The 262,935-nt window shown below is 47.1% G+C and overlaps 4 protein-coding genes, 2 non-coding genes and 1 pseudogene across 18 annotated transcripts in view; 2 read left to right on the top strand and 5 right to left on the bottom strand.

Moving 5' to 3' along the window:
• Plekha6 (pleckstrin homology domain containing A6) overlaps positions 1 to 23,716 on the bottom strand; it is a 141,014-nt gene extending 117,298 nt beyond the window's left edge. For 2 of the 4 annotated variants that reach the window (XM_052200049.1, XM_052200050.1), the window contains exons 1-3: positions 23,167 to 23,247; positions 17,762 to 17,838; positions 13,853 to 13,910 (exon numbers count right to left, since the gene is read on the bottom strand). In XM_052200049.1, coding sequence (XP_052056009.1) covers positions 13,853 to 13,890 — 38 coding nt within the window. In that variant the 5' untranslated portion in view covers positions 13,891 to 13,910; positions 17,762 to 17,838; positions 23,167 to 23,247. Of the gene's footprint in view, positions 1 to 13,852; positions 13,911 to 17,761; positions 17,839 to 23,166 lie in introns of all 4 variants that reach the window. The other 2 variants (XM_052200051.1, XM_052200048.1) reach the window with 2 other exon arrangements.
• Positions 23,717 to 51,259: 27,543 nt separating this feature from the next.
• On the bottom strand, positions 51,260 to 59,415 carry Ppp1r15b (protein phosphatase 1 regulatory subunit 15B). Its single transcript, XM_052200219.1, has 2 exons — positions 57,065 to 59,415; positions 51,260 to 54,347 (listed from the first exon to the last, which is right to left on the bottom strand). The coding sequence occupies exons 1-2, from the start codon at positions 58,928 to 58,930 to the stop codon at positions 54,123 to 54,125; spliced, it is 2,091 nt and encodes a 696-aa protein (XP_052056179.1). The 5' UTR covers positions 58,931 to 59,415; the 3' UTR covers positions 51,260 to 54,122.
• Positions 59,416 to 84,417: 25,002 nt separating this feature from the next.
• On the bottom strand, positions 84,418 to 150,204 carry Pik3c2b (phosphatidylinositol-4-phosphate 3-kinase catalytic subunit type 2 beta). Of its 3 annotated transcripts, none has more exons than XM_052201228.1 (33): positions 149,788 to 150,204; positions 126,688 to 127,704; positions 123,263 to 123,363; positions 122,354 to 122,508; positions 121,908 to 122,028; positions 118,682 to 118,793; positions 118,449 to 118,528; positions 117,746 to 117,809; positions 115,950 to 116,096; positions 115,165 to 115,198; positions 113,453 to 113,648; positions 112,220 to 112,342; positions 107,712 to 107,879; positions 107,063 to 107,174; positions 105,508 to 105,650; positions 104,178 to 104,366; positions 102,706 to 102,799; positions 102,504 to 102,598; positions 101,904 to 102,084; positions 100,922 to 101,029; positions 99,986 to 100,078; positions 98,503 to 98,632; positions 97,543 to 97,679; positions 93,731 to 93,900; positions 93,289 to 93,445; positions 92,851 to 92,960; positions 91,656 to 91,857; positions 91,149 to 91,273; positions 90,307 to 90,424; positions 89,394 to 89,475; positions 88,949 to 89,055; positions 87,545 to 87,673; positions 84,418 to 86,773 (listed from the first exon to the last, which is right to left on the bottom strand). In XM_052201228.1, the coding sequence occupies exons 2-33, from the start codon at positions 127,615 to 127,617 to the stop codon at positions 86,585 to 86,587; spliced, it is 4,902 nt and encodes a 1,633-aa protein (XP_052057188.1). In that variant the 5' UTR covers positions 127,618 to 127,704; positions 149,788 to 150,204; the 3' UTR covers positions 84,418 to 86,584. The 3 variants fall into 3 exon arrangements, with proteins under 3 accessions (XP_052057188.1, XP_052057191.1, XP_052057189.1); XM_052201231.1 differs by lacking the exon at positions 149,788 to 150,204 and adding an exon at positions 148,859 to 149,049; XM_052201229.1 differs by lacking the exon at positions 149,788 to 150,204 and adding an exon at positions 141,727 to 141,841.
• An 11,142-nt stretch (positions 150,205 to 161,346) lies between these two features.
• Positions 161,347 to 161,419, top strand: Trnak-uuu (transfer RNA lysine (anticodon UUU)). The gene has a single exon. It is a non-coding gene; the product is annotated as a tRNA-Lys (tRNA).
• A 327-nt stretch (positions 161,420 to 161,746) lies between these two features.
• On the bottom strand, positions 161,747 to 161,819 carry Trnak-uuu (transfer RNA lysine (anticodon UUU)). The gene has a single exon. It is a non-coding gene; the product is annotated as a tRNA-Lys (tRNA).
• Positions 161,820 to 170,651: 8,832 nt separating this feature from the next.
• Mdm4 (MDM4 regulator of p53) lies at positions 170,652 to 213,000 on the top strand. 8 transcript variants are annotated; one of them, XM_052201150.1, is made up of 12 exons: positions 170,653 to 170,788; positions 177,493 to 177,581; positions 177,866 to 177,973; positions 184,243 to 184,320; positions 185,595 to 185,728; positions 187,092 to 187,147; positions 191,798 to 191,865; positions 192,639 to 192,738; positions 194,270 to 194,430; positions 199,824 to 199,970; positions 203,002 to 203,082; positions 206,136 to 213,000. In XM_052201150.1, the coding sequence occupies exons 3-12, from the start codon at positions 177,896 to 177,898 to the stop codon at positions 206,703 to 206,705; spliced, it is 1,473 nt and encodes a 490-aa protein (XP_052057110.1). In that variant the 5' UTR covers positions 170,653 to 170,788; positions 177,493 to 177,581; positions 177,866 to 177,895; the 3' UTR covers positions 206,706 to 213,000. The 8 variants fall into 8 exon arrangements, with proteins under 8 accessions (XP_052057115.1, XP_052057114.1, XP_052057110.1 ...); XM_052201151.1 differs by lacking the exon at positions 177,493 to 177,581 and adding an exon at positions 171,951 to 172,015; XM_052201152.1 differs by lacking the exon at positions 177,493 to 177,581 and having other exon boundaries at positions 184,246 to 184,320.
• A 33,352-nt stretch (positions 213,001 to 246,352) lies between these two features.
• On the bottom strand, positions 246,353 to 246,436 carry LOC127697996 (uncharacterized; annotated as a pseudogene).
• Between the last annotated feature and the right edge of the window lie 16,499 nt (positions 246,437 to 262,935).

The raw sequence follows: 262,935 nt of genomic DNA, 5'->3' as shown, positions 1-262,935 counted from the left end.
AGCAGCCTCCTCCAGTGAGGAGCATGAACCACACGCTAACCTCCCTGGTTCTGTCACCTAAGCCTGATCCGCCAGCCAAACTTTTTTTTTTTTGGTCTCTTCTCTCTCTAGTCCTGGTTGGCCTGGAATTCACTATGTAGATCACTGCTAGCCAACCTTTTAAGTTACATTTGGGTGAGGCGTGTGCACACATGTCATAGTGTGCATGTATAAGTTCGAAGGCAGGAGTCAGTTTTCATCCTTCAACCACGTGGGTCCCGGGTATGGAACTAAGATTCTTTTCCTTTCCTTTCTTTTCCTTTCTTTTCTTAGATTTATTTATTTTATGTATAAGAGTACACTGTGACTGTCTTCAGACACAGCAGAAGAGGGCATTGGATCCCATCACAGATGGTTGTGAGTCACCGTGTGGTTGCTGGGAATTGAACTCAGAACCTCTGGCAGAGCAGTCAGCGCTCTTAACCGCTGAGCCGTCTCTCCAGCCGGAACAAAGATTCTTAAGCTTAGGAGCAAATCCCTTCACTTGCTGAACACCCACAACCTTTTTCAGCGTCACTATCACCTCTCTCTCGAGAAACAGTTCCTCAGGTTGAGTAGCCATTGACTGCCATTCAGCCCAGCTGGGGATCCCTCCGCCATCTCCTCTTCCGAGCATGCAGGAGTCAGAAACATCTGAAGATGTTTCTGCGTGTACTCTCTAGTTCTTGCTATGATGGTCCCACTATGAGTGCCTTGGGTAAAGTTTCTTGATTGAGGCCTGCAAGTGTGTTATCTCGCTTTGCAGATAGAGCCACCAAAAACTTGGAGAAACCACGAGACTTGTTCAAGGTCACAAAGCTAAGGTGTGGACAGCCTGGCATCCTGAAATCCGCTGAATGGTTTACTCTGCCCTCTCCCACCCTGCGCCTATAAGGAGACGTTTTAAACATTGAATCATCATTCAGAAGCAGACAGGTCATTCACACCGTGCTGCTTCTTTTCCTCTGTGAAGAAGTCTTTCATGTTCTTGCAGGATAGCCTAGAACAGAGACCCAGAGGTGTTCTCTATTTTGTGTTTTGGAGACAGCATCTTGGTATGCAGTTCAGGCTGGCCTAGAACTTGAAACTCTCCTACCTTTGCCTCCTGGGATTCGAGGTGTGCACCATCACACCAGACTCTGAAACCCAGAGAAGTAAAGAAACTTCCCAAGGTAATGAAACCCAAGCTATTTGGGAAAATCTTCACCTGTGAGGACCACCTAACAGGAGAGTCTATTCTGAGCCATGCTATAGAACAGTGGTTCTCAAAGTGTGGGTTGTGCTGCCTTTGGGGTCAAATAAGCCTTTCACGGGGGTCACTTAAGTCCACGGGAAAACAGAGATTTATATTAAGATTTGTAACCGTAGCAAAATTACAGTTATGAATTAGCAACAAAAATAATTTTATGGCTGGGAATCACCCCAACATGAGGAACTGTATTAAAGGGTGTCCCAGCATTGGGACAGCTGAGAGTCACCACTACTATAGAATATGTTTCACTCAGAACAGACATTTGCCTATCTCCTGCTCCCTTATAAGACTTTGAAATTCTTTTAAAAAAAAATATTGTGGGACCCTGTCTCAGGGAAGAAAAAAAAAACCCTAAGATCCTCTAGTCTACAGTGGATTACTCCCATCCCAGAGTCCCAGAGATGAAGACTGTTAGAGAGATGGAAGGAGTCTGGATTTTCTGCCTCTCTGTGACTCTAGCAGGTCTCTGAGCACTGCAGCCACTGCCCACCAAGCAGCTGTTGTGTCCCCACTACCGTCCTTTCATATCCGCAGTGACACAGCCCCAGGTTCAGGTGAGGCAAAGAGGCCGACCACAGTCTCCAGACAGCCCCTGATGTTCATGAGGACCCAGGAAACAGGCAAAACCAAGACAATGACCTCACCACCAGAGCCGGGTTGAACGGGTTGAATAGAACAAGCTAATTGCTAGCATTTGACTAATTAGAAGCAAATTGACATTCACAATTAGAGGTGCGTGAACTTCTCAAGTAATTGTAGTCAGACTCAGCAGACAGTGACTTCAGCCATCACGAGAGGCCTCAGCTTCACCCATGCACTCTGGGCGAGCTCCCTGACGTGCACAGTTTCCATACAGAGATGAAACCACAAAGAGCCCTAAAGCCTGGGATGATGACCGGTGTCCTGCCGGCACCCGTGTCTCCATACTACCGGAATACATGCAATAAGGACCAACGGCCGCGGGTCTACAGAGATAAGCAGGTCACCCAGAACCAAATTTCCCAGCTGCATTCCCAAAGCCGACCTGTCTGGCTACTGAGTGGTTGCACAAGAAACACAGATAAGACCTTAGTTATTTCCTGCTACTTCTGAAAGGATTTGAAACAATGAAGAAAAACAGATTAACACCATAAAAGAAGATATAATGTATCCAGTGGTGGTCATGCCATAAAATTGTGGGGGAAGAGGGCCATGCGCCTGTGAGTGTGTATATTCACGTTTGTGCATGCATGAGTGTGAAGGCCAAAGGCCAATGGTGGATGGCTTTCTCTATGGCTCTCCACCTTATTTTTTGAGACAGGGTCTCTCGCTGTATCTGGAGTTCAAGGATTTGCTTAGACTTGCCAGCCAGCAAGCCCCAAGGCTCCTCTTGTCCGCCCAGTGCTGACTACAGACTGATGAACCCTCCTGCTCTACACAGTAAACACTTTCCTCACAGCCGTCTCCATTCCCCAGCAAGTATATTCTTTTTAAGAAAGATTTCTTTTTATTAATTTTTAAACTGGGGGGTTTAGGAGGAGAGAGTCTGGGTATGTGCACATGAGAGTGGGTGCATTTGGAGACCACAGGGGTCAGATCCTCCTGGAGCAGGAGTCACACAGGTGGCTGTGGACACCTGAAGTCAGGGCTGGGGACTGAACTCCAGTCCTCTGAAAGAGCAGTGCAAGCCCCCTTAACCACTGAGCCATCCCACCAGCCCTACAAAATGCATTCTTATACAAAACTGCTAGGAATGTAAATAAGTGCTCTTGAATGTAGAATCTGGCAAACTTTATCCAAATATTTTAAAATATGCACTTATTTTATTTCCCCGAGGGGAAAACATCATTGACAAGTGTAATGATTTAGAATATGTATACATTAATTATATCTTTTTAAGTAAAAGGTAAAGAAAAAATGACTACATTGAACATAAAGGTGAAAAATTAGAACAAACATGGAATAAAATATTAAGAAACTACTTTAAAATGTTTTTTAAAAAAAGAATGTGAGAAATGCTTATATGACAATAATATACAACCGACTCAAAAAAAGTTAATGATTTAGGCATATTAGAACATGCTTTGAATCTCATCTTAGGATGTCTATGAATCTGAGTCCAGCCTGGCTTATATAGTAAGTTCCAGGCCAGGCAGGACCACAGTAAGACCCTTGTCTCAAAACAAAAAACCGACAAACAAAAAAAAATGTTATGATATGTATATTGTGTTGGCACAACACATCTACTCATATGTTTGTGAATGAATTCTAAAAAGATACATCAGCCAAAATGTTTGACTTAGATACTCAATCTCTTTCCAAAATGTTTGACTTAGATACTAAATCTCTTTCCATAGTTCCATGTCGAATAACTATTTTAATATAGAATAGAATTTTTAAAGTATAGGCCATCATATAAATTCTGCGTCTTAAGGTTTATGCTAAGGAAAAAGAAAGCGATCGTAAATGCCAGGGGGACAAGGGAGGACCCCATAAACAAAAATGCACATATTGTGTTTATTTGTAAAAGGGAAATAAAGCTGGCAGCCTGAAGTGTTCAGAGGCGGCTATGTAAAGTGCCCGGCACCCACACACAGACTATAAACAGCGCTTTCAAAGGCAACACTTTTTTTTTTAATCCCCGTGTGAAAGAGAAGGCTGCATGTTTTGTGACGCTTCAAAGCACCAGAACCAAAGGGTGGAATTGAGGGTCTCCATCAGGCAGGAGAATGTTCCCATCATGCTGGAGGCTGTTATGAGGTAAGGAGTCTGGGTCTGCAGGAGTTCTCCCAGGAAGGCAGTCCTAGGCCTCAGAGGGGGAAAGAGTTGGCTAGACACTGGTTCTGAAAGACTTTAAGGAGTATCAGGGGTAGTGGTGCTCGGTGCAAGAGTCTACCCGACATGGTAGGGCCTGGTGGGCACCCACTCATGCCTGCTCCCCACTTACTCCCAAAAGAAGTTTGGGTCTGACAGCATTTAATGAGAAAGCCTCATGCCAGCTCAGCCAGCTAGGTTAACCTCCTGCTTGGGCCTTGTCCAAAAAGCGAAGCTCCCTCTAGCCCAGCCGCCTTCCTCCTGCCTGTCCCTGCCCCTGGGGTCAAGTAAACGTCCAGCGACCATCAAATGGACTGCTGAGCAGGCGGTGAGGAAACTAGCGGCAGCCACAGCCTGCTCAGTGACACCTCACCCTTGTCTGGGGTGCAGTCCAGGTCAGTCCTAGGAGCTGAGACTGCCTCAGCTGAGGCCACCCCTGGGCGCCACTGGGCCTAGATGAGGGGGGTTACCACGGCAGCTCAGCCAGGGCAGGCGCCTGGCTTCTAGATTTCCTCAGTAATTACTTCATTTGCACCGAGCAGGAAGAATCCAACTCAATCATGCAGGCAGACACACTAAATGTAATTATCTATGTAATGTGTCCTGCACCATAGCCTCCCTGTGAAAAAGAAAAAGCAGCCGAATTGAGGGGAGGGCGGCCCCTTTGTCTCTAGCCGGCGCAGCACGCCACCAGGATTAATTACATACAGCGCTAACACGTTTATCACCTCGCCACCAATGGGGGAAACCAAAGGCTTTTAATAATTCATTATCTGCAGCCCAGCACTGAGTAGTTGTGCACAGAACCCCGCTCCTTTCTGCAAGGAAAGCCAGGCAACTGTGCAGGTGCCCAAGCTGCTCTTGCCACCGCTCTGGAAGCACTGCTGTTCCACCCCCACCCCCATCCCCACCCCGGGCCACCGACCCCAGGCACCGGGACACGGGCGCATCCCTCTCCGCTAGCAGGATGGACTCGACTTTTGCCCAGGCTAAACCGCAGCTGCCCAGAGGTGGGCGCTGGACTGTTGCACCCGTAGAATCCTCCCCACTTTCACAGGGCTCAGAGGCTCGGGGAGGGAGGATCAGGCCAGCACCTGCAGTGCCCCGCAGCCATCTGGACAGGGGCTCTGGCAGAGGCGTGCCAGCTAGGGCTCCGCCCACGCATGCTGGAGGCCTGGCGGCTGAGTGCGCCACTGGAGATACCAGATGGAGAGCGAGAGGTCTTGAGGGACTTGAGAGGAGCTGCCCAGTCCTGAAGGCTACACACCTCTTGGGACACTTACTGGGGTACATGTCCTTCTTTCTCCCCTGCTTTCCCCACACACACCCCCGCTCCCCTCCTCCCACCACGCTCTAGCCCGCCTCTCTCTTAATCCAGGGTCTCCCAACTCTCACTCTCCAGCCAGACTGGCTTGCAGTCCCAAAAGGGCATCTCCCTGTAGCAGTTTTTCCCTCCTCCTCCTTCCTCGCCCCTCCCCCTCCCTTGCCTATCTCCGGCCACTTCAACCCTAGACTCCTCACACAATAGCCTAATCCTAGGGCTCTAAACAGCAGCAGTTCGCTTCTCCATCACCAACACGGGCATGTTCCATCACCCCCCTGCCCACAAATCCTTTAGCAGCTACCCCCTGAACCGCAGACACCCCCTAAGAAATCAAGAGCCTCTGACCCCTTGCACTGAGGAAGGAGAGCCTCCACCGACCTGAACCTGACCCCTGGACCCTTCCATCTCTTTTCCCCACAAAATTAGACATAGGGTGGGGCCGCACCTCGGAGGTTGGCAGTCCCAAAGCTGCGCTCAGCCGGGGACGCAATTCAAATGTAATCAATTCAGACGGTGCCGGCTCTTGCTAGGGATTCTGGAGGGGTGAGGTCACAGAAAGGCTATAATTAGCATTTTCAGCATCCAAGATCCCTAAGTAAGGCTGCCAAGACTGAGGATGAAGAAGGCAGTTCACTGCAATGCACGCAACCCTGGCCTGTGCGGCCAACACCGGCTGCCAGTTCGGCCCCAACCCAGCCTTCGTTCTCCCACCTCTTAGGTCTGATGCACCTAAATGGACTCACCGGCTGGGCCTCGGAGGTGTGATCCCGCGCGGAAAGCGCTAAGCGCGATTTCGGAGGCACCCCTCCCCCAGCTCCGGCCAGCTGGGGTCCTCCTCCCCCACCCCTGGGGACCCCTTCGGAAGAGCGCGGCTCTGAATCTAATCTGATCTAATCAGTCATCTTCTCGCTGGCAGGTCCCTGGCTCCGGGGAGAGGATGCTGTTGTGGTTACTGCAGGATCCAGCACCTTTCCCAAGCAGAAGCAGCTGGGCATGCTCCATCGGCTCCCGTGGGGATTTCAGGACCACGTGACTCTCCCTCCCCAAGCTGTCACTTAGGATCAGGAGTAAATAGTCCCCTGAAAGGTTTAACTCCATCCACACCAGTGACAAGCTGCTAACCACCCCTTGCAACCCTCCCCGCAGAGAAGGGGTTGGTGGGCACAGCCTCCCCAGCCTCCCACCGACAGGACAAGGCTGCCCCCCAGAGGGCATCTGGGCCTGTGTATGGGTAAGCAGCTCTTTTAGAGTCCTACCACAGGAGAGACTACAAACCACTGTTGTCCCTGGGCTTGGGAGCCTCGTGCACCTAGTGGTGACCTTTCAGTTCTCTGACTATTCCCAGAGAGACCATTTCTGGGTATCAGGAGGGCTTTTCTGGGATCCTAATAATTCCATATCCCTCAACACAATGAATTTAAAGAAAAAACACTAGAAGAGATCTGGGACCCATTGAAAACAAAAACACCAAAGCAAAATAGGATCTCATAGTCTTCATCCCAAACTGGTCTCCAGTGACCAGTCTAAGGGTGTTAGCCAAGCCCAGAGCCTGTGCTCTTCGATATTAATGGGCAGGGGCAGGGGACTCTAAACAATAAGGTTATAGCCCCATTTCTGCTGTAAATATAATCAGTGGCCTCCCTGTCTCTCTCCTCTACTGCGCCTCAGTTTCTTTCTTTTCACATCTTTGTGGGAAAGCAGATTCTCTGTGACAGTGGATGACACAGAGAATGGATGACACAAGGGGAAACCTTGGTTTTATGACCAGGATCAGAAAGGAGTGGAAGGGATTTGCCCTTTACTTCCAGGGGTTTTGTCTCTGCCACACCATGGACCCAAAGCCGGAGAACATACTATTGAGGTCACTTCTGAACCTAGAAACATTCCAAAAAACACGAATCAAATACCTGTAAGGTCCCACCCATGTGATAATTCTATTGTTATTTATAAATGGACCGTCTTGATTTAAAAAAGAAGAAGAAGAAGAAGAAGAAGAAGAAGAAGAATCCTGGGCTGAAGATGTTGGCTCAGTTGAGTGCTTGTCCAGGACACATGAAATGAAGCCCTGGGGGTTGCAAACCAGCACCCCATAAAATGTGGTATAGCCAAGAAGATCGGAAGCGTCAAGCTATCCTGGGCTACTCAGTGAGTTCAAGGCCAGTCTGGGCTACAAGAGGCCTTGCGGCAAAAGAAAAATGAACAAAGCAGAAAAGCAACCTGTTCCTCTTGAGTCTTGCCCTGGTGTATGAGCATCCCAGTGTGAGCATCCCTGTGTGAGCATCCCTGTATGAGCATCTCTGTGTGAGCATCCCAGTGTGAGCATCCCAGTGTGAGCATCCCTGAATGAGCATCTCTGTGTGAGCATCCCAGTGTGAGCATCCCAGTGTGAGCATCCCTGAATGAGCATCCCTGTATGAGCATCTCTGTGTGAGCATCCCAGTGTGAGCATTCCAGTGTGAGCATCCCTGTGTGAGCATCCCTGTGTGAGCATCCCTGTGTGAGCATCTCTGTGTGAGCATCCCAGTGTAAGCATTCCAGTGTAAGCATTCCAGTGTGAGCATCCCTGTATGAGCATCTCTGTGTGAGCATCCCTGTGTGAGCATCTCTGTGTGAGCATCCCTCCTGTGTGAACACCTCTGTGTGAGCATCCCAGTGTTAGAATCTCTGTGTGAGTATCTCTGTGTGAACATCTCTGTGTGAGCATCCCTGTGTGAGCATTCTGTGTGAACATCCCTGTGGGAGCATCCCTGTGTGAACATCCCTATAGGAGCATGTTTTTGTTGTTTTGTTTCTTGTTTTGTTGTTTGTTTATTTGTTTTTGTCACCTGGAGTACTTTCTTTTAAAAAAGAACCTGCTTTAGAAGGCACAAGAGAACATTTCCCTCCCCGTACCCAGGAAGAGTTAGATTAGGAGGGTGGAGATATGGGGAGACTTGACTGGAGCCAAGTCGGGAGCCTGGGGAGGAACCTGAGGGACAATCCTTCTCATACCTGCTCAGGGCAGGGGAGCACATGTCAGCCTAGCTGCTCTCTTGGGAGGGTTTCCCGTCTCTTCCCCTCAGCTAGATGAACTGCCAGGCTGGTCCTCAATGACTCTCTGGGAAAGCCTCTCAGCTAAAGGGGCAGGGAAGTTGTGAGGAAGGGCCTGGTGCCAGGCCCAGTTCACCTACCCAGCTCTCCAGGACTTGGCAAGAATGTCTGGTACAGGTGGGGCCGAGTCAGCTCCGAGGCAGCCAGGAATGAGGGACCCTTGGGGAGTCTCTGGCCTTGAGACGTTAATGGAGCAAGGTGGGGTTGAGCGAGATCCCAGTGTGCAAGAGGGGATGGGAAGGGGACGAGGACCCCAGCTCAAATGCCACACAATCTTTAGGCAGCTGGAGAGGGCAGCCAACAGACAGGCCTGCTGGGCGGGTTTCCTCTTTGGCAGACAGAGTGAGAACTCCAGACAGGGCTCTGGCTCACCCAGAAGCCTGAGCCAGAAGGGTGGCTGCTTCTAGGGGACACAGGGGCTCCAGGGGGTATGAGGAGCCAAAGGGATGATTGGACTGGGCACAGCGCCCTCCTGCTGGGGAGCAAAATGGAAGCCGTATGAGGGTTTATGGGGCTGGCAGGATGGAGGTGGCAGAGCTGAGAAAGCAAGTCGTCCTTGCCAAGTCTAAATCTTTCCTCTGTTAGCCCAGCCGAGAAGCAAACTGCTCCTGAGAAAGGCTGAGGAGGCGGCCTGAGGAAGAAGCATCCGCAGAGAAAGCGCCTCTGTGGTCCTGCCTTCCCATTCCTGGTCCAGCCTCATCTCATCATGAACCTTCAAAGATCATCACTACGCTACACTCCCCACTGGCCCTGGGGAGGGGTCATTAAACTGGGGGACTAACTACCCCTGGGGCCCACCTTTCCTCTGGAGAGCTTACCCATGCTCCTTCACCCAGAACGCACTACCTGGGAATCAGGGAGAAGGCCTGATAGTGAAGTTTTGTCAAAAGACTCAGGTTCAAGACTCAGCTCTACCCCTCACTAATGCAGCACCTTTGAACTGGGCACTTAACCACCCAGCCTCAGTTTTCCTCATCTGTAAATGAGGTTTGTCTACAGCACAGATCACCCCTCGCCTTTTCTCCTGCCCAGAGTGACATCTGCCTTGCTTGAGACAGAGCTGGTAGGATCCCTATACTGAACTTCTGCCCTGTGGCTTTCTGTCCAAAGGACAGCAGAAGTTTTGGTAGCGCCACCATAGGGTCTGTCTGGACTCTTGGTGACCTGCACTGCCTCTAGAAAGTTCCAGAGCTTCATCATCCAACTCTTAGCATTTGTGGGTGGAGCCCTGATTTCGGATCTCTGCCTTGTAGCACCCTGGAATGGCCTGAGCAGCTCCTGGATGCACCAGAGCTCTAAGCAGGTATCTGGCTGCCCACTTGGCACCTTCCTGCAGGAACTGTTCCGACCAGAACAGGAAGGAGTGCCAGAGCAGGGTGTGGTCCCCGGGTGGAGCAGCAGCAAGTGTTATCAAGGTGTGGTTCTATAGTCCACCTCGCTGCCATGTCTCCTGCCCGAACACCTCTACAGGGAGAGGCACTCTTAAAGACAGAAGAGACCAGTTCCACAACAGACTGCCTGTGCAGGAAGCAAAAGCCCAGGGCCAGATCTCTTATTGGCTAGGAATTGCTTTTACATAGCTGCCTCATAAGTCTCAGAAAGCCTCCAGACCCACAGTGACAGAACCGTGTTAAGGGAGGGTCAAGATGGCTCCCAGTTCCCAGCAAGTGATACAGTGGGTCACCACTCAAATCCTTTGGAAGGCATGGTCTGCGGACCATGTGTGCTCTGCTGCCCTCCTGTGGAATAGCGTGGTAAATGCACGCAGGCCACAGTGAGCTGCAGCTGCCTTTCATTCCCTATTTGCTTATTCTTGGCTCAAATCCCCTCCTTGGCAGTGACACTTTTAAAACCTCAGCACACTGGAGCAATATACATCAGTAGCAGGTCCCATGAGACCCGACCCTCACATGCAATTAAGGATCCGGCTTAATGAGATACAGTTATTATACTTGTTAAATACCCAGCCCAGCAAACGTGAAATGTGCTAGAAAAGAAACATCACTCCAAATTATCCCGACATCTGATTTTTTTCAAAATCAATTCTTGAGATCCATGTGTGGGAGTCAGCACAGTCCCTTTATGTCCCAACCGAATGCCAGAAGCCTCGGTGAGAAGGGACAGCTCCTGGAAAACAAGGCATTCAGGACCACGTTCTTCAGCGTGCTCACTGTGTGAGGGGTGTGAAGCCCGGGGCACCAAGGATGCTCAGTGCTATCTTGGTAAGAACACAGCCGTGAAATCGCCCATAGCAACTGCCTCGCAGGTTGGCTCTCTGTATGTCTCTAGACATCTCAGTTTTTCTGTTACTTGCTAAAACAGAGATGACGGAGCCTCGCTTACCAAGGGGTTCATGAGATAATGCAGTCAAGCCCTGAGCTCTGGGAGTGGCTCCTGCCTTCACAGGCTGTGGGTGGACATTTTTATTATTATACACAATAAGACAACATTCTCTCTCTCTCTCTCTCTCTCTCTCTCTCTCTCTCTCTCTCTCTCTCTCTTGACTTCATGGGCATCCCTAGGTCACCCCTACCCCTTGAGGGGTCCTCAACCATTGTCTTGAGGTGGTCCTACAACAGTGAGAGGATCCCCATCAGCCGGAAGTCTGTTCAACTTGAGAAGTCTAGACCCTCCGAGTCGGGGGCGCTGGGGAGGGCCCAGCAGTGTGGATGTGCGATCCCCTCCAGTGATTTGAGTGAATGTCAGAGATGGAGAGCTGGCGGAGGGAAGCTGGCAGTGTGTAGAAAGAAGCCGTGACACCCATGGCCTTCCCCACAGAGGGGAGAACGTGCGGGCCGTGGAGGCTGGTTCCCACAGGTAGAGCAAGCCATGCGCACAGGAGTGGAAAGGGGGAGGGGGAGGAGGGAGCCGCAGAGCCTCGCTATGGCTGGAGGAGACTGAGGGGCAGAGACTGGCACTGCAGACTCAGCAGGGCTGAGAAAGACGGAGCTGAGCCTGGGCAGGGGAAAAGATGCTGCCTGCACATGCTGGGGAGAAGAATTCGGGCCTTAGGCTGTAAACAATGGAAATGTGGAAGGTTTTAGTTTTAGCAAAGAATGACACGAACACCTGGTATTCTGGGGGATTGGGGGGGGACACTCTTGCAGCATTCCAACCTGGGGACAAGAAGGCCACCAGAAAGGTCTAGGTAGGGATGAACTTGGATGTGGCTCAAGGGATACTGGAGCAGCCCATGAGACAGGAGGAGTGAAGAACCCATGGGGTGGGGGTGGGGCGGGAAAAGGAAGGCGAGGCTCCCTGCTGTGGCGCTCTGCTCCTCCGAGGGATGCAGAGAGAACAGTTCTTGTGGACACACACTGAATCGAGAGACTCTGGCGAACGTGACAAACTGGGAGCTGCAGCAGTCATTAATTGTGTCCCTATTTATAGTCCATTTTCCCCACCCACCTATCTCAGTAAATGCCAGGTTCCTATAACGTATCGGAAAGATGCTAGGATAACGGAAAACAAAATGAGCAGAAGAAGCTCTGCTCAGAGATTACCCAGCAACAGAATACTACCAAAAAGTAAACATGCTGACTCAAGGCTAGCTGGTGCTCTGCCTGGCATGGGTTTTGGCCCCAATACCACAAAAGAACCAGCTGACAAGTAGGAGTCAGAGACTTGGATATAGGATGAAGAGGAGTTCCAGGCACAGGGGACAGGACATGCAAAAGACCTGCTGGGTCTGAGGTGAAAGTGGCAAAGAGAGGTGACCATCAGCATAGGGCAGTCGTGAGAAGGTCACAGAGGTGGGCGCGTCACCCCATCTTAGGTGAGAAGATTTTAAATTATGTGTCTGTGTGTGGCTACACGTGCCTGTGAGTGCAGGTGCACACAGGAGGCCCCTGGAGCTGGAGTTACAGGCAGTTGTGACCAGCATGCAGTGGGTGCTGGGAATTAGTCCTGCCCTCAGGAAGGGCAGCACAGGCTCTCCTGACCACTAAGCCACCTCTCCAGCCCCTGGGCGGTAACTATGAAGGATGGGGGAGATAAAACAGCTCGAGAGTGTTCAGTCAACAAACTCAGCAACTGAATGTTTACCAAAAACTATCAAGAGGATGTTCAGAAGACCAAGAAACGCACCAAGTGTTTATGTCGAGCAAGGGTTGGGCGTGCCCTCGCAGAGAGTCAGCTGTGAAACCATGTGACAACAGAGCGGTTTCCAAATAGGTCATGTGCAAAAAGGCTTTTCTTTTTTTTTTTTTTTTTTTAAACTGTAGAAATATGGCTAACACTGCAGGACAGGGTGGGGCATGTTTTTAATCCCCATATTTGGAAGGCAGAGGCAGGTGAAACTCTATGAGGTCTAAGTAGCAAGTTTCACACCCGTCAGGGCTAAATAATGAGATCCTGTCTCAAGAGAGAGGTGTGGGGAGGGTGGTAGGATGGCTTAGCAGTTAGGAGCAGGAAGAACTCAGGTTCGATTCCTAGCACCCATGTGGTTGCTCAAAACCACCTGTAACTCCAGTACTGAGCGACCTATCCCCTCCTGGGGGAAATGTGACCTCTGGTGGCACTGCATATGTGTGCTGCACAGACATACATGCAAGCAAAACACCACACACATAAAGTAAATAAACAATATGTAGTTAATAACCAAGCTGATGTCCGTGCTGGCTGGTTCTGATGCACAGACTGAGAAAGAAAGGTCACACCTAGTTGTCTTTAGAGATGGACAGTTTTAAATCATAGTGTATTATTATTATGTATTATTGTTATAATGCACTATTGTTGTTTTTGTTGTTGTTATTATTATTATTATTATTATTGAGTTTCAGCAGAAGGAAATGAGCCCAAGTATATGATTTTGGGCCTCCAAAGCTAGAAGGCCTCCCCAACCCCCACTCATTCATTGCTCATGCGACCAACCTGGCCAACCACTTAGAGAAAAGAAAGCAAGCACCTCACATCCCTAGGGCCACAGAGCCCCCCTCCATCCAGAAGATCAGAGCTGGGCCTGGCCTTGCCACTACCAGCCTGTTGACTCCCAAGAACTCGCCCCCCCCCCCATATTCTATACCCCACCTCACATCTCAATACCCCAACTCTTTTCTCTCAACCTCACCTGAAACTTCAGTGACAGTCTCCCCTACAGTCATGAGCCAGTTGTTCTGCCGGTCCAGCTCATCCCAACACTCCATGGACCCTACCCCAGATACCTTTCAGTGATTCACCATGGTGACCCTTAGGCCAACAGACACATGCCTTGGTCTACCTGTCTACCTCAGTGCCTCTAGGCCACCCAGAGACCCAGTGACTACACTTTGCATGAAATGCCAGATCCTTTAACCACCTCTCCCCCCTAGGAGGCATCTAGGACTGGGACAAAAGCCAGGCCAAAGGTGAGGTTAAAAAGAAAACCATCTACTCACTTGATGAAGTATGCAGCTCCTTCCGGGGTAGAATCCATCTCCCAACCCTTAGGCAAATCTGCAAGGAAGCGAAATCACAGGCTGAAGAGTCTGGATAGAGATTCTTGTCCTCTACCCAGCAGCCGGGGGCCTGAAATGGCGGGAAAAGGCCAGGGGAAGCCACACTCCAAGCAGCCATTCCACCTCTCCCCCAATATTTCCAACATCCAAGTCTTCATTAAATAAGGAGAAAGATGAAAGCAACAAAATGAATCACTGCTTGGTGCCCTTCCTCACTTACCCTACAAACCTCTGTGAGCATCTGGGCCAGGTCCAGAGGCAGACCCTGAGAAGCATTAGCGAGCCCGCAGTGCTCATCCTCTATGGTTTCTTGGGGTCCTCCGAACCCCTCATCACAGAGGTCAAAAGAGTGGGTGATTCACCCAAGATTTACAGGCCCTTAGCACCCAAGATCTAATTGGGATTCAAGTCTCTGAATCCCAGGCAGGTGTTAGGACTTCCAGGCTGCTGCTTTGACACAAGGCACTGAGGGCCTGGGGAACAGGTCCAGAAAACGAGAGACTGGCTTGCGAATTTCAGTAGCATCTTTGAAAAATATGGTATCCTCAGAGATTCTCCAAGAAGTCACTGGCAGAATCTCAGAGTGACAAAGGTTGAGTCACTGAGGAAAGTGACCATGGCCACGAGGCACTATTGACACAGTACTGCCACACCAGAGAGGTCCTGACTTGCCTGATATCTTAGGGCTTCTATTGCTGTGACAAAACACCATGACCAAAGCAACTCAGAAAGGAAAGGGTTTATTTAACTTACACTTCCAAATCACTGTTCATCACCAAAGGAAGTCGGGACAGGAACTCAAACAGGGCAGGGACCTGGAGGCAGGAGCTGATGCAGAAGCCGTGGAGGAGTGCTGCTTACTAGGTTGCTCGTCGTGGCTTGCTCAGCCTGCTTTCTTATAGAATCCTGGACCACAGGTCCATGGATGACACCGCCCACAATGGGCTGGACCCTCTGACATCAACCACTAATCAAGAAAACGCCCTCTAGGCTTCCTACAGCCCAGTCTTTGTCTTAATTGAGGCGTCCTCCTCTCAAATGTCTCTAGCTTGTGTCAAGTTGATTTAAAACTAGCCAGCATGCCTGATCACTCCACCAAAATAAACACTCTAGCCAAGTCCCACCCTCCTGGCACAGAGATTCCCCCAGCCCATGGATGAGAACGTTGGGAAAATCTACATCCGCCAGGGCTGGTGATCATTGTTCCTACAGAAAGCAGAAGCACCCTGGCTGACATATTGAAAACTGAGAGGCGATTCTCATGGCTCCCATTGCTTCTCTTCTGGTCAGTCAAAACACCTGTTAGTCTGAGTGTGCCATCAACACCTGCTTTGGGCTACACACTGCAGAGATCAGAGCCTGAGTTTGGAAAAGCAGCTGGCCCAGTTTTCAGCTATCATTTTATTCACTTATATTTGTGAAGAGCCTGTTCGTCCATCGCTGCTTCTGTTTCAGTAGAACAGGTCAGCCAGGCTCAGCTCCTAACCCTGAGCCAGGCTCAGTCCCTAACCCTAACCCTAACCCCCTAACCCCCTAACCCTAACCCCCTAACCCCCTAACCCCCTAACCCTAACCCCTAACCCCCTAACCCTAACCCCTAACCACCTAACCCTAACCCCTAACCACCTAACCCTAACCCCTAACCACCTAACCCTAACCCTAACCCCCAACCATTTAACCCCCTAACCTAACCCTAAGCCTAACACTAACCCTAACCCCCTAACCCCTAATCCTAACCCCCTAACCCCCTAACCCTAGCCCCTAACCCCCTAACCTAACCCTAACCCCCTAACCTAACCTTTTGTTGTTGTTTTTGAGACAGGGTTTCTCTGTATAGCCTTGCCTGTCCTGGAACTCACTCTGTAGACCAGGCTGGCCTCGAACTCAGAAATCCGCCTGCCTCTGCCTCCCAAGTGCTGGGATTACAGGTGTGCGCCACCATTGCCCAGCTTTTTCCCCCCTAACCTTAACCCTAACCCCCAACCTCGTAACCCTAGCTCTAACCCTAAGGAATAAACTTCTCAGCAGCTGCCACTAAGTGGAGTGTCCCTTCTCACTATGTGTGGCACCTCTACTAGTGTATCTAAGGTACAGCATGAAATGAATGTCAGGCCAAAAAGGAAACTGAGGCCCAGACAGGTTAGTCCACTTGCTTAAGGTCACACAGGAAGTGTCCGGGTAGGATGCGAGTGTTGGTCTGCCACCTCCAGAGCCTACACTCTTGCCTCTGTGTGGACCCATAAATGCTTCTTGTTCCCCTGTGTCCCCGAGCGAGGACGCTCCCATTCAGAAGGGTGTGGGTTGGCAGCCTCCCCAAGTAGAGGGATCCCCATTGGGTCAGAATCATAAATAATCCTGCCACTGTGATGTGCTGGGAAGGAGGCCAGTGTGGATTCTGTCCTCTGCCTTTTCTGGAGACTTCCCTCCACACTGCCCTCTCTGCCTGGGTAACACCAAGAGCGCTTATGTTCCTGCCCAGGCGGAGTGCCCACTCAGGCAGCTGCCCTCCCGGCGAGCTTCAGGGGCATCTTAACTCCTTCCCAGCCTCGGGTAACCGGTCAGCAGCAACCAAAATTGTCTCCCTAGGCTCTTTAGAACCTTCCAAATCCAAAGGCTAGGGCAATGCTTCTCTCAACAGGAGCAGCCGGGGCCTTGCACCAGGGCATCCAGTCAACAGAAGAAACATGGCGGCAGGGGTCTCATTTCACTTGAGTTGGAGATGGGACAGGGACAACTACAAACCCTTCTTGCAGTACCAGCTTTCCCACATGGAGGCTGCTACCACCTTGTAAGGTTTACTACAATCCTCTCCCATCTACAGAGATGCAGAGACCGAGTTCAGGAGAAGCAAGCCCCTTCCGGCGACCACACTGGTAGCCGGAGAGCCACCACTGGAGTTAGGTCTCTGCACCTCTGAACGCGCACTTCGCCATGACCGCACTTCACTTATTAGCCAGGTGGCCTTGAGCCAAGTACCTCCTCTCCGTTCTCCATTTTCCTCCCCTAAAATGCAAGAGTCGAGCTCCACAGTCCCTGAAGCCTCTTTCATCTCTGTACCATGATTCCAGCCCAGATCTAAATGAAGCAGGCGCTAGGCACGTGAAACCCTTAACCCAGAGAGTCCGGCAGAGCTAGCTGTGTCCTGTGAGTGACCGAGGCTGGGGTCTGGCCTGGTACAGGCTGTAAAGGGCCTGAGACTGTCCCACACTGCTGTCCACGCACCTCTCCCTCCTGGCCTCTCATCCTAGAGGAAGGCCTTCCATTCATGTGGGGCCTTTTTACCCCTGTAACCCTGACAAGTCTTTCTCTGCTTGTTTCTTGTGTGTTGTTGGCCTGTACACATCCCACCCTCCCCGCTAGCCTAGGGCGTCTAAGAGGGCAAGAAGGAAACCAATGTTAGTTAGCCTTGGCCTCTTCCTCCACAGCTGAAGGAGTCGCGCCCGCCACCAAGGGCTATTTGCATTTAAATTGGTTAAAATTACTTCCAGCCCACTATAGACTAACCGCATTCCCATTGCTTGATAGCACACATGGCTAAGGGCAGCTGTATTAGCAGCATAGGTGGGAAATGGTCTAACCTTGCATGCAGCACAGGAGTTGGGTTCTGCCCAGTCCAAGAGCATCTGGATAGAGGCAACCTTCAGGTTGATCTGTCCTCTGAGATCTGTCCTGATACTAATGGCAGAGGATATCCCTTAGAGGTGTTCTGCACGATTCCCCAGGGACCTTACAGAGGCTAGGGTGAGTCTTCTTATAGCAAAGAAGTCAAAGTAAGTCTGGGACCAAGGGTTTCCATGACTACCTCAAGCACTTCAGCAACTGCAAAGGCAGAGGCAGGTGACTCCTTACCTGGGCCGGTGGAGTGTCCACTCTGGATGGGTGAGTCTGTGCCAGGGTGCAGCCAGCTGGTTGACTTCTCCTCATCACTATGGAAGAAATTATGGTGGGTCAGGTTCTCAAACAGCTTCCTGGAGCAGAGCCCTCACCCCCTGAGATGGCCACGCCCACCTTGCCATGCCTTCTTGCATTCCTATGTACAAAGGCAACTCTGAAACATCAGAGTACTCGCCATCTAATCCCTGGCCTTGAAGAATACACTAGGCCAGCAGGGAAGCAGACACCGTGCTGAGATGCAGCAGAGTACAGAATCTAGGCCGCAGATGCAGTGCCCCCTCAGTGGACGAAGGTCCCTGCCCACCGTGGGGCAAGAAGAGGGCGCAGGGCCTCAGGTGGCTGAAAGGTGATCACTGTGCGGCTGCTATACATTTACATTCACAGCATCCCTCTGTCAGAGTAGGAATCTGACAGAAAGTTGGGGTTGGGTGCACGCCTTTAACCCCAGCACTTGGGAGGCAGAGGTCTCTGCAAGTTGGAGGCCAGCCTGGTCTTCATATTGAATTCCAGATCAGCCAGGGCTACATAACATTTTGAAATACTACCTTAAAAAAAAGAATGCTGGGCAGTGATGGCGCATGCCTGTAATCCCAGCACTCTGGGAGGCAGAGGCAGGTGGATTTCTGAGTTCGAGGCCAGCCTGGTCTACAGAGTGAGCTCCAGGACATCCAGGGCTATACAGAGAAACCCTGTCTCGAAAAACCAAATCCAAAAAACCAAAAAAGAAAAAGAAAAGAAAGAAAGGAAGGAAGGAAGAAAAAGAAAAATTAAAAAGGATTGGGGACAGATCTGTGGTAGAGAGATGCTATATGCATGCACATGGCCCTCAGATCCACGCCAAGTATCGAAAAGGGGAAGGAAAAACCAGACAGATTTCCAACCCAAGGTTCAGAGGATTTATGTAACTTGCCCAGGTCACACCAGAAAGTGATGACTCACCCACCCCTCAACTCCAATCTGAGGACAAAAGAGCTCATTGACTCTCTTCAACCCCACCATCCAACAGACACTGATGCTTCCAGATGTGTCCCAATAGGAAGCTGCTGCCTGCTATGCCAGTCTCGGCCATTTCAGGATGGACAGGGATGGGGCTGGCCATTCCAGGTGGCCCCAGCTCTACGGTGGAGCTTCAGCCGAGACTCCACTTAGTGTCTCAGGGAATAAGTGTCTTGCTTGCATAAGATCCAGAGGGTGCTCGATTTTTAGTGTAGCAAAACTTACAAGAAACTGCATGCATGTAAGGACCAATGCTCTGATATATATGCAGAACACCTTGAAAACTGCCACCAGGTCAGGGTATTGAAACCCACCACCACCACCACCACCACCACCGCTCTTTATGCCCCTTTTGCACTTCTGGTCTCCTACCCTCCCAGCCCCTGTCTACCCTCCTAGCTCTTCCAATCTTGCCAGGCCCTGGCCACACCCATCTGCTTTGCATATTCATTATCAACTTTCTCCTTTATGCAGAAGGGATCCTCCAAGCGACTTCTCTATCTTAACTTCCTTCCCCCTTCCATTCTCTCTCCCTCACTGCAGGGTTAGTAATCCCGGAATAGCCCTTCCCGAACGGCAACGTGAAGGATTTGCCAGTGTGCCCACGGGATGGACAAACAGGTCGTTCTCGGCTGGGGCCAGTACAAACAGAGCTGCTGTGAACATCTGTGGGCAGTGAGGGGGCGTGTGCCCTTTTGCGTTTTCTTTGGACTTTATTAACTTTTCTCTGAGGCTGGACACCTGCTGTACACAGAGACTTTCCAGCTGACCCACCCCTCAATCGAGCAGAGAAGAAACAAAGCCACGGTTCTCGTGACCTGCGTGTGCACCCTGGAGCCACTGGGTGCCCTAAGAGATAGCCTCTAACAGTGGGCCTTTGGGTCCCGGTTTGGTGCTGGCTAGGAGCCAGAAAGGAAAGCCAGGAATGCAAAAGGCTTGAGGCAGCCGGTGTCCTTAGCCTGCCTCTCATGCTGCCCTGACCCTCCCTCCTCTCCCCGAGTTCCCCTCCACCTCCACCTCACCCGGATGCCCGTGGATAGCCCCGTGGGTAGCCCCGTGGATAGCTGCGTCACAGGATGACTTTCCACCACAGGCTTCAGCTCCCTCTGTTTACCCCTTACCAACCTCTCCTTGTCAGCTGGGCCCAGAACAAGGTGGCTGCGGGTCGCCTGACCTTAGCCCTCACGGAGAAGCTAGACCTGGGAGGGCCGGTGTCACTACAAAGCCAGTCTCCAGGGAGAACTATTTCCTCCATCAGAGTTATCTATGGGTGGCCAGCCTCTTCTAGTGCCTTCTCAGCAGCCTTGAGTCCCAGCCTGCCTCTCCTACCCACCTACGCCACAGAGCTCTCTAGAGACCTTTACTGAAGAAAAAGTCAAAGCCATCAGGTTTCCTGCACATCTGGCCTACCCTTGGGTGGGCAAGCGTACTCAGCTCCTTGCCTGTCCGTTCATTCTTGTCTCTTCATCAGAGAAGGGCAGCCATCTCTCCTCAAGGTGAGCACTCTGCCTGGGCTGTCTATCCGCCTGCGCATTGCATCTATCTCCCATCTTTTATAGCCCCTCCTTCTACTGAGTGTCCCGGCTTGAATTGTGAACTGCATTTTCCTGGCCTCCTGGCTCACCAATCCCTCTTTTTTCTGGCCTCTGTTCCCAGCTCCCTGAAGCCACTTTCCGCTAAGGACACACTCCCACGTTCCTAAGTGCGGTAGCCATTTCCTAACCTTTGGCTTTTCTGCTGTGCTGACCACTGCTGACATCCGTTCCCAACTCCTCCCCAGGCTCCCTCTGTCTCCTCTCCTCTCCAATCCTGGTGGTGCTCACCTCTGACCCCCTTGGTCTCATTCCCAACCTGGCCTGTCTTTCCCTACTCTCTCCTTAAATACTGATGCTGCCCAGTGACCCTCCTGTCCCCTCACTCGTACTTTGGAGGTCCCAGCTCTATAGGACAACTCCTAGAGGACCCTCTTCCGCCCAGGCGTGACTCAAATGCCAGAGGCTACACAGCCTTGTAGACGACACACAGGGACCTCAAGTTCAACATTTTGCCACTGAACTTATCCCGACCCCCAACTCCAGCTTCTAGTCTTGATCTTCGTCAAACTCAGGTGAAGTTGTTGTGAGATGCCTCTTCCCTTCCCCCCATTCAGCCACACTCCTAATCGTCTCCCGAGAGATGTCCCCTGCTCCCCCGCCCTTTCCTTTCCATTCTCCCTAGTCTGTCTCAGACTTCCTGGTTTCACAACAACTTTCTAACTGTGTCCTATTCTGGAGCCCCCAGCCCAGCCCAGCCCACCCATCACAGCAGCCAGAGGATGCTCCTGGATGCAGATCCTACAACAAGCCCTGGGGTAAAGTCTCCTATGGCTTTCTGTCTCTTGCGGAAGAGTCCCAAGGCCTCGTCTAACATATCGGACACTCCTCTTGCTCCTCACCCCCTGCCTTTCTGTCGTACTTTCTCTGCAACCCCCAAAGCTTCCACTCCACTGTAACCCAAGGAGCTTCTAGGTACCTTCGCCCCAAGCCCACCCTGCCTTCCTTACCAGGCTTCCTGCTGCCCAAAGCCACTGTATTGGTCCCTTCCCCTTCAGCATCAGCCGAGCACTAAGCCTTGGATAGCCTCTCCAGTCTCCCTTCCAGGTCTTAATTTTCCTCCTGAGTCCCATACTCAGCATCACACAAGTAAAGGCCTCCCAGGATGCATTGTGTCTTCCTGTGCCTTCTCCCACCACCTTAGAGGTAGCTTCTCGGTTTCATTTTGATGTTGCAGGATAGAGTGGATGCCCGCTGTGTCTATTCCTTGGAGTGAGAGGCAAGAACAGGAAGAGATTGGGAAGCAATCAGCTCAAAGTCATCAGGAGCTCTTGGGGATCCAGACCACCAAACTGTCTCTGCTCAGAATAAGAATGGGGTGGGGGCCTCAGGACTCAGTCATTTTTTGTTTTGTTTTGCTTTTGAGACAGCTCACTGTGAACCTCGGCTGCCCTGGAAGTCAGAGATCCAATGGGCCCTGCAGCCAGAGTGCTGGGATTGAAGGTGTGTCTCCATGCCCAGCCCTGAATCCGTCTTTTCCGTAAACTCCTCGGACGGTTTCTTATTTTAGTTCTGTATTTATTTTTGAGGGAGAGGGAGAGGCTCATGACGTGGCCCAGGTTGCTCTCCGGGAACTTTCAGATCAAGTGATCCCCCTGCCTCAGCCTCCTGAGGAGCTGGGAGCCTGGGCACACTAGACCACACTTAACCTCGATGATTCTTAAGGGTTTTGAAGGATCAAGCCACTGTGGGGAGGGACTCTGATTTTAATCATGGAGAGGTCTTGCTATTTGGGATCCTAACCCGGGGCCAGGAACTTTGGTGAGGTTACCGCTAAGACAATATGATTCATCGTCAATTATGATAAATAGTGATGATAGTAACAGCAGAAAGTACCACACAAGTGTGGAAACAGAATCTCCAAACCGCCCCGAGCCTCTGCAACAGGGAAGGTGGGCTCAGACTCAGGCTGCCCCAGTGCCACGACTGACAAGAGGTCCCATCTCGGACAAATACTTGACATCTCTCCGGACCGTAGGTCCCGTGAAAACAGCTCAGGGGCTGCTTCTAGCTTCTCTTCAGCTCTAACGTTTTTTCTGAGTGGCTATGTTGAGGAAGAGGAACAAGTGTGGGAACAGTCCAAACTGCTGTGCTATATCCACTTGCTATATCATTGGGAGATTTCTTTCCTGGCAAAAGATGACTGTAAGAGAAGCCGGCCAAAAAAAGAGGGCCAAACAGGGCCACTTTGCTATAATGAGATTATGCCACAGCCATTTGGTTTATGAAATTAATAGAACGGTGCTAATTTATCACCGAGAGCAGCAAGCCTCCCCCTAAAGGATTCTTCAAGCCTAAGGCTTTCTTCTGCCTCCTGACCACAGACCCGGGTAAGCAGCAAGCAGGGGGAGGAGCTGCAGGAGTCTGCAGCGAGCAGGTGGGAGAGGCAGGGGCCTCCTAATAAGCTGTCAGTTTGCCCAAGTCTGGAGGAAAAAAGTCGCCTGGTCTCAGTTAATGGAGGAGCTGGAAGAACTCCTTGCTGCAGGGTGCGGTGGTCAGGAACGAGGCTCAAGGCCACCTCGCCTGCCCTGCCTGCCCTGCCTCTCCAGCTCAGGGAAGGAAGCCTGTGAGCCTTCCCGGACTTTGCCCCATTGAGGAAAAGGCGGGAGTCACATTCAAACAGGTATCTTGATAAACTTATTAGTCAGCCACCCTCTCGCTCCACCACCACCCGCAGCCTGACCCCCCAGCCTGTCACCTTTCAAGTCAGACAACTTTAAAGAAAACGTAGAAACGGGTTGGGGGTGGGGGGCGAGAAAGAGCGCTACATACTTGATGAAGAAGATTCTCCCGCCGCGGTCCACTCCGTAGGTCCATCGGCCTGGCAGGTCCAGCCAGTCGATCTCATCGGCCATCTCGGTGTCCCCGCAGCCCCTCTGGCTCTCCGCGCCCGCCCCCCGCGCCAGGCTGGCGCCCCCACTTTCTGCGCCTCCTAGAGGCGGCGATGGGGGGAGGGGGTCCGGTGTGGTCCGGGCGCACCTCCCGGTTCCCCCGGCGGTGACTCCGGCCTCCCGCGGAAGGCGAGCTGGCCGCCAGCCGGGGCCGGGCGAGCACTTAACCCAGGCGGGGCTCGGTCCCAGACACCTCCCGCCCCCTCTGCGACCCGGAGCTCCTCTTCGGACCGGCTCCTGAAGTTCAGTGCCGGGCAATTAGCGTGGTGAGTAATTAGGAGGCTCCTGCCGCCGCGGCTGCTAACGGGCAGCGCCGGCCTCCGTCCGCTCCCGCCAGCCGGCGCGGCGGGGAGAGGCTCCCCCGGAGCCCGCAGGTTGCGCCGAGGTGCGCCCCGGCTCGCCGCTCCGAGCCTGCTCTTGAACTGCGGGCCCTGGAGGCGGGGCCTGGCTGCGCTGCGCGGACACTTCCCAGCCCCGGGATGCGCCCGCAGCCGCGCGCGGCGCCGAGGGCGAGCCTCGAGTCACGCACGGCGCAGAAAGGGGGAAGTGATAACACCAGTTCGGTTGGTGGGAGGTTAGTGCAGGAACAAAGGTCGAACGCGGGAAGGGTGGCGCGGCCGACTGCAGCCCGGGATCTAGGAGGCCCTTAAGCCAAGTTGCCAACCTAACTAGTTCAGCTAGTCCTCGCCTTTCCTCCCCGGCTCCTTCTCCAAGAAGCCCGCCGTCACTGCAGAGGTTTCCCAGACTCCCATCTCCTTCAGGGCCTTCCAACTCATTCTTCCCAACAAGTACCAGAAAAGGAAAAGGAAAGGAAAAGGAAACAATGAGAGTAAAGGGATAGATATGCCTGTGTGAACTGGATGCTGGTTTCCACACTGAAAAAAAAAATAAAATGCTATGGGAACCAATAGTTCTTCTGCCTCCAGGATAAAAGCCAGATTCCATGCTGCTTTCAGACCTACTCAAGACCTGCTCTGAGGGCTCCAATTTAGTGCCCACTATTCCAATCATATTCCAGACCCCAGGGATAACTAATTAGACAACTGGGAGAATTGTCTGTAGCTAAAGGAAGAGGTGCGTGGGATGACAGGTAGCAGGTGTCTGTCGAATGGACACCATGGTCTGAGAGACCTGATCCCCATTAACTCCCACTCATCCCTACAATGACACTTCCTCCAGGAGACCGTAGAGGACTCCACCCGGGTTTATACGGCCATTCTCGGCATGTGCCTTATAAATACGCTACAGTAGTACTCATCACGGTGCAATGAAATGACCGGTTACTCATCTGTCTCCCTGACCCGCTGTGTACAGCTCAACGGGGCGGGGTTATTCCATCTTAACTTTATAGCCACAGCACTTAACTGGGGCTAGTAAGCTGGATAGTGCTTGAACGCAGCCTGGTGCAGTCCTAGTTGGGAATTAGTCATAATTCTAATCCTAATACTGTACTTCCTGTACTTTTGAATGGAATTTTCACAGTAAGCAAAACAATAAGCAGAGGTAGGGTTGCCTGATGGAGATCTTTTTGGAAAATAAAACAGCCTGCGACCCTTCCGGTCTGTGAGCCACCTAACCCGGAAGAAGCACCATCGGATGGATGGGTGAGCTGCGGAAAAAGCCTCGGGGGCCACCTGGGGCCAATCCTTTTTGCTTAAATTGAGGAAACTGAGGCACAGAGAAGGAAAGGGCTGGTCAAGGTCCCTTGGTGAGGTGGTGGCTAAGAAGGGCCCTCCCATTAGTGTCCCAGACTTGAGCTCTTTCCATTACATCATCTGCCTCCACAGAGGAAAGGAACTCTGCCAGCCCTCCCAGGCCGCCTCTAACTGCCAGGTCTATGTCGAGTCCATTTTCCAGGTGAATAAAGCAGCAGAAACCAGCAATGGCCAACTCTTTTATCTCCTTAGATCCTGCACGCTTCTAGTGGAAAAGGCTACATTTGGTGGTAAATTGGGCCACATTATAAGAAACGGAGAGAATGTAGGTGTCCCTTAGCCCCTGAATTAGGGAATGTGGGGGTCCGGGCACAATTCCGGGGCCTTGTGAAACACCTGTAAGACTCATCCTGTTGATAAAGCGCAGCCACCTGCCCAGCCTGTGATATCCAAAGATCTAAACGGCCAGGATTGCTGCCAAGATGCTTTAAGGGAAAATACCAGCAACCAGCACACTCCCTGTCCAACCTGAGCAACCAGTAAGGGCGGGTGCCTGGGCTGCACGTGGGTGGAAAGGAAGCCGGGGACAAAATGAAACCTATTTGGAACATGGGGAGCTCCACTGTCTCCTCTGAGGAGAGCGGCCTCCGGCTGGACTCCTCAGAAGACTGCTGCCACGTGTGTGTGTGTGTGTGTGTGTGTGAGAGAGAGAGAGAGAGAGAGAGAGAGAGAGAGAGAGAGAGCGAGCACAGTGACCCCGCGCAGAGGCCAAGGAGGAACTTAGGTGTCCTGCCGGATTGCCGGATCATCACTCCTGCCTTATTCCCCTTGGGACAGCATCTTTCACCGGACAGGTTCTCTCATCGAACCTAGGGGCTGGGCTGATGGCCCGGAAGCCACAGTAATCCACCTCCTCCCACCCCGGCACTGCAGAACCGGTGTGCACCGGCCGCACCAGGCTTTTGCATGGGTGCTAGGAGTTTGGACTCGGGTCCTTACACTGCATAGCAAATGTGCTTACCGGCTGAGCCTTTTCCCCATTCCCAGATAGTCTTGTTTAGTTAGATAAGTTAGTCTTAGTTAGATAAGAAAAAGCCAATGGTTGATATTTTGATTTTTTTTTTATTTGTCTGAAATGAAAACTCGGGTCCAAAAGTCTTTTTCTAACTGTAGTGTATTGTCAGTAACATTTATTTTTCAGTGCAGCAGAATGGAACCCGGGTCCTATCACATTCTTTACGTGTTCTACCTCTGAGCCACAACCCCAGCAAGCACTGTAGTTATTTATCAATTATGGTAAATATTGAAATATGAGGAACCAAAATATCTCTTGGTTCAACAATTTCCCAGAAGAGGGAGGGAAGGTTGATGTGTTAAGAAGAAAACCTTACATGCTCTGTTCATGGAGTCAGGAATTTAACTGTATGTTTCCCCAGCACATTTTATCTCTTTAAAAGGTAATAAAGTACACTAGGCAGTGGTGGGACAGGCCTTTAGTTCCAGCACTCGGGAGGCAGAGGCAGGCAGATTTCTGAGTCTGAGGCCAGTTTGGTCTACAGAGTGAGTTCCAGGACAGCAATAGCTGTTACACAGAGAAACCTTGTTTGGGGAAGGGGGAGCTGATAATAATAATAATAATAATAATAATAATAATAATAATAAATTGGCTCAAAGCAGCGGTCCATGCCTTTAGGCCTGGTGTTAAGGAGGCAGAGGCTGACTGATTGCTGCGTTTGAGGCTAGTCTGGTCTGCCTGTATAGCCAGCCAGAGGTGCGTAGTCAGACTATGCCTCCAAACTAAGCAAGGGTCAGTAGTAAAGGCACTTGCTGTTAAGATGGCAAACTGAGTTGACTCTCCAAGACACGGTACAAAGAGAAAACCAGCTCCTACAAGTTGTCCTCTGACCGTCACACGGGACTATGGTAGACACACATTGTAGACACTTCTACAAACCCACACACAGATGTGCACGCACACAAACACACACATACACACACATGCACACATACACACACACATGCACACAAACACACATGTGCACACATACACACACACACAAACGTGCACACATGCACACACCCTTAAAGTAAAGAACTCTGCGAGTTTCCTTTTGACCCCTGCTTATTCCTGGATGCTGGTCAGTCTGTCCATCTACCTCAGCTCCTTGCAGAGGAAAGGGTTGTGCACAGACCCGGCCGATCTGCCTCCCTCTCTCCATCATAAATACTAGATTAAAAAGGAATTTCTGAATCAGACCTCAGCAATGAGACTGTATGTAAGGATCCCAGAATCCCCATGAAGACATAGGCAGGGGCCATATTGGTGTCCTGAGACAGCCAGGGGACAGACAGCTAGAAAGAAAACCAACCCAGGAGACATGGAGCTGGAGGTGGAGAAAGCCTTTCTTCATGGACCCTGTTTGCCCAGATCCCAGCTGATCAGAAGACACTACCTCTGGAATCTCCACATGACTGCCGTTCCCCATGCTTACTGGTTTCAGTCAGTTTTAGCTGAGATTTTGTCCCTAACAACTGAAAAAGTTATAGACAATACAAAGTTTAAAAAGAATCAGCTGTTTCTTACGTGTGCTGAGAAAGCACATGTTTCCTATGACTTGTGGATGGGTCAGTCCTCTTTCAAGAAAGCTACAATGTTAGATCAGGAGTCTGAGTGATCAACTTGTCTCAAGTCCATGTTGTTCCCATGGAAGCCCCTGAAAAACTCAGAGGAAGCCCCGTAGAGCTGTGACGGTTCCGTGAGAGTTGGCAGCTCAGCTCTGCCTTCTAAACACATGACCAGATTCACCTACTCACGGGAAGATCGGAAGACATTGCCCAGCTCTGGAAAAGCATGGCCACCTCAGAGGCTTTTGCTGGGTGCTGTGTTAATGTTTGTAACAGTCACACTCACCTCAAGCAAGGTAGCCTGCTCAGTCTTACAGGAAGTGGAACACCAAGGAAAGGAAGGGTACTTCTGCCAGCCTTAGAGATGCAGTTTCATAAATATGCAGAGCCCAGGCAGACTAGATGGTTAAATTAAAGTGTGCTTCCTTAAGGGCTTGAAAGAGAAGGTTGTGGGGCTGGCTTGGTGGCTTGGTGGTTAAGAGTACTTGCTGCTCAATCATGAGGATGTAAGTTCAAATCTCAGGACTCATGTAATAATATTTGCACACACAAATAATAATCTATTTTGAAAAAGGTTTTTATGTGTTTTAAAAAATATGTATGTGTATACATGTACATATTCTGGTATTGTTCTGGTATCACATCCAGGAGAGGTAGATTCTGAGGTTTCCCTGCAGCCTGGTTTGTTTCACAGATATTTACTGAGTCCTTCTGCAGGTCAGGTACTGTCATCTATCAGGAGACTCAGGAATAAAACAAAATGTTTCTGCTCTCATGGCATTCACATTTGGTATGAGAGTGCGTAGTCTCAGGGGACGATAGGCCTATGACAAAGACAGGAGGGAGCAGCCACTGCTGCTGGGTCTGCTGTCTGTGTTTTATTTCGGGTTCTCGGGAAAGGACACACTAAGAAAGGAAGGCGAGCAAGCCCTGGGGACTCGGCTCCAGGCAGAGGAAACAGCAAGTGTAGAGGGCGTCCCGGCCATGTTGATGAACAGTGAGGAGGCCAGTGTGGCTGGCAGAGGGTGGCGGATGAAGACAGAGGGACAGTGGGAGGCCTGCGTATACGAGGCCATGTTTTTGTACTTCGATGCTATGCAGAATGGATAGAAGTGTAGGAATGGTATCAGAGTCTCTAGTCACAATGATGTGTGTGTTTGTTTGTTAGCTAGTTTGTTTGTTTCTTTTTTTGTTTTATTTTTTGTTTGTCTTGTTTTTTTGAGACAGGGTTTCTTTGTGTAGTCCTGGCTATCCTGGAACTCACTCTGTAGACCAGGCTGGCGTCGAACTCAGAAATCCATCTGCCTCTGCCTCCCAAGTGCTGGAATTAAAGGCGTGCGCCACCACCGCCCAGCAAAAGGCCTCAGATCCTCTGGAACTGGCATTATAGGCAGTTGTGAGCTGCTGTGCAGATGCCAGGGGCTCTGGAGGAACAGCCAGGACTGCTCTAGAGACAAGAGATGGAACCAGCAACTTCAAGTGTGCTCGAAAACGCTCTGCTAGGGAGCTATCTCCAGCCCTGTTTGTTTGTTTAAGACAGGGTTTCTCTGTGTAGCCCTGGCTGTCCTGGAACTCACTCTGTAAACCAGACTGCCCTTGAATTTATAGAGATATGCCTGCCTCTGCCTCCAAGTGCAGGGATAAAAGGCATGCACTGGGCTGGAGAGATGGCTCAGCAGTTAAGAGCACTGACTGTTCTTCCAAAGGTCCTGAGTTCAAATCCCAGCAACTACAAGGTGGCTCACAACCATCCGTAATGAAATCTGACACCCTCTTCTGGGGTGTCTAAAAACAGCTACAGTATACTTAACATATAATAATAAATAAACCTTAAAAAAAAAAAAGCATGCACTACTTCGGCCTGGCTGTTCTTAGAAACTCACTCTAGCTGCTGTTTGGAATAGGCTATTGCGATAATGCTCGCATGATATGAGGATGGCTTAGTTCGGGTTTTAGGGGTGGAGGCAGTAAGAAATGGTCAGATCCTGGGTGTCTTGAATGTAGACATGACAGGATTGACTGATAGACTATAATTAGGGGCTGAGAGCAGAAGAGTCAGGGTAGCTCCCAGGTTCTTGGCCTGAGTCACTAGGAGGAGTTACCACTGATGGAGACTGAGGTGGGCCAGGAGGACTGCAGGATGTCTGGGAGAGGGAGAAGAGCACCCCAACATTGAGTGCATAAAGGGAGCCTTCGAGGCATCCGACAGAGAGGCAGTGGATACAGGGGACTGGAGCACCTTGGGAAGAAAGAAGCAATGACTGAACTCACAGTGATTGGAAGGTCTGACAACCACAGGGGTGTGTGTGACCACAAATGGGACGACCAGGGAGGGACACAGAGGAAGCAGAGAGCAGGGGCTGAACCAAGCGTCTCAACATCTAGCGATCAGGCTAATGAGAAGGAACCGTAAGGGAGCCAAAGTACCAAACAGAGACGTAGGACAGGAAGGTGGCATGCAGCCTGACCCTGACCCTGACCCTGACCCTGACCCTGACCCTGACCCTGACCCTAGCCCTAGCCCTAACCCTAACAACACTAACCCTAGCCCTAACTCTAATATCCACATCACTCAGGAGCAATGGTGAGCCTGGCAGACACGGGCAGAGAGAAGAAGAAAAGAAAAAGCATCAGTGTGTAAATCTAGGTATGGTGGATATCTATAATGCTAGTGCCAGGGAGGCTGAGACAGGAGGATTACTGAAAATTCAAAAGGAGACTCCATCTCAAAAAAAAAAAAAATGGCTTATGGCTTTAATCCAAGATCCAAGTACTCAGAGGCAGAGGCAGGAAGATCTCTGTGAGTTTGTAGCTAGCCTAGTCTACATAGCAAGTTCTAGGATCACATAGTTCTCGCCTCAAAAAAAAAAAAAGTGGGTGAGGGGTGGGGCTGGTTTCAGCGTGCAGGTCAGATGGCTCAGCAGGCAGTGCACTGGCTGCCTGGCCCTGGCGACCTGATTCCCTGAGGATCACATGCAGGATCCACACAGAGCAAGGGGAGAATTGGATTCCATCCATTGCCCTTTGGTCGCCGACTTCCTGCACGCAAGTAAACACATTCATCCACACACAATAAATAGGTAAGTAAATAAATAAAGAGTGGGTGGGGCTATTTGAAGCCAGGAAAAAAAAAAAAAAAAAAGACTTGTGTGCACGGCACCTACAACTCTAGAAAGACTGAGGTTAGGGTGCGTGCTGCCCGAGCAGGAAGCAACTTGTACTCCTGCGCTGGCGTGAGGGTGGAGAGGCGGCCCAGGTTATTGTTAAGGGAGTCTGAGGAGGAGCCTGGGAGATGATGGTTTTGGCTAATGAGCCCTTGCTCTCCGGAGAGGAGCGCGCCCAGAATCTGCTGCCTTCAGCTCCCTTCTCAAAGCCTCAGTGCTGGCTCCTCCCGGGAATGCTGCCAGCCCAAGACAGATTTTTTTTTTTCCTGTCAGAACATTGTTCTGGAGCAGAACAGTGTCACTGGTGGCCTCAGAAGGGAGAAGGAGGAGGGCTGACAGGGTGGAGGCAGGAGACGAAGGCTGGGTGGAACTCACAGTGGCCCCGCTCTCCCTCCAGGTCTCTCTTTCCCAGCCCATTTCAATGTCTGTCCTGCCATCCTAAACTTTGGACTCCTCCTCCTCTTCCTCCTTCTCCTCTTCTAGGAAATATCACCTGGCATTGGTCACGGCCTTTTCCCGGAAGTAACACAAGCGCTTCAGTTCAGCTTAGTTCAGGTCAATCAACTCAGGGGACACCTGGCAATGTAAAAAAAAAAAAAAAATTAAAATTAAAAATTAAAAAAATTAAAAAACAAAATCTGTTTTAACCAGCCATCTTCCTCCCCTCCTGTCTCTGTCCCCACCACCCCTTGGTCACTCCACTGAGTTCAGCCATGCTCTGGCTCTCTTCTCCCGTCTCCTCTGTCAGTGATTTCAGAACTGATCTGAAAAAAATTATCCACCACTCAACTAATCTCTGCTCTTTGACACACATCTCTGCTCCAGCCAGCTACCTGCACCGAAGGCCTAGTACCTAGTACCTAGTACCTAGTACCTAGTACCTAGTACCTAGTACCTTCTTAGCCCTCAGCTCCAAACTGGCCAGGAAACTGAAGACGGCCATCCTCTTTCTGACCCGAGTGTGGGTCCTCTAACACCAGCACTTCCTTTCGGCGTCCTGTCTCTCTGTGGAGCCTCAGTCTCCTGAGTTTTCTCCTAATCCATCGCCCAGGCCTGTTTAATGTCCTGCCTCTTTCAGCAATGATGGCCAGCTGGTCACTGCATCCGTTCAAAGGCCAATGGCTAGCCATGCCCTCAGCTGTATCCACACTTGAACACTCTACTCTGGATTAATCTACCCACTTTTCTGCTCCTGCGCCCAGGAAAAAATATCATGCCAAGCCGCGGGAAAAATTAGACAAATTGACGCTCAGCCAGATTTGCACTCTGGAGTCTTCCACATGCTTCCGACTGTGTCTCCAGTCACTCTCGGCAGACGACTGAATCCCACTACCCCCCACCTCCAGCCCCAGAAAATGAAGACAACCAGGAAGGAGCCATCTAGCCAGCTCTGCCTAGCTCCAGTCCCACCCCCACCCCGCAAAAAGTCTTACCTATCTCTGCCCACCGGTCTCCGCCCTCCCCGTCACGGCTAAGTGTTGTATGTGTTCCCATCTGACAAGAGTCATTCTCGGGCCAGCGCCTCAGAAGGAAACCCTACTCCATCCCTAATCGCCTCTCCTCTCCATTCCCATCCCTATCACCCGTTACTTATCGCTTTTCCTCAAGCCTATAGCCAACATCAGGATCTCTGCCATTAAAAACAATACAGCAAACCCCAAGCGCACCCACTCTACAGCTGCCACTGCATCCAGCCTCTGGGTTGTCACTTCCTTTTCTCCCAGGAGTGGTTCAGGCACCTAAGGTGCCTTATTCTTTGTTCCCAGTTACTCAAAGTCTAGGTGACTCCACGGTACTTTTCTGTTCTCATCTGAGGGACTTCTCTGCTGCGGGTGATCAGTTCCGCCCTCTGGCCTCCAAAAGCACTCGGTCTCCACTTCCGCCCCAGCCATCCTGCCCCTGCTGTTCCTTGATTTCCTGTGTGTCGCAGCTTCCAAAGGCTGGAGAGGCCATTCCCATTTATCTCCCATCCCTCGTTCTCCTTCAAAATGTCACCCAGGAGGGCGTCCCCTCAGTTCTGCTAGCCCCATCATCCTCCCATTTGCCATTGTCACAGCCTTTGCCAATGCCTGTCTCTTCACTATACTGAACTGTACCCCAAGCTGGTCTCAAACTCGGGATACTCCTGCCTCAGCCTCCAAAGGGCTGGGATCACAGGCATGTGCTGCCATGACCAGCCCAGCTATTCCTTTTGAATCCATCCGGTAGCTGATCCTACCTAATGTCCTAAGGTTGGGGTGTCTGTCTCAGGTCCTTCTCTCTACTCAGCTGACATGGTCTTCCTGGGCACTGTTGTAAACACCATAAAGACACTTTTGGCTTCCACATTTCTATCTGAATCCAATGTCTGCCTTGGACTTGCACGTGAATAGTCTGTGTCCATGGGACATTCAATAAATAGCATCTCAAACTTTAAGTAGCCAACATAGATTTTCAAAAACACTTGATTTTTCACCTCCAAATCCGTTACTCCACAGCCTTCCCTGTGTTGTGAAAGGCTCTCCCCACTGCTGTGGCCCAAAACCAGTTTGTTTTGTGTAGTTCTGGCTTTATCCTTGAAAACCTGTGCCACAAAATTTCTCAGTCTCAGACCACGGGAGTGGTTGGTCCTCCTGTGCCGGATTCTGGATTCCTTTCTGCTTGATTGGGTTTGTTTCAGGAAGGGTCTGTAGCCTTTGGTTGTTGTGGAATTCCTTTTTTCACTAAAGACGGCTTTAGACTTTAAATAAAAAAAAACAAATTATCGGGCTGGAGAGGTGGCTCAGGGGTTAAGAGCACTGACTGCTCTTCCAGACGTCAAGAGTTCGAATCCCAGCAACCACATGGTGGCTCACAACCATCCATAAAGAGAAACAAATAAAAAAACCTATGGGCTGGAGTGAGGAGAGGGGGCTAGAGCAGAAGGGAAGGGGTTGGGAAATAAGCTTATTGAAAACTTAATGTGCTAATATAAAAAACTCAAAAAAAATATTTATCCACCTGGAGGTCAAAGGATGGGCTGTAGGGTGAACTCTCTCCTTCTCCCATGTGGGTCCTGGGGATCACATTCAGGGTGTCAGATTTGGCGGCAAGCCACCTTCTAAACCCAATCTTGAACTTCCGATCTTCCCACCTCTAGCTCCTGAGTGCAGGGATTGTACACAAGCACCACCACGCCCAGGTTATGTGGTTCTGGGGCTCTGCGGAAGGCAAGCACTCTACCAAGTGAGCTGGGCCCCCAGCCTCCAGATTCCTTTCTGTCCCGCACATTCACTTCCCATTAGTTGGCTCTCCCTCCAAAATCGTATATGAGTGCTCTGTCGCTGTCTTCAGACACGGCAGAAGAGGGCGTGCATCTGATCCCATCACAGATGGTTGTGAGCCACCGTGTGGTTGCTGGGAATTGAACTCAGGACCTCTGGCAGAGCAGTCAGTGCTCTTAACCACTGAGCCATCTCTCCAGCCCCCTCCCTCCTGCATTTTTCCATAAATGGTGAAGGAGTTATTCGAAGAGAAAATATAGTGCCCACACACCCACCAGGGATAGCTCATCACTTGTACATATAAACATGGCTTGTACATATAATAAACATGGTTTGTACACATAATAATAAGCATGGCTTATACATATAATAAACATGGCTCGTGCGTACAATAAGCATGGCTCATTTGCTTGGCCACGGTCGTTTCATCTTCTCTGCCTTCATGTTCATCTGTGGACGCCTCACCCAGCTATAGCAAGCACCCAATGTCACGCTCCGAGTGTCCCCCTACCACGAGGCCTTGTCCCGCCGCTCTCATGGCTTGTGCCATTGCATGAATGTTCTTGTTCATTTTTTTCATCTCTTACACTTTGATATAAGTTCCTTGAGAGCAGAAACCTTGTTCAAATCTGTGTTCCTTGCACTTGTCCCAGAGCCTCACACACTGTAAGTGCTCAGTAAATGTTTGTTGAGTAAATGAATACCAAGCATATGGAAGCTGTCCTTGTACTCAAAAAAACAAAACAAAACAAAACAAAACAAAACAAAGCAAAACAAAACAAAACAAAAAACGAGGAAAGGGAACTGGCCAGTGGGGGGGTCAACCAAGCTCGGTGCTAGGCATTGGGCTCGCCTTGGTAACTAAGATGGTAGAGTTCTTTGTCTATTGTTTTGGAGTGTGTGATCTAGTGAGAAATAGATGCATACATCAACTTTTGTTTTTAAGGGCTCCCTACACAGACCAAGCTAGCCTTGTACTCACAGAGATTCAATTGCCTTTGCCACCAAGTGCTCAAACTAAAGACACGCGGCACCGTGTCCAGCCTGTAAATCAACCTTTTAAACTAAATATGGGTTGTGGTCTTCCAGGTCTACTGGGTAAGAAACGGTTCATTCTCTTAACTAAAACTGGCCTGCTCAAGTTCCTCTCCAGCAGGCATCAGATTCTATGTGAACTATCTTTGAGCCTCTCACTCCCATCCCTAGGATAAGGTGGTCCAGGCAGACTCCCTGGTCTTCTGGCCTGTCTGCTCCTGGCTCTTGCCCTGGTGAGTGTCGGGTGCTTCCTAGTCAAGCTCGGACCTCAGGAAAAGGACAGATGGAGGAGAAAGGGGGCGTGGGGAACAGAGTGACAGAGGGTGGTGGGGAGGCTGTGTGTGTCAGGGGTCCTTCTCGATCCCCAACACTATCTGAGGCTCAAGAGAAAACTCCAGCTCTGGTGTAAGACCTCTGCCCTTCCTCCCTTCCTTCCACTCTTTCTTCCCCAGAGACCAGCTCACAAACTCTCCCCCAGGGAGCCCAGCTCACTCCTTCCAAAACTGCTCAGTTGCCCATGTAAATGAGAATCCTTACACACACCCCCATCAAGCACTCCTTGTCAGACTTCCTCCTCCACAGCGCCATCTGTGGCCATCGTCATTGCCGAGCATGAGAAGTCATTTGTGGCTTCTCCTTTCTCTAGTCGGCCACTGAACCCTGCCAACAACTGTGTCTGGGACCACGCCTTTGCCTAGCCGGCTTGTCTTGTCGTCTAAACTCATTAGTCCATTCCTAATATCATACAAGAACACTTCCTTTTAAATCGTTTCGTTCTAGCCGTTTCTCAGTTCAGTCAACGGAAGCATTTCAGAAGAGTCATTCTGACCGTGTCGTTGGCCTGGTGGCTTGTCACTTTACAGATGTTGACACAGACCCAATTTGTTAACTCAACATTCAAAGTACCATTTTGTACTGAGGCTCAAGCCCTACCCTCTCCTATACTTCCATATTTTTCTATTTGAAATGTCTTTTGCTGGAGCTGGGAGGGCTCAGTAGTTAAGAGCACCAACTGCTCTTCCAAAGGTCTTGAGGTCAAATCCCAGCACCCACATGGTGGCTTACAGCCATCCGTAATGAGATCTGACGCCCTCTTCTGGAGTGTCTGAAGACAGCTACAGTGTACTTCCATATAATAAATAAATAAATCTTTAAAAAAAAGAAAGAAAGAAATGTCTTTTGCTGCTCCACTTTTAATTGCCCCATTGCCCCCAATAGTCAGTCTGATCAACAGCATTTATTTTCCAGAGTCCAAATCTCATTCCATCTTAATCCAAAAAGAAGGAAGGAATAAACATTCACTAGAGTGGGGGAGGGGCACAGAGCCAACCACATGGACCCTGGACCCAAACTGGATTTAACCTTAGTGCTCTGTTATTCTCTAGTTATGTAAGGTTGAATAGGTCACCAGGCATCAAATTCCTCATCTCTAAGCTGGGAGATATATCTGTATATCACACAATAAGCATGGTATATGATATCAGTGTTTGAAATCATAGATCAAATACAAGACTAAAAGCTTCTCATATAGTTTGAGGCCAACTGGCCTACAGAGTGAATTCTAGGATATCCAGGACTACACAGAGAAACCATCTCAAAAAAAAAAAAAAAAAAAAAAAAAAAAAAAAAAAACCAGAGCCGGGCAGTGGTGGCGCACTCCTGTAATCCCAGCACTCTGGGAGGCAGAGGCAGGCAGATTTCTGAGTTTGAGGCCAGCCTGGTCTACAGAGTGGGTTCCAGGACAGCCAGGGCTATACAGAGAAACCCTGTCTCAAAAAAACCAAATCAAAAAAAAGAAGAAAAAAAGAAAAAAAAAGCTTTTCATAACTATCTAACTTAATTATTCCAATTACTCTGAGAGATATTTTCAAATTTTATAGATCACCTCTTTTTTTCTTCTTCAACTTTTTTTTATTATTTAATATATGCATGTACACCTACATGCCAGAAGAGGGCCCAAGATCTCATTATAGATGGTTATGAGCCCCCTTGGTTACTGGGAATCGAACTCAGGACTTCTGGAAGAACAGCCAGTGCTCTTAACCACTGAGCCATCTCTCCAGCCCTATAGATGGCTTCTTCCTAAGACTAAAGTACTTTACTCACAGCTCACAGCTGGTGGCCATGGGAAGCTGGGACTCAAGCCTATTTTTTCCCCTGAACCAATGTCAAGTTCTCCTAATACTAAAAGAGCCATAGGAAGGGAGCCAGAGGAAACCATCTCTCCAGCCGGCTCTCCGGTGAGTTCTAATGAAGCCTGAAGAGAAATAGAGAACCAGGAAACAGGAATAATAGGGTATTTGGTTTGACGATGCACACCTGGAATGCCAACACTTTGCAAGGGGAGGCAGAAGGACTAGAAGTTCAAAGCCAGCCTCAGCTACATAGAGAGCTCAGGAGTACACTGTGCTTCTGACATGTTGTCTCAAAAATATAAAACAGGGCAGCTAGATCGCTCAGTAAGGGCACTTGCCACACATGCAAGTGTCGGAGTTTGATTTCCAGGACCAACTTCTGAGAGTATCCACTGGCCACATGCACACCATGACAGGAATGCACAAACATACACACACACACAAAATGGAAAACAACAACCCAAGCCTCAAGCACAAAGTGATATGATGTGATTAAATGCTATTATGTGATATAAAGGGATTATATCAAAGAAGGTGATTGGCCAGAGCGCAACTTTATTAAAAAATAATTATAGAAAACAGTATATGTGCTTTTCTTGTTGTTTTTGTTTGTTTGGGGGTTTGTTTACTTGTTTGTTTTCGAGACAGGGCTTCTCTGTGTAGCCCTGGCTATCCTGGAACTCCATCTCTAGACCAAGCTGGCGTTGAACTCATGGAGATCTGCCTGCTTCTGCCTGCTTCTGCCTCCTGAGTGCTGGGATTAAAGGCTTGTGCCACCATCCAGCTACAAATGCTTTTAATTCCAACAGCAATTTTGGGATTTGTTACTAGGAAACGGCGAATGTGTTCCTCGATTTACTTTGGGGGACAGCTGTGACATCTGACAGTGGCGACATCTGCCACAAGGAGCTCAGGGGGCTGGAAAGTCCATGAAGATGGGGGAGGGGCATCTTGAAAGCTATAGAAGGAAGCAAAACTGCCCCCGACCCACCATCCAGACTCCCGTCGCCAGAGACATCATCCAAGGAGGAAAGCTCAGAGACAAGACTCCGAGAGGAGTCAGTGGTGGCAGACTCGGATAAAGCACTAGAGAAATCCTGCAGGGTGGGCGGGAAGTGCAGAGGAAGAGCAGTGCCTGATGTGACAGGGCCTGGGTTCCACCCCCAGCAACACACACCTCACACACTCACACACATGTGCACCACACATACACCGTACACACACACCACACACAGACATTCACATATACACTCACACACATATATATCACACCCACACCATACACACACACCACACACAGACATTCACATACACATACACATATACATCACACACACACCATACACACACACACCACACAAACAGACATTCCCACACTCACATATACACCACACCACACACACACACACAGACATTCCCACACTCACACACATATATACCACCCCCACACACCATGCACACACACCACACAGACATTCACGTACATGCAATCACATACATGAACACAGACATTTCACTCATAGAGCAGTCACATACACGAACACACACATTCACATATATACACACAGACTTTCACACATACACACAAAAACACAAACACTCACACACCACACAGACATTTATTCACACACACCCCCCCACACACAGACGCACCATACACACAGACCCACCACACACGCTCCCTCACACATACAAAGGTTTTCAGTAAAAAGAAAGTCTGAGCCTAATCAATTCAGTGTAAGAACAGCTACTTACCTCTCTCCCTGCTTCCCATGGACACAGTGTGAGCAGCTGCTTCACGCTCCTACGCACACGAGCCCTACCTGTCCCCACCCACCACAACTGCCCCCACCATAACTAACTGTGCCCTCAAACTGTGAACCAAAATAAACTTTTCTGTCCTTAAAGGAAAAAAAAAAAAATTCCGGGAGCTGGAGAGATAGCTTGGAAGTTGAGAGCACTGAATGCTCTGGTCCTGAGTTCAATTCCCAGCAACCACAAGGTGGCTCACAACCATCTACAATGAGATCTGGTGCCCTCTTCTGGCGAGTAGGCATATATGCAGGCAGAACACTGTACTTAGTAAATAATACATCTTTTTTTTTTAATCCATCTACAAAAAAATACTGGGTGTAATCCCTACGTGATAAATAAATATTCTTTTCTATTTTTCCCCTTCCCTTCTCCCCCTTGCTCTGGCCCATTACAGATGATGGTGAGCCACCATGTGTTTGCTGGGATTTGAACTCACGACCTCCAGAAGAGCAGTCAATGCTTTTAACCGCTGGCTCAGTTTGTGCAGGACCTACAACAATCAGCTTCCAGCACCCACGTGGCCGCTTAACCACCTGTAAGTCCTGCTCTGTGAGATCAGACAGCCGCCTCCTTCCCCCATAAGTACCTGCTTGGGCAAGAACATGCACACCCACAGATAAAAAATAAAATAGATATTAATCTTTTTTGCTTGTTTGTTTTGTTTTTGTTTTTGTTTGTTTGTTTGTTTTTCAAGACAAGGTTTCTCTGTATAGCCTTGGCTGTCCTGGAACTCACTTTGTAGACCAGGCTAGCCTTGAACTCCAAAATCTGCCTGCCTCTACCTCCCAAGTGCTGGGACTAAAGGCGTGTGCCACCACCGCCTGGCAAGGGTCTCACTATTTGAAACAGTCTCATATAAACTATATACGTAGCCCTGGAACTAGCCTAGAATGGCTGATAGCCCCGCTTCTGCCTGCTAGTGCTGGAGTTAGCAGTGCCTACACAATGCCTAGCTTAAAATAGACAATTATTTTTTGTCTCTTCAATTGCTTGTTTTTGGCTTGAAAAGACTGTGAATAACTTTATTTAACATCCTCATATATGAAAGACATAGAGCTAGACTTTAAGGAACACAGCCTGTGGTTTATAATTGTAGCTAAGATTGTCTGATTATATAAGATAAAGAAAAGTCGCTTTGGGAAGTAAAACTAACACCACTGTATTGTAAGTTCATGATTTTTGTTTACACACACTGTGTCACATGGTATAAAATTACTTAATGGTTTACTGTGACTGCTGTGACAACGAAAAATGTCTTCGGCTCTCTCAAACATCCCTTGGGGACAAAATCAGGAAGATAAACAAATATATTTGTATGCACCCATAAAAAGCCCCCAGATCAAATACAGAAAAATAAAGTTATAAGTGTACATAGAAACCATTTGGTTCAACAATTACCAGTGCTATTTGGATATCTCTCCTTCAATTACCTTTTTATGGTCGAGACACTCTGTCACACAGTCCAAGATAGCCTCAAGCTCGCTGCATAGTCCAGGACAGCCTTGAGGTTTTGATTCTCCTGCCTCTGCCTCCTGATTCTGTGGCTACAGGCTTGAGCCGACACACCTGGATTTTGCAGCACTGGGAATTAAATCTGGGGCTTTGTGCAGTCTAGGCAAAAGCTCTCTACCTGCCGTGATACACCGTCACTTCAACTTTGACACAGAAAGTCAAAAGGTACATGGAGTGGCGCCATCCACCCTTTTCACCTAACCGAGGAGAATGTATCACCTAGTAACAATGGACTGTATATTATTGTCAAATATATCGGGGTTGTTCCATAAGAAAAATATATGCACATGATAAAATGTGTCTCAATAAACTTTCAGGATGAAAACAAGACATGGAATGTTCCCTGCCCACAGCAATATTACATTAGAAGTCAGTGAGGAACGGTGTTGCCCAGCTACAGATTGGCTGCCTGGTAAGAGCCATTCAGCAGGTCCAATCACCACAACCCCTTAAAAAAGGAAAGAGAGAAAAGACAAGAGAATAAAGCTGGCTCTAAAAATAAAACTTACGAATAGTATAATCATGATTTTGAAGCCAATTGGTTTTAAGGTCAGCCAAAGTTACATAGTGAGACCTGCTCTCAAAAATAAGATTAAATAAATAATTTAGAAGTTAATTTGAAACTGAGCTGGGCATGGTGGTGCCTATAATGCCAGCATTCAAGTAGGCTGAGGCAAGTTAGAATCCAGCCTGAGCTGCATAGCGAGAACTTGGCTTAAAAACAAACAACCAGGGCTGGAGAGATGGCTCAGTGATTAAGAGTGCCAGACTGCTCTTCCGAAGGTCATGAGTTCAAATCCTAGCAACCACATGGTGGCTCGCAACCATCCATAATGAGATCTGATGCCCTCTTCTGGGTGTCTGAAGACAGCGAGCAAGCAGGGACAGAGAGAGAAGAAAAAGTGTCTGAAGACAGCTACAGTGTACTTAGGTACAGTAAATGATACAGTAAATAAATAAATATTTATTTACTATATGTAAACAACAAACAACCAGGGCTGGAGAGGTGACTCAGGGGTTACAGAGCAGTTGCTGCTAGTGCAGAAGACCTGGGTTCCACTGCCAGCATCCACCGCAGGGGGCCCCCACAGCTGCCTCTAATGCCACACACACACACACACACACACATACACACACACACAAATGCACGCACACACACGCACACGCACACACGCACATGCACACCACCACCACACACACACATTCAATAAATTAATTTTATATTGTATTGCATGTATGTGTGAGGATGTCAGATCTTGGAGTTACAGACAGTTGTGAGCTGCCATGCCGGCTCTGGGGTTTGAACCTGGATCCTCTGGAAGAGCAGCTGGTATTCTTAACCTCTGAGCCATCTCTCCAGCTCCTCATTTTTGTTTTGTTTTGTTTTGTTTTTTGGGTTTTTGAATTTGTTTTTTTGTTTTGAGACAGGGTTTCTCTGTATAGACCTGGCTGTCCTGGAACTCACTCTGTAGACCAGGCTGGCCTCGAACTCAGAAATCCACCTGCTTCTGCTTCCCAGAGTGCTGGGATTACAGGTGTGTGCCACCACCGCCTGGCTTTCGTTTAATTTTTAATTAAAGATTTATTGGGGCAACCACAATGGTGGCTCACAACCATCTATAATGGAATCCAATGTCCTCTGGTGTGTCTGAAGACAGAGACAGTGTACTCAAACATTAAATAAATAAAACTTTAAAAACAAAATAAAACAAAAAACCTCCCAAAACAACAAGACACACACTTGAGAAAGTGCTTGCAAAAATACATATATATATATCAAGAGAGCTACATCTAGAAATTACTTTTTTAAATAAATAAATCTAATAAGGTCTTTCCTTTTTTTGGTTTTTTGTTTGTTTGTTTTGTTTTTGTTTTGAGACAGGGTTTCTCTGTGTAGCTCTGGCTGTCCTGGAACTCACTCTGTAGACCAGGCTGGCCTTGAACTCAGAAATGCGCCACCACTGCCCGGCTGGGTTTGTGCATTTGTGCACATAAGTGAAGATGTTCTCAGAGGTCAGAGGCACTGTATCCCCCTGGGGCTGGAGTTGCAGTTGTGAATCATCAGTGTGGTGTGCTGAGAACCTGACACCAGACACAGGTCCTCTAGCAAGAGTTTTCCTTGCTCTTACCTTTGAAGCCATCTCTCAAACCCACAGAATGCATTTTTTAAAACTGCATATAAACCTGGTGTCTTAGTTAGGATTTTATTGTCGTGAAGAGACTCCATGACCACGGCAACTCATACAGAGGAAGACATTTAATTGGGGCAGGCTTACAGGTTCAGTCCATTATCATCAAGGCGGGTAGCATAGCAGTGTCCAGGCAGCCATGGTGCTGGAGGAGTCCAGGGCTCTGCATCCTGTTGCGAAGGCAGCCAGGAGGAGATTATGTGTACACCACACTAGGTGTAGCTTGAGCCTATCTGACTTCGAAGTCTGCCTCTAGGGTGACATACTTCTTCCAGCAAGGCCACAGCTCTTAATAGTGCCACTCCCTGTGGCCAAGGATTCAAACATGAGTCTATGGGGACCGTTCCTATCCAAACCACCATGCCTGGTGTGGTGGCACAGGCCTGTTGAACAGGTAATCTTCGTTCTCGTCAGGTGGGGGGGGCAACTTCAAGGTCATGTTTGACTATATAGTGAGTGGAGACTAACTTGGGCTACGTAGCCGGGCGTTGGTGGTGCACGCCTGTAATCCCAGCACTCTGGAAGGCAGAGGCAGGTAGATTTCTGAGTTCGAGGCCAGCCGGGTCTGCAAAGTGAGTTCCAGGACAGTCAGGGCTACACAGAGAAACCCTCTCTCAAAAACAATAACAACAACAACAACAACAACAACAACAAAATCCTTGGACTACTTGAACTCTGTCTCTAAATCTAAAAATGTTAGGAGCTGAGGAGATGGCTTGGCAGTTAAGTACACTGGCTCCTTTTCCCGATGACCCAGGTTCAATTCTCAGCATGGCAGCTCACAACCACTTCCAGGGGACCTGATGCCCTCTTCTGGTCTCTTTGGGCACTGCATACACATGGTGCAGACAAACATGCAAAACAAAAGACCTATACACATACAAAGAAATAAATGCAGGGTACCCGTGGCCACCTTCAAGATGGTGAATATGTCTGGCTCAAAGGAGTTCAGCCGGGCTGCGGACCAGACTGTGAAGGAGGGCCACACGTGTCTGAGGATCCAAGGATGCCAAAGGGAGAGCAGGCGTCCAGACTGCATGGAAGCCGGCTGGTCCTTGGAGAGGCTAAAGACTGTTACTGAAGAACGTGTGTTCACCTACTGCCAAGAGCAAGACTAACTTTATTGGAAAGACCTAAGCAATGACTTCAGACAAAATCTGAAGTTTAACTACAGTGCCTGTTCTACTTAAATATGGTGGAATTGAGGAATTCCTTAATTAATGGAATCTGAGACCTTTCAGGCCAACCTCAGGGAGGTTATAGTCTCTGAGAATCAAGATTTGATTATAGCAATTGCTTAAGTCTTGACTTCCCGCTTTGCTCTGGTATAAAAGAAACCACATACTGGTAGACAGTGGTGGCACATGCCTTTAATCCCAGCGCTCAGGAGACAGAGGCAGGCAGATCTCTGCGAGTTCAAGGCTAGCCTGATCTACAGATAAAGTTCCAGGATGGCCAGGGCTATATAAAAACTCCGTCTTGAAAAACAAAAATAAAAGCTGGCAATGGTGGTGCACGCCTTTAAACCGCAGCACTCTGGGAGGCAGAGACAGGAGGATTTCTGAGTTCGAGGCCAGCCTGGTCTACAGAGTGAGTTCCAGGACAGCCAGGGCTATACAGAAAAACCCTGTCTTGAAGAAAAAAAAAAAAAGTAACCAAAAAAAAAAAAAAAAAAAAAAAGAAAGAAAAAAGAAAAGAAAGAAAGAAAGAAAGAAAAAGAAAGGGAAAAGCCACATGCTTGCTTTGAATTCATATTGATACTGAGCAAATGATTGTTAAAAATCAGTGTGGCCGGGCGGTGGTGGTGCACACCTGCAATCCCAGCACTCTGGGAGGCAGAGGCAGGAGGATTTCTGAGTTCGAGGCCAGCCTGGTCTACAGAATGAGTTCCAGGACAGCCAGAGCTATAGAGAAACCCTGTCTCGAACAAACCAACCCCCCCCCAAAAAAATCAGTGTACATATAAATAATAAAGAATTAAAATACAACAAATGAATGAATTATAAAACGTTTAAAATAAAAACCCAAAGCAGACAAACGGCTGTCCAAAAAAGCTGGAGGTTGGAGCTGGGTTAGACATGAAAGAACAAGAGGGGAATTTTGAGTGTGGCAGTGTTTACACAGCTACTGTTACAACGCAAGTTGGCATGAGGGCTGTTTGGTTGTATAGGAGGTAAAGACCAGGAACTCTTTGGGCATAGAGGTGACATCATCACCAGGAAACCTTTAGAGAAAAATGAAACCTGACCAAGAGAGGCAAACCTGCCAGGGGCCCTGAGGCCGTCTGCGTGGAGTGGGAGGGTAGGAAGGGACTCTGGCTTGATTAATGCCTCATCCACTCTGGGCCAACCTGAAAAATGAACTGCCCAGGAGCACACAGCTGCCTCAGCCCTGGATTCCCCAGCAGGACCTGCCTCTAAAAAAGCACCCTCCTTCAGGCAATGGCAGGTACACTCCACCCCCCACCCCCCAACAACCGAGAGGTCACTCTTGGAAAATTATCTTGGAGAAGAAACTCTCCTTCAAAGGCATATGTCTCCCTCACCCATCCCCCCATCTCTCTCTCTCTCTCTCTCACACACACACACACACACACACACATCTACACCCAACCCCACACCCCTCATCCTGTACCCTCAAAAAAAAAATGGCAATCAGAAGTACCAAAAAGAAGGAGGAGGAAGAAGAGGAGGAGGAGGAGGAAGAGGAGGAAAAAGAAACCTTTTATGCAAATCCCCAGACAAAGGAAAGTGCCCATCCTTTCTGAAGTCAAATCAAGCAGAACACGGGGTAATACTGCAGGAAGTCCCTGGGTCATTGCGGGTACAGGGAAATCATATGCAAACACACCGAGGAGTGACTGGGGACCCAGAATGCAAGGACACAAAACAGCACCTCATCTACATTTGACTTTGGCTCTTTTGGGGCCCATACTAACCCACCAAAAGCAGCCCTAAGTAGGCTTGGCCTTGGCTGTACAGTTGTCACAGGGGTGGGGTGGGGGTGGGGGCACAATCAAATGGCTCCTGGTTTTCCTCCTTGCAGACCAGTCATGTGTAGAACTCCCTTATCAGACTTACAGATTCTCCATTCGCACCCTCCCCTCCCCTTGGAACCGTGGATAGAATGCTCACAGAAGGAGAGTACTCACTGGAAAACTCTAGAACAGTGTCCGAGCCCCCTTACTCTTTTACTGTATTCAGCAGAAAGAATGGCCTCGTTTGTTTGTGTTCAAACATACATTTGGGGTTTCTAAAAAGGACCAGCTCCACTTCCGGGTAGTCACCACAAGAAGGTGGAGTCAGGCTTGAATGGGCGGGCGGGCCAGACCAAGGCAGGGGCTGTTCACACAGGGAAAGAGAGCAATTGCCTTTAGAGCATCAGTAACCTCGGGCCGTCAGACACTCTGACCTGGTGAGTCAGCGCCACCTGGTGGATTCAGCAGGGCATTGCTGGGAATGCAAAGTCAATGGGACAAGCCTCCAGTGTGATACAGGGTCGGACATTGTATTAATTCTGGAAAAGAAAGGCCCCCCACTGATTTGTTCACGTTTGAATTCATAAATTAACAGGGACCCTATTAGTGACATTTGAATTAATTGATGTGGTGTCCCTAGCCACACTGAATTTTATAATTACATTCTACAAATTAAACTTTACTGTAGCTTTTCTCCAAGGACCTTTAAGTTCTATATCTATTTCCATCCCCAGTCGTAGCCTGTATGATTCTAAACAGACATTGCTGTATCGAACAAACTGCAGTAAGGGCTAGATGAGAGGTGACATTAGGACAAGAAACACATTCAACACGTAATTATTGACGACTAGAAGCCCCCAGTTCACACAATCACTACTCTCAAGAAGTTTGCCAATAGGTGGGGGAATAGCCAAGAAACAACTAAAAATGTTGACAAGATGAGGTCAGAGAAAGCTGTAATTTTAATTGGTAATATGAGAAGGAAGGCAAGGGGTGGAGAATAAAGTTATCAAGTGTCTCTTAAAGATGATATTTGAGAGCCAGAAGGTAATTTTATCCTGATGTGTGTATGTGTGTGTGTGTGTGTGTGAGAGAGAGAGAGAGAGAGAGAGAGAGAGAGAGAGAGAGATGTTGCTTTGATTGTTTTGACTGCAGTGACTTCAGTAGTCTTCCCCATCCCAGCTTCCCTGTGCTGTGACAATAGGCATGAGCCACCAGGCCTGGTTTTTTGAAATTTGCTTAAAACAAAAACAAAACTGGCAAGGCATAGTAGCTCATGCCTTTACTCTCAGCGTATGCCGGGCAGAGGCAGGTAGATCTCTCTGTAAGTCTGAGACCAGCCTGGTCTTGTCGTGATCCAAGTCTAAAGCCCCACTACACATCAAGAAACTGTCTCAAAAGCAAAACCAAAGCTGCAGAGTTGGCTCCTGGGTTAAGAGAACTGGGTTCTTCCGGAGGACCTGGGTTCGATTCTCAGCTCCCACCTGGCAGCTAACAACCATCTGTAACTCCAGTTCCAGGAAGGATCTGACTCCCTCTTTTGGCCTTCTCAGGTACTACACACAATATGCACAGATATACATGCAGAAAAGATATCCACGCAGCACACAGGAGGCAAAGGGTCTCTGAATTTGAGGCTAGCCTGGTCAACATAGTTAAGTTCCTGGGCAATTAGTGTTACTGAGTGAGATTTTGTCTTTCTTTAAAAAAAAAAGGGCCTTGGGTCTATATATTAAGTTCCAGACCCTGTATTCAAAGAGTATTTGTCTTCTGAAAAGTTGATTTTATTTTTATGTGTGTACATGTTCTGCCTGCACCTGTGTACTGCATGCATGCAGCACCCTCAGAGGCCACAAGAGGGCGCACCAAATCCCCCGTGACTGGAGGTACTTAGGGGCCGATAAAAGCACTCATAATCAAATGGGAAGCTTCCTTCCTCCCTGTCTCCCCACCATACACACACACCCAACACACACACCCCGCAAACAGGGTTTCTCTGTGTACACCTGGCTGTCCTGGAACTCACTCTGCTGTCCTGCTAGCCTGGTGCCTCAAAAAAGATCTATAGAATATATATCCCTATAAGTCTTTTTAAAAATTCTTCTGAGCTGGGCGGTGGTGGCGCACACCTGTGATCCCAGCACTTGGGAGGCAGAGGCAGGCGGATTTCTGAGTTCGAGGCCAGCCCGGTCTACAGAGTGCGTTCCAGGACAGCCAGGGCGACACAGAGAAACCCCGTCTCAAAAAAACCAAAATCAAACAAACAAACAAACAAAACCCACAAAAAAAATTCTTCTGGAACGTCTTCGGTTTTGGCCTGAGCTCCGTTAAGAAGTCAACAGCAGCCCGTTACAGGATCTGTTAATCCTGAACACCTTCTGGATACTTCTGCAGGTCATTCAGGCCCAGAGTGCCAAAATCTAGAAAATAGTAGTGAAAATGTCACCAGGCATGGTGGCTTAGTGTCCTGGCTCATTGTTTTGGCAACTTGACACAAGCTAGTCATCTGGAAAGAAGTTTCTCACCCGGGAAAATGCCCCCACTGGATGGCCTGGAGGCAGGTCTGTGGTACATTTTCATGATTGATTATTAACATATTTATTTATTATACTTTAATTCTTAAATCCTGGGAAGGTGGTCCTGGGTCTCATAAGAAAGCCAACTGGGGGCTGGAGAGATGGCTCAGTGGTTAAGAGCACTGACTACTCTTCTGAAGGTCCTGAGTTCAAATCCCAGCAACCACATGGTGGCTCACAACCATCCTTAACAAGATCTGACTCCCTCTTCTGGGGTGTCTGAAGACAGCTACAGTGTACTTATATATAATAAGTAAATAAATCTAAAAAAAAAAAAAAAAAAAAAAAAAAGCAGACTGGGTTGGGCAGCAGTGGCGCACACCTTTAATCCCAGCACTTGGGAGGCAGAGACAGGCGGATTTCTGAGTTTGAGGCCAGCCTGGTCTACAGAGTGAGTTCCAGGACAGCCAGGGCTATACAGAGAAACCCTGTCTTGAAACACCAGAAAGAGAGAAAGAAAGGAAGAGAGAAAGAAGGGAGGGAGGGAGGGAGGGAGGGAGGGAGGGAAGGAAGGAAGGAAGGAAGGAAGGAAGGAAGGAAGGAAGGAAGGAAGGAAGGAAGGAAGGAAGGAAGGAAGGAAGGAAGGAAGGAAGGAAAGCTAAACCGAGCAAGCCATGCGGAACAAGCCAGTAGTCCATGTTCTTTAGTGGTGTCTGCTTCAGTGCCTGCCTCCAGGTTCGTGCCCAGACTTCCCTCAGTGAGACAATGATGTGGAAGTGCATGCCTAGGAAACCCTTTCTCCCAAGCTGCTTTGGTCATGGTGTTAGAAAGCAAATCAAGGAGCTGGACTGCTCTGTGGTTAAGAACACTGGCTGTGGGCAGTGGTGGCGCACACCTTTATTCCCAGCACTCTGGGAGGCAGAGGCAGGTGGATCTCTGAGTTTCAGGTCAGCCTGGTCTACAGAGTGAGTTCCAGGACAGGCAGGGCTACACAGAGAAACCCTGTCTCAAAAAACAAAACAAACAAAAAGCAAAAAACACTGGCTGATCTTCCAGAGGGCCTGGATTCAACTCCCAGCATCCACATGGCCTCTCACAACTGTCTGTAACTCCAGTTCCCGGGGATCAAACACCCTCACGCTGACAGAGATATATGCAGGCAAAACACCAATGCATAGAAAATAATTATGCCAGGCAGTGGTGGCACGCACCTTTAATCCCAGCACTTGGGAGGCAGAGACTAGCGGATTTCTGAGTTCGAGGCCAGCCTGGTCTACAGAGTGAGTTCCAGGATAGCCAGGGCTACACAGAGAAACCCTGTCTTGAAAAACCAAATAGAAGGCAAACAGTACTGTGAGCCCAATACCTGGGAGGCTGAGGTAGGATGGGGAACTTGTGACATTCTCATCTTTTAAGGTCAACAATAAAGGGAAGAAGATACCTGTGTTTTGTCTGCGCACATTCATGCCTGATGGTTACAGAGGCCAGAAGAGGTTGCACTGGGTCCCCTAGAACTGGAGCTCCACTTGGGTGCTAGGAATTGAACTCAGGTCCTCTGGAAGAGCAGCCTGTGCTCTTAACTGCTGAGCCATCTCTGCTGCCCCTCATTTCTGGAGATGGCTCAGTTTTTTAGACACCTACAGCACAAGCATGAAGACCTGAGTTCAGGTCCACAGAACCTACATGAAAACCATGACCTTGACTTTAGCCCTGGGGCCAGGATGCTGGGGAGCAGACATGGGCGTTCACTAGGCCTGAAAGGCTAAGCAGCCTTGCCAGCATGGTACCGTTACCAAGGAGACACAAGACCCTTTCTCTCTACACGGAACATCAGTGGCATGTGTGCTGGGGGTGGCTTGCCTGCGATCCCACAACCTGGAGAGCACAGGCAGGGGTCCAGACCCATTATCTTGAAAAATAAAGATGGGGGCTGGAGAGATGGCTCAGCAGTTAAGAGCACTGGCTGCTCTTCCAGAGGTCAATTCCCAGAAACCACATGGTGGCTATGAGATCTAGTGCCCTCTTCTGCTGTGCATGAAGAGTATTCATATACATAAAATACTAAAAGAAAATTAAAAATAAAAATAAGCATGGTGAGCCAGGAAGACGGCTCGGGTGTAAAGCCCTGCCAGGTAAGCATGACCCCCTGGGTCTTCTCTCCAGAGCTACTATAGGTAGAAGAGAGAAGTTACTCAGACCACACATGGCCTAACTTACTGAACAGTCACAATGGGCGAGACCAGCATTAAATAGTTGCTTGAAATGGCTCAACAGTTTAAGCACCTCTACTCTGGCAGAGCACTGGAGTTGAGTTCCTAGCACTCACTGCAGCTTGCAACCTCCCGTTAACTCCAGCTCCGAAGATCCGCTGGCCATACACACACACACAAAGCTTCCTTTTCATTTTGTTTAAAAAAAAAAAACAACAAAAAAAAAACAACTGAGTGAGGATGTGGCTTAGAGGTAGAGTCCTTGTCCAACCTCTCGAAAATTCTGGGGGTGCTAGAGAGATGGCTCAGCAGTTAAGAGCACTGGGTGCTCTTTTAGAGGTCCTGAGTTCAATTCCCAACACCAACACGGAGGCTCACATAGGTGTAGTCTCATGTGACCTGACGACCTCTTCTGACATGCAGATAAAACACCCACATACATACTCTAGCTCCTGGGGATTTGATGACTTTCTTACCTTCAGGGTCACCAGGAACTTGGAAGGACCCCATAGCTCTGAACAAGACAGAAGGGGAAGGGAAGCCCGGCGGTGGTGGCGCACGCCTTTAATCCTAGCACTTGGGAGGCAGAGGCAGGAGGATTTCTGAGTTCGAGGCCAGCCTGGTCTACAGAGTGAGTTCCAGGATGGCCAGGGCTACACAGAGAAACCCTGTCTCGAGGAAAAAAAAAAAAACCCAACTCACACTCTAAAATCCAACCTGTCTTGTCCTATTACTGAGGCAGTAGCTTTCGACTGCATCTCTCCCCATTCTTCCCCTCAATTAGGCGGGAAGCCACTGAGAAAACCAGATTCTACAAAACTGATCTAAGTCTGAAAATCCTATACCATAATACTAAAACCAACATAAAATACATAGTCACATAGCATTTAACAAGCACATAATTGCAAATATATTTTATTACAATTTACAGATTAGTTATATACAAATATAATCTGAGCTATAAAATCTCCACTAGTTACATGTAAAATGACTGATTTGAAGAAGCCAACTCAAAAATCTCATTCCCCAACTCTACCTTTCTTAAATTATAAAAAATAAAATCTGACGGTATTAATTTCAAGTTAAAGGGTTGCCACATTTCCGTACTCAGAAGTGTGGGTCCCCACCTGTACAGAGCCTCACATGCTACACAGGTCTACAGCACCACTGCAAGGCTTTGAATGTGTAAATTATTCAGCTAGGGCCACTATGCCTGCCTGGCCTTGGAGGTGTTCAAGGGACTGGGATGACAATGACATTTTGTTTTTCTCCTTCTGCCCTTGCCACCATCTGGCCATGTCTGCAGGCATGATTATTTTAACCAGTCATTTATTCATTTGATAGTGAAGGTGTAATCGGAAACTTTCAAACATCTCAAACACCCCATGAATGCACAGATGACCTATTCCTGTTCTTGCAAATATACAGGTGCTGGGTCTCAAAAGCATAACAACCACCTCATGGCCTGAAATCAAGTGTTGTTAAGCTGCAGTCTGGTTTTAAAGGAAATGTCTACACACTGTCAGTTTTTCTTCCTAAAGTCAACATGCCTGCTTTCCAAACAACACAGCTTCTCTAGCCCATGGCCACAGCACTATTCCAGACTCTGCAATGCACTCTGGAGTCCACTAAAGGCGGGTACACAAAATACACAGAAATGAGGGTTCTCAAAAACAAGACCAGCGTTTCTGGTGCTGCACTCTTATACTGTGTGTGGATGACCAATGTCACCACTCAGGCAGACCTTGGAGCACATCAAACGGAAATAACCAGAGAGATTATAAACTGAGGTAGTTACCCTGCCCGTTCTTCTGGAAAGCTCATCTCCATAACCAATTCTCTCTATTGTGCATGTAACCACTAAAGAGTTGGTCACTCATTACCTCAACCTAGCCCATGCACAACAATTGAAGCTAACTAAACAAACCAAGTGTACCTAATCAACACACCAATCAAAAGCAAGCTTTGGGGCGGACACTGAGACTTTCTGGCTGCTCTATCTATGTTTCCTGCTTTGCTTCTCTATATAAGGCAGAACACAACAAGCCTGGATATTGACCTTTGTATTTGACATTTCACACTTGAAAACTCAGAACTGTACGATCCAAGTTCACAGTGTTACCAAGACAGGTTTGAAAAGTGCCAGTGCTGAGGCAGGGTATAGCTAACACTGGTTTTAAGATACATACAACAAAACTTTATTATTTCTGAGATGTCTCCCATAGACCTCCTAGAAAAATTCTAGAATTCTAAGTTAAAGAAAAAAAATGTCAACAATGCAATGATTACTTCCTAGAGTGCTTTACAATTTCTACCCATTCTTGAAAGCTACAAAGAGTCACATTCAACTGGAACTAGAACACCTTCCGAATGGCCAGTTTGCACAGAAACCAAATATACTAGATGTTAAAGTTTGGCAGACTAGCTGGGCATTGGGGGCTGTGTCTCTAAAAAGTAAACCAACCCGGCTTTCCCAGTCAGGAAGGTACTGCCCTTGTGGGTCTGCAGCAGTCCTTGGAAATAAATATACCTAGATACAGAAAAAAATCTGCATGTACGACACATGCCATGTGCAATCCAAACAAGAGGACAAGAGGATCTTTCAAAGTCATCCTTGGCTAAGTAATGAGTTCAAGGCCAGCCTAGACTACGCAGGACTGTCTCTAAAAAAAGAGGGAGAGAATCCACTGCCGAAGAGAATGTCAGGTTGGTAACAACAGGTTTTAGCCTTAAATAGGTCAAATCTATGCAAGTAAAACAAAAAACACTAAACACAAGCAAACCAAAAACACAAGCATAGTTCAACACATAGTTCCTTCCTGAAGCAGGAAGACGGCCACAGTGGGACCCTGCCTCAATCCCCACCTCGAAATATAACAGACATAAAAACACACAAAAACAAAATCATAACGCCCATTAAGTTTAGAAGAGAAAAAGCACAAAAAAACCCAAAGTTTTCAGATAAGTGTACATAGCTGGAGTTAGAACTGAATGAGGCCTAAACCTTAGTTATCTGAGACAATATTTTTTTCTTTCTCTTTGCAGTACTGGGAACTGAACCCAGGGCCTTGCAGTCTTAGGCAGGAGCCCTCTGTTACTGAGCTATATCCCCAGCCTCTTTTTTTTTTTTTAAATAAAGAGGTCTTGCTAAATAAACTCCCCACACTGGCCTTGAGTTCATTCTGAGTTCAGAGTTCCAGGCAGACTTAGAACTTTCTACCCTCCTGCCTCATTCTCCACAGTAGCCTGACAGTTTCGTTTTGCTGTTTGTCCTCTCAGACTGGGTCTCCCCACATAGCCCTAGCTGGCCTGGAGCTTGTATGGAAACTAGACAGGCTTCTGCCTCCAAAAGAAACGTTTTTAAAGTGCAAAATCAAATTATCACCCCAGGTAAGCAGAAGATATTTAAAAACACTTCAGCTGGGTACCGTGGCACAGAAAACAAGCAAGAAGATAGTAATTTCAAGGCTAACCTGGTCTACATACATAGACCTAGGCCAACCAGAATTATGCAGTGAGACCCTCTCAAAAAGACAAAATCCACATCCAAATAGGAAAAGAGGATTAATGATTAGAGATCCTTCATTATCGGAGTTGGTGTTTCTAAAGTGACACAATAACCCAAAATAATTAAACTACATCACTAGATACAAGCTGTTTCTTTGAAAACATGTCCGAGGACAGCTGCCAGTGTTTGTTTTTAAAAAGAAACCTCTCAAGTAAGAGACAGAGCAGGCGAGGGCTACAGGCTGTTCACTCGTCTTAACATTGCTGTACAACAAACAGTAAGTCCTTTGACACATGCTCCTGCAGTCTGCTAAACATTCTTTCTCTGTGCTCAAACGTCAAGCAGTAGCCAATGGCAACTTCTGTTTCTTGAATTCGTTTCTGGAACCTGCATCCATCTCTTGCAAATTCTTCCCATGGTCCTTTGCGATCCTCATCACCACTTATATAATACTCAGTAACTTCTTCAAGGAAGGTTACCTAGAAGGACAAAACCAATGTTAATAACTCTGGGATCTTAGAATTAACACCACACTGACACCAAAAGGTGTCTCTGTGCACACCACAGAAGTTAGATGGGAACACTGTTTCCCAGTTTGCTTGTTATGTCTGCTAGCCTTTAATACAGAATTCTTTCCCAGCAGCCGGGCAGTGGTGGCGCACGCCTGTAATCCCAGCACTCTGGGAGGCAGAGGCAGGCAGATTTCTGAATTCAAGGCCAGCCTGGTCTACAGAGTGAGTTCCAGGACAGCCAGGGCTAGACAGAGAAACCCTATCTCAAAAAATAAGCAAAATCCAAAAGAAAAAAAAAAAAAAAGATTTCTTTCCCAGCAATGACAAAGTACTCAGAGACAACCTTAATAAGGCAAGGCCCCGCCCATAACCCCAGGCTGAAGTGGGACAATCAGAAGTCTGAAGCCAAATGCTTTATATGAGATCCTGTCTTAAACAAAAAAAAACCTCCAAAAGTAAATAGTTACTCTAAAGCATGTTTAATAGTTACATCAGCTAATCCCACCGAGGCCTACAGCTTTCCTTCCCTTTACATCAGGCTGAGGAATGCCCCCGAGGACAATTAGCAGACATGTAACACCTTACTAGATATTGCAGTCTAGTGGTTACCCAGTCACTAAGATAAATAAAAATAAGCACTTTTATACTGTGTACCAAATGGCAAGCTTTTTTCAAAGAATTTTATAGATGTCCTCATTTGAGCCCCATGCAGACCCGATGAGCTATGAGCCGGTATTCTCCCCGCTGTACAGACAAGGATACCAGAGAGCAGCTGGAATCCCACGGCATCCATCTAAGTGCTATAACCAGGATTCCAAAGTCTACAATCTGCTCTGTCAGAACACAAAGTATTTCACGCTCCACGATCTCTAAGCCTCCCTCTAAAACTGGACACTACTCATTATTCCCACAGAATTAAAGAATGGCAGGAGTCAGGCGGTGATGGCGCACGCCTTTAATCCCAGCACTCTGGGAGGCAGAGGCAGGCGGATTTCTGAGTTCGAGGCCAGCCTGGTCTGCAGAGTGAGTTCCAGGACAGCCAGGGCTACACAGAGAAACCCTGTCTCGAAAAATCAAAAAACAAACAAGAATGGCATAGCCAAGGGCTGTGAAATAACTGTCATAGCTAGCTAGACACAATCTCTAGTTTTGGTTCTAGTTCACAGTCAGTCTTCTTAAACTAAACTGAGATATGAGATTGACCTCAGCCATTCAAAGGCATGGAAATGGATGATTTACTCACTTGTGTTCTGCTAACTTGGGCTGGTGGGTAGCTAGCTTAGTGGCAGGGTGAATGCTTAATATACAACAGGTCCACAATTTCAACCCCAGCAACACAAGTCTTGCGACTCTTCTACAGCAGATCTTAGTGCTCCCATTGGGTAAGGTAGCAGATCAGGGGTGTGAGAGCGCCCCTTAAGTCTACTCTGACTGCCCTATCCCGCCCACCTCCATCTGACCCTAACCTAGGGTAGGGCAGGGTAGGGCAGGGCAGGGCAGGGCAGGGCAGGGCAGGGCAGAGTGGTCTCCAGAGGCAAGTATATGTGCCACTACTCCACTGTCTCCTGTCTCTTCCCTAATGGCAGTTTGGGTATTCTGAAGAGGATAAGGAAAGCTGACCAAACCTCATTATAAATAATACATTTGTAAAGTTAAGCAAGGAGATATAGAGGCTCTCTCATTACACCATTCTAAAATTTATTTTTTAGCATGACTTATGCCTCTACAGGCAAGACATAAGATTACTACCATTTAGATGTCCCAAGAATAGTTTCTAGAAAGCTGGGCCCTTCGGACGCAGGAGCTCACTCACAGTCCATTCCACAGGCATGGAGCTACAGGAGTTCAAGGATAACTCACTCCTGCTTTCTCTTTCCAATGAAAGTCTAAAACTAAAGAGACTCTCAACAACAGAAGACATCGCAACTCCAATGACTGCGAACATGAGGTAAATCCACCGACACAATGAAAGGACTGCAATGAGGTTTTAACCAAGCCTGCAGGCTCACAACTGTCCCTGCACTTGTGAAGCTGAGACAGAAGGCTCAAAGGCCAGCCTGGACTTCATAGTGAGGTCTTGTGTTACACAATGAGATCTAAAAAAACAAACTGGGCTGGAAGTTCTGGCCAGCTTGAGACACAACTGGCTACAGGAAAGCCAGACGCCCCCTTCTGAGATAAGGTCCCACTCATGTATCTTTGGTTAGTTTGGAACTCCCTAGGTAGACCAGGCTAGACTGCAAAACTCCAAAAAACCCATCTGCTTCTGCTGGGATTACAGGCACACACCACAATAACTCCTTTGGGGCAAAGGAGACAAACCTAATTTGCTACTTGATAGTATTATTCCTCTGGATTCCAATGGACAGGAATAAAAACACCGTCGCCAGGAAAATAAAACATTACATACTCCCAAATAAAATACGTGCAAAACTATTTCTAACCTTCATGTTCCACCAGCCAAAATGACACCGTTAACATCTGATATTGGCATCTTCCATCTGGGTAAGAACATTTCTCTACATTGGGAAGAAGGGCCACACTTGAGTATTTCTCAAGTCAAGCATATGAGCTCAGAGGCCTTCCTCAAAAATATGCACAACTGTGCCTCCACAGGAAGTCATGCTGCTATAGTAACCATATCAAAATACAGCAAATTATTAGTCATGTAAAAAGAAACAAACCTTTTTTCTCTTGATATGGGTGTCTCTTTCTCCAGAAAGAGCCTCACCCAGCCCACAGCTTGGACAATTATCTTCTTGGCTCTCTAACAGTTGTGCCTTGCAAGAAAGTAAGGTATGATGCCCAGAAAAGGTCACCGTGGCCTCAGAAGATGCCTTTGAGTCCTGACAGCTTTTCCAGTTCTCCCCTGATGTTTGAAAAGGAGCCTTAAAATTTAAGAGGTTGTAGGGGTCCTCAGAATTACAGAAAGAGTTCCACAGTCTAAGGTTCTCGGCTTCGTCTGCACTGGACTCCCAGTCCTCCTCCTCCCCAGAACTATGGTCAGGGGTCTCTGGGAGGGGTCCCTCTCCAGAACTCTCTACATCAGAGTTGGCAGGCCAGGACTTCCCCGAATCAGATGGGTCTCTGGGGGCAATTCGGGCAGCAGTCTGAATTGTGGCTGTAAAGTTTTGGGGGTTGTAAGGATCTACACTGTAGAAAGAGTTCCAAAGGTGAAGCCCTTCGGAGTCCTGCTCCACGTCTGATTCAGACAGGGAGCCATCGCTATCAAATCCATCATCCTCAGGTTCCTCATCCCAGTCCTCACTTTCAGACTCAGAGCTGCTTTCCAAGTCACTGGAGGCGCCCCCCAAAATATAATCTATCAGTTTGTTGCTACAAACTGGTCTGGTAGAAACAGGAAGGTTATCTACTATATCTGAGTAGTCAACTACATTAGTGTGGTCCTCTTCACATTCTTTTTCCACAGGTAACTCGCAAGACAGACTGCTTCCCTGGGGGCTCTGTGAAACTTCTTGAATCACCAATTCTATTTTTTTCTCAGTGGGCTCCGGGATGGCTCCAGCAGGGGACACCGCCTGTGCTGGGTTATCGGTGCAATGCTGTGGGCCCATCCGGAGAAGGCTGTGTTCCTCCTCCAGACTATGATAGCCATTATCTTGGTCTGGGGTGGGTAACTCTGGCCCTTTGTTAGCCTGAAGGAATTCTAGCCGTTTCATCCGAAGGTGGTGGATTTCCGGCAGGCCTTCGGTGGTAGAGAGAGGCGGACACCTTCGCCAAGCGGTGGCCGACATCTCTGCACGCAACGGCTGAGGGTGACAACCGTCTTCAGAGAGGTAGCAGCCCTCTGGAGGTAGTGTCCGGAAATCCACAAGTTGGCCAGCTCCAACGCTGTTCTGACAGCGCAGCTCTAACTGGGGAAAGCAGTCCAGGTAGGAAGGGTTCAGGAGATAGGAAACTACCTTGAAATTGCCTAAGTTCTGAGTGCTTAGAGGCCCAGAAGAGCCAAGTTCTCGGGGGGAGACTAGACCGACTTGAAAACTACTGGGCAGCAGCTCCACTCCCCACAGCTGCTGCTCCAGGAGGAAAGTGTGCGCAGTAGAGTCTAAAGCTTTTTCCTGGGCCTTGAGTTTCAACTCCAGGTCTGAGGACTGCCACTGGAGTCCCTCCTCTACCCAATCAAGAGAACTGACAACCAAGTCTTCCGAAGAGTCTAGCCGCAGTGAACTCAAAGACTTCTGCACTGTGGGAGCGGCAGATTCCTCCCGTCCTCTCAAAGCTCTCAGGGCGCCGTAACTTGCTGCAAAATCTAGCCATCTGGTCGGAATCATGCCACCGAAAAGCTGACTCCAAAGAAGCAGCTTTTGGAGCAAGCTAGGGAGCAGAGCAAGGAGCTGGGAAAGCAATTTGGTCCAATACCTGGTCCGAGGCTCGGGCAGGGAGGAGTCCCCGGGATTTTGTCGAGAGGAAGGCGTCGGGAACTCGGAAGAGCCGGCTTGCGATCGCCGAAGGAAGGGCAACCGGAACCAGGAGCCCATCCGAGGGACAGGCCGCTTCCGGGCCCTGTGTGTTCCCGTCTCCATCTCCATTCCTTGGCAGCTTCTCGGGCGGGCAGGAGTACGGAGCTCAGCGGCGTCAGGGCGGGCAGGATCCGAGACCTACACAGTCTCAGCCTTGCCCAGCCACGGAGTGGGTCCTGCAGTCCGATTCCCGCGCCGGCAGAGGAGGCCGAGAGAGCGGCGGCTTGCGCAGCGAGCGGCGTACCGTACGGCCCGGGGGCTCGCGCAAGCGGTGGCAACCGCGGCTACGTCCATCCCGGCTGGGGAAGGAGACGTCCTAGTGTCTGTGTGACTGCTCCACCATAGAGAAGACCCCACAAGCGGCGGCGTTTCCGGAGACCGCGGCCCGCAAGGAGGCGCGAAAGGCAAAGACGGAAGGTCTGGGCGGAGGGCGAGAGCGCAAAGAAGCGAAGCTCAAAATGGCCGCAGCCGCACACCCGGAAGCTGCAGGACTAGACGGAGAACTGAGGTCGTCTACTCCGACAGCCCAGCGGCGCCTAACGTCATTTGCTGGACCCCACCCTCACCTCCCGAGAGGCGGACTTGCCTCACCCTAGTGCGTGGCCGCTGATTGGTCGCTTCTGTGGTCCCTGTCGGCTTCCTTACTCAGGGTAGAGCAGGCTCGCACGCGGCAGGTTGCATCAGCCGGACCTAAAATGAACGCATGCGCAGTCAGATCGTTCTGGTCTCCTAGGAGACTCCGCGTTCCACCCTCTGGGCTAAAGGGAAGGGCTCAGGGAGGCGAGTGGGTTTCAAGAGAACCTGAGAATTCTCCCTTGCCCTTTTTTTATGGGTCGGATATATTAGGCAGCTTATCTTCTTATCTGATGCGTATATCGGTCTTTTAATACGTATACGTATTAAGGGCTTAAGAAGACAGGAGTTAAATGATGGTGAGCAGTGGTTTATAACCAACTTGCCTGGTGCTAAGACACAGATCACCCCTAGTGAATAATAATGGTGAAAACTGAATCACTCACGCATTCCTGTCCCCTCTCCTTTAGGATTTCTGAGTCTCTAGCATTGCCTGTGGTCTCATTGGGACATCTTTCAGCGTCCATTCGATAAACTACATCCCCCCCCCCCTCAGAAAGGAAAGACGTGGTACTGGCAAGCTGAAGTCACAGGTGGCACAAGTATCCATAACTGTTAACTCAGCTTCTAAGAAAAAGCAAATTCATTTATTTCCTCAGTAACGAGAACCACGGAGTATAGCACTCAGTGAAGGACAACACACAAGTGACTTTTGTCCTCTGAAAAATATTGGCTGATTAATTTTAATTGCTGTAATAACTGAAGGAGTTTGTTCGAAACAGTTTACTATGTAGCCCAGGCTGGCCTCAAACTAACCACAATCTTCCTGGCTCAGGAACTTAATCATTTCCATACTCAGATCTCCTGCTACTATGAAAACTGACTCATTACTAATACAATTTTTCTAAAGCTTTTAGGATTAAGAAACCGATTACTGCTGGGCAGTGGTGGGGCAGGCCTTTAATCCCAGCACTTGGGAGGCAGAGGCAGGCAGATTTCTGAGTTCGAAGCCAGCCTGGTCTACAGAGTGAGTTCCAGGACAGCCAGGGCTATACAGAGAAACCCTGTCTCAGAAAGAAAGAAAAGAAAGAGAGAGAGAGAGAGAGAGAGAAAGAAAGAAGGAAAGAAAGAAAGAAAAGGAAAAAGGAAAAAAAGGGGGGGGGGGAGGAAACCAATTGCTTCCAGACATGAGTAATAAGATATTGTGGAGAGTAAACCTTGGAAAGTCTTGGTTCCAGGAAAGAGCTCATTCCTAGCACAAGCCAAGAGGATCAGCTGACCCTCCCCCAAGGCCAGTACTGGCTGATTTGTCTCTTGGGAGCTTGGTGTCTTTCTTTCCTTTTCTTTCTCCCTTTTTATTTTCTATTTGAGGTAGGGTCTCTCTACAGAGCCTTTGTTTGTTTGTTTGTTTGTGGCAGCCCTGGCTGTCTGGAACTAGCTATGTAGACCAGGCTGGCCTTGAACTCACTTAGATCTGCCAGCCTCCAGCACAGAGATTAAAGGCGTGCTCCTCCACCTCATCTCTAGTTCACTTTCTTATTCTCATATTAATTCACTGGCTCGTTCCTGCCCTGGGGGAGGGTCAGCTGATCCTCTAGACTTGTTGAGCAAGGAACAAGCTCTTTCCTGAAACCAAGTGTTTCTGTTTAAGCCCTGCAATATCTTATTACTTATGTCTGGAAGTAACTGGTTCCTTAATTCTAAAAACTTTAAAAAGCCGTATCAGCGATGAGTCAGTTTTCAAGGTAGCAGGAGATCTGAGTATGCAAATGATTAAGGCCAGGTTCAGGTCCTTTTGGGGGGGGGAAGCTGAGCTGACCATTTCTCTCTTAAGAGAGAGGAGAGGAGCTGTGTTCCTAGGCGAGAGGGTAGGAACACACACGCACTAGCTAATCTTCTGCTCTTGTTCTCCTTTACAATCTTTGATTGTTTACCAGCGCCCACAGAATAAAGAAGGGCTCTGTTCAGCCTGCGCGGCCAGGGCAATGCTCTCCAGCCCTCGGAGGTTCTACAGCTCCTCTCCTCAAGCACTAGACTTGTCCTTCCTCCAGGCCTTAGAAGGCCAGGAAAGGCCTCACCTTTTCTTGCGGTGCATATCTACCTACACTCCCCGCTTCAATTTGGAGGTCAATGTTTGCCTGAGGCCCTTAATGACCTTACAGGTCTGAAGCTGTTGCTCCTTTTCAAGGCTGATTCTTGACTTATAGAGCTTAACCAATCGGCTCAGGCCCTTCCTGGAAATGTTCTCTTCAGGGCAGACACCAAAGAAAGAACTGTACCAACTTCTTCAATTATCCAATGACAAGGAACTGTTTTCTGTAGAAAGTTCCCTTAAATTGGTTTTAAAATGAGTCATGGGAGCCAGGCATTGGTGGCGCACGCCTGTAATCCCAGCACTCTGGGAGGCGGAGGCAGACAGATTTCTGAGTTTGAGGCCAGCCTGGTCTATATAGTGAGTTCCAGGATAGCCAGGGCTATACGGAGAAACTCTGTCTCAGGAAAAAAAGAAAACAAATCCAACAAACAAACAAACAAAAAAGCCAAGCGCTGGTGGCGCATGCCTTTAATCCCAGCACTCTGGAAGGCACAGACAGGCGAATTTCTGAGTTCGAGGCCAGCCAGGGCTATACAGAGAAACCCTGTCTCGAACGGAAACCAAACCCAAAAATTCAAAAGAAAATGAGTCATGGTAACCTCTGAGAAATTCCTTTCTAATTGTTTGTTCATTTCAGAATTTCTTGCATTCGTATGATGTTTTTATCATGTCCTCTCGGTTGATCCTGAGCAGGTAGCTACTGCTCAAGCCAGGGTTCCTGTTCCGGTTTTGTCTTTTGTTTTCGCTTTGTTCTCAGACGCTGGCCTCAGGTGCTCATCCTTGCGCTGCAGGCTCTTTCCCTTCTCCTCAGCCTAGGTCAGAATGTCTTCAAAATTCTCCATTCCCTTTTCACAGGACAGTTTTATGCGGCCACAGGTAATAGTACACAAGACGAAAATGTACTGATAATAACTCATAAATTTAGTTTAAAACAGTTTTTATACCTATAGTTTTGCCATTTATTAAAAGCAAAAGTAAACTTGTGTACTGGTAAAATGAAGGGCTTGAGAGACAGCTCAGCAGTTAAAAGCACTGGATGCTCTTTTAGAGGTCCCGGGTTTAATTCCCAACATCCACAGATTTGCTCACAACTCTCTGTAACTCCAGTTCCAGGGGATCCCAGGCCTTCTGGTCTCCTCTAGTATCAGGCATACATATGGTGCACAGTCATGCATGCAGGCAAAACAAAACAAAAACCATACATATTATAAAAATAACATAAGCCGGGCAGTGGTGGTGCATGCCTTTAATCCCAGCACTTGGGAGGCAGAGGCAGGTGGATTTCTGAGTTCGAGGCCAGCTTGGTCTACAGAATAAGTTCCAGAACAGCCAGGGCTATACAGAGAAACCCTGTCTCAAACAAACAAACAAACAAACAAACAAAAAAACAAAAAACAAAACAGGGTCTCAAAATGTAGCCCAGGCTAGCTTTGAACTCATCCATCTCCTGGTTTCAGCCTCCCAAGTGTTGAGATGACAGAAGTGTGCCCTCATGGCAGATGCCGTTCACCCACTTAACCTCTTGGGAACCACAGCCACTACTGACATCATTTGTTTTAATTTATTCTGTTGTGATCCATTGCCTTTGCTTTTCTCCTTTCTCTGGTGTTAAAACCACTCTTCTTCTAACAAGACCTCTGCTCATACCTACAGCTTCAGCACTTGAAAAGACTACAGTGAGAAGCCGTGCTGTGGCCTAACAGCAGCCCCCATCTGGCCCTTCTGTGCTCTGCTGAGGACCCTATTGGGGCTTCTCTGCAAACATCACAGCCAGCAGAGTAATGATCCAAGTGGGGCTAGAAAGATAACCAGTTCAACACGACTCAGTAGCTGGTTTTGGTTCAAACTTCTGGAGTCTGACACCAAGCAGTTTATTTTAGACATATTTAAGTACAGTACCACTGGGGAGGAGTTCTGGGTATAACACAGTCCTGTGTGCACAAGGAGGCGTGACTACATCAAAATTCTTCTCAAACTACATGTCATTTCTTCCTTTAAGATGGGTTCTATTTTCAGGCTGCTTGTATTATGTTAAGGGTCTGGAGGGTGGGGAGAATCTGGCACGGTCTCAGTTGTACAGACAGAGCAGAGATCATGGGCTATTGGTCACCTCTGGTCCTGCTTGTGGGAGCTTGGGAGCCCCTGGCCACAGAGACAGGACAAGGATCCTAGAGGCTATTAGCCACCTTCACTGACGGCCTTCTGGGTGGAAAAGCAGGGTATACATCTACTCCATTGAATTTATCATTCCATCACGAGTTTGTGAGGACAAGGATCTTTGTGCTCCCAAAAACCTATGCTGAACTAAATCACATGACAAAGCTTCCTAAAAGGTCACCCCTAAAAGGTTCTTTTTTTTTTTTAAAGGTTTATTTATTTCTGTACTCACCATTGCTTTCCTCAGACACACCAGATGTGGTTGCTAGAAATTGAACTCAGGACCTCTGGAAGAGCAGTCAATGGTCTTAACCACAGAGCCATCTCTCCAGCTCCACTCCCCCACCCCCCAAAAAAAGGTTCTATAAGGCCAGATTTTGCCTTTGTTCTAGGGATTGGCCCCAAGAGAATCCTCAGGGGACTTTAAGGGTGGTGTGCTTCAAAGGCTTCTCTGAAGAGTCTCCTCAACACTCCCCACCACCACCCTTTTTATTCTTTCTTTCTTCCTCTTCTTCTTCCTCCTCCTCCTCCTCTTCTTCTTCTTCTTTTGTTTTTTGTTTTGTTTTGTTTTTTGGTTTTTTGAGACAGGGTTTCTCTGTGTAGCCCAGGTTGTCCTGGAACTCACTCTTGTAGACCAGGCTGGCCTTGAACTCAGAAATCCACCTGCCTCCGCTGGGATTAAAGGCATGCACTCTTCCTTTCTTTTTTAAGACTTACTTATTTTTACTTTATGTGAGCCAGTGTGTTGCCTGCCTGTCTGTGCACCTCGTGCATACCTGGTGCTTGGAGAAGAGGACATAGGACCTGCCAGAACAGGTTGTGGTGTGGGGGCTGGGGCTTGAACCTGGGTCCAGTGCTCTTAACCAATGAGCCACCAACTCTCCAGCCCCGCCCCTGCCCCGCCCTCACCCACCCCCTTTTAATGAAGCAACTCTTTAGGCTTCCCTTTAAGGCCCGACCGTGCTCTGATCCTCCTGTACTGTGTGTGTCCTTTCTGTCTAATGCTCTCACTTCTGCCTCACGGCCCACTGGTGGCTGTGAGGCTTTTTCATTTCAGAAGTGTGCCAGCTTCCTTTCCAGACTGCTGCTGCTGCTGCTCAGCTTTTATTACAATAGCCTTCCGGATGAACAAACCTCTCACCCCACCTGAAGCTTTTCCAGTGAGTCAAACCACATGCTCCTAAAATAGATTTTCTCCAAAAAAAATTTTTTTTTGTTTGAAATGAGGCTTGAAGGTGTAGCTCACCAGCACAGCCTGGGAAGCCCAAGGCCTGGGTTTGATCCCCAGCCTTGCAAAAATGAGCAAATATAAACAAATATAACTTTCTTGAGTGGGTGGACTTTCTATTCCCTGTGTGGTTTTAATTGTGATTTTTTTTTTTATTCTTCTTATCTTGGAAGTTATCTGGAGGGAACATGCAACCAGAAAGCATTTAAAGGCTCTGAGAATTTAAGGCTTGCCTTGTAGTTTTGGTGGAAATAAAAAGGTGAGTCAGCCTTCTGGCCAGAGGGCAGAGAACTGGCACGGAGATAAGTGTGCAGCACCTGAAGATAAGAAGTCCTTGGACTGACAGCTGTCTGGCACTTTGGCAGAAGACAACTAAAACCTAGCTCGTTGTTGTATTTACTTTTAAAGACGGTGCCAGGCCTCGGCTAAAAGGTGCACAGCGTTTTCTTTTCTTTTTTTTTAATTTATTATTATATGTAAATACACTGTAGCTGTCTTCAGACACTCCAGAAGGGGGCATTGGATCCCATTACAAATGGTTGTGAGCCACCATGTGGTTGCTGGGATTTGAACTCAGGACCTCTGGAAGAGCAGTCAGTGCTCTTAACCGCTGAGCCATCTCTCCAACCCCTTGATTGCGTTTTCCAAGTCTTCCGTATTCCCTCACTGTTTAGGCCTCACGTCCCGGTTTTCCAATTCCCTTGCCCCTGATTTAGCTTTTCTGTCTGTTTTGTTGTTGTTTAGTTTTTATAAAGCTCCATGTTTAAAACATGATTTATTGGTATTTGGTATTTTGCCTGCCTGTGTATTGGATCCCCTGCAGTTGTGGGCTGCCATATGGGTGCTGAGGGTTGAACCCAGGGCCTTCGGAAGGGCAGCCAGTCCTCTTAAGCTGTGGGCCATCTCTCTACCCCTTGTTGTTTAGTTTTTAATTTTTAAAGACAGGGTCTTGCCGCTGGGCAGTGGTGGTACACGCCTTTAATCCCAGTACTTGGGAGGCAGAGGCAGGTGGATTCCTGAGTTCGAGGCCAGCTTGGTCTACAGAGTGAGTTCCAGAACAACCAGGGCTATACAGAGAAACCCTGTCTCAAACAAACAAAAAAAACAAAAAAACAAAAAACAAAACAGGGTCTCAAAATGTAGCCCAGGCTAGCTTTGAACTCATCCATCTCCTGGTTTCAGCCTCCCAAGTGTTGAGATTACAGAAGTGTACCCTCATGGCAGATGCCGTTCACCCTCTTAACCTCTTGGGAACCACAGCCACTACTGACATCATTTGTTTTAATTTATTCTATTGTGATCCATTGCCTTTCTCTAGTGTTAAAACCACTCTTCTTCTAACAAGAACTCTGCTCATACCTACAGCTTCAGCACTTGAAAGGTCCAACCTGGGCTAAATAGTGAGTTTCAAGTCTCTCCAGAGTAAAACTATTTCAACAAAACAGAAACACAAACTCCCTTCTTTCTTTTGCCTCTCTCTCTCTCTTTTTTATATTTGTTTGCTTGGTTTTAGAGACAGGGTTTCTTTGTGTAGCCCTGGCTGTCCTGGAACTCACTCTGTAGACCAGGCTGGCCCAGAATTCAAAAATCCACCTGCCTCTGCCTCCCAAGTACTAGGACCAAAGGCATGTGCCACCACTGCCCAGTTTCTTGCCTCTCTCTTACTTCAACATTCTTCACTGGCAAAATCCCCAACCGCATTAAAGCCAAGTACCCATCCATCCCCTGCCTGCCATCCTGCAGTGCATGCAGCCTTGCTGGGGAAGTCACTGAAGCTTGCTGACTGCTTCCATTCACACTGGACCACTAACACCATCAAGGATGGGTAGCCTACCATGGACCCCTAGTTATTCATTCAGTTTTTCCCAGGCCTTGAAGAGATGATTTCACAATGTTCCCCTTTCCAATTCCCAGCCTCCCCATATATACACATTCTTTTTTTTTTTTTTTTTTTTTTTTTTTTTTTACACATTCTTGTCTTAGAATCCCACCTCATACTTCATTGAGAAAGCATAAACCCACTTCATTTTCCCCTGCCTAATCCTTATTATACAGCCAAGAAGGTTTCAGGATCGTAGCTCTTCATTTCAGTTAAGGAATCTGACCTTGTTATCACTTCTCTGTAACACACAAGATTTTTCCCTCAGTAATAAATTGTTTAGGCTAACATACTTTAATGTAAAATATCGTTTAAAACTCTCCTGGATACCTTATCCTCCAAGTTTTTTCATTTTATATGCATGAGTGTTTTGCCTGCATATCTGTGGGCCGTGTGCATGCAGTGCCTGAGGAGGCCAGAAGGGAGAGCCAAACTCTCCGGAAAATGGAGTTACAGCCAATTGTGAGCCACCATGTGATTGCTGGGGATTGAACTCAGGACCTCTGGGAAACAGTCAGTGCTCTTCACCATTGAGCCATCTTTCCAGTCCAGTCTCTTCATTCTTAAGGGTTTAATTGTGCCCCCTATAAGATGCTGAGGCCCTAACATCTAGTACTTATGGATTATTATTATTATTATTTGGAAATTGCTTCTTCCTTTTTTTTTTAAAGATTTATTTATTTTACATATATATGAGTATACCATTGCTCTCTTCAGACACACCAGAGAGGGCATCAGACCCCCATTACAGATGGTTGTGAGCCACCATGTGGTTGATGGGAGTTGAACTCAGGACCTCTGGAAGAGCAGTCAGAGCTCTTAACTGCTGAGCCACCTCTCCAGTCCTGGAAATTGCTTCTTTACAGATGATCCTTTTTAAAATGAGGTCATTACGAGGAGCCCTAATCCAATCAATAGAATCCTTATGAAAAGGGGAATTAGACCCAGACATGTATCACCACAGGGAGGGAGCAGTGTGAGAACATTCAATCAGAGATTAGAGTGATATATCTGAACAGCAGAGAACTGGAAACTGGAAAAGAAGTATAAAACACATCCTTCCTCACAGTCCTCAGAAGACATAGACCACAGAGCCCTTGATCCTGGACTCGCTGTCTCACCCTCTGAAGTAGATGGGAAGACAGGCCGGCACCACTGCGCTTATGAACAGTTTCATTTCCCATGATCCTTCACTTGGTTTTCCTAGGATTTCACTGATGCCTCCTCCTCCTCCTCCTCTTCCTGCTCCTCCTCTTCGTCCTCCTCCTCCTGCTCCTCCTCCTCTTTCATTTTCTCCTGTTACTCCTTGTCCTCATACTGGTTTTTCTAGATTCTGTAACCCAGGTGGTTTCATCCAGTTCCAAGAATTTAAATGTCACCTGAATGCTGCAGCCCTGGGCCTAATGTCCAGACTGTCTGCCCCTTTGGGCTGCAGATTTCGCTCCTTTGTTCCAGTTGAACATCCATCAGACATTCCAAACTTAACGTGTCTTCCTCTCATGCACACTAACAACCACAAGCATTCCCTCTACACCGACCTGGGCCAAGCCCCAGGGGCATGCACCTCTTCCCTGCTGTAGGGACTGAACCTGCTAGGTAAGCACTCTTCCTTCACTAAAACTAACTTGTTTAGTGTCCCTGTCACTTCGTGTTTCTGGATATTGGAACAGAACTCCACACGTGCAAGGAAGTGGCCCCAGAATGACATTTTAAAGTGAATGTTGGGGCACAGCTGGTGGCACAAACCTGTGACCCCAGCACTCAGAGGCTGAGACCAGGTGATAAGGAGTTCAGGGGTACGAGGGATACACAGCAAGTTAAAGGTTAACCTGAGCCACACAGTGACACCTGGACTTGAGCTGGGGGGATGGGAACAGAAGGAAAGGAAAAAGAGAGGGAAGAGGGGCTGGGAGAGCTGGCTCAGTTAAGATGTCTCCTCTGTGCGGCTCACTCGGACCTGCCCAGCCACACTAACAATGTACTAAACATGTGGTTCGGTGGGCTTTGGTTCCTGTACCTCCTGAAGACAGTAAAATCCAGGGGTGTTCAAGGGCAGGCCTTGTCCTTCCCTCTTCCTTCTCTCTTGCTAAACCTTTAGATTACATCCTAAAGCTAACCACCTAGGTCTGTGACCTTATTTGGTCACTTCCTTAAGCCTGACTATACAACTCCAAGGTCCAGCTATCAAAACACTAAGGACCAGCAATCAAAGTTCATTATCTGGCTACACTGGCTAACCTGTCCAATCAGATCTTACCAACTCACCCTGATGCAGACTTCCCCCCTTTTCTCCTCAAAAAGCGGTCTATCCAGAGGCAGCTCCCCCACCCTCCAGCGTCCCTCTGGGTTGATAAATCAGCTCTGTGCTGAGAATTTGGTGACTTCTGTGCGGACTCTGAGGCCCCTTCAGTAGTGCTATTTGGGAAGATCATCGAACCTTTAGGATGCTTGGCCTTACTGGAGGAAGTGCATCACTAGGGGTAGGCTTTGAGAGTTTATAGTGTTTCCTACTTCCTGTTCTCTCCCTGCTTGGAGTTCGAAGGAAGGTGAGGTCTCTCAGCTTCCTGCTCAGGCCACCTGCAGCTATCACCTGCTGCCACACCTCCTCTGCCATTAGGGACTCACTCTGCAACCATTAGTCCAAATAAACTTTCTTCCTTAATGTGTCTATAGGGGTGATAGTTTGTCACAGGAATGGAAAAGTAGCCAGTATACCACCTCAAGTGTGTTATGCTCCTCTGGGACTGCCGAGGCTCTAGAGCAAGGCTCACTGCGTTTACTATTTTTTCTTTCTTTCTTTCTTCCTTCCTTCCTTCCTTCCTTCCCTCTTTCCTTCCTTCCTTTCTTCCTTTTTTCCCTTTTCTTTCTTCCTTCCTCCATTCCTTTCTTCTTTCCTTCTTCCTTTTCTCTTCCTCTTCCTCCTCCTCTTTCTCTTTTTCTTCCTCTTTTTCTCCTCCTCCTCTTCTTCTCAAGACAGGTTTTTCTCAGCTTAGCCCTGGCTGTTCTGGAACTCATTATGTAGACCAAGCTAGCCTTAATTTCACAGAGACCCCTGCCTGCCTCCGCTTCCCAAGTGCCAGGATTAAAGGCATGTGCCACACTACACTGGTCCTACACCAGTAAGTTTAAGTACGTACCCAAATCTTCAAGAAAAAGTAGGTTGATGTTAATAAGTGTTTTGTCTCAGAACTTTATACATACTAGAGTTTCCCATAAATCTATTTGTATCAAATTTGTAGAGGTAGAGAGTGATTTTCTTTCCTTGGGCTCAATAGCTGAGTGCCTGGGAAAAGCCACTGGATGGATACTCCTTACTGGACAGGGAACAACCTGAGTTCAGTCTCCAGGAGCCACGTGGTGAAGAGAGAAAACCAACTCCTAAAAGAAGTTGTTCTTTCAGCTCTGTATACAGGCAAACACACACACACACACACACAGAGAGAGAGAGAGAGAGAGAGAGAGAGAGAGAGAGAGGGAGAGAGAGAGGGAGAGAGAGAGAATAATATTTTTTCCCAAGACAGGGTTTCTCTGTATAGCCCCTGGCTGTCCTGGAACTCACTCTGTAGACCAGGCTGGCCTCGAACTCAGAAATCCGTTTGCCTCTGTCTCCCAGAGTGCTGAGACTAAAGGCATGTGCCACTACCACCTGGCAAGAATAATTTTTAAAACATTTAGCTGGACAATGGTGGTATGGCATATGTCTTTAATCCCAGCACTTGGGAGGCAGGGACAGACAGATCTTCATGAGTTCAAGGAGAGCCTGGGCTACATAGTGAGTTCCAGGCCCACTGAGTTACATATTAAAACCCAGTCTCAGAGAAAAGAGAAAACTGCCATCTTCTTAAGGAGTTGGGCTCATAGATCCTTGTTCTTCTGGTCCCCTTCCCATTATCCAGGCCATCCACACCCAAATGCTGATGGCAGACTCTTCATGGGAACTCCTTCCCCAGTGAAACAAGTGTAACCTCTAAGAAATCAAAGCAGACTAAAGCAGGAAAAACAGATCTCATTTGAAAATACTCATTTTCAGAAAGCAACTGTGTGGATCAAGTCTCACTTTTTTTTCTTTGTAGATTTTATGCATAAAACTGCTTTGCCTGTGTGTGTGTGTGTGTGTGTGTGTGTGTGTGTGTGTAGATGTATGTGTATCACATGTGTGCCTGGTGCTCTCAGGGTTAAAGGGGGCAGGATCAGATCCTCTGGAACTGAAGTTACAGATGGTTGTGAACAATCACATGGGCGCTGGAGTGACAGAGCAAGGCAGTGCAGAGGTTCCTCCATCTTTTATTCTTGCCAGGACCATTTCAGTTTTAACCAGAATTTGATCTCCTTGACAGAAAGAGTCCTGTGGAAAATTGTCAACTTATGTCTCAATAACTACTGTGCTCTGCCAGGAATGAAGGTTCAAGGTTACTTTGACCCCCCTCTTGGTTTGATCTATCTTTGTGGGTTTCACCTTTAAAAACTCTGGATCCCTGAACTTGGGCCCAAGAGACTTTTCAGAGGCACAGAACCACTCTTAGTTTGGCCATCAGTAAGAAGAACTTAGAAGGTTTAAATTGCTTAATTGGCATGGTAGATGTCAATAACTGAGGGTCATTACATATCCAGACGGCCCAGCTTTGGGTCTCAGTTCTCACTAGCAGCTCACAGGGGATCCAGTGCCATCTTCCGGCCTCCTCAGGTCCCAGGCATGCAAAGGACTTACACACATGCAGGTAAAGCACTCATGTGAATAACATAAACATCAGTGATTTTTTTTTTTGATATGATTTCTCTGTGTAGCCCTGGAACTCACTCTGTAGACCAGGCTGGCCTCAAACTCACAGAGATATATCTGCCTTTGCCTCTGGAGTGCTGGGATTAAAGGTGGTCACCACTACTCTAAATATTTTTAATAACACAATTTTAAAATGGATTTTAGAGCCCTAGTGGGAATATACTCCATACTGGACAAAGCTTACACTTTCAGCTTCATGTACGTGGTTAAGGAGGTGAGGCAAGAAAATCACAAGTTCAGTGTCATCTCTACTATATAGGAAGTCCTGAGGCCAGCCGGGGTGCCTAGACATCCTTGTCTCAAAAAATAAAGTAAAACCTGGGCAGTGGTGATGCACACCTTTAATCCTAGCACTTGGGAGGCAGAGGCAGGCAGATTTCTGAGTTCAAGGCCAGCCAGGGGCTACACAGAGAAACCCTGCCTCAAAAACCCAAAAACATAAAATAAGATAAAATAAAATATAAAAGCCAGTGGTGGTGGTGGCCGCAGGCCTGTAATCCCAGCACTCTGGGAGGAAGAAGCAGGCGGATTTCTGAGTTCAAGGCCAGCCTGGTCTACAGAGTGAGTTCCAGGACAGCCAGGGCTATACAGAGAAACCCTGTCTCGGAAAAAACAAATCCAACCCCCCTCAAAAATAAATAAAAATAAAATATAAAATAAAAAGAACAGTATTTGCATACATATATACACATCCTCCACCAGGGTTTTTTTCTATAGTTTGAGACTAGCTTTTGTTATGTAGCCTACAAATGATCAATTCTGCCTCCTCCTTCTGAGTGCGAGGATTACAAGTTGGGATCATTGTGCCCGCCTCTCCTACACTTTTAAAACCACTTCTGGATTATGTCTCGAGACTGATACAATGTGAGTCTGTGTAGACAGCTGTCCTGGGGAATAGTTTAGGAAATGAATGATTACAAGGAAGAGTTTGTATATTTCCAGTACAAATACATAGATATTTTTACAAGTATTTTCCATCTGCTTGGCTAAATTCCAGAAGACAAAAGTCTGAGAAATGCAGGGACTGTTGTGTTTGGTCCCATGGCCGCCTCCCTTGCATATGAACTCCTTGTCCACATGCTTATGCTGTGAGTAGCCACTGTGTGTAACACCTCACCTGACCCTGAGGTCACTGGTGTTGTTTGTGGAAGCGATCAACCAGGCCAGAGGCGTCTCAGCCAGCAGGATTTCCTCACAATGTAGACTACTACCCAGAATTCTCACTTTTGAAAGCTACACTAATCATTGCACCCCCAAACCTCAGTGTTGGGTAACTACACTTGTGTAGCCCAGCCCCAAGGGCTTCTTCTGTTTCTCTCCTCTCTGGTGACCTCTCTTTCCCAATCCCAGTTCTCACTCCCTCAGGGGGGTCAGATTTCTACCCGACTTGGCTTAGAAAAACCCTTAAATGAGACTTGTCAGATTCAAGTTCAAACTTTTAAAAGCTCCACAGGGGCTGAGGTGCTGTAAAACCACTTAGAAACACAGTGAGTAACACTTTTTACCATTTACTAAGGACAATTCCCTTGGAAACCCCACAAAATCCCCTTGTCTGAAACCCGAATCTTCACTGGAGTGATTTTAATACTTCTGGGCCACAATTCTGCTCTAAGATTTGGCAGCTGTCACATGCCTCAAGAGGTTCCATCTTTGGTATTATAAATTGGGACAGCAAGCTTTTCAAATGCAAAGAACTGTCGATCTATTTTTAGAACCCAGGTACCTGATATAGGAGCCAGCGCACATTTCCAGAGACATCCTTCAAGCTGTATTCTTCAAAAATGACGGCAAGTCACTAGGGAGCACCCATTTTTCAGTATGTAATTGCTGGCAGAATCAATGAGACATATCTACTTTCCAAGGTTGACGACAACTCTATTAAGATGCCCTAAAACTACCAACCACCATACTAAGAGGCTGCTGCACATTGCTTAGGAGATCGAACACAAGATCAAGGGATGCATAGACCTGCTGTAGTTGCAGGTCAGAGCCTGGACCCTGGCAGCCCTGACAAACCAGGCTTGACCACCTCGCCTCAGTAGGCCAATTGAAGAAGCAAAGCAATAAGAAAAAGCAGGCAAAGACATTTATCCAATTTGACCATATTAGGAATATGACATACATCAGGAAAGGAGGCAAAGAGGTCCAGTGATTCCTCATCTTTGGTGTCTTGACATGAAATTTAGATTTCTTTTTAGTGTGTATGGATGGGTATTTTGCTTGCCCGTATGTCTGTGCACCACAGGTATCCTGCTGTCCACAGAAGCCAGAAGAGACTGATCCCCTGAAACTGGAGTTATAGATAATAAACCTGAGTCCTTTGGAAGAGCATCTTAGTCTGTGTTACAGGATACTTGAACTTGTTTCTGGTTAGGGTGTGGCTCAACCCTTAGCATACTATACTTTTGCTCTTTCTGGCTGGAATATAGACACGCCCTTATCACACACCTTTAATCCCAAACAATGAATTTAAAGTTAGTTTGCAGAAGGAAGCATCCACGTTTGAAAGCAATGTCTGAGTAGCAGACAAAGTAATGAATCAGAGAAAGATTTGACAGAATAAGATACGCTTAACTCTCATGAGAAGAGAGAGCAAAGGGAAGCTACTTAAGGGAGAGACCGCTGGGACTGGAAGGAGAGAGTACAGTAGAGGAATACAGTAGAGTCTGAGGAGTAGAGATGAGAGGGAGAGTTTGAGCAGCCCAGAGAGGCAGAAGGAGGCAGTCTTACTGGGAGGGTTTAACAGAGACAGGTTGAAGAGAGAACAAGCTTAGACACAGGTAAAAAAACAAAACAAAATTAAAAACCAGATGAAGCTGGGCGGTGGTGGCACACACCTGTAATCCCAGCACTCTGGGAGACAGAGGCAGGAGGATTTCTGCATTCGAGGCCAGCCTGGTCTACAGAGTGAGCTCCAGGACAGCCAGGGCTATACAGAAAAACCCTGTCTCAGAAAAAAAAACAAAAAACAAAAAATAAAAACAAACAAACAAAAAACCAGAATGAGCAAGAGAATTAGAATGAGCCAGAATACTAGAATAGATTGCCAACATTATTTGAGGTCAAGCAGAGAAATTCAAGAGAGGCAGAGAAAGAGGCCAGATTGAACAAATCGTCTTGGAGAGGAGTTTGAGCCAGAACAGCTGAGTTGAACCAGCCAGCCAGAGATCAGAAAGAACAACAAGGGTGAGTTTACTCATCAGCAAATCTCAGAGGCTGAAAACGTTCTAGGGCTAGCTTAGATTATGCAGAGACTCAAAGCTTCCAAGAAGAGGCCTGGGTTAACAGACTGAAGCAGTAAGCTTCGGAGTCATCGATTAATCCAGGAATGTAAAAGTTACAATTACTAGTCTGGGTTGGCATCCGTGAACTCTCATAACTTGAAGTCCATCACTTTAAATCTTTCTGGATTTTAAAGATTTCATTCAAAACTCATTATTTTGAAGGAGTTCTCTCAGCTTTCAATGCACTTTCTGTGGTTTGGATATTAACATTTTTAAATCTTATCTTTATTTTATGTGTTTTGCTTATGTGTACGTATGTGCATCGCAGACATGCTTGGTGGCAGCCGAAGTTATCAGATCCCTTGGAGTTGAAGTTACAGAAGGTAACTGCCTTGTGGGAGCTGGAAACTGAACCCAAGGCTTCTGAAGGAGCAGCAAGTTCTCTTATCTACTGAGCCTTCTCCCGGCCCCATTTAGTATTTTCTCTTAAAGATTTATTTATTTTAGGAATATGAGTACACTGTAGCTGTACAGATGGTTGTGAGCCACCATGTGGTTGCTGGGAATTGAACTCAGGACTTTGGAAGAACAGTCGGTGCTCTTAACCACTGAGCCATCTCTCCAGCATGGAAATTTTTCTTCTATGGTATTACTGAAGATACTTTCCAGGCTTTCATCATCAACCCTCCTTTTATGCCCATATTTTAAAGGTTTCGTTCTTTCCAGAGTGTCCTAAAGGTCTCTCTCTCTCTCTCTCTCTCTCTCTCTAATTTTAATTTTAATTTTTTTTTTTTTTTGGTTTTTTGGTTTTTTGGATTTGTTTTTTTTTCCCCTGAGACAGGGTTTCTCTGTATAGCCCTGGCTGTCCTCTGTTCTGGAACTCACTCTGTAGACCAGGCTGGCCTCGAACTCAGAAATCTGCCTGCCTCTGCCTCCCAGAGTGCTAGGATTACAGGCATGTGCCACCACGCCCAGCCACACAGAGTGGATCTTATGAAGACAGTATCAGGGCTTGAAGACAAGGTAGAAGAATTGGTCTTGAAAAAAAAAAAAAAAGATCCACTCTGTGGACAAGGCCTTCCTCTGAGCTTTATATTGCCCTGTTGAGCTTGGATGTGTGTGAGATGTGATAACCGTGAATGTGTGTTTGTGTTTCTGTGGTGTAGGCACATGCATGGCATCATGTATGTGAGGAGCCAGTGGATAATTTTCAGTTGTCTGTCCTTACCTTTCTGCCTTGTTTGAGTCAGGGTCTCTTTCCTGCTGCGTAGGCCAGGTTAGCTGGGCTTTGAGCTTCCATAGATTCTCCTGTCTTCACCTCCCATGTCCCAATAGTGCATGCTGGATCTCGCCCCACTGCATGCTGGGTTTACATGGGTCCTGGGATTCCAAACAGGTTTCCACACAAGTGCTTTGAGCCTCTTGGCCACTTCCCTACCCTTCCCTCCACCACTGCATTTTTAATTCCAAGTTTGGGTTTTCTTCAGCATTTCTATCTCTTCCTGGAATTCTATTTTTATAACCTCTGTTGTCTTCCAATTTATTTCAGGTCTTTGTGTTTTCTTAGAATTTGTTGAGGACTTTATTCCCATCATGTTTAAATCCTTTTAGGCATTTATTTATGTCCTCTTTGAATTCTTTGAAAATATTTACAACTCTTCTTCCAGATTCTTTGGAATTTTATCTGTGCTGTTCTCATTGTTGGCCATTACTACGGAATGCCTAAAGTTCAGTCTTGGAGACACATGCATTGCTTCTTGGTTGGATAGCTGGGGTGGGGCCAGCTTAGCTAGGGGCAGGCATGTGTCTGATATCACTAATGGGTGATTTATTAGAGTTGGTAGAGAGAGGGGATGGGTTGCTAAGGTTGGCAGGAATGTGGCTTCTGACCTGAGGCACAGGGAGGCGCTCTAAGGGGGTACCTAAAACCAGAAAGTTGGGATGTGATATAGTGGTGGCCTCTCACCTGTGAGAAGGGACAGATGAACCTTGTGAGTCAGGAGACCACAAAGGCTAAGGGACTGGAGGGAGGGGATAAGACTCTGGAAGTAAGGAACAAGGGGCGGGGCGGGGAGCAGGGTATGTGTGGCCTCTATCTGGGTACAGAGCTCCATTAGCTTCTGAGATGAGGGAGACAAGGTCTGTGTGGGCCCTGTAATGTTGGTGGTTAGGGTGGTGGAAGGCAGGAGATGTGGCCTTTGACTTGGGGGCAAGTTCTGCTCAGAGCCTGAGATGGTGGTGAGTGAGGGGCACTGGCTTGGTGTACCCTTGGGGTTCCGGTTAGGGAGGGAGGCGTGGTCTCCAAGCTCCTCTCTGGTCTCAGACACTAGGGAGTGCTCACATAGTCTCTTTTGTTTGTTTATTTTGGCTTCTCTAGACAGGGTTTAGCCCTGTAAACCAGGCTGGCCTCAAACTCAGAGATCTGCCTGCCTCAGCCTCCCAAGTGCTGGGATTAAAGGTGTGCTTCAAACCATCCAGAAGCTCACATCAAGGAGCTTCTGAAAAGCCTCCACGTCGTCCAGGATGGAGACCACAGACCCCATAGAGCAAGGAACCAGATATGAGATTACCAAGAGCTGCAGCTACGTTTGAAAAGAGTCAGCTATCTGTAGACAGTTAAGATAATGTTCATGGTAAACTCAAAGTCCAGTGGTTGGCAGTGCCAGCCAAGGTCAGTGGTGGCCAACAGAGGAAGCCAAGGGCATCAGCTAACAAATCAAAGACGGCCTGGGGGAGGGAGCGGGCTGGCATGATGATTCACTGGGTAAAGGTGCTCGCTGCCAATCCTGTCGCTGGGCATCCATCCGCATGGTAGAAGGAGAGAACCAACATCCAAAGGTTATCCTCTGACCTCTACTAGAAACACTTTGCTGTGCACATGTGCACGTACACACACATACACACACATGCTTGCACACTCATGTGTGCACGTGTACACATACACACACCAAACCTTTTTGAAATGGACATGGGGCATGACCACCCTCATAACTGTGTGAGTAGAATGTGAATGGCATGTACTCATCTCAAGCACATGTCAAGGACATGTGAGTCCCCTGTTAGCTCAGCTGTGATATACCCAAGGAAGGAATCTTTTTTTTTTTTTTTTTTTTTTTTTTTTTGGTTTTATGGATTTTGTTTTTTCGAGTCAGTGTTTCTCTGTGTTGCCCTGGCTGTCCTGGAACTCACTCTGTAGACCAGGCTGGCCTCAGAACTCAGGAATCCTCCTGCCTCTGCCTCCCAGAGTACTGGGATTACAGGCGTGCACCACCACCGCCCTGCCCAAGGGATTAATCTTAATCAACTTCAATAGAAATGACCTCTTTCTCCAGCCTCTGTAGTATGTCCTACAGAAAACCCCCAGACAAACATCTCAGTGACAGTTCCCTTTGGCTCCCCTTCTTCTTCAGCCTAGAAGTCTTTCTGTAGACCAGTCTGGCCTCGAACTCAGAAACCCACCTGCCTCTGCCTCCCAAGTATTGGGATTAAAGGCATGTACTACCACTGCCCAGCAGAAGATCTGGTCCTTAAGAGTTCTATAATAAAACTCCTTTTAAAACTCATCCTTGGTTGTTCATGAACACCCTTTCTCCAGTTTGCAAGACAAAGGATGCAGACCCTCTGACCTGCTGACTCATGAAGGCTTTGGCAACCATGGACTTGCAGTAGCTCAACTTTGGGGTTATGTTCACCTGAGACCAGAAAGTCTGTCCCTTTCAGAGATCCTCATTTCCCCCCATTTCAGGGATAGGGTCATGGGGTCAGGGGATTTGTGTTTTCAGGGAGCCTCCACGAGGCAGCAAAGACAAGAACGAAGACAGGAGAGTGGCTCAGCTGTGACCCCGCCCTGTGCATCCGCTGCTCAGTGATGGGAGCCCCCTGGGAGCTGAGACTCACAGTGGCAGTTAGTGGCATATGCTGAAGACTAGGCAGTAGCGATGGGGTAGGTGGAGCCTGGTGCGTGTGAGGGACCTAGATACAGTGGTTTCCTTCCTGCAAGAACAGAGGAGACACTAAGCAGATAGCTGGACTAGGTGTGGTGGCACCTGCCTATGATCCCAGCTTCAGGAGAGAGAGGCAGGAGAATTTCTGCATGTTGGAGGCCTGCCTAGTCTACAGAGTGTAGGGTGAAAGTCAGTAATGACCAAAGTGGCTGTAGCAAGAAAAGGAGAGGGGACAACGGCAAAATGGCCATTCTCAGTCCTTTTAAAAATAAATGTTCCTAGCCGGGCGATGGTGGTGCACGCCTGTAATCCTAGCACTCTGGGAGGCAGAGGAAGGTGGATTTCTGAGTTCGAGGCCAGCCTGGTCTACAGAGTGAGTTCCAGGACAGCCAGGGCTATACAGAGAAACCCTGTCTCAAAAAAAAAAAATCCAAAAAACCAATAAATAAATAAATAGATAAATAGATAGATAAATAAATAAATAAATGAATAAATAAATAAATAAATAAATGTTCCTGAGAGCAGAACAAACCCCAGTCTTACAGTCTTACAGCCGGGCCACTCTAAGCCAGGCCAGACAGGCAGCTTGCAGGCTCCTCAGGCTGCTGGCAGAGAGCGCAGGACCAAGGGGCCAGAAAGAAAGAAGGAAAGGACCCATCCCTGGTAGCTCCTGAAGAGAGTCTAGAAAGGACAGGGACCCCTAGGTGGCTTCTGGGTAGGAGGGGCTGGAAAAAGGGAACCGAGGCACAAAGGAGCCCCTAGCCAGCAAGGGAGACATGTTAGCAAGCTCTCCAGGCATACGGGAAACTAGGAACGTGGTGAGGAGAGTCAGCCTTGGGCCAGCAAACCAGGGAAGGAGTGACAGAGAGATGGAGAAGGAAATAAGGGAGGGACAGAGAGAGGAAGGAGGGTCTGCAATCTCCTGGAATTTAGGAAGAGCTTGCTTTTCCTAAACCTTCCCAGAATTTGACCTTGAGTTACTCAAGAAACTCAACAACCTTTATGACCTTCCTGTCAATTGTCAAGTGGCTGAATCTATAATCATTTAGGACAAGGGCCTCTGGGAATGCCTGTGGGAGGGAGATACTCCTGACTGATATGGGAAGACTCATGTTAATTGTGGGTGGGACCTTTCCTACGCAGGGCGTCCTGCACTATGTAAAGAAAGCCATCAGTCAGTCATGGGTCTTTTCTTCAGACTGTGGGCATGGGACCAGCTGCTTCAAGCTCCTGTTGCCTTGGCTTCCCCACCATGATGGACTGTACCTTGAACTGTGAGCTAAAATGAACTCTAACGTTGCTTTGATCAGTATATTATATCAGGGCAATGGGAAAAGAAACTAAGACAACCCTTCAGAGAGCCCATCTCTTGTTTGCATGGCTGCCTGAAACAGAGACCTGGATGTCTTTCTTAGTTACTTCACTATTGCTGTAAAGTGACACCACGATCAAGAAAACTTTTGGGAGAAAGAGTTTGAGACTTACAGTTTCACAGGGTTAGAGTCCATGACCATCATGGTGGGGAACAGGACAGCAGCCACCGTGCTGGAGCTGGTGCTGAGAGCTTTTACCTTGATCCGTAAAGCACAAGACAAGAGACACAGAACTAACTGGGAATGTCCTCCAACAAGGCCATACCTTCTAACCCTTCTGAAATGGCACCACCAACTGGGGACTGAGTATTTAAGCATATTAGCCTACTGGAGTCTACTCTCATTCAAACCACCATACCATCTATGCACACAAAACATCCTCCCCAGACAAGATCGCACTATGTCTTTAGTATCTGTGGGCCCTAGGTATGGGGCTTCACATAGACAGCTGAGGCATTCACTTAGCTACGGACGAAGGCTAGTCGCCATGCAATAGCTATACCAGAGGGGCTGGAGAGATAGGCTCAGTGGTTAAGAGCCCTGACTGCTCTTCCAAAAGTCTTGAGTTCAAATCCCAGCAACCACACGGTGGCTCACAACCATCCATAATGAGATCTGACGTCCTTTTCTGACATCTGAAGACAGCTACACTGAGCGTACTTACATATAATAATAAATAAATCTTTAAAAAAAATAGGTATACCAGGGAACAGCAGGGTCCTAACTCAACCTGAGGACTGTCACTATCAACAGTCACATCCCAGTGCTCACAGCAGGCAGGAGATATCAACAAAATGATCTAAAGGGAAGAAGTGTGGGGACTAGCGCCTGCAAACTGGAATGCTCACAAGGCAGAACACTCACGAGGTCATGGGGTCACAGCGGCAGGGAGACAAGGCCAAGTGAATGGTAAACCTGCCTCAAGGTGTGCTCAAGAGTCGCTTTCTCAGCTGATTGAACCCAGGTTCTTTGGAAGGGCAGCCAGTCCTCTTAAGCTCTGAGCCATCTCTCTACCCCTTGTTGTTTAGTTTTTAAAGTCAGGGTCTCACCACTGGGCAGTGGTGGTGCACGCCTTTGATCCCAGCACTTGGGAGGCAGAGGCAGGCAGATTTCTGAGTTCGAGGCCAGCCTGGTCTACAGAGTGAGTTCCAGGACAGCCAGGGATACACAGAGAAACCCTGTCTAGAGGAAAAAAAAAAAGAGTCACTTCCTCCAGAAACACCCACCACACCTATTCGCAGTCACCACTGCTGTCTTTATCCCCAGTCATGTCTCCTTGTTCATGAGTTGCCTCTCGAGCCGAGTGAATACTTGGAAGATGTGGAGTGAAGCTAGCCAGGGCACCCTGTGCAGCAGCCTGTCTCTGATGGACCAGGCCTTTTATATGTATGTATGTATGTATGTATGCCACATGTGTGCAGCCCATGGATGTATGTATGTATACCACATGTGTGCAGCCCATGGAGGCCAGAAGAGGGCGCTGGAGCCCTTGGAACCGGAGTTACACAGCTGGTTATAAGCCACCATGTATGTGAGCGTTGGGAGCCAAACCCAAGCTGTCTGCAAGATCAGCAAGTGCTCTTAACTGCTGAGCCACCTCTCCAGCCTCACCATTATGTTCATTAAGCAAAGATGAACAGATGGGCAGTAACGATGTAAACTCCAAATAGTGCCTCAATTTAGTTAAAAAGAATTAACTGGCTATCAATTAGCTAGGCAATATATCTGTAAATAAATATATTTTAAAGAACTCCTTTGTTTTGAGACAGGGACTTACTATGTAGCTCTGGTTATCATGCAGCTCACTCTGTAGACCAGGCTAGACTCAGACTCATGGAGATCTAGATCTGTGGGCTTCTGCCTTCTGAATGCTGAGATCAAAGGTATATACTATTATATCCTATTGTTTATTCTTTTTCCTTTTGTCAAGACAGGGTTTTTCTGTGTAGCTCTGACTTGGACCTCACTCTGTAGACCAGGCTGGCCTTGAACACAGAGATCTGCCTCTGCCTCCCAAGTGTTGGGATTAAAGGCATGTGCCAGCACCCCCACCCCCCCCACCCCCGCTAGCTTACTTATTCTTAAAAGATAAATAAATGGGAATTTATATATGAGTGTAAACTACTGTTTGTGATGGCTTGTATATGTTTGGCCCAGGGAGTGGCACTATTAGGAGTATGGCCTTGTTGGAGCTAGTGTGTCATCATGGGCGTGGGCTTTAAGACCTTTATCCTAGCTGCCTGGAAGTCAGTCTTCCACTAGCAGCCTTCAGATGAACATGCAGAACTCTCAGCTCTGCCTGCACCATGCCTGCCTGGACACTGCCATGCTCCCACCTTGATGATAATGGACTGACCCTCTGAACCTGTAAGCCAGCCACAATTAGTTAAATGTTGTCTGTGTGTTGCCTTGGTCATGGTGTCTGTTCACAGCAGTAAAGCCCCAACTAAGACACTATTGATAAATTATAGTATTCTCTGTATACTTTAGATTATTATTAGCACATGTATGCATGTACAGGAAGGTGGGATGCAGAGCAACTTTGTGGAGTTCGCTTCTACATTTATGTGGGGTCTGGGAAACTCAGGTTCCCAGATCGTATGGCAATTGTTTTTTTGTTTTTTGGTTTTTTTTTGGGGGGGGGTTGGTTTTTTTGAAGACAGGGTTTCTCTGTGTAGCCCTGGCTGCCCTGGAACTCACTCTGTAGACCAGGCTGGCCTTGAACTCAGAAATTCGCCTGCCTCTGCCTCCCAGAGTTCTGGGATTACAGGCGCACGTGTCTACTGTCTTTACTGGTTAAAACAAATGAAACATTTAAATGTATTTTTGAGAAGGAAGTTAGGACAGTTTGATAATCCCGATATGCTGTCAATCATAATTATTATTTTTTTAAAGATTTATTTATTTATTATATGTAAGTACACTGTAGCTGTCTTCAGACACACCAGAAGAGGGCATCAGATCTCATTACATCAGATCTCATTACAGATGGTTGTGAGCCACCATGTGGTTGCTGGGATTTGAACTCAGGACCTTCAGAAGAGCAGTCAGTGCTCTTAACTACTGAGCTATCTCTCCAGCCCTCAATCATAATTACTAACCTAAAATGCATATGTAGTGGAAATACTTACACTGCTTGGCCAACTGCTACATTTTTTGCAAACTTATAGCTGTGGCTATTCTTTTGTTTTCTGTCTGTTTTGATCCCTCTCTAACCAAGTTACAAACTCATAGGGAATGAACAAGCATTTTCAAACCAGCTTTTAAAAAACTATTAACAGGCTGGAGAGATGGCTCAGTGGTTAAGAGCATTGACTGCTCTTCCAAAGGTACTGAGTTCAGTTCCCAGCAACCACATGGTGGCTCACAACCATCTGATGCCCTCTTCTGGTGTGTCTGAAGACAGGTACAATGTACTCATATAAATAAAATAAATACATCTTTAAAAAACCAAGCTACTTACTATTATTTTCTTTTCAGAACTCGTAGCCAAGGCTAGGCTGGAATTCTCCCAAGATGAGAACAGCTGTCAGTTATTATAAGGCTGCACCTAGGGTCAGACCATCAGATAGGAATCATATCTGGACACCAGGAGCAATGGGGAAGGATTGACAGTTTACTGGAGTATCGTTCAAAGACTCCAGCTGAGATCCTAAGAGATGACACTCTGAAGAAGACAACTTTATGATGAATACCTCTGCCCCACCCCAATATTTCTGTTTTGACCTAGAGGTCATGCCAGTATCCTGAAGATGAACTGGGGGTAAGGAAGTCACAGGAACACACACACACACACTCTTTCCAATATGGTCACAGTGGATAAATCTCCCCTTCCTGCCTTTCAGCACCATTATCCCTTCAATCGGTGCCCCAGAACGGTGGCAGAGCCCAGCCTGTTAGGCCTGCTGAATCAGGGCTTTTGCCCAGGAGCTTTGATTACAAGCTGATGATTGTAAAAATGTCCACTGTGGTACACTAGGGCACCGGGACACAACCAATGCTCTAATCTGTACACTCACACATCCACCGATCTTTAATAATGATAGCTTTGTTTTCTCAAATGTCGTTTATTAAAAAATACAATTCCAGAGAAAGTAGAAGATAAAGGAGCGTGGGAAGTGGGTACAGTACACAGACCTCTTTAAGTCAGTGACGTAAAAGGTCAAAATAAAATGAGCTGCAGGCAAAAAGCCAGAAGCTCTTCTATGGTCCAAACATCTGGAAGGTTCCACTGCTTTCCGGCTCTGCTCTCCTGCCTTCAGCAGGCTGCTTTGTCCTTGGCATTTTAAAATTATGTCATCTGTGTGTGTGTGTGTGTGTGTGTATTTGCCTGCGCACATGCACACGCATGTTGTGTACATATGTTGTGTAGTGCATATGGAGGACAAAAACCAACTTGTAGGAATTGGTTGTCTCCTGCCATCTTGAAGGTCTCAGTGATCAAACTTAAGTTGACAGGGCAAGTCCTGAGCCACCTCACTGGTCTGACATTTTAAGTTAAGAAAAAAAAAATGGTTGAGCAGCTCACGCCTGTAATCTTAGCACCTGCGAGTTGGAAAGGCAAGTAGATCAGGGGCTTAAGATTATTATCTTCATCTACATAGGAGTTTGGGGCCAACCTGGGCTATGTGATATCCTCTCTCATTAAAAACAAAACAAAAACAGAAGCAAAATAAACAATAACAAAACAAAAACCTTTCTTTGTTGTTTCTGTGGGGCTTCAGTGAGGCTTTTCTCTCTCCAGTAATGGGGTCACAGAGAAACTGTTTGCCATGTCCTTGCTAACTCTTCCTTTAAAAGTTAGTTCCTTTGCAGAGGCAGAGGCAGAGGCAGGCAGATCTCTATGAGTTCAAGGCCAGCCTACTCTACACAATGAGACCCTGTCTTAAAAAACATAAAAAGTTAAATTGAGTCTCTTGCTGTCACCTTTAAAATGAGGAAACTCTTTGGAAACCCAAGAGTGGATTCTGAATTCTCTGGTGAAAAAGGAAGAATGCAAGGTGGGCCAGAGCCACAGCTTGGTGGTGCGGCGCTTGCCTAGCACTCAAAGGGCCCTGGGTTTGATCCCTAGCACCACATACAGAAGCCGAGTGAGCCAGGAGGAGGTGGCGGCAATGCCTTTAATGCCAGCACTTGGGAGGCTGCGGCAGGTGGAACTCTGTGTGTCCCAAGGCAGCGAGGGCTACACAAAGAAACCCTGTCTTGAAAAAAGGAAGGAGGGAAGGAAGAAAGGAAGGAAGGATGGATGGAAGGAAGGGGTTGAAATAACCTTGTGTTTGTTTTCCAAAGAGGATGCTGTTCCAATCCAGCCAGGAAAATAACCAGAAGAAACAATTACATTGACCAATGTTCATTCTTCCCAGCCTCCTCTGCTATGGGCTGGGCATCTCTTGGTCTATGCCCTAAAGAGCTTTGTGGCCCTACAGAATGAAGTTCTTTTTAAAGTATGACAGAAACAGGGTTTGAAAAGAAAGCGGTAGACGTCTCAGGGGACATTTCCCAGAAGCCGCAAGTGGCACGATGTGCCTGTTCCTACAGGCGTGGCCAGAGCTGAGCTAAGGGTTGGCAGCATTTTGTCCCATCAAACAAGATGGAGCACAGAAGTACCCCAGTGCATTCACAGGACTGGGTGGCCCATAGAGGGCTGAGAGACAGAGGGGAAGGGGAAAGAAAGGTGCTCCAGCTGAGTCCAAGCAGCAGGGAAGAGGAGAGGAAAAACTTTGCATGGGTCCCTGAATCTAGGTCCTCGGCGGAACCCTACTATGGAAGGCCCTTCCTTACACACGTAGTTATCACGATGCCCTCCTTTGGAGGCAAAATCGGATGGCCAGAGTGAGCGTCGGTCCGGCTGTCGGTCAATCCTCCCCACCCCTCTCCAGTCTGTCGGAGAGAGGGAGAGCTTTACCGAGGACCCACTGGGGCCCTCCCCGATACTTCCTATAGCTAGAAAACAAACCCCCAAAAATCCTGGAGAAAAAGTCCAATAAGAACTTTCATCATACAAAAAAAAAAAAAAAAATCAAATAGTCTTTCTCTTTTGCCTTCCGAGGCACGGCATGCCCCTCTCACACAAAGCTTCCTGTCCAAGTTAGGACAACATTACTATTTCATTTTTTAAAAATAAAAATAAAATATCCACCCACCCTCCCCTTCTAAGTGCTACTTCACATAGCCTGCACTCGCACTCCACACACCCCAAAGCAGGCATTGCTCCCTTGACACAAGGTAAACATAAAACTCTGCTGCAACCCCTCAAGGGGCTGCTCAGCACAACCGACCCTGGCGCAGTCTGTGGAGGAAGGGCCAGCGGATAGCGCTGGACTCTTCCAGCCCCCTCACGGAGGTCAGGTCCACCTGGACCGTGGGGAAGGCCACCGAGGGCTCTGCCCCTTCCTAGCAAAGGAGTTAGGTGTGGGGGAGGCGTCTCCCCCAGGTCTGGGCAGCAGCGCAGGCCTGGACCATGAGTGGGTTCATACAGCTCCGTGACCTCGAGATCCCAGTCCAAACCAGCCGGTCTTCTCCTGGGCCAGGTCCAGCTCCCGAAGGCGGATGTGCACCTCCCCAAGCAGCAGGTTCTCCCAGAATCCTTGCTCACTCAGCACGCTCAGCTGGAGCTCCCGCTGCTGCAGGTCTCCCTTGGGGATCCCATCATATACCAGCTGCGAGCACGGGCATTGGGAAGAGAGGCAAGCGGTGAGACACGGGGAATTCGGAAAGAGATGGTCCAGTCCCCAGGGTGACGTGTAGCCCAGGCTGGCCTGGAACACACCGCAATGCTGCCTAAGCCTCCCAAATGCTGGGATTGTATTTATTGCAGCTTCTGATCATCCTCCATACAGGGCAGCAGGCTCCCCCTCCTCATATAATAAGGGCGCAAGTTCTGTCTGGAGAACTGCAACCCTGAGGGTTTTGGAAAGCGGTCATCATAAAGGGAAAGGGACAGGTATAAATACGTGGAGGCTGGATAAACAAATCAGTGGTTAAGAGTGGCTTGCCGTCTCAAAGCTCAAAACTCCCTGTAACTCCAGAGGATCGGATTCGATCTTCTGGCAGCCACGGGCACCCTTACACACAAATAAAATATTAAATAAATATTAAAAAAAAAAAGAAGAAAAGAAAAAAGAAAAAGCACAGTCCACACCACAATTGTCAAGGCTGTCACTGAGCAGGAGGCAGCAAGTGAACCAGTGTGACTTGCTCTGACATGACAGATTTATAAGAAGGGACGGTTGGTCGGTTGCCAGGTGCCCTGTGGCACACCTCTAGAGTCCCAGCACTCAGGAGGCAGTGGCAGGAGGAGCAGGAGTTTGAGGCCAGTCTCGGTTACATATGGAGTTTGAGTTTCAAAAATCCAAATAAATAAATCATCGAAGAAGCAGCCTGTGAACCCCTCCCCTTCCCTGCGCCCTCCCCTCCCATTTTCCACACACCATCTCATTGTAGGTAGGGTTGCAGGTTTTCCGGGCCACTTTGGTTTTCCTCTTTGTGGTTTTCTGAGGGTCGGGAAGGAGGTAAATCTTTACATAGGGGTCAGGGTCATTGCCATCCTGGAGTGGTGGCTACAATGGAATGCAAACAGAAGTTGAAGGGTCCTGACAGCACTTCCATTTTCCAATCATCCCTGAAGCTACACTCTGATCTAGATTCTCTCGTGCTCTCCCTCTGGCCTTTTGTGATACACACCTATTTTATTTTTAAGATTTAATTATTTATTATTATAAATAAGTACACTGTAGCTATCTTCAGACACCCCAGAAGAGGGCGTCAGATCTCATTACGGATGGTTGTGAGCCACCAAGTGGTTGCTGGTATTTGAACTCAGGACCTTCGGAAGAGCAGTCAGTGCTCTTAACCTATGAGCCCCACACCTAATCTTTTTGTCTGATTCCCAGCTCACTACACTCTGATAAAAAAAAATACCTACTATGATTACATAATATATATATTATTTTTCAGTTTCAGTTTTTCAGGACAGGGTCTCTCTCTCTACACAGCTCTGGCTGTCCATTATACAGACCAGGCTCAGCTCCAACTCGCAGAGAGCCATTCTCCAGCCTCTGCCTCCCGTGTGCAGGGATTAAAGGAACATATCGCTGTCTGGCTTGTGCTACAGTTGTAAATGAGCTGTCACGTCTCTCCAAGCATCTTTTCTCCATGATTAATGTGTCGTTTGGTCCCTTCGAGCCCTCAGTGGGGCAGTAGAGGCTCGAGTCAGAGAGCAAAGGCTGCTTGCTCAAGGCCAGCTAACTTCCGATTCGCTTAAACTGGTTCTGTTCAGTGTTTGGTTTCCGAGCCCCAAAGTAAGCCACACCGGATACTGCACATCACAAATGCCCAAGAAAACTTCCTCGCCCATTCATGATGCTGGGAGAACCTGGGCCAAAATGAACTACATATTGCCTTGCCTATGCCTGAAGGAAGCCCAAGGGCTGTCCTGTCTCCACTCACCTGTCTACATGGATCTATTGCTACAACCAGGTAAGAAGCCCTGTAGGTCTCTCCTTTATAAAACTATAATCACCATAACAGTACTACTCAGAAAGGAAGAGCTTCCCAAGTACTGTTTCATCCCCACAGCAACCCTTGGAGTGAGGCACCAATATCATCTTAAAAAGTGGCTCTCAGGACTCAGGATACTGCCACAGACCACAGAAAGCGAGCAGCTGTGCCTTGAATCGCCCGGTCAACCGCAGGCCTAATGTGGGCAGCTTGTGGTAGAGGCTCAATAAACTCCTGTGGTTACTCTCATTACCCAGGGGCGGAGTAGGACTGACTCGTCCAAAAACTACCAAGAGAAAGACCAAGGACCAGATGAGAGCCCGGCCTGAGCTTACCAAGCCGCGGATATGCATCACCATGATGAAGAGTTTGTTGTTTTTGTAGGAGATGGACAGCTTCACCTCTCCACCGACCTTCCCGACCGGCCGGGCCCATGTCCCATCTGTAGAAATAAAGGAAACAGAGGTCTATAGGCCAGCAGTGCCCCTGCTTGGTGCCAGACAGACATTTCTGTTTCCCTTCTGAACCCCTGCCCCAGCCTGCAGGTTTCTGATACTCACGTGCTCTGGAATGCGATATGGAACTGGGTCGGGATGAGTGTACCTTATCTGACAGAGTAATCACTAACTAAATAGCTAGGGAACCCGGCCAAAGAGCTGTGGACACCACAGCCTGGATGGAAAACCTGAGGCCTTAGAAAGTAGCAACTGGACAGGAAAGAAAGTTGACAAAGAGGTGGGGCTGTGGTTTGGCCGGACAGCCACCAGGAAGGTGCCTTACCTGAGGACTTCGGAGCTGGGCTGGGGCCGGAAGCCTTCTCATCCCGGGGCAGGGGGTGGAAGAAAGTATACACCAGATCACACTGGAACAGACCAGAAAACAGGGCCACTCCTCAGTAAGACAAGGCCCAGGAAGGGTTAATTTTATTTACACACACACACACACACAGAGAGAGAGAGAGAGAGAGAGAGAGAGAGAGAGAGAGAGAGAGAGAGAGAGAGAGAGAGGGAGAGAGAGAGAGAGACTAACACAAGCACATACAGTTTAAAAAAAAAAAAAGCAGCCAAAGGTTGGATGGGTGGGGGAACCAATTCCTATACTCTCAGCACTCAAAAAGCAAAGGCTAGACTGTTACAAGTTCAAGGTTAGCCTAGTCTGCAAAGTGAGTTCTAGGCTAACCTGAGCTACAGCATAAGATCCTAAACTGGGTGGCAGTGGTACATGACTGAATACCCAGGAGTCAGAGGCAGGTAGATTGAGGCCAGACTGGTCTCCAGGATGGTCAGGGCTACGGAGAAACCCTGTCTCCAAAAACAAAAACTATGAGACCCCACCTCAAAAGACAAAACAGAAAACAAAAACAATAAAAACACTCAGGCCACTTTGGGCCAAAAGCAGTCTACAATACTGTATTCTTCTCTACTTCCCTATGGACAGGCATGGCTGGGGTAGGACGCATCCCTGGGGCTGAAACACAAGCCTTTCTCTGGAGAATGTTGCTAACTAAGCATGGGAAATGAAAGCAAAACCAAACCAAACCTAGGTCTGAGGCTAGACCCACCACAAACCCAAACTAGGTCTGAGGCTATTTGCTCTCTCATCTGAGGTAGAGCCAGGCACTGGTCATTCCTGAGCTCACAGACCCCTCATGACTTCCGCAGGACTCACACCCCACACCCACCCACTCACTCACCTCAGCCACCTCAGGGGCTGCGTGAATCAAGTGCCAGATGTAGCCATTTAGCTCCTCCTTCCGCCTCTCAGCCACTGCCTCTCCCCGGGAGCGGCCAATCACAAACCGACTAGGGAAGCTAGCGTGAGAGGCAGAAGAAGGGCAAAGGGACAGGGGGTGAGTGTGACGGCTTAGACATTTCATATGCATTTCTAGTGACCTGATCATTAGCCAGCAGCTTCCCTCTGGGGGACCCTTGCCTCCCTGACTCCTAACAGACTCCCTCCCCAGTCTGTGCTCACATCTGCGCCTACACACACACACACACACACACACACACACACACACACATACACACACCACCCACGGCCAGATCCAGAACTCTTTTCACCTTGCAAAGCAGAGGCAGCACACTTGTCACACTTCAGCCATCAATTCTGCACTCTGTCCTATGACTCTGACTACTCTAGGGGACTCTAATAAATAGAATCATCTGCTCCCTGGCATCTTTCATTTAGGCTCATTCATGATGTAGCTATTGAAAGTCCTTCCCTTTTAATTAATATATATAATATATACTACTATATTTATATACTATATATTATTATTATTCACCTAGTGCCCTGCTTTCAGCCAGCTGGCTGGCACCCCCATGTTTTATTTTCCAAGGCTAGGGCAAGGCGGTTGGGATGTCTGTTAATACGAGCCAGCAGGGGGCGCACCTGTTACCAAGCCCAACACCAGGCAGACAGATCCTCAGTTTGAAACGGTTCTTTCTCAAACAGCAGTCCTGCTAGCTCCCGCCCTCCTGCTCCCCCTGTATCTTTCTTTCAGCTCTGGCAGGACTGGGGGAGAGGGGCTACCTGGGCAGGAAGGAAGAGGGGAAGAGCAGGCGCAGCTTATTGTGCAGTTCCTGGAACTCCTCGAACGTTCTCTGGATGTAGGTTGCCTCGTGCGCATTCTCCCGCATCACCTTCACCACATAGATCTGCAAAGGCCAGACTCAGAGTACACCTGCCTGAGCGGCTGCCTATAGGGGGGAGTAGGAGTGCCTGCGTGCGTGTGTGCGTTGGTGCGTGTTAAGTCTCCAGTGGAGATAAGAGGATAGGCCACACACAGGCAGGAACCTAAAAGCAGAGACTTCCTGCCCGTGTCTCACAGGACACATGACTCACAGAATTACCAACCAGTTCAGCGCTCCGAGCATACTATGCAGGTCTCATCAGCGAGGGAACAGGTCGGTCTGGGTTTACTCCCAGTGTAATGACCTCAGTAAATTCCAGAGCCCACTGTGCAGGCGTGGAGACAGAGTTGGCCCTAAGAAGGCCAGTGGACAGGGAGCTAGAGGGTCAGAGAGGAGGAACACTTACATAGCCCTTGCTGGGGTGGAAGATCTTCTCATGGCGGCAGAGAAAGACATCACGGATGCGGCCGGAGCTCTTGAGAGTATGTGTCCGGGGAGCGAAGGAGAGGGTGAGCCGGTCATCTGAGCCTGTGAACTTCATCTGAGCCAGGTTATGGATGAAAAAGTTGAGTTTCGTGGCTACGCTGCCCAGGCTGGACTCAATCAACCTGTTTGAGCATGGCAAACAGAGGATGTAGCCAAGGACCCAACCTCCCTTTGCCTCGAAAGCTGCCCAAGCAGATATTCCAAGTCCTGAGATTTTTTTTTTCCTTTTTTTCTATGGAAGAGGGGGACAGGATCTCAGTGTGTAGCCTAGCCTCAAATTCATGGTGATCCTCCTGCCTCAGCTTCCTAAGTACCAGGATTACAGGTATGTGCTACCATGCCCAGCCGAGTCCTGAAAATGACCACCAGATCAAATTACGTTCCCAATGTAACAGTCTCACAGAGCACACGATTGACACAATCACCTCATGCAGTTTCTGTCTGTGAATCCAGAGTTCCTGTTCCTCCTGCCAAAGGAGGAGGGAAACTTGGGACAGCACATGTCCACATAGACGGAATTCCATCAGACGGAATTCAAGGACTGCTCTAGGCACTGCTCAAAATCATTAAATTCTCCATGAGGTCTGCTGAAAGGGCAAGGGTCAGACCAAAAGAATGATTATAAACCGGGTGTGGGGACTCACACCTTTAATCCCAGCAGAGGTAGGTGGATCTCTGAGTTCTTTTAAGACTCAGTTTACAGAACATGTTCCAGGACAGCCAGGGCTACACAGAAAGACCCTGTCTTGAAAAACCAAAAATAAAACCTTTTTATAAATCCAGCTTCCGTTCTGACTTCTACACAAAGTTTCTGGTTGGGTCCTGCTAAAAAGACAAATAAGAGACAGGCAGTGGTGGCGCACGCCTTCAATCCCAGCACTCGGGAGGTAAGATCTCTGAGTCTGAGGCCAGCCTGGTCTTCAGAGTGAGTTCCAGGACAGCCAGGGCTATTTATACATATTAGCCTCAGAATGCAGACAGGAACAAAGATGGGGATGGCAGATCAAAGCCCTGGCCCTAACATCTGGGTTCTTCCCCACTGCCCAGCCTGCTCCTGCCAACCTGGCAGCCTGTGCACTACTTGGGTAGCAGCACTGGTTTGTGCTGCGTGTTACCTTGTGAAGTAGGTGGTGGCATTGGCCTCTGTGTCCTGAGGTCTCAGGGCATCGTACACATACTTGAGGTCCTCCAGGTCTGAGAGCTCGGGGATTCCACAGGACAACATCTGGAAGAGGAAAGGAGATCTGACTCTAACAGCGGCCCAGCATCACTTCCTCCCTGCCGTAAGGCAGGGTTTTCTATACCAGGCTGACTGATCCTTTGGGGTTATAGACAGATGCTGTGGCAGGGGTTAGAGGGCCACTGGAACTGAGGGGGCTAAAGTAAGAGGCCAGCCACCACTGTCGCTGGGTAGTTTGGATGCCCTTTGGGAAGGCAGGTAACACCACTGAGAGAAGTGGAGCTCCAGGAAGTTTCTGGAACAATCCAGGGCAGCCTTGAAGATGGGGCCAGGTAATGAGGAGGAGGGCTCACAAAGAGATGGGGCTTCTCACCAGGCCCAGAAGGTTGAGAAAGAGATGGGTGTGCTTGCGAATGAGGTTGTAGGCTTGGCAGCAAAGGTCCACAAAATCATGGAAGCGGCTGGAAGGTTTGTCACCCCCATTGATGACATACGCCATGTCTGAGGTGAAGACAAACGGGGCACGGTCCCTAGGCCAAGGGGACACAGGGGAAGAAGGTCAATATGGAGAGGGGGTCACCTCGTAAGCTCCATCAAGGTCTGCTTTCCTTTGCTCCCTCAGGTAATACTTTCTCACAGCTTCCTGTCACTCTGCTTGGTCCTCAGTGAGGAAGGAGATCTGATCGTTGTACAAGGCTGCGCACAAACCTGAACTCATCAGTCTCTGGTCTCCAGAGCTGCTCAGCCCAGGGTCAGCGCTCTGAGGCCCAGCTGCTCCAGTCACTGTCTTGTGTCCCAGCTCTGAAGCCTCTTACCTCTTGATATTACCGAACATCTGTGCATGGCCCAGGAAGCGGCCGAAATCTATATGGAACATGTGGCCCGTGGTCTTCAGCATGATGTTGTCATTGTGTCTGTCACAGATGCCCAAGATGTACGTAGCTACACAGCAGCCAGCGCAAGAGTAGATGAAGTTCTCCACAGCCTGTGAGAAGCGGAGGCAGGTGGTGGAGCCACAGCCAGCTCTGACCACCTTCTCTCATGTGAACCTGACAGCACCCAGCACATGTCATACACCAAAGCACACACTTAGGTACAGAAAACATGACCTCCATGTTTCCTGAAGTAGGAGATGGAAGGTTTATATGTCTGTAGATACTCTTCACCTGATTTTGATTTTTTTTTTTGGCTAGAAAGACAGTGGACACGAACAATTCCAGACTGGAGAACCTCAGTGGACGGAAAGGCTGATGCTTAAAACCCTTTCCGCAGGTCATGATAACCCTGACTTGAGTCTGGCTATGGAGGATCGGGAACGAGAAGTGCCTGACCCTTCTTCATTCACCCGTCTTCCTGCCTCAGATAACACTCCGCTCCCAGAGTACTTGACGCCAGCTAAATGCTTGTCTAATTAAAATCACCGCACTCCAGAGAAGAGCTCAGGCGGCTTCACACTTCCTGTAGTGTTTTGCACTTGAAAATCAGATCTCTATTTGGTAAAATGTGTTGGGGATATTTTTGGGGCAAAAGGGAGGTGAGAAGGGCTGGGGTAAGAACATCTGCACCATAAGCACGAGGATCTGAGTTTGAGTCCACAGTAACAATGTCAAAACAAAACAAAGCAAAACAAAACAAAAGAGCTGGGCATGGTTGCGCATGCCCGTAACCCCAGTGTGGTGGAACAGAGTCAGACAGTCTGGGAGCTCACTGGCCTGCCAGCCTAGCCAGCTCCTCAACAGCCCCTCTCCACAGACAGCAAAGTACACTGATAGAGGAAGACATTTGATGCCCTGCTCTGGCCTGCACACCCATGGGTTTGTGCACTAAATCCACATGTGTGTGCGCACGCACACACACACACCACACACACACAAAGGAGGAGGGAGCCAGGTGTGGTGGCACTTGGGAACTTGGGAGCCCAGGGCAGGCCTCTGAGTTTGAGGCCAGCTTGGTCTACATAGTGAGTTCCAGGCCAGCCAGGGCTACATAGCAAGACTCTATCTCCAAAAGCCAGACATCATAGAATTTAGCTTCTATAAGGGAAAGATCATCTCTTAGAGAAATATATATATATATATATATATATATATATATATATGAATGAAAGGAAACCACTTGACTAGGAGCATAGCCTAGCCAATCCCAGCTCTGACTTTACCATCTCTGTTAACCTGCCCGCAGAGGCATTCTTAATAGATAAGGCCTCTGGAAGATCACAAAATGCTGTTCTAATGGCCACCAGTCATGCTCTTCTTCCCTCCTCCCTGAGCAGGGCAAGTATGAACCTCAAGTTATATAGGGTCCTCCTCCCTTAAGGGTTTGTCTCCCTGATAAAATGTGGGTGTTGTATACTGAATATAGTCAAGTTCTCTTCTTCTGGACATTACCATAAGAAACTACTAGCACCAGGTCTCACTCCTGTAATCCCAGCATTCAGGAAGCTAAGACAGGAGAAGCATGAGTTTGAGGCCCGCTAGAGCTAGTCTACAGAGCAAGATCCTATCTCAAAAAACCAAAAAAATGGGGAAAAATTAACAAACTCAGCTTCCAGGTATGCGGCTGCTTGTTGGAGCCACTTCCACATTTGTTACAACTTGTAAGTACACTGGCATGGAATAATTACGATTCTAACACCTAACACGGTGCACCGTGTTCGATGTGGGAGCATCTGGCACCTGGAAAGCACGTTAGCATAAATAGCATATGGGTCTGAGGGAGGGAGCGAGGACTCAGTAGTAGTGTTCTCCAAAGGTATGCTGAGTGGTACAATACAGATGGAGCAGTCTTTAAGGCTGAGAAAAAGGAAATAGCTTTCTAGGCAACGGGTACTATTGTCTAAACATGTGCCCGTATCCTCTGCCCTTGAGCCTGGGCGAGCAGGGCATGAGACTGGGGTGGGCCAGGCTGTATGACGAAGGCCACAGTGCAGATGCTGGAGTTCCCTGGTGGGAGCCTCTGAAGAACCTAGAGCAAGTGTGACCTGAGTGGCCCTGGACTTGACAAGTCCCCAAAAGGGGCGGAGGAACTATGAGGAAACTAGTGGCTTTGGTTTTGGTGTCCTACATTTACAGAGGAAACACAGAGAGCAGGTCCCTGGAGGCAGGAGACTAGGAGAGACAGGAAGCTCAGCTTTGCCACCGCTGGGTTGGATCACAGCAGAGATGCAGAGAAGGAAGCCAGGAAACCAGGGCTATAGAGGTTTAAGCTTTGTGGGGGAAGGGCTACAAGAAGGGCTTTGGGGTCATCAGGGCAGAACTCGGACAGAAGTCCCAAAAGAGGGCGGTTTGGTCAAGAGTGTGTTAGTCGGAGAGCACACACTGGCTATGGATTAAAACGTTTTTTGTTTTGTTTTGAAACTTGTTTATGTTTCTTTCCTATGCAATGATGTTTTGCCTGAACATCTATCTGTATGAAGGTATCGGATCCCCTGGAGTAGAGTCACAGACAATTGTATGCAGCCATGTGGATCCTGGGAATTGAACTCAGGTCCTCTGCAGAAGCAGCCAGTGCTCTTAACCACTAAGCCATCTCTCCAGCCCTGGGGTTAAAGTTTATCAGGACCATTTAAGACCACGTGATTCCAGGCTTATCAGTCAGATTCTGTTTATAATTTGGCTGCCTGCACATCTTCCTTCAGGAATAAAAGGTATCAATAAAAAGAGATGAATTAACATTTGTATTCCTTTGAAGTGAGCCTTATAGAAATTAACATTTGGCATGTACTTGTTTTTGAGATGGAGTCTGTCTATGTAGCCTAGGCTGGCTTGAAACTCACAGAGATTCATGTGCCTCTGCCTCCCAAGTGCTAGGATTAAAAGTGTGTGCCACATTCTGGTAATTTTATTTTATTATTTTATTTTATTTTGGTTTTTCGAGGCAGGGTTTCTCTGTGTAGCCCTGGCTGTCCTGGAACTCACTCTGTAGACCAGGCTGGCCGCCTCAGAAATCCGCCTGCCTCTGCCTCCCAAGTGCTGAGATTAAAGACGTGTGCCACCACTGCCCAGCATCTGGTATTTTTATTTCCCTTTCCCCGTCCCTTTCCACTCTTACTCCAAACTTCATTAACCCAAAGACTAGAATCACGCAGCCGTGGACTGACCATGGATCACAGCAGCCACGCAGGCCCTACCATCCCTGGAGGCTCACATTCTTCCTGTAGCCAGGCCAGGCCAGGCCAGGCCAGGTCAGGCAGGCCTCTTTGCTCTCCTGTTAGTCTCACCAGCAGCCGCCATATTCTTCTAGTTACGGCCTTGCACAGGGGCTCCACCGCTTGGAGCAAGGGGCTAGATTAAAATGACAGCCAAAGCCTCTTGCTGCCATCTTGAATTCTCCACAGCATCACTAAAGCCCCCTGAGAGTTTGAGGGCAATTGGCCTGGATCCATCGTTAGGACGGATGTAGTCAAGCTCTCAAAAGCTGCCCCCATCCACTGGTAAAACCCAAGCAAAGTTCATCTGACCAATATCAAAGAATAGTGTTAATTGACACTAGCCATCTGACCCGCCTACACAGCAGCATCGGAGCTGAGCCTGCCTCATCCTCAGCCTCATCCGTGTACATGCAGCTTGGGTGGGAGCAGGGCCATGCGCCACAGCCAAGCACACAGCCTCTGAGGCGGCCATCCTACCTTTTCATATTCATCCTCCCCGGGGTTGTGCTTCTGCAGCCAGTCGGCCAGGGGGCGGTCCTTGAAGGAGCCGGTCACCCCATGCTCCACCTGGATCTTGCGCAGTGTCTCGGCATTGGGTATCATCTCTACCATCCCTGAGAGACAGAGGGGTCAGAAGGAAGAAGAAGCCAACTACAGCTGGGCTAGATGCTTCCCATGAGCTAAGTTCTAGGGCTTTCGGACAAAGTCTGCTATGATACACACATAAGGGATGATGGGCAGAATGCAACGCCCACATCACATAGTCTAGACCGGCTCCATGCATCCACAGTTCACAATGTGTCTTTTTTTTCCCCCCTCTTTTCAAATTTTACTGTAGAACTCTTAAATATATATAGAAACAAAATGAAGGTGGTTTTGTTTTCATTTTTTAAAAAAAATCAATGCTCATGTAACCACCACCAGCTTCAATAACCACCAACACTTAGCTAATCTCATATCACCTCCATTACCTAGCTAGCTTCCTGTCTCTTGCTGCTCTAGCTGGAGGACCACAAAGCAAGACAGGGCCTCACTCTGTAGCCCAGGCTGCACCTCAGCTGAGAGCTGGTGTTTTAGACGTGCCATCTCGTGCATAAATACGTTTAAGTGTAATCAACAAGTACACAATAACCAGTATGTGTCATATCTGAGGAAAAAAATGGATAGCAGCCCTTGAAGCCAGCCGATTTTCAAAATTCTTATAGCCATCTCAAAACTAGAGTTGGTTTGTCTGATCAAGATCCAAAGTCCACAGAGGTTGCTATGCCTCCGACTCTGTTTTGTTTTGCAACAAACAGTCTCTCCCTTACTTTCCTTTTTCAAGTCACCCCACATCTTCTCATGGAATAACCCTGCCCTTCTATTCTCCATTGTTCTGTTGGGAAACAGGCAGAAGGCAGCCAGGGGAGGGATGCCCTGCCCGGACTCCCCGCTGACCTTTTCCTCGTCCAGTGGAGAAGCATCGGAAAATGACCATGCGCATATCCAGCCCCTCCTGCACCCAGATCTTGCTCATGATGCGAATCATCTGCAGGGTGAGCATGTCCTGGCGAAGGTCATCCCCACACTGGAGAAGGGAGAAGAGCGATTAGAAGCCACTTCCCCGCCTTCCTGCAGCCTTCCAAACCCCACAGCACAGCAGGGAGAAGCTGCGGTTCTCCAGCCTTGCACCTGTTGACCAGCCCGCTGAAGGTTAAGGAGCAGGAGAGGAGACACTGGTCCCTGCTGTTTGTCCCTTGCTGTGCCCCCCCCCTCAACATTCCTGCATCCCCATTATGGTTCCTTTTCTGCAAGAAACTCCTCTGATCACTAACCCTGCTTGTCTGAGACAAGTTCTCTCTGTGCAGATCAGGCTGGTCATGACCAGCCATCTTCCTGCCTCGGCCTGTGAGTGCTAGATCACAGGTATAGAATCCTCATGTCTGGTTCCCCAGGCCTTTTAAAAACGCCCCCCCCCCCCCCAGCATATACTCTGTGCTGCCTGCCCCCCTGCAGCATATACTCTGTGCTGCCTGCCCCCCTGCAGCATATACTCTGGCCCTATCATTTGCTTCTTTTGCACCACATGGAGGAGCCAGTCAGAAGGGAGAAGGTGAGGTTCGGCTAGTCTAACCAGTACCTCATATAAATCCTCCAGCACCCAGCCTCCTCCACTAGAATATGATCATCACCTTACCCATGGCATTGTGGGAGTAGTCCCACCTCCCAGAAAGTGCTTCCATATTCTGAGCTATCGACTGCCTCTATTTCTCCCAATAGTGCTGGGGCCATGCAGAATTCATCAAAATCCCCTGTTACCTGCTAGTCTTTCCAGTATTAAAATGGTAGCATGAGTGGACTGCAGATGTGGCCCAGAGCAGAGCTGCAGCCTAGCAAGCTTAAAACCCTGAGCTTAGACCCCAGCAAGGGGGATGGGATGGAGGGGGGATGGAGGAGGAGGAAGAAGAGGAAGAAGAGGAGGAAGGAGACAAAGAGGAGGAAGAGAAGGAAGAGAAAGAGGAAGAGGAGGAGGAAGAGGAGGAGGAAGAGAAGGAAGAGGGAGACAAGGAAGAGGAAGAGGAAGAAGAGGAGGAGGAGGAAGAGGAGGAGGGGGAGGGAGGAAGAGGGAGGAGGAGGAGGGAAGAGGAGGAGGAAGAGGAGGGGGAGGGAGGAGGAGGGAGGAGAGGGATAGGAAGGGTCCAGGCCTTTCCTGCTAGTCTAGAGTATGATCTTCTCTCCCTGTTTTTATTCCCACCAGGCATGAGTAAAGTATTGGTTTTGCTTCTTTTTTTTTGCAACAGTGTCTCATTATCTAGCCCAGCTTGGCCCGAAAGTCAGTACATAGCCCAGGCTTGCCTCATGGCAATCCCTCTGCCTCAGCCTCTTAAGTGCTGAGATTTGAGGCATGTGCCGCCAAACCTGCTGAGTAAAGCACTCTCACCTTGAAGATGACTCTGATGTTCTCGCCCAGTGGATCCACATTTTGGAAGGCGAGCTTGAGGGGGACTGCGTTGGAGTTGAAGTAGGAGCAGTCCTGTACGGTAGAGAGGGCAAGTGGCGAGTGTCAGCACGGCCCACAGCCAGGAAGGGAAATGGCCTCTTCAGGCTGAGCCAGGATGCTGTCAACCTTCCTGTTGCTGGTCCACCTAGGACGTGTTCACTGCATCTTCCAGATTTCCCAGCAACTCCAAGTCTACATCCCTTTCCTCAATTCCCGCATCTTGGCTTAGGTTGTTGGAACTGGTGGCTCTACCATCTGATTGCCCACCCCTCCCCATTACTCAGTACACAACTTACTAGTTTGTGTCTTCTGGTAAATCTCATGTCCCACACATTCATAATACAACCAACTAACTGACTCAGAGTTGTGAGGATGGAATGTAAAACCCGGATAGCGAGTAGAGGCCTGTGGCCAAGAGCTGCCATCCCCCCTACCTTCCATTCCCCCCCCTGCCTTCTATCCCCCCCCACCTTCCATGCCCTCCACCTTCTATCCCCTTTCCACCCCTCCCCCTTCCATCCCCCCTTCCACCACCACCACCCCCCCGCCTTCTATCCCCCCCACCTTCCATCTGCCCCCTTCCATCCCCTACCTTCCATCCCCACTTCCATCCATTCCCCCCCCCTTCTATTCCCCCCACCTTCCATCCGCCCCCTTCCATCCCCCCACCTTCCCCAGTTTCATCCTTAGTGCTGTCAGGGAGACCCAGCCTCTGCCCTGCACACAGTTACAGTTGTCAAGCCAAGCCCACACACAGTCAAGCTGGGGAAAGGTCAGTTGTTTGCCCCTCCTCCCCTAAGACAGGGTGAGGAAGCCCTCATCCTCCCCCCTAAGTGTGCCCCAGTCTTTCAAGTTGTACATCTAGCAGTGACTCACCCTGGGCACGATGCCCTTCACCAGCAGACTGGGACTAAGCGGCAGACGGCAGGAACCATTGAGGGCAAAGAACTGCTTCACCTCCTCCAAGCCCACGCGAAGGATGCCCTTCAGAATGGGAAAGCGGGGATGAGGGAGAGGCCCAGAGGCTCTGCGCAGAGCCAAGTGTCTCCCAGAGGAAGGTTCCCAGTCCTGTGCCCGAATAACAGGGGCAACTTCCGGGAAACTCTTGGGAAGGATGGTCACCTACTTGGGCCCCAGGCTTGCTCAGTGCACAAGAAGTACACCTGAGCTGCGACAGAGGCAAGACTTCGAGGAGAACATAAGAAGCAGGCATAGGATGGAGAGCAGGAAAATCCCAAGGGGTAAAAATCCTACCTGGGATTTGCTTAGAAAAGCTAACAATCCAGGCTTACATACAGAAAGCTCTCAAGTTTTTTTTTTTTTTTTTTTTTGGATTTAGTTTTTGCAAGACAGGGTTTCTCTGCATACCCCTGGCTGTCCTAGAACTCACTCTGTAGACCAGGCTGGCCTCGAACTCAGAAATCTGCCTGCCCCAGAGTGCTGGGGTTAGAGGCGTGTGCTGCCACAACCGCCACCACCTGGCAGCTCTCAAGTTTTAAGCATCAGAAATCAGAAGAACTGCTGGTGTGGCACAATGTCCCTTTCTGTCACCCGTCTCAGCCCTGAGCTACAGGTCCCCACAGAGAAGTGACTGAATCCTAGCCCTCACCTGCTGAACGTACCTATGCAATAGACAGCATACAAGGCAAACAGCTAAGTCAAAACTCTAATATTTTTTACAAGCCAAACAAAACACATTCATGAGCTATGGCCAGTTTGGGGACAATCTGCTTAGGCCTGTAGGTCACAGCCACCTCTTTCCAGTTTCCAAAGAGGAGACAGTCATCTTCTGTGAGAAGTCAACTCCTGGTTACACAAGTCTCAGAAACAGACGGGAGAGCCAGCCTTGCCCACTCACCTGGCGTGCAGATGGCGCGGCCTCTCGGACCTGCTGGGCCAGTTTGGCCAGGGTGTTGACAAGCCAGCACTGGCGGTTAAATTCCTCCCTCAGTGCCTTGCCACAGCAGCACAGCAGGGCTGCTAGCAGGTATTGGTAGCGGATGCTGAACTGAGAGTCCTTGAGGCTATCCTTCAGTAACCTGCAAGGGGCAAGAGAGGGGGGGGGGAAGGTGTCAGGCTACTCACTAGCTTTGGCACTGAGCTAGGGAAGAAAGGGTCAGGTCCTGCCTTGATTGGGAAAGCCCCCCCCCCCCATGCTTGGGGGGGTTATAGTTTGACTATCTACCCTGTCTTTGAGCTGAAACCCCTCTACAGCTCACCTTACCTTTATACTTAGCCATGGGCGGGTAAGGAAGTTGGATATTGAGGAAACTCCCAGAGTTATATGGAGGTGAACTAAGACCTGCCCTGAGGAAAGATACTAGACCAAGGCCTCAGGGTAGATCAGCAACATCCTGGAGCCTAGTCTCTTAGCTACTCGCTCTGGCCTGTCATAGGAAAGAGAGCCTTGGCCTAAGGATCTGTCTGCCTCCTTTCTTTCTTGCCGTGGTGAATTTACCAGAAGAAGTAGTGGGTCACTCGCAGGTCAGAGATGGCTCGCTTCAGGAGAAAGCGCACCAAGGGGCTATCCAGGTAGCACTCATACTTCAGGGCCTGTTCAGAAGAAAGCCAACAGGAGGCTTTATTAACCGCCCTGACCGGTGTCCCCGGGATCTTGGCTTCTGAGATCTGATGTAGCCCGGAGTTGCACGGCCTCGCACCTGTACTAACTGGGGCAGGTAGTCCAACAGCTCCGCGTCTGAGAGGGAGCCGATCCACTGCACAGCCATCCGTCGCACCTCCTGGTCTGGGAAACTAGAGGCACAGAGCAGGAAATGTCATTACCCCCCCAAGATTTGCATCTCTTGGGGGGGGCAGTTCTGAGGGATGGCCCTTCCCCATGGACAGAGTTTCCCTTAGGCAGAGAGGAACAGGGTAATGTTCTCTCAGGACCTTTCTCATTCCTTGAACACTTTAAAGAAAAGAAAACAAAGTGTTCCACTCCACCCCCAAAGCTCTTCCTTAACTCGCAGCACTGGGTTAGAAATTCAAGGAGCCCTTGAGTGGGTGAAGCATGTTTTCTGGGTAACATTCTATAATTCAAAGCCTGCCAGGCAAGCAGCTGAGAACTGTGGGGTTTTATATAAGCCAATCGACAGCCTGGGAAATGAGGTTTTTTGGGGATTAGTGAGGATGTAGCCTCAAAAAGTCTCATTGGCAGGTACAATTTAATTACTGAGATGGCAAGAAATAGACCAGAAAGCCTGGGTACAATCTAGAAAAGATAGCTGAGGACTCTCAGAGTCGGAGCCCTGTGACCCTAAGAACTCTTCAGGAGAAGAAGGAAGGGGGATAAAGATTTGGGCTCTATAAGAGAGAGCATTTGTTAAGTCTTTGGATGAATGTGGGTATTTTTTATATGTAAATTTTGCCTCAGAAGAAAGAAAGAAGGAAGGAAAGAAGGAAGGAAGGAAGGAAGGAAGGAAGGAAGGAAGGAAGGAAGGAAGGAAGGAAGGAAGGAAAAAGAACCCTGAGTTCTATTAATAATGTGCATGCTTGCTACTGGAGCACAAATCTTTAGTCCCAGCACTCAGGTTACAGAGTCAGGCAGCTCTATGAATTCAAGGCCAACCTCATCTATAAGTGGAGTTCCAGGCCAGGTAGGGCTACACATTGAGACTCTGCCTCAAAACCAGAAATGTCTATCTGAGTTTTTTGTTTGTTTGCTTGTTTTTGTTTTGTTTTGTTTCAAGATAGGGCTTTTCTGTGTAGTCCTGGCTGTCCTGAAACTTGCTCTGTAGGCCAGGCTGGCCTCAGACTCACAGGGATCCACCTGCCTCTACCTTCTGAGTGCTGGGATTAAAGGCTTGATCCACCACCACCACCCAGTCAAAATTGTTTAACAAAAAGTTTCTGCCGAAGTATTTACAACAGTTGAAGCTATGTAACGAGTGGATAGTCAAGCACTCGAGAACCTCTGGACTGTGCACATAAAAAGCCAGTGGTGGACTCTGGGAGATTTGCACATGCGCATAATCACAGGATGGTTTTATGAGATTAGGGAGGAAACGAGACAAAGGAAAAAGGAAGAGTAGAAAACCTCTGAGGGCTCCCCTCTGTGGCTCTGCTTTCCCTGAGCTGGCCTGTCAGTGATGGCGGTGCTGGAGTCGGGACAAGTAGGAGCTCAACTCACGTGGCATGCAGAAGTCCCAGGGCATCCTGGTGGTTCATGTGAGTCCACTGTTGCAGGAGAGCATAGATGTCCGGCAGGCAGGCCCACTCCCAGCTGGGTGCACTGGCGAGCACCAAGGGGAGCGAGCTCACCTCAGTGTGGCAGTAATAGCGCTTCTCCCACAGCTGCTTCTTGTCGGCATCAGAGAGCCTATGGAGAGCGGCAGGGTGAGCGGGAGCGCACAGAACTGCCAACCCAAGGGAACTGCGGCACACAGCTACCATTCAGTGGCTTCCCAACATCACCACACATTATCACGGAAGGAGTTTGGTGACTCCTGGTCACTAGGTCCCACACCAGTGCCAGTTGAGGCAGAATGTCTACAGAAACTAAGCATTTGGGTATTTTTAGATGATCACAGGTGATTCCAAGTTTGGAGAACAGGGTCCAAATCTCACCTATGACCCAATCTTAGGGACAGGTCTCAGACTGAGGATGAAACCATAGGCCAATAATACCAGATTGGGGGTTGGGGGGAATATGTCCTGAGGGTACTACTTCTGAGTAGAGCCACTAGAGGGCAGTGGGCAACACCTGTCAGGGTTTGGTCAGCTGTGAGGCCTCTTGGGATTTCTCTTCCCATTATAGAGGGTCTATAGCTAATTGGGCCCCGCCTGAGATCAGGTGTCTAATGGAAGACTGGCACTGAGGGCTAATGAGATGAGGGGTGAGGAGTGGGCTGGGGGCAGGGAGGTCTGCCTCCCTTGTTCCCCGACCCAGCATGTGCACAGGGCTCTGCAGGACCCAGAGAGGTGTCTAGGATGATTGAAAGCCCTAACTCTCCTCAGTCACCCCTCCCTCTCCAGTCCTGGTGGGCACAGCAGCTCCAAGGATGAGATCAGCTTGGACTCCTTTACGCCTGAGAGCTGCCAGCTTGCCAAGACACCTGATCCTTTTTGGAATGTGACAAGGCCAGAAAAATGCAAAAGGCCTTTGGTGTGGAGGAAGGGTTGGGCAGGAGGAGAGGAGGGGGCAGGGAGGAGAGGACAACACCAGCTGCCCCACCAGAACCAGCCGGTGTATCTGGGGTAGTGACAGGTCACTCACTAGTGGGGCACCGGACATTCTCGGATCCTATTTCCTGCCCTGCCCTATCTATCCGCTTTCCCTAGTGTCAACTACAGAAAGGTCTGGGGGCTGCCGCCATTGCCAAGTGGTAGCAATGACTCAGTGACTACTTCCAGCCCTCAAGCACAATGGCACGGCCTAGATGCTGGGAGGTAAGAGGTCAGGCAAACAGGGACAGACAGAGGGTAGCCTGCGCTCCATATGGAGGTGTCCTGGGCCTCACCAGTAGAGGGACTCCTTCTGTGTAATGTCTTTAAGTTTGCGCTGGTCCTCCTCCCGGAGACTGCCAAACTCATAGCGGGGGCTGAACTTGTCTCCAGGGGGGCTGGTGAACTTGATGTCAAAGGCCGAGGTGGGGAAGTCAATCTTGGGATGGGATCAGAGAAGCAGAAGCAGCAAGGAGAGGAAGGAGGCAGAGTCAGTGGAGGCAGCCGCTTCTGGTCCCCTGGCTGCTCTCTCACAGGCTGGCTCCTGCCTCCAGCCTCCCCTTCCCTGAGGAGCTTGGAAAAATAACCCCGATGCCCGTGGTGATCCCCGGAAGTCCCAGCTGTAACTTTCAGCCAGAACTGAAAGGAAACCACAAGAAGCCTAGGGTGGTGGGTCACGCCAGTAATCCTAGCACTCAGAAAGGCTGAGGCAGGAGCATTGCTGCAAGTGTGAGGTCAGCCTAATCTACACAGTAAGTTCCAGGCCAGCCAGCAATCATAGAGAGGCCCCGTTTCATCCAAACCTTCCCCTCAAGAAGAGGAAACAGGGGTTGGGGCTTAGGGGCTGGGTTAAAGTCTTTAATCCTAGCACTTGGGAGGGAAAGGCAGGCAGATCTCCAAGAATTTGAGGCTTATATGGACTACAAAGCAAGTTCCAAGACAGCCAGGGCTGTTACACAGAGAAACCCTGTCTCAAAAAACAAAACAAATCGAAAATAAATAATGGAAGAATTGGGAAGAATGGAGAAGGGAGGGAAAGGCTGCGATGAGATGCTAATGGAAGACAGGATAAGCCCCACATCAAAACGCTGACTAGCTATTGATTGGGCAAGCCACTGACAGTACCCAGGCTGAGCTGGGGACCTCCTAGTGTGGTCCTGGAGGCACTGTAGCCTGCTGGGCTCTGGGAGCACACCTTGAGTGAAGGCTCTATTAACTCTAGGGCCTGTAATCATCTGCTCTGGGCCACCAAAATATACGTCCTCCGTCCTCCTAAAATGGGCATCAGCGCTGAAAAGTTTGGTTCTCCAAGGGGTTCTGCTCACTCGCTCACTCAGCAAGTGCAAAACACACCGGCCACATACCGGGCGGGCACAGTGAAAGGCAAAAGTGCCTGCTAATGGAGTTGCATTCTGGATCTTTCTTCTTCATTATCTGTTGGTTTTGCCAACCCCTGCTCCACACCACAGCATCTCATGGACTTGAGAAGGGGGAATCGGAACCAGGATGGAGCCAGCTCTCTCCCACCCTCCCTCCAAGGAGGACAGGTCCCTTGAGTGACCAGTGGGAACGCTTCCCCTCGGGCCCCAAGAGAAGCACCCAACTGGATCTGGCCTAGAAGTATGAGGTCTCAACACGAGGGGAGCCATGAGTGGAGAAGGTCTCAGACCCCATCTTCAGGGAATGCTGTCTGTGAAACTGGATGCCCTTCCCTCATGCGCCCCCATGCACTGAGATGCTCGGTCGGGCCTCATCCCATGCCCAGCGTTCCTAGCCAGAGCTCAACGGGAGCCTTGGAGCTGACCTTGGTGCCGTGTAATAGGTGAGTGAGAGACATAGGCTGGGTCTCACCTGCAGGATGACACTGTCTGGCTGGTGGAAATTAGGTGCACTCCAACGGGCACTGGAGTTTTCCTGTGTTGCTGGCCACAAGCCCAGAAGCTTCCGGCCACAGGTCAAGACTCTAAGGCAGAAGGAGGGTAAGATGAGACAACAACGGGTGCCTACGCTGTGGGTTTCTCTCTGACTCTCTTACCCCCCAAACCTTTCCTAGATGAAGCTTCTTCCCCACTCCTGTCCCTTGGATTATCCCCGAAGGCCACAGGTCTCACTTCAAGCTCTAGGAAGGCTCCCATTGCAGAAAGCCTCTCTGAGCTCACCACTCCCTGACTAGGATGACCCACTGGCAGGGATGTCTCCATGAGGCAGAGAGGCCTGGGTAGATGACCCCGGAAGTCCTTCTGATGACAGGACCAGATGACTTGTTACAGGGACAGTGCTTTCCCGTGCCCCCTCCCCCATCTACCAGGTTACATCAATAGCCCAGGTCACCAGTTCTAGGGCATTGACTTCTCTACTGGGATGGGGCCCCTGGGCGTCACAGTGAGCTCCGTATGGCCAACTCTTCTTGGAGGAGGTACCCAGTAAAACACCCAGGCTTTATCTCCACCCCCCTTGTTCCCTTCTGAGGCCAGAAGCTGCTCCTGCGGAGTTCACGTACTGCCTGAAGTTGAAGAGAGGGGTAGTGACCCAACCCAGAGCTTCAGGCACCCGCTTCTGCTTATTAGCGTCAGAGGAACCCCCAGGAGGGGGAACGGGCAGGGCGTAGAGCGTGGCACACAGCAGAGTCTCCCGAGGCAGCCTGTTCACCTGCACCGGAAAGCAGATCCTACGAAACAAGGGAACCAAAGTCAGCAGCCCTCTGGGATTCTGGGGGCGGGGAGGGAGGGAGAAGGGAGGGAGAGGGTCTGGTGTCAATACAAGCAGAGGATCAGCCTTCCACTTGGGGGTCACACATGTCCCCTGGTATGCCTCCTGAGGTACCAGGACAGGTCTCAAGAGCCTCTAGGAAGAAGCACCGGGTTCTCTGCCCTCAGTGCACACAGCTTGCTCGCCCCCCAACAACCTACTCATCTGTCTGTGTTCCCTCTCCCAGCCCCAGGGACAGACTCTGCCCCCAAACAGGCTCAGAGTCATAGGAAGAAAGAGAAGGAACTTTTCAGAGTTCCCTAAGAGTGAGAAAGGCAAAAGGCACGCATAAGCAAAGAGCGCTCAAGGCCAGATGCTCTCCAAGGGCTGACTGGACTACACCCAGCCACACCCTCTGAGTTCAGGGATTTATTTGGGTGTGGAGAAGTGGAGAGAGCTGAGGGGCTAGGGAAAAGAGAGCCAGGACCCACCCTGTTACCTTTCTGGGAAGCTGTCCCAGAGCCAAAGTCCACGCTGCCACACCCTCCTGGCAGGCCCAAGGCCCAGCTGCTTCTACACCCAAAGGGCACAGAGGCAGGGCTGCCCCCCACCAAGGTCAGAGGTCACAGATCAGGCAGCTTCCCTCTTCACTGCCCCTCACTCCTGGGGTTAGTCTCCACTCACAGAAGGCACTCAGCAGCCGCAGACTGGCACAGTCCTGCTCTGCCCAGCTGCTTCTACCCTGAGGGCCCCACGGCTATAATTAGGGCCCCTCCAGCAACCAGGGGATATGCCAGGCTGGGTTTGGCTGGAGGTGACAGAGCATGCCTGGCTGGGCCTATTTTGAGAGCAAGCTGATCCCAAATCCTACTACAGTGGGAGGGAGAAGCAGCTGACCCCACAGCCAGGGAGAGGAGTCGGTCTGGTCATCCAACAAGGAAGAGGAGCTGACTCGTGGTATGGCCACCATCCCAGCTCTTAGGAGGCTGAGGCAGGAGGACTGCTGGAATTTCAGGGTCAACATAAGTCTGCATGAGTATGAGACCCTATCTTGGGAAAGAAGGAAGGAAGGAAGGAAGGAAGGAAGGAAGGAAGGAAGGAAGGAAGGAAGGAAGGAAGGAAGAAAGGAAGGAAGGAAGGAAGGAAGGAAGGGGGAGGGGCAAACTGTCTGACTGAATCCATAACACAGAGAAGCAAGTGAAGTCTCCCCTTCCTCAGGTCTCAGTATATCTGGGATTCCAAAATGACCTTCCTAACCCTTTGCCTTGGCCTGGTCACTACTCCTCCGGCAGAGCTGAGTCTTCTGACCTAAGAAATTCTGCTCTCTGTGAGCCCTTCTCCAGCATCACCGCCCTGGAGCCACCTCCTTCAGGGGATGTGTGGGGCTCCTGCTTAGCCACTCACAACCTGAGGCAACTGAACCGGCAGCCTGGCCCTTGGCACGCTCACCAGGAGAAGAACGGCCTACAGTTTGGGTTCTTTCTGCTGTGTGATATTAGTTATTCTACTGGACCTGGCTGGTGTGACAAAGATAGATAGCATTTTCACACAAATACCCTCTGGGCATTAGTCACTGCCAGTCACCGGAACAGAGAAACAGGAACTGAGAAGGTCAGAACTCAGATGCTAAGCTGAGGACTGTGAAGGAGAGTACATTTGCTTATGAAGCAGGAGACTGTGGGGTGGGCCGAGTTTGCTCTCTTTCCCTTTCTCAGTCTGTCTCCGTCCCTCTGTCTTTCTCTCTCTCTCTCTTCTTATCTCATTATTTAGCTTAGGCTGGTCTTGAACTCATAGCAATCCTCTTGCTTTAGCCTTTTAAGTGCTGGATTACAGGTGTGGCCCACCAAGCTCATCCAAGGACTTTCCTATTTGTTGGTTTGTTTCATCTTTGTGCTACTGATGAATCTAAGCAAACACTCTACCACCGAGCAAGCTGTTTTCTTAGTGTCCTAATGACTCTTTCAGATCTTGTAGAGCACACCTAGAACTGCCTCCATTCCAGGCTGGCTGTCTCCAGTACCATCGACTGAGGATGGCTGGCTCGAAGCTGAGTCCAGAACTTCAGCATGTCCTGCCTTTCACCACATGCTTTGGCCTTCATTAAGAAGGGCAAAGAGGCCGTGTGGTGGATCTCTTGTGAGTTCAAGGCCAGCCTGGTGTACATAGTGAGTTCTAGGACATCCAAGACTACACAGAGAACCACCTCCCACAGGGCCCAGCCCTGTGTAACAAGGTAGAGAATTCAAACCTAGCATGGAAGGACACCCACGTGGGAGGCTGGGCTGCTCCATACCTCAAACTCTGCCAGGAAGCAGATCCAGTGGTTAGTGAGGACGGAGAGTCTCAATGGAGACTCTTGACTTTGGCAGTATTACACTGAACCCAGGCCTCACTACAGAGTCCAACCTGCCCTCAGATTCACAGCTGCTCCGCCCCATCTTCCTGAATGCTGGTATTATAGACCACGCTCGGCTTCTCAGGGGCCATTTAATGTCACTACCTTGTCTACAGGGGGCCGGGGAGTTCTCCTAGTGTTTGTTAGCGACAGTTGTCCTTGTTACTGCTTTAAGAATGACCTAAGGGGCTGGTGAGATGGCTCAATGGATAAGAGTGCCGACTGTTCTTCTGGAGGTCCTGAGTTCAAATCCCAGCAACCACATGGTGGCTCACAACCATCCATAATGAGATCTGACGCCGTCTTCTGGTGTGTCTGAAGACAGCTACAGTATACTTACATATAATAAAAAAAAAATGACCTAAGTATGAAGAGCAGGTTATGTCTTCCCTCTAGTCCCTCTATAAAACCAAAACCGACACTTCAACTACTTATCCGAGGACCCTCAACCTCCCTGGGGACTGTCTTCTGCCTCAGTCATCTGCATTCCACAGACTTAAGTTGGCGTGGCTGCTTTACAAAGGAGGACTCGGACACGTGGCCTGCGGAAGTGAAGCTGGTGGGGGTGGGGCACGGCAAGCAAGGAGCTTTCTGACTGTCAGAAGGGTAAATAAAGTCCAGCACAGGTGGGGACAAACCTGCAATACCGCCCTTACGGTCGCCTCACCCCTCATTTCTCTCCTGTCTTGTTTGGCTGAAGCTTTCCTTCCTGAAATCACAATATTTTTTTTATTTTTTTATTTTTTTGGTTTTTTGGATTTGGTTTTTTTGAGACAGGGTTTCTCTGTATAGCCCTGGCTGTCCTGGAACTCACTCTGTAGACCAGGCTGGACTCGAACTCAGAAATCCGCCTGCCTCTGCCTCCCAGAGTGCTGGGATTACAGGCGTGCGCCACCACTGCCCAGCTCACATTATTGTTAATAAACAGTACTTGATGCCATCTTGTGCTGGTGGCGTTTGCATTCATAACCTGCCTGTCTCCTGTCAGTGCCTCAAGGGTAAACAGGTGTTCTCAAGTCTCAGTTTGAGAAGCGGAGGCATCGACAAGCTAGAGAGAGCATGGGATTACCAAGAGAGGTGGAAACAGCCTTATTCCTTGGCTCCACGCCCATCTTCCTCTCCTAGACAACCATCCCTGCTTTATGCATAACAGACAAGCCAAGCTCCTGCCCCCCCCCCCTGTCCTTTTTTGTAGGTAATGAGATGGGATGTCCTGATTGGCCTAGAACTTGCTATGTATGTAGCCCAGGGTGGCCTCAAAATTACGGCCATCTTGCTCTGCCACCTGAGCACTGAGATTCTAGATTTGGTTCTATGCTGTTCCAGAGCCGAAACCCAGGGCCTTGTTATATGCCAGTCAAACACTCCAAGTTGAATCTTAGCCCCTCTGCCTAAGAGAATCTAAGAGAATGTTGAGAGAAAGGAAATAATGCAAAAAAAAAAAAAAAAATCTGAAGACCACTTAAATGGTTTAAGAGAGGCAAGAGAAAACAAGAAAGGTATTTTTGGTTTTTTGGGTTTGGTTTTTTTCGAGACAGGGTTTCTCTGTATAGCTCTGGCTGTCCTGGAACTTACTCTGTAGACCAGGCTAGCCTCGAACTCAGAAATCCACCTGCCTCTGCCTCCCAGAGTGCTGGGATTACAGGCATGCGCCACCACCGCCCAGCAAGAAAGATATTTTTAAAATCAGTAAGTAATATTTACATGACCTATTATAGATTATAAAGAACTTTTATGGGTACTTCCAGTTGGATGTTCCTAATAACTTGAAAGGTAGAGATGGTATGTTTGTTCCCAGGTAAGAGTCGGGAAACGACCAAGAAGCTGGATGACCTATCTGGATAAGGTTATGGAGTCCCAGGTCTGACTGCTCCAGGATATCCTTGAAGGAAGCAGGTTAGCAGAGGAGCTTAGAGAAGGCTTACTGCTGGTCCCAGACGATGAGGTGGAACAGGTACTTGGAGAAGTGAGCCCGGCGGGTCTGCAGCGGGCTGCAAAGTTCCTTGCCTCCATGGCTGAGGGAGCAGGAGAGGTAGAAATCTTCATAGCTGCAAAACAGCCAGAGCAAGTCAGGACACCTTGCCCTTCAAACCGGCCTCAGCCACCCTGAGGCCAACTCCCATTTCCTCTGGCAGACTTCTCTTGATCTCTGGAGGATGCAGCACGGGGTCAGGGTGAGGACAACCAAGCCAAGCTGAAGGAAGTGTGTTTAGGAACAGCAACTTGATTGGGATTCCCTAGAAGACCCCCCTGAGTTTTAGGCACATGCTGAGTACAGGATGTTTGTTGGTTTGTTGGTTGGTTGGTTGGTTTGTTTTGTCATTTCATGGGAATGGCTGTCCCTTCCTATCAGCCTCTTCCTTATAGTCAGTTCTGGCCTATCCAGTGTAGCACATAGGCACACACTGGTGTGTGTGTGTGTGTGTGTGTGTGTGCAGGCAAGGAGGATGGGGGAGGAAACGACATATGCCGCCATGAATACCTACACATGGGGGTCCCTGTGGCTCGTGACAGGTGCCTGACAGAAGAGGTCAGAGAAGGCCCCTGTTTCCCAGGCTGTCTCCTTTGTTCAGTCCCAATCGCCCAGAGGAATACATTAAGGGGGAGACAAAGAAAGAAGGGGAAGGGAGGAGGAGGGAGGGGCCGGTAAGGGTGGGACCGGGCCAAATGCCTATCCCCCAGGCCTCAGGACTCTGGGGACCCAGAAGAAGAGCTGAGGACTACCAAATACCCTCCACCCACTCAGCCAGGGAACCCCAGACAAAGGGTCACCCCCTCCCCGCCACCCTCCTTGTACATCTGCAGGGGAGTGCAGCCATTGGCGGGGGCCACACTCTATCTGGGAACTGGCCATCTGTCGCTTGTCTCCCTCAGCTGGCTTTGGATCTAGAGGGGGCAGAGAGGCTGAGGCGGCCAGGACTGGGGACTGACAGGTGCTTATCTATCTCCTGGGGGACTTTCTCTCTCTGAGGTGGATACAGCCTAAGGTTCCCTCCAGGTCCTAGGTTCATCCATCCCCTTAGCCCTGTGGCACCAGAATGCCATACGGTAACAACCATCCTAAGACTGAGGACCACAGTTAGAAGGGAAGAAGCCACCAGGCAGCGGAGCTAACCCCCACCCCACCTCTGGGCTCCCCAACCCCAGCCCTGACTCACCTGGTAGCCCAGATGATGGGAATACGGTGAGTGCCATAGACAGTGAAGGCCAGGGCCCCAGAGAAGTGGCAGGCCTCTTGAACCAAGTCGTGCTTTCGGCTCCCAGGCACCGCGGTCTGGAAGTCTGCATTGAACGTGTTGCAATACAGCTCCACCAGGTCCAAGATGGCCGCTGTCAAGGCTTCTACCACCTTCTCTGTGAAGCGGGGAAGGAAACTCCTTAGGACTCAATAGGGGCCATTCTGTTGCCATGACACTAGCAGTATGGGACAGCTTGGGACAGGGATCCCCGAATGTCAGCCAATTCCTAATAGCTGTGACAGAGCTTACCCATGTGTGGAGAGATGGGAGGAATACAGGCGCATGCACTGAGTTCATCAAGAGATGCCCAGCTTTAAATGTGGGCCTTATGCAGACACTTAGCATTATTTAGTACTACAATGTTATTTTAGAAAAGTTATTTTCTAGGAAGACAGCTCAGTGGTTAAGAGTGCTTGCTGCTCTTCCAGAGGACCCAGGTTTGATTCCCAGCAAGCCACCCCATGGCAGTTCACAACTAACTCTAACTCCAGTTCCAGGGGCAGGGGTCCAACCCCCTCTTCTGATTTTTGTGGGTATCAGGCACACATGTGCCACACCGACTTATATATAAGCAAAATACCTATACACATAAAATAACACCAAATCTTTTTTTAAACAAAGACTTTTCTTGGAAAAATCAAAAAACCGTGCTTGGTGAGCTTGTATATCTCCAGTACCATGGACATGTGGACACATAGACACAGACAGACAGATAGACACAGACACACACATACACACACATACGCTTACAGACACACACATAGACACACACACACAGAGACAGACAGACATACACAGAGACAAACACACATATATGCACACACACACACACACACACACACAGATACACACACACACACACACACACACAGAGAGAGAGAGAGAGAGAGAGAGAGAGAGAGAGAGAAAGAGCTAGAGGAGATGCTGTTAGCTCCTAGAAGGCTTTAGAGGACAATTTATTCATCTGTGAAGTCCAAAGATGGATTCATTTTTAAGAAAGCCAGTGATGGGGCTGGAGGGTTAGCTCAGTGGCTGTTCTTTCAAAGGACTCAGGTTCAATTCCCAGCACCTTTATGGAATCTCTCAACTGCCACCAAGATCCAACATCCCCACATAGGACTGCAAGCAGACAAAACAACAATGTACATACAAAAATAAAATTTGAAAGGAAAAAAGAAAAGAAAAACTCAAGACAAAGGTTTTAGGATGAGGATCTGCTTGAAGATTTTACAGAAAGAATCCTAGAGAAAGATCCTTCCTCCCATCTCCCAAGTCCTATTCTTAATTGGAAATGCAAGGGGTTGTGGCTGCCAAGAGAAAAATCACAGCCTAGCAGGGTGAGCTTTTCCATGAGGATTCAAAGATAAACTCATCCTTGCTGATGCTCTTATTCCAGCTCACCACTCTCTCCCAGTAACACCGTAAGCCCGATTAGCAAGAATGAGAAAAAGATCTATGGAAAGAAATATGGGCTCCAGCTGTGTCCACACCTCAAACGGAAACACACACACACACACACACACACACACCACAGGGCCAAGAAGGAAGAAGAATGTGGGTTGAGCAGACAGACAGCTGCCAGTTTCCAGTCTCTCTGTGGGACAAAGGGGGAGTGAGTGCAGCACCCTTACCTCGGTTTTCCCTCACAGTCAAGACGCTGGGGTCCTGTTGGGGAAAGGAAGACTGAGAGTCAGACGGAGCCCCGGGTCCATTTTTATTTATTGTCGGTTGGTAGGGCTTTTCACAGCTGTGCTCATCTGGGCCAGGCAGGGCTGAAATGTGAGGAGCAGAGATTCCCCAGGGAGAGGGAGGAGTGGTGGTCTGTTCCAGAGCCACAGGGTGGATGGAGTAAGCAGATTAAAAAGTCATGCTCGCCCAGAGGAAAGAGCCCCGCAAGGCAAGGCTGGTGATACAGGATCTGTAGTGCTAGCTCGCCTGCCCTTACTGCACAGGGATCCACAGAACCCCTGGTTCTAGGGATCCCCTTCCCTCCTTGGTTTTGCACCCTCAAAGATAAGCAAACTGTCAGGCAAAGCCTTTCTGGCCTTGGTTCATGTGGTTATTTCCACAAGGCTGAAGCTAGCCCAACCTCTATGCTCAAGGAGAGAGACAGGTTTGGCATCCATTGCCTAGGAGCTCTTGCGTCTGAACTGCTTACACACAAATGACAGAATCGAAGAAGAACCTTTCATCTATTTTTTTTTTTTATTTGTCTTGGGACAGGGTCTCACTGTGTAGCCCAGGCTGTCCTGGAACTCACTATGTAAATCAGCCTGGCTTAACAGAGGTCAGCTGCCTCTGCCCCCCAAATTCTAGCCACTAAGTGAAGTGGCCACCAAGTAACATGGCAATCCACAGACCAGTTACCCAAGAAGGCCACTGTCCCTTCCTCACGCTAACACCTGGGTCCCCGTACCTTCTGGATTTTCGGCTGCATGCGTGAGGGGCAGGGAGGCAGCTGGTTGAGAGCGCTCGTGATCTCAGGAGTCTCCACAGCAGCTAGAGCATTGCAGATGGCCTTGACGGACTGGACCACCCTGTCAGCCTTCAGTGGGAAATCCCCCTGTAGGAGGTCGTACAGTGATTCAGCCCTCTGCCTCCCCCCAGCCCAGTCCTCAAGGCTGCGCGGTTGCTAATGACTCTAAGGAGGAATGGCAGGAAGCACGCTTTATTTGCTTTGAGTGGACCACATCCACACTCCCCAATCTGTTGGCCACAGCCCGAGAAACCTTTCATTCCCAGTCTGCAGTGAGGTCTATCTCTGCTTACACAAGTAGACACAGGTCTCCGCCAGTGAGAAGAAGAAAGTATTTACAGGCCTAAAGTATTAGGAAATCAATTGGCAGGAAACAGCAAGATGAGAGAAACAGAGTGAGGCCCTCACTTGCTCGCCCAGACTTCTTGTAACTCGTCATAGAATGTCCAGGCCAAGACTTCATGTCCACAGACACGCTGCACCCTCACCCTTCACACTTTGGTTCCCTGTGCTTTCTCATCAGAAATCTCCTCCTCTGTCTGACCGTGACTACTTGTGTCATTTCAGATTAGGGACTAGGACATCTTCTCCTTCACAAGGCCTCCCCTCCCAACCCCTGTGGTCATCCTCTTGTATCTAATAGCTTTAGATGAACACTCTGTTTCTCTAAGCACACAAGCTCCCTGAAGCTAAAGCAATTCTTAGGCTGTGCACCTCATCTCTACCCAACCCCCAAACTAGCACAGAATACTACAAAGCAGTCTACGAACGCTCATCAGTGCCCATGTTGTTGTAGAGGTTACTACAGAATAGATTCTAGGAGTGCATGAAGGGTGAACTAAACATATCCTCCAACCAGAGGAAAGAATCTATAATTAAAAACTGGTCTGAGGGGATGGGATTGCTATTTTGCTTTGTTTTTTTCCTCAAGATTTATTTACTTATTATATTAAGTACACTATAGCTGTCTCCAGACACCCCAGAAGAGGGCATCAGATCTCATTACGGATGGATGGTTGTGAGCCACCATGTGGTTTCTGGGATTTGAACTCAGGACCTTCAGAAGAGCAGTCAGTGCTCTTAACCTCTGAGCCATCTCTCCAGCCCCTCTATTTTTCCGAGACAGGGTCTCACTACATAGCTCTGGCTGGCCTGGAACTCACTGGGTAGACCTTGAACCTAGAGAGATCTGCCTGCTTCTGCCTGCCAAGTGCTGAGATTAAAGTTGTGTGCCACCATGCCTGCTAAGGGTTTTGAATTTTGAAGACCACTTCCAAAGAACTCTGCTTTAGCCTCAAGGTATTTGGGTAAATTGTTCCAAGGCTTGCACTTCCATTGAGTCCAAGAAGAAAAGGATCTAGTCTTGGGACTTTCCACTTTGCTGGGGGTGTGATATCTATGTCACAGGCTCAACAGAACATCTTAAGACAGTGTTCCCATGCACGTTTGACCAAAAAAATAAAATAAAATAAAATAAAATAAAATAAATAAAGCCTGGGCCACCCCTTAGCTTGGAAATGTCCTACTCCAGAGACAGCAATCAGAGCCTTTTCACAGAAGGGCAGAGCGCCTTCTTACACACTTGCCAGCTGCCCCACAGCCAGATGTTGTTTTGCTTGCCCAGAGCCAGAGGAGTGAAAAGAGGTGTCACGGACAACCCGCCATCTGATCTGATCGCAGGAAAGAAAGGAACTTCCAGTAGCTCCTCTCTGGCCAGTCCCAGGGTGTATACTCACGTCAGCCAGCAGGAAGGCGTCCACCTCATTGTGGTAAGTGTCAAACAGAAGACTCAAGGCCTGCCTGGGGATGGGGTGAGAAAAATCACAAGAGAGATCACTAAAGATTTACTGCCCCGAGACCCATGCTCTCCTTTCCCTCTCTGTTTGAGGATCAAACTCTGATGTGAAAGAGTTCCCACTCTTTCCATGCCCCACGAGGATGGGAAAGGGGGTCCTTTCCTCATGGCTACCTCTCACCTAGAAAAGGACAGGAAACGGAACTGGGGCGGTGGTTCTCAAGCTGTGGATCTCGACCTCCCATGGGGCCACACATCAGAAACGTACAATAAGACTTTTTAACAGGGGCCGGAGAGATGGCTCAGTGGTTAAGAGCACTGACTGCTCTTCCGGAGATCCTGAGTTCAATTCCCAGCAACCACATGGTGGCTCACAGCCATCTGTAGTAAGATCCAATGCTCTCTTCTGGTGTGTCTGAAGACAGCTACAATATACTCATGTACATTAAATAAATAGACTTGTAACAGTAGCAAAATTACAGTTACAAAGTAGCAATGAAAGAATTTTGTGGAGGAAAGAAAGGAGAAGTGTCCTACCACAGGGTATTTATGAGTAGTCATTCTAGCTAGAAGCTGGGTAGTATATCTATGCCATCCTCTCACGGTTGCTGTGTGGACTACACCCAGGTGGTGCCCGCACTCACCTGCTGATGGTCTGTTTGACTGGCCTCTCTTGGAGATGGATGAGGTAGTTCAAGGTGGAAGGACTCTGGTCATCATTCACCTGAGGGAGCGAGCAGTGCCCTGGTCAGGCAGGGATGATGCTCTCTCCTCAGCCCAGGACACCTACCCCACTCCCTTAACATGTTCCATGTCACCCTCTGCCCATTCTACCCGCCAAGGTATGTACAACCACCAGCCATTTTCCAACACGTACCGTCCGGGCCAGGTCACTCCGGATAGCCTTCTGCTCCATCAGCTGTAGCCGGATGCTGATGTCAAACTTGCGGCAATACTGGATATACTCATGGCTTCCCAGGGCGTGCTTACTGGTGGGGTAGGGGACAAGACCATTAGTGCCTTAGGGACTCAGTGGGAGGAGGGATGGGTACTTTAGCTTGGGGAGAGACAACCAGGGGGAAGGGAGGGAGGGCAGGGGGGAAAGGGGGAAAGGCCTATGTTGTAAGCCTTATCCTTTACTCGTGGGAATGTCGTGGTAAAGTACGGGGTCTTTCTGAATAAAAGCCTCCCACAACACTTAGCCCATGGGCTACACAAACAGTGACTCACTGGCTCATTCCCAGGGTGTTGTCAAGAGTTGGGGTACAGAGCGACTCCTTAGGGAGCGTTCGCTTAAATCCCATTTTCTTGGCTTTGACAACCAAGAAAAGATGGGCTGAGTGACACAGACTCCTCTTTCAGCACTACTCACTAAGTTGCTGAGGGCGGACAAGACAGACTAGAGTTCCAGAACTATTATCCGGAAGCAAGTTCCACCCCAGTGCTCCCTCTGGTCCTGCCTGATGACCAATCCCCTGGGAGTCTTCAGGCTTTCTAAAAGGTAGGAGTCGCTCCGACTGATAAGCACCCACACAGGAGACCCGCAGTTCCTAGGAGGCAGCCTGCCAATCCCTCTGCCACCCAACCTCTCCCCACCCCAGCCCCGCCCAAATCACACCTTAATCTGAAAGGAAACCCACAAGAAAGGGTTGAACAAGCACCACTCTGGGCCAGGCCCTAGCTTCTGAGTAGCAGAAGCCGGAAAAGGACTTCCTTCCTTGGCAGAGGTGGGAATCTGAACTAGAATGGAAGGGGATGGAGAGGAGTCAAGGGAAGAGGGATGCAGAAACTTCTGGAAGTACAGAGCCTCAGGGCCTGAACAAGACCAGCCTAGACCACCCTGAGGGGAGCCAGCACCCGCAATATGAGCTCTGACCAGCTAAGATTAAAGTAAAAGTGAACTACAGTGTGGGAAGGCTAGACTGTCAGGCGGGGCGGGCCTGCGGGAGGGTCTGTGAGGAAGGAAGAGCGAGGGCAGTGCTAGAGAGGGGGAGGGAGCAGGAAACCCAGCCTCCCCTAGGACTGTCTCGAGGTTCTTATCACTGAGTGGCCTGCATCCTGGAGCAACACTCCCCTTCAGTATCAGCCCCTCCAGCTCAGTGAAACAATCCTGAGGGCTTCCTTGGCAACTAGTAATTTTCTGGAAACTCCAGCGGGCCCTTTCCACCCAGGACCCAGCACTACGCTTTTATGCAGGGTGGACCAGGGAGTCAAGGCCCCAGTGACTTCTACTTGTTTGACAAAGGGCTTTGGCTGTGCAGTGCAAGTTGGGGTGGGGGTGGAGGCTTGGCCCAAGGACCACTGCCTGGTGTCATGTCATTGGGAATATTCTACTTGATATTCCTACTATCCCAAGGATCCTGGATTGGGAGTCTGCAGGGAAGATGTGGCATCTGTGTACTTGGGAATCCCAGGAGTCTTTCTCTGGGGTTGCTCCTTTGTTGCTGGTACCCACTGACTGTTCATGAGGTCCTCTTTACTCTAACCCCCATTCCCTCTGTCTGTCTGTCTGTCTGTCTGTCTCTTCCTGTCTCTGTGTGAGTGTGGAACCCTGGACTTCACCCATACTAGGCCTCATCCCTGCTACCACTGTATCCCCAACACTAAAGAGCAGGCTTCACAATTGGTCAATAGAAAGCCAGAACTGAGTGTAAGCCATGTTCTCCGGAGTCTGATTTACCCAGGATAGCCCTGTCCCCAGCACTAGCCCTTTCAGGAGACCCTGTGCCAGAACCCCTCCCTGCCCTTCTTGTGGAGGCAAGAATACAGTGAACACGTCATGGAATGCATTTGTGGATGCCCTGAAATTATATCACTACAGGCCTGTTCACTTTTCCTTCAGTTTCTAGATGAGGATGCAGAGGCCAGAGAGTGGCCACCATCCCTAATGCTGAAGAAATCCATCAAGAAATGAACCTTTGGGGGCTGGAGAGGTGGCCCAGCGGGTGAGAGCACTGACTGCTCTTCTGAAGGTCCTGAGTTCAAATCCCAGCAACCACATGGTGGCTGACAACCGTCTATCTGATGCCCTCTTCTGGTGTGTCTGAAGACAGCTACAGTGTACTTACATATAATAATAAAAAAAATAAATCTTAAAAAAAAGAAGAAGAAGAAACGAACCTTTAGTTCTGACTATCAATCCTGTGCTCTAACCACAGACAACTAATCTTCCATCTAGATTTGCTCGAGGCAGTTCACAGGAGGGAGTACTAAGGAGGGAGATAGAGGCCTTGCCTGTCCCTACTCACAAGATCTTTTTCCTCCAAGGGGTACACGGATGGTGGGCAGCTTGGGTGGAGGTTAGCAGAACTCCCGATGTTTGCTGCCACATCATCCTACCCCAGGGGTGGGGGCCCTGCCTACCCCACCCCAGTTTTCCACAGTTCAGAGTAGTGGAGAGGGTTTCTCTTAGCTGGTCCCACATCACACTTTCCACGAAGGCTGCCTTCTGTAGAAGGCACTGGCTGAGGGAGCTGGAAGACGGCCTAGGAGGAGGCTAAACAGCTGCACAGGCCAGGGGAACCAACGGCAGAGAAAGCCACCAGAGCCACTGTGATGTCTCCCTTTGGTTCCCGGTGGCTGCATGTCCTCTAGGGTAGGAGAAGCGACCTGCCACTGCCCCTAACCTGCCCCTAACCTGCCCCCACATACGATGCCACGTCTCTCTCTCTGCAAGCAGCAGAAGCCCACACACAGAGACGATTTCATCTTTGCTTAATCCCAGATCCAAGCTGTTTCCACGGCCGATCTGGCTCAGGATCCAGCCAACCCAGCTGGAAGATGGCGCTCCAAGGGAAAGTGCGACGTGGCTGAGAATGTGCCCAGAAAGCGGGAGTCCTGACTGCAGGGCTAGGGAAGAGCAGCAAACACTCTAAGAGCCTCCCCTTGTTCTCCCAGCCAGAAGGCAGTGTCACCTCAGCCTCACAAGACCTGGGCTCCATTCACTCACTTTTGTTGTTGTTGTTGTTGTTTTCAAGACAGGGTTTCTCTGTATAGCCCTGGCTGTCCTGGAACTCACTCTGTAGACCAGGCTGGCCTTGAACTCAGAAATCTGCCTGCCTCTGCCTCCTCTGAGTGCTGGGATTAAGGGCTTGTTCACTCACTTTTGCAAGAACTCCTCCAGCCCACAGGGCTTCAGCACGAAGTCACCCACGTCCACCTCCCTCAGCTCATCGTGGGTGTAGCAGAGGGTCTGGTAGATGAGCAAATCCACAGTGGAGGAACCTGGAAGGGGTAAGGCGACAGAGCGAGGGCAGTGACATCGGGCAATGGGACAGACCCACCCTACCTCTATCCTTTACCGCCAGCTAAGTGGTCTCTAGTACCCACCGGCAGTCAGATAAAGCAGATGAACACACCGCTTGGGGCCCAGCAAAGTTACCATGTACCCAGAAAGCTGACCCTTCAGAAACGTCCTCGTTCAGGCTACAGAGTGAGGTGAGGAACAAAGCCCTCCAGTCCTGAACAGTCCTCCCTGCCTCAGCTTAGTCCTCCCTGCCTCAGCTCTCGGGATGCTCATGTGACCTCCCCACCCCCCCTACTAACTCACAGTTGCAGGTAAAGGTGAGCGGCTCCCGGAGACTGTCACACAACACTGTCACTTTCAGGTTGACCTCATCCCCAAGGTGCTCTGGGCTCGGGGTGACAGTGCTCCAAACACACCCAGTTAGGGAATAGTCCTGGACATCAGAGCCCGTTCGAAGGCTGTGTAGGGAGAAAGGAGGGAGGGCTCTTGCTATGTCTTCAGAGGGCCGGCAGGGCCCCTCCCGCCCCAAATCCCAGAAAAGTAGGCTTTTCTGTCCCTACTCAGCACCCCCCCCCTTCTGTGGGTGAGGCTGGGGCAGTAGGATGGCAGCCTGGGGAAGCTGTAGTCTTTCTGGTCATCTCTGTTACAGTCACAAACCAATCCCCACAGAGTAATAGTAGCAAGAGCTCTAAAAGGAGGTTTCTACACTAAATTTAAAAGGATTTAACCAATAAGTAGTTAGAAATCTATTTCCTTCCTCTTCTGTACAAGAGAACTTTTTTTCTTCACTGAGAAGTATATTTGCTCCTAAGGGCAGCAATGTGAATTTTACTAAAAATGTGAAAGATTTTGTTGTTGCTGTTGTTGTTTGTTTGTTTTGTTTTGTTTTATTTGAGACAGAGTATCACTATATAGCCGTGGCAAGCCTGGAACTTACTATGTAGAACAGGCTGGCCTGAAACTCACAGAGATCCACAGGTCTCTGCCTCCCCAGTGTTGTGCCACCACTCCTGGCAAACTTCTAAGATTTCACAAAAACCTTCAGACACTTGCTAGAGAAGGGTCCCACTCTGGAATTTTATTTACTACAACTCGTCCTCTGTCCTCCTTCCTAAAGGATCAAGTAGCTTCTTCTAGAGACCCAGAGTCCTCTCAGCCACTCACACACGTACCCACACATGCCTCCTGCCCATCCCATCCTTCAGTTCTTACATATCCAGCATGTGGCAGAACGCGGCAACTTCCTCATCTCTCTCCTCTGAGACCTCAAACAATTCGTGGCCATTGGCGACAGTGTGGGGCCGAGAACCCACCTTAAAAAGAAGAACAGCTAACTCAGCACTTTTCCCCCTTCAGAGAAGGGCCTCCTCCCAGATGTGAAACCACAGCCCATGTGTAAGGACTTTCAAGATAACATTAAAAAGCACGCGCACGCACACACACATCACATCACATCATATCACATCACATGAAATCTAGAAATTCACTATCTGCCAACCTAGGACACCAAAGACCAAATTGAAAAATTGAAGCCTGGGCTAAGAACAGAAGCTGGGGCAGTTGACAAGAGTAACCAAACCTGCTTTGTGAGAGGGACATGCCTGACCAGCCCAGTGTGGCCATAGTCAGGCAGTATGTAACCCAGTGCTGAGAGTCACCATGGGCAAAGCATTATTGGGAAGGTTCCCAGAGACATTGGGGGTGAGCTGAGCTGGGTTAGGCAGGTGGTCAGCCCAATGGTCCCAGGGAGGCCTGGCCTCCCATATCCAAAGCCCTGGAAACCAGACTAAAATTGAGCTTGTCAGTAGTGGTATGACACCTGTGCCTTCTCAGGAGGAAGACCAACGAGTCAAAGCGGGACTCAGGGCTGGAAAGAGCCTGCCTGGGCTCCTTCTTTAGGCTCCTCAGAGGCTTGCTGGTTCTCAGCGGCTATGGCTACCGGAAGACTGCCCAAATCAGCCTCATTTCCTTTCCCAGAATACAAATTTAGTACTGGGATCCTTAGACAAGGCCCCAAACCATCTCCCATCCCAGGGCTGTTCTAAAACACCCAGGAAACTGTCAAAGGAGCCCCAAGGAAGAACAAATGAGAGGCTAGTGTGGATAGGCCTCACAGGCCTGCGCAGGACAGCTGCCCAGGAATGACGCTTTGGCTCCATAGAGTCCCAGGCTGCATCTGGTAAAGGCGGCAGGTTCTAACAGCTGCTCTGAAGAGGAAGGGGGGGGGGGTGTCTGAGTCTGTGATGAGTGTGTGCCACCTCACCTCCCATCACCCCTTCAGCTGTTCTTATAGCCTCCCTGCCCCTCAGGGCAGAAGGCAGCAACCAAGGTCTTCCCTGAATCTTCTGACTGCAAATGTCCCTCCCTCTGGGCATGTGTAGATGGGGGTGGCAGTACATGAAGGAGAAGGCAGCAGTGGGGGCAGGTTGGCAGTGGGGGCAGTTGGCATGTGAGGCACTGGCTTTGCCAAGCGTATGCCTGTGTTCCAGTCCAAACAATAGAACCACTGTCGGCAATTAACCTATGGGAAAGAGTCAGAGAGAGAAGGAAGGGGCAAAAGAGGCAGGGAGGGAGAGGGACAAACAGAATGGCCACTGAAGGCCATTTCATACCCTTTCTGTACCATTCCCTGGCACCGTAAGAAAACAAAAGCCACTTACGTTTGCCCGGCTGGCAGGCCCTGGTGGCATCATCCGATGCTGGTCGGGGGAGTCTGCCAGGCAGAGGCTGGCAGCGGGGGTACCAGGCTGGCATTTGGAGCTAGCCCTTTCCAGAGATGGCTCAGTGGGCCTGGGATAAGTCGGATCCTTCCGGCTGGAAGACCGGCGAAGGCGGGGTGGGGGGATAGGCGCGGGGTTCAAGGGGTCTCCCCTCCCAGCAGGCTGTGCCCCTGCCCCAAGCTGAGGTAGGGGGGACCACTGCCGCATTGCTTCCCCCACCCGAGCCTGGCGAGAGCTTTTGGCTTTGCCCTTGCTGCTTCAAGGAGACTCTGGGCCAGTTCAGGCTCCTTCTCCGTAGTCTGATGACACATGAGATGGGGGAGGGAAGACAAAGGTGACTACCACCTACCCCAGGCTGCCTGACTGTGAGCAGGCCCAGCTCTGTGTGGTGAACTCTCCCCATCCCTATAAATAGCAGGAGTGGCCCCACCTCTGAGCTGAGCCTTTAAAAAGCCCGGAGTTGCAGCTCACCCTGATTAGGCTTTGAGGGACTGTCTCTGCAAAAGCAGAGGAAGGAAGGACCATGCAGCTGTGTAGAGCTGGAGTCGATCCCTAAGGCTGGACATGAGGTGGGAAAGCCCCAGGGCATTAAGACAAAGGGTAAGGAGGAAAGAGCGTTGGAAAGAGGGGCGGGCCATAAGTTGCTACACAAGTCTGAAGCTAAGGAATGGCCACCTGACTTCTGGGAGCAGGGTGTCCAGAAGGCAAGGGTAAAATAAGGTGGCCTTCAGGTCTCCCCGCTGGAGATACTCCTGACACCCCATGGGCCAAAGACATATCAATACATGTGTAGTAGCCATGTGGGATGACATGAAGAGACTCTGTACTTTATATATAATATATAATAAATATATAATGTATAATATATAATATATAATATAATATTATATATATGTGTGTGTATGTATGTAATAAATAATTTAAGCCAAAACATTATCATTCTGTCAGGCTTTTTCTAAATATTGTCACGGAGGAAAGAGTGGGGAAAGACAGGTAAAGTAAACACCCCCACAGTGTGACCGCATTTACTGCCACTGGACTATATACTTTTAAATGGCCAGCGGCAAATACGTCACATATATTTTTATCTCAACAAAAGGCAGTAAGGAAGGGAGGTTGAGAGGAAGAGGGAGGGAGGAAGAGACTTTGGAGTGAGACCAGGGTCTAACACCAGCTCTGCCGCTTCATGCCGTGTGGCTTTGCAGCATCAGGCAGAGTGTCGTGGAGATCTGGATGGGGTCACATACCACTAAACAAGTAGCTAATGCTAAGAGTCATCGTCAGGGCGGGGCTGGGCAGCAGCTGGCAGCTGGCAGAGCGAAGCCTTGGGAGACAGAAGCAGCTCAAGTCTCATCTCACCGTTCAGCCAGAGTGGGTTTGGTGACTCCTAACTCAGTCCTTACTTCAAGAAAGTAAGGACCTGGGGGCTGGAGAGATGGCTCAGCAGGTAAGAGCACTGACTGCTCTTCTGAAGGTCATAAGTTTGAATCCCAGCACCCACATGGTGGCTCACAACCATCCATAAAGAGATCTGATGCCCTCTTCTGGTGTCTGAAGACAGCTACCATGTGCTTACATATAATAAATAAATAAATCTTTAAAAAAAAAAAAAGATTTTCATTTAAGGAAGAAGTACCTATTAGCAGCCAGTAGTTCACAACACCTGTCCCAAGAAGGGCTCTTTTGGCCATCACACTGAAACTTAGCCTAGAAAAGGAGCCACACTTTCCTGATGTTCCTGGCCCTGCCTCCCACAGAAAAACCTAGCTTGGATCCCAACCCCCACCTCAAACGCCCAAGGGCCCTGAGGGCAGAAGGGAGGACTAAAGGACAAATGAGTTCTCTGTAGATCTGGATTTAGAATGGCAAAGAGAGACTAGTTTACGTTCTGAACAAAATGCACAGGAAGGTTCTCACCGGAGCAGCAGAAATCCGGCGATTCTTGCCGGGAGTTGCATTTTTTCGGTTGGCATATCGAGAAGTATAGGTCCGAGGGGGCACCTGAGGGGGCATCGTCTTGCTCCGGGCCACGGGTTTCCCGGAGGTGTCCTTGTTGAAGTCCAGGGGCCCTCGGCCCTCCTTCCAGCCCCTGGTAGCGTCAGACGATATCTCCGAATCATAAGTAGACTTCAAGTTGAGCCTGGTGATTGCATCATTGATGCCATCGTAGTCCACAGACCCGAGCATGTGTCGCTGTCCCCTGCCATCAGGCAGCTCTCCCTCGTCTGGGTCCTGGGCCACCAGCAGTTTGTCAGACGGCTGTTCCGTGGAAGAGAAACTGTTGATGTCATTAGGCTGAGAGATCTTTGAGGGTGAGGGAGATCCCTTTCTAGGAGGCAAGGGAGGGGCATCCCAGATAGAGACTCGAGGAGGCAGAGGAGGAGGGGACAGTTTCTTGCAAGAGCCATCTGTGTCACCTGATCCTGGAGACAAAGAGCATCTCCCATCTGAACTATCAAAAATATACAGATAGTCTCCAGATAGGGAGCCCTTGGGCCAGGGGTCTGCGCCAGGCTGTGGATCCTGGGAGGTAGAGTTGGGGAGCTCTTCGGATGGGGAGATGGAGTTGTAATTTAGGGTGGGATCAGAGCCAGAAAGACCACGCAAGAGCTTGAGGTCGGTCCGCCTGCCTGCTGGCTTGCTGTAGAAGTCCAAAGCTGGCTCATCCCAGCTGATAAGAGAGGGTTCTGTGTTCTGCTTGGCCCTGCTCTCCTCCTTGTGATGTCGGAGCCGGGAGAGCGCGTCATACTCCATCTGCAGAGCTTCGGCCATAGCCAGCTCTTTGCGGCTGATGCCCACCGACTCCAGGGATTTCCAGTGCTCCCCATTGCCCTGAGTCGAAGACATGATGAGGGCGGGAGCACAGGAGACGACAGAGCCTCCTACTTCCTGCCAGTGTCGGGTCTGGGGGGCAGGTACATGCTGTCTTGGGACCTGTAGGCAATGGGTAGAAACGCAATTTAGTTACAAAGCAAGACTTATCAATAATCTGATATTGTGACAATAAAGTGACATAATCCAGGCCAGCATCCATTTCCTCAATGTTCCTTACCACAGAGGTAAAGAAACAGAAAGAGGAAAAAAGAGAGACCAGGGCAACTTTACTGCAGCTGTCCAGCCATCCTTAGATACATGTCTCCACCTCTGGTCCTAATTCCTATCTTTCCTTCTATCATGTGTGCTTCAAGGAAAGAAAGAGATACTTGGTTTATTCCTTTTAACAATCATTTATTTGTTTGTTCTTAAAGAATGAATGTGGAGATCAGAGGACACCTTTCACAAGTCCTTCAAAAACAGGTACTTATCATTAGCCAAGAGTAAAAGAGAAACAGGGTCTCTTCAGTCAAAGAGGACAGTTGTTTAGGGCCAGACTCAGTGGTAGAATGTCTGTCTGTCCAACATGCATGAGGCCCTGGCTTCCATCCCCAGCACTGCCTAAATGAATGGTTCTCAACCTTCCTAATGCTGCGACCCTTTAATACAGTTCCTCATGTTGTGGTGACCCCCAACCATGAAATTATTTCACCTCTACTTCATAACTGCAATTTTGCTATTGTTATGAACCATAATGTAAATATTTGTATTTTCCAATGGTCTTAGGTGACCCCCCCCCATGAAAAAGGTGTTTGACACCCCCCCAAGGGGTCATGAGCCATAGGTTGAGAACCACTGGCCTAAGTGTCTAAAATTAAGGTTAGGTGTGGCCGTGAGATGGTTTAGTAGTACAAGCCTGAGGACTGGGTTCAATCACCAGGACACACCTGAGGAGAAGACAGAGCCAGTCCTGAAAGTTGTCCCCTGACTTCCACACACACGCTGTGGCGAAGCACAACCACCAGGCTCATATGCTTCTGTTAGATGTGCACATAATAAAATACTGTTAATTTATTATTATTATTATTATTATTATTGGTTTTTCAAGCCAGGGTTTCTCTGTGTAGCCCTGGCTGTCCTGGAACTCACTCTGTAGATCAGGCTGGCCTCAAACTCAGAAATCTGCCTGCCTCTGCCTCCCAAGTGCTGGGATTAAAGGCATGGCCACCACTTAAACACCCCTTTCATGGGGGTCACCTAAGACCATTGAAAAATACAAATATTTACATTATAGTCCATAACAATAGCAAAATTGCAATTATGAATGAAGTAGTGGTAAAATAATTTTATGGTTGGGGGTTATACCTGGCTTAAATATGTTTTAATAGAAGGGGAGGAGGTCTATCAAAAAGGCTTAGTGGTAAAACATTGACCTAGGAGGTGCAAGGCCCCGGGTGTGAACCCCAGCGCTATATGAAAAAACAATTAAGCCAGGCATGGTGGCATGTGGTATAATCCAAGCATTTGGATTCAGGAGGTAAAGGCAGAAACCAGGCACCCATAGTCACCTGGGTGACATGGGAGATGTTTCATAACAAGAATTAACAAGAAGGGGCTGGAGGGACAGCTCAGCGGCTGAGAGCATTGGCTGCTCTTGCAGAGGACCTACAACCCGTTCTCAGCACCCATATGATAGTTTACAACTATCAGTAACTCCAGTTCCAGGCAATCTGATGCCCTCTCCTGAGCTCCCAAGGTAGCATACACACATGTGGTGTGCCTATATACACGCAGGCAAAACAGTCATACACATACAATAAAAGTACATAAATCTAAAAGTTAAAATTAGCCAAGAAGCTGGGTGGTAGTGGTCGTGGTGGTCCATACCTTTAGTCCCAGCACTCGGGAGGCAGAGGCAGGTAGATCTCTATGAGTTCAAGGCCAGCCTAGTCTACAGAGTGAGTGCCAGCGTTATTCAAAGAAGCCTTGTCTCAAAACCAAATCAAAACACCCACTTAGCAGAAAAGAGAGGCCAGTTCCCATGGAGTTACACACAGCTAGTAGAACGTAAAATGGCATAACCACCTTGGAAAGGGCAGCTTCCGACAAAGGCACGTACAGTACATATCTACTTAGGACTCAATCGCACAGCTTCCAACAAAGGCACACACAGCACACGTCTACTTAGGACTCAATCGCACAGCGCTCTAGACTTGTGCAGAGACATTAAATATAGGGCTGGGGCTATAGCTCATCAGCAGGATGCTTGCCCGTCATGCACAGGTTCAGTTTGATACCCAGCACTACAAATAGTATGATATACAATGCAGCACTCCAAATAAGTACAAAACAAACAATAAGCCTCGAATAGTGGATATAGGTGCCTTGCTTATAACACCCCTGTGGTGGTTTGAATGTGCTTGGCCCAGGGAGTGGAACTATTTGGAGGTGTGGCCTTGTTGGAGGAAATGTCTCACTGTGAGAGTGGGAATTGGAGCCTCTTCTCCTTCTTGCCTGGAAGCCAGTTTTCTCCTAGCTGCCTTCAGAACAAAAGGTAGAACTCTCAGCTCCTCCTGCACCATGCCTGCTTGGATGCCCCCCCACCATAATGATAATGGACTGAACCTCTGAACCTGCAAGCAAGCTCCAATGAATGTTGTCCTTTATAAGCGTCGCTGTGGTCATGGTGTCCCAAATGTCTATATGGTGATTCTTTTGAAAATGTGAAGTCTGGTGGGGACTGGGCTCAGTCAATAGCATGTTTATCAAACATATACAAAGCCCTGGGTTTGACCCCAGAAACACATAAAACTAGGTGTGGTAAGATACATCTAGGATCCTAGCAGTCAGGAGGTAGAGGCAAGACCAAATGTTCAAGGTCATCCTTAGCTGCCTGAAAAGCTTACACCCAGCCTGGGCTCCATAAGAACCCTGTCTCAAACAAATCAAAAAGTGATCCGTCTACATACGTATCATCCAGTGCTACTTCGCAATGAAAATGAATGAATTATTGACAAATGTGGATGAGTCCCAAATTAACTCTGTTGAATAAAACCTGCCAGACAAAAGTATGGGTATGTATCACTGCATTTACAGGAAATTTCTGCAAATGTAAATGGAGCGACCGAGAAGAAAACAGATGGGAGCTTATTTGGGGAAGGAGAGGGAAGGAGTACCACAGCCAGACGGGACTCTTGGGAGCAATGAATATGCCCATTATCTTTTCTTGGCTTTTCTCTTCACCCCTCCCTTTCTGCAGAGATCACAACCATGGTCCATGTGAGCTAGGCAAGCACTTTACTTACCACTGAGCTAGGCCTGCGGCCCATTCATTATCTTGCCGGGCCGGGCGAAGGTGATATCATCAGTGTGTTCATACGCCAAACTTATCATGTTGTACACTTTAAATATATGCTGTTTATAGCATGTCAATTAAACCCCAGCAGAACATAAATGCACAACACAGCTCTACTTAGCAGACTTTGTAATTACCCAAAGTTCAACGACAGGTGAGACACACATGGTGCCTGGGTATGGATTTGCCAAAATGCTGATGATCCCTTGGCCCTTAGGAAGCCAGAGAGGAACCACAGGCCAGGTGTCTTTAGATGCAAAAGCCTGCCACTCACTCTGTGGTCGGTGCCTTCTGCTTCCCAAGACACAACATGAAAAAAGCTGAGACAAGGTTGGTCTGTCTCGTGCCTCTCAAGCTATAGTTTAGAAGTCCAGGAACTAGGAGCTGGAGAGATGGCTCAGTGGTTAATAACACTGACTGCTCTTTTGAAGGCCCTGAGTTCAAATCCCAGCAACCACAAGGTGGCTCACAACCATCCACAATGAGATCTGATGCCCTCTTCTGGTGTGTCTGAAGACAGTGACAGTGTACTCATATATATAAAATAAATAAATCTTTAAAAAAAAAAAAAGGACAGGAACTGTTCATAGCTCAATGCCTACAGGTTCTCAATAGGTTCTGAGTTCATTGGTCTGTGGTAGGGTAATGGTATTTAATAAAAATAAATAAATAAAAGTTTCCTAGGAGATCCTAGGGCCTGCGTGTCTGTGGTTGGGGTTGTAGAGCAATCACTTCTAACCTCTAGCAACAGCATCCTGGAAGCTCACTGTTACAAAAGTATCAGACAGTGTTCATTCTATACGGGTAACAAACCCATGTAGAATGTTTATTCCTCATGACCATAAAGTTGAAAAAACACAATAGAAAGGTTCAGATAGATCTTGTGTGACTTGTGCATCTCTATAACTCAGGCAGGTGAACTGTGTAGCTGAAAATGACATTCAACTCCTGGGTTTTCGGCCTTTACTTCCCAAATGCTGGAATTACAGGTGTGTGCCACCATTCCTAGGTGAGTCTAGTTATATATGGGATGTGTGTTTGTGGTGTACATGTGGGCAGTGTATGTGGTGTGTGTGTGTGGGGGGGTGACACATATATGAGAGTATACACGGTGTATGTATGTGGTATGTGTGTGTGGTGTACATGTATGTAGTGTGTGTGGTATGTGTGGGGGGGTGGTATATATATATGAGAGTGTAAGTGGTGTGTGTGTGTATGTGTGTGTGTGGTATGTGTGTGGTGTATGGGGAGTGTTGGGGAGTATGTGTGTATGGGATATATGTGTGGTATGTTTGTAGCGAGTGTGGTATATTAGTGGTATGAGTGTGTGGTATGTGTGGTACGTGTGGTATAGAGTCTGTTGTGGAGGATGGGAAGAGTGTATGCGTGTGATGTGGTGTGTGTATATATCTGTGTGTGGTTTGTGTGTATGTGAGTGTGATATATATGTATGCTGATTATGTATGATGCATGTGTGGGGGTGTGGTATACATGTGTGAGTATGTATGTGATGTGTGTGGTGTGGTGTGTTTGTAGTGAGTGTAGTGTGTATGTATGAGGTGTGGGGGAGTGTGTGTGTGTGTGTGTGTATGTGTGTGTGTAAAGATAGACAGTAGGGCTTTGTGCTCCCATCAATGAGTCACATTCCCAGCCCTATCAGATTCTTGAGTGGCAAGTTTGACTCTATTCAAAATAGGAGACAGGTCCTCCTCCAGCTGAGCTGCCCTCCCGGGACCCTGGCAAATTTGGCCAGAGTCGAGGCTGGCTGTGAGGTGTGATTACTACCGTCCTTAGCAGGTGCCCAAAGACCAAGGCAGCTGTCTGCTCATTTCTTCACTCGCTCTCCTCTCCACCCTTCCACAGCTCCTTAAAGCTTCCTTTGGAGTCTGGCGGTGGTGGCACAAGCCTTTAATCCCAGAACTTGGGAGGCAGAGGCAGGCGGATTTCTGAGTTCGAGGCCAGCCTGGTCTACAGAGTGAAATCCAGGACAGCTAGGGCTACACAGAGAAACCCTGTCTCGGGAAAAAAAAAAAAAAAAGGTTCCTTTGGGGCTGGAGAGACCACTCAACGGTTAAGCACTGACTGCTCTTCCAGAGGTCCTGAGTTCAATTCCCAGTAACCACATGGTGGCTCACAACCATTCGTAATGGGACCCGATGCCCCCTTCTTGTGTGTCTGAAGACAGCTATAGTATACTCATATAAATAAAAAAGGTTTTCTTAAAAAAAAAAAAAAAAAAGGTTACTTTTGACCCACTTGGGGGGTGTAGGATGTGGACTGGACTCTGAAGGAGTCTTACTATTTGAAATTAAAAGGAATTAGAAGAACAGGACAAGATAGCCAGGCTTGGCTATTCAAAAGTGGGGAAAATGGTCCCAGAAAAGAACACCTTGTTGTTTTTACAGGACACTAGAAGAGTACTCAGCCTAGGACTGACCGGCCATTGCACTATACTACCAAGCTACACCCCAGCCTGCCTTAAAATTTTTAATCCAGAAGATGCTTCTACTTCAGCCCTGCCTGAGCTGGGACAGGCAGAGTGTTAATGTTTGCCTTAGCTAGGACCATTGTGAAGTGGAAACCTAAGGCACTAATCTCCCAGCTTCCTGCCTCTTCCCACACTAGGCTATCTGCACTTGCACGAAGCCCAAAGCCTGACTTTATTCCATCTGGTTTCCTACTGCTACAACTGGCTTCCTCTCGGGCCCCACCCACTTGATCCTCTGCAGGATAATGTTCCTGGGTTTCACACTGGCCTAGAAACAATGTCCCTCCCAACTTAAAGCCCAAACCTACAGCCTGGGCTCCCTTGGCTTCAGGTTCACAGTTCTTCCTCCCATTCTCAGCTCAGCTTCAAGGAAGAGTGGACAGCACCTAACGCTCCCTTCCCGGTTCTCTCACCATCTCCCCCAAATACCTTGGCCGCCCGACTCAGAGGGATTCTTATGTCCTACTTTGCCAGATGTCGCTGCTTTGGTCCACTTAGCTCTCTCTCTAGAGCATTCTCTTCTCCTATCCTCTGCTACCAGGTCCTGTGACACTATTTTTATGTATTTGCTTATTTATTATTGTGTGTGTGTGATGTGTGTGAGTACACACATGTGGGCACACACGCACATAGGCATGTATGGCGGTCAGACAACAACTTCTAGGGGTTAGTTCTCTCTCTCCTTTGTGTGAGTTCCAGGACTCAAGCTCAGGTCAGCGGGCTTGCAGGGCCATAGTGGCTGAGCCATCTCACCAGACACACCTTTCCAGTCTTCCCCCACCTTCATCTTTGTCGTCTTCTTTTTTTTACTCTTCGAACATCTCTTCGAACATCGGTGTGGACTCAAACCTCCACCCTCAGCTCACGGTCCTGTACTCCACTCACAGCCTCGTCCGCTCCTGTTCCTGTCCACACCCCCCTCACGCTGATGATTCCAGATGTGTATTCCTCCTTCATTTCATGTGATCACCTGTACCTCAAAACCCAAAGGGCCAAACCGGAACCCCCATCTCCTGTCTCTTCTGTTCCCATCCCGGGCTCCCCCTTGAATGGCACTACCCAGTCCCAGGCTAGACGCCCCTCCAGTCATTCTGAAAGCCCTCCTTTTCATCTGAAGTCCCATCACAGGCTGTGACTCTGGTCTTTACATCCCAAAGCCAATCCTCCCTCCAGTCTTAACTGCCACTGTCCTGGTTCACACCCTCTTCTGCTTTCTCCTGAGCAACTACAACAGACTCCTAACAGTCCTGCCTGCTACAGGCACTTCCTCTTCAAGGCTTCGGGGTTCTTTCTAAAGTGTGGATTGGATCATTTCATTCCCTGCTTAGAAGCCCTCGATGGCTTTCTACTGGCCTCAGTAACAAGGCCCCCCTCGCCCTTCTGTCACCCCCACCTGCATCCCTGTGCATTTAACACCTCTTGACTTGATGCAGGCACGTGCTTCTGAGTACAGCTTTCCCAATGCAGCTCCCTCGTGTGACTCTCACTTATCCTTTTGTGACTCTGCCCTGAGATTACATTCTTCAAGAGCTTTCTCCAAACCCCCAAACTGGACCCTATGCCCCTTACTCAAATCTTTTAAATGGTCTTAAAATGCTGGGCAGTGGTGGCACATGCCTTTAATCCCAGCACTTGGGAGGCAGAGGCAGGTGGATTTCTGAGTTTGAGGCCAGCCTGCTCTACAGAGTGAGTTCCAGGACAGCCAGGGCTACACAGAGAAATCCTATCTCGAAAAACTAAAAACTTGAAAAAAAATGGTCTTAAATATATTGTATTCTGGGACTGGAGAGATGGTTCAGTGGGTGAAGACACTGGCTGCTCTTCTAGAAGACCTGAGCTCAATTTCCAACACCCGCTCACAGGGCAGCTCACAACTAACATCCGCTAGCGTCTAACATCTTCTTCTGGCCTCCAGGGCACCAGGCACATGGTGCACAGGCATACATGCAAGTAAAATACTAATATACAAAATTTTAATTAAAATACTGTATCCAGAACTAAATTTAACTAGAAAAGCTAGTTTTTTTGGGTTTTTTTATTTGTTTGTTTAGATTTGGTTTTTTAGAGACAGGGTTTCTCTGTATAGCCCTGGCTGTCCTGGAACTCACTCTGTAGACCAGGCTGGCCTTGAACTCAGAAATCCCCCTGCCTCTGCTTCCCAAGTGCTGGGATTACAGGTGTGCGCCACCACGCCCAGCTAGCTAGTTTTAAAAACTGTGCCAGGCATGGTGGTACACATCTGTGATCCCAGGACTCAAGAGATGGATGGAGGCAGAAGGATCAGGAATCCAAAACCAGGCTCAGTTATATAATGCATTTGAGGCCAGCCTGAACTACACGAGACCCTGTCTCAAAACAAACTAAATAAACAAGTAAAGATTTAAAAAGGTATTGCAGGGCAGTGGTAGCACACGCCTTTAATCCCAGCACTTGGGAGGCAGAGGCAGGCGGATTTCTGAGTTCGAGGCCATCCTGGTCTACAGAGTGAGTTCCAGGACAGCCAGGGCTACACAGAGAAACCCTGTCTGAAAAAAAAAAAACAAAAAACAAAAAGCAAAAAACAACAACAACAACAAAAAAAAGGTACAAGTTACTCTCTCTAACCTCAACCTCCAAATTAACATACTTCCGTAGAAAATGGTGTTGAATCAGAATATAAGGACAGAAGTGCCTAGTAGCGAGGATTTATAGACATGGTGAGGGGTGACCGGAACACTGATGGTATCCCTGCGTAGGGTCTTTCCAACACAGAATGGGGCTGGGTTAGGCACTGAGCCGGCAGGGAGGTGCACAGATGAGCAAAAAGACTTTACAAAGTGCCCTCTGCTTCTGGTCCTGGCTGTAGGCAAAGGTACCACTAGGCTGTCAGCCATGGAAGCCAGAGAACAGGACAAACAGCATCCCTGCCACCTCCAAGGGGAAGCAAGGCTCCGAGAAGGAAAGGGGAGGCCAGGTCATACTGAAATAGTGGGGACCAACTATTTTAGTAACTAGGGCCCCATGTTCCCCCCGAGTCTCCCTTGTCCAATGGAGTCTCTTCCCCACCAGCCTCTGCTGGGCAGACACACTGGAAATTGCTCTGGTCCACTGGTTGTAAAGGGTACTAGGAATTCTTTTCAAAAGCAAACAGAAGCCTGGACGACTGTGTGGCTCAGTAGCGGAACGGAACACTTGCCTGGCCTATGAGGCTTTGCCTTTGATCCCCTGCTCTGGAAGTGAAAGGGCGAGGTGCAAGGAAGAAGGAAAAGGAAGAGAGGGAAAGCGCTGACAGCCAGGTTCCCCTCGCCGTCTTTGCACACCAATTTGTGTTGTTCTTCTGCTTGAGCATTTCTAAGTACTACTATCAATACTTCAGCTTGGCGCTCCTAAGTCGCAGAGCAGTTGATGTGAATACAATGCTCCTAGCACACCCAGCAAATGTCACACTCACAGGATAACATAGCCGCCTACATAGTCTAAGAGTCCACATCCAAATGCCTATAACTGTCATCTGGAAAGCGTTTCCAGCATATAAAAACTCCTGGCCCCTTGCCTGAAGTCATGACTCAGTAGGGTGAGTCCCTATACTGCACATATTTCATTAGTGATCAAAGGTTCAGCTGGCTTGACACCACAGGTAAGGGCTTCTTTGGAAGACAAGAACTCAGTAAAAAGACAACTTCCCCCAAAGACAGGGCAGTCAGATGGTGAAGGAAGAAAACATGCTTGTGATCACGTAGACTGGTGCCAGGGTCTAAGCAGTACCAGGCAGCACACTCAGGTTATACAGAGACAAAGGCCCACGGATGACTAGGGACAGGCAGAAGGGCAATGCAGCCAGGACAGAACCACACAATGGTTTCAGAGTCAGAGAGCAGGGAGAAAGCAGGCCCTCCCTCCTGTGAGCCTGTGCCAGAGAGGGAGGAGGCCTCAGGCACCGCGCAGCCAGCTGGCCGAGAAGTTTCCAGCCATCCACTGTAGTTCAGAGCTGCTCAAGAGCCAAAGAACCTAAGGGCTATGGGTTATTTCCTCTCCATATTTTACACCACAGCACGTGCTGGGAGTCGTCAAGTATAAGGAACACTCAGGTAATTGGCATGTAATTCCAGGAAGCGTTCAGTTTGGCAAAGGTGGTAAACATAAATAATTCAACCCCTCCTCGGGGCAGGGAGCAGGGAGGCACCTCATATCCCGAGCTACCTCACAGGGCAAGAGCACGGAGAACTCTCAAACAAGATGGTAAAAATACGGAGGGCCTCGGGGTTGCACAGCCTGGAGCACCCCAACTTTTAGTAGCTTTTACTCAGGGAAAAAAACTCATACTGCACTATCTTAGGAAGTACCTCCCTTAGGATATACACCATCCAGGGGTCGGAGGACATAGATTTTTGTTGTTGTTTGTTTGCTCAATTGCTTCTCCTCTCCTCTCTTCCTCCTCCCCCCCCCCCCTTCTTCCCAAATAGCACTGGCTAGCCTAGAACTTGCTATGTAAACCAAGCTGGTTTCAAATTCACATCCACCAGTCTCTGCGGTCCAAGTGCTGGGATAAAAGATGTGTGTTATCACGCCTTTAGTGGGTTTGGTTTGGTTGGGTTGGGTTTGGAGACAGGGCTCCATGAAGCCCAGGCTGGTTTTGAACTCTTGATCCACCACCTATTGACCTCACAGGTATGGCCCTGTGCATGTGGCTTGCCATTAGGATTTAATCCCTTTGGTCCATTTTCCTCTCCAAGGAAGACCTCTGGCTCTATCCATCCCCAACACCCACACGGAATCTCACTGGCTTTGCGGTTAGGAACCCAGACCTCACACCTCACACCTGCTGCCCTGCTTTTCCTGATCCTCTCTAACTCCAGCAAGAACAGGGAACATCATTAAATCCCTGGGCCTCCTGCCAGGAACCTAACTCCTCCCCCAGCAAGATCAGAAAGGTTCAATCTCTGCTTCTTTTGTATTTAAGCCCATGCTGGCTAGTTTTTAACACAACCTATCTGAAAGCAGGGAACCTCAATTGAGAAAATTCATTTGTGAGAACAGGCTGCAGGCAAGTCTATATATATATAGGGCATATTCTTAATTAATGATTGATGGGGGAGGGCCCAGCCTGTCATGGGTGATGCCCAAACCTGAGCTGGTAGTCCTAGGTGCTATAAGAAAACAGACTGAGCAAGTCCTGGACAGCAAGCCAGTAAGCAGCACTCCTCCATGGCTTCTGCACCAGCTCCTGCCTCCCGGTTCCTACCCTGATGATTTTCCGTGATGGACTGTTACCTGGAAGCGTAAGGAGGACCAACATTTTCCTCCCCAAGCTGCTTTTGGTCATAATGCTCCATCACAATGATAGTAACCTTAAACTCAGAAAGGTCCACCCTCCATGGCATGCGCCAAGGTCGTTCTCTTTGCAGTGTTCATTTAAACCTTGCTGTGAGATTGAACATCATTTCCCTTGCAAGTGTCCTTTTAGCCAAATTAAAGCAGCCTCCGTTGGCTCATTGGTCCCATGGCTCCTGCCTTCTGTTTCCTCGCTCCCTTTCCTCACCACCCCCATTCCCGACCCCCAAACAAGCTAGTCTCCTTCAGTCCAGCCTCAGGTTCCTCTAAGGAGGGCAGGACCTTCCCATGAGGGCCCTGCTTACCAAACATGGTCTCCAGCAGACGGAGGGGACTGTTGGGCCCCACACATGCAACTCTCACACCACCCCATCCCTACTTCCCCAAACTACCACCCCACTTCCGTATACTGGCAGTGGGGAGCCCTTGTCTCACTACAATGCTCTAGGTACTGTGTGATACAGTGGCTGTGCTCGGAGGTGGACAGAGGACAGGTCCTGGGGGAACAGGACACAGGGGCTCTTTAAGCTCTGCCTCCATATCAGCCATCTTCGTCCTCAGCATCAACACTGTCTGCTTCATGCAAACCGAGGCCTCCTATAAAACCTCGAGCATCGCCTGTCACCTCCAGCCTATGTTCAGGTTCCCAGTTCACACACCACGGAACCCAGTTTTCTAGGATTCTTTCCTGGGTGGAAAAAATTTTTTTTCAAAGTAGCCAGCACATGACCCAGAGGACACCAACAGGTTACAGCTGTTCCTCTCCAGAGGACACAGAACAATGTCTGTGGGACCCTCTTTGGAAGGTGGACATCTTCTCATTTATTGAATGACAACAATCCCTTAGGGGTTTTCTTAGAACAACTTTCTTGGTTAATCTCCCTTCTAGATAGAGTCTTCTTGTCTGTGACAGGAGAGGAGCTTAAGGCACCTACCTACTGAGCTGCTGCAGGGTGGGGAAGGAGACACAGAGCTGATGTGGAAGACATTATGTCTTCTTCCCAAAAGCAAATATGCAAGAAAGAGCTTTGAGACCAGGAGCCTCATGGAGTGAGACTCCAAATGATCGGGCAAAAAAAGAGTGAAGAAAGCCTGTAGGCATCCCCCTGTAGTAGTCCTATCTGTAGGACGGGCAGGGGTGGCTGCCTGTAAGCCAGTCAGTGGGAAGCAGTGTGCGGTGACAGCTGCCAGCATCTGTCTGCCACTGGCTTGGCCCTGTAAGTTAAGCAGAAGGCGGCTGTGGGGCCAAGCCACCATCCCTGAGAACCAGAGGAGGGGCTGAGCAGCCGGGAGGCCATGCCAGAAGCCAGCTTCTTTCTCTCCTGAGTAAGAAGTGTCATCCCACTGCAGCCATGTGCTTACACAGTGGCCTGTATTCAGTCCATGTGAAGACACTCTTCACATCAGCCCCTGGTAGACGGCAGTCATTCCTAAGCAACCAAAGCTGTAAGAATCACATAAACCGAGCATGCTCCTGAAACCTCTTTCACCCCCCCCCCACACACACCTTTCCTCTCCTACACATATTCTTTGTAGCTCCTCCTACCCTAAGCTCACCCCACGCCCTCCCCCGATGACACTCTATACTCATCCTGCTTCACAATCCCTACACCCCACACCTCTCAATCACTCTGCATCTCCCCACTCCTATCGTCCTATATCCCCACACCCCCACTTTCAGAATCCACAGATACACACACACACACACACACACACACACACACACGCACACACGTCTCCCTTCCTCTCCCATCAGCCTCCTAAGAAGAGGAGAGCGAGATGGCTCAGACTCTGAGGTTACATTCTTAGTGTCACTGGCAAAGACATCTGAGAAAAGTAGATTAACTCCGAAGAAAAAAAGATAAATAGCCACCCCAGATTCAGGGGCAGCAGCCATGGCCTTTCCCATGCAGTTTCTGTCTTCTCTGCACCCCAGCTCTGGCCTATAGGCAGAGCACCCAGAGAAGCAGACGGCCAGAGAAGTACAGACCCCAGAAAGAGAGACTGTCCCCAGAGGATTCCAGGACCTCTTGTAAGTGCCAGAATTGGCTAGCTATTTCCTGATTCAGGAAGGCCAGAGGAAACCACAGCATCAACACGGACAAGGAGAACACCAGACTTAAGAAAAGAAAGTCAATCAGGTTGCATCTTTCACTTAGAAAAAAAAAGTCCCCATTAAAACTAAATACCACCAGGCATTGGATACTAATTCACACAGGGGTGTTAGAGGCCAAGGTGTGACTCCCTCCAGGGCAATCTGCTTTTGAAGAGCTGAGGAAGGAGCCCACTTGGCTTTGGAAACCTAGGTGGGGGGAGATGATCATCTATTAGAGGTGGTTAGCCTTCTAGTGCATGCCTCCGTGGTCTCCACACCTGAGCCCACAATCCCCTGCTCTCTCTAGAATGATCTAACTGCTCATCATGTGGCCTCTTGGAGTCACCGATCCACCCCCAACCCCCGGTCTGATCCAGGAGGCCACCAGATCTTCCCCAGTGACTATGCAGCAGCTTCCTAGCCGAAGGCTTCTCCTCTCTCTGTTACCAGCCTGGAGGGATATCCTGGCCTTGCTCTACATCAGTCAAGGACCCAAACCAGAGGGTGGAGTAAGACATCAACTACATCCACTGCAATAGAGAAAAAAGCTCCCATTTGAGGTATAGGGCCTAAGAGATGAGAGAGTCTCCTGGAGATTCTCTGAGCCACAGGAAAGAAATGCTTACAGGAGATACCTGGAGAGGGGAGCAGGCAAGGTTGTGGTGGTACAAGACCTCAGGGGCTTCTGCCAGGCTTCCTCAGGTCGGCCTGGCTAACCCCTGGGTGTGTCAGTGATAGCTCAGTTTGTATTTAACCCTCTCATCTGTAGGTACAGAACCAGTAGGACCTGCCCAAGCCCTGAATTCTCACCTGAATCAGACTTCAAAGGCTCCCTACTGTTGTCCTACTACACACACACACACACACACACTTTCTCTTTCTCTTCCCACTTACCACACAAAGTCCTTAGAGCCTCCCCCAGTTCCCTCTTCCAATCCTCTTGCTCTCAATCTCCTCGTGCTCTGTATGTATGTTAGCTCAGTGAGCCCTGATGACCACTGAACAGAATCCCCACCTTGACAGACTGGGTGTTCAAGAGACTGTTTCAAGTCTCTGCAGTAAAACCATATAGAATTTCAAAGACGACAGTGATGGGCGTGGGAAGGTGTCAGGCAGTTGGGTGCTACTTCATACATACAAGGTTTGACACCTTCTTCCCATCTGCTCTCCCCCAATTTGCATAAGAAGGTCCCAAGGGAGAAAGAACCTAAATCTACACTCAGTAAAACAGCCACTCAGCCAAAGGGGGTCCACTTGGCTCAGCAGAGTGTACTAACAAGCTCCTTAATGGGGGCCTCACCCAGGGTCTCTGGAGAAACAGCAGGCCCAGGACTTTCTCAGTGGGGATACGCTGAGCTAATATAGCTTGGGTACATGTACTCAGGGTGTGACTGACGGCCAGGCACACAGGAGCAAGGAAATCCAGAGCCAGGGAAATACCTCCACAACATACAAATGCCAATGCGGTTTGTCAGCAGCTGGGGGAGGGGTCCAGAGGGAAGGAAGAAGGAAACTGGCCTTTTATGCCTCTGGAGTTTTGTCCTGGGTATTGTCTTATTGACCTATACAACAGTCCTTAAGTGTGGATATTATTATACTTATTTTACGGGTGAGGAAACTATAAAACAGGAAAGGGATTAAGCAGCCTGCCCAAGGTCACACAACCAGGAAACAATAGGATCAGGAATTAAATGGAAACTCGTGTGAACCCAAAATTCACCATCCTTCCCTCTTCTCTAACAGACAGGGGAAACCCAGGCTCACATGGAAACCCAGGCTCACTGCGTGGGACCAAATGTTCACACTGATGTCGGCAGTTAGTCTGGAACATCCCCCACGCTCTCCCTCCACCCCTCAGAATACTTCATTTGGCCAGGCCACTCAAAAAAGGACCTTAACCAGGCATGGTGGCACACACCTGTAAATCTCAGCACTGGAGAAGGAGAGGCAGGAGGATGATGAATTTGAGGCCAGCCTGTACTCTCTGTAAGACCATCTCTCAAAACCCAACCAATCAGCCAAAAAGACCAAGCACCGGATGTTCAGCTTTCCACAAAGCAAATAAACCAGAGCAGGGCATGGTGGTGCAGGCCTGCAACCCCAGCACTGAGGAGCTCAGGGCAAGAGAGTCAGGAGTTCTGGGCCAGCCTCAACCACATAGTGAGTTCAAGGTGTCTGGTATATGAGACCTTGTCACAAATAAGAAAATAAATAAACAAACTAGCTAACTAATTAAAGAAAACAGGAGGCTGGAGAGATGGCCTCTGGTAGAGGACCAGAGTTCGATTACAGCACCCACAGCTAACACCTGCCTGTGATCTAGCTTAGGGGCTCCAGCGCCTTCTTCTGGCCTCCACTGGCATCTGCACATAAGTGCACATATATACAAATACAGGAACAGACAAATCATTTTATTTTTATTTTTATTTTTATTTTTATTTTTTTTTGATTTGTTTTTTTTTTGAGACAGGGTTTCTCTGTGTAGCCCTGACTGTCCTGGAACTCACTCTGTAGACCAGGCTGGCCTCTAACTAAGAAATCTGCCTGCCTCTGCCTCCCAGAGTGATGGGATTACAGGCAAGCGCCACCACCGCCCAGCTATTTTTTTAATTAAAAAAAAAAGTCTCTCCCCTTATTTATCAGGTACTCAAGTGCTTCCATCTAGAGTCGTGTCCCCCTGAGCCCTGACATTTTCTAAGCATTTTCTAGGCTCCTGTGTTTTCTCACATGCTGCCACTCAGGTGGCCCCTCTGCTCCTCCGGCACCCCTCTCCCTCTACGAAGGAGCCTGGGCTCAGTTTCCCTGCTATTTGTCTTTCTAGAGCATCTCCAAAATCTTTACATTTCCTTACATACTTATTTGTGGTACCGTACTACTGATTAAAATGAAACAACTTTTACTTGTGTAAGTATTTACAGCTAAAAAGCAATTTCATGGATACCAGTCTGCTAATCCGTTTCTGTCTGTGTGAATCAGGGGTTTATACTATAGCCTAGGCTATGCTGGAAATCACTGTGTATCTCAAAACTAATCCTCCTGCTTCAGTCTCCCAAGCACTATGGTTTAAAGACATAGGCTGGGGCTGGAGAGATGGCTCAGTGGAAATCAGCATTGGCTGCTCTTACAGAGGACCCAGGTTCAATTCCCAGTATCCACATGATGGCATGCAATCCTATGACTCTAAAGATCTGATGCCCTCATCTGACTTCCACAGGCACCAGGCACACATGTAGTACACTTATTTACATACATACACACATATATACACGCACGCATGCACAAAGAAGGGGGGGTACTGGAGAGATGGCTCAGCAGTTAAGAGCACTGACTGCTCTTCCAGAGGTCCTGAGTTCAATTCCCAGCAGCCACATGGTGGCTCACAATCATCTGTAATGGGATCTGATGCCCTCTTCTGGTGTGTCTTTAGATAGCCATGGTGTCTTTATATATATAAAATAAACGAATTCCTTCCTTCCTTCCTTTCTCTCTCTCTCTCTCTTTCTTTCTGTTGGGGTTTTGTGTAAGCTCCACCCCACACCTACCTGGCAATAGCCATGTATGCCCCGCCCCAGAGATTTGGCCCACTATAAGAGGGGCTACTTGCTCCTCCTCTCCCTCTTTGCTCACCTCTGTCCCACATACTCTCACCTCTCTGCCCCTGGGGCTCTTCCCCCTCCTTCCATGTGGTCATGGCCGGCCTCCACCCTCCACACACACACTCTCTCTCTCTCTCTCTCTCTCTCTCTCTCTCTCTCTCTCTCTCTCTCTCTCCCACTAACTCCCATCCCCTATTCTGAATAAACTCTATTCTATACCATGTCCGTGTTCACTGACCCTACTTCATCATCCTGCAGACTCCTTCACTTTCTTTCTTTCTTTCTCTCTTTCTTTCTCTCTTTCTTTCTCTCTTTCTTTCTCTCTCTCTTTCTCTCTCTTTCTCTCTCTCTTTCTCTCTCTCTTTCTCTCTCTTTCTCTCTCTCTTTTCTTTTTCTCTCTTTTCTTTTCTTTTCTTTTCTTTTCTTTTCTTTTCTTTCTTTCTTTCTCTTTCTTTCTCTTTCTTTCTCTTTCTTTCTCTTTCTTTCTCTTTCTTTCTTTCTCTCTCTCTCTCTCTCTTTCTTTCTTTCTTTCTTTCTTTCTTTCTTTCTTTCTTTCTTTCTTTCTTTCTTTCTTTCTTTCTTTCTTTCTTTCTTGTTTTCAAGACAGGGTTTCATTGTATAGCCCTGGCTGTCCTGGAACTCACTCTGTAGACCAGGCTGGCCTCTAACTCAGACCTCTGCCTCTCAAGAGGGAGGGATTAAAGGTGTGCGCCAACACTGTCCGGCTAAATAAATCTTAATAAGAGAGAGAGAGAGAGGGGGGCTAAATAAATAAATACATCTTAATAAAAAGAGAGACAGACAGACAGACTGACATGAGGTAGCACACCTGATTAACATACCTTAAGTATACTAATCTTGCTAAGTCTGGTCTTTTTCCTGTAAAAGGGAAACTTTCATTTCCAGCCAGGTCAGCCATTTCCTCTGAGGTGGTGAGGGTGCTGAGATAGTGGTCTGAACATCACAAATGGAGAGACCTAGGTGGCATCATTTATCATTCGCTCCCACTTTTCTATGGACTTGAACTTTTGCCCGAGGGCATCCCATTTTTCCTTCTTTGTTGGGTCCAAAGTACAGCTGCTAAGGATCCTTGGGCAGGTGTGGTGGCACCTGCCTTGATTCTGGAGGCAGAAGAAGGTGGATCAAGGCCAGGCTAGGTCAGACAGTAAGTTTGGGGTCAGCCTGGGCTAGTGAATCTCTGTCTCAAACAAAGAAAAACAAAAGGAAAAAAAGTAGCCTGTGGGGGGAGCAAAGCTTAGTGTCTATGACTGGGACTGAGAAGCCCCAGGAAAGGGAATGCTTCTGCATTGTTTGGAAGAAGGTATTGTGTGTGTGTGTGTGTGTGTGTGTGTGTATACACATGCGTGCACACTCCAGTGTGGGGTGGGGTGGAGGTGCTGCAGGTACTGCAAGGGGATGTATTTCTAAAGAGGCAAGAAGAGATGACTTCTCTTTGAAATTTGATACTATATGAAGCATCCTCTAGGGGGTTCTCAGGATAGAGGAAAGGCAGCTGGAGTTCTAAGTCTGTTTAACCAGGGCGAGTAAAAGTTATTCCCTGGGTTCTGAGGGGGATTTCCCAACAAGAAAGCCGGCGACAGGGTTGGCTGAAGTGCACACTGAAAGAGCAGAAGAGCAGGTTCTGTTCTGAGCCCTGGAACTAGCATCAAGTTCCGGTGCTGCTAGCAAAACTGGGACCTAGAAGCCACTTCTCAAGGAGGTCACCCTCAAGGTCCTTCTCAGGTCTAACACAGTGTAGGATTGTGAAAGATAAGAATCATCCTCTCAGGGCTGATTCATCTTGGAGATGGCTCAGAGGTTAAGAGCACTGACTGTTCTTCCTTTGGTCCTGAGTTCAAATCCCAGCAACCACATGGTGGCTCACAACCATCTTTGAGGTGATCTGACACCCTCTTCTGGTATGTCTGAGGACAGCTACAGTATACTTACATATAATAATAATAAAATCTTTTTTAAAAAAAGATTTGAGGGAGGTCTCCTTTCTAAAAAAAATTAAAATAATAATAAAAATAAAAAAAATAAAGAATCATCCCCTCGCATTTGTTTTACAAAACCAGACACCAGGGGCTCAACTGGTAGGGGGTGAGGTAGGGGGGAATTGCTTGCAGCGCTATCCTGAGGGCTGTCTGGGTGGAGATCTCAAGTAAAAGCTGATGCTCTGGTGCTGAACAATGGGAAGCAGAAACAGGAGGATCTCCAGGAGGTGCAGCTAGCTCTGGCTTGCTCCTGGGCAAAGAGACCCAGTCTTAAAACAATGTGAGAGGCAAGGACTGATGCCTAAAGGCTATCCTCTGACCTCCACATGCATGCCGTGGTATATGCACAACTATATCCACACACACATGAATGAATGAACACACACACACACACACCCCGAATGAATCCAATACAAATATACTAAAACTTTGGTTCTCAACTTAGAATCACTACCCCTTTGGTGACCCTTTCACAAGGGCAGAATAGCAGATAGCCTGCATATTATATTACAATTCATAACAGCAGCAAAGTTATAGTTATGAAGTAGTAATGAAATAATTTGATGGGTGGTGTCACTATAACATGAGAAACAAACAAGGATGCTGTCCTAATTTTTCCAGAGCCTCCTAAGCCCAAATCTACTACCAGAGTTGCCCAGACACCAAAACACCTTGATCTGGTTGTCCCGACAGGGAAAGCACGTGATGGTGACGCGGGAGTCTAGGACTTCTCACATTCACTCTTCCACTTCCTAACACCAGGGAATTAAGAGGCGCTCAGCAGTGCCAGGCTGGGTGTGTGAGACATCTTCCTCTGGCGCCTGTCCTTGAGAAGTTTCTCATCTAAGGTGGGATCCAGTCTGGTGCCATCTTTTGGGTATCTAGGGAATCTAGTACAGCTGTATTCTGCATCTCTGCTGCTTGCCCGGTCTCTATCACTGGTAGGGATGCTGTGCTAGGAGCGTAGGGCCTGCAGGGCGCTTGCCTGCTTCAATCCCACCTCTGTCACATACTCACTGGCGACACCAGGCCAGGCCGTGTGTTAGCTAGTATCTTTTTTGCCAGGTCAGCATTGCCCTACCTGCAGGCAGCAGGCAGTCTTTGGAAAGTCTTTCTCCCAATCCCCTACAACTACTAAACAGTCTTTCTCTCCCAGTTCCCATCTGTCAGTTCTATTTAAAGAGAAACACACAAGGAATAGTATTTATATTATCATACCATGCTTCCCTTACTCAAAAAAGGAAAGGTTCTGGGAAGCTCCCTACTCCACACTCCCCTCAGCCTACCCCATCTACCCAGGGTTCTTCCTCTCTTAGGATGGGTGCCATAGCTCGTTTGCGAGGTACTCTGCAGTTTTCTGATCATCTTTGCACACATGACTGCACTTTGGGTAATGCATTTAAAACTATCCTCTGAGCCTCCCATTTTACAAATATGAAAATGAAATGAAATTCACAAAGGGTCCATATTCACAGGTCAGGAAGGTTATAAGTCACCAGGACTCCCTCGAAGCCAGGCCTCGCGCTCATTTCTCTACCGTGTCTCACTGTGTGGACTAAGGGTACATCCTGGAAGCAGGAGGAACTTGAAGTTTGTGGTGAGTTACACCATCCCCAAAGAAACAGAGACTCCTCCATTTTTCTCTCCAATGCTCCCTACAGCCCACACAACACCTGTAAAATACTGGGGGCAGGGCATCACAAAGAGGCCTACAAGGGTGTGGAGCTTCTGTAGGAGCACAATTAGGTCATGGCAAAAAAAAAATCAAATCCAGACCAACAGGCAAATCCAAAGGAGCACCCCAGAAAAAAATGCCCAGGGCCCCAAATAAACTAATTGTCCACCCCTTTTCCAGTGTTCCAGTGGAAAGGAAAATGAATAAGCTGCCTTCTGGCCAGGCCTGGGAGCTTGATCTGCTTCAGACATACACACCCAGTATGCACTCAGCAGTAAGCTCTGAACTACAGAAGCCAAACCTTGGGCTTACCCAAAAGCCAAAGGAGAAGCAGCCACAGTCTGGGTCCAGGGCTCTTGTTCAAAGCCACTGTCTCCCCAGATACTGCAGGCTGTCAGGCAGGGCTATAAAATGTGCAATATGCCTCAGCTGAATTTTTCCATGGACGCAGCCCCGAATGGGACTGACTGCCAGGCTCTGAGGGAGTTTCATGCTCACTGACTGGGCTCTAGGACCTGCAGCTGGAGAAAGGGAGAATATTTGTGGGTCAGGGTTGCCAATACAGGACCATTTCTCTCCTGAATCTCTTTCCAAGGCCTAGTGGAAGCAAATAGAGTACGTTTTCATTCAGGGGTGGTTTGGGGCTGGAATTCAGTGCAAATTGCTTACATCTGCTTGGCCGTGTCCCAGACAAGCAGGTAGTTTAGAGAAAGGACCGGGTGTATCAATCCACTTCTGCAGCCCAGGTAGCTACCTACCTGCCTGCTAAAGAATCAAAGGCTTGCTAGGGTCCATCAGTCCAGACTTCAGAACTCTCTGACCAAGTTGAATAAAAACACCAGGGCAACCAGAAACAATAGGACTTCCATCCTATGGTCTGGGACAGGAAAACCACAAAGACACCGAAAGGAAGGTGAGATGTAGGGCCAGGTTCGCCTGAAGGAGCAAAAGCAATCGCAGAGTCCAGACACGTTAATCTCTGCACCAACCGCATACATGTTTGGTAACCTCTTTCCACACCCCAGAAGCCTGCCAAGCCCCTGGACTCCCCCACCCCACCCACCCCAGCTTAGCAGCCTTGCTGAAGCTTCTAGCTTCTATCTTCCCACCACAACACCAAAGCTGCTGCTGTATGGAACTAAAAAATGAGGGACAAGTACTGCCCAGGAGAGGAGCACCTTCCCAGAGGGGCCCGGGCCTGAAGGTCCTGGTCTCTCCCGCAAGCTTCCAGTCTTTTGCTTCTGCAGTATCCTTATAAGGCCAACCCTACCCTCTCTGCCTGACCGAAAATGTATACAGTCCCGGGGTTGGACGCTGACTTCTCACCGGCTGCACAGGAAGGCACCACTCCCACCACCCCGAGTCCAGCACAGGTTTTGCTCTTAAACAAACTAATAAACAAATCGACTCCAAAGCGGTCCCCTGGCCTCAGCTCGCCTTGCAGCTGCACCAGAGAAGTGTGTTCCGGAGGAGACGGGTGCTGGCCGGCCGAGGCCGCAAGTCGCGGGAGAGCCATGGGGTGGGGGCGAGCAACCTGCCATGCTCGGAGGACCCGGTTGGGCTCTCGGCCCTGCCATTGTTGGCCCCGGCGCTGGCGCTTCGGGATGGGGAGCCCTGCCCACGCCGCCCGGGCTAAGAGGGCTCTCCGCAGCCCGGAGCCGTATTCCCCGCCGCGTGCTCGTCCTACCTGCGCTGGCCGAGGGTTCCGCCGCGACACCCTGACTGTAGTGGCTGGGTGTCTAGGGCTCTGCCGACCTGGCTCGCTCGGAGGATCCAGGCGGTTCCAGCCCCCGCGTGATGTTCAGTGTCGCCTGCTCCCCTCGCCCGCACCGCGCTGGGGGCACTGGGATCCCCGCAGCGGGGCACACTCCAGCAAGCGACGGACTTAGGGGCTGGTCTGGGGCCCGGTGCTGTCTGCTGGGAGCGTGCACGAGCTCGCAGTCAGGCAGCCCCGGGTGAGACAATAGCGCGAGCGGCGAGCGAGCGGGGAGAAGCCATCTCCCGGACAGCCAGCGCACTGCACGGCGCGCGAGGCTCACCCGCTCCTGCCAGGACCGCGGCCCAGGCCGCCGGCAGCAGCCGCAACGCTGAATCGCCTAGTCGCCGGAGCCAGAGGGCGGGGCGGCGGGAACCGGGGCCCCTTCCCTCCCTCCCTCCCTCCCTTCTCGTCTCCCCTCCCCCTCGCTCCTTCCGCCTCCGCACCCTGTGCGGCGTCCTGAGCGGACCCCGGGGGCCAGAAGTCGCACTTCCCGCTAGCAAATTGTCATGTCTTTCCAGGCTGGAATCCTTTGCTCTGGGTCAGGTGAAAACAAGCCAGATCACCTTTTGGAAGCGACAGGGGCTGGGCGTTCAGTTATCGGTTTGAAAATTTTCCTCTCATAATTATGCATGGTAGGGATGCTCTAAAGAACTACCACCTTTGTGAAGGAGGTGCAGGTGGGGAGGCTGTGTTGGCACTTTTCTCTCCGGTTTGCTCAAGGGCGGTCTTTCAATCTGTGTGGGGAGAAGTAGAGGAGCCTCCAACCCTATTAAGATAGGAAGCAAACTTTGAAACTGTGTAATTTTCCCTGGGCACCTCCCTTAAAGCACCTGTGTCAAGCATTTTCCTAAAGGCTCCACCCAGTACTGGCCAGCTCCGTTTGCATAATAACTAGGGTCTGGGATCTCCAAGTACACTTTCTTCAACCAGGAACTTGTTCTTTGCTACTTCCTTGCCAGTCGCATTGGGACTTCTCAGCCTTGCTACTCAGTACCCCTTCAAGCGTTGGTGGGAGGGGTGTCTCGGCTCAGATGCCCTCTGCTCTCCAGCTAAGGCTCCAATGGAAACATCTGCTAAGCATCCCTTGCCTCACCTCAAGGAAATATTTAAGATACTACCATTTCAGTCTGTCAAAGTCAAAAAGGTCTTTATAGAACACATGGGACCTTTGGTCCCGCCCCTCTTATTTGTATGAAACTCTGTAATAAACCCAAGCAGTTTTCCAGGAGACAAGGACTAAAGGCCAACCCAGGTTGGTAGAGGTAGAAACCGGAGAGAGCTCACAAAGAGGAGAGCCATCTAGTTGAATGGGAGTTTGAACAACTAGAGGAAATCCTATGGAGGGGAAAATCAATACAAAAGAGGCTCACAAGCCAGGCCTGGTGGTGCAGACCCTCAATCCAGCACCTGGGGGGCAGAAGCAGGCAGATCAGGCATCACACCAACCTTGGGAGCTGCTGCTTTCTCCTGGCCTCCACAGGCATCCACAGGCGGGTGCACATACCCCCGACAACCATACTCAGAATCTAAAAATAAACTCGATCTTAAACCCCACCCCCATCCCAAAAAAGTGAGTTCACGATTCTAATGCATTTGAAGGAGAATATTGTTTTGTTTTCAATGAGGATGAAATGCGAATGGATAGATAGAAACCTCGTGGGCATCATTAGGTGAGGGAGGAGGAAAAGAAGCCTGTGAGAACTAGATCAAGTTCGGGGGCTGATGAATTTAAGTCTCCTTCTCAAAGCTTAACAACTAGAAAGAAATACAAAGCAGTAAACAGAACATGAAGGATCAAGAACGGTATTGTTGGGCTGGAGAGATGGCTCAGTGGTTAAGGTTAAGAGCACTGACTGCTCTTCCAAAGGTCTTGAGTTCAAATCCCAGAAACCACATGGTGGCTCACAACCATCGGTAATGAGATCTGATGGCCTCTTCTGGGGTGTCTGAAGACAGCTACAGTGTACTTACATATAATAAATAAATAGATCTTAAAACAAAAAGAATGGTATTGTTGTTTGGTACAGATTTTCCCATGTAGCTCAGGCTGACATTTGAACTTGCTATGTAGCCCAGGCTGGCTTCAAATACATGATTGTACTACTCCTGTCTCCTAAGTGCTGAGCTAACACCCTTGGTTTGGTTTGGTTTTAAGACAAGAAAGAAACTTGTTCATAAGATGACAACCATCCCAAAGAAGGACAGAGAGCCCAAAGCATATGGGGTAAAGTTGCCTGGAGAGACTCACAGGCAGATGTATCTGTAGAGATACATACCCTGAAGAAAAAATAGTTGCTACTTGATCTTCTTTAAGGATTCTGCTAAGACAAAAGGAGTAAAAATAGTATAGAAAGCTGGTTGTGGTGGTGCATGTCTTCTATCCCAGCACTTGAGAGACAGAGGCAGGTGGATCTCTGTGAGTTTGAAGCCAGCCTGGTCTACAGAGCAAATTTTAGGACAGCCAGGGCTACATAGAAAAACCCTGCCTTGAAAACCAAAACAAACGAACAAAAGATAGAATTGAAGACTTTTGCTGGGCAGTGGTGGCACGCCTGTAATCCCAGCACTCTGGAAGGCAGAGGCAGGCAGATTTCTGAGTTCGAGGCCAGCCTGGTCTACAGAGTGAGTTCCAGGACAGCCAGGGCTACACAGAGAAACCCTGTCTCGAAAAAACAAAAACAAAAAAAAAAAAAAAAAAAAAAAGAAAGAAAGAAAGAAAGAAAGAAATGAGGGAGTACATAGCTCAGTTTATACAAGGCCCTAGCTTAACCCCAGCACCAAGATGAACTAGGGACAGAGGCCTGTAGCTGTTTACAGCTAACATAGAAGCCACAGCATTGCCTGTAGAGACCAGAAGAAGATGATAAATCTTTTAGAACTATAATTTCAGATTGTTGTAAGTCACTTTCTGGGTGCTGAGAATCAAACCCAGGTCCTCTGGAAGAGCAGTCAATGTTCCAAACTGTGGGGCCATCTTTTTGACCTCTTAGTCTTTTTTATGGCATGCAACTTTTTCATTTGTTATAAATGGCTTCAGGGCCAAACACTAAACCGTGGGTTTAGAAGGCTAGGGGGCTATTATTAGCAACACAGGAGAGGCCAGATGGCCACACTTGTAATCACAACCTTAGGAAGCAGAGGCAGGAGGATTGCTATACCTTTGAGGTCAGCAGATCAGCTTAGGAATTTCAGGCGGGGCTGGAGAGATGGCTCAGTGGCTAAGAGCAATCCTAGCACCCACATGGTGGCTCCCAACCATCCAAAAAGAGAAAAGACATCTCATGCTTTCTTCTGGTGTCTGAAGACAGTTACAGTGGACTCACATATAATAAATAAATAAATCTTTAAAAAAAAAAAAGGAATTCCAGGTCAGCCTTTTTATTATGTCATTATTCCTGACAGCCATACGCCCATTAATAAATGAGATGTAAGGGAAATGTGACTGACCCTTATCTAGTGCAGAATACTTTTCAGACTTAAGAAGGAAAATGCCTATCAGCGGTGGTGCGTGCCTTTAATCCTGGCACTTGGTGGGCAGAGGCAGGTGGATCTCTGAATTCAAGGCCAGCCTGGGCTACAAAGTAAGCTCCAGGATAGCTGATCTACATCAAGAAACCTAAAAAGGGGGTGGGGGGAAGTAATTTGTTCCTGCACTAATAAACAGATACAGACAGTATATATTGTCACTTATGTGGAATTCAGACAGACTGACAGAAGCAGTCGTCAGGAGGCTGAGATCGTGGTGGTAGGGAAGTGACATGTTATTACTCAGAGGGGAGAAATTTTCAGTTATAAATTTGGGGGAATCTGGCATACAGCACAGTAATTGTAGTTAATGCTGGTCTATTAGATGCACATTCTAACTCCCGCACATACCACTAGTGGGAACTGGGAACACCTGTTAGTTCTGGTGAAGTGCTAGGCATGTAGGGGGAATATAAATGTGATGCCAGCCAGTGCTCCACAATGAGACCCCCATCTTTTCAAAGATGTATTTATTTGTGTTCGTGACTGCCTTATCATGTAAGACAGAAGAGGGCATCAGATCCCATTACAGATGGTTGTGAGCCACAGTGTGGTTGCTGGGAATTGAACCCACAGACTTCTAGAAGAGCAGCCAGTGCTTTTAAACCACTGAGCCATCTCCCCAGGCCTAGTGTACCCTGTCTTAAAAAACACAAGTCAAAGTAGCAGCAGCCTGAAAATAATTAGTGGGTGAACTTAAGCTTGTGACAACTATAGAAGCCCCAGCTGGCCTTGGCACCGCATACTGGTCATCCTCTCAGAACTCCAGAGAGGAGGAGGGAAGACGAGGAGTTCCAGGCTAGATTGAGATACAGACATCTCAAAACTAATAATAGATGAGGGAGGGAGGGAGAGGGAGAGGGAGAGGGAGAGGGAGAGGGAGAGGGAGAGGGAGAGGGAGAGGGAGAGGGAGAGGGAGAGGGAGAGGGAGAGGGAGAGAGGGAGAGAGAGAGAGAGAGAGAGAGGGAGAGGGAGAGGGAGAGGGAGAGAGGGAGAGAGAGAGAGAGAGAGAGAGAGAGAGAGAGAGAGAGGCAGTGATTGGAAGGGAGTGAGGAGGTGCGGGGGGGGGGGGAGTGAGAGGTCAGTGATTGGGGGGGGAGAGGAGGAGGAGCTAAGGGAAGGACGGGCAAAGAGAGAGAGAGAGAGAGAGAGAGAGAGAGAGAGAGAGAGAGAGAGAGAGAGAGAGAGAGAGCGCTCACCGTTGAGCACCTGCTGCTCTTTCACAGGCGTTTGTTTAGTTCCTGGACCCACACAGCAGGTAGCCCAAGAAACTCCAGCTCCAGAGATTCAATATCCTCTTCTGGCCTCCACAGGGGATGTTCACCACACGGCCCTGGGACAAACAGGTACACATACACATAAATTTAAAAATAAAAGAAACAAAACAAAACAAGAAAAGAACTAGATGGTCCATGTGCAGAATTTGCAAGTTTAGCCTGCCCTCTAGTGGAAGCATTAAATCCAACAGTCATGCAAGGAAGAGCTTCAAGATGCACTCAAGAAGCTTGGTTCTAGGTAAGGCAAGGTGTGAGGTGACACCTGTGATGGTGTTTCCACACAACATACATAAAGTAGAGTTATTGCATGCTGCCTCAGATGGGCCCTGCAGTGTTCATCTCCTCCTCCTCCTCCTTCACCACTTTCTCCTCCTCCACCACCACCTCTTCCTCCTCCACCTCCTCTTCCACCTACTCCTCCTCCTCCACCACCTCCTCCTCCTCCACCACCACCTCTTCCTCCTCCACCTCCTCTTCCACCTACTCTTCCTCCTCCACCACCACCTCTTCCTCCTCCACCTCCTCCTCCTCCACCACCACCTCTTCCTCCTCCACCTCCTCCTCCTCCACCACCTCCTCCTCCTCCACCACCTCCTCCTCCACCACCACCTTCTCCTCCTCCTCCACCACCTCCTCCTCCACCACCATCACCTCCTCCACCTCCTCCTCCTCCACCACCTCCTCCTCCTCCACCACCACCTCTTCCTCCACCACCTTCTCCTCCTCCACCACCACCTCTTCCTCCTCCACCTCCTCCTCCTCCACCACCTCCTCCTCCTCCACCACCTCCTCCTCCACCACCACCTTCTCCTCCTCCTCCACCACCTCCTCCTCCACCACCATCACCTCCTCCACCTCCTCTTCCTCTACCACCTCTTCCTCCTCCACCTTCTCCTCCTCAACCACCTTCTCCTCCTCCTCCTCCTCAACAGGGTTTTTCTGTGTCCTGGAACTAGCTCTGTAGACCATGCTGGTCTCCAACTCAGAGATCCACCTGCTTCTGCCTCCTGAGTGCTGGAATCAAAGGCGGCGTGCTCCACTACTGACAGGCCAAACCTCTAATAACAGTAAGATTGTTCTCCTTAGCCTGCCCCAAGCCTGGCCACTGTCTCTCCATCTCCCTTCACTTCTGCTAATGTGGCGTGTGTGTGCTCTCCAAGTTCCTTTCAGATTTGCTGTGTTCCTCCTTGCCATCCTGCACAGTAAGCAGTTCACTGCTTGGGCAATCTCATTTCATCAGTTTAACTTGAAACGTCTGGCTTTATCATCCAGCAGTGACAAGGCCTTTGGGGAAGGAAACTATGAACATCTCTTTATTCCGGTTTCTCTCAGGCATCCTGAACAGATACTACTTCCCTTTCTGGAAAATGTGCTGTGCAAGGTGTAGTATTCCACAATTTTAATCCCAACCCTCAGAGGGCAGAAGGAGACAGATTTCTGTGAGTTTGAGGAGAGTCTAATCTATGAAGCAGGTTCCAGGCCACCCAGGGCTACAAAAATCCAGGCGTGTGACTCATCCCACACCTTGAACATAGAGACAGAGCAAACCAAAAAAACATTTTTCTTGCTTGAAATATCTAGCTTGCTCAAGAAATAGGTCCAAGTAATTAAAAGATAATCTGTTTAGCTCATTGCAATTTCTTCCGTATGGCTGACAACTGCTTCAGCCCCACCCTGATAATGTAGTTTTCTTATTGAAAACTCTAGTCCATTTTATAAGTCATACCTGTTGGGCTCTGGGGTCACCCCACAAACCACATGTAATCCAATCTCAGTCAGACAGGGATAGTTCATAGAGCATTCACCCAGGACTGATTGATCAGGACCACAGAGCAGACTCCAGAGTTGACCACAACCCTGATCCAGAATCCTACTGGGCTTTTAAGCCTGACATCCACACACATCTGTGCTAAGTTATTCCACCAATCAGAATTTAGGGATAGGGGTTTTAGGAACAAGTCTGTGATGGTTTGAATATGCTTGGCCCAGAGAGTGGCAGTACTAGGAGGTGTGGTCTTGTTGGAGGAAGTATGTCATTGTGGACATGGACTTTGAGACCCTGATCCTAGCTCCCTGGAAGACAGTCTTTTCCTGTCTGCCTTTGGAATAAGATGTAGAACTCTTAAGCTCTTCCTACACCATTCTCCCACCTTGATGATACTGGACTGAACCTCTGAACCTGGAAACCAGTCCCAATTAAATGTTGTCTTTATAAGAGTTGCCTTGGGGGGGGGGGGCTGGAGAGATGGCTCAGCAGTTAAGAGCACTGACTGCTCTTCAGAAGGTCTTGAGTTCAAATCCCAGCAACCACATGGTGGCTCACAACCATCTGTAATGAGATCTGATGCCCTCTTCTGGTGTGTCTGAAAACAGCTGCAGTATAGTTACATATAATAATAAATAAATCTTTAAAAAAAAAAAAAAAAGAGTTGCCTTGGTCATGGTGTCTGTTCATAGCAGTAAAACCCTAACTAGCCGGGTGGTGGTGGTACACGCCTGTAATCCCAGCACTCTGGGAGGCAGAGGCAGGCATATTTCTCAGTTTGAGGCCAGACTGGTCTACAGAGTGAGTTCCAGGACAGCCAGGGCTATACAGAGAAACCCTGTCTCAGAAAAAACCAAATCCAAAAAACAAAAAACCAAACCAAAACAACAACAAAAAACCCTAACTAAGACAGTGTCTTTGTGGTACATTTATCCATTGGTGGGGTATTCAACTGTGGTGGGGGACTTGCCTTGCCTAACATTCATGTCTTAACTTGCCAATCAAGATGTCAGTTACCCACATACATGACTCTATCAAGTAGGATTACCCACATACATGACTCTATCAAGTAGGATGTCATTTCTCAGGGAGTTCTTGAGAACTTAAAACTTTACTGGACCACCACCCCCTACTCAAAATGGAAGTCTTATTCCAATTGGTGCAGGTGTCTCTCTTATGTTTGGGTCTATCTCAAGGGCAGCTGAGCTCTAACTGTCCTGCATTGTAACTAGTTTCCAAGAACACCAAAGCACAGAATGTTAAGGCTGAGGTAAAATGTTAAGGTCAAGGTAACTGTTACCCGGATTGCCTGCTATTGTGTTTCTGCTGTTACTAGGAAACTTTCTAATGCCAAGATTGATTACATATTCTGTTATGTTCTATGACCCTGGAAGCCAATCACAATAGAAGTCAGTAGAATTGCTTTTGTATAGTTACCCATGATAAGCATGGACCGAACCACCCAACAACCCCTTCCTGCACCTGCGTATAAGCTTTTATGCTATAAGCTGCCCCTGTATGGACTCCAACATAAGAGAGACTCTTGCACCAATATGAGAAACTATTTGAAATTTTGAGTAGTGGTCTAGCAAAGTTTAAGTTCCCAAGACCTCCCTGGAAGCTGACATCCTACTTGGCAGAGAGAGCCACATACATGGGCAACTGACATCCTGGCCGGCAAGTTAAGACACGAATACTAGACAACTTTCATCCTTTAGGACATTGTGATAGTTTGCATATGCTTGGCCCAGGGAGTGGCACTATTTGGAGTTGTGGCCTTGTTGGAGAAGGTGTGGCCTTGTTGAAGTAGGTGTGTCACTGTGGGTTTCTAGCTGCCTGGAAGTCAGTCTTCTCCTAGCAGCCTTCAGACGAAGATGTAGAACTCTTAGCTCCTTCTGCACCATGGCTGCCTGGACGCCGCCATTCTCCCAACTTGATAATAATGGACTGAACCTCTGAACCTGTATGCCAGCCCCAATTAAATGTTGTCCTTATGAGAGTTGCCTTGGTCATGGTGTCTGTTCACAGCAGTAAAACCCTAATTAAGACAGACATGAATATTAGATAAGGCAAGTCCCCTGCCACAGTTGAATACCCCAACCAATGGAAACAGAGTAAGTATACAACAAAGTCATGTTCTTTTTTGGGGGGATTTGTTTTTTTCTGAGACAGGGTTTCTCTGTGTAGCCCTGGCTGTCCTGGAACTCACTCTGTAGACCGGGCTGGCCTCAAACTCAGAAATTCTCCTGCCTCTGCCTCCCGAGTGCTGGGATTACAGGCGTGCGCTACCACTGCCCGGCTCAAAGTCATGTTCTTAATTGTGGATTTGGGGCATAAAAACCCTGTAGGACCTTAACTCAGGGTCTTGGTTCAGTTCCCGAATCTGGACCATGGTCCTGGCTGACCAGTCCTGGGGTGTGTGCTTAGTAAACTCTTGTCTGATTGAAATCTGTGTTTGTGTGGTTTGTGAGGCAATCCCTGGACTCCAATGCAGAACATAACAGAAATGCAATCAACTCAGGCATGAGAAAGTTTCTTTGTAACAGTAATAACAGCATAAAGTGGGTGGCTAGACAGGCGGCAGTTACCCAGGCCGTAACAATAGCTTATTGCTCTTCAGCTCCTTCATTTATTGCTGTTTGCATATAGTTAAAGATTTGTTTAGTTTTGTGTGTGTGTATGTGTGCATGTGTGTGTGTGTGTTTGTGTGCATGTGTTTGTGTGCATGTGTGTGTGTGTGTGTGCAAGTGTGCCTGTGCCTGTGCGTGTGTCTTTGCCTGTTTGCCTGTGCTCCAGGTGCCTGCAGGAAGGAGCCCTGAGGACAACAGGAGATGTAGTTAGTCCCCTGGAATTAAAGGCAGTTGTGAGCTGTCTGCTGTGTGAGTTCCCTTTGCCCTGTGCAAGAGCTGATGTGCTCATAGCTACCTAGCCATCTCTTCGATCCCCAGCTGTCTTCCTTCCTCCCCCCAACCCCTCTTTCCCTCCCTCCCTTCTTTCCTTCCTTTCCCTCTAATGTAGCCCTGGCTGTCCTGGAAGACCAGGCTGGCCTTAAACTCACAGAACTCTGCCTGCCTTGTCGCCCGAGTGCTGAGATTAAAGGTGTACACCATTACCAACAGGCTTGTGTTTAAACCACTGCACTGTCTGACCAGCTATCCTTGTGCATTTTGAACTTGCTCCTTCAGATTTAATTTGCAATGAAAGATGTAATAGAATAATAAAAGCTTGTGTTTGGAGGGTGTGCTGGCTGATATATCCAACTTTGGATATATAACTTTGATACAACCTAGAGTCATTTGGGAAAATGGAACCTCAATTGAGAAAATGCTTTTACTATATCGCCCTGTGGACAAGCCTGTGGTACATTTTCTTGATTGATGATGATTGATGTGGGAAAGCCTAGCTCACTGTGGGCGGTGCTAGTTCTAGACTAGTAGTGGGCCTGGGTGCTATAAGAAATCAGGCTGAAGCTGGTCAGTAGTGGTATGTGACTTTAATCCCAGCAGAGGCAGGCAGACCTCTGAGTCTGATGTAAGCCTAGTCTACAGAGTGAGTTCCAGGACAGTTGGTACTAAACACAGAGAAACCCTGTCTCTTAAAAAAGAAGGAAGAGGAGGAGAAAGAGGAAGAAGAGAAGGAGGAAGAAGAGGAGGAAAAGAAAGCTAGCAAGCAGGCTGAGCAAGTCAAGGCAGTAAGGTACCTTGTAAGGTGCTCCTACAAGGTTTCTACATCAGTTCCTGCCCTGGCTGACTTCCTGTCCTGACCTCTCCGTGATAGACTATGATGTGGAATGCTAAGCAGAAATAAATCTTTTCCCCCAAGTTGTATGTGCTCATGGCTTTTATCACAGCAATGAAACCCTAAGGCAGAAGGGGGCCTTCAAGGTCACCTGACTAATTCCCTCACGTGCGTACAGACCTGACTAATTCCCTCACGTGTGTGCAGACCCAGGCCTATTTGGGCTCCCTCAGCTGTTTTGGTCATTGTTCTTAAAGAACCACACAGTTCTAAGAAAAGAAAGGCTGAACTATTTTGTAGTTCTTTGTGTTCCAGAGCCTCACGTGCTCAGAACCAAAGGTGAAATCCCATATCAGTGTTTGGGGTTCCATAATTCTGTATTTTACAACCTATGCACAAGAATTCGGAAGATCTGGAGACTATCTTTAATTATGTACATATGTTTATTTATGTTTGTGTAAGTATGTGCCATGTGGGCGCCTGTGGAGTTTGGGGGAGCATGCTCACTGTGTAGACTAGGCTGACTTTCAACTCAGAGAGATCCTTCTTCAGTCTGGTACCCTTAGGTGCAGAAATCTTGCTTTGAAAGGATTCATCTTGGGAGGCTGAGAGGAAAAGAAAAACTCAAGATGTAAAGAGTTTAAACTCCTTTCCTTAGGATCTAGATTCAGACCCACTTTTTCATTTACTTCTATTTTCGTGAAATATTAGATTATCTCCTCAACAAATCTGGCCTTTGTGCTAAGGAATGTTTAATTGAACATTTAGTGAATGGAAGGATTATTTTTCATTAATGGGAGAAATGGAATGTGGTTCAGAAAAATAACTAAAATTAAGAATGTTATAAAAGATAAAAGAGAAAGGTGTAACAAAAAGATCACAATCCTATGCTGGAGTGTCCCCCTTGTTTGTCCATTCTCCAGTAATTTATTAGCATTAATTTCGTTTTAGAGAGTTTAGTAGGTACTGGCAATTTATCAAACATCAAATATGAAAAGACTTTGGAAAACGCTTATTAAGTAGATGGAACAAAATGGAAAAAGAAATATTGTTTCTAATATATTAAAAGTACACTGAGACCTACTTAAGCTTGCCAAAAAAAAAAAAAAAAAAAAAAAAAAAAAAAGACAGACAGGTTACCATTATATCAAGTAAATACAAGAGAAAGTTGAGGCTCAGAGCGCCCGGATAGCTCAGTCGGTAGAGCATCAGACTTTTAATCTGAGGGTCCAGGGTTCAAGTCCCTGTTCGGGCGGCTGCAAATTTTGCACGACGTTCCATATTTAAGTAATCATGTGGCATCATTAAAGATGCCAATCCTTAGGAAACACCTCGCTTTCAAAATCAAAATACGGTTAGGTGTGTTTTTCAGAGATTTAAGGATTTCCTACATGTTCTTTAGGTACTTGCGATTTTTGTTCTACACGCGGAGGGAGATCTGGAAGGTGGAGACGTGAAATGTCCAAGTCCTCACCAGAAAAGTATGACGATACAATCCATATACTAGTTAGCTTGAACTACCCTTAAATTTGTACAACGTTTGCAGATTTGAAGTGGGAGAGAAAAATTTTAAAAATGTATGCGCCCGAACAGGGACTTGAACCCTGGACCCTCAGATTAAAAGTCTGATGCTCTACCGACTGAGCTATCCGGGCCCTGAAGGAAACGGCTTCCTACAGTTCTTTACATAAGAGTAAGGAACCTTGTGCAATTGCTCCCTCCGGCAGTGTCGTCTTCTCGTGAAAGATTTAACTGATCCAAATTCGGCTTCCAGCTGCGTCTAAGCCCCGTAACAATGGCGAGCTTCACGAGCTTCACGTCCGCTCCGGTTAGGTGGGCTTTGATCTGTAAGCTTAGGGCGACGCGGAATTACGCTTGAAGCACGGTAGTGACAAACTGGCTAGTTTTACCGTTGGCAGGAAACCCACGCAACCGGGTTGGAAGAGGGAAGTTTTAAGAGCGACTACAAACATGCTGACCTGATGGGAATTTGCTGTGCTGTGGAGTATAAAATGGGAGAAAGGAGAGGTGCTGACGTTACCTGTAAATCTCCTGCAGGTTCAAATAACATTACTTTGGACACCACGGAGGTCACCAGCTGTGACACTGAGGGCAAAAGCCCTCCTAAGCCAGAGTCGGGAAAGCTTGCCACGGCCACGGAGAGATGCTGTTTATCTTGGCATTTGAGGCTCTTCCTTAGTAATTTGAGCACAGCCCTGGGCTATGGAGCTGACTCCGTGAAAATTGCCCACTACAGGGTTTTGAGAATGGGACTGTAAAGAGCCTTGGCTGGCCAATTGATTTTCTTTCCCTTAATTCCTTTCATAACTGTCTTCGGGGTGTTGCTTTAGTCTAGTAATGCCACTTTAAGCAATTTTCACTAAGCAGCAACGGGTGCTGGATAGTAAGGCCTGCATACTCCTTTTTTTAAGAAAGGAGCCCCCATGTCGGGTGGCTCATAGCTGCCTGAAGACCCAACTCTTGCGGGTCTGAGATCAGATCGGCTTCCACCCGCTCCGGAGTACACCGAAAAAGGAACAATTAATAGAAATGTACAAAAAGATTTGACACAGAGGACAGCATGGATGTAAATTATGGTACAATCTTAATATAGAATGATGGGGGGGGGTTGTTTTGTTTTTTAATTACAGAATCTTAGTTAGCCCAAAACCTGGGGTCAGGCTTGGGGCCAGCTTGGGGTCAGTGGTTAAGAGTGCATACTGCTCTTAGAGTGGACAAGAGTTCAGTTCCCTGCTCCCACATCCTGTCAGTTAACTGCTGGTATCTCCAGCACTAAGCAGATCTGATGCCTCAGACATCTCTACGCACCTGGGCTCACATGGACATGCAGAAAGACACACATACATATGCATAATTTAAAACAACGAAAACAATTTTAATTGTCTCTAAGCTAGAGAGATGGCACAGTAGTTAAGGGTGTTGGCTGCTCATCCCGAGGACCTTGGTTGAATTCTCAGCACGGAACTGTAACTCCATTCCAAGAGGATCTAATGCCCTCTTCTGCTTCTGCAGGCACCAGGCTCGAAGTGTACAGACATACATTCCCTCATACACATAAATAAATGTAAAAATCATATCTCTCTTACAGTGCCTTCAATGTTTGTGTTAAATAGGAAGCTGTTGGCTCATATTTGGTTTATGGAGTCAGTAATGGAGCCGTAACAGTTATTTTCCACACTGGAAAAACAAAATTGAATTGCTATGCAGCAGCAAGCACAGAAATCAACTCAAAACAGGTCAATGACCTTTAATATGAAAATCACGCATTTGTTTGTTTGTGTGGTTGGTTGGTTAATCTAAGAGTGCTCTGCTGCACATACACCTGCATACCAGCAGAGGGCATCAGATTCCCTTTATAATAGATGGTCCTGAGCCACCATGTGGTTGCTGAGAATTGGCCTGTGGAAGAGCAGTCAGGGCTCTTAACCACTGCGCCATCTCTCCAGCCCCAACAAGTTTTCTATAATTAAAAAAAAAAAAAAAAAAAAAAAAAGCTGGCCATTGTAGTTTACACCTCTCAGAACTCGGGAGGCAGAGGCAGGTGAATCACTGTGAGTTCCAGGCCAGACTGGTCTACAAAGGAAGTTCCAGGACAGTCAGGGCTGTTACACAGAGAAACCCTGTCTCAGGAAAAAAAAAAAAAAAAAGATAAAATAAACAAAACAAAAGCACTGACAACACCCAGGCTAAAGAGTGACCCCCATGTGTATGCAGCCAAAGGTAGCCAACTGTAAGCCAAGGAAAGAAACATCAGGAAGAAACTTGTGACTCCCCATCTTGTGCCTCAAGCCTCCAGAACTGATAGAAAAATAATTGCAGTTGTGCCAGGCCCGAGCAGGCCTCCCTGGAAACCAGACACAAGTGCCACACAATTCATTCTATCTGAGTACACTAATATTCCTGGGTACCAATGAAAACGAATCAGCCATAAGTATACACTGACTGTCATTGAACTTGACAGTGATGACTAAGAAGGTAAGCTGTGGGCTGGAGAGATGGCTCAGTGGTGCAGAGCACTCCCCGCTCTCTAAGAGGTCAATTCCCAGCACCATATCTAACATGACTATAGCTCACAATGTCTTATAACCCTGGATCCAAGTTATCTGATGCTTTCCTCTGACATCTGTGTGCACCTGAACACGTGGCATACACACGGCATACTCTTGCATGTGCGGACACACACACACACACTCACACACACACTTACTCACTTACAAATCCAAAAATGTAAACTATGTGCCAGCCATGGTTGAACAGGGCTTTAATTCTAGTACTTCAGAGCACGGGCAGATGGGTCTCTGTGAATCTGAGGCTAGACTGGTCTACAGAGTACATTCATAGTGCATAGCCGGGGCTGACCCAGGGCTACACAGTAAAATCCTGTCTCAAAACACAAAATAAGGGGCTGGACAGTTGTGACTTACCAGGTGGGATTCCTCCAGCTCCAAGGGAATAAAAAATCGATTCTAGCTTTTGTAGGCACCAGTCATGCATGCCGGCAGGATACCCATAAACAAATAAAATTGAAGGAAAAGCAGTCTTAAAAAAATAATAACCTGTAGTGAAATTTTTGAGAAATCTGTATTTTAAGAAAGTGCTTTCGTTTTAATCCCAGGTTTGGGGCTGTGGGGCTGCTTCAGACTCACTGAGGCAAGGCAGCTGACTATGATTTGCCTTGTTCTCTAGAAGAGGCGTGGCTTCACCAGCTGCAGATAGATGCTGTGATTGTGTGATGTTTGGAATTCTGGGAACTTCTCAGAGGGTCCTGAGAAGTGGGTGGGTTGTTGTTGTTGGTTTAAGGCAGCAGCAGTCAAAGAAGAAACAAAAGGAAAGAAATCTGGTTCAGGGATTTTGCTAATTCCTCTCTCCCCTCTATCCTTGTTTCATTCCTACCTAGTATTAGGGGATCAAAGGGGGGACTTGAAAGGGGAAAAAAGAACCTACAGCTGTGCAGTGGTGGCCACGCCTTTAATCCCACCACTTGGGAGGCAGAGGCAGGTGGATTTCTGGGTTGGAGGCCAGCCTGGTCTACAGAGTGAGTTCCAGGACAGCCAGGACTACACAGAGAAACCCTGGGGGAGGGGCTGAAGAACCCACGAAGTAGCAAAGACCTGCAACCCAACTAAACAAAAAGTTTCAAACTTTTTTTTTTTTTAATATTGAATAGAGTTTATTTGGGGTGATGGGGAGGTAGTGAAGAAGGGAGTAGAGGCAGAGAAAGAGGAGAGAGACAGAGAGAGGGAGGGAGAGGGAGAGGGAGAAAGAGAGACTGGCTGGGAACACATGGAAAGATGAAACATGAAACATGATGAAACCTCTGACCTCCACATGTATACTTGCCTCTTATACACAAAATAAATAAAATTTTTACAAATCCTAAACATGTGAAGAAATGCACTGTACAGGTAAATACCAGACTCAGGTAAATGATTCTTTCTTGAATTTGAAGCTGGAGATGTCAGAGAGGACATTTCTTTGTGTAGTTAAGTACTATTCCTTAGGAAGCATGGTACTGAAAAATTATATTCACCTTCATATCCTTTTATATGAATGAAGGACTTACCATTGTAGCTTTGTTTCAGAAAGGTTATACTTCAGAAATATTTCTTTTTTCATTTTTTATTTTTTTTATTGAATATCTTTTTCATTTACATTACCAATGGTAAAACCTTTCCCAATTTCCCCCCTCTCAAAAGCCCCCCTCCCCTATGATTCCCTACCCCTCCTCCCACCCCTTGCTTCCATGTATATGCCCCTCTACCCAACACCCTCCCACCTCCCCTGCCCTGTCTGTTTCCCTTTGTTGGGGCCTTTATTGAGCCTTTACCTGACCAAAGACCACTCCTCCCACTGATACCCAACAAGGCCTTCCTCTGCCACATTTTTGGCTGGAACCATGTGTACCCCTTGGTTGATGGTTCAGTCCCTGGGAGTCTTGGGGTATCTGGGATATTTCAGAAATATTGTCTGCTAATTCTTTTAAAATTAAAAGGGTCATAAAGACATTTAATCCATTCATTTTCTTTTATGACTTGAGACACTAAAAGTTATAAAACTGGGTAATGTTTCAAGAAACAGCTAGGCCAGAAATCAGGTTTCCTGTTTATTTATGTCACAGTGTTCTTAAGGAAGGAAGTGGGTAACACCAAGGTCAGTTATGAACATTTAAGCCTATTTATTTTTTGTTAGGTTTATTTGATTGGAAGACATAGAAAATGGAATGGTTATGGTTTACTTCTTTTTTGTTGTTTGTTTTTGTTTTTGTTTTTTTGAATGGTTTTTTTTCGAGACAGGTTTCTCTGTGTAGCCCTGGCTGTCCTGGAACTCACTCTAGACCAGGCTGGCCTCGAAAACAGAAATCCCCCTTCCTCTGCCTCCCAAGTGCTGGGATTACAGGCGTGTACCACCCCTGCCGCCCAGCGGTTTACTTTTTTGTTTTGTTTTGTTTTGAGACAGGGTCTCTCTTTCCATGAAGATCAGGCTGGCCTGGAACTTGGAGATCTTCCTGTTTCTGCTCTGGAATGCTGGGATTAAAGAGGTGCACCACCTTGCCTGGCCTTACTTTACCTTTTTTTGTGGTAAATCAATGAAGTCTTACAAAAAGCATAGAGAAGATGGAGCTATACTGCTGATGTTAGAACTGCTATACAAGTTCACTGGTGGTTTAGCAACCATGCTGGGGCCTCATCAAGGTGGCTCAGGGCATAAAGACACTGGCGAAGGAGTGTAATGATTTGCGTTTAACCCCTGGAACCTACATGGTAGGAGAGAATAGATTTACCTACATTGTCTTCTGACCTCATCATGTACAGCTTGTCAATTATGATGGGCCAGGCTCCATGCCTTGGCTGATCTTCCTGTTCAGCCCTCCATGTGCTTGTAAGGCTCTGTTTTCTAAGCCATGTTCTGTTGGACATACTTATATCAAGGCTTTGTTTTAAAAGGTTATTTATGGTTTGACATAGTGTCACACACCTTTAATCCATTCATGAGCCAAAGGCAGGTGGGTCTTTGTGAGTTTGAGGCCAGCCTCGTCTACATAGTGAGTTCCAGGACAACCAGAGCTTTAAGACCCTATCTTGAAAAAAACAAACAAATAAAATTACTTATGTGTATGGGTGTTTTGTGTTTGGTTTTGGGACAAGAGACTGAGATACATATTTTATACTTCAAAGTAGACCTGGTCTTAAGGTTCTCCCAGCATCCCTCAGTTTCTAGCTTGCATACCCTGCCCTACTTCCCCCAGTGGTTCTTCCCTATACATTTTAGACAATTTGTCTCTTTACTCCCCTTCCCTCTTCTCTTCTCTTCTCTTTTCTTCTCTGTTCTGCTCTTCTCATCTCTTCTCTGCACACGTGTGCCCCCCCCCCCCACACACACACACTCACACCCACTTCCCTGGCCTCAGTCCTTGGGCCAGTGAACTCAATGGAAAGCATCTTCTCAATAAACCTGCATTTAATATGATCTAATCTGGCTTGCCTTGACTCACTTCACCATTGGTGGAGAAAGAACTATCATTTTGTCTGTGTGTCTGTCTGCATATCACTTGTGTGCAGTACCCTTGGAGGCTAGAAGAGAGTGTTTGGATTGCCTGGGATTGGAGTTACAGATGGGTGTGAGCCACCATGCGAGTGCTAGGAATCAAACCAGGTCCTCTGACAGAGCAGCTAATGCTTACAGTCATGGAATTGTCTCTCCAGCCTCCATATTAAGGCCTGAGATAAAGACAAAATTACACTGATAAATATTTTGAAAAATAAAAAAGGGAAAGGGCTAACTTTTTGGCTTGCATCAAGCATGACAGCAACTCATCCATAAGTGGACTTACTACATTTTCTTTACCTGGACAAGTCTCACTTTTTTTTTTTTTTTTTAAGTTTTGAAACTCAGGCTTGGGGCAAATGCCTTAATCTGCTGAGCTAGCTGAGTGACCTTCAGGTCTTATATTTTTGGAAGTCTTTAGATCAGTGCTTCTCAACTTGTGGCTTGAGATTCCTTTGGGGGGAGTGTCAAATAACCCTTTCACAGGGGTTGCATATCAAACATCCAGCATATCAGATATTTGCATTATGATTAATAACAGTAGCAAAATTACAGTTATGAAATAGCAATGAAATAATTTTATGGTTGGGAGTCATCACAGCATAAGGAACTGTATAAAAGGGTCACAGTTTTAGAAAGGTTGAGAACCACTACTCAAGACTGCTCATTTTTTTAAAAATCAGAATTGCATGAGGGGATTATAAATCCAAGATTCCAGGAGACAGTGGGAAGGAATCTAAGTTAGCCAGATACTTTTAAAGATAGAAAATAAATTCCTTTTGGGAAATGAATCAATTATTTTGAGAGTGGATCCCTTGTGGGCCTGAAAGTTGCTATATCAGTCATAGTGGGCCATGCTTGTACTCCCAGAATTTGGCAAAGGACTGACTCTAATTCCAGCTTGCATTGTATCAGACATTACAGATCATCAGGACTGGAAAATGTGACTGACTCTGCCCCCAAAACAGAAGAGAATCAAAGCAAATCAACCAAACATAAATGGTTGCAAAAAGAGAGACGGGAATACTTGACTGGGATTTGCCGATAACTGCCCTTCCCCCTCTTCTGAGGAAACTGTGTTGACTTCAAGCTCATTGTCAGCAACTTTAGAAAGAGAATCACCTGGGAAGGGTTGGGTGGGAAAACGGGGAGGGAAGGGGACTGATGGGACTTTCGGGGAGTGGGGGTCCAGAAAATGGGAAATCACTTGAAATGTAAATAAATATATCAATAAATTAAAAAAAAAAGTAAAAGAAAGAGAATCACCTCCTCAGCTCATTCAAAGAACTCTGAGTCTTCCAGTGGGAAAGGTTATAAGCAGGAGCTGGGAGCAGAGGCATAAACTTTTACGCCCAGCAGCAGGGATGCAGAAGCAGGCAGATCTCTGAGTTTCCAGGCCAGCCTAGTCTACATAGCGAGTTCCAGGATAGCTAGAGCTACACAGTAAGACCTTTTCTAGAGTCCCAGGATAACCAGAGCTACACAGTAAGTCCTTTTCTAGAACAAAACAAAACATACGGGGTAATGTTTACATTGGAAATAATGAATTCGTATAGTTCTCCTAAATAATTCGCCCAACCAATAAATTTGTAATAGAGCACGGGAGATCAAGGTCCAATTTTCCTTGTATAAGAATGCATCTGTTTCTGGGATCCATATCTTTGTTGTTGTTGTTGTTTTCGAGACAGGGTTTCTCCCTGTGGTCTTGGCTGTCTTGTAACTCACTCTGTAGACCAGGCTGGCCTCGAACTCAGAAATCAGCCTTCCTCTGCCTCCGAAGTGCTGGGATTACAGGCGTGTGCCACCACGCCTAGCTATGGGATCCATATCTTAAAGAAATTCTTGTCCAGAAAATAACGACCAGGGTAGTAAACTGGCTCATTGGCATGGCAAAAAAAAAAAAAAAAAAAAAAAAAAAGAAATAGTTAAAGGAACTGGAAGGTTTAGCTTGTAGGGAAATGAGAGGATTAGGGATGGGATACGGAAGTTGTCTTCCAAGAACTGGGTAGTAGAGGCACAACTTTATTTAATTCTAGCACTCTGAATAAAGGCAGAGGATAACCAGGGATAGAGAGACCCTGTCTCAAAAAACAAATAGCACGTACAGAGGCTGGAGAAAATCCCTATTCTCTCTTTTTTTCCATTTTTTATTAGATATTTTCTTTATTTACGTTTCAAATGTTATCCCCTTTCCTTGTTTCCCCTCCGAAAACCCCCTACTTATCCTGTCCCCCCTTCCCCTGTTCACCAACCCACTCACTCCAGCTTCCCTGTCCTGGCATTCCCCTACACTAGGGCATCAAACCTTCTCAGGACCAAGGGTCTCTCCTCCCTTTGATGTCCAACAAGGCCATCCTCTGCTACATATGTGGCTGGAGTCACGGGTCCCTCCATGTGTACTTTTTGGTTGGTGGTTTAGTTCCCTGGAGCTCTGGGGGTACTGGTTGGTTCATACTGTTGTTCCTCCCCTATTTCAAAACCTCTTTATGCAAGGCATGGTGTGGCAAGCCTTAAATCTCAGCACTAGGAGGCAGCCTGGTTTACATAGTGAGTTCCAGGATAGCTAGAGCTATACAGAAGATCCCTGTCTCAATAGTAAAATGAAATAGAATACTATCTCTCCCTTTAATCCCAGCATTTGGGAGGCAGAGGCAGGTGGATTTCTGAGTTCGAGGCCAGCCTGTTCTACAGAGTGAGTTCCAGGACATCCGGGGCTACACAGAGAAACTCTGTCTCGAAAAAACAAAAAACAAAAACAAAACAAAACAAAAAACCCCGAAAACTGTCTCTGGCGGACATCGTCTATGACTAGAGGTTCTCTTCCCGGACTAGCATGTACTCGATGGTAGAATCTTCAGCCTTTCTAGCTCAAGTCCTCCAGGAGCCCCTCTATGGTTTCCCCGGCCTCCCCGGAAGCTCATGTGAACGCTGGGTTTGAGAGGCCGGAAGTCGTGCTGCCGTTGATCGCAGTTTCAAAATGCTGTGCAGGCCTTAGAATCGATAACTGCCACCTCTCCCCGAGCTAGGAGTGGGGAGCGACTCATGGAGCGGCCGTAAGGTGTGGCGGTGGGGTCTGGCCGGCGGGGTGCCGGGGGAGCGGACAGAAGGGCGGAGGCCTCGTCGCTGGGAACCTGGCGGGAGGAGCCTGGGGCGCGGAGAGCGGCGTGGGCCGCGGGGCCGCGGAAGAAGCTGTGGGGGGGGAGGGTGGCGTTTCGACCCCGCGGTTGAGAAAAATGGAGTGTGGTGAGACGGAGTCTACGGTTACAGACTAAAAGCAAAGTGAAGGGGTTGATGTTTTATTTGTGCACTTCCAGTTTGAGGGGGTGTTGAGGCACTTTGAAGGAAAGGAGTCGGAGAAAGGGAAACCTGGAGAGTGACATTGACGTGGCTTAAGATTTAAATAATTTTAGGGCTGCAGACTGCTTTAGTGTGTGAAAGATACTCGTTTGCGGTCTTCATACTGACCTCGGGCATTTAAAAAAATTAAAAATATCCTCCACGAATATGAAATGATTATTAATTTTGAGACAGGATCTCACTGTGGCCAGCCCTGGCTAACCTGGAGCTTGCTATATAGAACAGTCAGACCTATAACTCAGAGTTATCTGCCCCTCCCTCAAAAACAGCCTGCTTTTCTACCTTACTAGGACCACGAATATGAACTTTAATTCGCACACCTCCCAATGATTCTTGTACATCCCCAAATTTTGACACCGGTCTTATAAAGCTGGATAAAACAATGCCTGTCTTGTTCTGCTCAAGAAAGTAGATTAATCTTTGTGGATTAGGAACTTCCACTTAATGACAGGTACAGGATGTGACTGTCAAAGATATTTGAATGGGTTAACAATACTGTCAGTTGCTGCATATCTATTCAAGTTTAGTTTCCTCCCTCATACATTTCTCCTAGGAAAAAAGTTTTTTTTTAAGCTCCAAAGTATTACAGTATTATTTTAATGTACTGGTCAAGACCACAACACAACTCCTGTTTGGAAAAATGTGAACGTATAAAGTTGACCGCCCGTGTCCTAACCCCTCAGGCTTCCTAATGTTCTAATCACTGGGGTCTGAGCTGTCCTGTCTTTCGCTATACATATTCTCAGATTTAAACCCTAGAGGAATCGTTTTGCAGGCTTTGTTATGCACCTCAAACTCTTCAGATAACAGCAGCTTTCTATAAGATATACTTTCTTCAGCTGGGTCATTGGTTGTACTTTTAGGTTATTCTCCGAACAACCTGAAGCAGTCCCACATCCTGGTTCTCCTTAAACCTTCAAGTATAAGGGTAAATAACCACCCTCTTAATACACACTGGTGGGCTTAATGATAATGGGTCATTAATAATGCTTGATCCCTAGCTGGTGGAACTGTTTTGGGAAGGATATAAGAGATAGGGTCTTGTTGAAGGAGGCATGCTACTGGGGGTGGCCGGCAGTGAGAATTTTGGCTTCCTTAAAAACACAGTAATATTATGTGAATACGTTTTTTGTTTGATTTTTACTAGACTTTATTTTTGGGGTAGGATCTAGCTATGTAACCTCAGCTGGCCTTGAACTCAAAAGATATCAGCCCCCTTTTCTTGCCTCCTTAGTGCTGGGATTAAAGGCATGTGCTGTCCATACCTGATTTTTTTTTTTTCTTTTTTGAGACAGGGTTTCACTATGTAGTCCTGGCTGGCCTTGAACTCAGAGATCTGTCTGCCTCTGCTTCTACCTCCCGAGTGCTGGGATCAAAAGCCTTTTATATTTTTATAACACTTTATCATTTATTTGTTTTGTATGTGTTTGTAGAGGTTAAGAGGGCTGCTCTTGGAAATCAGTTTTCCTTCCTACTTATGGGTCCTGAGGATTGTCAGGTTTGACAGTGAGTAAAATTATCGGCTGACCCATCTCGCCGGGGTCCTTATGTTACCAAGTCTAGCATTTCAAATGTGTGTAAGGACATTGCAGGAACCTGTTCTTGGGAGGAGTTGAGAAAAAACCTCCCAAGTGATGAATGATTTGTAGTCTCCTCTGTGATTCTTACCTCTTAACTCTTTAGGTCTTGCCAATCCCTGCCATTAACTTCTTTTCCCTGGGAAAAGATCTGAGTAGTGATGTAGGGACAGAAGGTGACTGGTTGGGCTTTTTTTTTTCTTTTCTATTTTAAAGGTAGTTTTATTTATTTACTTTTGTCTGTGTATTTTGCCTATATGTTTGTATGTGTGCCATGTGTGTACCTACTAGTACCCCTAGAGGCCAGTAAGACCGTCACTGCTGAGCCATCTTTCTGGCCTCTGCATTTAAAAATTAATTATATTTATTTTGAGGCAATTTTGCTAAATAGTTCTGACAGCCTGGTTCTGGCTTTGTAGATCAAGTCAGGCTTGAGCTCACAGAGACTCTCCTCTTACCTCTGCTTCTGGAATGCTAGGAGTAAAGTTCTGTGCACATCTCTGATGTCTTTTTAAAAAAATACCAAAGTCATGTATATGCAGGAGGTATACTAAAAGTTCCTAGTACATGCAAACATTGGAAGTAAAAGACTGAGAAAAGACATACCTGGAAATAACAGAAAGCAAGTTGGTATGATCATATCAATATATGATTAAATATACTTTAAGACAGAATTCTTTAAGATGCAAAGGATCCTTATATCATAACCACTAAAAAGACAGACGTCAAGCTAATATAACATAAAACGTACACATCTTTGATTAAATCCTTAAAGTGAGTAAATCGTAATAAAGCTATACTAGGGTAAACAAACAGATCTTGTAGTATCATAGTTGGAAATGTCATTGTATCTCTTGCTATAAGCAATAAGAGTGTGTAAGATATTTTCAAAAGAGACTGACCTAACCAATATGAATTTTACAAGCATTTGTTAGACACAGATGGGCTGAGTGTGGGGGTGGTGGTGGTGAGGTGGTGGTCTGAACTTTAGTCCTTGTGCAGGAATTAACTATTCCCAGCCCCCTTTTTCAGGGAACACCTTTCTGTAGACGTAGACCAGACTGGCCTCAAACTCATCTGTCTATCTCTGCCTCCTGAATGCTGAGATTAAAGGTGTGTGGCACTACCACCTGGCTCAGGGAACAATTTTATTTCATATAACTTCTGTTTTCCTAGCTCATTTTATTGAACATATACATTCATTTCATAATTGACAACCACTTGTCAAACACTGAATTTTCAATTTGTGTTTCTAGTTCTTTACTTTATCCTATATATTTTATTTAATATTTTCTTGCTATTACAAGTAGACTTTTTAAAAAAGAGATTTATTTATTTTTATTGTGTTTGTATGGGAATTTTGCCTGCATGTACTGTGTGTACGTGTACTGTGTGTAAGCAGTGCCCACAGAGTCCAGGAGAAGGCATCAGGTCCACTGGAACTGGAGTTACAGATGGTTGTTATCAGCCATGTGGGCTCTGGCAACTGAGCGTAGGTCCTCTGCAAGAGTAGCAAGTGCTCTTAATTTTTGAATCATCTTTCCAGCTCCTCAAATGGGCTTTTTTAGAACTTTGGCTGTTTGGAAGGCTAAGGCCTTCCTTCCCTTCTTGCTCTTTTGGAAGTGACTTGCATTCTTAGCCTGTTAACTCTTCCATATAAATTTTTAGCATTACGAGGTTCTATAAAAATCCCCAAAGCCAGGAGTGGTGATACATTCCTGTAGTCTTAACCCTTAGATTAAATTAACTGCCTTTGTAGTCAGTTCAAAGGCATAAGCTACAGAGTAAGAACCCCTACCCCCTGAGCCTGAAAACAGAAACAAATAAAAAACAAAAAGTGTACAAGAAAAAGAAAACATTTAATTTTTTTTGTTGTTGTTGTTGTTTTGAGACAGGGTTTCTCTGTGTAGCCCTGGCTTTCCTGGAACTCACTCTGTAGACCAGGCTGGCCTCGAACTCAGAAATCCACCTGCCTCTGCCTCCCAAGTGCTGGGATTAAAGGCACGCACCACCACTGCCCGGTTAAAATTCTTGCTTTGATCTTTTTTTTTTAATGACATTATATTGAAAGTAGATCAGGCACTGGAGAGATGGCTGAGAAGTTGAGAGTGCTTCCTGCTTTTAACTTTTGAGAGGACTAGACTTTAGATCTGAGCACCCATGTTACAACCACCTGTAACTCCAGGAGATTCGAAACTTAGTGTTCTGTTGCTGTGAAGAAACACCATAACCAAAGCAGCTCTTATAAGCTCTTTCCCTTATTCCTTATAAGGGAAACACTTAATTGGGGGCTTGCTTACACTTTCAGAGGCTTAGTCCATCATTTTCTTGGAGGGGAGCATGGTGGCACAGGCAGGCATTGTGCAGGAGAAGAAGCTGGGAGCTTTAGAGCCTGCTGCCCCTTAGGTGGCAGGCAGGCAAAGGATGAGGCCTTGGCCCTGGCTTTGGAAAATGATAAATCTTCTTCAAGAGGCCTTGGCCCTGGCTTTGGAAAATGATAAATCTTCTTCAAGGCCGGCAGTGGTGGCGCATGCCATTAATCTCAGCTTTTGGGAGTCAGAGGCAGGTAGAAAACCCTGTCTTGAAAAAAAGAAAAAAAGAAAAATTAGAGCAAAATTTAGGCTCAGTGAGAAAAGGTATCTACTGAAAGACTGATCTGAATTCAATCCCTAGGACCAAGATAATGGAAGGTGTGAACCGCTCTACTAAGTTGCACTGTTGACTCCCATGGACACACTATCGCACAAACATTTCTCCTCATCCCCATACATAAAATAAATGTATTAAAAATGTGGGCTGGAGAGACAGCTCAGTAGTTAAGAGCACTGACTGCTCTTCCTGAGGTCCTGAGTTCTATTCCCAGCAACCACTTGGTGCCTTACAACCATCTGTAATGGGATCTGGTGCTCTCATCTGGTGTTTCTGAACATCTATAGAGTCCTCATATACATAGAATAAATTTTAAAAAATTTAAATTAACTAAAGTGATCTTGTAAGGGTCCATGATTCACCAAAGAATGATGCCCTGGACTCCAACACTATATAAATCCATTGTTTTATTCTTTAGAAGTCCTGCATGCTGAGGTCTCCCTATTACCAAGACAGACCTTGAAGTGAGCTTGCAGGTCCAATTTAAAGCACATTAGGGGAATTCTGGGGTAGCTGACCACTGTCTTAACCTGTTGGGTCCATCTCTTTGGAAATTCTAGAAGCATTACCGGAGCTTGGGACTGGAAACTATTGCTGACCCATTGTCCTTGCTTCAGAAGCTGTGGTGGGGCAGCTTCTGACTAGCTGCCTGAAGCCTGGGGTTTTTGTCAGTAACTGACTTGTCTGGGCTTGTCTGGACCTGTCTAGTTCTTGGAAAGAGATTTAGGCTTAGTCTGTATAACTGTCACTTTGAAGCCTGTCATGGAATCAGCCTATCTCATCCCTCCCAATATGAGAAGAATTAAGTGACTGCAGTGAAACAGTTATCTCCCAAATTACATACAATGTTCTTTTTCCTTTTTTTTTTTCTGTTTTGGTTTTTTTGAGACGGGGTTTCTCTATGTAGTCCTGGCTGTCCCGGAACTCACTCTGTAGATCAGGCTGGCCTCAAACTCAGAAATCCTCCTGCCTCTGCCTCCCAGAGTGCTGGGATTACAGGCGTGCGCCACTACCGCCCGGCTAAATTATATATTTCTTATGACTCCATTTTGAAGAAAATAAGGGAAGGAAACTATATATATATATACTTTTTGTTTGTGTTTTGTTTTTTTGAGACGGTTTCTCTGTATAGCCTTGGCTGTCCTGGAACTCTCTCTGTAGACCAGACTGGCCTTGAACTCTGAAATCCACCTGCCTCTGCCTCCCTTGTGCCTGGATTAAAGGTGTGTGCCACCACTGCCCAGCTGGAAACTATATTTGGGATGATGAGAAGACCCTTGGAGCTGATTTATAGGCCATTGTTATTCCCTACTCGGCGTGGGTTCTGGGAATCAAACTCTGGTCTTATGCAGTACCAGTGGTCACTCTTTGCAGATTTTTATATATTTAAAAGTTCCAGTATGTGATTGCAGAAATGTATTTTTTCTTTCTTTCTTTCTTTCTTTCTTTCTTTCTTTCTTTCTTTCTTTCTTTCTTTCTTTCTTTCTTTCTTTTTTTTTTTTTTTTCCTAGACAGGGTTTCTCTGTGTAGCCCTGGCTGTCCTGGAACTCACTCTGTAGACCAGGCTGGCCCCAAACTCAGAAACCCGCCTTTCTCTGCCTCCCAGAGTGCTGGGATTACAGGCCTGTGTGCCACCACGCCCGGCTGCAGAAATGTAATTTTAGAGACTTTGTTTGTTTGTTTGAGAGGGTCTTATTGAGAACCTCAGGCTGGCCTTGAACTCATGACAAGCCTCCTCCTTTTTAAGTTCTGAGATTGCCAGTGTGTCCTACCACAATTAACAGGCAAACTTTGACACTCACTTTCCTGTGGTTTCTTGTCCAGGCATGTTGGACTGTGTGGTCTTTGAAACTTAGTGATTTTCCAGCTGTGGGTGTCTCCTAGCTCTTATCTTAAGCACGTGGGCTCCACCTGACAGCCAGTTGGGAAGCAGCTGTGGTAAATTTGACTTGCAGATAGCTAGAAACAATGTACTCATTAACATCCACATTGAAGGCAGAACTTGTCCAAACCTGTCTCTTTCAGGAATTCACCTGAGGAAGACTTGGGTAGATTAGTTTCTAGCTTTGGTGCTTGATTTGACAATTGAGAATTTCTGTTTAGTGTGAGTATTTTGCATTTATGCAGGTGTGTGTGTTTAAAAAAAATGTTGCTGGCAGTTTTTTCCTTTTCTCTTTAGGAGACAGATTCTCTAGGCCCTGGGTGTCCTTGAACTTGCTGTGTAGAACAGGTTGCTCTTGAACTACCTCCTGGGTACTGGTATTCAAGGTGTGTGCCACCATGCCCAGCTTACTTTTTCTTTTTACATTTATTTTTATTTTATGTGCATTGGTCTTTTGACTGCATATGTGAGGGTGTCAGATCCCCTAGAATCTGGATTTACAGACAGTTGTGAGTTGCAGTGTGGGTGCTGGGAATTGAATCTAGGCCCTCTGGAAGTGTAGCCATTGCTCTTAACTGGTGAGCCATCTGTCCAGCCCCCAACTTATTTCTTAGTAAATGCTAAAGACCAAATTTTCTGCTTTACAATTTTATATGTTTTTGCCTTGTAGTTTGCTAACTGTGGAATCTTCACTGCCAAAATGACATCACATTCCACCTCTGCCCAGTGCTCAGCATCTGACAGTGCTTGCAGAATTTCTCCGGAACAGATCAGTCAGGTAATCACTACCAGGCATCTTTTCTTTAAATATTTTAAATTGAATTGAGGTATATAGCTGAGTTCACTGATTAAGGTTTGCTTAAAGCAGAAGTGGTGATGTTGTAAATTATACATTTGAAAGTTACAGTCAGCTTGAAATGTCAAGGTAGGTCTGGATTTTCACTGTTTATGCCCCTTTGCTTGTTAATTCTTATGTTTTGTTAGATTAGGCATGTTTTAGGTTAGAGGTAGGTAGTAGAGAATGTGGGGCCAGGTTATCTAAGTTTTTTTTGTTTTTTTTGTTTTTGTCTCGGTTGTAGTTGATTTACTTTCTTTTTGTTTATGCAGTTTACTTTGGAGCTATGAGAAAGAAAGATACAGTCTATGTTAGTCCTAGCTGACCCGGGACTTCCTTTGTAGACCAGGCTGCTGTGAACTTGCTTGATCCTCCTGCCTGGCTTACATGCTGGGATTCTAGGCATGTGCCACCAGGTCAGGCTAGTTTGTTTTTTTTTTAAAGGCTATCTTAAATGGTGAATATAGCAAATATATTCTTACAAATCCATATCTTCTCTTTAGGCATTTGTGGATATAGACTTGAGTCTCCTCTCTGGTGTATCCTATTGCAGACAGAATTTTTTTTAAATTATTTTTTATTTCTTAAGATTTATTTTTATTGTATGTGTATGTAAGTCTATATGTTTTGTCTTCATGTACTGTCTGAATTACATGCATGTGGTAAAACCAGAAGAGAACATTGAATACCCTGGGATCAGAACTACTGATTATTGTGAGCCATTGTGTGGCTGCTGGAATTGAAGCCCAGGTGCTGTGGAAGAGTAACAAGTGCCTTTAACTACCGAGCTATCTCTCCAGCTCCAGACTTTTTTCTTTAATAGCTTTTTTTTAATTGCTTTTTGTTTTTTTAAAGATTTATTTATTTATTATATGTAAGTACACTGTAGCTGTCTTCAGACACTCCAGAAGAGGGAGTCTGATCTCATTACAGATGGTTGTGAGCCACCATGTGGTTGCTGGGATTTGAACTCAGGACCTTCGGAAGAGCAGTCAGTGCTCTTAACCGCTGAGCCATCTCTCCAGCCCCTTAAATTGCTTTATTTTTGTGTTTCAGAAACATTTTTGCGTGTTTGTACCTTAATATATATGTTGAAAGCAGGACTTGGAATTGGTGAGGAAAAGATGTAGTATAAATTAATTTTATAAAATGATTTTGTGATAACATCTATCTGGAAAACACAAATTCCAGGTAGATTAAGGATTTAATTATAAAAAGTTAAGACATTGGAAGAAAGTATAAGAAATACTTGTGAAACTTTAGAATGAAGGAGTTCTTGACATTGAGGAAACTCTAAAAGCGATACAAACTTGATAATATACAATGTAATGACAAAACTGTGCTCTATGAATTTGATATATGTAAGTCTTTATAATCCTACACTTAGGAGGCAGAGGCAGGAGGATCTCTGTGAGTTTGAGGCCAGCCTGAGCTACATAATAGAGACCCTGTCTTAAATAAAACAAAAATAAATAATAAATAAATAAATAAATAAATTCTATATTATGGGCATGCTATAGGGACCAGCTTAGCGGAGTGTAGTAGATCACAGTCTGGGCCTCCTGCGTGTTGGGAAATGATGAGGTTGAGATAGAGTGATTGGTAAAGAAATTAATGAATGTAGCATGAGGTAAACTGTGGGGTTAGGAAAGCTCTAGCTCATCTGTCTTGCTGATAGTGGGATAGAGAAGGGAGACAATACCTGCAACTTGTCTGCTTCCTGCATAGGAATGAGGAAGGTCTTGAAACTGTCTCAAAAGTAGACTTTCCAGTTCTATGATATAATAATAGTGTGTTATAAAATGCTGCCAAGTTCTCAGACTAGTTCCTCTAGAAGATGACACCTACTCTTTCTACTGTCCATGCAAATTTGTATCTGAGACTCATCAGCCTGGTTTATCTTTTATGTCAGAGATAAGGTTAATTTGAGCTGGTCCCATTCCTTAAATTTTGTTTCTGTCTTTTTGCTTCTCTCTCTGTTCAGGATTGCATTTAGGCCTCATACATGCTCGGCAGGTGCTCGCTCTACCGTGGAGCTGTACGTCCCCAGCCACCCATTTGTTTTTTGTTTTGTAATAATAAACGTTTCCCTATATACTTTATATTATCTTTATTACTCGGGAATGTAGGTCGTTGCTGTAGAACTTTCTCATTTGGAGGCAGTTTAGTTGCTGCTGGATCTAGGCATATGCCCAGGATGTGTTCTGAGGAGTGGAACCCCTGTCCTATCTATCATTCCACAGTTGTAGCACCTTTGTTCATTTCTTTTATCCCCCCCCCCCCCCCCCCCCACGGTTTCTCTGTTTAGCCCTGGCTGTACTAGAGCTCACTCTGTAGACCAAGCTGGCCTCGAACTCAGAAATCCACCTGCCTGTGCTGGGATTAAAGGTGTGTACCACCACCGCCCGGCTACTTTGGTTCATTTCTTCCTCCCACTGCTAGCTCCTGGTTGAGATGGCTGTTTTCATTCTCTTGGCTCTCTGTCTTCTGGCCAGTACAGATAGACTGCAATGGAATTTCATAGCTTCTTTTCCTTCTGAAGAGTATAATTACATGTCTAAATTAATAGGAAGTAGAGAATAGCTAAAGAGGACTGGGTCTTTTTCATTCTGAGTACCATCCTTATAGCTAAAGCATTAGGGAAGATGGGAGGCAGAAGCCTCAAAATGTCTTTATTGAGGGATCTGATGGTAAGCTCCTATAATCCCAACTACTTGGATTGCTCAAGCAGGAGAATCAAAAGTTCAAAGCTTGCTTGGGCTACAGGGCGAATTTAAGGACAACCTTGGCAACTGAGATTCTTTTTTTTTTTTTTTTTAAAACAGGTTTCTTTGTGTAGCCCTGGCTGTCCTGGAGCTCCTTCTGTAGACCAGTCTGGCCTCGAACTCTGAAATCTGCCTGCTTCCGCCTCCCAAGTGCTGGGATTAAAGGCGTGGGCCACCACTGCCCGGTTTGAGATTTTTTTATATATATATATATATATATATATATACACACACACACATATATACATACACACACACACACACACACACACATATATATATATATATATATGAAATATATGGATTAAGTACTCAGCTTCTTGACTCCCCCTCCTCCTGTATGTGTATGTGTGATATAATTGTTCATGTGTCTGTGGACCAGAAGTTAAAATGGCTTGTCTTCCTCAGGTGTGCTCTACCTTACTTTAAAGACAGGGTCTGTTATTAAATCTATACTTTGTATATTACTATTTATTTTATATTATGTATTATTATAATTATATATTATAAATTACAGATTACCTATTATAATTATATATATATTTTAATATTTATTTATTATATGTAAGTACACTGTAGCTGTCTCCAGATGCCAGAAGAGGGTGTCATATCTCTTTATGGATGGTTGTGAGCCACCATGTGGATGCTGGGATTTGAACTCATGACCTTTGGAAGAGCAGTCAGTGCTCTTACCCACTGAGCCATCTCTCCAGCCCACAATTATATATTATTTATAGCTCACTGATTGAGCTAGACTGGCCAGTTAGTTCCAGGGGGGTTCCTTTGTCACAGCCTTCCTGGTACTGGGACTATAGATTTCTACTACCACATGAGACTTTGTCCATGCTGGAATCTGAATGGACTCAGGTCTTCATGCTTGTACAGCAGATACTGTAGTGACCAAGCCATCTCCCCACCTCCCAACTGTCCACTTTCTTTTTTTTTTGTTTGTTTTTTGGAGACAGGGTTTCTCTGTATAGCCCTGGCTGTCCTGGAATTCACTCTGTAGACCAGGCTGGCCTCGAACTTAGAAATCCGCCTGCCTCTGCCTCCCAGAGTGCTGAGATTACAGGTGTGTGTCACCACCGCCAGGCAGTCCACTTTCTTTAATATTCCAGGTAGGTTATTCAAAGTATGAAAAAATTATGCATAATGATTCTTCAAGTAGGATACTTTTTTTCTTTTTTTTGAAGCCAGCCTGGTGAAGTTCATTTGGAACTTGCGTCTCCCAAGTGCTATGATTACAGTTGTGAACCACTACCTGGCTTTGAGTGGTGCTACTTTTACTAATACAAAGTATGAACTATTTGAAGTTTAGGGTAGGACTCAACAGACTTTCTGTATAGGGCCAGAAAACACACATTGTTAGGCTTTGCAGGCCATAAAGTACTGTAGCCCTAAAACAAATGTAAACTTATGGGCATGGTCATATTCCATTTATAGCAGGAGTAGGGGTTAGCCTTGGATGTGCAAGCTCAGGAATAGATAGATCCCCAGAGCTGCCAAAATGAATAGTTGGAAAGGGAGAAAAATTCAGTCTTTTCACAGATGCAGAAGAGTGTTTTCTGTTCCTTGGTTTAATAAATAGTTAATAAGCTGACACATAAAAATAGTAATGAATAGTCTGAGACCAGACATTCTAAATGAAAGATACAAGATAGGAAAGTATGCAAGTGGAAGCAAATACCACAAAATGTGTGTGTATGTATGTATGTATATGTATATAGATACATTTATATTTATATTTATATGATAAAGTCAGTCAAATTCCTGTGGCTGGAATAGGGCAGCAGAGCAGTAACTAGATAACTTGGTCTTTCCTTGGTGCCTCAGTTTTCATTTCAGTGTTATAATAAAAATGTCTAAAAACAAAAACCCAAAGTCACAATTAATTGGCTAAAGAACTCACAAATGCCACAGTCAGGGAAGTGATGGCTGCATGCAACACATGGTGTTTATCAAACCTGCTGAGTGTCAGGGCCATCATCTTTGAGAATAATACTAGTATACAAATACTTAGTCTGGGCCTGTTTTTCAGGTTCTTTCCTTTTCTTTTATAGAGATGGGGTCTCTGTAAAGTTTTGGCTGTACTGGAACTTGCTGTGTAGACCAGGCTGGCCTCAAGAGATCCTCTTGCTTCTGCATGACCCCTTACCCCCAAAAATGTGAGATTAAAAGTGTATCCTCAATGCCTGGCTCCAGCTTTCAGGTGTTTGTCTTTTGTTTTGCTTTTTTAGATTTATTTATTATGTATACATTGTATATGTCTGTATGTATGCCTCCAGGCCAGAAGAGGGCAACAGACCTCATTAGAGAGAGTTACAAGCCACCATGTGGTTGTTGGGAATTGAACTCAGGACCTCTGGAAGAACAGCCAGTGCTCTTAACCTCTGAGCCATCTCTCCAGCCCCAGCTTTCAGGTTTTTAATAGCTACCTCGGAACGTAACTAAAAATATGAGTGTTTTGCTTGCATGTCTGTCTGTGCCTCACAGGTGTGTCTGGTGCCAACCAAAACCAGAAGAGAGTGTCCTGGAACTGAAATTAGAGTTGTGAGGTGCCTTGTGAGTGCTAGGACTTGAATTCAGGTTTCCTGCAAGGAAAACTACCGAGCCATCTTTCCGAGGGCTGCTAAGTTTTTTTCCCCCCACAGCAGTTATGCCATTTATTTCCACCATAAATGCACAAAGATTCTAATATTCTAATTTTCCTGTTTTCAAGCTAACAGCTATTTTCCTTAAAAATTTATTATTGTCATCCTTGTAGGTATGAATATACTCCCTGTTGTAAAAGATTTATCAGAAAGACAGCAATTGTCTCCTAGAGTTTTTTTGTTTGCTTTTACAACTCTTTCTAACTGGGTGGTGGTGGCGCATGCCTTTAACCCCAGCACTTGGGAGGCAGAGGCAGGTGGACTTCTGAGTTTGAGGCCAGCCTGGTCTACAGAGGGAGTTCCAGGACAGCCAGGACTATACAGAGAAACCCTGTCTTGAAAAACCAAAACCAAACCAAACCAAAACAAAACAACAAACTTTTTTTTAGATTTATTTATTATATGTCAGTACACTAAATAAATAAATGAATGAATGAATAAATAAATAAATAAATAAATAAATAAATAGCTGTCTTCAGACACTCCAGAAGAGGGTATCGGATGTCATTATAGATGGTTGTGAGCCACTATGTGGTTGGTGGGATTTGAACTCAGGATATTCGGAAGAGCAATCAGTGCTCTTAACCGCTGAGCTATCTACTCCAGCCCCGTTTGTTTGCTTTTGGAAGATCTCTTCTTTCATAATTTTTTTTCAGAAACCAATCTAATTGAAATGTAAATAGTGACTTTATGCTGGGTTTGTGAGGAGGATCCAGAGTTCAAGGTCATCTTTTACTACATAGTAAGTTCAGGCCCTTCAGGTATTAAATTCTGTCTTAATTTTTTATGTTTATAGCAGGTACGACCAAAACTGCAGCTTTTGAAGATTTTGCAGGCAGCAGGTGCTCAGGGAGAAGTATTCACCATGAAAGAGGTAAGCCATCAGGGACAGTTCCCAGTTTTAAGAACAGTTGAATAGAGGTCATCATATGCACAGATCTGAAATCTGGGCCAAGAAAGGAAGTTGTACTACTGAAAGAACAGTTTTCATATTGTAAGGGCTGCCATGTTCATTTCCTGTTTCCTCCACACTTCCTTTTGAAGTCCATGTATATGTGGTTATTCACAAACTCATTCATTGACCTGGGAGTTATAAAGCAAAATGTGTGGGTTAAAAAAAGTCACAGCTTATAAGACTTGCTGCAGGAAGGAACTGAAGCAGTAACTTTATCACTGTGCGGCGTTTGTCAGGTACTCTGGGAGCCCTGAATCATGTTGAATGTTTAGGAATTTAAATAACAGCATCTGGAAGCTTTTTTATTTTTTTATAAATCAGCACATTAAATTTTTTAAGTGGATTACATTATTCAAATGTTAATATACTCAAATTGCATTTAATATGGTAGAACCTCCCACCTTTCCTAAGTAGAAAACAAAAGTACAGACATTTTCCTTCAAAGAGCCAGCATATCTATCAGTAATATCTATCAGTAATATTGCTGAGATTATAGATGTCTTTGACTTGCTTTTGATATTTAACAAGAGCTTAATTGTTGAGTAAGAAGTTTGGTACTTTTTAACCTTTTAAGAAACATTCCAGGGTCAGGGTGGTAAGATAGAAGGGAAATAACGAATAAAGCTTGAAGTATTAAAGAATGAAGTATTAAAAAATGTATTGGTAGATGTATCTCCCCAAGTCCTTCCCTTTCCCCTTTCAGTTTCTCCCTGTTTGTCATAAAATGTATCCAGGTCTATTGTCAAGCAGTACATTTATCAGCTTAGATGATTTAATAAAGGTTCTGGGACATGCTTTTACATGCATTTACGTGTAAAAGAGCACTTTTCAAGTTTAGGATCATGAGTTTTTGGAACCTGAAAGGAAAAACCAGATAGACAGTTTTTATTTGTGAGCGACCTAGGTTCTAGTTTCTGAATTAGGACTAATGGTCCATTAGACATTGGGCACTGCAGTAGAATACGAAGTTGCTGCCTTTTTTCATTGTCAGATCAGGCTCTGCTGATGGATGAGTGGATGAACCTAGTGTAGGAAACATCTAGCCTATTTGGGGATTGCTTGCACTCTGTCAGCATCCAAATACTGGTGGTCTTGCATGTCTTTCTCTAGCAAAGTATCTCAACCACTCATGGGTAGTTGTGGTTTTGGTAGTAGTCAGATATATCATTTCATGGTGTTTTATTCTCATATAGGTAATGCACTATCTAGGCCAGTATATAATGGTGAAGCAGCTCTATGATCAACAGGAGCAACATATGGTATACTGTGGTGGAGATCTTTTGGGAGATCTACTTGGATGTCAGAGCTTTTCTGTGAAAGCTCCAAGGTAAAAAGGGTGAGGGTTTAATGTGTTTTGGAGTGCTTATGTCTGCTCACTCAGTCTGTATAGGTTATTTTTCTTTAGTAAGTGTTTTAAGGGCAACATATGTTGTATAGCCAGCGAGACATATGCACAGTGCAGTGGTTTGCAGTGTGGACAGTCTGATTTGATGGCACATACAGAATAGTAATCATCTTCATACATGGTAAAATAGCATGACAGTAAGAGCTGTAGAGAGAAGTCGACGACATGGGAGTGGCTGGGACTTAGCCTGTCAGAGGTTCCTTGAAGAAGCAGAATGAGCTGAGCTGTGCCAGTTTCCAGAGGGTGGGGAGCGTCTGGTTGAATATCTTGTATGAAGGTTGATTAGGAGGGAGTACTAGGTCACAAGTTGGTGTTCTTTAAATTTTTTTTTTAAAGTTTCAATTCACGTGTGTGAGTGCGTACATGACTGTGTCTGCTCAGGTACGTGCTTGGTGCCTAAGGAGGCCAGAGAGGGTGTCAGATGTCCAGGAACTGAAGTTACATATGGTCCTGAGCCACCATGTGGGTGCTGTTAGTTGTTTTCCTGTAAGAGCAGTCAGTGCTCACAGTCAGAGTCATCTTTCTACCCCACCCTCACCTTCTGGTGTTTCCCCTGCCCTTTATAGTGATTATTTTTTTTCTGAGCTTATTTTCTCTTAACATTGATAAAACTTCCTTTCAGGCTTTGGTGTTTTGTTTTTTTTTTTTTCCAATCAAAAATGGAAAGTTTGACATCTAGAAGAAAAGAATAGTCTTCAAAGAAAATCTTCCCAATTGGATTGCCAATAGTTAATAAAATAAAGTTTGATCAAATTGAGGACAAGATAACTGGGGCTGGACATTCATTTCCTTTTTTTTTTTTTTTTTTTTTTTTTTTTTGAGATAGGGTTTCTTGGTGTAACCAGCCCTGGCTGTCTTGGACTTGCTCTGTAGACCAGGCTGGCCTCGAACATAAAGATATCTGCCTACCTTCACAACCCTCCCCCACTCCCCATCCCTTCCATTAAAGGTGTGTGCCACCATACCTGGCTTTCCTTTTGTTTTGTTTTGTTTTGTTTTTTTTTTGTTTTTTTGTATTTTTAAATAGGCTCACATTTGAACCTGAAGCAGGCAGGCACTAAATCAGGAAGTTGCTAAGAATAACCCCGAACTTGATCTTTCAGCCTGAACCTTCAAAATGCTGGGGTTTCAGGCAAGCACTGTTGGGCCTGGCTCCTCCTTAATGCTTAAGTTGTTTTTAAAAAAATGTGGGAAAAAGATTCTGTATATCGAAGAGAAAGTAGGAAAGTATCATACTACAGGTGTATTTAATATATAAGGGAAAACCATATTATTTCTTTTACAGCCCTCTCTATGACATGCTAAGAAAGAATCTTGTTATATCAGCCTCTGTTAAAACAGGTATGTTATATGTTTCTTCAGTTTGTATTGAAGCTTTGAGTGTAAGGAAGCAAATAATGGGAACTGGGGTCTAGAGGAAATGGAGTGCTATCTGTGACACGACGGGAGGGATATTCGTAGGACTGTCTGTCACACAGCATGGTATTACTGTTAAGTAAGTCCTCACTGATAAATTCAGTCGTACTCAAGCTAGAGAGTAGAGCTGTCTGTATCCTGGATGTGATTCTTTTTGTTTATACAGCACAAGGGATTGAACCCAGGGCCTCGTATTTATGTAAACTACCACTGATCAATGTTTTCTAGCTTTCTGTTGGCTATTTTGAGAGAGTATCATCCTAAGTTGCCCAGGCTGCCTTAAACTCACTCTGTAGCAAAGGCAGGCCTTGAGTTTGTGGTTTCCCCTGCGACTATCTTCCTAGTAGGTAGATTTTCTGGTCTGGCAGAGAGGCCCAGTTTAAGTTTAGTAATTATAAACATTGCACTATATATTTCCTTTATCATGATATATTTAAAAAAATCTCTTAGATAAGGACTTTTTTTTCCTTCAAACATAACCACATCATTACTTTACTCATAAGTAATAATACTTTTTATTTTTGGTTTGTTCAGGTGATGATTGATCCAAACAAAGTCCACATATTGCATTGGGTTTATTACAAAAAAAAAAAAAAACCTTAAACCTGTCCTCTGTGCGCGTGTGCGTGTGTGTATGTGTGTGGTGTGTGTGTGTGTGTGGGGGGGGAAGAATGGAGAATTTTGTTACATATAGAATCTTCAATGATCAAATTAGGGTAAACTAACATCCCTGCCATCTTAAGTTTAGCTTTTCTGTATGTTGGAAGCATTCAAAATTGCTACTTCCAGCCATTACTGTGGCTGCTGTGCTGTGGTGTAGGATATTTCTTAATTATTGAAGATTTGTAATTATAATTTTTTCTGTAGGGTTGCCTGTGTTCTAGAATTGACAGATTATATCATTGTGGTTGTGTTTCTTAATGAGTGAATAGATTCAAGTTTAAATGTCTTTGCTGACAGATCTTCATTGATGGTGCTTTAAACCTACCCTGCCCCCCCTTTGTTTGTCTCATATTAGTTATGTAAGCCTGCCTCTCTTTCACACACAATGTGGGCTCTTGGTAGTGTTGCTGTGATCCATCTGTTATAAAGGTTCTCCCAAGAAATTTTCACTTTAATACTTTTTGTAATTTGTTTACACCAACACATGCTAGTGTGCTTAATTATAACATATATTGGAGTTCAGGTTGGCTTGGAACTTGCTATGTATTTCAGGCTAGCTTCAAACTTGGATATACCTGCTTCTCCCACCTTCTGAATGTTGGAATCTCAGGCATGAATCACCACACTTGGCTCAATAAACTGTTATCTGTAAGCCAATTTGACCCTTCCCAGACTTTAAATACTGCTTTGAGTTTCTTAGTTATGAGGAGGAAACTAGTGTTCAGAGTCTGGTTTCCAAAGTGGCTGGGTAGAGATGGTAATGAAATGTGTGTGTCACTCTTCCTCACTCTGATGAAGCTGGCCTCTGCTGTTCACCTCACCTCAATTAGATTTGAGAAACACTGTCCAAATGATACTGCCTTGCTAGGCTTTGGTCATGCTCGGGGAAGTAAACAGCCTGCAAAGACTTGCTGAATTTCTTTTCGTGTCACTGAAAGACATTGAAACAGGGAGCTTTGTAAATGAGAGGCAGTTTTATTGAAATTCAGTCATTTGTGAGTTAAAATTTTCTTTGGAAAGTCACTAATCGTATGAAATAAATGAAGGACTTCATAATTCTGTCTTGTTATTGTTGACTTTGTTTTCTTTTCTGTCCTCTGAATATTTAGAGTGAGCATAGCTAGTTCATACATTTTCCTCCCTTATTTTCCTGTGCTTTTTCTGCAAATATCTTTCTCTGTAGTTTATTAAAGGAACATTTCTTTTTTCTTTTTTTCTTCTTTTTTTTTTTTTGGTTTTTTTGCATTTTGTTTTTTTCAAGACAGGGTTTCTCTGTGTAGCTCCGGCTGTCCTGGAACTCACTCTGTAGACCAGGCCGGCCTCAAACTCAGAAATCCGCCTGCCTCTGTCTCCGAGAGTGCTGGGATTACACCACCGGGCGGCTGGAACATTTCTTTAACAGTTGAGTTCATCTTTACAACTGCCATCTGAGAAGGTGCTGGAGGGAAAGAAGCAGAGGGTTTTGTTGGTGTTTTTCAGTCCAGTCAGTGGTTGGCCCAGTATGAGACTCGTGTCTTGGGCCATGATTACATAACCATCCTGCCACACTCCATGTGTCCTTCATCTTTCTGGACTCTCAACACAAGCTGCTCACCCTCCCAAGAGTTTGGACACACATTGTCCCTCTAAGTATTAAGTTCTTACAACATTTTGTTGTTGTTGTTTTGCTGTTTTTTCTTTTTTTTTTTTTTTTTTTTGGATTTGGATTTTTTTCGAGATGGGGTTTCTAACTGTGTAGCCCTGGCTATCCTGGCTATCACTCTGTAGACCAGGCTGACCTGGAACTCAGAAATCCCTCGCCTCTGCCTCCCAGAGTGCTGGGATTAAAGGCGTACACCACCACTGCCCGGCTAAGTTCTTACAACATTTTAATTTTTATTTAACTTGTCTGAAGAAATTTTGTACTTAAATGCCACAGAGTCCTGACATGATGGTGAACACCTGCAACCCATTACTTGGGAGGCAAAGACAGGGGCTGTAAAGTTTCAGATTCTCACTGACAATATGTTATGTAATCACAGTGCCTTAGGAAATTGCTGCAAAGAACTTTCAAAGAATTTTTAAAAGTGTAATATTATACAGGGTTTCACAGGAATTTTACAAGGAGTTTGGATTGTCTGCTTTGACTTGCTCTTATAGTTGGTGCTTATAGTTGAATGTCTCTGTTGACCTAAAAATAAATTGGATTGCAAGTGCTTTATTTGAAAAGACAATGAAAAAAGTGTTATACTTACAACTTTTGGATCTTTTTAAGTGGGTTTAGATCTTTATCTGTTTTGACTGTTGAAGAAAAGTCATTCTTTTTAGAAAATGAAGGTGGTTCTTTTTAAATAATTTCCCAGGTATATTAATAAAATGAAGTAGATATAACAAGCTTTGTAGTTGTAAATTTCTTTCTATATTGTAGCTTTTTAGATGATTTTCTTTTGTTTTTTATGTAGTTTGGCCTAAATGAGTCTTTTTAGTAGTAACCACAGGTTGCTTTTTTTTTTTTTTTTTGGATTTGGTTTTTTTTTTTTTTTTTTTTTTCAAGACGGGGTTTCTCTGTATAGCCCTGGCTGTCCTGGAACTCACTCTGTAGACCAGGCTGGCCTCGAACTCAGAAATTCTCTGCCTTTGCCTCCCAGAGTGCTGGGATTACAGGTGTCCGCCACCACCGCCCGGCACACAGGTTGCTTTTTAAAAAACAAAAACAAAATTCTCTTCACCTGCATTGTATTAGTTTGATCTTGTTTCTTGTTTTGAAGATGACTTTGGCAAGAAGATGCTATTTCTGAATTTATACTTACTTAGCTTTCAAAATGCTTCTAGAGATGATATAACAATTTTGAAAGACAATTGTTTTGTGAAAAACAACTGAGTTGTCAGAATAGTTACAGTGTAGATCTGGGTTCTTGTGGTCTATTGGATGCTGTTTTCATGGACAGCTTCTTGGTCTCTATTAGTGACTGGTGAGCCTAGTCCTTAGCAGGCACACGTACTTGAATGTGTCTCAGTTACACGAAGCTTATAGTAATGGTGTAGGTCAGGTTAGTGTCTGAGTAGCTTGTTTTTTTCTGTAGTTTTTAGGTTTTGTTTCACTTGAGACTTTTGTAAGTCTTTGGGATACTTTCCCTCTTCAGCTAATGTAGTATAGGGATGTCTGTTTTGCCAGTGTGAGGGCTCAGTGGGTTAAAGGATTTGCTATACAATCTTGACCTATTTTGATCTACAGAACCCACTATGGAAGGAGAGGACTGACTTGTGTCCCACACATCCATGTGTGCCTGTTACACACGATAGTAAGACAAGAACCATCTAAAAACACAGAGTTTCTCTCTACTCTGTCTCCCTTTCTGCTTCTGTTGATCGTTGGGAGAGAAACATTCAGTACTTTGTGGAAAATGTAGTTGCAGAGAACAAGACTCAGTGCCAGTCTGTATTCAGATCAGGGAATCACCGTAGCATTTAAGAATGCAGGTTTGTTTGAAGATGGAATTGTTTTCTGAAATAAGTCTGGCAAATTCTTGGTTTTCAGGTCTTGTAATATAACACTTAAAAATACAAACTTTAATAGACAAGTAATGTTTGTTGTTGCTTATAAGGAAGGCAGTCTGTAGAAATAGGAAGAGATGAACACCACCTTGTTTGCTGCTTGATCACTTTGTGCATAAAAATCTGAACCCGTGCCATGGGCGAGCATGCTCGGCCACTTCCGCTTCCTCCAGGTTTCTCTGGCGTTGTCTTTTAACATGGCTTTGTTGGGTTTGTCATTTTTATAAGTTTTTTTTTCCATTTGGGAATGAGACTCTTTTTCCAGACAGAAGTCCATCTCTAGAGAACAAGCCTGCATCAGGGCTGTGTGCTGAGGTCTCTGTGGAAAGAATGGTTATTACCAGGGAAGGTTTTCCTTTTGTTTTACTTGCTATCCAGATGCTGCTCAGACTCTCGCTCTCGCACAGGATCACACTATGGATATTCCAAGTCAAGACCGACTGAAGGTAAAATCACCGCACGGTGACTTCTTTTCTTGTACAGAGTGGCCCCTTCTCTGTACCTGTGGATCTTGGGCTCCCAAGGCCTTTTCATGAATGTGGTAAGGATTTAAGAAGAAAAGCCCTTGGGAGTTCACAGACCAGGGACAGAGTGAACCTTCTCTGTTCTGCCCTTAACAGAGTTCCAGTCTCTGAATGTGTCTTTGGGATGTAGCACTTCTGATTTTCACTCCTTCCAGTTGCTCTCTCTCTTTCTCTCTCTCTTTCTCTGTGTGTGTGTGTGCGTGCACGCATATGCGTGTGTACGAGTGTGTTCCAGAGTTCGTGTTTCAGATGGTATATATTTGAGTGTTTGAGGCATTGCTGTATTAGACTGTAGTAGGCTCGTTGCAGTTAAGATTAAGGTTATGTCATGGCATATCCTAAAGTTTCTTCAAGTGTGGGGAAACTTTTAAGATCATGAAATATGATGAGGGTGTCACTTGCTTTCTGAATTATGCCTAATAGGAAGTAGGCTATGCAGACAACCTGTTTTTCAAGTGTGTATTTATGTCCTTTGTACAGAAGTTATTCCCCTTCCCCAAGTTTGGGATTCTCTCCTCTGCTGGTGGTGTCGAGAGGTGTGTGCTGCTTTTCTTGAGGATTCTTGTCAACTGCAGAGCTCTCTTTCCTGTGCATAACCCATTGTGTTGCACATTAACTGGTGAGCCAGAATGGAACTGCTACATCCCCTGGTCTCTGTCATTTCAGCTGGACTAACAGACATCCTTCCCTTTCAGCACGGTGCAACAGAATGCTCCAATCCCAGAAAAAGAACCGATGAAGATGATACTCACACACTGCCTACCTCACGACTCAAATGCGGAGACTCCAGAGCAGGTACACTTTGGATTAAGACCTCCCCTCCCCCTTTCTTCTCTCCTTTATTTGTGCTTGTAGACATGGCATTTGTCTAGATTGTAGGTATTCTTCAGCAGCTTCGGATAGTGGGTAGTACAGGACCTTTATGAGCCAGCGAGCTTGAGAGAATGCTGTCTGTTCACGTTTGCTTTCAGTGTTTTGAGTTTCTGTCTGCTCTTCTGAAGGTCCTGAGTTCAAATCCCAGCAACCACATGGTGGCTCACAACCATCTGTAACGAGATCTGATGCACTCTTCTGGAGTGTCTGAAGACAGCTACAGTGTACTCACATATAATAAATCTTTAAAAAAATGTAATTGAAGTCGGGTAGTGGTGGTGCACATCTGTAATCCCAGCACTCTGGGAGGCAGAGGCAGGCAGATTTCTGAGTTCGAGACCAGCCTGGTCTACAGAGTGAGTTCCAGGACAGCCAGGGCTACACAGAGAAACCCTGTCTCCAAAAAAACCAAATCAAAAAAAAAAAAAAAACCAAAAAAAAATGTAATTGAAGTTTTTCTGGCCACAAATATGTCTATGATAATAGCAGGATGTAATTAGTTAAGCTGTGCTCAGCCAGGGACCAGTTGGTTGCAGAAATCTTTGGATCATATATGCCTGGACATATTTATTCTTTTGTGATTGCCATCACTAGGTCCAATGCATTGGGAAGAGGTAGAAAGTAGGGAAATGGGAAAGTACTACAAAAAGGACTAGTAAATGTGAAGGAAAAGATTTACATATAACAGCAAGAGGAGCTTATTAACTGTCTTTACTTAAAGTATGGGGTGGGGCCTTGTTATCTGTGGGACTTTTAGGTACTGTTTTCTCAAGGAGCCCTTGATCCAGAAAGACACATACATGTGCTTATTTGGACAGTTCTCTGTTGATAGTGGTTGTTACCTAACAAAACATGCATTATTGATAACTATCCCAAATATGTGGCACCAGTAAGACTTCTACAAACTTTGACTCCACAGTAGGATCTATACCTTCCTGCTTTGACCTTAGGGGTTGGGCTATTATGTTATGGCCATTTGCAATCTAGTGGCTAAGCTATTATCAAAGCATATATTAGAGTAAGTCATTGTAATGATATTGTTTTTGAGACGGGGTCTCAAGTATATATTTCTAGCTAGCCTGGAATGTGCTATGTGCTGGGATTAAAGGCAGGTATATACTTCTGTGCCTAGCTCTAAATCATTATCATTACTTATTATAGGGTGGGGAATGGTTAAAATGCAGGAAATGGCCATTTTGAACTCCTTTTAGAATAGCACATTTAGATGCTTTTAGCGTTTTGTGTCCTGAAGTAATCTTCTGTTCATAGTGTTCCTGCTTACTAATGAAACCTAAATGGGAGGGTTGAGCCCTCCCATTAAGGTGTTTGATTTTTGTTTCCTTCTTACTGAGAACAGGAGATTCTTTTTACTTATTTTACAAAGATTGTTAAGTATTCTGAGAAAAATCTTGGTTCTGTATTACCTACAGTCATTTTCATTTGGTTTCTGTAGATGAAGACTTGATAGAACATCTATCTCAAGATGAGACATCTAAGCTTGACCTTGAGTTTGAGGAGTGGGATGTTGCCGGCCTGCCTTGGTGGTTTCTTGGGAATTTGAGAAACAACTATATACCTAGAAGTAATGGCTCAACTGATTTACAGACAAATCAGGTAAAAGTCACATCTGAGGGGAGCTGGTTTTACTTTGTGTTGTTTTGTTCTTTTACTCTGACTGTAGTTAAGAGTTGTCACTGGTTTGTTCCATCTGTATGTATATATGCTCAGATGTAGTCCTGACTTTCCTAAATTCCTCATTGAACCCCTGCAAAGGTTATGTTCACTGTTACAGATTCTGACCTGGAACATGAAATTGATGTTTTTTAACCAACACTCCTTCCCTTTCTTTTCCTTCTACTTAATAATTTTAGCCAAACTACAGGATATGCTGACTTCCTTCTCTGTCATATAGATTCAGACCAGTCTGGCATGGAGCTCAGAGATGTACTTGTCTCTTCCTCCCCAGTGCTGGGATTAAAGGTGTGCATCCCCCCTGCCTGGCACCATTGCTGTTTTTCATGTAGGTATTTGAGCAGTTTCACACCGCAGCTATTATTTCTTGATTTTAATATTTTTAATTTTTTAAATTATTTTTGTGCATGAATATGCACATGAGCATCTGAATATATGTGTGTGTACTGCCTGTGCAGGTATCCTCAGAAGCCAGCAAGAGGGTTCTAAGATCTCTTAGAACAGCCGGGTGGTGGCGGCGCATGCCTTTAATCCCAGCACTTGGGAGGCAGAGGCAGGCGGATTTCTGAGTTTTAGGCCAGCCTGGTCTACAGAGTGAGTTCCAGGACAGCCAGGGCTACACAAAATATTCCCCTCCCCCCCCCCCCAAAAAAAAAAAGAGTTCTACAGATGGTTGTGAGCTGCTATCTGGGAACTAAACCTGATATTCTTAACCACTGAACTATTTATTTCTCCAATCTTGGGTTTCAGAACCAGGCACGAAGTCCCTCCTGTGGAGTGGTCCTCATATTTAATCAGGAAGTGGTTGGTTATCTCCATAACAGACCATTATTGCACCTGTGGGCACATTTTGCCTGCTAAGTTGGTATTATATGGTTCTTGTCCTCTAGGTCACACCACTGATGAATTTCTCCCCAGAGGTACATTTTATTGTTGGTGGTCTGTTGCTGTCTATGTAGATAGGCCTGCCTGTTTCTGTCCTGGAACTCTCCGTGTAGGTTCCAGGTCTGGTCTCCAACTCAGGGAGCTCTGCCTGCCTTTGCATCCTGAGTGCTGGGCAAGAGGTTTTTTAAAAATTTTTTTTATTATTTTTTTAAATTTCATGTGTATAAGTGCTCTATCTGCATGTACACCTGTGTGTAGAGGGCATCAGATCCCATTACAGATGGTTGTGAGCCACCATGTGACTGCTGGGAATTGAGCTCAGGATTTCTGGAAGAGCAGCCAGTGGTCTTAACCACTGAGCCATCTCTCCAGCTCCCAACAGTACATGTTTTTAAATGATTAACTTGCTTTTTACTGTCATGTTTATAATTCTTCAGTGGGATCAAAAAACAAGTAGAATAAGCTCTAGACTCCTTCCCATAGCTGTAGCTTGTCTGTAGCTTGTACTAACCAGTCTTCATTGTTCACTGCCTGAGTTCTAGATGCACAGGCTTTGCAATCCTATAGCTCAGAATTCATTCCTTCCTGAGGCAACTTAAATTTGTTTTCTGCTTTGTGTAACATTCCCCTCAAATTTCTATCTTTCCTTTTTGTGATTTTGAATGTGAATGTAACTTCTTAGAGGTCATCATAACTGGTTCTAAGATTACTATGTTGCTTGATTCCATAGGGATCTATTTCCTACTTTTAGATGCCCACTCCTAAGTAGTAAACCTGTAAGACCAACCTCAAAATTCCCTCCTCTCCAGCTAACCTGTTCCTTTAAGTCTTTTTAAAATGTTTAAAAGTTAGTATGTAAAGGGGCCTAGAGAGATGGCTCAGCAATTAAGAGCACTGGCCAAATTTCCAAAGGACCTGTGTTCATTTCCCTGAACCCGTATGTCAGCTCACAACTCTCTGTAATTCCAGTTCCCAGGGACCTGACACCTTCATATAGATGTACATGCAGGCAGAACACCATTAAAAATAAATAAATTCCCATGCTGATGAGATGGCTCACTGGTTAAAAGCACTGGCTGCTCTTTCAGAGTGCCACACAGTGGCTCACAGCCATCTGTAATGGAATCAGATGACCTCTTCTGTGTGTCTGAAGACAGCGACAGTGTAACTCATATATATATTTAAAAAAAAAAAAATTCCCCGAACAAGTGGAGTTGGGTGGGGGCTGTCTCAGTCTCTGTTCTCTGCTATTAGATCCTCCTCCTCCCTACCTGGACTGCCTGGTTGGGCCTTAGTGGGAGAGGATGTGCCTAGTCCTCCTAAACCTAGATGTCCCAGGGTGGGGTGGTACCCAGGGGGAGGGGGGCAATGGGGAAAAGGATTTGTAAGGGTGGGACTGGGAAGAGAGGAGAGAGTGGAGGCTGTGAATAAAGTGAATAAAAAAATATGTGCATGGGGCTGGTGAGATGGCTCAGTGGTTGAGAATACTGACTGCTCTCCCGAAGGTCCTGAGTTCGAATCCCAGCAACCACATGGTGGCTCACAACCATCTGTAATGAGAGCTGAAGCCCTCTTCTGGTGTGTCTGAAGACAGCTACAGTGTATTTACATATAATAATAAATAAGTCTTTAAAAAAATATGTGCAAAAAAAAATTAAAAAAAAAATATGTGCATTAAAAAATAATATATAAAAATAATGGGTTTCATTATGTCATTTTCATTTATCGTTCTTTTTCTTTTGAATAAAAAAGACATTTATTTAATAACAAAAATGCTTTTAATTATAAAAAGCAAGCTGGACACTCAGAATGTGAATCAACTTTTTTTTTGTTTTGTTTTGTTTTGGTTTTGGTTTTTTTCGAGACAGGGTTTCTCTGTGTAGCTCTGGCTGTCCTGGAACTCATTCTGTAGACCAGGCTGGCCTCGAACTCAGAAACCTGCCTGCCTCTGCCTCACAGAGTGCTAGGATTACAGGTGTGTGCCACCACCCCTGGCAAACGTGAATCAACTTTTTTAAAATTTATTTTTTATTTTATGTGCATTGGTGTTTTGCCTGTATGTATATGTGACTGTGTCAGAAATAACTAGTAATTTCATTCATATATATTTTGTTTGTTTTGTTTTTGTTTTTGTTTTTTGATACGTGGTGTAGCCTTAGAACTTATTCTGTAGACTTATTCAGGCTGATAAGATACACTTGATTCTGCTTCCCAAATGCTAGGATCAAAGGCATGTGCCTCTACCACCTGGCTTATTTACATTTTTTTAGTAAAATATAGTAAGATAGAAATCATCACATTGAAGTTAGGCAGGGCAAACCAACAGAAGGAAAAGGGCCCAAGAACACAAGAATTACAGGCCTTTTTGTTCACATACTCGGGAATCCCATAAAAATACTAAACTAGAAAATTATGATATATGTATGGAAGACCTGCTGTGGACCTGTGTAAGACCTGTGCTTGCATTTGCTGCTCCTGTCTCTGAGTTATATGGACTTTACTCACTGGATTTGGAGGGTGTGTATATCATTCTTAGTGGTCTTTCATCTCCACTCCCTTCCTATGTCTGGTTGTCCCCTTCTCCTTTCCCCTTCCCCAGTAATCCCTTCCATTTGCTTTCATGTCACATGTATTCAATGACCATCTCTATTGTTCCTTGGTAGTTTCAGGAGAGCCCCACCACGATCCCCCTTCCCTCCCCAATTTAGTATATGTCTTTCTGAGCCTGGTTTATTTCACTTAACACAATGCCTCAAAATGCCATCTGTTACTTATGGCTGAATAAGGTCCTGTTGTCTCTGTACTATACTTTCTTTATCCATTCATCTGTTGACAAACTTCTAGGATAGGTCCATTTCTTAGCTTTCGGGAAAAGTACATCCGTAAATATAGATGTGCAAGTATGTATGTGGTAGGGCCTAGAGTCTTTGAGTATGTACTGGAATAGAAAAGTTTTATGTAAAACCATACTGATGTCCATAGCAACTACATTAGTTGTGTATGTGTATGTCTGTGTGTGTGTGTATATGCATGCACACACATAGTTTAGTTTATTTTCCTTCCAGCAGTGTATATACATTCCTTTCATCATTTGTTGTTTGTTTTCTTGCTTTATCTTAATAGTCTCAATTGCACTTGCCACCTTAGGTTTTATATTTATATTTATTGTTCATTTACTCAATAAAATGTAAGACCAGAGCTTTTTCATTGATTGCTTACAGTACCTAGGGTAGTAACTGGTTACTAGCAGTATCTGGTAATAACAGTAGCAAAGCAGGGCTAGAGAGATGGCTCAGTGGTGAAGAACATATAGGCTGCTCTTCCAGAGGTCCTGAATTCAGTTCCCAGCAACCACATGGTGGCTCACAACCATTAATAATGGGATCTGATGCTCTCTTCTGACACGTAGGTGTACATACAGGTAGAATACTCATATACAATAAATAAATAAATCTTGAATAAAATAGAGTACAAAGTTCTGTAAAATATCATATGGCTAATGGGATACTTCAGAGGCTAAGAATACTTACTGTTCTTACAGAGGACCTAAGCGCTCTCTCTTCTTAGCATCCACTTAGTGGCTCACAGCAGGTCAGTCCAGAGGACGCTCTTTTCTGGCCTTTGTGGACTCTGTATGCAGCAGAACACTTGTACACTTAGAATAAAAAATAAGTCTTAAAAAACAAGTGTACAGGTGAATGCAGTAAGTTAAGTTTGTATATGTTGGATGCTGTTGAAAGCTTCAGAAAACAGTTGTGTGTGGTGGTGCATGTGTATAGATAGACTCTGCACTTAGAGGTCGGGGCAAGAGGATGTTGAGTTTGAATACAGTCTTTAGTGAATTTCAGGCTCACCAGGACTGCATAATAAAATTGTTTTTCTTTCTTTCTTCTTTTTTGTTTTTTCTTTTCCAGGGTTTCTTTGTATAGCCCCGGCTGTCCTGAAACTCACCGTGTAGACCAGGCTGGCCTCGAACTCAGAAATCTGCCTGCCTCTGCCTCCCAAGTGCTGGGATTAAAGGCCTGCGCCACCACTGCCTGGTGAAACTATTTTTCAAAAAGAAACACAAAAGTGTCTTGTTGGAAGAATGGGATTGCCATCAGTGTGTCTCTGGAAAGCAGTCATTGATATTAAACGGGAGGATATGTCAGAAAGCACAGAACTTTTCTAGATTTTCACTTATGGAGATGACTGTAGAATGCATTCTGTTTAATAGAACAACTGTTAAGTTCTTTTTATACCATTTCTTGTATTTTGTATCTCTTTTACTGTTAAAAAATTGCTTGTCAGATATCCTCACATCTATCCATTTTTCTGCTGAATGAAGACATGTCTATTGAGAGGCACGGTGTTCTCTGATGGCGTTAGGTTGACTCAGCATCTCTCATAAGTCATCAGGTACAAAGCTCACATTTGTTTTTCTTTGTTAGGATATAGGTACTGCCATTGTTTCAGACACTACGGACGATTTGTGGTTTTTAAATGAGACCGTGTCAGAGCAATTAGGTGTTGAAATAAAAGTTGAAGCTGCTAATTCTGAGCAAGCAAGTGAAGTAGGGAAAACAAGTGACAAGAAGGTATGTTCCTGCATTCTCACTCTGTATCTGTGTTCTGGAATCATCATCAGGTCTTTAGTATTTCTCTACACTCAGTTTTAAGATTTAAACTGTTAGACAAAGCTGCCTCAGAAATGAGCCAATATTCATGGAGAAGTTCTTGCTATGTTAGGGACATGTTGCCTCTCCAGTGTACTCTTTGTGGAGTGTTTCTTTTAGAAACTTTTGCTTAAAAGGCAAAACTATAAATGGTCTTAACAGTTTCTGTTACAGGAAAAAAGAATACTTGTATTTAAAAAACTTTGGTAGCTTTGTAACCACTTCATAACAAAATTGGAAAAGGCTAATTTTTAAACCCTATTTATTTTAAAGTTAGTATGATTTCCTCCTGTATTAAAAAGGGAACTGGGGTAGGAGCTGGGGTAGGTAGGGGGTAGGAGCTGGGGTAGGTAGAGGTAGGAGTTGGGGTAGGTAGGGGGTAGGAGCTGGGGTAGGTAGGGGTAGGAGCTGGGGTAGGTAGGGGTAGGAGCTGGGGTAGGTAGGGGGTAGGAACTGGGGTAGGTAGAGGTAGGAGCTGGGGTAGGTAGGGGTAGGAGCTGGGGTAGGTAGGGGTAGGAGCTGGGGTAGGTAGGGGGTAGGAGCTGGGGTAGGTAGAGGTAGGAGCTGGGGTAGGTAGAGGTAGGAGCTGGGGTAGGTAGGGGGTAGGAGCTGGGGTAGGTAGGGGTAGGAGCTGGGGTAGGTAGGGGTAGGAGCTGGGGTAGGTAGGGGGTAGGAGCTGGGGTAGGTAGGGGTAGGAGCTGGAGCTTCCTTGCTTTCTCCAAGTGCTTGAGTCCAGTTTCTCATACCCATGCCTGGTGGCTCACTGCTTCTGACTCTAGATCCAGGGGATCTAATGTTCTCTTTTGGGTCTCCTTGGACACTGTTCGCATGCTTAAAGCCACATGCATACAGATAATTTAAATAAATTAGAGCGAGTTATGGTGGTACATACCATTAATTCCAGCACTGGGACAGGGGGCAGAGGTAGGTGGGTGGATCTCTGAGTTGCGGACAGCCTGTTCTACAGAGCTAGTTCCAGGACAGCCATGGCCATACAGAGAAATCTTGTCTTAAAAAAAAACTTTAAAAAGGTATCATGGTATGAGCATATAATTAAAGTAGCAGCTTGGGTGTCAGAAGGATTGGGCAGCAGAGCTAGTGCTTAGTGCAGAGACAAACTTCGGTAATATCCATTGATTATGTATGAAAATGTCATATAATACTCATTATTTTTGTACACTAACTGAAAAGAGATCTTTAAAAAAAGACACTGAGGGGCTAGAGAGATGGCTCAGTGGTTAAGAACACTAGTTGCTATTTCATAGGGCCAGGTTCAAATCCCAGTACCCACGTGGCAGCTTATAACTGTCAGTAACTCAAGGATTTGACACCTTACGCAGACATACATACAGGCAAAACACTAATACACATAGAATAAAAATAAATTAAAAAAACAAGCCATTGAATAAATGTAGCAGAAGATAAAGATAGAAGGTTTTCATAGGTATTTGTGTTGTTTGCTATAAATGTGTGTTAGATTCTCTAAACCAATTATAAATAACATGGGCAGGAATATTAGTGACTATTATGAAGGTGACAATTCGGACATTTTTATATAAAAGAATGGGCCTTAAAATACTTGAATTTAGCTGGGCAGTGGTGGCGCATGCCTGTAATCCCAGCACTTGGGAGGCAGAGGCAGGTGGATTTCTGAGTTCAAGGCCAGCCTGGTCTACAGAGTGAGTTCCAGGACAGCCAGAGCTACACAGAGAAACCCTGTCTCGGGGGGGAAAAAAAAAAAAAAAAAAAAACCCTTGAACTTTGAGAGAAAATCAGAGTTTTTCCATGTAGCTCTGGCTAGCCCAGGACTCACAGAGATCCCCCTGCCTTTGCCTCTTAATATACAAATTACAGGCCTGTGCTACCATGCCTAGTTAATTATTTCTTGAGAAAGAAGAATGTTCTGTATCTCTTAATTTGATCCAGAACCCAATATGCAGACTAAGTAAGTAGACCCTGCACTGTTGGCAGTTGTAGGCCTTTGCCTACAAAATGTTTGAGATTACTGGACTATGTTCTAGACCTTCTTTCTTCCCTCCCCTCCCCTCCCCTCCTCTCCTCTCCTCTCTTCCCACCTCTCCCCTCCTACTCTTCTCCTTTTGAGGCAGGATCCCACCATTATACCAGACTGGTCTGGAACTCACAGAGATGTGTCTGCTTCTGCCTCCTGTCTGCTGGATTAAAGGTGTGCCTAGCACACAGCTCTGGTTCCTAGTCTGTGAGCAGGTTTTCTTTTCGTCAGGCAGCCAGATTGTCACATAGCTGGGATTAAAGGTGTGACTAGCTCACAGCTCTGGATCCTGGTCTGTGTGCAGGCCTTTGTAAGGTGACCAGACTGTCACGGAGCTTTCTTCTTGAATATGAAAGTCAAGCTGTAAAGTGCTCTATTTCATTCCCTGTGACCCCCATGCACAAGATAAAATTTCCTGCATAGGAATTGCTGCTTTTAAGATGGGCATGGTGGTGCATGCCTGTAATCCCAGCACTTGGGAGGCAGAGGCAGGCGAATTTCTGAGTTCGAGGCCAGCCTGGTCTACAGAGTGAGTTCCAGGACAGCCAGGACCACACAGAAAAACCCTGTCTCGAAAAAGCCAAAAAAAAAAAAAAAAAGAAAAAAGAAAAAAGAAAAAAAAAAGACAAGACCAAAAAAGGAATTGCTGCTTTTATACTTCTGTCATTTATTTTCTTTGAAGCTATGAATTTGGCCACCTCTTTCTGAATATAGAAGGTATTTGGTAACCCTATGGCTGATTTTTGGTCATTTGTGCTACTAAAATGTCAGCCATATATCTGTAGGATCAAGGTCTCCCATTTATATTCTCTCCTTTTTAAATGGTAGTGATGTGGGATGGAGTGAGTTTTATATTGAAGCTATTTATCACTTTTGCTTTCAGATTGCTAGTCTCAAGTAAAGCAGGTTAGCATTTCTAATGAGGTCTCTTTTCCTTCACAGATAGTTGAAGTGGAAAAAGATGATGATCTTGAGGACTGCAAGTCCTTAAGTGATGATACTGATGTGGAAATTACTTCTGAGGTAAGAACTGTTTTGCTGTGGCCAATTTTTAGCTGAATCCTAGTTCCTGTGCGCCAGAGAATGTCATTTTTTCCTGTTTTTGGCTGCTTTTCCTAACACTAAGATGTGTTGGGTTCTTTACATTTCATCTTATTCAGAAGTTTTTAATTGAAATTTGAGAAGATAAAAGAATAATTTGATCTAATATCTTTTCTGCTTTGGAAAAAGATGATCAATATCTCTGTTCTTGTAACAAAACTTTGGACAGGGCAGGGGGTGGGGGGGGCTGCTTTGATAGGGAAACACTTGGTGTGAAGTGTGAGAAACTTTTTGAATCCCAGAACCCATGGAAAGCAGGCTTGGGAGAACATGCCTGTAATCCCAGTGCTCCTGTAGCAACAAAGAAGGTGGAGACAGAAGAATTCCTGGAGGCTTATAGGCCAACCAGCCTGTCACATGCAATAGCAAACGACAGGGACCTTGTCTCAAACAAGGCATAAGGTGAAACCCAGACTTGAAGTTCCCCTCTGACCTCCACGAGCATGCTGTGGTCCACACGTGGCTCAGCAGGCAAAGGTGCTTGCAGCCAAACCTTAACCGAACCATTTGGGTTTGATTCTTGGACCCACAATGTACACAGTGTAAGAACGACCCAAATTCTTTGGTTATCCAGCAGGATTGATGTGGAGTTGTTCAGAATAGTCCTCTGTTACTTTCCCTACTTGAACAGCTTTCTTACCTAAGGACACATCTATAAATTAATGTAGAAAAACAGTTTACCAGCATCTGTCTGTTAAAAATGCAAATGAGTTGGCCAGTGGAGGTGCACTCGGGGAGCAGAAGCAGGTTTTTGAGTTCTAGGTTAGCCTGTTCGATAGAACAAGTTTATGATTGCCAGAGCTCCACAGAGACCCTGTAGAAATACCAAACAACAACAACAACAAAACCCACTTCACGTGAAACAAGCTTAGTTTCCATACAGTTAATATAAACGGAGGGTTACTGAAGAAGAGTTGATAATTCAACTTTTAGGTAATAGATCTGAAGTTTGTTACCAAGTGACAAATCTAAACCCAGGTATATACTTAGAGGGTTTTTTTCCCCCATTTTTTTTTAAATCAAGTTTCCTCTGTAGATTACTCACTATGGAAACAGATGATAGGAATTCAATAAAAAGGTTATTTCACATGTTTGGGACAGAACTCTAGGTTGTCCCTGGTGTAGATTCTTATCCTCTGTCCATCCCTGCTGCTATTGACTGTTGTGGGAATTCTTGGCAAAGATAAGTGGACCACAATTGGTCTGATAAATGTTCTTGACCATGATACAAATAGCTGGATAAATATTCTCATCTTAACCAGACTTCTTTGGCACTTGGGCACAGAAAAGCTGTTAAGCAAATAGACAGTATGTTATCAAAAAGATGCCATTAGACTTAATAAGCCCTATTATGTATTATAAAAAAAAGTGATGGCAATTAAACTAGCAAACTATCAATTATGAGTTCCAAATTATTATAATTGCCTTTTGAGTACTTATATAGTATTTCAGACAAGATTGAAGGGTCTTAAACTGGTGAGTGTCGTGGTTTAAAAAATGCTCTATGTCTCTTGTCTCTCTCTCATTCTAGACAGTTGAGTTATGACCTGTGCACTTGTAGTGCTTGGTCTTTAGTTCTGTGCATCCGTTATTTTTCTATTGTTCTCATAAAACACCATGACCAAGGCAACTTAGAAAGAAAGCATTTAATTACACCTACAATTGTAGATGGTTATAGCCTGTGATAGCACAATGAGGGCACACTGGCTTTCTCACATAATAAGCTTCAAGCGAGAAGCAGAAAGCTCACTGGGGAGGCAGGGAGGCTTTTGAAACCTTAGGCTGGCTCCCAGTTACACCTCTTCCAATAAGGCCATGTCTTAGTCACTGTTGTATTGCTCTGAAGAGACACCATGGCCAAGACAACTCTTATCAAGAAAGCATTTAATTGAGGTTTGCTTATAGTTTCAGAGGTTTTGTTCATTCTCAACACAGCAGGGAGCAGGGTGGCATGCAGGCAGATGTGGTGCTAGAGAAGTAATTAAGAGTTTAGACCTGGATCTCAGGCAGCAGGACCTGACTTGGACTTTTGAAAACCTCAAAGCCCACCCACAGTGACATAACATATTTCCTCCAACAAGGCTAAGCCTCCTAATTCTTTCTCCCTAGTAACCAAGCATTCAAATCTGTGAACCTTTGGGGGCCATTCTCACTCAACTCAAACTAACACAGGCCATAACTCCTAATTGTTCACCAACTAGGAACTAAGTATTCAAATGCTAGAGACTTGGAGGAGATATTCACTCAGACTACCACATCATGAAAGAAATGCAGTCTGCATGTTACCAAATCATTGGTTCTGTCAAAACTAGGCAATTCCAGAAAATTACCTTGTAAGTAAGCAAGGCATTTAGATTTCATTAAACTGTAGTGTTGTCTTTTTTTTTTTTAACCTGTTTTGTCTGTTTATTGATTGATTGTATATGAGTGTTCTATCTTTATGTACACCTGCATGACAGAAGAGCAGCACTTCAGATTCCATTACAGATGGTTGTGAGCCACCTTGTGGTTGCTGGCAACTGAACTCAGGACCTCTGGAAGACCAGTACTGGTCTTAGCCGCTACCCAGTGGTTAAGATCATATAGACTGTTCTTGCAAAGATTTTCTTCTTTGTGACTATGAAATTTGTTCAGGTCTCAGGTTGGGCCACTGGTATGGGATGTTTTGACACTTAGTGAAATGTGAATTTGGCCCTTTTTTTTTTTTGGTTTTTTGTTTTGTTTTTTTTTTTCCGAGACAAGGTTTCTCTGTGTAGCCCTGGCTGTCCTGGAACTCACTCTGTAGACCAGGCTGGCCTCGAACTCAGAAATCCGCCTATCTCTGCCTCCCAAGTGCTGGGATTAAAGGCTTGCCTCACCACCACTTGGCCCCTCTTTTAAAATTATTATTTTTTTGTTGTGGGGATAGTGAAGACATATTTGTTTCAGCATTTTCTTTACCATAGTTTTAATTGGCTTCATTTAACCTCTTGTAGGATGAATGGCAGTGCACAGAATGCAAGAAGTTTAATTCTCCAAGCAAGAGGTACTGTTTTCGTTGCTGGGCCTTGAGGAAGGATTGGTATTCGGATTGTTCTAAACTAACTCATTCACTCTCTACATCTAATATCACTGCCATACCTGAAAAGAAGGACAATGAAGGAATTGATGTCCCTGATTGTAGGAGAACTATTTCAGCTCCTGTTGTTAGGCCTAAAGATAGAGTTTTAAAGGAGGAAAAGCCCAGGTTCGACCCTTGCAACTCAGTGGAATTTTTGGATTTGGCTCATAGTTCTGAAAGCCAAGAGATAATCTCAAGCACGAGAGAACAAACAGATATTTTTTCTGAGCAGAAAACGGAAACAGAAAGTATGGAAGACTTCCAGAATGTCTTGAAGCCGTGTAGCTTATGTGAAAAAAGGCCTCGGGATGGGAACATCATTCATGGGAAGACAAGCCATCTGACTACATGTTTCCAGTGTGCCCGGAGACTGAAGAAGTCTGGGGCTTCATGTCCTGCTTGTAAGAAAGAGATTCAGTTGGTTATTAAAGTTTTTATAGCCTAGTTGAGTTAGTTGCAGAGATATACTAGGAGGACCAGGTCACTTATCAAAAATCAGTATTCTTAGAGGCAGGGGCAGAAGATCACCAATTTTGATGCCAGTCTGGGCCATATAATGAGACCTTAGTCTTAAAAGGATCAGTATTGAGCATCTTTTATAAATGTGACCCATTGCATGTGTTTATTTATATAAGCATATATGGAATTTTAGATCAGTTTTGAGGGTTTCATTAATGAGAAGATACTTTGTTCTCCTTCCAAATTATAAACCCAGGAGGGAATAATACCAATACAAACATAGCAATGCATTCTTTTATTCACTTCCAAATTATTGCAAGGATAATCCGTTAGTTGATTTATTCTCTACTCTGGTGTTATGCAATGTTCTTGAAGCATCAAAGTCTAAAGCAGTTATTAAAAAATAATACAAGGGCTAACACTGAAGAGAACAGATCTGATCAGTCACTCGTTGTGTATGCAAGGATGACCTTAAACTCCTGATCCCCGTCTCCACCACCTGTGTAACCCTGCTTATAGGCTGTCCCACCATGCTCATCTGAAATCCTTATTAGTTATCAGTTCTAAAAAGAAAAGGTACAGACTTTGTAGCTAACACTTTGCATTTGTCTCTCAGAAGCTGGCTAGGTGTTTTGTATTTTATGCTCTGGAGTTGTTCCCATTCTAAGGCAGTGGCCTATGACAGGTCTTGAACAAATGGAGAGAAGGAATGTAGCAGCTGTGAAAGGGAGGGAAACCAATTGTTCTCTTCATTTCTTCTTAGTCATTTTAGACCACATCAATTTAGTATAATACCAATATATGAACTGAAGATCTTTAAGCTGAATCCTTTATAACTGTTCTGTGTCTACTGAACCCATGTGGGCCATCGTGATGTTTCCCCAGGGACATGAATCCATCATTTTAAAGACCAAGTCCCTAGAACTATTGAACTTGAGGGCAATCCATTTGTCTTGGCTTTTCTACTGTTAGAAAGGGGGAATTGTGTGGTATCCAGTACTGTTATGTCATTATGTCCCTGCTGGATTGGGACCACTGGGGCTCCTGTAATCACTACTAAGAGGAGCTATGTTAGCTTTATGTTCTTGCATTGACCCCACATTCCCTGTATTTCCTAAGCTCTACCAGTAGAGCCAACTTTACCAAATTCCCACTGAATTAGTTATCATAGTTACTCTTTAATTGCTGTGACAAAGCACCAGTGCAAAATATAAAAGCATTTAATTGGGTTTGCCCTTGAGAGGGTTAGAATCCATGATGGCAGGGGCAGCTGAGAACTTACATCTTGATCTGCAAGTAGAATGCAGAAAGAGAGCCCTGGGAAACCCCGGGGCCTGCCCCCAGTGTTGCACTTTTGTCTGCCGTTCCTACCAACTGGGGCCAAGTATTCAAACTTATGAGCTTATGGTTTATATTCTCATGTAGTCCACCACATTCCACTCCCTAGTCATCATAGGCTCTTGGCCATATTACATTGCAAATGCAATTAGCCTAACCTCAAAACTCCTCATAGTCTTTTTTTTTTTTACTCTTGACGTAATTTAAAAGTCAAGTCAGAGTCTCTGCTGAACTCAAAGACAGTCTCATAATTGTAACCCTCTGAAAAAGCAAAAAAGCAAATTATACATTTCTAACATACAGTGACACAGAATATACATTACTATTCCGAAGAGTTCTATTTCAGGAATAGTGAGAAAACACTGGACCAAAGCTAGACTGAAACCCAGCAGGGCAAATTACAAGTCCTATAACTCCATGTTTGGTGTCAAAAGGTTTGGATTTGTTGACTGCAACATATTTTGTCTGGTTCCATTTCTTGTATAGAGCTCTCCCCAGCAGATAGCGCATGGATCTGATGCCTCTGACTTTCACAGGCTCCAGGGCAACTTGGATTTCACTTGCACAGCTTCACTCAGTGACCTCTCGGGGCTTCATGCAGAAACTCCCCTGCAACCCATTGTGTGACTTTTAGTGACTCCTTAACTGTGGAGGAAGATTCCATAGCCCTCTACTCATGTACCCTTCTTGAGTGTAAAGCCAGATGACATTGTTCTGTGGCCTTGTTGGGACGGAGCCTGGCCTTGAATCACTCCCAGCAGGGTTCATGTTCTGTTGCCTTTAGGAGCAGAGAATTCCTTAGGCCTTTTTCTTTTCATAAGTTGGCTGCTTAACTGGGCAGGGCTTTATCCTGGCCGTCCCTCTCTTTGTCTGGCCTCTCCTTAACTGTCTCTGAGCAGAAGCCTTGGCTCCAACATTAACTTTCCTGCTGTTCTGCCCTTCAAGGGTTTTTCTTTTCTTTTTTTTTAAATTGTAGTCCTGTATGAAAAGAATTACTAATTACTGTGCTGCAGAGGCAGTATTAGGCTTTCAGAAAATCTCCTCTATCAAAGAAGTTAGTCTATTACTTTTCACTTTAGGCTTAGGCAAATTCTTAGGACAAGGGTAGAAGGTAGCCATTCTTTTCCAAAGCATAACAAGAATAAGTCTTTAGCCAGTTGTTAATAATTGTTCCCTGCAGCCTATTGATCTAGACTTCCACAGATCACATACTCAGCCCTGCTGTCTTCTAGGCTCCTGCTGGGCCCATCACGTTCTGCTTACAACCTTGAACCCTTTCTTAGTCCAGAGTCCCAAAATCTTACACATTCCTCCAGAAACCTACGTGGTTAGGTCTTTCACAGCAAAGGCCCACTTCCTGGTACCAGCTCCTGTGTCTTGGCTACTCTAAAATTGCTATGACAAAACACCTTGACCAAGGCAGAATAGACAAGAAAGCATTTATTGGGTTTATGGTTTCAAAGGGATTTAGTTCATGATAGAGCAGTCGAGATCTTACATCTTGATCTATAGGCAGAGGGAGAGCCCAGGGAATGGCATGGACTTTTGAGACCTCAAAGCCTTCACCTTATGACACACCTCCCAACAAAGCAACATCTCCTAATCCTTTCCAAATAGTTCCTTCAACTGGGGACCATGTACTCCAACATGAGAGTAGGGGAACATTCTCATTCAAACCACCAGTTAGCCAAGGAACTTTCTCCTAGCCATGGCTTGTCACTGCTTCCAGTTGATAATTTCACTAGCTGTAGCAAACTTAAGTAGGATTCGCCTTTCCTCGGTGTCAAGTCCTTCCTATTATGGATCTTCTGCTTGTGCTGAAAATCCTGTGGCTCCTGCTGGGCTTGATGTGCAGTGCAGTCTCTGAGGGACTGAGAACAGGCTTGTATATCCACATCTCCATGGCAGTAAGACAAAGTAGCTTAGAGGTAATCATCGATGTCATCAGTCACAGTCCCTATTTGAGAATAGATGTGCTGTGTATAGCCCTGGACTCTAGTCACTTCCTAGACATGGACCTTCTGGGGGGAATTGGGTGATTAAGATGCTTAATTCCAAGTACTGCATTCAAAATAGGATACATTAAATAGTAGTCAATTTCATTTAATGCTTCTCCTAATCTTTGGGGCAGTGTCTCGCCGTTTTACTGTGACTGGCCTGGGCTTTACCCTGTATCTCAGGCTGGCCTCAGCTTTCAGTGACCTTCCTGCTTTTGCCTCTTGAGTGCTGGAATTCTAGGCATGTAATGACTACATTTCTTGATTTGCTTATCATTTAAGTTAGTTTTTGTTATGCTATCTTGGACAAAAGTGCAGAACAGAGATGATGGAATTAGGAACATCTCTAGGGTCTCACTGTTAATGCGTTCCTCACAGGGGACTTTATGATCATTGATGTGCTTCTGTTTACTACTGTGTCAGATGAGAAATTCAGAGCAAGGCTTCACACAGGTGTTGCTGCCTCCCTAGCCCATTTAGGATGTAGTAGATTTATGATTGAGGGCTGGAACTGGTAGATTAGAGAGCAGCCAGACCAGCCTCTTACCTGCCACAAAATTGTATAATAGAGCATTGTACCGCCAAGCATTTGTGACTGTGTGGATATGTATTCATTATTTATGTATATTTAGATGTATGTGTTATTTTGCATGGTTTGAAAGAATTTATTCTGAAAGCCAGGATCATTTGTAAAGTTGGGGCCTTTAAAAAGTTGATTGAGAAATTGGGAACATTCCCAGTTCTCAATGTTACCTGTTTAGTTCTCTTTAGAAAGAAAGACACTTTTGGACCAGCTCTTTGGCTGTTTTGTTCTATTTCCATGATATTCTGTGAACCTCCATGGTTTTAGATACTGTGACTGTTATTTTCCCTTTAGCTCAAATGTTGATTCAGTCTAAAGAATACTATTTTTTGATGGCTCTTACCATTCACGCATGTGCACATGATCTAGATTAATGCTACCTTTGCTAAAAATGTCTTAAGGTAAAGAACTAGCTGTTTAGAACCTGCACTTCAAAGAAACCTGGAAGCTGTCCTCTGTGCCAAAAGTAAAGTGTACAATGTTTACAGATGGGTGGAATTTTGCACTGCCGTAGGGAACCGTGGGCTTCTGTCACCAGATTCCTTAGATTTATGAGTAGATAGTTGCGGTTAAGCTTATGGGAGGAACTGTTGAGCCCTCTACGGCCAAGCTGGTAATGAGTATCTGAGACAGGTGGTTGGTTCAAGTGACTCCCTAGGCCTAGCTTGGGTCTTTCTGTTGACAATTATTTATGGTTTGCAGATTCTATATGCTTTCTTTAGAGGAGCTGCCAGCTCTCCCCTCTTGTGAAAGACTGTCTCGTAGACATTTTGAGATCTTTTGATGTAATGTGCAATCCCAATTAATCCCATTATTGGTGAATGTAGCATTGTTAAACTCTTATTGTAAATTATTTCTGATCTTCCCTTGATAGCAGTAGGTATTTTATTTTTATTTTTTTGTTTTGTTTGGTTTTGTTTTCAGAGACAGAGTCTCGCTATTCGGTTGACCTAGAACTTGCTTTATGATTAGGCTGTCCCCAAACTCACAGAGATCTGCCTGTCTCTGCCTTTCTGCCACCACGCCCATGTAACTGATGTTACAGAAAATGATCTCACATCATGGTGCTGCTTTTGCTGCTCATGTGTCTTTACATAGGCGCCCCCTTCAGTCCCCTCTAGGCGCACAGCATAGTAGGAGTCAGAGATAAGCTAAGAGGGCAAGTAGTTCTTCAGTGGCTTTAGAACTTGGCAGATGCTCTGCTGAAGATGAGCATTGTGTGTGACACTTGAGGACCAATATGAGCATTTAATTTGTTACCCAAAGGTGCTGTGTATTTTTAAACAGCAAGTACTTTGATGTGTGTAGACATTTCCCTTCTGTCTCTCTTCCTCCCTCCCGCTGCTTTTGTTTTCCTATTTCTGAGTTAGCTGCATTTGGACTTTGCTTTTATGCCAGAGGCCGTCTGTTACTCTGGGTGTTTAGAAGTACAGTGTACTTACGTAGGGTCCTTCTTCAGCCTGGCCTGAGCAGTGTTTGTCACAGAGTAGACCATGAGTCCATCAGAGGAGGAGCTGTGAGGGCGCAGCTGTCTTCTGCCTTCCTTTGTGGGGCGTGGGCTTGCTTGAGCACTAAGACATTTGAGGTCAATCTTCCCCCTCTTCCTGCCCATAGTTTTCCCTCCCCTTTCAGTAAGGACTGCCCCCTTAGGAGAGAGCAGGAGGAGATGCAGTGCTCTCCGCCTTCTTAGCCAGCAGCGTGCCCTACTCTGGAAGTTGAAAGCTACAGTTTTTCTCACCGGTAAAGCCAACACACCCACCCACCCATTTCTACCTCAGTTTGTTGTGGAGACTATGGAGGAGCAACCCTTAAAAACGCTGACTGCCTTGAAGATGGAGGAAGGTAATAGTTTTGGTCGACTTCTGTGCTTTGAGTTTATACTGAGAATCCTTTCTGTTCTGGAAGTGAGTGTAGTTCTCCTTCTTGCCTGTTCAGTAGAACCTGTGTTGCTCGCTTTAAGTCTCTGCTCACCGCCTGTCCTGTGCTTGACACTAGGCTCTTGATTAGGAAGAGTTGCTCCAGATGCTTTGAGAAGCACATGTAAATTTAGACAGCACATTTTGTCCTGATGGAACTTGCCTGTACACACTGGAGTAGGTGGCATACGATGCTCTGCTGGTGTGTAGAGGCGGTTCCATGACATTCCCAGTCTGGAACTTGCCAGCACAGTAGCAAACGAGGGGTAATAACTGAGAAGAACTGCAGCTCACTAACAGGCCAGAGGGAAATGTTTCTGTGTGTCCTTGTGTAACTTTTTACAGTGCCACTAAGTTAAGAGCCCTGTTACCTGGGTGTTTGCACTATGTAATGCTTCTAATGCTTTTTTATTGTGTTGTTTGTGTGATTAAACAGTTTTCATTTTATTGTGTGTTGTCATTATTGTAAATAGGTAATTTTGCTTATGTACAGCTAACCCATCTTCTGTTATCTTTGGCATGATTTGGGGAAGTGATTAGAGTCAGTGGCAGCTTTTCTTCCCCCAGCTGCCTAGTGCAGTAATTGTATCCCTTTCTGCTTCCCACTTCCGAAAGAAGCTAAACATCTTCAGAGAAATATTAAAAATGGAGCTTACTGTGTTTTCAAATCAGGATTAGTGCAAAGTGTTTGTCACGAAACATACTGATCATGTCTGTCCCCAGAGTCTGCTAGAGTGTCCAGCAGTGACTCGTGAACCTTTGGAGAGTAGAGTTCTTGGAAAATTAATAAAATGTATAGAAGCTCTTTATAACTAATGTGTGTGTTTTTAGGCAAGGTTTCACTATATAGCCTTGGTTGGCCTGGAACTTGATATGTATGTGATCTGCAGAGATCTGCCTGCCTCTGCCTCTGTCTCTCACGTGCTGGGATGGAAGGTGTGTGCCACGGTGTAAACATTTTATATTGAATCTCAGGGCCTTCATTCCATGGTCCTCAGATTCTGTTCTTTGCAGGGCTAGCTTGATAGTGCACGTGCTGTTCAGGAGGCAAGGCAGTTCACCCAAAGAGCGCTAAAATCAGTTCCCAGCCTTCGGTGATGATGGGCTGCCGAGAGAGTGAAACATGTGGTTGGGTGTGACACTATTCACAGACTGCCAAATACTGTCCTCTCAGTGTGTACAGCTCCACCTGTGTGAGCCCTGGGACAGTGCAACGAATTTCTAAGGTGCAACGAGTTTCTAAGAGGTGGCACTTTAAACTGGGATTTGGCAACCTTGTCATATTTTGTGACCTCTTTTTAAGGTGCTTTTGGTTTTCTGTTTTGTTTTGTGGTAGAGAGGTCTGCTTATTGTAAGCCAAACTAACCTTACATAATTTTTTATTGCATAATTATTTAACTTGTGATCCTCCTGCCTCAGCCTCAGGTCCTGGGATTACAGGTATGCATCACCATCCCCAGCTCTTTTTATTATTATTATTATTTTTTTTAAGATTGTATTTATTTATTTTAAAGATTTTTATTTAAGTACACTGTAGCTGTCTTCAGACACTCCAGAAGGAGGCATCAGATTTCATTACAGATGGTCGTGAGCCACCATGTGGTTGCTGGGATTTGAACTCAGTACCTCCGGAAGAGCAGTCAGTGTTCCTAACCGCTGAGCCATCTCTCTAGCCCCCCCACCCCCCATCCCCAGCTCTTTAAGTTACTTTGTAATGTACTGTCAGCTTTGCCTAACATTTTGTTTACTGAGATTTACACTTCTGCACCTGAGGTTGGAGATTCATGTTTGTGATGCTAGAGGGAAAGTAAGCCGAGTCTAGTACCAGGCTTGCAAAACCTGTTAGGTTCTAAGTTAGTGTCCCTTCCCATCTCCCCACCCCTACCCCCAGATCTGCAAAACACAGCCAGTGAGTGCATAAGAAGAGAAAGATTTAATGGTACTGTAGTTTGAGATGTTCTCAGCCCTGTATTCATGATTAGTTGTCAAAATAGGTTTATCCAGTAAATAACAGACTGGGTAACCAACAATGACTGTGGACGCTGCCTACAGGATGGCTGCCATTTAAGGACTTAATTAGTATGAAAGAACTGGCGATGACCAAGGAGGCAGTAGTGAGTCACGAAGATGAGAAGAACACTTGTTCGCCAAAGATTTGTGAGGGTGGAGCAAGGGGGCTGGAGTGCTGAGGGGGCAGAAGGTTGCACGCTGGGCTAGGACGTGAATCTACACCTCAAAGACACTTCCATGGTGATCCATGGAAGTGACTGAGGCTGACATGTTCGCTCCGCAGATGAGTGCTGTAGAGCAGAAACGGACCATAGCGAGGCCGTGAAAGGCCGGAGCTGGGAATGCATGCGGTCACTCCCAAGCTGATGACCCAGAGAGAGCGACTTGGTGTCTGTTAGCCATGAGGTGTTAAAGGTGTAAAGACATCACATATGTGTCCAAGGCACCAAGAATTGCAGTCAGTGACTTGACTTGGTATAGAAAAATGTGATCGAGTTTGGGAAAAGATATGGTGGAGAACACAGGCAGTGTAGGAATGGGTATGGGGGGAGCAAAAGGAGAGCCAGCCGCTGGGACGTCAAAATCAGGAGTGAAGCCAGGGGTGGTCTCTGCATTTAGTTTTAGCTGTCGGGAAACAGAAGCAGGCAGACCCCTGAGTGCCAGGCCAGGGAGGGTTATGTGGTAAAACTGTCTCAAAAATAACTTTTTTTTTTTTTTTAAAAAGTGAGTAATAAAACCTGTGTCCACACCTGGTATGTATCTTTAACCTCAACACCTGGAGCAGAGGTTGGAGGACTGAGAGTCAAATACCAGTGTGGACTACATGGGGAGACCAAGGATAGCTATAGAGAGAAGAGATTGTGAGAGAAGGTATTGAGAGGAGAAAATGGGGGCTAAAGAGATGGCTCAGTGCTGGTTCGCAGTGCATACTTCCCTCCAGAGCCTGGGTTGGGTTTCAGTCACCCCATGTAAGGTGACTCACCTCACCTCACCTCCAGCCCCAGGGATCCAGGGCCTCAATAACTTGCACATAATTAAAAATTCTTTCTAGCTGGAGGGTGGGGGTATGAGCCTTTAATCTCAGCACCCAGGAGGCAGAGCCAAGCTGATCTTTGTGAGTTCAAGGCCAGCCTGGTGTATGAACAGAGTTCCAGGACATCAGGGCTTCAGAGAAAAACCCTGTCACAAACAATGACAAAAACAAACTCCAACATGTCAGCAGAGCAACTGCTTGTTTTTAGGTTTAGAGCACAGTTTGTTAAAAAAAAAAAAAAAAAACGATGTCTTTTAGGCTAACATGACCTTGTCATGACCTGGTCATCTTCAGTTTGCAACAACAGGAAGTGATTCACGACCCATGACATTGTCTGATCTCACCTTAGACTGGGGCTTTACCCTTCAACCTTTGGGGGGAAAATCATTAGTGGGTAGTGAGCAAAGCAATTGAGTTGTAGAGGCTTTAAACTCCTAACACCCTAATTGGGAGTCTTTAGTTCTTTCGAAACCTGCATGCACCTGTTGTGTTGTGAAATGCACGTTATAGTGATAAATTGTCATATGCTCTTTAAGCGCAGGTTGGACTCTGGGAGCAGGGAGACCCTCTCTCTTTCGTTTCCTCTAAAACTCCTTGTCCTGGCAGAGCTGGCCCCTAATCTGGAACAAGGAGGCTGGGAAACAGCAAGACCCTAAGAGTTCTCCATGCTGGGCCGGAGAGGTGTTAGGAGCACTTGATGCTCTTCCCCAGGGTGGGCAGCCTGGGAGCCCACAACTGCTGGTGACTCTTGCTGCAGGGCATCCAACATCTCTGGCTTCCTCAGGCACATCTCTCACATGCACGTGTACACCGCCCCTGTATGATTAGCCTCCTTTCCTTTTCCTTTTCCTTTTCTTTTCCTTACCTTTTTTTGAGACAGGGTTCCTTTGTGTAGCCCTGGCTGTCCTGGAACTCTGTAGACCAGGCTGGCCACGAACTCAGAGATCTACCTGCCTCTGTCTCCCAAGTGCTGGGATTAAAGGCCTGCGCCACTATGCTTGGCCATACAATTAGCTCTTCAAATGAGCATTGCCTGTGTCCTTGAGAACGGCTAGAAAGTGAATCATTTCCAATCAAGGTTATTGTTTGTATCCCCTGATATAAACCTGCCTGCAGAAGTAGGGAGGAGGCCAGTGCTCATCTGAGGAGAGCACACTCTGCGTGCGTGCGTGCGTGCGTGTGTGTGTGTGTGTGTGTGTGTGTGTGTGTGTGTGTGTGTGTGTGTGTGTGTATGTGTGTTATGAATGCTCATGTCTGCATCACCTGCATGCATTGTTCATAGGGCCAGAAGAGGGAGTTGATCTGGAACTGGATTTATGACAGTTGTGAGCTGTTATGTGTCAGTGCTGAAAATTGAAAATTGAACCCAGACCCTCTAAAAGAGCAGCTAGTATCCTTAACCACCAAGCATCTCTCCAGCCCCATTGCTTTGTGCTTTTTTTTTGTGAGACAGGGTTTTTCTACATAGTTCTGACCATCCTGGAACTCACAATATAGACCATGTTGGCCTTATCCTCAGAGTTTTATCTGTTCCTGTCTGTTCATCACCATGCCTGGCAGAACTTTGTACTTTTGTTTGCTGGCTCTGTACTTAATAAACTTAAACTTCTTCAGAAACCAAAGCATGGGTGGTGTTAATCATTCTCTGGATTGTACAAAACAGTTTGAAATATTATCACTTCGTGAAATCTTTGACACAAAATCTGACTTGCCCGTTGTTTACTGGGTGACCTGACCTGAGGCAAACCGTTTTTTTTTTTTTTTTTTTTTTTTTTTTTGAGACAGGGTTTCTTTGTGTAGCCCTGGCTGTCCTGGAACTCACTCTGTAGACCAGGCTGGCCTTGAACTCAGAAATCCGCCTGCCTCTGCCTCCCAAGTGCTGCGATTACAGGCATGCGCCACCACACCGGGCTGAGGCAAACCGTTTAATGTCTGTAACCCTCAGCTCCGGGTTTATACAATTGCCATACTGGACAGATGAGAGGCGCTTGGCTCTGGTCCTCACCCGTGGGCATAGCCTTGGTCCCCACTAGAGGGCGCTATTTAACAATTTGAGGAAGTTTCTTCTTCCTGCAACAGAGTTGTAGATAGATAATCCGTTAGATTCAAGTCTTTAAATATCCTTAATCATGGTGTTTCAGGGAATCTTTGATAAGATTCTTCTGAAGTCCACCACCATAGCCTTAAGTAAAAGAACCCGTGATACTTTAACTGCACACCAGCCATGAAGAATATTGTATTTTTATTTCGTCAGCATTTACCTCCATTGCCATCTCAAGCCTGCCTGTGACCTAGCTACAGATGTCTTCTCTGCGGCGGCAACCTATCGCAGCTCCTTTGTTCCCAGCATATCCAAAGGCTCCTTCCATCCTCTGATGTACATTGCCGCCTAGACTTCCATCTCCAGTGGTAGCTTTCATCCCAGCAGGCAAAAGGGGCAGCTGTCTATTTCTGAACTCTAGAGCGTTAGAAGTTGTCTCCTGAAGTGCTCTGGGAGAGTCTGGTAATCCACAAATGTGCACCACAGAAAGCCTTGGCCCCGGGAGAAAAATCCTGTGAGTTGGGAGACACCTAAGTAAGACCACCAACCAACACAGGCTCTCCCAAATATCACTGACTTCAGAACTGTGTAACCAACTGCAGTGTATATCATATATGTATTTGCTTCTTAAAAATCTGTTTTATGGGACTGGAGAGATAGCTCAGCAGTTAAGAGCACTGACTGCCCTTTCAGAGGACCCAGGTTCTGTTCCCAGCACCCACATGGAAGCTCACAGCTATCTGTACATAACTCCTGTTCAGGGGACCTGACACCCTCACAAAGGCACTTGCAATCAAATTACCAATGCACATAAAATAAAAATAAACATTTTTAATTTAAAAATAAAATTTAATCTGGTGGGAAGGGAATACAGCTGCTCCAGGTTAGCTCACCACAGACCCAGAGAAGTGCCCTAAAGGATGCCGGAAGGAAACGCCAAGCACATCCGGGGACCATGGAGCCGCAGAGCGCTTAGATTGCTGGGGGGGGGGGGGGTGCTCCAGAAGTCAGCACCAACCCCATATTGTTTAGAGAACAGAAGTGCCACCACCAGGACAGAAGCTTCACTAATATCAGATTTATCTCATTTATAAAGATTTATTTTTATGTGTATAGGTACTTGGCCTCCATGTATGTTTGGTGTTCTATATGCATGTAGTGACAGTGGAGACCAGAAGAGGGCAGTGGAGCCCTTATAAATGGGCTTACAGAGTGTGGTTAGCTGCTGTGTGTGTGTGTGTGTGTGTGTGTGTGTGTGTGTGTTTGTGTGTGTTTGTGAATCTGGGACCCTTTTAAGAGCAAGTACTCTTAGCTGCCGGGCCTTGCCTGTAGCCACATCAGTCATTTTAGCAGCACTGAGATTCAGGTCTGTGGGAAGGCACGCTAATTCTCCCTTTTACTGACCTCATTGTTGCTAAGGTTTGTTTCTTAGTGTATGCCAAGTGTCTGCTTTGTATGTGGGTGTGTAGCACAGTGGCAGAACACTTCACTTAGCACTGTGCAAGGTTCCATCCCTAACATTAGAAAGACATTATATCATAATTATCTCATAATCATAACAATTCCGAAGAAATACAGCGTTAGAGAGATGAGATGCTATCCTCACTTGACAGAGGAAGGGGGCAGTTAGGTAAGTGGTGTGTGGTAGCCTGGGGTCTACATACTGGAGAGAGCGTTTGTCAGCTTTAATGAAGCTTCTACCCCCCACAATCAAATATGCCAGGCTCGGTACCTCGTACCTGTGATCTCAGCCCTCAGGAGGTGTGGACAGAATCAGTGCACGTTATCCTTGGCTATCCTGGAGTTTGAGCCAGTATGGGAGAAATGAGACCTTGTTTCAAAACAAAAAAGAGAGGTTAACCAACACTCCATTGAAATCAGTGTTTTGCCATGAGTGCTAGTGGGATTTTGAATGGAATAAATTGTGTGTATGTGAATGAGGCAGGGAGCAGAGACAGAGAGGGAGGGAAGGAAGGAGGGAGGGGGAGAGAGAGACTATCCCTGTTGGAGCATCTTTGGGCTCTCACTCACGGCAGCCATTTTCCAGATGCCCTTGGGGTGGGTACGTAGCGGCCTTTCTGCGGAAGGTCAGTGATTTCCCTACTGATTTAAGTGTTTAGACATGAAGGAGACTAGCGTGGAAGTTGCTTTCCTGGCTTGGGAATTTTTATATCAACCACATAATATATCTGTGGTTATATCTGTGGCCACAAACGGACACAGGAATAAGATGAGGAGTAAGAGGCTGGGTGGAGCATGATCCCAGAAGGGATTGAACTCTCTGGACTATCCGGGCCCAGTCACGGGTAAAACCTGGAGCAGCAGGGACTGGGGGGAGCTAGAGAGCCTTTGCCTACATGGGGAATGCCCATTGGCTAACTCCAGTCAGGTGAGTTACAGGTGCTGCGGGCTGGAGGGGCGGAGGGAGGGAGGGAGGGGCGGAGGGAGGGAGGGAGGGGCGGAGGGAGGGAGGGAGGGGCGGAGGGAGGGAGGGAGGGGCGGAGGGAGGGAGGGAAGGAAGGGCCTTGCTGCCTGCCTGGCTCATGGTTCAAGAGAATATGCAATGGCAGATTTTCCTAGGAAACCTCTGTTTTATAAATACTGAATAATAATAATAATAATAATAATGGAGATCTTAAACCAAAAGGCAGACCATTACAAAAAGGATTGTCAGTGAATCCATGGACTGTCCTGTGACCTGTGAGTCAAGTGAAGGGACCAGGCCCATCTGTGTGTGCTGGGTAAAAGGGAAGTGAGGTTTTTTGTTTTGTTTTGGTTTGGTTTTGGTTTTTCGAGACAGGCTTTCTCTGTGTAGCCCTGGCTGTCCTAGAACTCACTCTGTAGACCAGGCTGGCCTCGAACTCAGAAATCCGCCTGCCTCTGCCTCCCGAGGGATTAAAGGCGTGCTCCACAACAGCGGAAGTGAGGTTTCTGGTGTCTTGCTCATCTCGCAGATTTCAGTGCATACCTGAAGGAACTGGAGGACACTGTCTCAGCCAGCCGCAGGACAGAGGAACACCCCTGGGACAGTGGCTCCACTGAGACTGGCATTCCTGCCCTGTGTCCACCCCTTTGAGACCCAAGACGTTGGATTTCTGTGGCAGTGATCCTTTTAGGCAAAATCAGGAACACACAAGCTCTAGAGCGGTTCTCAACCTTTCTAGTGCCGCGACCCTTTGAGTTCCTTCTGCTATGCTAACCCCCAACCATAAACTTACGTTCCGTGCTATTCATAACTGCAGTTTTCTACTGTTAGGAATCATAATGCAAATATCTGATGACTGACCCCTGTCAGGTTGAGAAGCACTGCTCTAGAGCTTATTTATGGTCGTAGTGCCAACAGTCCAATCCCTGGCATCGGATCCGTAGCCAAAGCCCATCATTGCCTTGGTTCATAACATCAGCATTTTGTGAGATCAAGCAGCTTTTATTCTCTTAGCCAAAGTCCCTGCACCAAACTGGTTACCAGAGCTAAATGAATGTTTTCCCAGTCCAGCTCTTTGGTGAAACCCTCTGGGAGCTCTGTCCTTCCTCCCACCAACATGTCAAAGGCCAGCTGCTCCTACTCTAGTGCCTGAGTACTCTGCATTGGTCTCAACCCACCTTCCCACTCAGGAATAGTGGGACTCTGCACAGGTTTGGCTGGAATCTCAAACTCCAATGTGTGCATTCTCCCAGGTCCTAGAGGGCTGCAGGGGGCTTGCATTTTGGTCCAGCAGCACTGTACCTTTGAAGAGTTCCTTTTCCCTTGTTGTTTCGGACGCTTTAGCAGTAGAAGATCTAAAGTGGGGGGGGGGGAGCAAGAGCAGAACATCATTAGCCAAACTCCCAGTGAACTGTAAGGTGGGCTGCAGATCTTCATCTCTAACCCATTAAGAAATTCCTGCTCATATTTATCAGGTCCTAGTCAGTGTTTCCTTAGTCCTGGGAGCCCTCTCCTCCCTACATCTGCTTGTCCCAGGGAGGATCAAGCAGGAAGGGGATGGTCCTAGTTGCCTGGCATTCTGGCAGGTTAGGTTTGTTGTAACCTCAGACATTGTTACATGGGGCTGGAGAGATGGTTCGGTGGTTAGGAACACTGGCTGTTCTTGCAAAAGGTGAGGTTCAATTCCCAGCACCCACATGGTGTTTCCCAACTGTCTGTAACTCTAATACCAGGGTATCTGATGTCCTGGCCTCTGAGGGCACCCCACACAGGTGAGAGCAGACATACAGGCAGGCAAAACATCTGTACACATTTAAAAAGAAAAAGGAAAGGAAAAGATGAAGAAATAAGTTTCTGTTCTCACATGGCAAGGCATAGTGGCACTTGCTTTTAATCCCAGCATTTGAGAGGCAGAGGCAGAGGCAGGATAATCTCTTCAAGTCTGAGGCCAGCCTGGTCTACATAGAGAGCCTTAGGACAGTCAGGACTACATAGAGAGACCCTGTCTCAAAATAAATCAAAACTCCAAAACAAACAAAATACCCAAGAGAGGACCCTATGGGTAAAGGCTGTTATTGACTATTGGAGCTGATCCAGCAAAACAACCTGAGACTGGGTAATTAATAACATCAGAAACATCATGGAAGTCTGTGTTGAAGATGCTGGTAGGTCCTGTGCCTGGTGATCTGGTGATCCTGTTTGTGAAGGTGGAGCCCCATGACGTCGTTGCCTCTTGAAGGTCTTCAGACTGTCATGTTAAGGATTACACTGAACATGAATTTGGGGTGCATGAGCATTGAGACCATACACAAGCCATAGAACACGGGATATGGACTGGTCCTGGAGACCAGCCCCGGGAGAGGCCCTCTGCTAACGTCCCTCCGTGCCGCTCTGGTGTCCTTAGCAGTTCAGCAGGTCACCATGGTTCTTTTCCTCTTTATTTGTTTCCTTCCTTCCTGTCTTTTGTTTGTTCTCTCTTTCTTTTCCTTTTCTTTCCTTTTCTTTTTCCTTTCTTTTTCTTTTCTTTTTTGGTTTTTCAAGAAATCCGCCTGCCTCTGCCTCCCAAGTGCTAAGATTAAAGGTGTGCACCACCACCGCCTGGCTTTATTTTTCTTAAGATTTATTTATTTATTTTATGTATATGAGTACACCATTGCTCTGTTCAGACACACCAGAAGAGGGCATCAGATCTTACCACAGATGGTTGCGAGTCACCATGTGGTTGCTGGGAATTGAACTCAGGACCTCTGGAAGAGCAGTTGGTGCTCTTAACCACTGAGCCATATCTCCAGCCTCTTCTCTTCTTCCTTTCTTCCTTCCTTCCTTCCTTCCTTCCTTCCTTCCTTCCTTCCTTCCTTCCTTCCTTCCTTCCTTCCTTCCTTCCTTTCCTTTCCTTTTGCTTTGAATCAGAGTTTCACTCTGCAGCCCTGGACAATGTAGAACTCACTATATAGACTGACTGACCTCAAGCTCTGCCTGCCTTTGCTTCCCAAGTGCTGGGATCAAAGGCGTGGGCCACCACATCAGGCCTGGTTTGCCTTTCTTGACTGTGGCATTGTCACACAGCAGCAGCAGCAGCAGCAGCAGCAGCAGCAACAGCATCAGGAAACCTGTTAGACTGTCACTGACCGTCCCCTACACAGAGATGGTACATGAAATTTTGTCTCCTGCATTGTCAGGTCAGTTGTTCATAGTTCTTACTGAAAAAATTCCGGGGAAACTCAGAATTTCACACCAGAGTACATGCCATGTCTCCACTTTAAACATCCAGAAAGAGTAAAAAAGATGGCTCAAATGCTTGCCTGTTGTGAATGAACGTTCATGCCTGGTGCCTGCAGACCTCACAGAGGGCATTGGATGCCCTGAAACGAGTTTCAGAGGCTGTGAGCCTCTGTGGGGGCTGGGAACGTGGTCTGAGTCATCTACAAGAGCAGTAAGTGTTCTTAACCACTGAGCCATCTCTCTAGCCCCTGGCTTGTTTGTTTGTTTCTAAAGAATTTTTTTTGGTTTTTGTTTTGACTATTTGAAACAGGGTTTCTCTGTGTAGCCCTGGCTGTCCTGGAACTCACTCTGTAGACCAGGCTGGCCTCAAACTCAGAAATTCCAAGTGCTGGGATTAAAGGCGTGCACTACCCGGCTGTTTCTAAAGATTTATTTATTAATTATATGTAAGTACACTGTAGCTGTCTTCAGACACACCAGAAGAGGGCATCAGATCTCATTATGGATGGTTGTGAGCCACCATGTAGTTGCTGGGATTTGAACTCAGGACCTCTGGAAGAGCAGTTAGTGCTCTTAACTGTTGAGCCATCTCTCCAGCCCTGTTTGTTTGTTTTTAGGGTGGAGCTTTAGGATCAAATTCAGGCAATCATGCTTGCATGATGAGCACTTTGATGACTGAATTTTTTCCTCAGCTCGCACGAAGCATATAATCTCCAGTAAGGCAAAATTCTCTGAAGATCATTTAGCTTATAGCAAACTTTTACATTATTATTTTTTTTAAAAACATCTTATTTTTATTCTATGGGTATTTGTGAGAGCCTGCATATGCATTTATGTGTAACACATAATATACATATACCACATGAGTGCTGGGTTGGAGGCCAGAAGAGGGCTTCGGATCTCTGGATCTGGAGTGACAAGCGGTTGTTGACCTCCTGGGGTGGGTGCTGGACTCTGCAAGAGCAGCACATGCTCATAACTGCTGAGCCATCCCTCCAGCCTCGACAACCTTGTTTTTCTCATTTTCATCCCACATGTGACTTCCCCAGGCCTGAGAAGGGACTGGATCTGGGAGCCTCCTGGCTAAGCTAGGTGACTCCCCTTCCTCATGTTCTGTGCTTATAACTTCAGTGTTAAGTCATAATGAGAGGCCAATTCTTTTTTTTTTTTTTTTTAAAGATTTATTGTTATATGTAAGTACACTGTAGCTGTCTTCAGACACTCTAGAAGAGGACATCAGATTTCATTACAGATGGTTGTGAGCCACCATGTGGTTGCTGGGATTTGAACTCGGGACCTTCGGAAGAGCAGTCAGTGCTCTTAACCGCTGAGCCATCTCTCCAGCCCTGAGAGGCCAATTCTTTTAAATTCAGACTTCGTTTTAGAAAACCTGACCTTAGTTAGAACTCAGGTAAACGAACAGGCTGGTGCCTAGCATTAGTTTCCAAGTTACCCCCTTACAAAATCCAAGCCTAGCTCTAGTCTCTAGGTTCACCCTAACAAGACCTGCACTTCCAAGTTACCTCAACATATCTGCTCTCCCGGGTTGTAAGCCTCCTCCACCCACCCCCCACCTAATGACCACCAATGCAGAAGGCTTTAAGTTTATTTGATTCCCAGCACCAGCCAATTATGCTAACGGCCATAGTAGCCTTCCAATTAGATGCTTGCCAGCCTAGAGACACCTCTCCCTACGCTTACTGCTTTCTGTTAAGCCTTACCCCATAGATGTTCGGGGCTCCTTTCCATCAAAGACCGTCCTGTGTGTCAGCAGTGAGCCGAGGGGCTGAGACAGCTTGAATTAAAGGCCCTGCTGTGACTTGCACCGGATTGGCTCCTGTCTGGTTTTTGAGGCTCACAAACACTTCCATGGCATTGCATTGAAAGACCTTGGAATGGCCATCTTTAGTTTTCCTTTGGGTTCTTTCTTACGACCCTAAAAGGGAAAAGGGTGTCAGATGATTGTGTTATAGACATGCGCGGTCCGTCTGTCTGGTGGAGATGCAGCTGAGGGTCGCTGATAAGTGTTGGCTGTTTTCCATCCACTAAGCATATCGCTTTCAGCATCCCCGTAGCCTTTATAGTTTCTGTTCTCTGACGAGTCCCTTCATTAATTGATGAGTTAAATTGAATCATTGGCATAAGCCGATGTTAGATTTTGATGAGGGATTTGGGTTTACTTTGAAAGAAAATTCCCTTTAACACTATTGGTTTTTGAAGGTCGTGGTAAGGATAAAGAGAGCTGTGTATAGGAGAATGACTAGGCAGGATTTTTCTGGCTGCCCATAGTGGTGCAAGCCTTGCTTTCTCTTGATGTCTGTGCCTTGGGGACTTCTTTGCTTTCACAAGCAAAATCAATAGTAAGAAGCCATTTTGAGATAGGGACTTTCTATATGGACCTCAAACTTAGAGACATTCTCCTTCTTCAGTCTCCCAAGTCAGTGCTGGACATTTTTGGTGTTGTGCCTGAGAGCAGGAAATCTTTTTTTTTTTTTTTTTTTTTTTTTTTTTGGAAACAGGGTTTCTCTGTGTAGCCCTGGCTATCCTGGAACTCACTCTGTAGACCAGGCTGGCCTCGAACTCAGAAATTCGCCTGCCTCTGCCTCCCAAGTACTGGGATTAAAGGTGTGCGTCACCACCGCCCAGCTGCAGGAAATCCTTTGATCAAACCATTACAATGTCAGTACCCTTCCCAGGGTTTCTCAGTGTGAGAGTGCATCAGCGAGTGTCTCGGAGGTGCAGGGCTACAGCATACAGGTGTTTCAGGTGTGGGGGTCTGGCTGCCTTAGTGGGATCTAGTGACAAAGGGGCGTTTCCTAACCTCGACCCACACCTTCGCCAGTGTGGGGAGCACAGCCTTATACACAAAGGAGAAAGTCTGACTGTGCATCAGTGGCTTGTTGCCGAATCCTTTCCTCGGCTGGATGTAAAGAGGATGAGTGCGGACAGAGGAGAACTTAAAGCCTTACAGGTAGAAAAGTGCTCTCTGGGGTTTATCAACAATCCCAGGCTCGTGGTGGTTCATCTGTGACTGGCGCCATGTCATCGCTCTTTTAGTCAAGAGCCTTGGATGCTCCTGCTCCCACTGTGCCCAGTCCCAGCCCTTAGGGGGCTGAGGTAGGAAGACCTCAAGTTTGAGGCCAGTATGCACTACATATTGGGATGCGCATCTCAGAAAAGAACAAGGGCGGAGCTGACGTCACTTCCTGTTAATTTAGTTCTTTTTTTTTTTTTTTTTTTTTTTTTTTTTTTTTTTTTGGAGACACGGTCTTACTTTGTTGCCCTGGCTAGCTGAGAGCTGACTAGATAGATCAGGCTGGCCTCGACTTTGTAGAGATGCTCCTGCCTTTGCCTCCCAAGTGCTGGGACAGCATGTGCTGTCACGCCTGGCTGTTGCTCCCTGTTAAAACGGCAATGATCTGGAAGGCCCGCCATGCTTGTCATAAAAATAACATCAACTACCTTGACCTTAACCTGGGCTCCAGGAGGTAAGAGGGAGTCAGGAGGGTCAGGCCTCTGTGCTCAGTGGGGTTGACCCGAGATGCCGGGGAGGGCTCTTACGAGTCAGTGAAGCAGCCGCAAGGAGTGCGTCCTCTCTTCTTGGAAACCAGGGCAAGTGGAGCAGGTCGCAGGACCTCAGAACCACGAGGACAAGCCACGTGCCATCAGTGGCTTCCTGAAGGTTGACCTGTCAAAGCTGCGGCGTCAGGCAAGGTCTGGGCCAGCTGTAGCAGGGCAGATGGCTGCAGGGACAGAGGGCAGGATCAAGGCGGGGGAAGGCCAGGACAACATCTCTGTTAGGGAAAACCAGGAGGCCTGGGCACTGGAAACCGGGTGAGCCATGTCTTCGTGACAGACGAGAGCCCCTTGGCAGGCAACCTTCCCTTCTGCTTCCCCACAGGACCGATTCGGGGTCTCCAGGCCCCTGCCGTCCACTGATTGCTTTATGATGAATGCACAGCCTGCTCCGTGCCCCAGGTTCCCATGGCAGAACGTTTGCACTTCAGTAATCCACTTAGAAATTATCGTCCCTGCAATCTCTCAGCATGGAGGAGAGGGGCAGTGGCCGGTGAACGGGGCCTGTGATTTCCCTGTGGGGCTCGAGCCAAGGGCAAGCAGGGGAACCTCAGCACAGTGGTTCAGCTCAGCGGCTACTGTGAGTGAATCAGGGCCCGGCGGGGGCGGGGGCGGACTGCCAAGCCAGAGCTGTTCGTCCTGCACACTCGTGGGCTTGGCTGGACAATAAGGCGTGTCATGTGATGGCCGTTCACTGCCGCTGTCTGTGCAGCCTCAGCCTAACTCCTCACACACGGAGAGTGGCCTGTCCCTGGCTTATCTGAATCCAGGACAACATTTGGGACTCAAGAAGCCTTTTTCAAGTCCCTTACAGCAGACGGTGCCCTCTACCAAGGATGGAAAACCAACACTCTGTAATGAACAGCCTCATTTCTCTCCTCCCCTCCCTCTCCCCTCCCCTCCCCTTCCCTTCCTCTCCCTCGCCCCCCTTCCTTCCCCTCTACTCTCCTTTCCTTACCTTCCTCTCCCCTTCCCTTCTCTCCCTCTCTTCCTCACCTTTCTTTTGAGACAGGATCTCACTATGAAGCCCAGGATGACCCCACATTCACAGATATCCCCCTGCCTCTGCCTCTGCCTCCCCATTGCAGGGACTAAAGGTGTGTACCACCACACCCTGCACTTCTTTGTATCTGTTAGCTGGGCCTGGGTCGTCCCCCACCCCCATCCAAGGGGACTGACTGCATGTGGACTAGACCTGATGCTGGGTTAGCTACATAGATGGACTTTATAATTTCTCAAAGCAAGGGAAGCACACTTGCCTGCTATTAAGGCAGGCACTCAACAGTCTCACTAGAAACAGAGAAGATAATGGGGGCTCCACGGGAAGAATGTTGCGTGAATGCACTTCACTCGCTCGCTCTTTTGTGCTGTCAAACTTGCCTCACGACCCACCTCATGTACCCGTGCCTCCCTGCCTTCAGCTATGGGGCAACTGAAAATTCATTTACTTGACTTAAGGAAACTGTGCAAGGTAAAACACAAAGCAAAACAAAACAAAACAAAACAACAAAAACACCCCGCAGAGGGAACTCTCCCAGTACAGTAGGCCAGGGATGCTGAGGCAGGCGGGCAGGCAGGCACAGCATCCTGGGACGCCCCACATTTCATTTCTAATAACTCACCTAGCAACCTATGCCCTTTAAGAGCATCCAGCTGCTTGTGTGCAGGAGGTGTGACACATTGGAGGTGTGTCACTTGAGTGGGCTTTGAGGTTTCAAAAGTCAACGCCAAGCCCAGTCTCTCTCCCTCGGCTTGTTGCTTGTGGGTCAAACCTAAGTGCTCAGCCCCAGCTCCGGCACCATGCTGACCACCACGATCATTGCCTAAACCCTGGAATTGTGAGCAAGCTGCCAATTCAATGCTTCCCTTCATGAGTTGCCTCGATCACGGTGTCTCTTCACAGCAATAGACCAGTCACTGAGGCAAGGTGCATGGGTAGTAGCACAAACTGTCCGCTGAGTGGACTGGAAGGAAGGAAAAAAGAAAAGGAAAGAAAGGAAAAGAAGAAAACAAGAAATCTTTTTTGCCTCTTCTAAAAATGTTCTAGATTATTTTAGTGTATGGGTCTTTTGCCTGCATGTGTGTATGTGCACCATCTGTATGCCTGGAGCCCAAGAAGGCTAGAAGAAGATTTCAGAGACCATGAAATTCCCTAAACTGGAGTTACAGATGGTTGTGAATCACCGTGTGGGTTCTGGGAACTGAGCCTGGGTCTTCTGCTAGAGCAATGAGTGCTCTTACCTGCTGAGCCAACTCTCCAGTCGTGTGCTTATCATATTATAGCTGTACATAATGTTGGATATGTATGGTCAGAATCAGATGCATCGTGAGAAGGGCCAGCAGCAACTTACCTGTCACTCAAGATACAGAGCCAACTAAATGACACACCTTAGCAGTGAGCCCTTTTGTCTCTTCAGACCTCATAAGAAAAGCTCTGGGCAACAAGTAACCTGCAGGCTCAGGCTCTCTCCCCCACACCCCGATGCTCTTTGGTAGCTCTCCTCGTCTTCACTATTGTTTTGCCTATGAACAAAATCTCCTTGTTCACCTTTCTTTCCTTTCTTTGAGCAAGATACTGACAGCCTGGAGACACTAGGTCCCAGTGCTGGCCACTGGGAACATAATGAGTCTTGAGACACAGTACAGAGTTCTGATAAGGTGAGGAATGGGAGTTCCTTCAATAGCCACACAGGGACACAGAGAGAAATGAATTGTAGCAGCGAATTAGTTAAACTGCGTTGACTCCTGAGGGTCCCACACACGCTGCACCCACCCAAGAGCTGTGGATTCACGAATGAAAGACAAACACATACACAACAGCTAATTTTGATATACCTTGACTAGCTCAATAGCTGGGCACTTCTAAACCTCCCTGAGGCTAGCACACATTTTCCTCCAGTATTCTTGGCTTAACAACGTCTAAATCTGTATTTTATTTTTGTTGGCCTGTTACCTGCTGGGCAGCCTCTCCCTGCTATAGGGCTGATTTCCCTTTCCACCTACATTGCTGGAAGCTTTCTGTCCTGAAACTCATAAATCTGATCTACCCTTCCGAGTCATAGTGATTCTCCTCTTCCCCTCTCCCTCAGTTCCTCGCCCAGGTAACCTAAAAGTCCCACCCCATCTCCCTGCCCAGCCATTGGCTGTACAGCAATTCTTTATAACCAGTCGAAGCCAGCTGGGGGCAGGGACCCTCAGGTCTGGCGACTTATGGGAGCCAATTAAGACAAAGCATTAGAACCGATTCCCAACATCTCACCCTTTCTGCCCAAATTTTTAAAAAAGGCTCTTTTCTCAGACACAAATTGAGCATAACCATAACAATTATGTAAATTACAAAGTGTGATCTATAATTAACATCCAGTCCATCGCATCTGTCAATTAGATACAGTACTCTATTTATCCTGACTTAAAGAGTTTACAATTTTATACCTGAATTATGTTCTGACTTTAACTTGCATTGCCATCTGAAAAACATCCTTTCCATATTATCTTCCTCGACGTTAAACAACTTGAATTTGATTATGAGACTACAACTAGTCTTCAACCCCATCAGAAATCTGAGAATGAATTAAATATTACCTGAAGATATAGGAAACACGAAACATAGCCTCTAAAACTTAACCAGTTGCAGAGACAGCTGACTACCTGGGCAGTCTCTCATTTCTCTAAACACTGGAGCATATGTCTTCTTCTGGCTCAGAGCCATCTGACAGACCTTGAAACGAAGCAGGAACTATGAAGGACTTGTTTATCCTGTATTGGCAGAGTTAAACTGTTGCCTATCCTGCATTGTGTGCCCTTTGGTAGTCAGGCCTTTATGGAAATTAGATTACTAACTACTGCTCTGTGAATAAGTTACTACTTTAACTCAAGTTGTCAGAAGTGATATGGAGAAGCTAAATGACTTATCTGGGGTCATTCAACTAGCAAGTAGTGGCAAAGGGACTTGATTCCAGGGAGCTTACCTCCAGTGTCCCCGTACTTAATGACAGCCCACTTTGCTCTTCTGTGAAAACTCATTCATTTAATCTGTCTGTCTCGCTCTTTCTCTCTCTCTGTCTGTCTCTCCAGGGTTTCTCTGCGTAGCTCTGGCTGTCCTGGAACTCATTCTGTAGACCAGGCTAGCCTCAAACTCATAGAGATCTGCCTGCCTCTGCCCCCAAGTGCTAGGATTAAAGGTGTGTGCCATCATCACTTGGCTATGAAAGCACGCTCTTAAGTTAGACTCCCTTTGGTTGTGGGAGGTAGAACAATGCCAAGGATATGCCAGGCAAGGTGGCAGCAACTGCAAGGCTTGGAGCCTCAAAGAGGAGCAATGAAAAATGGGGCAGGTACAGGAGAGACCCTCCGTGTGCATGGAGGTGAGGGACTTTTGCTGCCGTGGCCTGAACATAGGGCATCCTGTCATTGAGGCTAGGGGTGAGGGAGACACTGGACCAGAGCCTGGCCCAGTCTTGCAACCTGTGCTTTTTTTTTCCCCTTAGCTTTCCACTCTCAGTGTTCTTCTCATTCTTCATCTTTGTGGTGTGTGTGTGTGTGTGTGTGTGTGTCTCTGTGTGTGTGTCTTCAAACCATTTTCTTCCCATTAGCTTCTCTAAAGAGTGAGTGCTGCAGGAGGCAGCTTTGATCTCCTTGGCCAATCCAAGGGTCAGTCAACTGTCAACTCCAATAGCCGGACAAGTCCTCACTGGGTCTCATTCTCTTCATCAAAGATTCAACAGGAGGGGGTTGTGTGTCCAGCTTTAAGGCCAACAGGGGGCCATGGGGTTGCTTTGGACGCCCTCTTCCTTTGGAGGTTGGCTCTTTGGTGTGTCATTCCCCACCTTTGTTATTCCCGACTTTTGCCTGTGCCGGTTTTGATACTTCAGTTCTTCCTGAATCCACCCAGTGAACTGGCTTAGGTAAAGGCTCCCTCCTTTTCCATACTGTCCACTCCACTGTCATTTTGGATGCCAGTTATTGGAGAGCAGAGGGCAAGGCTAGCCTGGCAACCACTTCTGCAAACTCTGGATTCGTCATCCTGTGCCTGGGCCGGCCGTCCAGCTTCTGGGCTTCTGCACCTGAACCAGGCAGCCTGGCTTGTGACTGCTCTCCAGTTCCCCACATAAAGAGGGCCGAGCACAACAGAGCTGAGGAGTCTTAGGAGGCAGAGGCCTGAGATACCCAAGCACAGGCCTCTCAGCCCCTCAGCAAAGAGGGGCTCCTGCAGTTGTGGGATGGGAGGAGAGAGGACGCTGGAGGTGGTATTGTATGTAATGGTTAATCTGTCAACTCGATTGTATTGAGAAGCTTCTGGGAGACTCGTGAAGCGCACCCCAGGGTGGGACTGTCAGGTGTTCCGGGAGGGATTAACATTCCCCCTTCTCTCTCTTTCTCTCTCTGTATGTGTATGTCTGTCTCTCTGTGTCTGTGGGTCTCTCCCTCTGTGTGTGTCTGTCTCTTGCTGTATCTATTTGTCTTTCTCTCTGTGTGTCTATCTGTTCCTTTGTGTGTGTATGTGTCTGCCTCTCTCTTCCTTCCCTCTCTCCCTCTCTCTCTCTGGCGTGTGTGTGTGTGTGTGTGTGTGTGTGTGTGTCTCTGTGTGTGTCTGTCTCTGTGTGTATGTGTATGTATGTGTGTGTGCCTGTCTCTGTCTGTCTCTGTCTGTGTGTATCTATTTGTCTTTCTCTCTGTGTCTCTGTCCCTCTGTGTATGTGTGTCTGTCTCTGAGTGTGTATGTGTCCGTCTCTCTCCTCCCCTCTTCTCCCCCTCTGTATGAGTGTGTGTGTCTCTGCCTGTCTCCCTTTCTCTGTGTCTGTGTGTCTGACTCTCTCTCTCTCTCTGCCTGTCTCTCTCTGACACTCTTTTCTTTGTGTGTAGGGTGTGTGCACACCGATGTGAGCACGGAGGCAGAAGGTGCCCAGCACGCTCTTCCATCGCCCTATTCCTTATTCCTTTGGGTCACTATCTCTCCCTGAATCTGGGGTTCACATTTTCTTGGCTAAGCCAGACACCAGACACCAGCAATCCTCTCCTCTCTCCTCTCCTCTCAGGCTCCTTTGGAGTTGGGGCTACAGGCAGGGGGACCTGGGATGCTCAGCTTGCTGTATGCTTTCTGGGATCTGAACTCTGGTCCTCGTGATGGCACAGCAAGCAGTCTAAGCCACTGAGCCGGCTTCCCCGCTCACAGTCTCAGACGCTTCTGATCGTCTTCCAGCATTGTCTTCCCAGACCTGACACATACCAGCATTAGCTAGAAAGGCTTTTGCACAACTCTGGGTCCCAAGTGCCGCCGGCCTAGTGGGGCGATAAACACCGATAAACATGTGGCAGAGAACAGTATGAATTCACTCTGGAGTCTCCCACCAGCCTGCAGATGACCTTGGACAAATCATTTCCCCTTTTTGGGTTTGGTTTCTTCAACTAGGGCAAATATATCTACCTGCCTATATGTCTCATTGGGTTAAAGGCTAAAACATGTCAATTTTTTCAATGCACCTACAAGTTCATTTACCCCTTCACTCAGGCACATAGAAAATATTCCAAAAGGAGCCGGGCAGTGGCAGCGCACACCTTTAATCCCAGCACTTGGGAGGCAGAGGCAGGCAGATTTCTGAGTTCGAGGCCAGCCTGGTCCACAGAGTGAGCTCCAGGACAGCCATGGCTACACAGAGAAACTCTGTCTCGAAAAAAACCAAAAATCCAAAAAACAAAACAAAGCAAAACAAAATTCCAATTCCAAAATGACCTGTAAAACATGGGGGACCTGGGATTCACTGATTCGTGTGAGACTCATGTGAGATTCATGTGATTCATGTGAGTCCGGAATTAGGGCCCAAGAAATGTCTGGGTAACAAAGCCGGTAAGCCCCAAGTGCACCCACCCGGATGCACGGTCCTGGGGTTGTTTTATGTGTATGAGTATCTTGTCTGCGTATATATCTAGCTAACATTTTCCTACCTTGTACCCATGGGGGCCGGAAGAGGGCGGCAGATTTCCTGGAACAGTTGTGCTGGGAATTGAAATTGGGTCCTCTGGAAGAGCAGCTAATATCTTAACCTCTGAGCCAACTCTCATTTTTTTTTTTTTAAAGATTTATTTTATTTTTTTATGAGCATTTTGTCTGCCCGAATGTATCTGTACCACGTGCTTGCTTGGTGCCCTCGGAGGTCAGAAGAGGACCTCTGGAATTCTTCTGAAACTGGAGTTACTGATGGTTGTAACCCATCACACGGGTACTAGGAACAGATCCTGGGTTTTCTGCAGGAGTAGCCAACGCCCTTAACTGCTTAGTCATCTCTTGAGGGCCCGGGAGCCACGCCCAGTTCTCTTTCCTGTAACTGCTGCCATCTCACTGATTACTGCGGTCCCTGTTCCGTACGCCGAGAAACAGGCTCGGACAAAGTAAATATGTCTGCTCACATAGCTGGTAGTAGAGTCTAGACTCATCCCAGGGTTTAGTGGACTGGCGTGTGTGTGTGTGTGTGTGTGTGTGTGTGTGTGTGTGTGTGTGAGGCTCCTGGTCCCACAGCTTCTGCAGTCCATAATCTCTGCTGGTGGGGGCGGGGGGCGGGGCGTAGGCAAAAGGTGTGTCTTAGGGTTTTACTGCTGTGAACAGACACCATGACCAAGTCAAGTCTTATAAAAGACAACATCTAATTGGGCCTGGCTTACAGGTTCAGAGATTCAGTCCAGTATCATCAAGGCAGAAAGCATGGCAGCATCCAGGCAGGTGTGGTGGAGGAGGAGCTGAGAGTTCGACATCTTCATCTGAAGGCTGCTAGTAGAAGACTGACTTCCTGGTAGCTAGGATGAGGGTGTTCAAGGCCACGCTCACAGTGACACGCCTACTCCAACAGGGCCACACCTCCTAATAGTGCCACTCCCTGGGCCGAGCACCCACAAACCATTGCAGGGCAGCACAGGCTAATGTGGCCGTGTGAGGCCTTAGTGACCTGAGCGGGAGGGTCTGGGACAGGGCAGAAAGTGAGCGGCAGAGGACAGACCAAGTGGGTTAGGCTTGGAGAGCCGGGTCTCAGATGATGAGGAGCTCCCTCGGGAGGCTCCCTGGCCACACCATCACAGCTCGGGGCCAGCCTCTTCAGGCGCACATTTGTGTTACTTATACTGCAAATTCTTCCTCTTTTTCCATGTGAAGGCCTCAAGGGCGAGACTCCATTACATATTACCCAATACAGCCTAGTGAAGATTAGTGGGTGATTAACGAGGACTCTCGGAGTAAACAATTAGTACTGACCATTCCTAAGATTGTAAAGCATGATTCATAGACATTTTGTTATTTACTGATTCATTAAAACCTACGCACATTTGCTGAGTCGTCAGTAACGAACCTGGCTGAGGATGCGCCTTTGGTACAATGGGAGTCTAGCATGTTTGAGTTCTGGGTTCAGTTCCCAGCACTATAATAGAAAAAAACAGCCAAGACAGCCTGTATGTGCCCAAGGGATTCATGGTGGATTAGGGCAAAACAAAAGCAGAAAAGACAGAGCCTTATATGTGAAGCACAGAGGAGGGTCATGGGAGGTCCCACGAGGGATGAATCAGGGCCATGTTTGTGAGTGAGGGGAACCAGGAGAGAGCCTGATGAAGGCCACCATGTATATCTGGGGAGCCAGGGAAGGATTTTGTTTGCTAGCTGCCGCCAGGAGGGGAGTGGCGAAACACTTTTGATTTGAAGACAGAATGCTTTGAACTTTATACCTGTTATCTCAAATTACCCTAAAAACTGCAGCAGCTGCAGCTGCTACAGCAGCAGGAACAGCAACGAATGAGCAAGAGCTAGCTATTTCTTTAAAAAAAAAAAAAAAAAATCCGTTTTTTGTTCTTCCTGCGCTACTCTCATGCAGTACCCACTCATGGCCAGAAGAGGGCAGTAGATCCTATAGAACCGATTTATGGTGAGCTGCCGCGCCGGGGCTGGGACTCCAATGCGTGTCTTCAGTGCTCTTAACCTCTGAGGCATCTCTCAAGCCCTGAGCTGGCTAAGGCTCACACACAGGCTGCTTACCTGTGCTATTTCTGAACCGGGGAGGCCACCGGAGGAGGGAGGCCACCAACTTCCTCACTTTCCAAAGGAAGTGAAGACCTGGGGTCTGGGATGGATGTGTGTGAAGGATGTGTATCTGGCCCTGTGACACACAGTTGACCCTGGCTCTGCACTGCCTGTTTCCCCTGGAAGTCTTCAGCCCAAGATATGTCTGAACCAAGCAAAGAAACAGAGAGTGAAGCCAGCTCAGGCTGCCCTAGAACTTCCTCCCAATGAACTCATCTGTCACAGAAGGGACCAGAATGTCCCCAGCCACAGCTATTACTTTCTTTGAGTGGAGCTTTTTGGCCAGCTATTGAAAGTGCAAACCCTCAGCTCCTTCCAGGCAAAGCTACCCAGGGCATCCCACTACAGGCGTCTACTAGTCTTGAGGCTTATTCAGTTCGCACGCCCATCTGTACTCAGGCCTGTCAGCTGTACTCTGGCTTTGTACGGTTGGTAGCCAGCCAGGCTTCTTGGTCATCACCAAGGCAGGAGCCTCCCTGTTATCCCACGAGGGAGGAGGCAGACTTGGGAGCCTTTTACATTTCCTAGTTCCCCCTGTCCTCCATGTCCCCAGGATTGGGTCTGTAGTGTTAGCACAGTTGTCTTTATCTGTTCCCCATATTCTGCGACCTCTAACAGTGGTTTCTGGGAAGGGGAGGGTCTCCTTGTTGGCTGGAGCTGCAGCTACAGCGGCCTGCATTGAACATATATTTTTCCCCTAAAACATTTTCTTCAATGGCCGTTGCTTTCTCTTTCCTTCCTTTCTTTCTGTGGGCTACTGAGACTGCATCTGTGTCAGTGACTGGGTCACTTTGTCACAGCCCTGGGTCCTTCCAGCTTTCATCCTACAAAGACTCTAACTGTTGGCCTTGGCACTAGATGCCCAACCTGTGGCCATCTGTCCCCTGCATGGACTCTTCTATCCGTGTGTCTTGATCCTAAAATCCCACTGGGTGACTCCTGCCTTTCCACTTCGTGAAAATGACCTGTGTACCAGTCCACCGTGCTTTGGTGGCAACAGAAGGAGTAGAATAGGCAAACTATTGACTCTGTCTGTCCAGACATGGATCTTGTTTGAGCTGAACTGTGCCCTCCACCAATACTCTTGACTAGGGCTTGTCTGATCATGATACTTACCTAATGAATTCTCAACACACACCATTACTTGCAAAATTACCTTTGAAAGCTTTCTAGGATAGTAAATTTGCAACTGGCTAAAAAACTTCCTAGTATTCCTTGTTCACCACTCAAAGCCCTGGGCGGGCAGGCACCTGTCTGCGCCTGTTTCCAATGTCTGACATATGTTTATTTTTGAATGAGCCGTCATTATGTTTAGACTGTCCTTAATTCCAGTGACACTCATATTTTTTTTAATATTAAAAATTTCTATTTAGAAAAGTAGTATATGGGGGCTACAGAGATGGCTCAGCAGTTAAGAGCACTGGTTGCTCTTCCAGAGGACCCGAGTTCAGTTCCCAGCATCCACATGTCAGCAGGCAACCTTCTGTAACTCCAATTCCTGGGAAACTCATGCCCTCTTCTGGAGTCCATGGTCACCAGGCATGCAGGTGGTATATAGGCATTTTTTTTTTTTTTTGATTTGGCTTTTTGTCAAGACAGGGTTTCTCTGTATAGCCCTGGCTGTCCTGGAACTCACTCTGTAGACCAGGCTGGCCTTGAACTCAGAAATCGACCTGCCTCTGCCTCCCAGAGTGCTGAGATTACAGGCGTGTGCCACCACCACCCGGCGGTATATAGGCATTTACGCAGGCAAAACACCAACACACATGAACTTAAAAAATTTAAAAAGTAATACATACTTACTGTAGGAAAATTGAAGAACATATTTTAAAAATATGAAAACAAAACTCTCTGCAGTCCGTTTTTTTTGTAATAACCATAGAAAATGTTTGACAAATTTCATCGTGCATGAAGGACAACCACAGGGGCATGTGGCTAGGCCGTAGGCTGGGCACGGTGAGAACGCGCATCAGATCCAGGCGATGGGATACTTGTGTCGCTTCTGTGGGTTGTCTGATTTATTTGTCTTATTTTATATGTATGGATGTTTTGCCTTTTATATGTATGAATGCATATATGTATATGCACCACATGAATGCCTGTGCCCACAGAAGTCAGAAGGGAGTATTACATCCTCTGGAACTGGAGTTACAGATGGTTGTATGCTACTATGTAGGTACTGGGATTTAAACCCAGGTCCTCTGCAAGAGCAAAAATGCTCTAGAGTGCCATTTCGTCAATGTTTTGCTTCCTTTTTTGTTTTTTAAAGATTTATTTATTTATTTAATTTAAGTACACTGTAGCTGTCTTTAGACACACCAGAAGAGGGCGTCAGATCTCATTACAGATGGTTGTGAGCCACCAAGTCTAAAGAAATATGACGAACTTATATAAAATTCTTCTTCTTCTTCTTCTTCTTCTTCTTCTTCTTCTTCTTCTTCTTCTTCTTCTTCTTCTTCTTCTTCCTCTCTCTCTCTCTCTCTCTCTCTCTCTCTCTCTCTCTCTCTCTCTCTCTCTCTTCTTTCTTTCTTTTTTTTTTGAGACAGGATTTCTCTGTGTAGTCCTGGCTCTTCTAGAACCCACTCTGTAGACCAGGCTAGCCTCAGACTCAGAGATCTGTCTGCCTCTGTCTCCCAAGTGCTGGGATTTTACTTTTTTTTTTTTTTTTGTAGTTTTTTTTTTTTCAAGACAGGCTTTCTCTGTGTAGCCTCACTCTGCAGACCAGGCCTCAAACTCAGAAATCCACCTGTCTCTGCCTCCCAAGTGCTGGGATTAAAGGCATAGGCCACAACCCAGAGGGCATGGATGCGATGGGCCTTCTCTCTGCGGATGGGATTCAAATTTTCTTCTTGTTGCAGACTAGCTTTCTGTGTGTGCTTTGGTACACGGAGGGAAAGGACACCTCTAGCATATCTGAATCTGAGGCTAAGGAGAAGTCAAGCCTGCAATAGAACCTCTTGGCTCCGAATCCAGATTTCTAGGGAGGGACTCTGATTGGCCTGGGCTAGGTGGGTTGTGCATGGTTTGTCTAGTCGGTGCTGCTGCTAGGGGAGTGCAGTGCACAGGGCCCTGGGTGTCATGCTGTTATTGTTGTATAGATACGCAATTTCTGGGGAGGAAGCAGTCGGATCACTGGTCCTAGGAGTGCCCTGGACAGTATACCTGTGAGAGAGGTTTAACAAGTACACACACACAACTGCAAGCTGCTCACTGCCCGAGAGACAGTAGGGGTTCTCTTCAGGCCTAATGGGTGTCTCAGTCCCATGCACCTAGACTTAAGGATGACAGCTACCGTGCCACCCACCCAGGCTTTGGTTTAGGAGTTCCTGCGGGGACAGTGTAGCTTACTCAGGCAGGTCCACTCAAGAGGGAGAACGTTAGACTCTGGCATCGGCAGGTCCATAAAGATGTTTTATGGAGGAAAGCACTGCAGTCTTTCTTCTTGAAGCTGGCTGGAGTGCAGACACCGAGGCACAGGCCAACACTGTGCTGCTCTGGGCTCAGGGATCCAGCCTCAGCCTCCAAGAAGAGGGGCAATGGGTGCTTGACTAGTACTGCCTTGAGGCCCCGGCCCTGGGTGGCAGAATATTGCTGGAGAGGACCCTGCCCTAGGGCTGCTGGATCATTAGCAGTTGTTTTGACACATTGCTTTATAAGAACTGCCCACCCCCTCTGACAAGCCGTAAATATCCCAAAGGCCGGTCGTGATTGCATCATCTCTGTGCCCAAGTACAGTGCTGTTGTTTTAAAGACTCATTTTTATTGATATGGATGCCCAGTTTTCCCTGCATGTATGTCTGCATCACATGTCTGGTGCCCATGGAGGCAGAAGAGGGCACTGGTCCCCTGGAACTGGATTTATAGATGGTTGTGGGCTGCCATATGAGTACTGGGGATTGAACCCCGGTCCTCTGGGAGAGCAGCCAGGGCTTCTAACTGCTGAGCCATCTCTCCAGAGCCCCACATTGTGCTATGAAACAGCAGAGCAGTAAGTGAGCCTTACCCAGTGCCAGGGGTTCTATGAGTAGCTCGTAAATCAGAGACTTTTATTATGGTCATTTCACAGAGGCTGGAGCATAGAAAGGTTAACACATCCATGATTACCCAGAGCCCCAACTCGTCAAAGGGCTCCTAGGTTTCTAGGGGAAGCACCCCTGAATTACTCTGGCTTGCGAGGGACAGATCAGAAGCCATGTGTTCCTGGTCTACTCTGTTGAGTGATGGGTAGACTCGTGGCCTTGAGACTTTCTCTGAAGGAGAAGTAATGAACACAAATACCTTTATAGCAATAAGACTTGTGTAGCTTCTGCAACACATTTATTCTTCCTAAGACAGATCTCACTAGGTATCCCAGGCTGGCCCCAAAGTGGTGATCCTTCTGAGTGCTGGGACTGCAGGCATGTTCCACCATGCCTTGCTTGCAGCATACTGTTGAAGAGGTTGGTGGTTTTTTTGGGGGGGAGGGGAGAGGGGCTGTTTGTCTTGTCTTATTTGAGGCAGGGTCTTACTATCTAGTCCTGGTGTTTAGTTTTCTATGTAACCTAACATGGCCTCTGCCTCCTAGCACTCAGGAGGCAGAGGCAAGCTGACTACTGGAAGTTTGAGGCCAGCCTGGTCTACATAGAGAGTTTCAGGCCAGCTAGGGCTATGCAGACATGACATACCCTATCTCAAAAAAAAAAAAAAAAAAAAAAAAAAGACAAACAACCCAAGTACTTTCCTACTTAATATTGTCTTAGATGCCGTGCAGCAGAGGGGCAGACATCACTTCTACCCTAGGGAAGGAATTAATTCTAAGAGAAGCCCTCCCCCAGCCTGTGTGCTGAAACCTCATTCACCATCTGTGGCAGCTCGTGAGAGGATTGGATTGTTGCCAGTTTACAGACACAGTATGTGAGGCTCAATTTGCCCAAGAACTAGGAAGTAGGAAGGCCGAGGGTCAAGACCTGGCTTGGGGGCTTCTAAGCACCAGCTTGGTCATCAAGAAAGGGTCATCTTTGCTGAATGCATGGCAGGGCAAGAGGGAGACACTGGGGAGGGTGACATGGAAAGGAGAGGGGAAGGGAGGGGTCTGTCTCTCTACCTATCTATCATCCATCTATCTATCTATCTATCTATCTGTCTGTCTGTCTATCTATCTATCTATCCATCCATCCATCATCTATCTATCTATCTATCTATCTATCTATCTATCTATCTATCATCTATCTATCCATCTATCCATCCATCCATCTATCCATCCATCATCTATCTATCTATCTATCATCTATTTATCTATCCATCCATCCATCATCTATCTATCTATCATCTATCTATCTATCTATCCATCTATCTATCATCTATCTACCCATCCATCTATCATCTATCTATCTATCCATCTATCATCTATCTATCATCTATCTATCTATCCATATATCCATCCATTATCTATCTATCTATCTATCCATCTATCTATCTATCCATCTATCCATCTATCCATCCATCATCTATCTATCTATCTATCATCTATCTATCTATCTATCTATCTATCTATCTATCTATCTACCTACTGACCTATTGTACTAGGAAATGGTAGGAGAAGCAGATGGTAGAAGCAGAGTGGACACAATCAGTGTTTGCCTTGAAGAGAACCTGAGTGGTTGCTGACTGACTGGTTGATACACACTGAGCTTAAATATCTATCCCGTCTCAGCCTGTGCTTTCTTCTGGAGAAAATAATTGATAGGACAGAGCCTGAGTCTTTTTGGGGTGGTTGGAAGGATGCCCTGGGCACATTGGTTTTGAGCTGCCTAGAGAGGAGGGATCCTGAGCTACAGATAGTCACTCTGGGATGTCTAGGACATCAATTAAACATATTCAACCAACCATTTCTAGTGGCTCCAGCTCAGTTACGTCATAGTTTAGAGGAGGATATTGGAATGTTCAGAAAAACAGAGACCTGAGCTGCTCCTCTCCTGAGTCCCCTCCAGGCCTAGGCCACTTCAGTGATTCCCGGAGAATCCCCAAGCCTTCCCAGACACCCTGTGCCAGAAAACCTTGATATATTCCAATATATAAAGGTCACTTTCCCAGGTGGTGAAAATATAATTGAGCATTTGTTCCTGTCCCTGGGGAATGCCCAGATGTCTCACCCTCGATCTACAAGGTTGGCTCTCTGAGCTAGCATGTTCATTTGGTGAACCAAAGCATCGCAGGCATCCCCGCCCTTCAAAAGAGCAGGGAGATACTCTACTGAAGTTTGCTCCCTAGCACAGCTGTAGCCATCTTGTTCCATGCCTGCGAACTATTTCATACTGTTGCTGTAATATGCCTGCCAGTCGTTGATGCAGAAAAATTACCTGACTCAGAGCAGAGTCATGCTGACCATGTACTCTGTTATGTTCTGTGTGTTCTGAGGTTTGTTAATCTTAAAGAAATTCCAAAACCATGAGCTTCACTTAGGAACCATCAAATTAAAGGTCAATATGAACTGTTATGTCTAAAATAGCTTGAGTCAGGGCTGACTACCGGGCAGCGCTTCCAGTACCTGTGTATGAACTCACTGTGGTTTTTGCAGTTTTAGCCTTTTTAAGCTGGCCTTGTGAAATGTTCGGGGTTGTAGCTTCAGCTCCCGAAGCCTGAGCTATGTCCCTGATTGATCCATCTTGGGATATGCATTCATAAACTATCCCTGTCTGACAGAGATCAATGTTTGTGTGGTTTATTGGGTGACTCCTGAGACACAACACCTCCATGTAGGAAACAGGGGTGTAGGGATGATGGCTTTGACAGAAACAAGGGTCTGATTGACATAGAAGCTGAGGTGAAGCCAGAGACCCTGTACCCACTTTAGAGTCTTCCAAGCTAGAGAAAGCCAGAACCAAGATGGCACCCAGGACTCTGAGGAAGAGGGTGGGTCTCCCTGGGCCAGTTTGGAATCCTTTCCCTGGAGACACAAAGCAGTCGTGGTAAGTAAGACAAGCACAGGGTAACCAGGAAGATGGAAGGAATCCTGAGGCTCAGGGGAATGGGGTGTCTTTTGCTTGGGAGGCAGGAAGGAGACCCCCTCCTCTCCCAAAGCCCAGCACAGCAAGTGAGCAGGCAGCCAGTGCAGGCTGAGGATGTCCTTTTCGTGTGAGGAGAAACAATAGGACAGGGCATGGAAGTTCAGAAGTCTTCCAGGCCTGGGGGTTGGGGAGTCTGAGCATCCTTGGGTAATAGAGTTGAGGTGAGCAGGGAGGGGCTTGGGTAACCTGTGGTCAGCAGTAAGCCAGAGTTTGGTGGCCTGTCACTTTATTGTGTTTAGAGATGTCTCAGGGACTGAAACCTGCTCTTAAAAGAGAGAAACTATGTATGCATTAAGTTCATTTGTGTAAGTTCTGGAGCCATCAGTGTGAATTCACGGTGATATAGACGAGAACTCGGTAGATCTAGTGGGAATTTTCTGAAGTAATGGGGACTTTGATTCCATATCTTGGTTTATGTGCTGGTTATTTGCCTAAGCATATTAAACTGTTCACTTAAAATTCATTTTACTGAACATAAGTCATATATCAAATAGATAAGCAAAATCATCTTGTCACACTATCCTTAGAAGGGAGAAGATTTCTTCCTTACTGTAGGGAGGTAGACGAACTGTCTGCCCCAAGACAAGAAGCAGTTGAGTACATTTGAAAGCCTTTGGCTTTGTCACTCCCTAGCATTAATCTTGTTCCATTGTGATCTTAGATGATTAGATTTCCCGTGTTCGGGCTCCTAAAATGGGCTGCTGGGGGGTGTTCTGATAACCGAATGAGCGGTACACCTTGCCAGGTTTCTTCATTCACTCCTGCAGGAAGCCTTCCCCGACACCTCGAGGCCTCTGGGAATGCCTTCCTCCTCCCCACACACCAGCTTTTGGAACCTGTGCAATCCACATCTCGGTGTGGACAACAGTGTACTCTGACAGTTACAGAACCTTGCAGTGTTTGGCCAAGAGCCAAGCTATAAGTAAGGAATCTGCAAACATCCAGAGCCTGTGTATTATATTTTATCCTGTGGTCCCTGTGACAGCTGAGCTTCGTTGTCAACTTGAGTACATCTGAAATCAACTAAAAACCAGAGCTGCTGGGAACTCCTGGGAGGGATTTTCTTAATCGGGTTATTTGAAGCAGGAAGAAATCCACCCTAAATCTGGGCCATGCCTTCTGGTGGCCACAAAGGTGAAAGTGCGTGGAAGAAGCCTTTGCCTTCTCTTTGCTTGCTTTCACCCTTGCTAGAAAAGTCGTTTATTCTGCCGCTGAGGCTTGTATTAAGTCCTAACTTCTTCAGGATTCTGACAAAGACTGAAGGCAAGTAGCTCTCCAGAAATCCTCCAGGACCTGTAGCAGCAGTTGGGACTGCTGAGACATCCATCAAGTGTGGGGTTCTTGGCCTTTCTCCTTTGAGGTAGCCATTGCAAACCTAGCTAGACCAGAGCCTCTAAGCCACTGTAGTAAATCTCCTTTAAATATGTAATTAATTAATATAATTAGTTAATATGTTATTTTATCAGTTTTACTTCTTTCTTTTTTTTTCTTTCTTTGTTCTCTCTCTCTCTCTCAGACAGAGATTCACTGGCCTCAGCTTCCTGAATGATGTGATCAAAGGTGTGTTCTGGGCTGGAGATGACACAGCGGTTAAGAGCGTTGATTGCTCTTCCCAAGGTCCTGAGTTCAAATCCCAGCAACCACATGGTGGCTCACAACCATTCGTAATGAGATCTGACGCCCTCTTCTGGTGTGTCTGAAGACAGCTACAATGTACTTATTTATAATAATAAATAAACCCTTGGGCCAGAGCGCGCAAGGTTAACCGGAATGAGCAGAGGTCCTAAACTCAATTCCCAGAAACCACATGAAGGCTCACAACCATCTGTACAGCTACAGTGTACCATGTACATTAAATAAATAAATCTCTAAAAATAATAAATAAATAAATAAATAAATAAATAAATAATAAAGGTGTGCACCACCGCTGCCCCGCAGTTCTGCTTCTTCAGAGAACCCTAACACAGGGATACGTCCTTCTGTCCTCTATGACCCGTATGTCGACTCTCTTCTCAACTTCCATATCTTGGGGGAGGCCTAGGCCTTGCTCAGCCCTGCATTTCTCCTCTTTATTTATTTGTTGTTGTTGGTTTGTTTTTCAAGATGAGGTTTCTCTGTGTAGCCTTGGCTGTCCTGGAACTCACTCTGTAGATCCTTGAACTCAAGAGATTTGCCTGTCTCCAACTCCCCAGTGCTGGGATTAAAGGTGTGGGTCATCACCATCTGGCTAAATTCCTCCTACTTATTATAAGATGTGTTCCATAGGTGCTTAGCTAGTGAGTAACAGGTGGGTAGATAGAGTACAGGTGACAAGGACAAGTGCTTGGCAGGATGCAGAGTCTAGTGACAGCATGAATGAGTGAGTCGGTACGTGTGTGGGGAAAGGTGACTCGGTGAACAAGAATCGAAGCCATTAATGGAGGACACTGGTTTCCTGCCAAAGACTGTGTGGTGGTGTTGACCAATAGTCCAGTTCCAGAGTCCATGGAGGAGTCCAGAATGGGCCAGCCTGATGGACAGCATTAGGGAAGAGTTCAGTTGCCCCATGTGTACTCCTGAGGTGTCTCTCTGTCCCTCCATTGCTCCTTCCTTTCTTTCCTCCCTCCATCCTCTCCTTCCTCCCTCCAGCCCACTGTCTGCCACACTTCCAAGGAGACAGTAGTGTAAGAAGACTGAGGCAGAAAATGCCTCTGAGGGCCAGGGCCAGGAAACCAAGCCAGTGACTGTCCCTTCTCCAATCTCCTTGCCTCCTGTGACACCTCTCCCGGAGCAGATGCCTCCCTCATCTTTCAACCACAGAGCGGGAGTGTCTGTCAGGAGTTTGCATATTTATCTGCTCTGTAACGTTTACAGGGATTTAGTGTTTAATAACTGTCACTCCAATATATCTTTTCTTAATCCCTTCAGATCTGCCGCTGTAGCAATTTTAAATATTTATCAACAATGTTTGTGTGTTGCTGGTTGGGCTGCAATCTTCGTGTAATTAAAGATTTACAAGACTCTGTTTGAGATTTATGCAGGCTTGGTGAGATTACAGGGGAAGGGAGGAGAGATCTGGTCTTGCTTGGACTGTGCTGTTTGGAGTCTGAAGCTGGAGTTGGCTTTCCTGGGAAGGGTCTCACAGGCCTCCTCCTTCACCACTGGGAAGGGTCTCACAGGCCTCCTCCTTCACCACTCTTCCACACAGGTATCCAGTGCGATGGCGTGTGTGGTAAGATGCAGGCAATGTGCCTGTGCTCTGCCTCCCTTCAGCGGGTGGCACGGGGCAGAGCAGAAAAAGGCCACTGCTGATTCGCAGTTTACATTTTAGCAGCAGAGACAGACAAGAAATATGGGAATGCCTTGTTTGTTTGCTTTGTTTTGTTGAGATGAGACAGGGTTTCTCTGTATAGCCCTGGCTCTCCTGGAACTCTACATAGTCAGAGAAACTTCTCTAGTAACAAACTATAGAAATGATCCCTGAAAGTATAGTCTTTCTCCTGGAACTCTAGACCAGGCTGACCTTGAACTCAGAGATCCACTTGCCTCTGCCCCTTCAGTGCTGGGATTAAAGTTGTGTGCCACTACCCTTCAGAGGGAAAGATCCTGAAAGATAAAGGAATGCATTCCTTGGTTTTATTTCTGTTGTTTGTTTTTGTAGTTCTGAGAATGAAACCCAGGGTCTTCATTCTAGGCAAGAAGTCCTTTATCACTGTGCACATCCCTAGCCCCAGAGTTACTTTATTGTAAGCAATAGAAACTGGCTTTGGAAAACCTGGACATTTCTGGGAGAATAAGGAGAGGTCATAGGATCTAAGGAAAGCCAAATAGCAAAGAAATCATGGGTGAGCACTGGCTTGTGTTGCATTGGGTCCTTTGTGACAGGACACATCTGACAGAGACTCTGTCACTCTTTGCAGGGGAGACCAGTGGGTCTTGACTGAAAGTTCTGTAAGATTATATAGGGGTACAGTGGCATGCTTTTAATCCCAGCACTTGGGAGGCAGAGGCAAGTGGATCTCTGTGAGTTCTGGGTCATTCTGGACTACATAAATTGCTCTAGGCTAGCCAGGGCTACACAGTGAGACCCTGATTCAAGACAAGACCAAAAAAGATTGTACCAACTGGGGAGGGGTGGTCACCTGGTGACAGTGGTGCCTACCTAGGTAGTGGTGATGCCAAAGCAGAACCCATGAGCGGGGATACTGAACACAGTTGGTTGGAAGAATCAGGCCTTTCCTAGCATGGCTGTGCTGAATCTGCGCTAAGCAAGGACACACGGGCCAGGGTGACTGCCTCCTCTCACAGACTGGGCTTGAGAAATGGATCCCTCTTCAGCCCTCATTCTCCCAGTACCACACATACACAGCCAGATTGCTTCTTCCAAATGGAATAGAGGGCTCCGATCCTGAAGGCAACTCCCCGGCTCTGAGCTTTAGTCACATTAAGTTCAGGAGGCCATCAGAGGATGAGAAGTTAGTTCTGTAGATTCAGGATTGTTGGGGTATGAAGTCTTCAGAACATGTATCATCCTGGGTTGAGTGAGGAGACAGAAACAGATCGTTACAGTAGGCCAGTGACAGAGGCAGGTTGGACTGGGTTGCAAGTATCTTCTCTAAAACAGTTATTTACTGATGGAAATTGCCCTACCTACGTTAATGGTGTTCAACATTTTGATATGCTTTGTTGTTAGTATTTCCCAGTTTTCCTTTCCTTTGGACCATGGATAGACTAAACCCCTGGCTGGTCACCGGGCAGATCTTGATTATGCAATTCAAGCTGCCCATCATGGCTGACCTGGCTGTAAATTCAGCCATAGAAGCAGTGCTCCGTAGATAAGAGCGAGTGTTAAAGGAGGTGGTGGCCACATAGATGACAATGGCAACCTGTGAATTAGAGGAGCATGTCACCAACACTGTGAGTGTACCTGCTCCAGTGCTGCCCTGGTTCCCTCTGTCCCTGGCTGGGGACGGGCTAGACAATCTCTGAAGTCCTTTCCAGGTCGAAAGACATTCAGATTGATGAGTGAACACCCCTGCCCTCCACTCTCCTCCTCCCCAGCACACGGTATACACACTGCCCCCAATACACCTTGCCTCTCTGCAGCGCTTGAGCCCTGTGCCAACCTGCGCCAACCATAAATGCAGTGAAACGGTTCTCCGCTCACTCTGGCCACCGCTCCTGCCTCAGTTACCATCTCACAGGTTGTCTCTGGACTCTTTTTTGTTTTTAGATAGTATCTTATGTGTAGAGGCTTTTTGCCTGCACGTATATCTGTGCACCATATATGTGCCTGGTGCCCATGAAAGCCGGAAGAGGGTGCTGAATCCCCTGGAGATGGAGTTACTAGTTATAGCTTGTTGCAAGTCAAGTGCTGCAGAGAGGCAAGGTGCTAGCTTTGTTAGATAATGTCCATACTGGGCTAAATGGTGGCTCAGTGGGTAAAGCCACTGACCCTAGTTCAGTCCTAGCACCTGGATGATAGAAAGAGGGAACTGACTCCCTAAGTTGTCCTCTGACCTCCACACGTCCATGACAGGTTTACACACATGCGCACAGACAATAAATGTAATGAAATCTTTTGGAGAGAAAACATCCCTATGTTGTTGAGTGGAATCCCACCTCCTTAAAACTCAGACAGAGGGGTCTGAGTGTCGTCTGAGAACTCTTCACCTCTCTCTTCCACAGCTTTCTGGGTCTCATGGGCCACCATACATCCTGGTCCTACCTTGCCCCACCGCAGACTGATGGAACTCAAATTCTCCAGACTGTGGCTCTCAGGCCAAACAAGGTGAAGTCTAACCAGTGTGGTTTCAGGGTCATTGTTTTCTGTCTAGACACTGCAGTCATTAATGTCATTTCCCCTCACATTAGCTTTTTTTTTTTTTTTTTTTGCAAGAGACATTCTTTCTTTCACCGGTCTTCTTGCTGAGTCATGGCAGAGCGTGGCTCAAACAGGAAGTCCTATGAGAGAGCAAGACCTGCAAGCTTCCCTGGGTCATGTGTGATCCCGGAACCAGTATATAAGTGCAGGATGGAGGGGGGCAGGAGAAAGGGGAAGTGGGCTGCCCATACCTGAGTGCTCCCCTGATGTGGGGGTGCTTGTATGCTTGTGGAGCAGGGGAAGCCAGAACAGCAGCTGAGTGTCGCCTGCCTGTGTGTCTTTCTGTTCTCCCTTTGGATATCACTTGAAAACCAACATCCAGACTCAACTGAGCTTTGGACCTGTGTGGTTTTCTCCACGTTCATCTTATCCCACGGGGAGATGAAGAGAGCTGTTCACACCTGCTCACGTCTGCTCACACCTGCTCACACCAGGGCACCAGGGAACAGGTTCTGCCCAGCCACCGACTGCAGGCTGGAGGCTTCAGTTCTGTAGCACACTTCTCCCGTGGACACAATGCTCACTGATTTTGATTTTCTCCTAATTGAGATTTAATGTGGCTCAAGAAGGTTTGTTACTCCATTCCTTTGGAGTCCCCCAATGGGGGACTTCAAGGGAGCTCTAGTGTGTGTAGCAGGCAGAGGAAGGCCATCTCCTTGGCATTTACTCATCCTTTTTGCCCTGGGAGCTGTCTGGTCTCCAGAGTGGTTGATAAGAGGAGTCTGGGAAGCCTGACCCCTCAGGGAGCTTTAGAGCCCCTGCCACCGAGGCCCCTCTTTCTGGGGGGGAGAAGAAGCCCTGTGCTATTTCTCTTATCAGACGTGTTTGTGTTCCCTCAGCAGCTTGGAGCTTTGCCAGGACTTGGAGAAAAGCTTTGTCAGCAGCAGAGAAATCTTGTGTATGCTAGTAGAAATGAGGTCTCGATTGGGTCTCAGCTGTATGACCTTGAACAAATCATGTAATGTCTCTGAGACCCACGTTTCTTACCTATGTGCTGTCTGGGGAGACAAATGCTGCCTTGCCCACCTGACCTGTGGCCAGGGAAAGGGTCTGTAATGGGGGGGGGTGCTGAGTGGATGCTGAGGATGGTAGGGGTAGGGTGGACATTAGCACCAATGTCCTGGCTCTGCCAGCGGGTGTGGGCTCGTGGCTTCCCCTCCTCATTCTAGCTTGTAAGTTTTAAGGATTATGGGTGGAGTCAGTGATACATAGAGACCATGATAGCGTGGTTGGTACCTGGTAGGAAGGATCATGAGCCTGAGCTTAGTACCCAGAATTCCTTAGTGCCAGGCACACCAGCTTTAGGGATTCAGATGGAATTGGGACCAGAATTCAGCCCTGGCCAGGTCAGGTGGGCAGAGCTGTGTGTGACAGTGTGGGCTGGACCCTGTGCCGTCTGTCGTCTACACACAGCTGCTCCAGGGCTGGCAGCTCCTCACTCCCAGCACAGTGATACCCGCTGTGCTCCGCTGAGTTTGGACTTGGGGCTCCACAGCCAGGAGGGGAGAAGACTTGGATTCTCAAACCTGGCCCAGCTGAACGGGGCCTGGGATAGCTGGGTTCCCTGCTAAACTGAGGATGAATTATGTTCTTACATTTCTGCCTGAATGATCCCAGGTTTTGTCTGCTGGCATCAAGAGAATGAATGGTGAAGACTGTCAGAGCCTGGGGTTTCCACCAGGGCAGGGAAGTATCTTAGCCCCACCTTCCACACTGTCCCTGTGGTCTGTGGCTTGGGGATAAGTTTCACTTCACACCGCAGGAAAGGAGGCATCTGAGGTCACAGCAGTCACAGCTTTAGAACCATTAGACTCTGGTTCACATTCTGGGCTTGAGACAGCGTAAGTCACATGCCCTTTCTAAGTCTCTGTTTCTTTGACTATAAAATGAGGTTAATGTTTTCTACCCCAGCACAGTGGGTATTTCAAGGCATGAGACTGCTTGGGGCAACACTATCATGGTACACGTATCACACATTTGCCGAAACCCAAGGGATGTACAGAAGCATTGAGAGTGAGCCCAGGGGGGAGCACTGGGTGGTGATGATGTGCCCCACCGAGGCTGTGTGGTCGGATCACCCAGAAGCTGGATACCGAGGAGGACACTGTGAGGAGGGGAGGCTTGTGGGAATTCTGGACCTTCTGCTTGGGTTTTTCTGCCAGCCTAAAAGTTGAAGAAAAAGAAAAAATAAAAAAAAAAGAAAAAAAATTAAGAGATGTGGCTCAGTGGTCATGAGTAATTGCTTTTCTTGCAGAGGATCAGGGTTTGGTTCCTAGGACTTGTATGGAGGCTTGCAACTACCTGGAACTCCAGTTCCAGGGACCAATGCTCTCTTCTGGTCTCTTCAGCACTGGGCATGCAAATGGCACACACACATACATTTAGGCAAAATGCTCATATACATAAAAAATAAATAATTGAATAAATAGAGTTAAGGAATCAGCAAAAACCAAAACAAAAAGCCATCAACAATGATGACCAATAATTACTAAACTCAGACTTGAATACTGCTTTATTACATGTTCTCTCTTTCTTGTGTGTGTGTGTGTATGTGTGTATGTGTGTATGTATGAATGAGTATGCACACAAGATACAGCACACATGTGGAGGTCAGAGGACAACCTGCAGGAGTTAGATCTCATCTTCCACTGTGTGGGTCCTAGGATTCAAACTTAGGTCTTCAGACTTGGTGGCAAGCACCTTTGTTGGCTGAGAGATTTGCAGGCCTTACTCTTTCCTCTTTCCTCTCCTTATCCTGGGCTATGCACTCCTGTGGGAAGTTCAGGAGGGAGGGAACCCCACCTGTCTCCTGACTCTGCCTGCCTACTGAACACAAGAGCGGGATGGGGGGGTGGGGTGGGGTAGGGTACCATGCTCTTGGGAATTTATTTTATTCATTGCCTTCAAGGCTATTATTTTCTTCAGTTCTCCCAGGCCTGCTAGACGGCATGATACCTCAGGGGCTGAGTAATGCTAGGAGATTCCTCTAGAAGTGTGTGTGGGATGGGGTGGGGGAGATGAGGGTGTGTGTGGGGGGTGAAGGTGTCTGTGGGGGGAGTGGGCTAGAGCAGCCGCTGAGGTCCAGGGTTCTCATTGCAAGTCCAGAGGTCTAGGGAGTCCTTGACTCTCAACCGTGGTGATGCAGTGTTGGCTAGAGCAAAGGGGCCCTGTGCACTGCTGATGGGAGGCAACGTGCTGCAGCCCCTGGGGAAAACACACCGGCAACTCTTTACATGATTAAACATGATTGCCAAGTGATCTAGCAACCCTGCCCCTGAGTGCTCACCCTCTGAAACTGAAAATAGAGTCTTGAAGAGAAAGGAGGGCGGAGCCAAGAGGCAAAGCCAGTCTGGCCCACTGACAGGCAGCAGATAAATGAGACCCCAAGAAACTGCACAGGGCAATTTTGACCAGCCTTGAAAGAGGAAGGCAGTTCTGAGACAGGTCATAGTACATGTGAACCCGGACGACATTGTGCTAAGTGAAATAAGCCAGCCACAAAAGGAGATATAGGATTTGAGTCCATCCGCAAGGGAGGAACCTGAAATGGCTAAATCTATAGTGACAGAGGGTAGAATGGCCATTGCTCTGGCCCCAGGAGATAGCAGGGACACTCTTTGAGGTCTTGGGATAAAAGGTGTTCTGGAAACTGGTTTGTATCATGCACATAGCACTGGCAAAGATCTTTGACAGCATGGACTGGATCAGGAGAGGCTGTGTTAGGAGGACAGGGTTCAGATTACAGGGCAGCTGGTCTATTGGTTAAATATTGCATCCACTTGGAGTTCACAATATATAATTATATGCACATATACACATACACATAATTCATATATATGAATTATATATGAATTATATATATACATATACATATATATACATATACACACACCACACACACACACACACACACACACACACACACACACATATATATATAATTAAAATTAGTCTGGGGTGGCCTGAAACTTCTGATCTTCATGACTTAGCCTCCTGAGTGCCGGAATTACAGATACATTTTGTTCTCTCTCTAGTTGGAAGTGGTGGCACATGCCTTTAATCCCAGTACTCAAGAGGCAGAGTCAGGCAGATCTCTGAGTTTGAGGCCAGCCTGGTCTACATAGTAAGTTTCAAGACAGCCCAGGTTACACAGAGAGATGCTATAATACCGGTAAGTAAATAAGTAAGTAAGCAAACAAACAAATGGGTCATTTTAATAATGATGGAAGCTAGGGTGAAGGTGGGCTAGCAAGAGCTTCTTTGTGGGATCATCAGGAAGCAAAAGACACTCCCCACACGTGTTGTCTCACAGACTAGGGTCTGAGCTTCTCAGGCCACCCGCAGCGGGCGGGGGTGGGGCGCCCCATTGCTCTCTGGGGACTAGTGAGGACTTAGGGCATCTGAAGGAGAAAGCTGGTGGGTACATGGATGGCTAGGGGTCACAACTCTGTGACCCCAAACCGTATCGCTTCTCTCTCATGTACACATTCATAAGTATTTTCCACTTAATTTTGATCTTGTCTTATTTCTTCTCTGGAAAAGTAGTGAGCTCTAAACCCAGCTAGGGATCTGTCAACCTGCTCCTCTTCTGGAGTCTAGCTGGAGGCAGGGGATGGGTGGGGTGTTAGGAAATCTTTCTTCTCCAGGAACACCAGTGGGGAGGACTGATGCTACTTGATTTTCTTTTTTGCTCAAGTGTGATTTTTGCCCCTTCCTGTTCTCTTCTGGCAAAAGATCTACTGAAGACCCTGGGCATGGGTCGGTCAGCTGTCAGCCTGCTCCATGCCCTGGGCTGGAAGCGCCAAGGGGCCTGCATGGCCTCCTTCCTGTGTCCCAGAGAGCTCCGTCGTCTCTCAGCCTTCCTCTGCCACAGCAGGGTCGTTGCATGTTTGTGCTCTTGAGATATTGACCATAAACAGTGCAATTTGATTTTTGGTACACTTGGCATGTAATTGGCACCGAGGCTGCCTGGGCCTTTAGGACGACAGTTGACTAGAATATAGTGTTGCCCACTGAGGAGAGAGAAAGGAAGGAGGCGGCGGTGGCCATGACGCCTGACATCCTCAAAGGCGAGCTTGCTTCCTGAACCTCTGTGACCCCACTGGGTCTTTTCCTTCCAAATCATAACCCACATTCTCCTTCATCTAACCATGGGTTATCACAGGTACCCTGGACACAATATAGAAAAGTTCCTTTACCGGTTAACAACCGACTCCTTTAGCAAACAGTAGACTCTTTATTCCTTCCTGACTTTTGTAGCGTGATCTTATTTTCTAAATTATTTTATTTTAAATCACCTGTACGAGTGTGTGTCTGTGTGGGGTACATGTGTGAGTACGGATGCCTGTGGTGGTCAGAGGTAAAGAGTGCATGAGGTTGGAGTTAGTAGGAGGTTGTGAGTTACACTTTGGGTGCTGGAGACTGAACTCTTCTGCAAGAGCAGTATGCACTCTTAACCGCCGAGCCATCTCGCTAACCCCTGAGCAGGATCAGAAAGAAAGTCTTCGAGTTACTGAAACATTGTGCTGCTGCACGCATTTCCCGAACATGTCTCCTGACTTTTGATCATCGTCGTTTACTTTCAAGGTTACTCTTTCATCATGATCCTTGTTTATTTTTTTCCTCTTCTTTAATATATAATTGGCCTCCTCAGATCCTTACATTTCTGAGTAGCTTCTCAGGCAATTAAAATACATGCCCAACATTGATTTCATCAGCTTCATCAAAATCTCCACTTGACAAGCTGTACAGTTGTTCTTGGCGGTTGGCTCCTAGCGTTTGTGTCTCTAAGCAAGCCGTTTACAATCCACAGATGCTGGCAAAGACCTTTGAAAGCATGGGCGGGGCGGGCAGAGGCTGCCTTAAGTGAGAAGCATAGGTGTGAGGATTCCGGCTGCAGGGCAGCAGGTCCACTGGTAAATACGCCTGAGTTGTGTTGAATTCTCAGTGCCACCCGTGAGCTCATTCACAGGAAGAACGTCTGTGCTTCTGTGCCATGCTGATGGTAGTAAGGAGTGGGCCCCTGGTGTCCCTGTTGTGCTCTCTCCCTGCCAAAGGAGAGAGCATAGGACACCAGTCTAGCAGTGGGACATGAAACCTGGCATGAGGAGAGTGGGATCATAAGGCAATGGGTCGTTCTGACTTGTAGAATTGTTTTTTTTTTTTAAAGATTTATTTACTTATGATATGTAAGTACACTGTGGCTGTCTTCCAACACCAGAAGAGGTGACAGATCCCATTACAGATGGTTGTGAGCCACCATGTGGGTGCCGGGATTTGAACTCAGGGCCTTTGGAAGAGCAGTCAGTGCTCTTACCCGCTGAGCCATCTCTCCAGCCCCATTGTAGAATTGTTAAACTGATGACTGGGGCAGTTTTGTGAGGTTAGGCATGCTCTGATACTAAAGGTATTGAAGTGGGAATGGGATGTCGGGGAGATAGGGTTGGACCTTTCCAAATTTTGACTCCTGCCGATAGGACTGGGTTTTATCCTCCTAGTACCCTGTGGTTATGGACACAGTATCTTGATGGATGAGTAAAGGTCTGTTGATTTGATTGAGTGGTTAAGCCACTGAATGAATGGAAGAACCAGCTCTCCACTGACTGTCTGACTGACTAAGTAGCCCAGATTGGCCTCAGACTGGCAATCCTCCTGCCTCAGCTTCTCTATTGTTGGTATTATGAGTGTGTAATCTGGGCATTTGTGAACTAGCTCTTCTCTTCCATGTAATCTTCAGTACCCTCTCTAGCTACCAAAGCCAAGAAAAGATTCTCTTTAGAAGCTGCAGTGACAGGTCCAACCTATAGGAGCTGCGGTGGACTGTAGAGTCCCGAAGACAGAAATGGGGACAAAGACCCTGAGAGGAGGGGAGTTGGGCATCTCAGGGCATTTAAAATTCATTGAGCTCGACAAACCAGCTGTGGCGGCTCTCACCTGTAATCCTAGTGCTTGGGAAGCTAAGGCGGGAGGGATCCCAAGTTCTAGGCAAGGCTGGGCTCTTCAGTGGGAACTTGTCTAAAAACAATGAAGCAAAATAGCACACTGTCTGGCCCATACAAAAGGTATTTAATTACTTATTTGGGGGGATTTTGAACAAGAAGTAATAGCTCTGTCTATAAAATACTTTGCCACCCAAGCATGAGGACCTGACTGACCATCTCTCTCTCTCTCTCTCTCTCTCTCTCTCTCTATATATATATATATATATATATATATATATATATATATATATATATATATATATATATATGACCTTTGGCCTCCCATGCTTATGTGCATGTGATTATGTGTACAAGTGCATACACGTGCGCACATTCCAGATACACCCCCCCATACACATACACATACTCAGAAGCAATGTCTGTATCTCTAGAGACTTTAGTCTGTGGCACTTGGCATCAGGAGCTTTAAATCTCCTCAGGTGATTCCATACCTGCCAAGGTTTACTACGTGCCAAAAGTTTTACCTGTGTCTGATGGCAAGCTGACTGAATGTGGTCCCAGAACCAGCCATATCATGGGAACTTGTATTAGAAATGCAAGTTTTCAAGCTTTGCCACACACTTAGGGAATAAGGACCTCTGGCTTTGGGTTATAATGTCTTCCAGGACCTTTTTACGAATGCTTGCTGAAGGCACCAAGCTCCAGCCTGAGGTATGACCCACTCCCTTGTCTATGAGGTAGACAGACTGAGATATTAGCTCAAGGGGACCTGGACAGTAAGGATCAGCATCGGGACCTAAAGGGCCATGCCCAGACTGGTCTGTCCTCCCTCTTTACCCACAATCCTCACCAAACATAAACACTTCTCACCGTGGGTCACTGGGGTCTCTTTTCCTGTCTTGGCTTTGCAGCCAAGTTTAGCTCCATTTGGAGCATAATTGCTCTTGCCCCCAGGGAAGCAAAGGGCAGATCACCCCAGGAATCTTTCTAAAACGATTTTATTAGGTGCTTAAAATAGCTGCTGGCAGATGGAGTGCAGAGAGGGGGACCGGCTCACAGTGGCCTGTGACATTTACGGAGTGTGTGTGTTCATGGAAGCCGTGGTCGTGCATGTGTGCACACAGCTCACCTGCCTGCCTAAGAGTGAGTCAGAAAGCTGAGGAGTTGAGAGAGGGCATAAGGAGAAGGGGATAGTGGCTTCTAATCTCCTTGACTAAGAAGGAGAGCCTTGCACTACATTTACATATGGTGTCAGGGCGGTTCCTCCACCTTTCCTGGTGCATGCTGGTCAGTCAGATGTGGGGGACGGGAGAAGGAAGCCTCACTGTGGGTTTTGGGAATTGATACTGGAGAATACAGCAGAGCCCCAGGAAGCTTGAGGGCTTCTATGGATTAAAAGCTTGGACTTCGGGTTGCTAATAAAAATGCTGAGGCTTCATTTCGTTTTCCTTATTTTTAAGGAAATAGCTATACACGCAAGTGTAAGTTCCATTTTGGTGCCAAGATGGTACAGAGATACTTGTCAATCTAATCCTTCCTGACAGGCAGGCTCTCAAATCATTGTGGGTGGCTTTGTTTTCCACGGCAGCTCACAACTGTTCTCCTGAATCCTGCAGCACCAATGCAATTCTCAAGCCTCCAAGGCAGGCCGCCTCGGCAGTTCAGAATCCCACTAAATCCAAGATGGCACTCTACAGAACATTTCACACATCCGTGTACCCGGAAAGGTCTGTCAGTACTTCAGAGGCCCGTGGTTCAGCTGTGAAGTCACTCAGAGTCATGGAGGGGCTGTGAGCAATGCCTTCCAGCCTCCCCTGCCTCCAACCCTGCCCTGCCTCGAGTCTCATCACTGTTAGGTGACGAGAGACAGTGGTATCCAGGCTTATACAGCGTAGACCTGCCCTAGAAGGCTCTTTGAGGAGGCAGCTTCAGCTGTGGCCATTGGGAATTCTTTCTGGGAGGGTGCCTCTCAGAGCCCTCCCCCGTGCTGTCTCTGCTCTGGCCAGCCCCACGCCTGTGTCCTTTGATCACACCGTGGACACTTTCTCCTTGTATCCAGCTGAGAACAGGTCTCTCCTCTGTAACCACTACCTGATTCTGTTTTTGCCTAGTGCTGCAGCGTCCCCGCTCCCCAGCCTGCTTCCTGGATCTCCATGGAGAAGGAGCAAGAGTAGGAGAGGGTGAACTCAGAAGACTTGGGCGTGGTTCCAGCTTGACTCTCTTTGGCAGTGTAACCTTGGTTAAGTTGCTTAAATGTTCTCAAGCCTCACCCTTCCTCACCTGTAAAGAGGAGATAATAATATCTGTCCTGCTGACTCACTGACATTTACTCAGCAAATGAGAATCGATGCTTGAGATGAACCTACACGTCTGAGTCATAACCAACATGGCCTCGCGCCACTCTTGGCATGAGAATAGGTTGAGCCTGGGTTCATTCTCAGCTTCTTATAGGTTGACATCCTGGTCCTTCTGGATCCCTAAGGGTGGCAACTAGATAAATAATAGCCCCTTAGTAGTCTGTGATGGTTTCTATATGGTAGGCCCAGGCAGTGGCAGTATTAGGAGGCGTGGCCTTGTTGGAGTAGGTGTGTCACTATGGGTGTAGGCTTAAGACCCTCATCCTAGCTGGCTGGAAGTCAGTATTCTTCCACTAGCAACCTTCAGATGAAGATGTAGAACTCTCAGCTTCTCCTGTACCGTGCCTGCCTAGATGCTGTCATGTCCCTGCCTTGATGATACTGGACTGAACCTCTGAACCTGTAAGCCAGCCTCAATTAAATGTTATCTTTTATAAGAGTTGCCTTGGTCATGGTGTCTGTTCACAGTAGTAAAACCCTAAGATGTAGTCCCTCAACCTACCAGTGTTCTGTGGCCAAGGAAGCTATCATTGTTAAAGTCTAAGATATCCAGAAGAAGGGCAAACTGTGGTCGACAAACCATGCTCCTTCTGTGTGCACTGGTGCTGAAGGGTATGTGTATGTGTGTGTGTGTGTGTGTGTGTGTGTGTGTGTATACTTTGATTCTTGGAAGCTTCTACTAACAAGGTAGAGGGGTTCTCTGGCAGAAGATGCAAAAGGGGCACCTGGTGGAACATAAAGGCTTACAGGGTGGTCCTGGTGGTACAGGCAGGGATGGGGTCCTTACTTGTGACTAGCAGCACAATGAAAGACCAAGTCCACGCAGCAGCCTTTGGATGGGGATGAAAGGGGAATGGCTCTTGGGGGTTTTGGAATGGTTGGCTGTATGGAAAACATGGAGACTGTTTTCTAATGAGTCCCAGGGGCAGGGGAAACAGTGATGAGGACTGTCTGCCATGAGGACCAAGTGGATGCACACTTGGTATACGGTTTTGCTTAGTCTCCAGTCTAATAAAACCAGGACCTACCTAGCTGAGCCCTAAGCTCAGATGTAAGAACACCCCGCCCCCACAGACAGCCACAACAAAGCCCATCTGAACTGACCAATGTGGAAGCGACAGCCCCTCTCGAGGAGCCACTACAGAGCCTTAGCGTTGATCGGGACCAGGGATGAGAAGATGAGGGGGTGAGGTTACGACCTATCAAAAGCACAGTTCCGAACTTCCAGGGAAGAACTCATCAGCTCTGGTGAGAAACTGAAGTCCTGACAGTAAAATTGCAAGTTATCTTGAGTTTTTTTTCTTTTTTCTTTTTTAATGAGGGCAGTATCTAAAAATAAAGTGGCCACACGGGGACCTCTCTAATGCACAGAGCTTTGAGAAGGGTTCATGTTCTCAAAAAACTTTTGACATACTTTTAAAATACGTGAGTTTGAAGCCGGGCATGGCGTTACATATCTATAACTCCAGCAACGGGCAGGTGGGGTTGGAGGACCCAAGATCATCCTCGGCTACAGGATGAGTTTGAGGCCAGCTTGGGCTTCGTGAGATCTTGTCTCAAAAATAAAATTCAGAATTAAGGTGTATGGATTTGGTTTTGAGTCTTGAGATGGGGCTCTCACTGTGTAGACCAGGCTGGCCTTGAACTTGTAGAAATCTGCTTGCCCCTTACTTGGGAAGTTCTGAGATCAGAGCTACGTACCACAAAGCACAGCCAGAAGTATATGGATCTGAATTCAGTAGAGCAGAATCAGCCAGCATTTGAATCTACCCCAGCCACTTAGTAGCTGTGTAACCGTTTAACACTTTCTCAGCAATCAGGTCTAAATCTGTAAAAAAAACGAGGGTGATAGCATCTAAGTCATGGGGCAGTGGAGAATAAAATGGCCCCAGACATGGGAAATCCCTGCTACTGGGACCAGCTCTCAGGAAGTGCTCAATGCCAGCCATCGCTGCCTTCCTACAAACACACGAGATACACTTCAACAAAGGGAGCCTGCAAAAGAATAGTTCAAATGGGTCAGAGTTGTGCAAGGTAGACTGAGGCAGATGGCCTGACCCTTGTGACTCCCCTGAGGAGCATCCACAGGTAAAATCACCAGGAAGGAAGCCAGGTGTCCCCCTAGACTAGACACTGCATTGGTAGTATTTGGTGGGAGAGCAGGTGTGACTCGCGCATGGCAGTGCCAACTTCCTGGTGACCCACTTTCACAGAGGACACAAGTGATGCAGGATTGAAGGCTGGTAAAGATTGACCCCACCATCTTTAATGAACTTGTACCTGGTTTATGAGATCGGCAAAGCGCAGCCTATACACATGCCACAGTGAAGGTGAAGGCATGGTTAACAAGAACTAGTTTGAAGAGTTGTGGAGAAGTGGACAGGGGTAAGAAGACAGTAAAAGAGCACATGGGTTTCATCTCCAAATACAGGGGAAGGGTATATTAGAAAACTCAGAGGTTTAATGTCTAGGCCTTGCCAAGTTCCAGAAGGATGACTTCACAGGTCATTGTTGGTTCTCCACTTCTGACATGTAGCCCTCACTGTCAGTCTGGTAATCCAAGGGGTCTCCTGATGTCAAATCATGTCATGTCTGCACACCACCCTCCAGTGGCTCCCATCTCACAGGAAAGGGAATTCATGCTTTATGGTGGCCTACAACACCCAACCCTACTGTGGCTGCCCAGACCTCAGGCCGCATGGTTGGCCTCCCGCTCCGTCTCCATCTGCTGCTCCCCCACGCTGCTCACCTGGATCTTCATTCTTTCTATTCTATTGGCCTGAAGCGCTCACCCAGAGGAAAGGAAATAGCTTTCTCCCCCAAATCTGTGTTCAAATGCCACAACCTTATAACTACCAGAAAGCCCTCAGTTTCTATTCATTCCTGACATATTTTTCCTCCAGTGTCCTCACTTTGATCAACACATTGAGCATTTTTATCTCTTCGCCCGTATCTCCAGTTCTGAGGACAGTACCCACAGAGTCATTGCTGTTTGGGAGGGAGTAGATGGGGCGAGCTCACGGGTCTATCCTTGCCGACCATGCCAGTGTGTTCAGAGCTGAGAGGCCCTGAAGCATGGAACTTGTGGTGCAAAGACCAGCAAACTGCCAGTTGCCCTCTGTGCCGGGCTACGATCTCATGCGCTGCTATCCAGTGACCTGACTGAGTGGGAGGGTGTTGCGGGGCTGCCACAAACTCACTTCATCCTGCTTTGGCACGGCCTCTTGCCACGTCTGTACTGCTAGGCCTACAATGGGAATGAGCACATGTGGGCTTCAAGACATGTTTGCTTAATGGACCAGTGAGGGAGGTGGGAAGGCTGTAGCATCATGAAGAAGGCAAAGGAGGGTCTCACTGCCTGTCTTCCTGGTGGCAACGCACCTGCCCCTGACTCATGTCTAGCTTGGTATACCGTCTTAGGCAGAGGCAGTTCATTCCCGTCTTCTTGGTGACGCAGTGACCCACGTGCTCTCCCCTCATGCTCCTAATTAGCTGTCCCCAGAAAATGGGATTTCTCTTTTCAAGAAAGCAGTCCCTAGCTACCTTCTGCTCTCCACCTCACCCCGCTTTGTTCTTTGGAAGCAGCCATGCAGTAAATCCTCGGAGGGGCAGGGCTTCTTTCCTAAGGGCCCGAGAGGCTGGGCAGCAGCTGTACTGGGTTCTGGATCTTTGTGGCTGGGTGATATCTCCCTAGGGACCGACAAGCTCCCCTGCTCTTAACTGAGACAGGGGCTCATCCCTCTCTGCACTATCTAACCCACGACACCCACTTTTCCATCATCCAACCTGGGGCACCAGGAGGATTACCAGTTTAAGAATAGCTTGACTATAGACCCTGTCTCAAAAACCAAACATAGACCAGAAGGTGAAGGACAGCAGAGGCATGGAGTAGGTATGGAAACCTCTAGCCATCCCAGACTGGGATCCAGTGATTCCCAGTGTAGTGCTCAGACGGACACCATCTGCACCCGTCTGAACCGCACATGGGAAACATAGGAGTGGATCCAGCCATCTGTATTTAACCTGGTCTGCAGAGGAGCCTGTGGACTGGTGTAAGAGTCCCTGCCACAGAGATGGTAGCGTCTGAGCTCCCTGCTGTGCTGTGGGGGGTGCTGCTCTTGATTTTGGGGACTCATCTCAGTTTACATTCCTGGACTCGGCGTGCAGATCCTGATCTGGTGCCCACCTATGTTTCTGTTTGCAGTCTTCCTGATGGCGTGGGTGCGCCCACCAAGTCTACCAGGTATGTTCTGTAACACAGGCGACCCTCACACTCCTGAGTGGATTTGATGAGTCTCAGGAAACAGCCTGGTTTCCCAGAAGCCTCTGGTATCACCCGTTGTGCTTGGCCCCCTGGCAATCCCTGTCCCTGTTGGGTTTCCCACAGATGTTCCTCTTCACTTCCAGTTAGCAGAGTTAATCAGTAATCAGTTAAGAACAAAACCACCAAAGCAAACTAGGCTCATTGTGAAGAACAGCAGAATGGAATTCGGAGAGAAACAGTGATTTCCTCACGCCTCACCGTCCCCTCCTCAGAACCTTAATCACCCATGCTCCATCCTGCCTGCGAAAGTTCTTGCTATCTTCATGATTTGTGATTAGCGATTCTCTGCACGATTCTACCTCTTGGGTTTGTTTAATTAGAAACAGGCTGGGAAGTGCATCCTATGCACTGCCATGTTAACTGCTTATCAGAGGAGAAGGTGGGGACCAGGTTTGGGGATGGAAATTTCCATTCTCTCCCCACCCTGCCTTTGTCTCCATTTTTCTCTCCCTCTCTGCTTCTCCTTGCCTGTGTCACGCTCTTCCTGGC

The sequence above is a fragment of the Apodemus sylvaticus genome, chromosome 12, assembly GCF_947179515.1.
Source record: "Apodemus sylvaticus chromosome 12, mApoSyl1.1, whole genome shotgun sequence".
In the NCBI taxonomy this organism is placed as follows: Eukaryota; Metazoa; Chordata; class Mammalia; order Rodentia; family Muridae; genus Apodemus; species Apodemus sylvaticus.
Note: the sequence above shows the minus strand (reverse complement) of the source record. Positions and strands in the feature narration are given on the sequence as shown.

What these genes read in the sequence shown, in the direction of transcription:
- Pik3c2b (XM_052201228.1), bottom strand. Translation starts at nt 127,617, where the DNA reads ATGTCTTCGACTCAGGGCAATGGGGAGCACTGGAAATCCCTGGAGTCG. An exon ending in CTGGGACTTCTGCATGCCAC is followed by an intron (nt 102,800 to 104,177) that starts GTGAGTTGAGCT and finishes CTGTGCCTCTAG; the next exon opens with TTTCCCAGACCAGGAGGTGC. An exon ending in TGAAGGGCATCGTGCCCAGG is followed by an intron (nt 100,079 to 100,921) that starts GTGAGTCACTGC and finishes TCTACCGTACAG; the next exon opens with GACTGCTCCTACTTCAACTC.
- Ppp1r15b (XM_052200219.1), bottom strand. Translation starts at nt 58,930, where the DNA reads ATGGAGATGGAGACGGGAACACACAGGGCCCGGAAGCGGCCTGTCCCT. An exon ending in CCCATATCAAGAGAAAAAAG is followed by an intron (nt 54,348 to 57,064) that starts GTTTGTTTCTTT and finishes TTGTCCTTCTAG; the next exon opens with GTAACCTTCCTTGAAGAAGT.
- Mdm4 (XM_052201149.1), top strand. Translation starts at nt 177,896, where the DNA reads ATGACATCACATTCCACCTCTGCCCAGTGCTCAGCATCTGACAGTGCT. An exon ending in CTCCGGAACAGATCAGTCAG is followed by an intron (nt 177,974 to 184,242) that starts GTAATCACTACC and finishes TTATGTTTATAG; the next exon opens with CAGGTACGACCAAAACTGCA. An exon ending in ATGCGGAGACTCCAGAGCAG is followed by an intron (nt 192,739 to 194,269) that starts GTACACTTTGGA and finishes TGGTTTCTGTAG; the next exon opens with ATGAAGACTTGATAGAACAT.